The sequence below is a fragment of the Chionomys nivalis genome, chromosome 7 (assembly GCF_950005125.1).
Source record: "Chionomys nivalis chromosome 7, mChiNiv1.1, whole genome shotgun sequence".
Classification (NCBI taxonomy): Eukaryota; Metazoa; Chordata; class Mammalia; order Rodentia; family Cricetidae; genus Chionomys; species Chionomys nivalis.
The window spans coordinates 41772353-42016145 of record NC_080092.1 but is presented as its reverse complement, the minus strand read 5'-3'; the positions used below and the strand labels follow the sequence as shown (position 1 = coordinate 42016145).

The window sequence follows — 243793 nt, the reverse complement described above, 5'->3', positions numbered from 1 at the left end:
AAGCAGAAGCAGGTGGATTTTTGTGGGTTCAAGGCCAGCCTGGTCTACATAGTGAGTTCCAGGACAGTCAGGGTTACATAAAGAGACTCTGAAAAAAAAAAAAAAACCCACCAACATGGGTAGTGGTGGCAGAGTCGGGCAGATCTCTGTGAGTTCGGGGCCAGCCTGGTCTACAAGAGCTAGTTCCAGGACAGGCTCCAAAGCTACAGAGAAGCTCTGTCTCAAAAAACCAAATGAAACCAAATAAAACAACTCCAAAACCAAGCAAGCAAAAAACCCACATTGATCAATGGAATAGAATTGAGAATCTACACAGAAGCCCATTCTCCTACGGTCACCTTATTTTTAACAAAGAGGAAAAAAATACACAGCATCTTCAATAAATGTGCTGGACAAACCTACTTATAGGGATAAAGCTAGATCTTTATCCATACACAAAACTCAACTCCCAGTGGATCAAATACCTCAACATAAGTCCTGAGACTGAAGATCTATACTAGGGAAATTCTTGAACTAACTGGCACAGGGAAGGACTTTCTGAACATAGCCTTGGTTAACACAGGCATTAGCACCAGTAACTGGTAAGTGGGTCCTCCTGAAACTGTAGCGCACTGTAAAGCAAAGGACACAGTTATTTGACTGAAGGAGCAGCTTAAAGAGTGGGGAAAAAATCTTCACCTGGTACACATTTGACAGAGTTAATATCTAGAACATACAAAGAACTCAAAAGACTAAACATCAAGAAAACTAACAAGCCTACTGAAAATTGAGGTATAAACAGAGAGTTCTCAAAAGATAAAGTAAAAAGGCTGAGAAAGGTTCTTAAATGTTCAACATTCTCAGCCATCAGAGAAATGTGAATTAAAACTACTTTGAAAGTTTATCTTTCCCAAGACAGAATGGCTAAAGTTAAAAAAAAAAAAAACAAAAAAACAAAAATAAAAACAAGCCGGGTAGTGGTGGCACAGGCCTTTAATCCCAGCTCTCTAGAGGTAGAGGCAGGTGGATCTCTGAGTTCAAGACAGGACAGCCACGGTTACCCAGGGAAACCCTGTCTCGAAAACAAACAAACAAAAAAACGAAACAAAGCAAAAACAAATGACAACAAATGCTCCTGTGGATTTGGGGAAAGAAAGACGCTCATTTGCTGCTGGGAGGAGTGCAGACTGCTATATATAGTGATTGTGGAAATTAACACGGAGGTTCCTAAAAATTCCAGATGCAGATTTACCTTCTCATCCAGCGACATCACTCCAGGGCGTACACCCCGAGGAATCTTTGCTTCCCACTGTAAAAATACTCGCTTGTTCATTTCACTGCCACTCCAACCAGAATAGCCAGGAAATGGAAACAGTTTAGGAGTCCATCAACCCACGGACGGATAATGAAAAAGTGCTACATTTACAGAATGGGATATGACTCGGCTGTTAAGAAAAATGAAATTATGAAATTCATAAGTAAATGGGTGGAGCTTGAGACAATCATTCTGGGTGAGGTAACCCAGACCCAGAAAAACAAATGTTGCCTATTTGCTCTTATGTGTGGCTGCTGGCTTTGAACCTTTGCACATGTGTGCTTCATGTGGAATACCCACAGAGATGAGGAAATTAGCAAAGGGCTGTGGGGGATGGGCACAAGGAGAGGAGATAGACTGTGGTACTATTAAAGTGAAAGGGGGGAATGAGGCAAGAGGAAGGGTTAATGGGATGGGAGGAGGAGAAAATATAGGCAGGCATAACTAACACTGAAGATCTTTAGAAGAAGTCATATGAAAACCTATTATGACAGCTTCCTAAAACATACACACACACACACACACACACACATAAACAGTTTCAATGGAGTCACCCCATAATGAACAATGTCCCCACTAGACACCACAGGCTAACGAATGAGAAGCTTAGTGCCAGGAATGGGTTCCCTTTTTTGGAGCTTTTGGTCAGCGAGTTACCATAGGCCCTCAGACATTATTACCTATTGTCAACACTCTTGGTCGCCCTCTAGAATGTGATGGTAAGGCTCTGTCGCTGAAGGAACCACATACTTCAGTCATAGAATATGGAGAAATCTAGCCGGTCCTGGCTTGGAAGCTTTATCTCTACTGGCCAGCTTTCCTAGTGCTGGGCGGTGCTTTGCAGGATACTAGAAGAGAAAAGTTGTCCTCGGTCTACTCAGCTATGAACCCTGTGAGCCTCAATAACAGCTTGCCTGGTAAGACGTGCCCACAGATACTATAGTGGCAGGAATGTCCTGGGAGGAATCAATCACTTTATTCTTGGATTTAAGGCCCACTCCACAAAAAAGAGGCCCACACCTGGCACCATTATCAGGGCTTGATGAATTACAGGCCCTAAGAGTGAACCTGCTACTATTGTTCTGCTAAGTGGACACAGTATTAAAATAATTCCTAATGACTTACCTTTATACCTATAGCTCAGAGCATCTCCCAACCCTCATCCAGGAACCTTCCTTTTGCAGGGATGGAGAGTAACACTGAGACACAGAACTTGTCAAAGGGCAAAGAACAAATAAAAGTCTTACAGAATGATCAGTCCTAAGAGAGGCATCTTTTCTATTGCTGTAATAAAAACATCATGGCAGTGCAACTTGTAGGAGAGTTTGTTTGAGCTTATGGTTCCAGAGACTTAAGAGCTCATCAGGACAGGGAAGCAGCCAGCATGGAGGCAGGAACAGGATGCTGAGAGCCACAAGCAGGAAGTAGAGTAAATAAAATGGCTCAACGCTCGCCCCTAGTAACATACTTCGACCAACAAGACCATGTCCTAAGCCTTCCCAAACAGTGCAGTCAGTGGGAAATCAAGCGTTAAAGTACATGAGCCCATGGAAGACATTCTCGTTCAAACCAACACACAGAAAGCGGTTGGTTACCCCCTCCTCCTAAAATGTAGACATCTTGGCAGAAGATGAGGCAGAAAGAGACAGAGGCTGTGGATGATGTAAGAAAACTGTTTTCTGACACGGCAGGGCAGTTGGACATATGACCTCACGGTGGCTGTGATAGCATTCATGGGATTTGCAAAAGCTCACACTGGAAACCATTGCAGTATGAGTAGGGGACACGGGCACAAAGTCTCATTCTTAGTGCAGAGCTGTTGGCAATGCAGAGAGAGAGAGAGATTAAGGATGTGACTTTTGGTAGGTAAATCATGCTCCAGTGAAGAGCCACACATCCACTTATATGGGTAGCACAAATTGAACTTAACAAATTTAAAAAACCGATAACACAAAGTTGGGTGGGTTGGGAAGAGGGTGGATGTAGGAGAAATTGGAAAAGGGAATTGAATATGATCAAATATATTGTATGAAAGCCAGGCGTGATAGAAACGCTTTTAATCCCAAGAGGCAGAGGTAGGAGGATCTCTATGTGTACAAGAGGTCTTGGTCTATGTAATGAGTTTCAGGACAGCTACGTCCAAAAAAACAAATATATACACATACATACACAGACATATAATATAATCATTTAAATGGCTTTTTGTTGTTGTTGTTTTGAGACAGGGTTTCTCTGTGTAATAGCCCTAGCTGTACTGGAACTCACTTTGTAGACCAGGATGGCCTTGAACTCACAGAGATCTGCCTGCCTCAACCTCCCGAGTACCGGGATTAAAGGCGTGCGCCACCACCGCCCAGCCCATATAAATCTTCTTTCATCCCCCTTCACAGTATACCACCCAGAGATCATCTGACTTGTGCTTGGATACCTTCCTGGATGGAGGGCTCACCATATTTGTCTTCTTTGCAAAGTTCTCCCAGCTATTTATAGAAAAAAAAATACATATAATGAAAGTCTCAATGGGGAAGACAAAAAAAAATGAGCATAATTGCTTTCTTTCCTCTGCACACACTCACATTGTGATGCCACCTGCCACGAGGTTCCCACAGAGCCAAGCTGAGGCTGCTACCAAGCTCTTTGACCTCCAGGACTTTGAAGTAAAGAAATGTCTTTAGGGGGTTGAAGACTTGGCTTGGGTTAAGTGACTACCGCTCTTCCAGAGGACCCGAGTTTGATTTCCAGAACCCGTATCAGGCAACTCGCAGAAGTCTACAACTCTAGCTTCAGGGGATTCTACACCCTCTTCTGGTCTCCACGGACATGGGCACACACACACACACACACACACACATCCGAATGTATGTGCACACAAACACACAGAGGGTGCATCTAAATAATAAAATAAGCATTTAAGAAGAACTCTCATTATAAATGACCTGGCCTCGGGTGCTTTACTACAGCCACAGGATGTGGACTAAAAGGCATTGTCTGTGCCAGGCTATTTCCTCTGGGCCAGCAGCCAGCTCCCAGATCATGACACCAAGACTTATTATTAGTTTTGAATGCTTGGCCTAGCTCAGGCTCGTTTCTGGCTGGCTCTTTTAACTTAAATTAACCTGTTTGTCTTTATCTACCTTTTGCCTTGGAGCTTTTTACTTCTCTTTCTTTCTGTATATCTTACCTTCACTGCTCCCTGTGTCTAGCTGGCTGGCATCTGCCTGGCTTCTGGCCCCGGGAATATCCCTCATTCTTTCCTGTGTCTTCTCTTCCTCTTCCTTTGCCTAGATTTCTCCTTCTCCTTATTCTCTCTGCCTGACAGCCCCACCTATCCTTCCTCCTGCCTAGCTTTTGACCATTCAGCTTTTTATGAGACCAGTCAGTTGCCTTAAGCAGGCAAGGTAAAACAGACACAGCACATCTTTACATAATTAAACACACATTCTTCCATCGTTCAACAAATGCAACATTAACAAATGCAACACACCTTTACACAGTGCGAGTCATTGTCCGCAACTGTCCTTGCCCAGTTGCCTTCTCTCCCTTTGTCGCTTTTCATTGTTGTTTTACTTGTCTCTGAGACAGAGTCTCACTATGTAGCCTTGGCTGGCCTGCAACTCACTATGGAGACCAGGCTAGCCTCAAACTCAGAGATCTGCTTGTGTCTGCCTCCCAAGTACTGGGATTAAGGCATGTGCCACCATGACAGCTCTTTTGGTTTTTGGTTTTGTTTGTTTTTGAGACAGAGTTTCTCTGTGTAGTCCTGGTTGTCCTGGAACTGACACTGTAGACCAGGTTGGCCTCAAACTCAAAGATCCAGTGGCCCCTGCCTCCCAAGTGCTGAGATTAAAAGCATGTGTCACCACTGCCTAGCTCTTTTTGTTATTTTTACTAAGCTTTTAACTCACCAGTAAACTTGCAATCCTAAATCTGTTTAGCAGCTTCATCCTAGATAACCTAAATCAGCACAACCAGCATCCAGTGTACCCAAGTAAACGCCACTCACAACTGAGCCTTGTCATTATACAGAAATGAAATAGCCTTTCCTGTATCCCTCTGTGTTCTTGCGGAGCTAGAAATGGGTTCCATTTGTTTTGTTTGTATGTGCGTATTCCAAACCCAAGCCTTCTGCCAGTTTTCTAAATTTCTTTTCATTTCTTGCATGTGCACCCTGTGTTCTGTCAGGTTTATGTGATGAAGACTGAATCCTCAGCCAGGTCTGTTAGCTGATGCTTTAGTCCTGGGTGGTCGCAGAAGGCTGCAAGGGGACACACATTCGACCTGACATCTGAGCACTGGGAAGATTCCAGACACGGCAAACTTTGGGGAAGAGCATATTATTTGGAGGAAATAGTAAAATGAGGGTGTCCCTGCCCTTCAGGTCCTATTCCCAACCATCAGCACTCAAACTAGGCTAGGAAGCTGGGTGTGGGAGTGCACAGCTGTAAGCCCAGACGCAGGAGACTGAGCAGGCAGGAGAGTCACCAGCTGAAGCCTAGCAAATTCCTTTCCAACAGCAGCAACAACAGATTAAACTAGGCCAAGGAAGATCCAACTATCAGGACCTTGTGGAGAATGGTTAAGTTCCCGTCCCCAGAGCTATGACTGGGTAGAGACTGGTGGCACCTGTTTTTATCCTCTGAGGGGCACGCACAAGCCAGACGACCTCTGGGCAATGTGTATGAAGGGGTCTAGAAACTATTCAAAAGTATGGGTTCATTGCTAGACTCTCCCAGATGGGACCAGCACTCTGATTTCCAGCTGCAATAATATATTACACCTTCTTTTCTATCTTTTGCATTTGTCCTTGGATCTCTTGGTGGTGGTGGTGGCAGCGGCTTGGGGGGTGGGGGTGTGGTGCCTGCGGCTTGGGGGGTGGGGGTGTGGTGCCTAGGGACCGTTTCCTAGCAGCACGTGGTAATTCCTGTAGTGACCCCATCGTCCACCAGATGGCGGTGTGTGCTTGGTGTTGGGTAGACAAATCAGCATCTTTTAAAAACCAGGTACCATGGCTCATGCCTGTAATCTCAGCACTTCGGAGGCTGGGGCAGGAGGATTGCTTTGAGTTTAGGGCTAGCTCCAGTTACATAGCAAGACACTGTCTTAAAAGAAAAAATAGCCATGAGGTGATGGTGTATGCCTTAAATTCCAGTACTGGAGAGGCAGAGGCAGGCAGATTTCTGAGTTCAAGGCCAGCCTGGTCTACAGAGTGAGTTCCAGGACAGTCAGGGCTACACAGTGAAACCCTGTCTTGAAACAAACAAACAAACAAACAAACAAACAAACAGTCTGGTAAATTAGGGAGATCATAAAATTCATGGCCCTAGCATGCTCTCTCTCTCCTTCCCTCCTGCCCCCTCCTTTCCTCCTCCCCCCTCGGACCACCAGCTGTGTGCTCAGATGCACTTGACTTCACATGAAGGGTCAGGACAGACTGATCTCTGTTGTGTGACATTGGCAACCACTTCCCTGAGTTTCAGTTCCCTCCCTCAGAAACTAGGAGCTGGTGCCATATTGAGATTTTGCCAAGCAGATTGCAACCAGTCTGTGCATGGCACAGGTAATCACTGAAGTGTGGTAGCTCTTGTTAATCTGGCCATGGGAGCCAGGCTTTCCACACCCATACAGCTCCCACAAACCTCTGGGGTCCCTTCTCCTAGCTGATGCAATGGTTGGGTAGACAGGACATTGAGGGCATTTTTAGCTGCCGGTGGTTGCCTTTGAAGGTACAAAGGCTCTCACAAACTAACAGTATGCCTGAGAAAGCAAGCAAACAAAACAACAGTAATAAAAAATGGCTTCCATACTGGTTCCAGCTCTGTGAGATATTAGTCGTTTGAAGAACTAGTTCCCTTTTTCTTTTCCAGGGTTTGCTTTGTTGATGGTGAGAGCTGGGGGACGGGGCTGTTTGGTATTCCAGCCCCTGTGGAACAAGGCCCAGGCTGGTCTTGAACTCCTGGGTTAAAACAATTCCTGATCCCTTGTCTTTCTGAGTAGCTGGAGTTATATAGGTGCTACCAGGCCTGTCTAGGCCCCAATTCCGCCCCCTTTTGTTTTGGATGGGATCTCCTGTACCCCAGGCTGGCCTTGAACTCACGATGAAGTAGAGAATGGCTTTGAACTGCACATCTCTTGTCTCTGCTTCTTAAGTGCTAGGAATACAGATGTGTGCCACCGTCCCTAGCTGATGGGGTGCTAGGGCTCCAACACAGATGTTTACCTGCAAAGAAACTAAAACCCAGCTCAGCCTCGCTTGCACTTTTCTTTGTCTTTCCTTTCTTTTTCCTGCCTTAGCTTTTTCTGTGCTGGGACTATAGGTTCAGATCCGCATTTATATAAAGGTTATTGTTACTTTTCAAAAAAGAACACTTGTGGGTCCACATAGTCTTTCATTCATTTGTGCATCCGTTCCATGTGGGGCAGTGTTAATCCAAGGAAAACTGAAGCACTGGCCTCCCTTCTTCACTAGATCCTTCCCGCTGGGCGTGGTGCGGACTAAATAAGTGATCAGGTAGGGCAGTTGTTGCAGCAGGTGAGGAGCTGCACAAGGACCCCCTGCTGTGATATGTTGTTGCCTCTGGTGAGGCTGCAGCCTAGTGGTGTCGCTAGGCTTCCACTGTCCTGCCAGCCAGCTCCCAAATCACTACATGGAAACTTAGTATTAACTATGGAAGCTTAGGCCTGTTTTTAGCTAGTTCCTATAACTTAAATTAACCTATTTCTATTCACTCATGCGCTGCCCTGGGGCTTGATGACCTCATCTATGTACTGTCTGTCCATCCTGCTTTCCCGCTTCCTCCACATCTCCTTGTGTCTTTACCCTTCTTCTTCTTCCCAGCATCCTCTCTGCCTGGAAATCCCACCTAGCTATTGGCTATTCAGCTTTTTACTAAGCCAATCCAAGTGGCACCTCTTCACGGTGTACCAAAAGTTTGTTCCACTTCACAGCAGTATATTTCTTGTTCATAGTATGTAGTCCTTTCTATCCAACACACTCCCAAACAAAGGAACAAATGATTCAACAGACATTTATCTTATGTTTAGGAAGCCAGAATCAGTACCCATGGGCAGAAACCAAGCTGTCTGGGGGCTACCCCATCCTGCATTCTACAGGACATCTGTTCTGAGTCTTTTCCAGATCCCAGCAACACCATTCTGTGCCTCCTGGCCTTGCCACTCCAGTCTCAAGGCAGCTTCGTCTCTCCGTTCTGTTATAATTTTCTCTGCTCCCTCTGCCTTGTGCAGGCCAGTGTGGGTGGAGTACGCCTTACTGATGGGCTTCAGTAAGCTCTGCATCTCAGGGTCCTTTGTCATGTAATGATCAGTGGCTGCCTAAGAGAACTCAGATTCTGAAATCAGAGTGTGAATCTCTATTGAGAAATGTTTTCCCAAGTGTCTCTGAAGTGGGTGGCACAGGGACCTGGAAGGTAGAAGTCCAGAGGAGGTGATGGACAGGCAAACAGCCTCAGCCCAGAGCCAGGCATGGTGATGCTCACAGGTGACAGTTCACCGCTCACCCAATTAATGAGCGAACAGGCTGCCAACAGATACCTACGAGCAGGCTGTCTGCTGTGACCCCAAACCGACGAACATCCTCAACAGAAATGCCAGGGTTTCGTCGGGATCGACTTGCATGAGGATGACCTGGAGCCCAAAGCAGACAGCCAAGCTCTGCATCTGGCGGGCATCTCCCTGCTGGTTGCCAGACTCTTTCTGCCAGGTCAGGAGCTTGGGCATACAACTGGTGCTCTCCTTCAGTTTTCTGGTTTCTCATAAAAATCACACTGCCCTGGAAATAGGTGTGCCAGAGGCCCTTTCTCCTTTCTTGCACTGCTCTGTTGGACTCTGCCTGCTTGCTCTCATGCATCTCAAAATTGCTTTAGAAGGATTTATTAATTTTCAAATGCAAAAACAACAACAACAAAAAAAAACAAAACCAAAAAACAGATGTTGAGGAACTGGGGGGTGGCTCTGCAGTTAAGAGCACTGGCTGCTCTTCCAAAGGGCGTGGGTTCAATTCCCAGCACCCACATGGCAGCTCACAGCTGTCTGTAACTCCAAGATCTGACACCCTCACAATGACATACATGCAGGGAAAATACCAATGCAATAAAATAAATTTAAAAAATTAAAACCAAACCAAACAAAAACCACCAGACATTGAAAGGGCTGCTTAGCCAGCCTGGTCTACAAGAGCTAGTTCCAGGACAGGAACCAAAAAGCTACGGAGAAACCCTGTCTCGAAAATCCAAAAAAAAAAAAAAAAAAAAAAAAAAAGAAAGAAAGGGCTGCTTACCTGTTCCTGGTCACCAGTCAGGAAGAGGCAGGATTGGGGACTGGCCTTGGGGCAGCCTCCATCCAGAGCAGCCCGAAGTGTTCACAGGCCTGAGTAGGCCCCTGAAGCTCCCTGTCTTTGGGAGAGTGGACTCTGATGCACAGGGCTTGGAGCTCCTCTTGAACAGATCTCACCTAGGATCCCAGGACACTCAGGGATGCCATGCAGGGTGCCCGATGGGTGTGTTCTGCTTTCTCGGATGGGCCTGAGTGACACTTGCTGCTGGTTCATCTAGCTGGAAGAGGCGGCCTCTCCCCACCCTTCCTTTCCTGGCTCACCTGCCAGTTCTTTGGGGAGAGGACTGTTTAGTTACTTCCCAAACAGCTCATCTCAGGAGCCGTCCCTGAGGAGACCACGCCTGAGACCTCACTGTGTGACACCATGAACCAGGCTCTGTTCTGGACTTTTTCGGTCCTGTTCATTTACTACTCCAGCTCTCCTGGACGTAAGGATTTCTCAGACAGGGAACATGCCTTGTCTTCAAGACTCTTCTTCCAATGTGTGGTAGGAACTACAGGCCTGGATGTGCGGTCTGAGCCACCATTACTGTGCCAATAGCCCTTAGACTAAACTTTCCAGAATGTGCCCGGAAGGGATGAGCTCTGAGGCTATCTCTATCTGGGCAAGTGCTTTCTATGCAAAACTGACCATTCTTCCTCATGTGGCAAGTTGTCTAGTACTCCAAAGGGGTGGCAGCTGCTCTTCCATACTGGGCCTGGAAGCCTGGGCCCTCTCTTTCCATCACTGGCTCCTTCTGACAGGTACATGGAGGCAGGGGCAGCCCAAGCTGTTCCTAGGGAGCCTGTCTGAGCCTTGTTAGCACCTGCGGCTCTCTCAGTTGTCACAGGCCAACTGGGGATAGACCCGGAGGGTCCCTGTCCTATGCCACTCTGCCTTGGGCATCTGACTAGAGAGGGGCCGCAGAGCGGGCAGAGAAAACACTAACATTGTGAGAGTCTCACTGAGATGGGAAGGTTGCGATTTCCAGGGATGCAATGAGCTATTAATATCTTTGCATCATTAGGCATATCAGGAAAAACACCCACGTGGCACTAGGCACTATGTGTGATTAAATGGCTAGTATATCTTAGAGGAAGATAAATGTTGAAAAGCCACCTAAATAAAAAAAAAAGATATTAAGGGAAGTGTGCTGTGGGGCCCTCTTGTATGAACTAAACTAGAAAAAAGTAAAAGAAACCAAATTTTGTCGACTATGCTGGGCGGGGGGAAGAGTGCAAAGTGGTGCAGCCGTTACTTTGTGTATCCTGAGCCCCCATAGCTTAGAGCCACAGCACTGGACAAGAGTCCTGCTGTGATGTGCTCGATCACGAACAGACGTTTACCATTCTAAACAGGGTGAGGGGGAGGGAGAGAGAGAGAGAGAGAGAGAGAGAGAGAGAGAGAGAGAGAGAGAGAGAGAGAGAGAGAGAGCGCAAGAGAGCACAAGAGAGCACAAGAGAGCACAAGAGAGCGCTCTGCCCTGCTCTTCTGCTGAGTGAAGACATGGTGTCTGTCTTCCAGAGGATGCAGGGTCCAGAGGACTTGCTGCTCCAGCTGCCATCCTCTGCACACTGGTTCCTCATGGCATCTCAGCAGGATTTGTGGTCCTGCCTCCAGGTTTTCCACAACACCTGTTGTGCCCCTGCCTGGTCTTCCAGACATTTTTCCAGATCTGGTTTTCTTGTCCTCAGATCTCAGTTGGCCCATCACCTCCTCAGAGAGACCTTCCCTGTTCACCTTTCCTTAAGTTGACATCCATCATATTGTCTGCCATATTAACATATTGTCTGCCATATCTGGGAAGGATTGGGGCTTTCTAAGTGTTTTGGGTAGTTTGTTGTCTCCTGTGTGGATACTGTTTTCCTCGTCCCCCAGCATGCGGTGGAATCCATGGGCTATCTGTCAGAAGACAAGTAGAAGAGGACAGGAACATGAGGAAGAGTGGGAGAATGTACTAGAAGGCACACAGAAGTGGGGTCAGGGAGGGAATGAGTGTGTTATCAAGAAAGTTTACTAGGGAGGAATGGGTCACCGAGGTGATTTGTTTGGGTCTTGGGGAGGATGTTGGGCCAAGAGCTGGACTCCCTGAGACTTGTAAAGGAAGGGAAGGGCAGTCATTTCATCACTGGGCTTGGACCAGGCTTATCCTGGACACAGGGCCAGTGTAACAAGAGGCAGCTGGGTGCTTTCACTATGGTTTCCTGTCTGGAGTGGACTGCAGAGGGGTGTGTGTAGGGGAAAGGACGAGGCCAGCTTGACCCACTGGGGAGCGTGGCAAGTCTGGCCACTTCTGTCTTATGAAACAGCTAGTTCCCAAGATGCTTTTCTCAGCGTTTCTCAGGGAGGGAGACAGACTTACTGCTTCCACACCTGGGGTCCCCTTCCTTGTGCTAGCACCTTCAGCCTCAGCCTCAGTCTGACTACAGCCCCTGTGCTGCCATGAACTGTCTTTCTTTCCCTCTTTTCCCTTGGGCTGACCTTGTTGGAGCTGCCTTGGCATACCATTACTGATGGCCTCTTTGACTCTGCAGAGTCAATGTTTGGCCATGATATACCCTTGTAGAAGCACACAGTGTGGCTCAAAGCCAGCTTTGTGCCCCACATGCTGGTTAATGTCAAGTGAGAAAAAGACTACCTAGCACAGGATCAATGGCTGCTCATCTCGAATCATGGGGGAAATCCACTGCCCTCTTCTGGCCACTGTAGGAACTGCATATACATGGTGCACAGAAACACATGCAGGCAAAACTCAATATGAATTTTTTTTTTGATTTTTCAAGACAGGGTTTCTCTGTGTAGCCCTGGGTTATCCTGGAACTCACTCTTGTAGACAAGGCTGGCTTCAAACTCAGAGGTTAACCTGCCTCTGACTCCTGAGTGCTGGGATTAAAGGTGCGTGCCACCACCACCCAGCTAAAAATATTTTTCAAGTATAATAAACGAAAACAAGGTGAGTGGCTTTTGAGGAGGCTTTACATACATGCAGATCTCTGGTTTCCACATGCATGGGCACACATATGCATACACACCCTCTCATACGTGAACACCAAAAGATACCTTTTTTATCTATAAATTAGTTTCCTCTGAGATTTTGTCATGTTAACATGATACTGGCCAAGGCATATACCTTCAAGAATTGAAAGCAAGTGTTCGAATTTGCAAACGCTGACAGCCTCACGCTGTCTTTATTGTATTGAGGTACTGTTAACCAAAGCTCAAGACCTCACTCATGCTAGACACATGCTCTACCCCTGACCACACCCAGCCCCAGCCTCATTACCATAGTCAAATACCTGCAATAGAACCACAGTTTGAAACCTGTGGAGCGGTGCACGCCTTTAATCCCAGCACTCAGGAAGCAGAGGCAGGTGGATCTCTGTGAGTTCGAGGCCAGCCTGGTCTACGGAGTGAGTCCCAGGACAGCCAGTGCTGTTGCACAGAGAAACCCTGTCATGAAAAAAAAATATTTAAAAGAAACCTGTGGTGGAACATGCACAAAATGGAAGAATATTTATTGAGCCATAAAAGCAATAAAACACCAACCCATCACAATATAGCCGTATGGCTTGCACCTGGAATGTCTTCCAGGGACTTCTGTTTCGAGAACTTGGTCCCCAGCTTGTGACACTCTTCTGGGAGGCGTGTCTCTGGGAGTAGTTCTTGAAGGGCATAGCTACTTCCGGTGCAGCCTGCGAACAGGCAGTCATCACAATCTCCCAGCACTGCTACTGACTCCAGCATCACCACCTCCACAAGCCAAGACCTTCCTTAAATTACTTCTGCCAGCCGGGCGGTGGTGGCGCACGCCTTTAATCCCAGCACTCGGGAGGCAGAGGCAGGCGGATCTATGTGAGTTCGAGACCAGCCTGGTCTACAAGAGCTAGTTCCAGGACAGGCTCCAAAACCACAGAGAAACCCTGTCTCGAAAAAACCAAAAAAAAAAAAAAAAAAAAAATTACTTCTGCCATCTACGTTGTCACAGTAACAAGAAAAATAACCAACACCAAGAATAAACCTCAACAACATTACACTGAGAGGTCAAAGGCCTTATTATTGCATGGCTTCTCTTACATAAAGTAGTGAGACTCAGTTGGTTTGCAGAGAATGGCTGGGAGCCTGAACAAAGGAATTGCTTCATAGGCCCAGGGCTGTTTCAGAAGTAGAGACATTGGCTGCAAAACATGGTGACTATAGTAGACACCACTGAATTATACACTTAAAAGTTGTACTTATTTATGTGGGTGGGTGCTTTACATGTATGTATGTCTGTGTGCTGTGCATGCCTGGTGCCCTGGGAGGCCAGAAAAGAGTGTTGAATCCCCTGAGACTGGAGTTGCAGACAGATGTAAGATGTCATGTAGATGCTGGGAATTGAACCCAGCATCTCTGGAAGAGCAGCCAGTGGTCTTAACCATTGGGCCAACTTTTCAACCTGCAAATTCATATATTTTGTGAAAATTTTGTGATCCACCAACCTATCAAGAATTCATATGTAACACATTTGGGGAACTCCTGCAGGTCAGCAAGAAAGGAGATAGGAAGCCTGTTAGGGCAGACTGTTAGGACAATTAGCATGAGGTGGGAATGCGTTCAGAGGACCCAAGTGGGGACAAGGCTGCACTGGAGCTCACTCGTAGGCAGAAGCCTGAGATCAAAGCCACACACGGCTTTCTCCATCCTAGGAGGAGTGATAGGCAAAATGGTCACTAACTGTGACTAGCAAGGCTGTGCTTTCTTTTAGGAAGGAAGACAAGTGTCCACGAGACTCACTAACATCAGACAGGTGTTTACAGAAGGACCACGACAGCTCATTAGGAGCCTCTGGTGTGAATTCACTTACTCAATGTATTGTGTATATATTCTAATCAGGGCCTTGGGGCAGGGAATCCAATCTTCTGGGCATGGGGAGAGAGAGAGAGGGAGAGGGAGAGGGAGAGGGAGAGGGAGAGGGAGGAAGGGAGAGAGAGAGAGAGCGAGCTGCACAGGGCCCTGTGGAGAGGAACAGTCCCAGATGGTGGGGTCTGAGGAGGAAGAATCCCCAAGGTGCAACAGAGCAAGATTGGGATAAGCCTAAGTTTTCCAGAGCCCTTGTCTGCCTCTGCCTGCCTCTAACATAGTCCTGGAGCAATTGTGGGATTATCATGCATATGGAATGTATTGAAAACCCAAACTTGAACTTCAGACAGTTAGTCATCAAACCAAGGGCGCCATCAATGCCCTGGGAGCCTCTCCAGGAAGTGGGTAAGTTTCTCTCACTTATACCATAGGGGCCCTGTATTGGATTCCTGGGATCTTTTTTCCGCTTAGACTACTCCTGCTGGCCTAGGTACCACACTTGAGTGCTGATGGCTCCTCAGAGCCATGATTTTCCTGAGACGCCTCACAAGTAGTCACATTTCTGGCAATTCTGGGGAACAAGATCGTGAAATGTCTGCAAACCCCTAAATAATCCCTGCCCCTTCTTCTGAGGACAGCATCTAGGTTGGTCCCAGCTCTCACATGGCCACCAGGCTACTGCCACTGATCTGGTCTCTAGCTGGAGCTCAGGGAGAAGACAGGGGTGGCCACATCTGTGTGTAGGAGGACGACTTCAGGTTGTTTGAAATCAGGATCCCAACGATTCCCATCTTGTAGCTAGAGAGAGATCCTGAGATAGCTAGGCTGGGGGTCACACAGGGACTATCATCCCTGGTTTGATTTCCCAAACCCCCTTTCTGTCTGGGTGGAAGCCATCACAAGCACGTAGCTTTGGGGACTACCAACCGGCTCCCAAATTGTGACACAGAGACTTCTTATTAGTTATGGATGCTCAGCCTTGCCTTAGGCTTGTTTCTTGCTAGCTCTTAGAACTTAACCTGTTTCTCTTCCTCTCTGCTTTGTCTCAGGTCTTTTAACCTTTCCTTCCATATGTCCTGCTTCATTAGCTGGATGGTGATTGGCTGGCCGACCCCAAGCATCTTCCTCTTTTTCTCTCTGTCTCTTCTTCTTTCTCTCTTCCTAGATTTCTCCTCCTACTCATTCTCTATGCCCACCAGCCCCACCTATCCTTCTCCTGCCTAGCTATTGGCCATTCAGCTTCTTAGTAGACCAATCAGGTGCCTTAGGCAGGCAAGGGGAAACAAATGTAACACATCTTTATACAATTAAAAAATGCAGCACAAATGTAACAACCCTAGCATTGTTACACAAATGTAGCAACACACCTCTACACAGCTAAAGTAATATTCTGCAGCATAACAAAGGTAACACATCTTTACATAGTTAGAAAAATATTCCACAACACAAACTCCTATGAGGAGGGCTCTGTAACAAGTGTGAACCCAGGAGATGGGTGAGAGTGAAGGTGGGAGATGGGAGCCTGGAGTCAGGCTCTGTCTTTAGAATTCCGGTGTGTGTTTCTACCATCTGACCTGAAGCAAGCCCCAGAACCCAGGACGTTGGTGCCTGTGACCTTGAAGACATCTTCTTCCAAGCTCTGTTAGCCCATCCTGTGTTGACCTTGATAATGTGAAAAGCCACCGGCTTGGAATTAGCACAGGTGGTCTGGCAGCTTCTATGGCAGAACAACTGGAGGTCCCCCTGCTGTCCTCATTGAGTTTGAGGGTGCTTGGCAGTCTCACATCCTCTGTCCTTGCACCCAAGTAAGGAGACTGAGCAAATGCTAAAATTGGTGATTCTGTCCTTTGTATGGTATTGGCCATGGAGGCGTCCTTCTTTGCCAGATTCCCTGGTGCCAACCCGGAGCAAAAGCTCAGATTGGCAAAGGGTTTTTGTGGGTGACACTGAAGGGGCCCCACAGAGGCTAAAGGGAATGGCTGTCCCGTAACACAGACGGGAAGACCAAGGACCTTGTAGGTACGTGGCTGTGAAGTGTGTGGTGGGGACATTGTTTAGTTCTTGGGGAAATTCTATGTCTAAAGGCTCTATGGTTCCTCAGCAGGGGTCATAGCCCCAGCCCTGGCTAACATGACATCAAGGAGGGAACTCTGTGGAGGGGACTCTCCCAATTCCCGGGCGTGGGGGAAGACAGCCAAGGACTTGGAAGACAGAGGGTGTGACTGGGGTGAATGCCTCTTCCAGATCAGATAGTTAAGAGATCCTAACTCCTTGAGGGGAGCAAAGGGGAGTTAGTCATAGACGGAGGAACCACAGAATCTGCCCTAATTTGTCAGCACTAGAGCTACATCTCTGTTCAGGTTCCCAGGAGGCCCCCAGGCCATGATGCCCTGAGACCCTACAGGTGATCCAGGTACCCTGGTGGGCCAGAAGCCTAGACCCCACCAAGGAAGCACCTTCAGATAGGTGAACGGCCAAGGTCCTAGAAAGGGATCTTCTAATTATTCTCCATTCTTCTGTTTTCATTTTGGATGCTTTCCCTAGCAAAAAAGGAACCCAGTGAGACTTATTGGTATACTAGAGTGTTTATTGTCTTAGTGTGTGAGCGTGCCATCATGTCTGAGGATGCAGACTTGTGAGTGTGAGTGTGAGTGTGAGGGGGGTCCAGTCTGAGTGTGTCAATATGAGTGTGAGCAGTTACATGTAAATGAGTATGAGAGTATGTGAGTAAGTGTGAGTGGGGGCTGGGACTGAGTTCACGAGTGGTATGAGCAGGTACATGTGAGTGGGTGTGTCTGAGTGTATGTGAGTGGGGGTGTGTCTGAGTGTATGTGAGTGAATGTGTCTGAGTGTGAGAGGTGCACAGGAGTGTCTCCCCTCAGTTTCCTGAGGAGAATTGCAAGGATCCTCTCTTGAGCTCTCACAATACAGAATTCCTGAGAACCAGGCAACGTTTCATGTACCCAGAGGACCTTCCAGCAGCCAATAGACTGAGCTTCTGTTCCCATGGTGCAGAGGAAGGGACCCTGGTACAGAGAGCTGGAGTCACTTGCTCGTGGCCCCATAGTCAGCTCCAGTGAAGCTCCAGCCTTGTCCGAGGCCTGGAGACTCCTCGTCAAGCCACAGGGCAGGCTGTGAATGCAAGCTCCTCATAGCCATGCCCCCACACATTCTCATGCACAGGGCACCACCACGAGTTCGGCTGGAGATTCTGTCTGCCGCTCAGAAGCCACACAAGCTCGGTGGTCAGCTCGGCGAAGAGGACCTGGCTGTATACGTGACTAGGAGGCAATAGAAGGACGATGGGGGCCATGGAGGTGACCCTCCTGCCGCCTCAGAGAGTTGGCAACAGTACTGCTACCCGGGGTGGCTGTTATGAAGTGAGTCAGCTTGGCATAGCTCAGAGCCGTATTTCCTGGCCAAGATATTCTTATAAGGAAACCACAGGGCAAGAGACTCTGGCAGCTGTGTTTAAACACCAGCACCCACTGGGTCTTCAGAAGCCCTTTTCAGACATTCCAGTCCTCTCTTCTCCTTTCAAGGGAGCTCCCTTAGATACGAGCGGTAATTCTGCAGCACCGGCACCTGCTGCTGCTCAATGGCTGAATGCCGCGTACCTCCAGGGAGCATGCCTTTCATTTCCCCTGGAGAGATTTTTAAAATTACATCTTACATTTACTTGTTGCCGTGTATGAGCACATATATATGCATGCATGACATGACAGGCACGTGAAGGTCAGAGGACAGCTTGAGGGAATTGGTTCTCTCCTCTTTCTATGTAGGTCTATGCATGGGATCAAATTCCAGTAGTCAGGTTTGGTGGCAAGGGCTTTTTCCTGCTGAGCCATCTTACCAGACAACATCTGGAAATATTTCAGCAGTAATCTATATAAGACAAGAACTGTTCTTTAATGAATAAAGCCACTGTTGAAACTCCCAAGAAAGTGCTGATTTTGCAAAAGTTTTTTTTTTTTTCAGCTTTCTTTCTTGTGATCTTTCTTCTTTGGCCTGTTAATGTGATGAATGATATAAATTGATGTCTGAGTGTTGAACTAAGCTGCCTTTTATGCTGCAATAGATTCCCCTGTAGCCTTAATGTATAGTTATTTTTATTTATTATTTTGTCAAGAAATTTTATATCTGTGTTCATGAGAGAAATCAGTTTGAATTTTCTCTTCCTCTTGTAATGTCCCGGTCTGGTTTAGGAAGTGGATAGCACAGGGCCCCTGGAATGTGCTAGGATGTCCACATGTTTGTCTTGTATGAATATGGTTTCCTCAGTATTTCACAGATATCACAGTGGGCCTACTGCTCCTCTTTTGGAAAGTTATTAGCGACTGAATGAGCCTCTTTAACAGGTACCCGCTTAGTCAGATTGCCCACTTGTGTTTTTCAAAGAATAAGTCCAACCACTTTTTAGTCCTTTGGCTAAAATCAAGGACTTAATCTATTGCACCTCGAGTAGCCCATTTGTGGTCAGAGTGTGCAGTGTTCATTTCCTATCTTTTTTTTTTGTGTTTGTGGGATCTATAGTGCAGTTCGTGGATCTGTAGTGAAGTTTGTGGAATTTGTAGTGATGCTTGTGGGATCTGTAGTTCATGGAATCTGTAGTGATGCTCGTGGGATCTGTAGTTCATGGGATCTGTAGTGGTATTTGTGGGATCTGTAGTGACGTTTGTGGGATCTGTAGTGATGTTCATGGGATCTGTAGTGGTGTTCATGAGATCTATAGTGATGTTCATGGGATCTTTAGTTCATGGGATCTGTAGTGCTGTCTCCCGTTTCACATCATGAAGAACTCATTCATGTCATGAATGAATCATGTGTGTCATGCTATTGGCAGTTAGGGATGTATTAACTTTGTTGATTTTCCCCCAAAGAAATCTGCTTTGAACTTTGTTCATTTTCTGTTCTCAACCTCATTTTGTGTGTGTGTGTGTGTGTGCTTTGCTTCCCTCTTGGTTTTTGGAAGTAGAATTTGACGTGGCTGGTTGAGATCTTTCATCCTTTTCTAGATGTACATTCATTTTCCTCTATGTACTGCTTTCTCTACATCACAGAATTTTTATGTTGCAATTTCCTGTTCATCTAGTTGAATATTTTAAAATTTATCTTGGGAGTAATTGACAGCAGGTGTTGCTTAGATATCTATTGTTTAAACTCCATTGAAATAGTTTTTTAGTCATTTTTCTGCTGGTTGACTTTTAGTTTAATTCTCCTGTGACCCCAGAGCAGATGTTGTGTGTAATTTGCATTCTTTTGCACTAAGAATTTTTGCACTAAGGTATGTCTCACAGCCTAGAAGATGGTCAGCATGGGTGAATGCTCCCGTGAGATACAGAAGGAACTGTATTCTTTACATTTTGTTTGTTTTTTGTTTATTGAGACAGGGCTTCTCTGTATAGCCTGGCTGTGCTAAAACTAACTCTGTAGACCAGACTAACCTTGAACTCAGAGATCTGCTTGTCTTTGCCTCCTGAGTGCTGAGATTAAAGGCAACACTGTTTGGTCAAAAGTGAGACTCCAGTCCCCTGACACCCCTATATACAAGGACTCTGGGATGTTTGGGTTGGAAGCATCCCCCCAGCCCCTGACACCCATCCTTGGAGCGCCAATGGAGCAGGAATGGAGCAGGAAGCTCCATTTCAAGCCCGGGAGTTGCCTTGGTCTGGACTCCACCTCTGGGAAAGTCCAGCAAGCAGTGACCCTTCCCCACGGAGAGTCAAAAAAGCCTGCCAAGCGGTGGACCACTCCCACAGGCTATTTAGACTGCCGCCCAGAAAAGGAACACGTGGTCTCCAGGTTTCACGTGGTCTCCCCTGCTCTTTCCTCCTCGCCATGCTTTTCTGGGCCACCCAGGAGCGCTGCATTAAACACGGGCATATTTTATTCGGTCTAATTTGGTCTGATTAGAATTATTTGCATTGGCGGAGAAGCTTGTCTTAAGAAATATTCCTAACAGTCACCATACCCTTATATTCTTTAGTTTTTTTCTCTTTGGTTTTTTGAGATAGTGTTTCTCTGTGTAACTGCCCTGGCTGTCCTGGAACTTGCTCTGTAGGCCAGGTTGGACGTGAACTCATGGAGATCCACCTGCCTCTGCCTCTTGAGCGCTGGGATTAAAGGCGTGCACAACCACTACCCTGCCTATTCTTTAATTTTTAATTTGCTTATCTATTTCCTTACTCATTACTGTGGGGGCATGCCACAGTGCACACAAAGAGATTCAAGGACAGTTTGTAAGAGTTGGTCTCTCCTTCCACTGTGTGGGTCCCGAGGCTCCAGCTCAGGTAGTCAGACTTTCAGCAAGTGCCTTCATCTGCTGAGCCATCCTGCCAGCCCAGCAGGCTTCTGTGTTGTTGTTTGCTTTCTGAGAGGGATTGTAGCCATGTAGCCCAGGCTGCCCTCGAACTCAGAGATCCTCCTACCTCTGCCTTCCAAGTGCTGGGACTAAAGTTGTGCATCGCCACTGCTACCCAGCAGGTGAAGGTGTCTTAAAGTCTCTATATTTGATAGTGCCATCATCTATTTCTCCCGGAAATTTAGCCTTTCATTTAAAAAAATATTTATTTATTTATTTATTCATTTATTTATTTATTTATTATGTATACAATATTCTGTCTGTGTGTATACCTGAAGGCCAGAAGAGGACACCAGACCTCATTACAGATGGTTGTGAGCCACCATGTGGTTGCTGGGAATTTAACTCAGGACCCTTGGAAGAGCAGGACCTCTGAGCCATCTCTCCAGCCCCTATCCTTTCATTTTTACCAGTGCCAGGACTGAACTGAATATCCCCGCACTCGTCAGACAGGCGTGGTTTCTCCGTTTTGTAGTATGCTTCAGTGATCTGCTACTATGCATGTTAGGTTTTGCATGCATGTTAAAAAGATTGTCATGTTATAGTACTTTGCTTTTCTAATGTTGTAAAACACCACAAACAAAATCAAACTCAGGGAGGAATGAGTTTATTAGGCTTACATGCCACAATCACAATCCATTGTCAGGTGACATCTGGGCAGGACCTGAAGCAAACACCATGGAGGTGCGCTGCTTATTGGCTCGCTCCGGATGACTTGCTCGGTTTGCTTTCCTAGACCACCCAGAACCACCGCCCAGGGGCGGCACCTAGCAGAGTGGGCTGGCCCTTCCCACATCAATCATTTATCAAGAAAATGTTTTACAGACATGCCACAGGCTAATCTGAGGGAGGCATTTATTTTCTCAGTTGAGCTTCCCTGTTCCCAGGTGACTCTAGCTGGTGTCAAGGTAACAACAACAACAACAAAAAAAATGTTTAGCATGCTCCACATTTCACATTTCACAGGCTTCCAACCCTCTGAGGCCAGAGGGCCATCTTCTGGTAAGATGCATACTCTGAGCTCAGAGAGATGATGGAAGGACTCGTGCTAGTCAATAGTCCTCCTGCAGGAAGGGCACAATTTGTTGTCAGTGCTGGGCGGTTCTAACAGTTGTTCTTGTGACTCAGGAATACACTGGTTGCTGGGAGAGATCAGACTGTAGTTCTTAAACAATCAGGGTTTTTACCTTCATGTCAGAGAGTGGTGGCGGGTCCGCGGATGGTTTGAAAACTGCGCGAAACGATTAGGAGCCCAGAAACCACTATCTCCAGAGTACGATTTCCAACCTCAAAATCCCTCGCTGTCCACAGTGGCTTCAGAGGCTCCGGTTATTTCATGTGGTTCGTAAGCAAGAGGAGGGAAAGGGAAGGCACAAAAAGATCATTCACTGGACCCTATAGGATTAAAGGGACTCATTTCCCAGGCTCCCTGCAGCTTGGGCAGCCAAAGAACTGGAGTTGGAAGCCCCAGCCTGACTAATAATCCTTTTTGTGCCTCCGCAGACCCTGTGGAAATGTACACTTTCCTGGTGAGTTGTCATGAGCTGTTTGAGTTTTCTGAGAGGCTGGCTCCGGGTCCATCTTTTACTGGTTCAGACCTAAGCCTTCTTATCTCCAAGTATCTTTCAGAGCCCCAAACCAGAAAAGTAAAAGCCTTCATTGTGTCCTTGAGACCAGTGAGAAGATAACCCTTTTGTATCCAATTTAATGACGTCATCTAGCTACCGCTACTTGTTCTTTTACTTGGAAACCTGACCCAAGGGAGCACTCTGCTCTGCTGAGAACTCTTTCTGTTGAGAGCCTCAGCTGATGACCTCAAAAGGGCTTCCTTAGTCAATTTTTGATAGATATTTTGAACACTGATTTGATAATGTTTTATGCTGTCTCTCTCTCTTGTTATGTATTCATTTATGTTGGCTTACTATATTATTTTTTTTAACAAAAACATAATTCTTTGGGAATTTCACATCATGCACCCCAATCCTACTCACCTCCCAGTCCCTCCATATCCTCCCCTCACCCCTGCAGCAACCCCCCCCAAAAAAACTGAAAAAAAATCAATTAAGAACAAAACAAAAAACCCACCTCGCTCTTCCATCTTTCAAACCCCTCTTCGTTCATCCTAGTGGTACTATGTGCTGCAGTGTGTCATGCAGTAAGCCCTTTCGTCCAATCAGCCCCACCCACAAAATGTTCGTTGCACTGAGTCATTGTATTGGCTCAAGGCCTCTGGTACAACATCCATCACTTGACCCTCACTGAAACTCCTCTCAGACGTCCTGCTCTTGCAACCCGTGCCTCTGCAGAGATTACAAGCAGGGGAAAGTGGGGCCGTCCCTCCCAGCAGCACAGGGACAGAAGACAGAAGAGCGAGGTTTACACACGGGCTTCATGGAGCCCCTTAGAGGCCACAGGCATTGATATGCAATCCCTAACCCTTCACACTGCTGTATGTTCTCTGGGACCAAACTCCCTACATACACAGTAGAGTACTGGCTTGCTCTCCTGCTGGACCTGCAAGGCTTCTGTGATAGGATGGTCCAAGCGATGATCTATGCCACACTTTTGATTTGTTTTTGTTGTCGTTGATAATGATGCTGATGTTATTGCTTTGTTTTTGTTTGTTTTGCTTGGCTTTTTTGTTTTTCGAGACAGGGTTTCTTTATGTACCTTTGGAGCCTGTCCTGGCACTCGCTCTGTAGACCAAGCTGGCCTGCAATTCACAGAGATCTACCTGTGCCTCTGCCTCCTGAGTGCTGGGATTAAAGTTATGTGCCACCATTGTCCAACTTACTTTGCTTGTTTTTATTTATTTATTTATTTATTTATTTATTTATTTATTTATTTTGAGACAGGGTCTCACGGTGTGGTTCCTTTGTAAACCAGGCTGGCCTCAAACTCACAGAGATTCTCCTGTCTAGGTGTGCTAGGAACAAGGAAAGGTGTGTGCCTCCATACCTCACATACTTTTGTTTGTGAATGAGTGAGGGTTTTTTGTTTTGTTTTGTTTTTGCGTTTTGGTTTTTCAAGACAGGGTTTCTCTGTGTAACAGCCCTTGTCCTGGAACTCACTTTGTAGACCAGGCTGGCCTCAAACTTGCAGAGATCTGCCTGCCTCTGCCTCTCAAGCGCTGGGGTTAAGGGTGTGTGCCTCCTTTGCCTCGGACTCACAGAGAGCTACCTTCTTCTGCCTCCAGAGTGCAGGGATTAATGGGATTAAAAGTCTACCACACCGTGCCCAGCTACTTCATTCCTGTCCCATTCCTAACACAGCCTCAGAAAACTGAAGGAGTGAATGAGCCCACAGGTGAAGGAACACATTCCTGGTAACAGGACTGGAATCCCAGCTCTCAGAGACCCAGGCAGGAAAGGCCAGGAGTTTAAAGCCTACCCGGGTGGCTGTGCCCGCCTGTGATCCCAGCACTCGGAAGGCAGAGAAAGAAAGAAAGAAAGACAAACCAACTTTGAGAGTTCAAGGCCGGCCTGATGGGAAGATCCTGTTTCCAAACAAAACAACCCAGCGGTGGAGGGCTCCTGACAGCAGTCTGAGGAGGTGGGACCTGGAGATGTTATAGGGGTCTTGGCGGGAGGGATGGTCATCTAGTGGCCACTGAGTTCATTCTGAGGGACAAAAAAGAAGAATTGTACATCCGGGAAAGAAGACTGAAACAGCAAGAGAAAGTGGCCAGATTTGGAGAATCTGACGGCTCACCCAAGTCTCACCCCACAGAGAAAGGACTGGCAGACTGGAGAGAATGAGGCAAGCAAGAACAGCAAACAGCTTCCAGCCAGGTTGGGAGGAGCCAAGAACCAAGAGTCTGCGTGGGCTGCTCTGGGTTGGGTGTTTTAAGGGTCCCCAACCTTCCCCTTTGCTAATTCCTTCTCCTTCCACTGATTGGTCCTGCCTTTGTATCCTTTCTTGGGTGGGCTCTTTGACTTACCAGCGGGCTTTTTCTTTAGCTCATTAGCAGTGTCAGAAGATGCAAGGTAAACTCAAGGAATGAGAAGCAGGCCCTAGGTCTCTTTGAAAGGGTCTGTCCTTGCTTTCCTGACAGGCTTACAGTCCCCAAACTCTCCCACAGAAGGAGATGAGGTGGCTCAAGACTGGGGAAGAGTAGGAAGAAGCAGGATAGGAAGGCTTCTAGAAGGGGGCAGCAGTGGGTGGAGCCTGCAGGATAAATGAGAAATCCAAGTTGGAAATGGGCAGCGAGGGGTGGCTAGAGAGTACAAGACATTGTGTGCCCACCCCACACAAGGGCTGAGGTGAGTGGGTAAAGTTTAGTCATTGGGGTTGCCTGGAAGTCAGTTTGCATAGGGAAGGGATTCTCAGCTCCCTGCAGATGGGGGCAGGCAGGATTGTGGATAGAAAGTCCAGGCAGGTTTTCCTCAGTAACCGGAGATGCCTTGAGAAACTGTGAGACCTCACATCTGATTTTATATGAGCTAGTGGTATGGTTACCCCATCTCTTGGAACCTACTCCTGAAGAGGCAGGCTATTCAATTACAAATCATCAAGACATCAGACCCTTCTACAAAGACGAAAGAGTGACTGATGGCACTGGAAGACTCCATGGCATTAGCCACAGGAAGGCCACCTTGCACTGGGGAGGGCAGAGCCAAGAGCCAGGAGGTACAGGTGGGCATGACTTACCATATAGGATAGGCACCAGGTACACCCCATGACCAAATAATTAAACAACCAACCAAACAGATAAATATTAAATCAAAAGCAGGAAAATACACGTGCTGGGGAACTGGCCCCCTGGTGGCTGCTCGCGCAGCCTGCCACATCAGAACCTTTAAGTGGTCCTGTTTTCGAGATGTTAAGACAGGTGGAGATGAACCTGGAAGTGAATACAGACAACAGGGAGTTTCCTTGACTCAGAACCAAAACAAACACGTGCCCCTAAAAGTCCTGCATGTGAGCCAGGCATGGCGGCACGTCTTTAATCCTAGCACTTGGTGGCAGAGGCAAGTGGATCTCTGTGAGTTTGAGGGCAGCCTGGTCTACATAGTGAGTTCCAGGGCAACCAAAGCTACATAGTGAGATCCTATGTGGCATGCTTATGGCAACTGTTAGGTTTCTGAGGTAGTATAAAGACACGGGAGTCAGAAAAAAGGCAGGGGCCTGACCTTTGACAGAAGGGACTATGTTTATTGGTGCACACAGCAAGGGACAGATTCTCTCCTATTGAAAGTTAAAGAGTCTACCGGAGAAAAAAGATGGCTGCAGCCCATTATAGGGGCAGACTGAGGGTGCCAATGTGGATGCAGTGTGTAGCTTGGGTTTCCCTCCTGCATTTCCTCCTCCTGGAAGTTGCTCACCCCAAGGCAAGACAAGCTGTTCAACAGATCCAACGCACACTCCATCCTAGGGTGACCGAGCAAGGTCAAGCACGATTATCTGTGACCTCGTAGGAATCCTGTTTACAGTCCAGGCGCTCTGTCTATCAGCAGTGTTCTTCAGGGCAGTCCAATGCGAGAACAGCTGGTAAACACAGTGTAGTCTGTCTGACTCAGGGTGAGGGCCAGCTGGGGAAGGAAGCAGCCCCGACTCCTGCCAAGCTGAACATGGGAATCTGGTTCTGAGGGAGACACCTGGACACAAGTGCTGTATGCCCTACAAGTCCATGTCTGTGATGTGTCCAGATGGCAAGGCTAGGAGACTGGGCATCACAGAAGGTACCAAGGACGATGCATGGGCATAGACAGAGTGCTGTGGGTGGGGCCTGTTCTGGGACAGGTCACGATGGTTGCAAGACACTGAAAATTGCTCATAGACATGGGGTTTACATATGGACATGCATAACTGCACATTTAAGAGCTTTAAATTGATTTCTGTGGTGCTGGGGATGGCATCCACAGCCTCAGGCAGCTAAGCAAGTGCTCCCTCACCGAGCTGGAGCCCACGTTGCAATACATCCTTAGGGACTACTTCACATTCAGTTTCTCTGCAAACCTAAAAAGCTTTTGTGGTTCAAATATGAAGCGTCCCCCATGGGGTCATGTGTGAACGAACGCTCAGTCCTCAGCAGCTGGTGCTGTTGGAGAATTGTAGAGATTTAGGAGGTGAGGCCTCACTGTAGGAAGAGGGTCCCTGGGCCTGTCCTCAGGTCCTCTCGGCTTCGGTCTGAGCCCTCCGCTTTCTGGCTTGCTGAGATGTGAACAAACTGCCTCCCACTCCCATCACCACAGAGCTGTGTGCTGCCATACTGTCCCTGTGTGGTGGAATGTGTCTCCTCGATCTGTGAACCCAAATAAATCACCCCCTTTTATTTTTTGAGGCAGGATCTCCTTTCCCTATGTAGCCTTGACTGTTCTGGAACTACTAGCTCTGTAGATCAGACTGGCCTCAAATTCAGAGATCCGACTCCCTCTGCCTCTCAAGTGCTGGGATTAAAAATGTATGCCTCCACCGACTGACAAATCTTTCCTTAAACTGCTTTTTAGGTATTTGATTGCAGCAACAAGAAAAGTAAGGAATCCACACTTCTCATAGTTAAAAGAGTCAAATGAGACTGGGGTGTGGCGGCAACCCAAGGAATCAGTGGCCCTGAGCTTTAAGGTATATCTTACTGGCTAAGCTGTGGTGGGACACCCTTGACCTCTTTCAGTGTGCTCACTGCCCACCTGCTCTATCCCTTCCTCTCTGGAGAGAGTGCCAGCACCACCTTCAGCAGAGATGACCTTCACCTGTAGGACGTGTGTGTCTAGGTCATCAAGAGAAGAGCAATGTGTTGGATTGTTGGGCACAAGAGGGTTTGGGGGTTCAGTTCCTCTACTCTTTCAATGTTGAGTATGTAGATACATAAACTCATAGACAGGCCCTAAGTTCTCCCAGACTATATACATATGTCCCAAGAGGGTGAAACACACCACACCACACACACACACACACACACACACACACACACAGAAGAACAGATAATCAATGTCTCTGGTGCTGGGACCTGGACTCTCCTCAGAAAGCCTGTGATGTTGCCCCTGTATTTGTCTGATCATTATTAACTTTTCTAATAAACACCTTACCCCCAAAGGGTTAATTACCTAAAGGCCTTCAGTGGACTGTGAAGCTCTGGACAGGAAAGCTGACGGCTAACACTATGGAAGCTCCTGATCACCAGACCCATAAACCAAGTTCATCTGTATCTACTATTTCCAGACTGAGCAGCAGATAGACTCTTCCTTCCCTAAGTTCTCCCCTTTCCATCCTAAAAAAACCTGAAAGCTTATATGACGTGTACAAAGACTCACTTCTTTAGTCTGTGGTCCTTCTGTTCTGATTAAAGAACAATTCTGCTTCGGAAGATGCCTGTCTTTTTATTTCCAGGTCACCTCGATCAATTTCTATCCAACACCCCTAATAATCCATCGTGATGTCCCTCTTGAGGCCTCTCTATCCCTCTGGCAGTCTATCACAATGTCCCTCTTGAGGCCTCTCTATCACAGACATTTTAACCATGAGAATGGATACACAGACAAGCATGGAATGCACATACTGAAACAGACACCATTAGACACATGGAAATATGCACTGGCATGTATGTGTGTATACACACTGATGGACACACTCAGAGAGGCTCACATCACATACACACATTCACACGTGCCCATGAGCACGCACGCACGCACACACACCCAGCTGAAATACAGGACCAATACTTCTCTTCTACTTGGGAGCCAGGCCAATGGACCAACATGCATAAAAACCATCAAGAGGACATGAGGCTGGCCAGGAGGAGCTGCTGGCCTAGCATTTCCTGTAGCCCTAGTCACTGTGACTTACCTGCCCAGGAGATACTTGGCTACATGGTGTGTGAGAGCCTTCTCCAGATAGTCACAGATAGTGAGTAAGGCCTGGGCTGGTATAAAGGGACAGGGAACATCCCTGTGGTCAGGTCAAGGTACTATGGACCCATCATCTTTCAAGGGCTACATCTGCTAACATAGTCTTCATTGGTTAGATGTGCTCTTTCTCCTGAAGCCACAGTGGTTGGGACAGTGGTGATGAATAACACCAAGAGCCATCCCTTCACCCTACCCACTCCTAGGTCTACATAACCAACTGCACACAGTTTTTATATACAGTCAAAGAGGCAAGCAACACAGGCCCAGAGCCTGCAGTGAAAGTCTGTATACCCAACTTTGAAAGGGCAATGGTTGGACAAGAATGTTTGCTGGACAAGAATCCCATCTCTCATTCAGCCTTCACTTAGAAGTCCAGGTTAAGTGTCTGTAAGTGCATATAGCTACATAGGGAGAGAGTGCTCAGGAGCTGGGACTTGAGTCCTACTTCCAGTTCTTCCTGGTTTGGGGGATGTCGCTTAGACCTCTGAGCCTCATTTTCTGATTGGTAAGCTGGATTTCTGGAAGGTCTAGGGAATGTTTATCAACAGCATGGTGGGAGGCCAGTGCATGGAGCGCACAGGGTGCGGTGGTTACTAGTGACTATCTGGTGTCCATGTAAACCTGGCTCCTGCTTCAAAGGGAACAAGAGACTGTTTATTCTGGAGCCAAATATCTGTGGCTACGGCTGGGGAACATGGATTTGGTTTACCCCAAATAAGATGTTCCAGTCTGGAAACAGTTTTGTGGAGTCTTTATAGTTGTACAACAAAAGAAAGCTAAAAAAAAAAATCAGGATGCTTTTCAAATATATTGGTGGGAAGCTCAGGTAGGCCGGTCTTAGTGATGTAGGGAGGTCTTTGCTGATGGCACAAAAATACAGTCCTCACCACAAGGGTAAGAGCCAAATATGAGCGACCATGGCCTGGAACACAGCTTCAGCTCTCCCCAGATGCCATGCTCAATGAGGGAGAAGGCTCAGAACCTCAGAACTTTTTATGGTAACAGAACAGAGGCATCCACAAATCAGGACACTCTTCAAACACATCCGTGGACACGCCAGGTAGGGGTTTATGACCGCACGGGGAGAACCCTGCTATTGGCTTTCGTTGCTGTTGAGAGGGTTCTCAGTCCACTGACTGGTGGAAAACTAGGGTTTTGTGAACACATTCCCAAAAGGTTCTTACTTGCTTGTGACAGGATATTAGATCTGACACAAAGATAGGCAACAGGGCCAAAGATGGCCCCAGATAAACTGTAATTAGGCTCTGGACCTGTAACATTCCAACTCTTCTACATCACCGAAGGTCTGATTAGTCTACGGACCTTTGTAGACACAGTGTCTCCCTAGGAATGCTTGTCCACACTGCTGTGGACCTCAGATGCTATCGGATACATTCTTAGCTCAGGCTGTTAGCTCAGGCTGGTGGAAGCGAGGGTCTGTTAATAACACATCCCAAAAGGCGTCCCTTAAGGCACAAGAATGTTAGGCTAGACAAGAGCAGGTGACAAATGGCATGTTAAGGAGGCTAAAGATAGTTCCAGATAGTTTGGATTTACAACATTCCAGCTCTTCACAACCGTGGACTTGTAATCAGTCAGTCAGCCTCAGAGAACCTTTAACATAGTTGGTGGCTGTTTTTCTGGGAGCTTCGGCTCACACCAGCTGTCTTCAACTAGGGGTTCTACTGTCCTCAGAGTCAACAGCTAGAAGTGCATCTAAAGACTTCTTTCATGGGTGAGGGCCAGGGTGTTCAATATCCTCCTCTTTGCCAAGGTTGCACAAATCACAGGGAAGTTGCCTTGCCTTATACCCTGTACCCTGAACCTGAGTCCATTCTTTCTGCCTCTGTACTGGGGATTGAATTCAGGGCTGCTGGACTCCATACTCAGCCTTGAACAGACTCTATCTGGGCACTGAACTTATAGGCAAAGAGGTAGGGCCTAGGGGAACCCAGCAGGGGTGGGAACCCAGCAGTCTGGTGCTAGTTACAGATGTCTCTTTAGTCCCAGGGCACAGGACATGTCACCTCCTTTCTCCTGTTAGCACCCTGTGCCAGTGTTAACATGTGCCCACCAAGTGTGGGCCTGGGAAGGCTGGTGACGGCTGCCGCCACTCACCATGTCTAATAACCAAGAGGAACAGCACAGGTGGTATACATGCCTGTCATTCTGGCATTCAGATGGCTGATGCAGGGGGACTACCAAGAATTCAAGGCCACGTCAGGAATTCTATGCTAACCAGGGTAAGAGAGCGAGGCCCTTTCTCAAAACAAAACAAAACATAGTAAAAAATCCAGTCCAACCCAACAGAAAAGCAAAAACAAAAACTACGGCAGAGAAATGGTGCATTCCTAGCCTGTGACAGTGCACCTGCGGGGACATTCCTGTTCAAAGCAGCAAAGCATTCAGTGAGTCGTGACAAACTCAGAAACCCTTGGCTTGAGCTCTCCCAAGTTGCTAATGTCATTCTTCAACTTCTGAAATGGCATTTTTGAGGCAGGATCTCTTTTTTTTTTTTTTTTTTTTTTTTTTTTTGTACTGGAGGGACAGCCATGAGTGCTGGGAACCGAACACTTATATTTTTGGCTGTGAGCCTAGCCTTTAACAGCTGAGCCATCCCTCTAGGCCCAGGATCTCATTTTGTAGTGGAGGCTGGCCTAGAGCGTGTGACCCTCCTGCTTCAAGTCTTCCAAGTGCTGGACTAGAGACATGTGCCACCACACCTGTTTTTGATGTCTTCTTTTAAAAAAATGGTTAATTACTTAATTGTGTGTGTGCACATGTGTGTGTGCGTGTGTGCACATATGTGTGCGTGTGTTGCACACATGGGGTTAGGGGATTTGGTTCTGTCTTTCCACTTGGACCCCGGGGATTCCACTCAGGTCCTCAGACTTGGTGGCAAGAGTTTTTATCCTCTGAAACTTCTCATTTCCTCTCCTCTCTCAGTATATTTCTTCTTTTTCTCTTTCTCCTCTGCCCCAACTTGAGACAAGGTCTCACCATGTAGCCCTGCTGTCCTGAAACTCACTATGTAGACCAGGCTGGCCTCTAACAGAGATCTGCCTGCCTCTACCTCTGCCTTCTGGGTGCTGGGATTAAAGATGTGTACCACAATGCCCCGTCCCCAGTATATTTCTAATGGACAAAGACGGAACAAAGCCAGCTCTGTGTGGCCTGTGATCTTAGAACTGCGTATTATCAGAACTGTCTCAGTGTGGATGTGGGCTGGGCTGTTTGCCAGCTGACAGTGTTAAGTGTCTGTAAATTCTCATCCTGAGCATTGTGCTGTGTGTTGACAGAGTGTCTGTTCATGGTGTCCCAGTGAAATCCACCCTTACCCCTCAAACAGTTCACAAGAAAACAGAACATAAAATCAGAAGCAGATGAAACACATGCCAAGAAATGCAGACGCAAATCCACAGGAGCCCACGGAAAACTCTTGAGTGTTTATTGTGGCTTGAAATTTTTTGAGATAGAAAATCCTTAAGGCGCCGGGCGGTGGTGGCGCATGCCTTTAATCCCAGCACTCGGGAGGCAGAGGCAGGCGGATCTCTGTGAGTTCGAGGCCAGCCTGGTCTACAAAGGGAGTTCCAGGACAGGCTCCAAAGCTACAGAGAAACCCAGTTTCGAAAAACCAAAAAAAAAAAAAAAAAAAAAAAAAAGAAAAAAAGAAAAAAAAGAAAATCCTTAAGATATAAATTTTCTGAAAAATAAAAAAATGAAAAAAAGTTGCCTAAGTCTGGGGTGTAGCTCTATGATAGAGCACGTGCCTAGCAGGGCCTGGGTTTGATCCCTAGCACTGTATACCAAACAGCACCCCCAAACACACAGAAGCGGCCGCACGTGTATGAAAGGGTACCTAGGAAAGCATTGTGGTTCCCTCTTTGTAGATCCCCTGTGCATGAGAGTGAGTCATGTCACGAGACCAAAGGCCTGTGCAGTGTGGGAAGTCAGCCTCATGCTTAGTACACGGTCCATTTTGGCTGATGCTTCCCTGGGAACCAGGAAAGCAGTCCTGGTGGGGGTGGGACTGTGGACATGCAACATGCGGCTCGAATCTGCAGCCTGGTTGATTTTTCCTGCATTTGCTCTCAGCTTCCATGACAAACACTTTCAAGTCTACAAAATAGATTCATGGTTGCCAGCATCCACTGCTCATTCCCATTTGCTGACACGGACCTTTTGTCTCTTGCTCTGTGCCTTATATGCTGGCTTCTGTGTGGGGCAGTCTTCAGTTGCTGCAAGAAGCCCCCTGGGGTGGCTCTTCTGGCTGGATCTGCTCCCAGCTTTTGTCTCTCTGAAGACAAAATTCACTTTGCTTCCTTTCATTTTCATTTTTTTGGTTAGGGTTTTTTATTGCTTTGAAGAGACAATCATGACCATGCAACTCTTAAGCTCATAGAGGAACCCCCCCCCCTTTTAAAGCTTTTTTTTTTTTGAGACAGGGTTTCACTGTGCAGCTCTGGCACTTGCTTTGTAGACCAGGCTGTCCTCGAACTCACAGAGATCCGCCTGCCTCTGCTTCCCGAGTGCTGGGATTAAAGGCGCATGCCACCATCCCCAGGCAATGAAACCTACAGAGAAACCCTGTCTTGGAAAACCAAAATAAAGAAAGAAATAAAAATATAAAGTCTCGCTCTGTTGCCTGGGCTAGCATTAAACTCATGGGCTCAAGGGGTCTTCCTGTTGCCTCAGCTTTCTTAGTAGATTAGAGTAGGTAGTAGTATGTCACCAAGTCTGTTTTGAGCCTTCATTTTTGGAGAATAATTTCACTCAAGCAAAGCAGAGCCTTGTCCCCATTCATCCAGCAAGTAGGTGATGAGTTTTGAGTAGGCACCAGTATGTGTAGGCAGAAGCGTCAAGGGTAGCCGAAGCAGAGTCCTTGGTCTCTGAGAAGGGAAGAGTGTGGCTGGCAGAAGAAACTAGAGATGGTAAGGCCCCGTGACTGGCAGGAATGTGAGTCAGAGTGAGGTCAGGGTTAGTCTGGCTTGAAGAGCAAACGGAGCTTCTCAGATTGAGCTGGGATGAGACCCTGAGGTGGTGGGAGAGAGGAACCGCAGCAGAGAAAGGGGCAGAACCAAGAGGGCTTTTAAACACCAAGTGAGTGCTGGAGCCCGTGCTAGATTTCTAGGGATCAGATCTTGTCCAGGGGAGATGGGTTTCAGAGGTAGGTGAAGGGCAGTCTTGGCCTTGGCTTTGAATGGTAGCTTTAAAGCCTGTCCCTTACTCAGAGACTGTGGCGTCAGCTTCCTCAGGACAGAATACAGCCTCAGCCCCCACAGGACTGCTGGGTAGCTTCCAAGAAGCAAGAGGCTCTTGAAGTGCTGAGCCCAGGGCTTGCAGTCTGCAAGAGCTCAGCTTAGACATGGCCAGGAATTTGAGAGTCAGAGAGAGCAGGCTGCTTTCCCTAGGCTTCACAGCCAGAGAGTGGTAGGGCAGGGAGTCCGGTGGCAAGAGGAAACTTCAGTTTTCAGCTTGGATGACAGGCCTGGTCTTGTCTCTTTCCCATTCCACAAACAGGGTCAGTAGGACCCAGAAAGCTGCCCGGCCCAAGGGCTACAGCTTATAGCGGCGGCAGAACTGTTCATTCAGCATTGCTTATGGAGTGCCTGCTTTCTATCAGGCATCGGCTGAGGTACCCAGGGAAGATAGAAAACCCCTGCTCTGGTGAGGTGCACATCCAGTGGGGCTACCCAGAATAAAGAGGCAAGTGAAGTAAATTTGCTAGAGGACCGTGAAGAAATCTAGTGGGCAAAGGGGAAGGAGCGCATGGACGGGTTAGTCTGCACAGTAGGGTGGAAGGGGACACTCGAGTGGAGTCTGGAGTGGGTAAGGAAGGATCTAGGAGAAATCTGGGGAAGAGCATCCATGCTGAGGCAACAACACATACAAAGACCCTGATGGAGACACATGGCTAAGAAACACGTCTTGGTGCTCTATTGCTGTGAAAAGACAGCATGACCAAGGCAACTCTTAATAAAAGAAAGCATCTAACTGGGGGCGTGCTCACAGTGCCAGGGGTTTAGTCTGTTATTGTGGCGGGAAGCTTGACAACAGGCATGGCATGCATGGTGCTGGAGAAATAGCTGAGAGCTACATCCTGATCTGCAGGCTGAGAAAGAGAGGAACTGGGTCTGGCCTGGACTTTTGAAACCTCAAAGACAACCCCCAGTGACACACTTTCTCCAACAAGGTCAGACCTCCTAAGCCTTTTCAAATAGTACCACTCCCCGATGACTAATATGAGGGGGTGACATTCTTATTCAAACCATCACACTGTGTGTAGGAGGAACAAGGAGGCAATAGGAAGCAAGGGTTGGTGAGCTTTGGAGGCTGAGGTGCGGAGAAACACCTGGCTGATACTGTGGAGAACTGGGTTTCGATGAATTTACTCAGGCGCCCTTTTGCCAGCATGTAGGTCACTTAAAGGGCTACTGCCCAAGCCTAATGTGGAAGGGAACACGTGGGAACTCTGCAGGGCCTACACATCCAGATGACCTCTGCTCTGGAAAGATCTCCCACCACACCTAAACCTGACCACTGCAGAGCCTGCTCACCAGAGAACAAGTATGCTCAAGACAGGAAACTCATTTTATGGATAGAAAGTAGATTGTGCACTGGGAAAGAATTAGGCTGTACCAACGGCGTTCAATTAGCAATGCCCATTTGATCAGTAAAAGCCTGTTTTGATGACCCCTCTCTCTCCTGCCCCAGGAGCTGCCACATCCAGATCCAACACAGAGAGAAGGCAGCCTGGAGGTAATCCTCTGGCCCGAAGGGTCATCTGGAGCTGACTAGAAGATGCTCTGTCTTAAATGGCTTCTCAGGAGTGAAAAGCAAAGAGAACTCCAAGGATAAAAAAGAGGTCCATTGGGGCTGGAGAGATGGCTCAGAGGTTAAGAGTACTGACTGCTCTTCAGGAGGTCCTGAGTTCAATTCCCAGCAACCACATGGTGGCTCACAACCACTGTAATGAAATCTGGTGCCCTCTGCTGGCCTGCAGGCATACATGCAGATGTACTGTACACATAATAAATAAAAATAAATCTTTAAAAAAAAAAAAAAGAGGTCCATTTATTGAAACTTGAGGAATCAAGAGTGGAGTAAGCAGGTGTCAAGGAGGAACACCATGACAGAGGAGCAGGCTGCTGCTTTGAGGTGGCGAACTTCCCATTACTTGGCATGTGTAAACAGCGTGCCCTCCCACTCCTCAAGGAAGCCAGGGACGAAAATGCCCACGGTTGGAGATTGCCTGAGTGACTTCTCTTCAAGCTCAAAAGTAGAGGCTTCCAAAGACCCTGGGGAAAAACTTCTGCCTCAAAATATCGTCCTTTGGCTTGTGATTAGATCTCCAGTTACATTTCAAGTGGCAAGTTTGGCTTCCCTGACACCAGGAGAGCTACTCTGGTGGGGTGATTTGAATAGGGGGAGGGGATACATTGCATCAGTTCTGATGTGACCTTTAACCTTTACCTTTCTCTGCCTTCTGAAAAAAGCAAACACACAGAAATTCACAATCACGGTTCAATAAAACAGCCAGAGGTATCCAGTAGTTGAGAAGACTGGACCTTCAGTGGAGAGCATGTCTGGGAGATATGGGGGACGCCAGTTAGTAGACCTCTAGATAGAGGGTCTCTGCTGACTGTCAGGACTTGTGGCACTGAGCAAGGCCAGGCTTCTGATCATCGTAAGCAGCACTGCAGTGGTCATTCGGAGACTAGTTAGTGAGCCCTTTGTGTCCAGTCCAGCAGCAGCCAGTGTTGGTTCCCATTGGTCAGTTCCTTCCTTTGCGACGTCTTAACAGTATGTACTGCTTTTTCCTCTTAAGCAAGGGAAAGCTGGGCTTGACCCCAGAGCTAGAATGTGTCCTTCAAAGCCAGTGTCCCTCCTGTCTCCTCCGTCTGCTCGTCCCACCCTAGCCACTTTGTGAAGACTGGAACCATCTGTGAGGTGGTCACACAGAACTAAGCCAGGCTTTACTTGGTTCTTGGTGCAGGGGGCAGGAACAAGGTGGAGAGAAGTGGTCCACAAGGAATTAGGAAGCAGCTGAAGTGGGTGATGTCCCACCTGGCTTCGGGCTGGCTGAGTGACTGAGCAAATCTTAGAGTTTTGAATTCCATTTCTCCATAGATCTAGCTAGCTACAAAAGGGATTGTCCTGCACCCAGTCACCTGCTCCCCACATTCCATCACCATGTAGAGCTCACCTATGAAGGAATGAGTGGAGGAGGGATGTATGGTTGAATCAAAGGCTCTGGGGGCTTTGGGGATCCCAGAGGAGCAGTGTTGGTGTAGAGAAGCTGTGGTTGACCTGGCACTACCTCTAGGTTGTGGTGAGGGGCACTGACCTGGGCTAAAAGCAAGATGGTAGAGGGTGTACATAAAGTTCCTTAGGCCGGGTGATGGTGGTGCACACCTTTAATCCCAACACGCGGGAGGCAGAGGCAGGTGGATCTCAGTGAGTTTGAGGTCAGCCTGGTCTACAAAGCAAGTTCCAGGCCAGGATAGCAAGGACTGTTACACAGAGTAAACCTGTCTCAAAACAACAAACAAACAAACAAACAAACACACAAGTTACTTATATTTCCTGTCCACTGTTTGCAGTTCAGTCCTGTCTACCGAAGGACCTAACTCCTAACTTTCTATCCCTTAGGGACCACCTTTAAAGCTTGATCCTTGTGATGGAAAGGAGTTTCAGAAGCCAGTTTAAAGCAAAGTTTACTGGGAAGGTTTAGAATAGATATATAAGCAAGGGGGTTAATAAAAAGAGGTGCTCAGATGAAAGACACAGAGTGTGGGGGTGGCCTTCTCAGAGAGCCACACATAAATGTTGGTAGCCCATAGAAGCCACTCGGGTGACTCTCAAGCTACATCTTAGAGGGTGATAACTGCACCCCCTCGATAAACGAGATGATAGGGTGGTTCCAGATGTTATTGTAATCTGGAAAAAATAAACTCAGGGGTTGCACAAGGGGGGGTGTAATCAAGAAATATCTTTTACTGTAAATGGGGCTTGTGAGACTCCTAGAGAATTGCAGGGTTTTTCTATTTTTGTTTTTTTCGAGACAGGGTTTCTCAGTAGCTATGGAGCCAGTCCTAGAACTCACTCTGCAGACCAGGTTGGCTTCGAACTCAGAGACCCACCTCTGACTCTGCCTCCCGAGTGCTGGGATTAAAGGAGTCTACCACCACCGCCCGGTGAGAATTGTAGGTTTGTAATTGGAAAAGGAGAAAGGCCATATACTTTCAGGCCTTAAAGCTTGGCAAATTGCTATTTTAATAGTCCTCTTTGAAAATATCCGTCTAAGAGGAACGCTGTCTCTATGTAGGCAACCTTCACAGCAAGAGTTAATTGTGCTAGAATTCTTGATCCTCAGCTGGCAAAAGTGTTACAACCATAATCTGGAATGAGGATCCTTCTTTCCGTAAATGTCCGTGTCTTTTTTAGCCTATTTCAGAGGAAACTAGCTAGGCTGGAGGGTGGGGTGCAGCTAATGGGTCCAAAGTAGCAGCGTAGGAGCCTCAATCTGAGGGACATCGCCCGGAGTCCCTCTGTAACCAGCAGTCTCTCTCCAATAGTGCCCTGGGACTTGTAGTCCTCCGCTTCTTGCCACTTGGAAGTGCGCCCCACGAGGCAGTGTTGGGAAACTACATTTCCCAGAAGGCCAGGAGACGTTGGGGACACCAGAAAAGACTCCCGGCCGGCCGCGCTTCCTTAAATGCCAAGGGACCGGCTCCCCAGCCAAGTGGAGGGGCGAGGTCCCCACGTGTCACCTCCTGAGGAGGTTCACGGGGTGGAAGGAAATACGAGCCCGAAGCTGCACTTATGAGCAGCTCGGCGGCGGGACACGATTGCTGTGGAGGCTTCGGCAATATCGACTTCAGGAAGGTATAACTCGCACAACAGTTCCGCTCAACCGAGAGGGATGGTCGAGGCCGGAGCCGGTAGGCGACGCCTACAACGCTTGGTGGGCGGGGCTACCCCGTTCCTAAGCAACGATGGGCAGGGCCGGGAGGAGAGGGGCGGGAGCGATTGGTGGTGGTAGTAGTGGGGATTGCGGGAACGTGCACGAGTTGTGTCACCTCTGTTGTAGCATAGGGGAGCATCTGTGTCTGTGATTATATAGCTCTGGGAGATTGTGCATGGAAGGTTCTGGGAAGGTGTGAACCTGGGGATTTGCATGTGTGTTCCTGGAGTTATGTAGTCGGAGTTGCACGTCCAGCGTGTGAGTGTGTTCAGGGAGAAGGCAGCTAACTGCATTTGGGTGGCTGCTGTGTGGTAGTGTGGCAGGCGTCATTGTGCCTGGGTTCACACATCTGGCCCCTCTTTGGCCTCCTTGTCAGAGGAGTGGAGAACGCAGTGCCTAGTCGGGTCGGGATGGAAGTGGTGGACCCCTGGCCACTTGGGACTTGGTTCGACATCCCGCACACTCCTGGGCATCTCCCTAGGCTTCTGATTCTTTCCGAGTCTCCTCTTCTGCTTGTTGCCTCCTCCTCCTGCTGCCTCTGATTCACTTCATTTGTTCCCTTTTTACATGGCTTCATGTGCACGTGGTCATTTATTCGCAGGCATGGTCAATATTCGGAACGGAACTGCTGAGGTCCAGTTTCTGGGGGCAGGCAAAGGCTGGCCATCACTGAGCTTTCCTTCGTGTAAGGAGACTACAGGCATAGAAGTAGTTCTTGAAAGGAGAGGGCACTGATCTGATTTTAGAAGAGCAGGTGAAGGTTTGCCTTGTGTGCCAGGGAAGGGTAGAAACTTAAGCAGTGAGTGATAAGCCATTGGGGTAGGAGTTCCTTTTGGAGAGACAGCAGGCACACAGGAGGGAACATGCTCTTACCCACTGGTGTTAAGAGCATGAAAGATGGTTGAAGGATATGGGTGGGCACTGGATGTTGGAAAAGAGCTTGCTTTAGAATATTTGTTACTGAAGAATATCTTCCATTCAGCTAGGTGAGTGGCAAGTCCTAAGTGCATCTCCAGCCTTTGCTCTCCCCCACCTCTCCCCGATCCCCTCTTCATCCCTTCTCCCCCCCCCTTTTTTTTCCTTTGGGCATGTGAGACAAGTGTCACCCCAGCCAAGGCTCCAGTGAGTCACGCTTTCTAACGTAGTGCATCAGCCACAGCAAGAATACTGGCTGGAGTGGTGGGTAACCTTGAACTTGGGAGTGGGGAAGATGTGAGGGGACAGGCAGGGTGTAGTGGCACACTGTAGATTTCTAGCACTGCCCAAGGGTTCTTGGCTTACCCCAGGATGAAGGAAACAAGACCTGTGTAGGCCTGGAGCCAGAGACGGGAATCTGTCCTGCCGGGAATAGTACCCTGGGTGTGAAGCTTTCCTGCCCTCCCCCTAAGCCTCTCAGTTCTAGTGGGTTTTCCTATCCTGCATGCTCCCAGCCTCATACAGCTGGAGACCCAGGGGCGTTTCACGAGGTAGGTCAGGATTACCCTTGTTGACTAACGTCGTGTTTTTTTTTTTTCTATCACAGCCTGGTCAGTACTGTTAAGCTTCCTATTTCCAACGGCTTTTTTTTCTTAATAAAATAAAAATAATAATATCACTGTCTTAGTTTATTATTGCTGTGATAAGACACCATGACCTAAGTAATTTATAGGACAGTTTCTTGGGGGCTTGCAGTTCCAAAGGGCTAGAATACATGACCAGCATGGTGGGGAGTGTGGCAGCAGGCAGACGGGCATGGTGCTGGAGTGGTAGCTGAGAACTCACATCTTGATCCTTAAGTAGGAGGCAGAGGGAATTAACTGGGAATAGCATGGACTTTTGAAGCCTCAAAGCTCACCCCCAGTGACACACCTCTTCCAGTAAGTCCAGGTGTGGAAACACACCCTTCCCAAACAGTTCCACAGACTATGGAACAACTATGGGGGCTGTTCTCATTCAAACCACGACATCATACAACATTATCATTGTGCTCTTATGCAGGAAATTTCCCTCTTTCAAAATCTTGGGGTAATGAGGACTACTGAGAACTCAAGAACAGTGGCAATGGGTTTTTGATCCTACTGCACGTACTGGCTTTGTGGGAGCCTAGGCAGTTTGGATGCTCACCTTACTATACCGGGATGGAGGTGGATGGTCTTTGGACTTCCCACAGGGCAGGGAACCCTGATTGCTCTTAGGGCTGACAAGGGAGGGGGACTTGATTGGGGGAGGGAAATGGAAGGTGGTGGTGGTGGGGAGGAGGCAAAAATCTTTAATAAATAAATAAATAAATTTAAAAAAAAACTGAACAAAAAAAAGAAAAAAGAGAAAACAAAATCTTGGGGTAAAGTAGTTAGTCCCTTGCCCAAGAAAACTTCAAGGTTCTTCTTCACCTTTGGACACTTGGCTCACAACTATCTATGATGAGACCTGGTACCCTCTTCTGGCCTGTAGGTATACATGCAGAACATTGCATACATAATAAATAAATAAATCTTCAAAAAATAAAGTAGACATTTAATATCAATCCATGGCCTTCACACATACCACCCTAAACACACAAAACAAAAAGCAAAGCAAAATTTTCCCAAACTACAACTTTCCTCCGTATCGCAGTTCCCTTATCTGTATGTTACCTCATCCAGATTGAAAAAAGTATAATTCCCTAAACATATAGTAGTATGTGTTGAGGTATGATGTGGAGCATATGATTAGACACCGTGCCATTTAACATGAAAGACTTTGGCTTCCTAGGATGCTGGGGTGTGCAGTGGGTGAGGGAACCCGTCCTCTGTGGGCACTGAGGGATGTCTGTGTTTGGTTATTAACTGTATATAAGGCTATTTCACCATGTGGTGCTACAGACAGCACTCATAGCTTCCTGTTGCTGGTGGCCACTGTGCAGTACTGAACAGTCCAGCTGTTGAGGAACAGGCCCTTTGCCAGGTACATGTTAGCCCACTAGGCTGTTACTATAGTCTTGTTTTTGTGTTTAGTTTAAAAAGTATTGATTAGGGCACAACCCAAGGTCCTTCTGTTCCCCGTGTGGCAGTTGTATGAAGCAGGCTGAGAAGGGCCTGCCTACCTGTGCGAGCACTTCTGAAACTCAAAGTGCTGCCTGCTTAGGGCATCCAGGTTTGTAGATCACCTTGGGATATTCAGAGCCAAGGAACGAGGGTCCAGATGGTACTGTTGCATGCCCAGCCATCTTCCCCCTTTTTATGAGAACTTTTCTGCTCAAGGGAGAAGGTGGGTGATAATGTAAGTCTCGGGTGCTACTTCTGCTTCTGGTGAGCCATGTGTGACTTCCAGCTTGGCAAATAACATTGATGCTGAGGGCTGAAGACTTGAGCTCCAGGGGTGTCTGCCTCTTGTTATCCTTCAAGTAAATTGCTGGGTTGATTTGGTATCGTTCTTTATAAGATTGCACAGCTGTGCTGATGAGAAATGTAGCTTTTTATTTTCCTTGCAGTATCTTTACCTAGGGTTTTTATTAAGATATTGCTGGTCAGGCCTGGGGTGGTGTGCATGATTTTAATCCCAGTACTTAGGAGGTAGAGGCAGGCGGATCTCTGTGAGTTTGAGACCAGCCTGGTCTACACAATGGTTCCAGCCAGAGCTAATAGTGAGACCTTGTCTCAAACATTGTCTGTCTGTCTGTCTGTCTGTCTGTCTGTCTGTCTATCTATCTATCATATATATATATATACACACACAACATACACACATATAATTTATTGCTGGTTTCATAAACAAGTGAGAAACAACCCCTCCTCTTGCATGTTCTGGAAGTGACCCTGTAGAGTTGGTATTATTTCCTTAAGTTTTTGGTAAAATTCATCCAGTGAAATTGTCTGGACCTGGAGATTTTTCTTTTCTTCCTTCTTTTGATAGTTGAAACCGTGAGTTCACCTTCTTTCATAGGCAAAGTACTACTATTTCTTCTTGAATGAATTTTGGTACCTTGTATCTTTCAAGAAAGGTGTGGTTCATCTTCATTGTTGAATCCATGGGCATAAGATTGTTCATAATGTTTCTTTACTGTCGTTTTAGTGAGTCAGATCTGTAGGGGAATCCTTTTTGTTGCTGATGTTGGTAACTGCACCCACAGTCATCTCTATCCCTTCTGAGAAGACACGGTTTATTTTGACCCATGCTCCCAAATGATGCCAGCTCATTGTGGTGGGAAGCTGATAGGGTAGCAGCCCCTGTCCTCCGTGGCAGGACCTCCAGGCTGTTCCTTCCTCAGGTGAAGTCAGACAGGAGCTATTAACTTCCTTGTGCCTTGTCTCCTTTGCTTCTCAGTCAGTTTAATTAGAAGTTGGTCGGTTGCTTTCTTCCCCCGAGAACAGGCTATAGGTTTGGTGTTTTGTTTTCTCCCCACCCACTAGAATAGGATTGATTTTTTGCTCCTCTCATGTTTTCCTCCTGCCCATCATAGGATGGTCCCACTGTCCAGTGCTAGCTTTGAATCAGCATCTTCTGGTTCTTGCTTTAGGATATGCCTTCTAAGAGGTCCCCTCCAGAAGGTGAGAGGTGACACATTTGTTTTTCATAGTCAGGATCTAGCAGGGCAAAGAGTCCAAGAGCTTGACGCCAGAGCAGCCCTGCATACCTGAACCTTCATGCTTGTATTTCACATCTGCTCTGGGGCGGCCATTCCTGTCACTCACTTCAGTGAGGGAGTCTGGCCTCAGATTGGTCCTGGTGGCTGTTGTGAACTCTGTGGGAATCAGGAGGAAGGTGGAGCTCCTCCCTTCACCGGATCCCACCTCAGATCCAGGCAGGCCTCAGTGTAGCAAATATGGTAGAAGGGATTCCTTAAGATTAAATGTGTCACCTACTCCTCCTGGGGCATAGACCTAGATGGAAATGTCCCAATACATGGTTCTCCTCTACAAGGCACAGGGAATGTTCCTGGATCTGCTAACAATACCAAGACACTGGGACAGCTCAGAAGAGGGTATACAACCACAGAGGTCCTCTCCATGGCATAAAAGATCTTGTCCCTTTTCTGAGACAGCCCCATTCAGTCCCTTTATCCTTTGATGTGTATGGTACGTGCCACAGAGTGGCCCATTACTGTCAGGTGATCAGTGCAACGTTGACTGTCCTGTGCTCTTGCTGTTTGTTTGGATGTCACAATGTGGCTTGCTCCCTGGGTGCTGTTGACCCCCTGCAAATCATTCCCTAACAACAGGACATTGCTCTGAAGTGTGACCAGGTCAGTGCAGTGGAATTGCTGCTATGCGCCTCCATCCTACCAGCCTGTGGGCGTTCTGCAGCTGAGTTCATCACCAGGGACAGGTGACCTGAGCTGTCCTTGGAGCCCAGCTCCCATTGCCTTCTGGTTCTGGTAGGTTGAGTCTCTTTAGCCTCTAGTAGGCCTGTGCCCATGAGGGAAAGTTTCTTCTTAAGAGTCAGGCTTCCCTGTTTGGAGCAAGTTGAAACTGGGAGGGGCCCCAATCCTTTCCTAAAGTGGCCCAGATGGCGCCTCTGGCACTGGCTGGAGGCAGAGCCTAGGCAGGAGAGCCAGGGTTCCCCTGTTCATGTCTGAGGGATTTGGGGTGAATTTTGGCCGATCCAGTTTTAAGGGGGCTTTGGGAGGTGGGCCTCGTGTCTCGGGTGTGGCGAGCTGGGAGCATGTTCTCCTGCTCTGGTTTCTGTTCAGCATCAGTCATTGCTCCCTAGGCTGCAGCTGCTTCTCCAGGCAACACTAACCCTCAAGGTGACCTGGCTTCCAGGTGAACTCCCCACCTGCTGAGGCAGGCTGACCGGCACTGAGACCTGGCTGTGTGGCCACATTCTGGTTTGAATAGCTTTAACTGAATGACAGCTAGATGCCAGTCTTTGTTGGGTTCAGCCATGTTTACTAGTCTTTGAGTGACTCAGTTTCCCTCCTTTGTCTAAGCTCCCGCAAAGGAGGAAGCAGCATGTTCTTCCCTATCCACTTCACCCATCTTTCAGTGGAGTTCCAGGATCCAGAAACTGTCTTTTTTTCCTTGTCACCTGAGGCGGGTGGCTTTCCCCTGGTAGCTTTCCTGCCTAGGATCCAGAAGGATTGGACTGGTCAAGACTGGTGCTGGCCCTCACAGCCTGGGCTCTGCAGGTTTCTCTAGGCCTTCGTCGTCTCAACTTCGGTGGGTCTAAAGATATGTCTTTTTTCAGGACTTACTTGGTTCCCGGACCTTGGTGATGGGCTCTAGGAATGCTCTCAAGCCTGTCATTTTTTTGGTCGTTGACATCCTGTACTAGGACAGGCTCCCTTCATGGTGCTCAGCACCGGGAGAATGACACTGAGTTGAATTCTTAACAATTCCTAAAGGTTATGAGAACATTTTTTGCCCCAAAGCCCATGGGAAAAGCGGGGGGTTCCCACTGCAAGGGCAAAATGCTGCCTTCTTTGGGTGTCTCTCCTCCACTTTGCTTCCATAATATGATTAAGCTCACAGTCAAATATTACATTGTTATTTATTCATTTTGCATATGTGTGGGCATGCATCCACATGCCACAGCACATGTAGGGGCTTATAGGACCTGTAGGCCTAGGAGGTTCTTCTGTGGGAGCTGTACAGAGGCCAGAATAGTGGAGCAGACAAATAGGGGAGTAGAGTCTGCAAGGGAAGGTGGGGGCTGGGACTCAGGCCGGGTCCAGGGCCTCAGGCCTGCTAGCCCTCCCGCCTTTGTCCTCCATGCCCTCCTCTACCTCAAACCTGCAGACCTAGAACAAACAAGCCCCACCTGGGGACTTCAAGCTGCCTTGGGAAGTCCCTCCTCTCCCTCCAGCTTGGCATTTCACCTCTGCCAACTCTCGAAAAGCATTGATTCATCCTTCAGCCCTGAAGAAATGCATATTTATGAAGCATAGTTTATGGGTAGCTGGTGATTTCAAGTCTTGCAATCTTACAAGAAGCCATGCCTCTGTGTCCGGAGGGGCCTGTTAGTCATGTTGTCTGTCCAGCTGTCTGGTTGCTTGCAAAACTCCCTCCAGGGGCTGCTCTGGCAATTTCTTGTCTCTTTCCAAAGCCAGACTGGAGGAGACCAGAGGGTGGCTCAGCCATGGAGCCCCTTGGAGATGACCATTAGCCTTCAAATTTTATTGATGATGAAACAAGGGCTTCTGTTCACTTAGCAAATATTTACTTTCTGCCAGCCTTGGCAGTCAGAAATGGAGACACAAAGATCAATAAAAACGTGGTCCTTAGCTTGAGGAGAGTTGCAAGACAGGGATGATAATTAGATAATCTCAAAGACTGCACCCCAGAAAGACAATAGAGTGTCTTGGTAAGGAATAGGGGACTGCTCTATCTGGGGCTTGAGGGGTGTGCATGAGTTGTTCACAGTGTGTGGATGGATGATGGTATTCCTGGCATACACAGAACCTTTGTGAAAGGATGGGTCGTAGATGAGGCCAGCTGTGACGGTCCATTTTGTGGGGTGGTATAGGGCCCACCTGCTGGTGTGCCACGATGAGCGAGCCACATGTAGGTGAGGAGGTGTGAGTGAGGGTGCCAGCAGATGTGAGGTGCCATGTAGGAGGGCTCAGAAGGCCCTTTGCTATGCCCTGCGGGAGCTATGAGCACAGGGGTGGTGAGGGTAAGGGATGGATTGAGTGATTAGGTAAGGGAAGACTGAACAGATAAGACAATGAGACAGGGGTGCGGTGGGGTGTGGGGCTATGGGTGCCTAAGCAATACAAGTTTTTGACTGGGGCTTGAAATGCAGAATAGGAAGGAGGGGTTGTGAGATATAAGGACTTCCTGCTGGGTAAGGATATGTGGTCCAGCTGAGGGACTTAACGTCAGCATTCTCTGGAAGTGGTCAGGCAAAGTCAGGACCCTTGTGCCTAGGCCAGCTGCCCTTCTCTCTATTTTCTGCAGTGCCTCCCACCCCCTATGAGTGGTTTGGCCCTTGTGGTCATGGATGCTTAATACGTGTCTCTCTCAGAGGGCTCAGATTCTAGAAGCTTTAGGGCTACACGGCTCCAATCCCCTCCTTTTCCAGTAAGGCAGCATGGTCTATTTTGAGGTCTGATCCAGTGGCTTTGTCTTGCATGAGTGACGTGTGCCCCGGGAGCACCTGACCTTACTTTCCACAGCCCAAGGTTGTGCTGAGAGGCCCTGATCTCGTCTAGGGCTTCCTGGGACTTTGTCTAAGGGCTCTGCAAGGCAAACTTGCCTGCTATGTTGCCTGTGTGCTCTTGAACCATCAGCAGCCTGGGATGAGGTTGTGTCTTCAGGCTCATTCCCTGTGGGTTCCTGAGCAGGTTCTGAGTCATTCATTTATTGACACCCGAGTGTACTCACTGAGGTGTTTCACACGCACGCTCCTACACCAGTGCACTTGCGCCTGTAGCCTGTGTCTGTGGTCTCCACAGCAGGATGGTGAGTAGTGCCAGGGAGAGTTCACAGCACTTATTTAGTCTGTTTTAGTCTCACCGCTCCTCTCTCTCACTTGCTTTGTTTTTGTTTATTGAGTCGGGCTCTCACCTTGTAAACTCAGTTGACCCGGAACTCACTATTTAGGCTGGACTGGCTCATGGAGATGAGCCTGCCTCTGCCTCCTGAGTCCTGGGATTACAGCTGTGCGCCACCAAGGCCAGCTCTGGTTCTAGTTATGAGTAGCTATTGTAACCTCTTGATGTGCCTGGTTTACAAAGTAATTTCTATTGGAGATGCTTGTGTATTAGAGCAGCAGCAGTACAGTGTCTGTAGTTTGTGGTGCCAGCTGCAGGCTCGGCATCTGTAGAGGCCTTGGTGTATCCCTCGTGGATATGGGGGTCTGCACACTGGGCTTGAGCATTTAGCATCTGTTTTGCTCACCTTTGGTTCCGTATCCTGGTGAGAACTGTGGCCTGATTGGGCAGAGAGCTCTCAGTAGAAGACTTTACTGCCTAGTGACTTCCCAGTAGCCCTTGAGTCACATTGGGCAATGTGGTCTGCATGGCAGACTGAGTCTTCCCAATAGGCCGTTACTGGGTGAAGCAAGAGCCTGGGTAGAGGTTGCTGCTTTCTCTCCAGGGATGGGCAACTCTGGCGGGGGATGGCAGACTAGCGAATGTAACACATTATTTCCTCTCCTTCCCCCAGTGTGGAGGATGGAAACACTCTTTGAAAGAAGTCATTCTATCCTGACACGAAACAGCTAAGCATGCGTGAGAGCGGAGTCTGAGGAAAGCCATAGGCCTGGGGGATGAAGCCTTGCTTTTGGTTTAGTGTGACTTTTATCTCAGCTGCCTGTGGGGAGACAACACAACACGCTGGTATCATCGACATTTTGGGCCTTTGAGCTTCTTCCTAAAACAGAAATTAAGGACATTTAGAAAAAGATCCCAAGGACCCAGCAATACCACCCAGTGCCAGAGCTTCCTGACTGAAGAAAGGAGCTGGTGCCGAAAGTGGCTGGCTGCTCCTCTCCTCTCCTGTGGGCAGAGGCTCCCACTCAGAGAGTTTGTTTCCATGGGACATATGGAGACGTCCTCTGGTTGCCTCAGTGGGGAGGAGCTGCCATCCTCCAGTGGGTGGGAGCCAGCATCAGAGGCTGCCAGGCATCCTTGAATTCATAACACAGCTCAGGACTGACACCGGCCCCAGGTGTCAAGCTCTGCAGAGCTTTCATGAACAGATACAGCTGTTTACTGTTGTGGTTGGCGCTTCACACATGGCCCTTACCATATTTCTCTAGGTTGGGCACATAGGTGGTGCTATTGCAGATGGAATCCAAGGTTGTGTACATACTAGGCCAGTGCTCTGCCACTGAGTTTATACCCATACCCCTAGGCTATCTCCTGTGACCCCTGGATGTTGTCACTGTGAATTGGAGGGGGTGCTGCTGCGTATTCTCTTCATGCTGTGTGTGGAGTCACCTCCATCCCCAGCTGCAGCCATACTGCTCCTCCTGAGGCTCTGGGAGAGGTGGCCATGGCCTGTGGCCATTAACTTTTACTGCTGCCTTCTGAGGCTGAGTTCCTCTTCCCATGTGTTTTGGCCACCTGGGTTCTCCTTGGGTCTCCAGAGAACCCTCATCTGAGATTTCCATCACGTCCAGGGTTAGTGTCACTTCCTTCTGAGGAGCCTGGCTTGGGAGCCATGGCCATCTGCTATGGTGCTCACGAACACCTCCGCAGTCCTTAGTCTAGCACCTTCTGACAGTTGACACGGCTGACTGGTTTCAGCCTTTTATCTTCCCTCTTATGAGATTCAAGTGCAGTGACTCTGTCTGGACTTGGATGTCCCAAAGCTTCCTCTATTTTCCCAGAGGTCTTTGCATCCTGGGTGTTGCTAGACAGTCTCCTGCTGATGGCAATTCTGTCCTTGCAGGCAGATCTCTTCGTTATGACCTGGCTGCTGGGGTACGTGGACCCCACAGAGCCCAGCTTTGTGGCGGCTGTGCTCACCATTGTGTTCAACCCGCTCTTCTGGAATGTGGTGAGTACCATGGCACTGGCGCTGGCTACCCGGTGAGCCTGGTGTGGTGGGGTTGCTGCTTTCAGCAATCAGGTACATGGACAGAGGGGTAGACGGTGCCTCTGTTCTCTGCCTTCCCATGCCTGTCACTGTCCTCTTCCCTTCTCCCTCCCGAGGTGGCACTCAGTGAGTGTACACTGAGGGGAGTCTCTTGCCTTTGTGAAGGCCTTGGGTCAATGTCAGGGTAATCTGAGGTGTCCCATCTGCATGGTAGAGGGCTTCCACCTGCACCCGGCCTTCTCACTGGATGGCCTGGGCTGTCTAGGTTCTGGCGCCTGCACCCAGCCTTCTCACTGGATGGCCTGGGCTATCCAGGTTCTTTCCCATTCTCTTTCCTGGGTTGCTCTGTGGTAGCACTGTTTTTCTTGCAGAAAATTTTGAAAGTGGCCCCCACACTGGGAGGGTTTGCCTGATGAAAGAGAGGGACCTAAACCTGAAGACAGTGATATCCATTCATTATGGCCGAAGGAGATAATGGAGGCCCGAGTGCTCACTGAGGCAGAGCCTGGGATGCCCTGTGATTGCCCTGGAGCTAGTCTGTAGAGGGCTGTGCTTGCTGCCAGCAGCACACTGTTCCCAAACCATTGTCAGTTCAGCTGTGCTGGGGTGGAACACCGTATTCTTTTCATCTGGTTTATGGCTTGGATCTTTTTTTCCAACTGGGGTGAGGATAGCAGAGTGGTTGGGGGCAGGGATGCTTGGCTCAGAGCCACCACCTTCTGAATGTTTTGTCCCTGCACTCCTGAACACACTGCACCTGCCTTAGGAGGGGGCTGCTGGGCAGGGTCCATGTTAGCCAAGACCACGGTGTAGGTGTGACCTCCCCTTGCTCCTCAGAAACCATGGCCTTGGAGTGTACCACTAGAGTGTGCCAATGCTGGCCCTGGTTCCTGATAGCCTTCTGGCAAGACCACACACATGGTACCTTGCGCCCTAAGCTTGCCATATTCACTCCTCACTCACCCTGGTCACTCTCTATGCTGTGGAGCCAGCACACCAGGCTGCAGGACCCTGTAGGGGACAAATACTGATTTGAGCCATGAGAGAATGTTTCCGTTGTTTTAAAGGAGTCAGAGGACACCAGTACAGGGCATTAAAGGTCCTCACCCACTCTCCACTAGATGTGGTGTGCATACAGGACTCTCCTGCAGGAGGCTGCTGGGCTCCATAGCTGGATGGAGCCTGTGTTCTCGCTGCTGGTAGGCCTAGACTGATTAGTAATTGCCTGAGTGTGGACTGGGCTCCCAGCACAGGGAGAACAGTTGGCCAAATGCATAATGGGTGTTGGGGAATCCTTTTAGTGATATCCAAGTTCCCTTTGTTCATTTTCCAGGGACCCTTGAAGCAGTGTGTCTTTTACACTTAATTTTGAAGCTGAGTTTGGATCATAGGAATAGCCCAAACAGCCCAGATTTGGAGACAAGTGACTGCCCTGTATCTGTATCTGTGCATTTGTTATAAATGGTTCCTTTTTTTTTTTTGTCATAAGTTTTTTGTTTGCCTCATTTTGAAAAGCATTATTCCTTGGAAGTATGTATAGTCATTAGTGGAAGAATGAGTGAGCTCTTTAGAGTCAATTCAGAATGAGAAAAATGGCAGTGTTGCAGTTGGCTCAGCTGAATCACCTGGAGGCCGAAGGACAGGAGGCTGGAAGCCTAGCTCTGAACTTGGTGGGGACAGGAAGCTGCTGTGAGCGCGCGGATGCTGGAAGAGTAGTGCAGTATCTTACTGCATGCAGCACTGGGCATGGCTCGCTGCGCCCAGGCTATGTGCCTGGCATTTCTGCAAGGTGGCGCTGCCAGCTGCTGCCGTTCTTACTCTGGGAGATGTGTTGGAGGAAGGTTTAGTCCCTTTCTGGTGCTCTAATGTGGTGGTTCTCAGCCTGTGGGTTGTGACCCCGTTAGGGGTTGAACAGAGGTTGCATATCAGATGTCTTGCATGTCAGATATGTACATTACGATTCATAGCAGTAGCAAACTTACAGTTACAGTGTAGCAGTGACAGTAATGGTACGGCTGGAGGTTACCACGACATGAACTGTATTAAAGGGTCCCAGCATTAGGAAGGCGGAGAGTCACTGCTTTAGCAGAATAACTGGTGCTGAGAACTGTAGAGAAGGAAGAAAGATGTTGAATTCATCATCTCTGGAAGAGCCCAAGAGTGTGGTGCCAGCATCCTGGCAAGGGCACACTAGATACATCAGAGTATAACAAGGAAACAGAAAGGAAAATGGCCACGTGCACAAGAGGCCAAGTGTGTGTGAGTAGCTTCCCTTTATAAGAGTTCACCTTTAAGAGAAAGAGCGGTCCTCCGAGACCAGCACCACTCCCGTGCCAGGGGGTCTGCCATGGTCAACCACCTCACGCTTGCCCTTCTTGAGGATTCCAACACCATCATGCTGCAAACCAAGCCTTTGGCACGTCGACTTTAGTGGACACATTGGAGTCATGTTCAAACCATATCGAAGAGATTTATTCTTCCAATACTTATTGAGGGTACCAGTAAGAGTGTATGGGTCTGACCCTGGTGCAGTGGCCTCCTAGGAAGGGCAGTAAGGGAGTGAAGATATAAATTGACCCCTCAGGGACAAAGCAGGTAAGAGGGAGAGACAGAAAGGGCAGTCGGAGAAGGTCTGTCTGAAGGGCTGGCCTTTGACTGGAACGACACTTGCATAAGAGGGCTCTGGGTTTCTGGGGGAAAAGTTGCAGGACCTGAGTTGGTTTTATAGTGAGGGCAGTGGGGAGGCAGCCAGGATGCGTAGAGGCCCAGATGGTGGCTTGCAGCAGAATTGGGGCCATGGAAGTGGGAGAAGGGGCAAGAAAAAGCCTGGCAGGATTGCAGAAGCAGCAATGTGCCAGTTCTGTGGACCTTGTGTGGCCAGCTGGCTGAGCTGGGCAGCTGAGGAAGGTAAGGTGTGAAGGATCAGGGACAGTGATGTCCATGGAGCTTCAGGAGAGGCCATATTGGTCTCTTGCCTGTTGCTCTGATAAGATGACACAAGCGAAAGCGACTTTCAGAAGACAGAGTGTATTTGACTTATGGTTCCAGAGGGCTGAGCCCATCGTGATGGGCTTGGCAACAAGGGGCAAGCATAGTGGCTGGAGCAGGAAGCTGAGAGTTCGCATCATGAAACAGAGGGAACCCAATGAGAGTGCCAGGAGACTAAATTCTCAAAACCCAGCCCGAATGACACTTTCTCTAGCAAGGCTGGTTCGCCTAGGATTCCCAAGCAGCACTACCATGTGGGGACCAAGTGTTTTAGCCACCAGAGGCTGAGTGCGGGTCTATGCCTATGGTTGTAGAGTGACTGTCCTGGGCTGAGCCTGGGGACGCAGGTTGGCTCTTGGGTTTGTCATCTAACCCTGGGCTTTAGCTGGAGGAAGTCCTTTGGCAGCCTTGGGCTGGGTGGAGCCACTTCAGGTTGCAGCATTTGGACAGGTGAAGCCATCCTTCCTGGTCCACACCCATCTCAACCCTCTGTCCCCCCTCTCTGGCCCGGGCCTCTGCATGCTTTTTCCTCGCTTCATCACAGCTGATTTGTTTCCTCTCCCCTTGGGGACCTTGTTCTTGAGGCCTCTAAGAGCTCTCTTGTGTTCAGCCTGGATGAGGCCTTCTCAGCCCCTTTCTGCTTGGGTCTCTGGGGACTTTCTCACCAGAGTCTTCCTATCCTGGGGGCCAGCTTTTCTGATTCTCCTTGCTGCCTTCCTGGCGTTCTTCTGCCCCTGCACTTGTTTCTCCAACCCCTCATATTTTTGAAGCTGGCAGATATGCATGGAGGTCCTCTGTACCAGAGAGGAGGCTGTCTGGGCACAGCAAGAAGTGTCAAGGTCATGGAAACTGTGGCGGGGCAGGGAGGAAGGGGCCAGGATGCTCTCAAGGGACCATGTGTCGCCCTCACTGTGAGGTATGGCTCTCTGTGACCCAGACTCTGCTCAGAGGTCTAAAAGCCCATCTGCAGTCCATCTGGGTGCCTTCAGGACCCAAGGGGGCTGGGCCAAGGTTTTCTGAATGTATTCTTCTCTCCCTGTCTCTGTAGGGGAGGTGTCAGAGGGAGGCCTGACCACCATCTCCTGCCTGGACCCAGGGTCTGTCTTCACCGACTACAGCTGTTGGTAGGAGTCATCGGGTGACGTCAGACCTGGGTCTGTTGCAGGCATTTGCGCTGCTCTAGCGTCTAAGCTGGTGGGTGTCACAGGGTCAGGATTACTGACAGGGAGGGCAGAAGTACATTTCTCAGCCTGCTCAGCCTGGCCAGGGGCTTTTGTATCAAGCCTTTTTTTTTTTTTTTTTTTTTTTTTCCGCATCCTTGGTTACCCTGGGCCCTTACTGGATGTATAGTCCCTGCTTTTCCAGGGTTTCTAGAAGACTTTTGTCCCTGTGGCCTGTGGTGACCTTTGTCAGCTCACCTCCCTTATCCTTCCCCCTCTCGATCTGCCTTTTCTGACTCTAGATTGCAGACATTTGGGGTCAGCTACAGAGTCCACTGTAGCGTGATCAGCAGCCCTAGCTCCTGCCCAGCTGAGGTCAGGAACACAGTGGACAGTAGCCCCAGTCGTCTGAACGCCCACTCTACATCTCTTGTGTCTCTTAGTGCGACCGCTAGCACACTGCTCCTGACTGTATGCCAGAGTGCTCCAAAGTGCTCGCTTTTCCACATTGTCTGCAACCTGCCCCATGGTGTTCTGGGTAGCAGCCGCTGTGGTCTGCATCCGAGGGGTCCAGTCCCTGTCTCCTTCAGTGCTCTGGTGAGCCTTGTATAGTCAGTGTCCGAGGAGTGCTGATGTTTTCTTGAACACTTGCCTTCTGTGATGATGGCATCCAGTGAACACATTCTGTATCCATCCTATGTGCACACTCATTCCCTCTGGCAAACCTGGGAGTAAAGCACTCACTTTGACAGGTCTACGACAGGTCCCAGGGGGATGGGGTAGATGGCTCTGTGCAAGCTCCAGTAGCCACACTTTCTTGGTCAGAGCCCTGGAAAGCCAGAGCCTGGACCCCAGAAATGGCCTTAAGCTTGGGCTGTTTACTTGGGGGAAATGTCACACAAGCTTTGGTATCCTTGGCCAGATGGAATGGATTGTCAACAACAGGCAGCAGCCAGCGGAGACAGCCTGTTTGGACACTAGGGCCGACTGTGATGGATTATAGAGTCTGGTCCTGAAATAGTTCATCTCAGGGCCCTGGATCTGGAGTGAGGGGGGACGGGCTGCTGTTAAGACCCTTTTCAGGGGACTAGAGAGAGAGCTCAATGGTTAAGAGCACTGGCTGTTCTTACAGAGGATGTGGGTTCAACTCCCAGCACCCACATGGCAACTTACAACTCAGTTCCAGGGGATCTAACACCGTCACACAAACAAATGTACACATTAAAAAAATGAAATAAAAAATGAAACAAAATCTCATAACTGGATATAGTGGCACATGCCTTAATTCCCAGCACTAATCTTCAAGAAGATCAGCCTGGTCTATACAATGAGTTGTAGGACAGTCTAAGGTACATAATGAGACCCTGTCTCTAATAACAGTAATAGTAATAATAATAATATAAAGACCATGGTCAGGACAAGTGGTGTGGTGGGGCAGAGCTCTCGCAGGTCCCTTCCATGTAGTCTTGTTGCTGTAGAACCAGCCACTCCCTGAGGTCAGGGAGCAGTTGTCCTTCCCCAAAGGGGGAGGAGCATACCCTGACCCTTCTGAGGAAGTGTCGCTTAGACCAGCTACCCACAGGCCACCAGGCTTCACAACCACTGCAGAGTAAGTCCAGCTGCAGGCAGATACCATCTGAAGCTTGGGACATGGCTGTCTGTAGTCCCGGTGGCCCGAGACAATGGTCGCTGTGTCTGGGGAGCTGGTTTGAGAAAGGTCTTTCTCGTTTTCAGGACTTGGGAAGAACTCTCTGTGCTATACACAGAAGGATATTTGCATCCTGGGCCTGGGCCTGATGGCACAGGTGCCTTGGAAGAAGTTTAGGGCCACTGGACAGTAGGTGGCACTGTGGGCTAGAGGCCTGCTTCCCTGATCCCCAAGGAAGAAGAGGAGAGAATGGCAGAAGGGAAGGCGGGAGACAGGTGACAGTAAGGAAAGTGGAAGCCAAAACGGAGGAAGAAGTGACAGTGAGGGAGACAGTGACAGTGGGGGAGGAGGTGACGGTGAGGGAGGGGTGAGGGTGAGGGGGGGAGGTGACAGTCAAGGGGGAGGAGGTAAGGGGGAGGGGGAAGAGGTGATAGTCAGGCTGGAGGGAGGTGACGGTGAGGAAGTTCCTTAGAACTGGAGTGGATCACAGGGTGGTAAGGGTGTGCTTTGTTTTGGTGGTGGCCAGCAAGGGCCCTGGCCCCTCTGTCCCTCAGTGCCTTTCTTCTGTTATCACTCTTCTGCTTTCAGATCCCAGCCTGCTCTCTCCCTTTTTTCTTTTCTTTTTTTTTTTTTTTTTTTTTTTTTTTTTTGGTTTTTCTGAGACAGGGTTTCTCTGTAGCTTTGGTGCCTGTCCTGGAACTAGCTCTTGTAGACCAGGCTGGCCTCGAACTCACAGAGATCCGCCTGCCTCTGCCTCCCGAGTGCTGGGATTAAAGGCGTGCGCCACCACCGCCCGGCTTTTTCTTTTCATTTTTATAATTAATAAAAGGGTTATTTATTTAAAGGGAAAAACTTACAGATTACCGTCCTAGACAACAGCCCTCTGCATGACCAGGAAAGGAGTCTAGTAGCCAGGAGCAGAGCCGGAAGCAAGAGAGCTAGCCGCATGGCTACCACTGCTTTTTAAAGCAAAAGAGACTACGCCCAAGTGGGCTGGTATCTTAAAGGCTGTTGGCTAAAGGAGCAGAAGGAGCTCCCGCAGCACCTCCCCCTTTTGTTTAAGTAACAGAGTTCTAAACCCAATACAAAAAAATTTACACTAGGAACAGATATTAAGTATAAGATTAGAATTACAATCAGCATAAACAATATTAAGCAAGGAACGTATGATAAATGTTTTAATAAATAGTCTATCCTATGGAGTCTAAGTCTTGTATAGGAAATGGCTTGGCTAGATCATAAGAGGACGGTAACTACGACTATCTAATCTTCAACCCCATCAAAGGCCTGAGAAGGGAGATAATATTACTTGAGCAGGCAGGAAGTACAATCAAACAGCTTCCAAAGCGAGCAATATATGACAGAGACAATTAGCTACCTGAGCAATCACCCAACGTCTCATTTTGCAATGTTGAAGCAACCAACTATTATGAGTTTCACTCTCCCTCTTTTTTTTCCGTGTGAGGAGCCTCTCAGGTGCTGGAGAAGCTTACCCTATGCATCCTATGGGGGGCAGCCTAGCTTTGTAGTCTGGCACTGCCCTTGCTGACTCCATTGGTCTGGTGAGGTATATGCACTGAGGTCTCATCTAACTGTGGAAACCTGCGTTTTACCCAGGCCTGACCTATGGTGGATTGTCTTGGCATCTTACCCTGCTCTCCTGGAGTGAGCACTTGACTGGGTAGGTAAGCTTGGCTACCAGAAGAGAAGCAGGATAGCCAGTTGTACTCATCACACAGCTCCCAGAGCCTCAGGAGAGAGCTCAGCAAGCGCCAGGCACTCCTCAGTCTCCCCTGGTTCTGTCTCAGCTGTACTCATGATGCCTTCCTCCAGAACCAACATAGGCCTAGCCTCAGGCTGGGCTGAGGATAACCGCTTCCATTAGCAGTGACACGACCACACCATTTGCCCCTCAGTATTGGCTGTAGTGCGGGATGTCTCAGGGCATTTGAGTGTGTAAGCTCTTCTGAGCTGGGCAGGAGCTGTGTATAGCTGGAAGCAGCCTAGTCTCCCCACTGACCCCACCCACCCATGCAGCTGTGCTGGTGGCTCCAGCACCAGGGCTGCTTTAGAACCCAGCGCCCCAGCAACCTGGGGTGAAGTGTCCAGCACAGCGTCTCACAGAGGGTGAGCTCACAGTCTCTGCCAGGATGGCATAGAGACTAGAGACAACAGCAAAGAATAAAAGGAAGAAAGGCTGGGCAAATTTGCTGAGTGAGGGTTGTCCCGGTTTGTGCCATGGCTAGGCCCTGGCTTCACTCAGAGTACGCTAGCTGGGTGGGGCAGAGACATCTCCCTCCACAATCACTTTGATACTGGCTGTTTTGGTGTATTTGAATAGTGTGTTGTTTCAAGGCTACAGCAAAGCATGAATGATATCAATATACCTGAAAGATGGAGGAGAGGATGCTTGGCCATGTGGTTTGACATAGATGAGCTCAGGGACACAGGAAATGTGGTCTTAGTCCTTGACTGTTTATCTGTATCTCTGGCAGACCAGGCTCTTTTCCTGCAATGCCTCCTTCCCTTCTCTCTTTCCCTCTCCTCTTCCCCTCTCCCCCTCCTTCCTCCTGTTCCTTCTCTGAAGAGTGAACCCAGGGGCTTTGTGTGTGTGCATGTGGGGGCTGAAAGTTGACATTGGATGTCATCCCAGATTGCCGGTGGTCATGTCAGAGGAGCAGCAGATGACAGTTGACTTCAGGGCATCAGTCCACCAGGAGGTGAATTCCTGATGGATGAATCTCAGAAAGGAAAGGCTCTGAGACCACAGACTCCACAATGTCTTTTGGTTCTCCTGTGCCTTTACATGTTTGCCACTGCCATCTTTTTCTGATATCTGGCATGGTGTGAATGGGTGTGGGGAGATTCCCCACTGCCTGGAATGTGGTGTGCTTGTCTCATGGAAACATCCCATTCTACTGGACATTTCACCTGTTGATTACTGTGAAGATGATTTCTTCTTAAGTTGTATTGTTTAATTGATAACAATAATGTTACCTTAAATAGAGTTTTGATGATAAAATATGTACAAGGAAGTGTCACACAGATAGAACACATGGGTTTCTGTTGAGGAGCTGTCTAGATTGTGACTCAGGTTAATGCTTAAGAGAAACAGTTGAGTCCCAGTAGCCCAACTAGCTTACATTCTTTTAACCTTAATATCAGGAGATGTGTTCACAGGTTTCGGAGTGCATCATAACTGAAACAAAGCTTTGAAAATAACTTAAAGTTAGACTACAATGTTTTTGTCAAATAACTTTGAGGTGAAAACCCAAAAAGGCAATCTAAAGTTTTAGAAAGACACATATTTGAATGAGGAACTCGTTAAGGTCAGGGAACAAGAACAAAGCAGCCCAGTTATCATTAACTGATGAACCTTTCTTGCTAGGATTGGTTGATGAGCAAAGGTGATGATTAATTCCTTATACACATTTCTGCCCTCAATCTCCTGATACAAAAAAGAAGAAAAAAAAAAAAAGAGAGAGAAAACACTATTGATGATTGGGTATGCACCCTAATGGTTTAAAGTAGAGCAGAGTGATTCTTTTTCATATATAAAAGTTTAGATTTGTAATTCCTTATAAGATTCCCTTTCAAGATGAGTAATAAAGCGATTGATCCTTTCTTTGTAACTGCAAAACGCAGCCTGCCAGTAAAAGAGTATCTTGTTTGCTTACACAAGTTACTTGGGTATGAATGTATGCGGGTTCTTGGGATGATTTGTTTTTCATCTGTAATATGTAAAATGTTTAATCATGTGAGGGATATGGAAAACATGCTGGTTTTTACTTGTATTCATTGTAATCATTCGCTTGAAAAATAGAATGCAACCACATTGTAATTTTTATGCTGCCTGAAAGATTTTGCTGGGGTGATAAGCTGTAAGGGAAGGAATAAAGAGAATTAGGAGTTAGAAGGAAAACATTAAGAATGAGAGAAGGAAATCACCAGGAAAATAAAGAATAGAGAATGTGGCTGGGCGGTGCTGGCGCACATCTTTAATCCCAGCACTCGGAAGGCAGAGGCAGGGGGATCTCTGTGAGTTCAAGGCCAGCCTGATTTACAAGAGCTAGTTCCAGGACAGGCTCCAAAGCTACAGAGAAACCCTATCTCGGAAAAAAAAAATAGAGAATGCAAAGGAAGAATAAAGAAAAGGTCTGAAGGAAACCATCAAGAGAGTGTATGAGTGTCTTTCCCCTTCCTCCTCCCTCACAGATGAAATAGTCGCAGTCTGTGTGGCTCTGTGGATTCCCTTTGAGCCCTGCACTGCTGGAGACTGGTCCCCCAGACAGTGGTACTCAGTGATGGTGAGAGAAGTGGAGGGAATAGCGAGAGGGTGTTCTCTGCAGACCCATCTACTGCTTGCTTGTTTGTTTTCAATCAGGTTTCTCTGTATGTAGCCCTGGCTGTCCTGGAACTTACTCTGTAAACTGGGCTGGACTCAAACCCAGAGATCCTCCTGCCTCTGTCTTCAGAATACTGGGATTAAAGGTGTGTGCCAACACACCGTCTTATAAAGGAAGATATTTAATTGGGACTGACTTATGGTTCAGAGGTTTAGTCCATTATTCTCATGGTGGTAAACATGGCAGCACGCAGACAGACATGGTGCTGGAGAAGGAGCTGAGAGTTCTACATTTTCGTCTGCAGGAAGAAGAAGGAAGACTGAGACACACTGGCCAGACTTGAGCTTCTGAAAACTCAAAGCTCATTCCCTACTCCCCCCCATCTCCCCACCCCCATCCCCCTAACTCCTCCATCCCTCCACCCCACCCACCTGACTTACTCTGACAAAGTCACACCTATTTCAACAGGAGCACACCTCCTACTGGCCACACCTCCTAATAATGCCACACCCTATGGGCCAGGCATTCAAATACCTGAGCCTATGAGGGCCATGACTATTCAAACCATCAGAAGCCCTAATAAGGGTAGGGTCAAGGGGTCTCAGCCTGGAAGGGAGTGGGGTAAAGCACCTACATAGATGGTTATCCTAGTTAGGTTTCTAGTGCTGTGATAAACACTGACCAAAAGCCACTTGGGGAGGAAAGGGATTATTTTGCTTACAGGTGCTGCGGAAGTAGCTCCTACAGCGTACAGGTCACTGTCAGTCATTGAGGGAAGCCATAACAGGAGCTCTAGGCAGGACTGAAGCAGAGACCGTGGAGGAATGCTACTCACTGGCTTGCTCCAGGGAGGCCTGCTACCCACTGGCTTGCTCCCTAAGCTTTGTTTAGCTGCCTTTCTTATACCATCCAGGACCACCAGCCTAAGCGTAGCACCGCCCACAGTGGGCTGGGCCCTCCTACATCAATCATTAATCAAGAAAATGCCCCACAGACATTCCCACAGGCCAGTCTGATGGAGGCATTTCCTCAGTTGAGGTTCCCTCTTATTAGTGGCTTATTTGTGTTGACAAAACCTAACCAGTACAATGGGGAAGGATGGGATCAGTGGCTCCCCACCCCCGAAAACCACAATGCTGTCATGATACTTACACCATAATGACCCCCTTTGTGTCCCTGGCATATTCTCAAGGGACAAAGCTGATAGAATGAATATATATATATAGATATATATATATATGTATTTTATTTATTTATTTATTTATTTATTTATTTTTGGTTTTTTCAAGACAGGGTTTCTCTGTGGTTTTGGAGCCTGTCCTGGAACTAGCTCTTGTAGACCAGGCTGGTCTCGAACTCACAGAGATCCGCCTGCCTCTGCCTCCCGAGTGCTGGGATTAAAGGCATGCGCCACCACCGCCCGGCTATGAATATATATATATTTAAGGGGATTTATTAGACTGGCTTACAGGATGTGATCCAGGTAGTCAAACAACAGCTGTCTCACACTGGAGAGGCCAGGAGTCTGGTTGTTCAGTCCACAGCTGTCCCAGTATGGTGCTGGAGGCCTGGGGGATTCTTGGGAGCTGCTGGTCTCAAGCCTATGTTGGAGTCCCCAGTAAAGTTGGTTCCAGCATTAGTGAAGTAATGCCGTAGCAGCAGAATAGATAAACTTGCTAGTGATAGTGGGGACAAGCTTGCAATAAACCCATCCTTCTTAAAAGATCCTATTATGTGGGCTGCCTCCAGAAGGTGTAGCTCACATTTAGGGTCAGAGAAGTTCCTTGACAGGCCTGGGTCACCCACGCTAGTCTGGAACTGGACCTGCCTTCTCCTGTTCTCTCCTCCACCTGCCCTTATTTATATCCACAGCCGCAGTGCAGCGCACACTCTTGTACAATCTGAGAGGTGATGTGCCATGCTGAAGAAGGGTAGAGACATGGCCTGGGGTGACAACGTGGTCTGGCCTGGCCCAGATATGCCGAGTACTAGGCCCTGATGTCACCAATACCTGTTAGAGCCTGGGTGGGGCCACACATGCCCTGCAGCCCTGTAGGGATTTCTATGTGGTTTTATTTCTGGGCTGGTGTGTGCTTGCGTGTGTCAATGTTTTGAGTACATGTAGGTCTTCCTGTGGGCGGGACTGCACGTGGGGCAGCCTCGTAAGGTGGTCACATGGAAGTGATGATTTCTGTGTCTTCCAGCCTGCCACCTTTCCTGGCCATCCTTAGCCGCTTGGTGTAGTCCTGTCTTTCCGCTTCACCGGACCTCTGAGCACACTCAGGCCCATTGTTCCCCTCCTGCTTCTTAGTACTTGGGCCTGGGCAGGACTCCTGGCTTCTCAGAGCCTTGAGTTTTCTCCTCTGTAAGTAGGGGTAGGGGGAGCAGCCAGCATGTTGCTGCAAGACAAAGAAGGTCTTGGTGAGAAGGGTGCCCAGACCTGCATTGCAGTTGCTGTGCCGAGCTCTCTCTTCTTGCCTCTGGCCTCTTTCTCACGGTTGGCAGCTCTCTGGTTTCCCCAGGACTGGCCCGTCCTCTTGACTGTAGGATCTACATAGACTTCTGTAGAGTGCGCTCACTGGGCACCCACCCTGTGACCTACTCATGGGTCTTAGATGTTGTTTGCTGAGTAGCTGCCAGCAAGGCTGGAGCTGGAGCCTGGGAACTGTGCCTCGGTTTCCTTCCCCGTGAACCAGCATCAGCGGAAGCTCTCCCCATCCCCGTATTGTGTGACATTATTCCTGGGGAGGCATGAACAGACAGCTGCTCACACTAGAGAGGGAACTGATGACAGATCAAAGTACCGTGCCAATGTTCTACAATGTTCTACAACACTGGTACCCAACTTGGTGAACCAGTACGTTTTCTTGGGGTTGCTTACAAGAATATGGGTGAAGGAGCAGAAAGAACTCAAAGACAACTGCATCATCAAGCCCACCACAGCATGAGTGACAGCTCCTGAAAGCCGGGAACCTGGAGCACACTGCACAGCCTGCAGGCAACTCAGCAGGTGGAGAGCATCCTTCCCAGGCAGCTCAGGTGGTCTGAGTGTTTTTCAGGCAGTCTGGCTAGTCGCTGTTCCTTTTAGGTTTCAGCTTGTCCTGACTCTTCCCGGAAGCTCTGCTGGTCTGAGCCTCTTCTAAAGCCCCCAGCTTGTCTGAGGGTATCTCTTAGCAACCCTTACATATATCTACGTAGGGAGGGAGTGGCCTAGCAAGGCTGATCAGTTTGAGGGACTTCCTGAGCTTGAGGATCTTCCCTACAGGGTGGAATGGTTCACCTCCTCTCGGAACATCTTGCTGACTCACCTCCCTGGAAACATCTGTCTTAAGATATCCCACTGTTTCACCTCCCGGCACATCCTGTGTCTCAGGAGTGAAGGGGTGTCCCTCCAAGATGGAAGGTTTTAATCTTGGAGGAAACAGCTACCCAACACCCTGTCTAGCCTGTAGTGAAAGCTAATGAAATAACACCCTGAGATGAGTACTCAGGACGGTGCTGGGCAAGCTCCGGCTTGGCAGGGGCAGCTGTGAACATCATTTGTCCTCTTCCACTGGTGCCTAGTATGCTGGTTTGAAAGAAAATGGCCCCAAAAGAGCGTGGCACTATTAGGAGGTGTGGCCTTGTTGTCACCGTGGGGGCAGGCTTTGAGATCTCTTTATCAAGTTTCCCGCAGCGTGACAGTCAGTTGACTTCCTTCTGCCTTTTGGTCAAGATGTAGTCGGCTCCACGTCTGCCTGCATGCTACCGTGCTCCCCATCATGACGGTGATGGACTGGACCTCTGAAACTTTAAGCTACCACTTCAATCAAATGTTTTCTTTGTGAGAGTTGCCACGTCATGGTGTCTTTTCACAGCAATAAAACCCTAAGACACCTAGTAAAGGTGACTGGGGTACATGGGTCCTAATGATCCCATAGGATCCTCTGGGCCTTGAGAACAAATAAGAGAAATAAGGATTCAGAGGGAGGGCAGGGAAGTGGGGGAGAATGTGGACAGAAAAGCACCAAAGGGGTCTGAGCACTTCCTTGCTGCATCTGACACACGCCAGGCTGGGTTGGAAGGCAGTTATGGGCAGCGTGCAGGGAAGGGCAAGGTGGAGCTGCGTGGATGTAGTGGGTGCAGGAGCCAGGTGCTGCCTTGTACCTGTCATTGACGTGGGAACAGTGTCGACCCAGCTGGCTGGTTATATGGGGAGTCATGGGCACCGTGAGACCCCTTCACCAGTCACTGGGTCTGTGGCACTTTCCCTCACAGGTCCACTTGGTCACCAGCGCTGATATTTGTGTTGATTTCCCTCTTCCACTGTGGGTTCTGTGGCCTCTTCTTTCTGGTATTCCTCCCATCCTTCTGGGCCCTATGTAGTAGCAGGTAGGGCTGTGGGCTCTGGTAGACTGGGCAGGCATTTGGGATAGCATCTGTTGCTGATTTTCTGTATATATTTGGGGAAGTTCTCTGCCTTTTCAGAGCTTCATTTCTTCCTCAGATGACTCTACCTGGGTGTTTGTTTGGTGTTAAGAATCAGATTATTTGTGCCAAGGGTGAGACACATAGGTTACTGTTTTTGAGGGGTGGTTTATCCTGTTGTGTGAAGGATGCAAGGACCAGAGGGTAAGAAGTCACTTTTGCTCTTCGTCCATCTGGGTACCAATTCATTCTCATGCTCATCCTCCAGTCTAGCCAGCGCCTCCTATTGCTCTACTTGTCTCCCAGCAGGAAGCCGACTACAGTGTCAGTCATTTGGGCCTCTAGTTCCTGGCCCTGTCCACCAGGTACTGTTCCATCTCTGTTGATTGGCCAACGTGGCTGATCCCTTGGCTAGTTTTCGGCTCTCTCTTGCCATCTGAGGTACCATTTTCCCTGCAAACCCTCTGGAGGAGCAGGGCTGGCTCTTAGCTCACCTTGCCATTCCACAGTCCAGTAGCCAGAACTTTCTCTAAGATGTTACCTGTTGCTGCGTGCCGTCCTGCCCTGTCTCCTTTAGCTCTCTGTGAAGACTTGTGTGCGTCCATTGTTCTCCTACTGACACTCTCTAGCTGTTTCTTACTGTGCTTTACTTGTCTAGGCAGTCTTGCTCTGGCCCACAGGCTGGGAATGTGCGTGCAGTCTGAGTCTGGCTCATGGTTTTGCTCATCTACTGCCCATTTCCTGGACATTTCCCCATGGAAAACACCGTTCTGGTAGGAGTTGTGGATATCAGACATGAACAGGAAGTCAGCCTATCTGGGGAGTCTGCTGATTGGCCTCCCTGGCCACTGAGTTCAAAGCAAGATGAGCCTGTGAAGCTGCCAGCTATCTGGCCAGTCTCTTGCCTAGCTCTGTGGGCACCAGCGTTTCATCTTCCATGTCTCATTTCCGTTTCCCTCCTGTTTAATGCGTGTGCTTTTGTAGGCTCCTCGCTTTTTATAATAAACCGTGGGACCAAGAAACAAAAGTTTCAGAGCCTAGTGTAAGATAACTGGGCTTGTGCTTGACCCACTTAGGGAAGCTGGGAAAGCAGCATGGCTCTTGCTGGCTGTGTCTTAGCTAGGCAGGTAGCCTGGGCCTGCAGCAGGCTGCTTAGAGGTCAGGGAGGGGCTTCTGTGACTGCAAGGGTAGACATATGGAAGGAAAGGGGTGAGGGGAGGCAGGGGAGGGCTTGGGCATCAGAGGTAAATTATGCCGGGCTGGAGAGATGGCTCAGCCGTTAAAGGCTAGGCTCACAACCAAAAATATAAGAGGTAAATTATGCCTCCCTTGACCCCCTGGGGTCTTCAGGATCTGTGATCTTGTTCTCTCCCCATCCTGCTTTTCAGCAGAAGATGAGAGCCCGTGGTACTACCACAGTGCCACTGGACTGTCCCTGCGTATCTGGTTCCCCATTAGCACCAGAGGGCCTGCCATAGGAGTCTTTCTGGCCAGCCAAAGTGTGCCCCTCACCTTCTCAACTTCCCCTGCTTTGTGAGACTCATCTGGCGTCTGCTAGGAGAGACAGGATGCTTCAGAGCCCCTCCAAGTGTTTAGAGGTGCACAGGGAGCCAGCAGGAGGTGGGATTTGCCCTTAGCAGTGCCAGCATGGCCAGGGAGTCTGATGCCTTGGGCACCTGCTCCAAGCCTTTCTTTTGGGCAGTGGGCTGTGCTGAGTTTCAGTGGCCAGCGCTGAGTTTCAGTAGCCAGCTTGAAGTTTTAGGGAAGTGAAGCTGACCAGGGCCTGGCCATGCTCTGGGGAGCCCGTGGTCTGCTCAGGTCTGTTTGCCTCTGAACTCTTAGATCTTTTCCCTTAGCCTGGTGCCTAGAATTGATCCCTGCCATCTATGGCTCCCATTTGGGCATCATCTGCTCTCAGAGAGGGTGAGGCTTGAGGGTGGGTGCATGCACTTGTGAACACATGGAAACTTTGTGCCCTTCCTCCCTGGCCTTTCACTCTATGTTGTATGTATTTTAAAAAGTCTGGCGAAACCTCACTGGCTGTTATTGGTGAGACTCTACAGTTCAAGGGCTCTTTGGTAGAGGGCCCCCGAGACTTAGCACATGTCTGCTGGCTTTGAACGTGGCCAGAACCGGGGGAAACAAGCTGCTCCACCCCTGCCAGTGGAGTTGGAGTGTGCTTAAAATGTAGTATTGATGCCTCTGAAGCTGACAGCTTTCCCTGAAGCAGGCAGGATGTGGTTGGGAAATTCATGAACAGTGGTGTGTTGACATCTGTTGCTCCTTTGTGGACTGTCAACAACTTCTCCCTGTTTGCGGACAGATAAAGGGTCTGACTTCACAGCCTGTGGCTCCAGAGGCTGGATGCCTCCTTTCCTCTGAAACCTAGCTTCCTCATTGTGAGGTACTTTGGAGAGAAACAGTGTGGATAGAAGGGAGAACGGAGGTGGGGCTGAGGATACCTGGTCTCTGATAGCCTTGAGGTCCGCTCCACAAGGTCCTGCTCTGGTTTCTGCCTGACTCCTCCAGGCCACAGATCCAAAGCCCACACTCAAATCTGCTTTAGACACTCGCTCTGGTGCTCCTCACCTGCTGCCTAGGTGTGTGCCGGGTGGGAGGGAGGGACGAGTGCTTACGAGATGCAGTGTGTTCACCTGTCATGGCCAGGAGATGGCTTTTTCAAAATGGCAGCAGGTGGCAGGGGAATCAAGGAGAGTTATCTATGCTTGACTCTCTGGTATCATTTGAGCAATTGTGTGAGTGACCCGCTGTCTTGTAAGTAGCTCTTCAGGGAGGTGGCCATGCATGGGAATCTGGGAGGTGTCTGGGTCAATCTGGTACTGGAAGTCGGGAAGACATGAGGCTCCTCAGTGTGCTGAAAGGACATTGGTGTTCCAGAGTGAGGGACTGGCCTATAATTTCATCTGAGGTGTTTCTCTGAACCAAAGGGACCAGCAGTCTACCAGGGGACCCACGTGGTTGTTGATGATGGGTGCCCATGAGTGTTCCCCTTTCTTCTTCAGTCTCTTGAGTCCTCAGAGCCTTCCCAAGGCAGCAGGGAGCATCACAGGCAGGTGAGAAGAGCGGAGTGCTGATGTGCGCCTTCTTATATGTCCACAGCCTAACCTAGGGTAGCCACCTTAAGAGTGTGTTCTATTCCTACCTGCTGGCCTGGTGACAGGTAAGTGACAGGTAGAAGGGGCAGCCGAGCCTCCTTTCCTGGGCTGGGGATGCAAGCTTCTGAGCTGTGAGGGGTTCTGTTCTGTACCTATTTTTTGTCTTTGCTTTGGACTTTGTTCCTGGATTGAGAGGCAGTAACTTTAGCTCCGTTCTGGCCTTGGGTACTAGGTCCGCAGAGAAAACAGTACGTAAAAGCCTTCTGAACCTCCAGCTGGACAGGTGCTCTTCACACTCAAGTGTTTCCCTGCAGGGAGGGTTGTAGCAGGGGATTCTGGGAACTAAGGAAGGAGCTGGGCTGCTCCAGCTAGAGACTATCACAGTGTTGCTCCGACCAACCCAAGCCTATTACCCCCACCCGTGGCTCCTGCTGAGTGAAGAGGCCTCAGGGGGAGCAACGTGTTCTCTGCTCAGAAGACAATGTTCTCAGGTGGATTTACACCTCTTCCACCGGGAGCTTGGAAAATGAGGTGTGAGGTCCTAATTTTAGACCTTTGGTCTCCGTGCCAAAATGGCAGCAGGATATTTAGAAAGAAATAATGACGGCATGGCCTGGTCTCTTGTTAATTGTGGGTCACACACATTTCCATAAAAGAAACAGGTCCATCAGGGGGGCCTCTCAGCACCTGGGCCTCTCAGTTGCCTGGCCTGGGGTGACTCTGGGCACCTACCTAGGTTAGCCTAAGGTCCCTGCAGACAGAAAATGTGTTTTCGTTACAGAAACTTTTTTTCCTACAGTGACAGAGCATGGAGTCAAGGTATCCCGAGTGCCTACTGCAGCCCTTTGGTGTAAATTCTTAATAGGAGACGAAAAGGACAAGAAGTCTGAGCAGGCAAATGAGGTCACTTGTTAGCCAGAGCTTCCACACACAGGGCGGCTTCACATCTGAGAACACCCAGCTTTTAGTGAACCCTTAGGCTATTTTGTCCTCTCTGTCTTCTGGCTGGCAGTCTTTCTGAGTTACCCAGGTTCCCCACCCTCCTGAGTTCACCAGGTGCCCTTGGCCCCAGCTCTATGTGGTGAGCCTCTCACCGTGGTCTTCAGAAGCCTGTTTGTGCGCAGCAGTTCTGACCCTCATGTTACTGCCCAAGGGCCTGGTGTCCTGCTCCCCTCCTGCCCAGTGCTTTGTACCACATGCCCGCCTCCAGGTGACCGGTTGTTAGAAGGCAGTGAGAAGCAAAGGCAGCAGGAGCTGAGACAGGACCGTCTGTCCCCTCAGCAGTGCTCATCCTCGTAGGTACCCTTGGCAGGACTGAGAACACAGACAATGGCAGCCCTCAGAAACCACGATCAGAGCTGCTGCTGGCTCCTTGGGTGGCTGTCTGCCAGTTCCAGTCAGGAATAGTTTGTTGTGTTTAGTTTTTCTACAGTAACTGCATTCAAAACTTTAAAGTAGGTAGTACCTGTGTGTAACAAACCCTCACTAGTACCACAAGCTATAGGTGAACGTGTCTCCTCTGAATCTCCCCTGCACCCTGTTGCCATGTTTTAGGGATCCTTCTTAGGCTTCATCTGCGTGAGGTGTCTCAGGACACAAAAGAACTGCCAGTTGTCTGTCTGTCTGTCTATCTATCTATCTATCTATCTATCTATCTATCTATCTATCTATCTATCTATCTTTGAGATAGGGGTCTCTGTGTAGTTCTGGTTGTCCTGGAACTCACTCTGTAGACCAGGCTGGCCTTAAACTTAGTGATCCACCTGCCTCTGCCTCTCAGTGCTGGGATTGAAGGCATGAACCACCACACCCAGCTAAGACCATCTGCTTGATGTGGCAGAGTCTTGTGTGCCCTTCTGGGTCTTTCCCTCCACACATACTTGGGTATGCTGAAGTGCCAGCTGTGATGCCCCCGCCCCCAGGCATCCCATGACCCTCAGTGGGTTTGGAGGTTGTTCACTTGCTATCTGTACAGCCTCTTGGGCACAGCTGCCCAATCAGTATTCTGTCACAAAGGTGCCCTCTAATTCTTGCTTATTCCCTCCCTGGTGGCTCTGTGACTTGTTCCAGCGTTTCTTACTATATAAACAGTGCTGATGTGAACTGCCTCATGCCTCTCACGGGCCCCGTGGACAGGCCTGTGACTGGTCTCCAGTAGATATGGAACTGATGGATGACAGTGACATTTGCAGGGAGGGGACTGTGTTTGTGAAGGATGGAGACCCTGTGTCCTAAAGTAGGCTGCTTCAGTGTGGCGCGTGCAATCTGAGTGTCACAGGGGCCTCCAAACTCTGTTCTATCTGTACATTTGCAAAGCACTGTGGGGCTGCTTAAACCTGATTTGATAAGCGAGACAGTAGACCTATGTCAGATGGTCCCCCAGAGAGCCCGAGCTGCAGCTGTGATGAGGCACAGAGCCTGCTGTTCTGTCACATTGTGTGTCCCCAGAGCATCCTTGTCCTCTGAACCATTTCGGTGTGTGTGTGCGGTGGTAGTGGGGGTACTAATTATCACAGAACATGATATTTAGGATTTAGACTGTACCCAGTGAGGAGAGAGAGTCCCTGTGCCCAGTCGCTGCCAGCCTCTAGCTGTCAGACACTGCTTCCAGGGACAGTCACACCACTCTGTGAAGTGGTGTGGAGATTGGGTTTCTGCGAACAGGCTGGCTTTTTCTGTTCCTCATGGCTGTGGGCCAGGGTACATACTCCCCATGCTCATGCCACCCCCCAGCCAGAGGAGTGCGTAGTATCTAGGGGAAAGATCACAGGCACGGGATGGCCACATAGACACCAAGTGGTCGTGCAAGCGTGGTGTGGATGTGCCGGCGCCAGTTGGGCATGTGGACACGGTAACTCTGAGACTCCTCCAGTCTGCTGTACTTCAAAGCTAAAGAACCCTCATCTCTAGCAAAAAGGAACCCTCGCCTCTTTTGCCCAAGCCTGAACAGCATGGCACGGCTGTCATTGTGACCTCTGACCTATGTCTGTGTGAGTGGTAGTTGCAGGAAGCTGGTGGAGGTGTGAGAGTAGTCCTCACTGTCTCTGGTGTGTTTTAGAGACCCCAAAGTGTTGCAGCAGAAGAGGTTGTTTTTAACATGTGCTTATCACTGCAGAAGGTGGCTTGGACCATGGCTTGGACAGAGCCCATCGCAGGAGGAACTCATCCTACTTCTGGACATTTGCACAGGGTTTGGGCATCTTATGGTCCAAGAGCTCCCTGCCTGCTGCCAAGTCGGTGTCACCATATACCACCACTCTGCTAGTCCGTGTCACCATATACCCAGCAACACCAGTGCACCATACTCAGCCGGTGTTTAGTCTTGACTGCCAGCCTGATGGGATGTAGAAAACAAACCTCCAGACATGTCTATGAGGGTGTCCATGTGGGTGTCTGAGGGTATCCGTGACAGTGTCTACAGATCCCTGAAGTGGTTGAAGATTATGTATCTAGGCAGAATACAATCTCTATGTATCTGAAGATCCTAATTAGATCAGCCACTTGGTACTGGTTTTACAAGCATGAAGGATGCAAGATTAACGGGGGTCATTGGATGTTGAGAGCTATACACAGTTCCAGAGAGCTGCTGCGGCTACGCAATGTGTGCCAGGGTCAGAGTCCCTTCTTAGCTTTGGTCTATACTGGATGTAAAAACAGACTAAATTATCCGAATAAATACAAAAAGACTCAACAGCATCAACTAAATGATGTTTAAGTTTTAAAGTCTGAGGAGCTGTTTATGGTTGCAGACTGCCGTACAGCTTTGCGGGTCTCCGGCAGGCAAATGTCCAAAGCACACATGTTACTTCTGAAACAACCACCCACATCTACCCACTGTACATCTCAAGAGCAAAGCAACTGATCCGTCTCCCTTCCCAGGGTCCTCAGGACTCTCCTCTGGTTGTGAAAGAGTGGCTGACTCAGAAAGAAGAGCCAACTTCTAAAAGTGTTCTCAGCGTGTATCACTTATATTTTGAATTTTTCAAAGGTTGAATTGCATTTAGTTTTAGACTCGCAAGTATTTTTAAGGTTTATATAAAGGCCAAAATTTAAAGAGAATTGGGTGACATTCTTAAGTGATGATATTCATATAATTTTGGCAAATTGGAAACTTAAGATATTTGTTAATTATTTATCTTGAAATCTGAACTTAAATCTGAAAAATTTTAAACACTTTGAAATGAGAAGTCAAGGCCAAATCACAATTATATTTCTAAATCCATTTGATAGGTCAAAACTCCAAATGTTATAGAGGAAAAGGACATTTGCAATCTTGATGACCTGAGTCTGATCCCTGGAACTCACTGTGGAGGGAGAAAATGACTCTCAAAAGCTGTCTGTGCACGCACACATACACATGTACACATGCATACACACATGCACACATGCACACACACACACACGATGATGATGATGATTATACTGGCTATTTAAAGTCTTTCAAGTTAAAGTCAGGTTTTATGTTCCTTGTTACCAAAGATATTTCTTTTAATTGGTGCAGAGGGAGAAGGAGTCTGTTGCCCTCTTTTAAATGACTAACTGCTGCCAGGCAGTGGTGGTGCACACCTTTAATCCCAGCACTCGGGAGGCAGAGGTAGGCAGATCTCTGTGAGTTTGAGGCCAGCCTGGTCTACAGAGCGAGTGCCAGGACAGGCTCCAAAGCTACAGAGAAACCCTGTCTAGAAAAACCAAAAAAAATAAAATAAAATAAATAAAACAAAACAAAAACAAAAACCACTAACTGACAAATAGCTAAACTGCAGAGTTTTTAAAAAAAATCAAGGGCTGGTGAGATGGCTCAGTGGTTAAGCGCAGTGACTGTTCCTCCAGAGGACCCAGGTTCAATTCCCAGCACCCACATGGCAGCTTGCAGCTGTCTGTAACTCCAGTTCCAGAGAATCTGACATCGTTATACCAATGTGCATGAAATAAAGTTAATAAAGTTTTTAAAAAAAAAAAAATCAAAAGAAAAGACACAGGATAATGAAGATAAACAGTCTTTTCTGAAAATAGCATTTTGTCCTTTAAAAATGCTAGTCCCTTCTAGTGAGAGTCCACACACAGCCTATCCAGTATCCAGCAAGTACACAAGACGCAGCAGGAGAGAGCCCAGCTGCAAACATAGAAAACTGTCAGTGTAGACTGGAGTAAAGCCAAGTGTTGAAGCAGTCAGGTTCCAGAATACCATGGAAATAAAACCATTTGAACAAAATGGAAGTGGAAGAGCTGTTCAGGTGAGGGTGGGGAAAGGAGCGCTAACTCCTGGTATTATTACATTAGGAGGAGATGGGCTTGCCACTGGCAAAAGCTGAAAGGGAAGAGTCAGCTCCCAGATAGATTTTGGGTATTGAAACCTGTCATATGCTGTTAGTACTAGTAAATACATACAGGAAACCTTTGCCAGTCATGAGTTCAGAAGCAGGTTTGTGGGAAGGAGCAGATGGGGGTTACCCTCAGGAGAGCTTTGTTAGGAGAGAGACTTGTGAACATGGGCAGCAATGAGGGCCTTGACATAAGTAAGCGTTAGGAGCGAGGGGAAGCATCATGCCCGCAGTAGCATGAGGGGGCCTTGCAAGGAGAGAGCCTTTCCTTCAAAATCCTAGGAGGGGCTGCATTAGGAGTGATGTCATGTATAGACTACAGGGGTCCTGAGTGAGAGAACCTTCAAATCCCCAGATGTCAGGACAGGTAGAACAACATGGCCAGGCAGCCATTTTTGAGCCTTGAAAACCAGAGCACAAAGGGGCTTTCTGATCGTTACAGGTTTCCAGAGTGGGTGGGCAACCTTTACCGTGAGCCCAGCCTGCAAGACTCCTGGTGTGGAGGCAAGCACCAGGTGGGGCCGTAGTCAAAAGTTGCCTTTGTCCTAGGCAGCAGAGAGGATGCTGGGCCTGTTTTTCTTGAGTTACAGAAGTTCCTGTCCTCCTTTGTCCTAAGGGACAGACCGTGGGTGGCAGTGCCTGATTTCTGGGAGAGAGAGGCAGCTGGAGGGTCTGTTACATAATGTATTGCATCTATCCTAAGAACATTCTTCTTACAAATATGAATAATATTATACTCATTAGTCTAATAAGTGAGACTTTGGTCCTTTGAGAACAATACTGGTTTTATCTTGATTATTTTACCAAGTACATTCAGGAGACAAGCATTAATAGGCTTAGGTGCTTGAGGATGAACCCCATCTATAATAGAACAGACTAAAAATTAGCAAGTAAATAAAAATAAACACATATAAAAGGTGCTTTGCCCACCACGATTGCAAAGCCTTTCCTTTGCATATGTTCTATACAGTATGAACTCATTCTTTGCATATACCGTATACAGCATGAACTCATCCTTTGCACACAATGTATACAGTGTGAGCTCATCCTTTGAGTACACCGTATACAGTGTGAACTTACCCTTTGCATACATTGTATACAGTGAATGCATCCTTTGCATATGTTGTATACAGTGTGAACTCAATCTTCGTATACAATGTATACAGTATGAACTCATCCTTTGCATACACCATATGCAATATGAACTCATCCTTTGCATACATTGTATACAGTGTGAACTCATATCCTTTGCATACGTTGTATATTGTGTCAACTCATCCTTTGCATACACCGTATACTGTGTGAACTCATACTTTGCATATGCTGTATACAATGTGAACTCATCCTTTGCATACACTGTATGCAGCGTGAACTCATCCTTTGTGTACACCATTTGCAGTGTGAACTCATCCTTTGCATACACTGTTATACAGTGTGAACTCATCCTTTGCATACACTGTATGCAGTGTGAACTCATCCTTTGCTTACACCAGATGCAGTGTGAACTCATCCTTTACATACACTGTTATACAGTGTGAACTCATGCCTCTCATCAGTGCTCTGAGTTCCCGGGAGAGACAGACATCAATGCTATCTCCATTTCCCTTCCCGCATATGGTTCCACTCGCTGAAAGAGTCTCTCCTCCCCTTTCTGTGGTTGCCTGCAGATCCTCGCTGCCAGCATCACCTGCTTCTCTAGCTTTGAGCTCTAGATAAAAGAACATTAATTTCGCTTTTTCTCTTTCTGTTCTTGAGTGCTGACAGGGAACATTCTCGCTCTTTCTGATGAGCCTACTCCCTCCATGTGCGTCACATAGGCGTCTACCTTTGAACCTGATATTGCTCTTCCAAATTTCAACAAAACAGTCTTTGAACTTCCTTCTTGGTCCATTTCCAAATCTCCTATCAATGAGCTAAGAGTCTTCAAAAGGAAACTAATTCCTGGTAACACACTTAGATATTATCATACCCATTTTTAAATCCTGTAACATTATTTACAGCAAAATGTGTTATCTACTAGTAATTACCCCAGTAACAAAATTAACTCTTTTCAACATTGGCAAAATATATGTGTATTTCATGTGGATCAATGCCCAGAGATTCTAAATAAATTTTACATTTTAAGTTTGCTAGTAAAAAGCAGTTTAGATATTTTTCTGACCATTTAGTAAAAGCATATATTAACTATTGTTTAACTAAGTAAGGTCTTAGTTTATCACTTTTTGGTAAGACTTAAAGGTGTAGCTTTTATTTGTTATGTACAGAGCAAGCTAGCATGGATCCTCAATGTTATTGTTTATAGGGATTTTTTTCTTCTGTATTTTTTATTGTCAAAAGGAAATGAGCAATGTTTTTTGACAAACATATCCACCATTTTTATATTATAGCTTTAATGAAATCTCATATTTATCACTTGTATATTAAGAATATTCCTAAAGAGAAAACCATAGCAATAATCTAATAAAATATTTTTTCTCCCTGCCTCGTTTTCCAGAATATTTGTGAAAACACCAAGCACCAACATTCCTGTAAATGGAAGTTTCTGTTCTGCCCAGTCCCACAGCCATCCAGTGAAGAAACACATGGAGGCTTATGTTAATTATAAACTGTTTGGACAGTTAATTCAGGCTCATTATTAACTAGCTCTTACAATTTAAATTAACCTATAATTCTTGTCTATGTTTAGCCAGATGGCTTGGTAACTTTTCTCAGTGAGCCATTCTCATCTTGCTTCCTCTGCATCTGGCTGGTGACTGACTCTGCCTTTCCTTTTCCCAGAATTCTCCTAGTCTGGTTGCCCTGCCTGTATTTCCTGCCTGTATTTCCTGCCTGGCTACTGGCCAATCAGTGTTATTAGACCAATACGAGTGACAAATCTTTACAGTATACAAGAGCATTATCTCACGGCACATTTCTTTAGCAATGACACTCACAACTGGTACTCCAAATAGTTAGCATTTTACACATGAAGTAAAGTTCAGCATTCTTTTTAGTCTCAAATTCAAATTTCCAAATTTTTGCATCATTATTACCTCTTTAAAGGAAGAAGCAAACAAGCAGAAATAGAAAAGCAAAGGCTCCTCTAAACACTCATATTAGTTTATGCACATACTCATACAGGGTAGATCTGTGTATCAGGCTGGATTCTCTAGAGAACAGAACTGTTAGGATGAGTTAATTAAATAATTTTAGCTTACATTTAATGACAACAGTTAGTAGCAAAATGTGTCACATTCTAGAGGCTGAGAATCTAGTTGCTGGGTTCTTGAGGCTAGGGACCCTGGCTGTTGGAGGAGTCTCGCAGTGATGGTCTCACATTGGAGAGGCTGGCAGCCTGGGAGCTGCGTAGTTCATGAGGCCGAGCACCTCGCCACTTCCATTCTAGCACAGGAAACCTGGAAGGTTCCTGGTGAGCTGCTGCTGCTCTGTAGTCAGTGACAGAAGCCTGGAAACACTGGCTGTGATATCAGTGAAGGAATCATTGTCAGTGGCAACAGAGTAAATCACCTCGGTGGAGAGAGGGAAGTCAGGTGAGCAAAATGCAAGTCATCCTCCATCTGATGGTCCTTTTTATCCCCACTGCTAACGGAAGGTGCTGCCCACACTTGGAGTGGATCTTCCCACATGAAGCAAAGCAATCAGGACAATTCCTCAGAGGAGACCCCTTACTCAGGCATGGTGGTTTGAATGGGAATGGCCCCCATAGGCTTATATATTTGAATACTTGGTCATTAAGGAGGAACACCACTTGAGAAGGATTAGGAGGGGTGGTCTTTTGGAGTAGGTGTGACTTGTTGGAGGAAGTGTGTCACTGGGTGTGGGCTTTGGGGTTTCAGAAGCCCAAGCCAGACCCAGTGGCTCTGTCTCTCCCTGCTGCCTGTGGATCTGGATGTAGCACTCTTAGCTCCATGCATGTCTGTGTGCCCCCATGCTTCCCGCCATGCTGATAATGGACTAACCCTATGAAACTGTAAGCCAGCCCCAGATAAATGCTTTCCTTTAGAAGAGCTGCTTTGGTCATGGTGTCTCCTCACAGCAATACAACACTGACTAAGCTACCAGGTGTCTCTAATTTGTGGCAAGTTGACATTAAAAAAAAAAATCAACCATTACAATCTGGGACCTACTGCTTTAAGTAACCAGGTGGACACTCTGGGAGAATCAGGCCACGCTCCTTCAGTTTATCATTGAGGACAAGGACTTGATGGGTGCCTCTGCGACAGCGCACTCGGGAAAATGAGCCAACTCCTCCCCCTTGCAGCTGTACGATACACGACAGGATAGGCCAGGCTAAGTCATGTGGTATGGAACGTCTCCCAGCCCTGAAAACCTGCGAGGGTCTGAAGGCCCCTTTGCCCTGGGATTTGAAGGCGATCCTTCAGTCTCCCATCACGTATTTATGATAGCTGTCTCTCCTAGTGCACTTCCCTCCAGGGCCCCCATCTCTCAAGGATCTCTTCTGAAGGCTGCCTCCTGTGAGCTGAGAGGCAGAGCAGTGGCTGGCGGAGCTGAGCAGCATCCCTGATTCTGTTTTCCTCTAGCCAGCCTGCTCATCAGCTTTAGGAAATGGTTAAAGAAACCACTCACTCCCTATGATGTTCGGGGGTCAAACTTAGTGCACTCAGAATTGAAAAAGGCCTTGAAGTTTCACCCTGATAAACATCCAAACGAAGGATAAAGGTCTAAACAGGCTTCTAAAGCTTATGAAGTTCTCTCTGATTCCAAACAAAGGGACAAGGGAGTGATTCAAGAGGGCGGAGCTGGTGGTGGCTTCAGTGCCCCATAGGTATTGCCAGTATGTTCTTTGGAGGAGGAGGAAGGATGCAGACAGGGAAGGGAGGGAGGAGTGGTGTGCAGAGGCTCTTGGGGATCTCGGAGGGCTTGGGTCATGGTGCAGCAAGAAAACCAGCTTCGGAAAAGAGTGTGACTCGTGCTGGAAGTGAAGGTCAGGGTGGCAAGAAAGAATAGTAAGTAGAGGCACTGGCATGCAAATAAAAATTCATCAGATAGGGCCAGGAATGGCAGTGCAAATTCAGACTGTCGTGGAGAACGGCTCAGTTCTGAAGACGCACGGAAAAAGATGCAGTGGAAGAAAGGTGCTCTGAGAGCAGCCTCTGGAAGCTCATATTGACAGCATGAAAGACAGCCAGAGGATCACGTCCATGGTGAGGGAGACCCCAAGCCGGACTGCAGCCAGGAAGGACCATGCCTTTTCTACTTGAAGAGGAGAGCTTTACATGTGAATGGACTTGGAGCTTATTGAAGCATTGTGTGGCTTCCAGAAGCCAGCGTCCATTCTTAACAAGTGACCCACAGGTTTCACCTCTCATCCACACAGTGTTGAGGGTGGAGAAGCCATGCCAGTATACTGTGGACCATGAGAAAAAGAATGTCTAATCATTGAGTTTAAGGTAAACGTCACTGAAAATGGTTCTGTCTTCTGATAAATTCTCTTTGCTGGAAAACTCCTTTCTGAGAAGAAGGATATAGAAGAGACTGGTGAAATCCTTTAGGTAGAGCTTGCGAACTCTGAGCTAAATCAAAGCCAGTGCCATCATAATGAAGAAGACTGTAAGGATGGTGAGCATCACTCCAGTGATGACATTCTGTGTCAAACCTCTCACTGGGGCCAGTGAATAACACTCCCTGCTGGCATTTTATATGCAGTAGTGAAATGAATAGATTTGTAATCATAATATGCTTGCTATTTGGCTATTGTTTTGGTTTTAATACTCAACTATAGTAAGTGCTCTGACTTTACCATGTCTATACGCTGATTGCCGTGTGTCAGAAGACCAATACTTGTAAAATGGCTTTAAAAGCTCCCCAGTGTCTGTTAGTTACACCGTGTCCTGACTCAAGTGTGCATGAAGAGAATCTTAGGCTGATGCTCGAGATGCGTGTGTTGACTTCATTTTATGACTCTTCGTTGTTAAGCTGTGAAATGAAAAGTCTTATTTAGCTGGTAATCAGAAAAAATTTAAGTAGAAATATGTCAGTCTGGTTATATGATGAGGACTCATGGTGACGCCTCAGCTGTTGCTTGAAGGTGACGTAATACAATTTACACAGAAATGAGACCTTCCTCAAGAAGTTTGTCAGCATAGGCTGTTGCTCAAGTGCCTGCATTTCTAGACTGCATTCCCCCTGTGGTACCATCTTCTCTCTCTCTTTCTCTCTCACTCTCTCAAACACACACACACAGACACACACACACACACACTCGTTGGCCAGTTCTGCTGCATTCTTTTGCCCCTCTCTTTGAACTACAATAAGCCTTTGAATAGCAAATTCCAAAGCCAAGTAACTTAGAAATCAGAGGGAAGGGACCTGTGTGTGGAGAGGTGATTTGTGTTCTAACCTAGGAAGATGTCCCAGATACGTCTCTACTCATTTTAAACCCTTTGCGTAGTAAGTGCAATTTAATGTTGGTAGCACAGCAAATCGTAGGCAGCTTTTTTTTTTTTTAAGATTTATTTATTTATTATGTGTACAACATTCCTTCCATGTGTGCCTGAATGCCAGAAGGGGGCGCTGGGTCTCATTATAGATGGCTGTGAGCCACCATGTGGTTGCTGGGAATTGAACTCAGGACCTCTGGAAGAGCAGTCAGTGCTCTTAACCACTGAGCCATTTCTCCAGCCCCATAGGCAGCTTTAATTGTATGTATAAAGTTACATGTGTTCGTGTGCTTGGATCTGGATACCAGAATTTAAGCAGTCATTGAAATGTATGTCCAACCATCTCCTAATAAACTGATTCAAAAGCCCCCAAAACTGAGGCAGAAATTGTAGTCACAATTTCTAGTGAACTCATGTTCAAAGAAATGCAAGTGGCCAGAGGGATTTTTTTTAACTTAGTTATTTTCAGGAGTTCTGTGGCAAAGATTGGTTTTGCACCATTGATGTTGTAAGAAACAGTCTTACGTTTGTGAGGGACTAATTAGCTCTAACTCTCTTGAGGGTTCATGGTCATAGGAGCAGGAAAGACTTAATATTTTTCATTGTTACACACAAACACCCTTTTTTCTGTCTCGAATGAACTGTCTAGAGAACTCGGTGGCTCAGACATGAGGCTCACACCTCTCCTTGCCACACAGCAGATGTCTAAACAGTTGAGCAGAATTACAACTTTGCCTGGAAAAGCCTTCCTAATTGGCAAGGAATGTCTTACAAATAGCCAAATAGTTCCACACAAGAACCCCAGCAGTTCAGCTGAGCCCCAAATAGACAGGAAGGCAGAGCCTGAGTCACACTGCTGAGGAGGAATCACCACCAGCCAGACTTTCTGAAGAATTCAAAACAAATTCCAGATCCTCATTTATCTGCTCACCAGATAGAGATGTAAAAAGCAGCTGACGCCGGCTAAAGTGGGGAGATAAAAAACTGCCCCCAAGTAAAGTGATTCAGCAGCTGCTTGAAATGTTTTGTTTTCATATCTACCCAGGGTCAGCTTGTTGCAGGTGGCAGACACCCCAAAATGCATCTTATCTTCCATCAGGGTTGCCAAGATTGTTAGAGTTATTAAGGGTCAAAGGTGGGGTCCTGAGAGCCCCAATAAATTAAGTCCAACTGCCTGTCCTTAGTAAGCCAATTCAACAAATTAGTATAGTAAAAAATACAAAAAAAAAAAGGAATTATTTAATATGAGCACACTGGGAAGAGGGACAAAGAGGGCCCTTTCCTGATGAGTCCATTTTCAAGGTCCTCATGTGAGGTTAAGGTTTAAGGACCAGAGGACCACACAGCTAAGCCATCCTGGCCGTGGTGCACAATTCATGTCTCTGTTCCAGTCTCTTCTGTAAGATGGCCTGAGAATTACCAGCACGTGACATCTCTTTTCCAGAGACAAGCTCTCTCTGTAGCTGGCACAAGGCTTCAGTCTTTTCTTCTCCCAGCATGAGATTCTTGGAGGGAGATCCCAGCCCACTAAGGTCTTCTGTTAACAATCTGATAGCCAAAAGGAGGAACCCAAGTGTCTTCATGCCTGCCAGGCTACAGGCTGCAAAGCGGCCTTGCTCTAAACAGGTTACAGAGGTTTGGATAGATGTTATCCAAAGGCCCATGTGTTGAAGGCTTGGCCCCCACCCAGCCTGTGTCACTGTTGAGTGTAGTGGAACATTTGAAGATTTGGATCAGCAGGGGAAAATCAGGTCTTTAAGTGGGACTCTAGCCCCCTCCTCTCCCTGCCTTGTTTCCCAGCTTTGTTCTGCCACTCATACCTGCCACGATGTGCGGTAGACCTGAAGCCACAGGCCTGGCAGATCGTGGACAGAAACTGAGGTGAGACTGACCATGGACAGAAACTTTGGAAGCTGTGAGGTGAAACAACCCTCTGTCACTGCCATCAGTCACCTCTGGTGTTTGAGATTGTGTTGGGGAACTGCCTAGCACAGCAGGAATGCAGCCCAGGGCACACAGACCCCACATGAATACACCGGGTGACTTTGTGGACTAGGAAATGCCTTCTCTCAGGACACGTGGACCTGGGGTCCGTCTGGCCATGCTCAGGAGGAAGGTGGCCCTGGAACTAATCCTCCCCAAACTCAGTTCTGTACCACTTGGTGGAGGAAGCTCTGCAGATTGAGTGTTGGCCTGGGGCGTGGTGGTTCAAATGCCTATTTCGGCACCGATTGTATGTGTGAAGGATGGCCTGAGGTATCACAGCCTGTAGGAAAGTGGCCCTGGGTCTCCAGCAGAGGGTAACGAAGGAGAAGAGTAGCTCTGGCCTGAGCTGGCTCCGATGTGAAACATCAGTTATTGACTGCACTCAACCCTCCTCCCAGGTGGCTGCCCTGCGATCTCTTCATCCAGTCTGGCAGAGCTGGTTGCAGTAGCAGGAGGCCATAGGACTTCAGTGTGGCATGAGGCTGCTCTTTCCCACTCCGCAGCTGACTGGGTTCCGGCAAGTTCCTGAGCCCCCAGTGCCTTTGTTTCCCCTTCTATACATTTTCATGTTTGGCAGAGGAGTCTATTAGATACCTGTCTGTATCCATGAGGGACACTTACAGGCTTGTCCAAGCCGTGCCTGTCCCTGTTGTGTGCCCACATGAGCGGAAACAAGGCTGTGTTGTGAGGTGCCTCCAGATAGGAGCTCCATCTTGAAATTCTCCTCCCTCCAGTTGTCACTAGGAACTGCAAGTCACCAACTACATTCTCGGCCAACCTCAGCCATTCTGTTTTGGGTCAGAAGAGTCATGAGCTGGGTTTGCCCTTTGCTGAACAGTCTGGTCACGCAGGTGTCTCTTGCCCCCCTGCGCAGACTTAGTTCCTTGGTTCCTAAGTAGTGTTTTTCCTTCAGCAACCCCGAGAAGGTGCTATATTCAGTTCTGCCCCTTTGGGGTTTACCCACAGTAGGATATCTGGCTGTGGTGAAGGGACAGGCTCTTTTGTACTGACGTTGTGACAGTGTGACAGTGTGCTCACATGGCGTCTGTATACGGAGAGCTGGAAGAAGGAAGCGTGGCCGTGATGGGGCATCTGAGGGCAAGAACTTCCCAGCCATGGAAATGGCTGTAGGAGTGAATGGTTCATGAAGTGTGTATGTGAGGGCCTTCAAGCATGGTGGGAATGACTCAGCTCTTCCCATAAACCCCTGGGGGTGGATCAAAATGCAAGTTCTGAGGCCACGTTCCAGTGGAGCCCGGGAGTCTGCCTTCTGACAGGCTCTGTGGTGATGCTGACCTGGGAATCATGCTGGGTGCAATGGGTTTTGAGAAGGGGAGAAGGCCAGCCTAAAGGGAAGAAGCTACAAAGAGCAGAGCTGTGTCCCAAGGCTCTCTCAGTGTCAAGATGTTCCAGCCTGGGTAGTCTGTGGGAATGGTGTCCCGGGGAGCGGCCTCCAGCTTATCTTCTTCTCCCAACCGCTGCTGCAGGCACTGCAACTTCTTTGCATCTCAGGAAGACAGTGTGCATGCTCTTGACTTCTTCCACTTGCCAAAGTCCACTGAGGACCAGAGAGACTTGTGTATGTGATGAAACCCCAGGGCCCTGAGAGGTACCAGGAAGGCCAGAATTGTGGCTGCTGCCTTTTATCTTCTGTGAAAGATGTTCCTGTCCAACCACAGGAGCCCCGCTCTGTAGCTGTCCTAGTCCTTGCTGTGGCTCAGTGTTCTCAGCTGGCTCCGCTCAGGAGGCTGAGGCCTCTTCTGGCTCCTGGTGCTCAGAGCAGGCAGTGTGGGGCAGATGGGTGCAGAGAGGTGGCAGCAGGTGAGATCCGAGGTAATTCTGGGAAACTGTGGTGGGCCAAGGATGCCAGGCAAATGCCTCAGCTTACCTGAGCTGGCCCTTTTTATCCTAGGCCAGCATCACTCTGGCTGTGACATCGGAGCCCACAGCTATTGCCCCGCCTCGCCCGTTTCTAGATTAACTGCAGGAGTTCCTCTCGTTCACACTGCTTTCACCTTAATAGCAGGATTAGCTGTGCCCTTCTGCCCAAGTGTTGACTTTCAGGTTGTTTCGCTGGCCCTGAAAGGACCTTCTCAGGGGCAGCACCTAGCAGGCTGTGCTTAGGGCAAGCCCAGGACTCTATGCACAGGGTGCCTGACCACAGAACCAGACCCAGCAGCTTCGTCTTCTGGGGAAACCTTTATGTCTGTCAGAGACTCTGGGTTCTCTGGACAAAGCTGACCAAACAGCTTCAGGCACCTGAGTAACAGCCTCTTTGTGTCTAGAGCTGTGTATTCCTTCTCTTGACTCCTGCGCTTTACTCTCTGAAGGTCAGAATTTATTCCTGGAAAACAGACATCACAGTAGTTACCCCTTGAGGCCTCTTGTTGCTATTCAACATCCCTAGTTTCAGAAGACTCTTGAGACCCAGTGAATGGCCTCCATGATTTGTGGGATCAGGCAGGGGACCAGGCCCCCTGTGGAGGAAGGCCCACAGGGCCGGAGTCTTCTTATGCTGCAGCTGCTACTGTTGGTGCCATCATCTCTTGTGAGCCTTTCCTCCTGGGAGCCAGACCTGCTAATGGAGACCAGTAACCCTCAGTCACTACTGACCCTGTCCCTACAGAAGGTTCCCTGCTCCCTCAAATGACGAATGAGAAGCCTGGGTCAATGGGATGTCTTCCATATAAACAAGGGTTCTGCAACAGACACCATAAAACTAAATGTTTGGTTTCCTGGAAGTGGTCCTAGCCCCTGCTTTACCTGAGCGTCTCATATGAAAGGGTCATGGTTGATCAGATAGCTCTGATTCCAGCCACTGGTTCTGGGGGTCTGGTCAGTTGAGGCCCAGCCAGTGTTTCCTGACACCTTCGTGATTAATGGTTCATCTGGGGACTCAGCTTCTCTGGTCCTCTGACAGGTCCATTGTTGGTGTACCACCTTCCCCTCTCCTTCACACCACAAGCTCACCTGAGCCTCAAAGCAGGCACTGGAGAACTGTCTACTTAGGATATATTGGCAAGGATTGTCCCTGTGCAACCTGTAGCCTGGAAGAAGCATCCACTGCTTTCCTTTGAGCCTCTTAGGTGACGTGTATGGAATGTCCTGACTGCCAGTCTTACCATGCAGCTACCCGCTACTTTCTTGCCTGTCCTGCTGTGCAGGGATGGATGATAGTGGGTAAGTGGGGCATAGGAGCCCTGGCAGAGAAGGAGGGCACAGTCTTGCTTGAGGTTTCTTTGACTTTAAGGAAGGACCTTGCCTCCCCTGCTCAGCAATTGGACTAACAGCTCTATAGTTGCACTCAGATGAAACTCCATAGCCTCACAACTCTGCATTGCGCATGTCTGCTGCAGCTGTGCTTAGCAGCAGCCTCTGAGTCAGCCTGCGCCATGTATCTATACTGTGGAATCCCCTGCAGATACCCAGGAAGCAAGTCACTAATCCGCTCACACATCACAGGGACATCATGTGATGCAAGGAGCCACAGACCCCATGACTGCATTTCTGGGGCACACAGAACAAAAAAGGAGTAGCAGTCCCAGGCTAGGGACTGGAGCGGGGACAGACCTGGTTATTCCAGGGATTTTTCAAGGGGTGGACAAGTCCATTCCCTGTCTTGGCAGTGTGTATAAGACTGCATTTATTTGTCAGAATCCTTAGACCCTGTGTATCATAGATACATTTGCTGGGCGTGGTGGTGCATTTCCGTAGTTACAGCACTCAGAGAAGGATCAAGAGTTAGAGACCAGCCTGGGCTATGTTGCAAGGCTGTGTTAAAAAACTGAATTTTGTCTCAGTAAATCTGACCTTAAGTTTAAAAACAACACAAAACATCGTCCTCAAAAATCTGCCTACCTTTCTTCAGAAAAGAAAAAACAAAAAACAAAATAAGCCTGCAATTAAAAAACAAAGTCATCCTGTAAGCCGGTTGGCAGTAGGCACCACCGGCTTGATGGTGATGAATATGTGACTGCCCTCTGATTCCTGTGACAGGCCGCTTAGGGCCAGGGCCTGGCTGCTTATCAGGGCAACCACTCCATTGTTCACCAGATACTTGCAAGTTTCCTCCCAAGGCAGGCTGAAGTCCATGTCAATATTGACTGTAGAGGCCACCGGGTTTCACCATATTTGGTTATCAGTGGAAGAGTCATCTCTAGGATAGTTTCCAGTGGCTTTGCACGGGTGGGCTGTGTTTTATTTAGAGTAAAGAGAACAATGTAAACAAGCTCTTCTGAACTCAAGGTCACTGTGCTAGAAAAGCCACAGGTGCAGATGAAGCTCCATGCAAACCCTTCACTCTCTCCTTTCCTGTTCAGTAGTTAAGCATGAATCTTTTTTTTTTTTTTTTTTTTTTTTTTTTAAAAATATGTGCTTGAGAGCTGGAGAGAGAGAGCCCAGTTTGTAAAGTACTCGCCATGCAATCGTAAGGACCGAGTCAGATCCCTAGCAGTGAGATGGTAGGAATGGTGGAACACATTTGTAATCCTAACTCTAGAGAGGCAGAGAAAGGCTCGTTGGCCACCGGGACTCACTCTGATCACAGAGCTTATGCTAACCAGTGAGCTCTAGGCTAGTTCTCAATAGACAAAGGTGGACAGTGTCCGAGGATCTCCAAATGCATACATGTATATGTGCATATATATTCGCCTCACATACACACACAGTATGTTGACGGGTGTCAGTAGGCCTGTGGCTCCATGGTGCACAGTCCTTTGGAGGAGTCGAGAAACACTGATGGAGTGGTGTGGTCCCTCAGCTGTTCATTTTTCCAGCATCCCACATCTACCTTTGTAGGACCTGAGGGACCTCAGGGCCAATGATGCCCTCTTGCAGAAAGAAAATGGGCTGGGAGTTAGGATTAGCCAGATTATGGGTACCAGGAACCAATCTGTTCTCCTTCAGAGGGATTTTAAAAAGTTTTTAAATTAGTTTTAAATTTGTGTATATGGGGGTTCTGTCTGCTGTCATATTTATGCACCACTTGCATGCCTTGGAGGCCAGAAGAAGATGTTGGATCCCATGGAACTGAAATATGTCAGTTGTAAACTGCCGTGTAGGTCCTGGGGATTGAACCCAGGTCTTCTAGAAGAGCAGCCAGTGTTCCTAACCACTGAGTCATCTTTCTAGTGCCCTGAGGGCTTCTTGAGACAGCCAGCTGCTCCCTGACTCCTCCTGCTTGGCTCTTTCCTGGAGGTGGCAGCTTGGACAGAAAGATGAAGTCCTCCCTCAGTACAGCTCTGTGACCTTCTTCCAGGTCTGCAGACATCCCCCAAGCCACCTGAAGGTTACTTTTCTTGTACCCATGTTAACCCTGTGCGAGCTATCCGTATCTCAGATTCCCTTCCTAGAGGAGGCTTAGGAAAGGTCTGGCAGCTGCCTGCAGTCCCCACCTATAGGTCAGGTGCCTGGGCTGACAGATACCTCTGTAACTATCTGCTTGTCTGCCTTGCCAGCCCCCACAGCAGAGCTGTAGGCCCCAAGGTCTCAGGAGCCAAGACCTGCCTCTGACTTCCTTCTTTCATCTCTCCCTCATCTCATCTTTCCCCCGGCACCCCCAGCCCTGCTCTGGTTTGCTTCTTGTTGCTGTGATAAACACAACTTGGGGAAAAGAGGGCTTATTTCATCTTCCTCTCCGTCACTGAGGGAGGTCATGGCAAGAACTCAAGTAGAAACTGGAGAAATGAGGCTGACCATCTTGCTCACTGGTCTATGCTGAACTAGCTTTCTTATTCAGCCCAGATCCCCTCCGCCCCCGCCTGTGATGGTGTTGCCCACAGTGGGCTGTGCCCTTCTGCGCCAATCATTAAACAAGACAACTCTTTGAAGACATGGATTCAGGGCAATCTGATTAGGATGATTACTCAACTGAGATCCCCCCTTTTCATGTGACTCTGGGTTTTGTCAACCTTACAAAAACACTAACCCATATATCCCCTGCCCCAAAGACAAACACCAAAGCCGGCGACAGCAAGAGCCATGACTGATGGACAGCTGAGCGGTTTACGCGGTGTTCCTGCCCGAGGCTGGTGTTGGGACCAGGGCTAGCTGTGGAGAGGCAGATGGATCCATGGGTTGGCAACTTCAGGATGCAAACTCTTCAGCTTTGCAGGGTTCCCAGGAAGACAGTCTGCATGGTTGGAGTAATGCGAGGGGCCGCAGGATCTCAAAGCTCATAGGCACTGGCTGGTGGGAGAGAACACAGGTTCATGAATTCTTTCTTCTAGTATGTTCTCTACAAGGGGGCCAGTGGTGCCCGTGGAGCTCCTGGTGGGGTGTGATAGTATCCTCAGGCTCCGCCGCTCCAGAAGGAAGATCCAGCAGCACCTAGATGACTTTTGAAACTTAGGGGTGGTCCTTTGCAAGGCCTGAGTTTGTTGGGTAACCAAGGACAGAGCCTGAGGTCAGTCAGGGGAAAAGGTGCTCATTGCCTATGCTCACCCCCCAGCTCCGGCTCGCTGGCTTCAAGAAGACTTCTAGGACCCTGGGTGATGCCTGAGTACAGCCTGTGCTGAAGGCTGGAGGACAGCGCTCCTGGGGCCTGAGTCTGTGTGGACACAGCAGGAGCCAGGCAGGTCAGGCCATCCTCAGGAGGGTTTTAACTGGGACCAGACCCTGGGCTGATGCACTTGAACAAGTCCCTTTGTGAAACACGCTGCTATCCCTTGTGGGGATGGACTCAGCAGAATATTCATGTGTGCTTTATGCTAAGTATAGTGACAATGTGGGCCTCATGGCCACTGTTACCACCTCACCAGGTCTCCTGCCACAGATAAAGATGGTGCTGGGGGCTGTGGTCACACGGAACAGAGTGCAGAAGTGGGGAGATCATCACCATTTCTCTCTGTGTATGTAGTTGCGTGTGTGTGTGTGTGTGTGTGTGTGTGCGCGCGCGCGCATGCGTACAGAGTCTGTGTCACTCTCCACCCTAGTTTTGAGAGCAGGTTTTGCACTGAACCTGGAGCTCACTGATTTGACAATACTAGCCGACCAGCAAATTCGGGGATCTTCATGTCTCCCCCTTTCACATCTGGGATTACAGGTGCACACAGCACACTCAGCTGTTTTTCTTTTTCATGTGGATGCTGGGGATCCAAACTCAGGCCCTCCTGTTTGCATGGCAAGCACTTTAGAAACTGAGTTATGTCTTTTGCTAGGGCTGTGAGCACACCCAGCCCCTCAAGTCTCCATGAGTATTTTTGTGAGATCCTGCCACTCCTTTCAGCTGCCCTTCATCTGCTTTCTGTCACTAGACAGCACTCTACACTTTCAGAAAGGTTTCTTTATAGGTGGAATTACCCAGGATGTTTTCAGCCCAGTTTCTTTTACTCTGTGGTGGTGTGTGATGGTCATTTTTGTATGTTTCACTAGTTCCTACTGCACAGTACTGTCGTGTAATTGCACACTTCATGCTGTCCCTGGTTCCTACTGCACAGTACTGTCGTGTGTGCACACACACTTCATGCTGTCCCTGGTTCTAAATTCCTGAGCCTCGAGGAGGAATTTGATGAAGACGTCCCATTTAGGACTGAGTTCTCTAGAGTCTACCACACTCTCTACATTGCCCAGGTGTGGCTCTCTGTGTTAATCCCCATCTACAGGAAGAAGGAGCTTCTTTGATGTGGGTTGAGCAAGGTGCTGATCTATGGGCATGGCAGTATGCCATCAAGAGTTGTTTTATTGCTGTGTTCCTTTAGTAGAATAATGGTATTAGGTTTCCCCTAGGCCTGTGGCCTTAGCAGTCTCAGGTTCTTGGCTACTTCAGCAATGTTAGGCATGGATTCCAACTTGTGGACTGGGCCTTAAATCCAATCAGAAAGTGGTTGGTTACTCCCACAGCATTGTGCCACTGTTGTGCTGGTGTATCTTGCAGGCAGGCCACTTTATAGATCTCAAGGTTTGTAGCTGGGAGACATTGATGATTATCTTTTCTTCTGGTAGCATGCAAGGTACCTTCCAGTACCGTGAATCGCTAGTCAGTAGGGGTGAGGTTTCTAGTTGGGCACCAGATCATCTTCTCTGCATTTGATGGCATATATAAGTGTTGTCTTCATAGGTGCTTACCATCAGCTTGTGGAAAATAACCAATAGCCTTGGCAATAGTCTGTGATGTTTGGAGGTTTCCTTGGGCCCCTTCGGCCATCAACTCAACAAGATGATGTAACCCGTTGCTGGCACTGAAGGTTTTACTTGATGGCGTAAGATGTCTTGTTGGATCAGCATCACCCCTGTTATTTGGTGATGCCATTTGGATTCTTCCCACATGTAGACATTTTAGAATGCTTTTTACAGTAGGTTTCCATATGGTTTCGTGTTAGCTATCCCTGATTATTGTCTCTCTTCCACCCCTCCCTATTTAAACCTCCTAGCCTAGTCCCTCCTTTGTCTAAGAACACGTTCTATCTCCCCTCCTTGGGAGATTCTCTCCTCTCTCCTTGTCCCTTACTAGGTACCTAACCTCTGTGGTTATTTAGATTGTAGCACACACATTGAAGGCTGAAAAGCTAACCTCCACATAGAAGAGAAATTAGACATTTGTCTTTTGGGATCTGGGCTACCTCAGTATGATTTTTTTTTCTAGCTCTGTCCATTTACCTGAAAATTTTATGATTTCATATTTTTAACAGTGATACTCCAATGTGTAAATGTATCATATTTTGTTTAGCCATTCACTCATTGATGGACCTGTAGGCCGTTTCCAATTTTTGGCTATTATGAATAGAGCAGCAATGAACATGGCTGAACTTGTGTCTCTGTAGTAGGGTGTTGAGTCCTTTGGCTATGTGCCCAAGAGTGGTACAGCTGGATCTTGTGGTGGATTTATTCCCAACTCCCTGAGGAACTGCAACACTGATTTCCATAGTGGCTGTACAAGTTTGTACTCCCATCAGCAATGGATGAGTGTTCCCCTTTCTCCACATCCTTGCCAGCATGAGCTGTCATCTGTTTTATTGATCTTGGCCATTCTGACTGGTATTAGATGAAATCTCAAAGTAGTTTTAATTTGCAATTTCCTGATGACTGGGGGTGTTGAACATTTTTAAAAAGAGTTTCTCAGCCCTTTGTGTTTCATCTTTTGAGAACTCTCTGCTTAGTTCTGCGTCATATTTTTAGAGTGGGTTTTTTGTTTTCTTAGTGTTCTGCTTCTTTAACTCTTTATACATTTTAGATATGAACCCTCCCTTTATTGGATATGTAATTGGTAAAGATCTTTCCCCATTCTATAGGCTGTGCTTTGCCCCAGTGATGGTGTCCTTTACCACACAGAAGCCTTTCAGTTTCATGAGGTCCCATTTGTTAATTGATGCTCTTAGTGCCTGTGCTGTCGGTGCCCTTTCAGAGAGGCTTTCTCTGGGCTGTGAGTTCGAACCACATTCTCCTCTGTCAGATTCAGGGCATCTGGCCTGAAGCTGAGGTCCTTGATCCCTTTGGAGTTAAGTTTGGTGAAGGATGACAAGTAAGGGCCTATTTGCATTCTTCTGCATGCAGCCAGGAGTTTCTTTATTGTTTTTCTTTAGTTGCTAGCACTTTTAGAATCATCTGGAGAAACGATCCCTTAACTCAAAATCATGATGCTTTATATCACTGTTGTCCCGTTAAGAATGTTCTGGTTTATGTCTCATCCTCAGATATGTCATTATTTTGAGTTAAATGTGTAGAAGGTGCAAGGCAGGGTTCCGCTTTGTTCTTTGTGTGTGGCTTGTTGGCGGTGGTGTGTGCTGTCAGCAGCCTGAGGAGCCCCTCCCCTTAAGGACCTCCACTCAGGTAAAGCTGAGTTCTTGATCACCACAGAAAGGAATTTCAGGATGAGCAAAGTTAGTTAGCTTATTGAGTAGAGATAAGAGAAAACACATTTTTCATGGTTAAGGGCAGGTATGTGTAGAGAGAAGTGGGAGAGAGGGAGGGGGGAGTTATTTATTTGGTAAAAAGACATTCTATATTCAGGACAGGGTGTCGGTTCTCAGAACCGGGTAGCACTTGGTGTCTTCACAATGACTATGTAGAGGCTGGAACGGTAACTTAGTGGGTAAGAGCACTGGCTGCACTTCTGGAGGACCTGGTTTGAGTCCTAGCACCCACGTGGGAGGTCACAGCAGCCTATAACTGTAGCCCCAGGTGATCCAGTGCCTCTTCTGGCCTCCCAGGCATACACATGGTGCATGGAGACAAAAATACACACAAAAATAAAAATATAAAAAGTCTTTTAAAATATAGAAAAATCTTTTAGAAAGTGAGCTAGCAATTTTTTCTTAAAATAATTGTATATAAGATTCTATGTTGCCGGGCGGTGGTGGCGCACGCCTTTAATCCCAGCACTCGGGAGGCAGAGGCAGGCGGATCTCTGTGAGTTCGAGACCAGCCTGGTCTACAAGAGCTAGTTCCAGGACAGGCACCAAAGCTACAGAGAAACCCTGTCTCGAAAAAAACCAAAAAAAAAAAAAAAAAAAGATTCTATGCCTTTTAAAGTCACATTGCTTAAAGGATGTGATTTACAACAAGGTTGAAAGAGTAAACAAAATTTAGGTCAAAATGCATGAGCAGGTTTTCCTATTTTTTTATTTTATGTTATAGAATCTCCTCCTGTAAATACAGCTGTGCGGTGGCTTTGGTGGCACACTGTTTATTTTCAGGACGGGAGAGACGTGCTGGCGTAGACGCAGCGCCGTGGCACTCGGCCCGGATGAGCACAGTTGCTATTTCTAGCAGCCTGGTTGAGGTGTCTTGGAAAACACTGTCTCTGTTGGCTTCATTAACTATGTTGAGCATTCTTGACTCTCAGCCGGTAGGAAGCTCAAATAAATCCCAGGCTGAAGGGCTTCATTGTCTTCCCATGGCCCCTTAGCTCTCCCCGACTTCCTTCCTGCCTCATCCCTCCATCGCCTCAGCACTTTGTTGAAAGGATTACTCTCTCCCTGTTTGTCTGGTTTGGTGCCTGGTGGGGAAGCAGTTGATGAGTATATGAGAGTTTTTCTGGATTCTGTATGTTCGTTTTTATGCTAGCACCATGACATCCGTGTTGATGGCTGTCACTGGTAACAAGTTTGAAATCAGGACGTGTATGAAGTCCTCTTTCTCAAGATTGTGTTGGCTATTTGGATGCCCTACCATACGAATGGTTTATCCTATTAATTTCTACAAAGAAACCAGCTGAGATTCTTCTGTACACCCTTTTAAAAGAACACTATATGCCAGAGTGTTCCGACAATGATTGTGTAGGCATCTCCCTTCCCACTTGCCGGCAGAGTCATTCTCAAGGGTGGGGCTGCCCATCCCTTCCTGATGTACTCGGGAGTGAGCTCTGTCTTCATGGGATGCTACAGACAGTTCTGTCGCCAAAATTAGAATCCAGATAATCTGCCGGACTTCTTTAGGGTTTTCCCTCCTCCTGCGCTCCCTCCCTCTCCCTCTCCCTCTCCCTCTCCCTCTCCCTCTCCCTCTCCCTCTTCTTCTCCCTCTCCCTCCCCCCCCCACATCTGTGTGTGGGGGCAGTGTCTCCCCGCATTACAGGACCATAGCAGGTCTGCCTCCCTTGCCTTTTGCTGCAGCTCCTTAGGTAGAAAGTGAACTCAAGCAGTGGGCTGACTGGAAATGGCAGCCAGTACTAGATTAGCTAGGGCTTTGTGCCCTGGTTGCCAAGTGTGACTGAGACCCTGTCCAGGCAGCCCATTGCACAGGTGAATCTGCACGGGGAGGAGCCTGGCTCCCCAGTCAGGTTGGTGGAAACAGAGGACAATTTCATCAGAGGTTCCAGTTGGGCTCCATGACAGTAGCTTGTAGAGGATTCAGAGTTCCAAGGTGGAAAATATCCCCTGGCAAGACAAAGATGGGCCTCAGAAAGGAACTAGTCTGCCAGTACCTGAATGACAGGCGGTACTGAGTGTTGGAAATTGCGACTGAGAGCAGGACCACATCAGGCCGAAAGCAGCAAGGGGGCGTGTCGGATAGGGAGGCCTGGGTGAGACCTTGCTCTCTGGCTCATGAGAGTGATGAAGGGCTGTGGTGGATGCTGCTGAGCTCCCACGCCACACCACCCAGGCAGAGTGAGGAGTGATGGTCCAGACCCTGCCAGGGTATGTGCTGTTGTACAGCAGCTGGCTGAATGCACAGGTGTGTTCCAGCATCTGTCCTGGGCTAGGAAACATGGACATACGGGGTGAGCTTTCTCATGCTTCTGTTCCAGTCTCTCTAGGACTATTGGGACAAGGGACACTCGGTGGCCTTGGCAGCCTCAGCTGTGCCTACAACTCCTCTGGGCCAGAGGTTGTCCCAAATCCAATCCCTGCTCTAGAACCCTGAGCATCTGGTGAAAGAATGGGTAGTGGGAGTCTGGGTTTCTCTAGAGCCTGCCTTGTGGTGAGGGAGGCAGGAGCCACAGGTCCTCTGGAATGTCTCCTCTTACCTATTGTCATCTTCATGTCATCTTGCTCCATGTGGGGGAAAACTGCGCCCTTATCTCAGAGATTAAAATGAAACAAACGACACCTCGCCCAGCGAGCGTCATGCTCCCAACACAGCTCCAAGAATTTCAGGTGCAGTGATTCCCTGTTCCTCACAGTGGCTCTGAGGCAGATTGCTAGTAGTTTATTCTTACAGAAAGGGAAGCTACAGCAGAGAGGCAATGAATCACCTGTCAAGGCAGTGTGAGAGGAGCTGGTTCTGGAGCCCAGAAGCTAGTGCTCCACAGACCCACGTTCTGCTGTGCACCGTCTAGATGCCTAGCAGCTAGTTCTTCCGTGAACACAGACAGCCCGTCTCTTTTCCAATGGGGCACTTAGAATATTCACCTTGGGCCCGAGAGGTTACGACAAGACCACTTGCTGTTCTTCCGGAGGACCCAGTGCCGTTACCAGCACCCACATCCGGTGGCTTCAGCAACCTGGTACTCTATAGTTCCAGGGGCGCCAACTCTCTCTTCTGGCCATTCACACACGTCACACCCATCCACCCACATCCACAAAGGAAAATTAAAAGTGAACCTTAAATTAAGAAAATTTACCCTCACTAGCCACTCCTTCCACAATTTCTTGGAGCTATGAACAGTAAGCAAGAGGAGGTTTCCAGAAAATCATCTCGTCCCCAGAAGCAGCACTGCTGGCTTTGTAGCTCTCGCTGGAAGAGCCAGCCCGCTCTCATTAGTCAATTCCACTGTGCCCAGTGGCTCCCTGCGGGAGAAGCCCGTGCTGGTGTTTTCAGTAATGAGACACATTTGGCTTTAATCACACTCATGGCATAAAAATAAGAGCGCCATCGCTGCTTTCGTTTCCTTTTCAAAGCACCTTACTGTCTGCCAGTTACTGACCTATAACAGACACCAGGTAAATGGTGGCTGTGTGGGCGGAATGATACACGAATATAAATGGTGGATATATAGGTAGGTGGAGAGATGGATGCTTAGGGGTGCAAATGCATGGGTGGATGGATGGATGCGTGGGTGGTATGGATGGACCGCAGGTGGATGGGCAGGGTCTGTGTCAGTAGATGAATAGAGCGGATGAGTGGCGTCGTGGGAGGATATTTCCTGTAGCCTTCTTGAGCTGGAGACTGACTCTGCTCTGGGTTATGAGCACTGCAAGTCCACTCACAGGATATCCTGCAGGCCCTAGCCTTCTTTGGTCCTACCCGCAACAGAGCTGCCAGCATCCCTGAGAGAGGGCACTGGAAGACACGATTCTCTGTGACGGCAGAATGAATAGAAGCATCTATTTCCCAAGCACTTGCCTGGTTCTGAGCTTAGCATGTTTATAGGTCTGGAATCCCTCAGGAACTATGGTCATGCAGTTATTTAGCAGAGGAAATGGCCCAAGGGCACCTCGTTTGTAAGGACTGACTTTACACACCAGGCTCACACCTTAATCCCACACGGAAGCAGAGGCAGGCGGACCTCTGAGTTTGAGGCCAGCTCGGTCTACAGAGTGAGTAGGACAGCCAAAGCTACGTAGTGAGACCATATATATATATATATATATATATATATATATATATATATATATATAGAGAGAGAGAGAGAGAGAGAGAGAGACTCCATGATCCATGACCCGAGCATGCTGGAAATCTACAGCAGAAGCAGCATTTCCTTGCTTGCACTGGTGCCTCCTGGGGCCGTTTCCTACATCCAACATCCTAGCGTCTGTGTGGCAGGGACAGGTCCCCATGGGTGTCTGAAAGTTCCTGGCTTTGACATCATACATTCACACTGCATAGGATCATCACGAAGACAGTTTTCTTTCCTGTGGGCAGTGACCAGGGCTGCATACTGCACGGGGTCTGGCAACAGACCAGGTTCACATATGAGGCCTGCTGGAGGCTGTGTGGGCTTCTGGCGTGCATGAACAACAGCGAAGGCTGATGGGGCTTCATAAGGGCTGGCCACAGTGGTCCCATCATAGAGATTTTTCATCACGGAGTATTAATAGAAAATTCAGAATGCTTGATTGTTGGATAAAATATGCTTTATCTTTTTTTCTTCTTGGCAATGCCAAGAAATAGGACCCAGCACCTTGTACATGGTATGCAAGCACTCTACCACTGAACCACACCCCAGCTCCTGTCTTAAATGTATGTTTTTGGTGCTTTGAATTGGACCAAAACTCATCATGAGCTGCTAGTTAAGACCCCTGTCTGAGGCCAGTGGTTGTAGTGCCTGGTGACACCAAGAGCAGAGTCCTGGAAACTCCAGTGAGGTCATCCCTTCTGGCTAAAATGGCAGGTGTGTGCTACCGCTATGGCCAGCCTGGCATCATTACCATGGCCAGAACACCTTCCCAACCTGAGCGGGACCAGGAAGAAAGAGGACAGTGTCCTTGCTCATGTAGCTATAGACCCAGGGAAGACAGAGCATTCATACCCCCTGGGAGAGATAGTTGTGCCAGAGTGTTCCTGTCCATCACCTGGTCTGACTCTCCCACCGTACAGGGAGGTAGCTGAGTCAGCATGGTAGCAGACTGATGACAGCCACATCCCTGGGTGAGTGATCTCACGAGTGCTAATGGGCTGCTTCTGAAGGACCCACAGGATTTCCTGTGTCAGCGGCTGTCACTGCAGCCCTGGCTCCTTGCCTCTTGGATGAAGTGTGTAGTTCAGCATCCAGCACAAGGACTGCAGAACGGAGTCACCCTGGATCCGGGAGTCTGACTTGATTGGCTCAAATGAACAGATTTTTGGTCCAAGTGATGAGGTTATTAGTGATACCTTTTTTCCATTTTCTGTGAGGCCCGTGGTGCCATTTTGTTCAAATAGTACATCCTCACTTGCTCTCTCACAGGCTAAGCGACAGATGGGGTTGGCAGTGTGAGGGAGGCCCCAGTGTGACGGTGCTCAAGGGTCCCTCCTCCTGTTTCCAGAACACCGAAAGCTGGAAACAGCTGAGCTTGGGTGTCAGGGACCCAGGGCTTGTCTGGGCTTTCCTGGGCTCAGTTTGCTTGACTACAGCGTGGCCTCCCTCCTGCTGCCTGGGAGTATTCTTGTAGTGTGAGCTTCAGTAGGCCTGCCATGAACCCTTGGTTGTTTAGGGGTGCATGCTGAAGGGCTTCATTAAGCCAGGAGGAAAGACCTGCCTTCAGGGGACGAGGAGGGGCCTGCAGGGTCCATGTCATTGGCTGTCAGTCTCGATCTCTCATCTGACCCTACAGACAAGGTCCAAAGGGTGTGGCTTCTAACAGCTTCCTGGGGTTGTCCGCTCAGTGAAGCATCCACACCCCAAGTGCACAGCTTCTCCAGCCTTGACATCTTGACCACGGTGTCATCGTCAGAACCCTTCCATTCCCCTTGGCTTCTTCCTAGGCCATTCCCAATGCCTTGTTCACTGGTTCCATTCAACCGATATTGGGATTCCTCCTCTTCTTCCTTCTTTCCCTTCCTCCCTCAGGAAAGTCCCCCAAACTGTGACTCTCATTCCAGGATCTTTGCGTGATGCAGGTTATTGGAGGGTCCCTTAGGGACAGAGATATGTTGTTATGTGACCCCATATGTCCTGATACTTTTATATATGAGGATATTATCAACTGGGAGAAGAAATATCAGTGACCCAGAGATGTGTGCTGACTTGTCTTATGTCAACTTGACACAAGCTAGAGTTATGTTAGAGGAGGGAGCCTCAATTGGGAAAATGCTTCCATACGATCTGGCTGTAGGAGATTTTCTTATTAGTGATTCATGGGGGAGGACCCAGTCCATCGTGGGTAGGATCATCCTGGACTGATAGCCCTCGGTTCTATAAGAAAGCAAGCTTCATAAGCCTTGATGAGCAAGCCAGTAAGCAGCTCTCCTCCATGGCCTCTGCATCAGATCCTCCTCCAGGTTCCTGCCCTGCTTGAGTTCCTGCCCTCGCTACTTTGGATGATGGAAGAACTGTTACGTGGAGTACGTGGAGTGAAATAAACCCTTTCCTTCCCCACTGACTTTTGATCCTGGTGTATCATCACAGCAATAGTAATGTTAATTAAGACAACAGCAGACATGCTGATTAGGCTTTTGGATAGAGAGACTTCTAGGCTGGGGTCTAAGGGGAAGACTCCAGTTGTGGGTAGGAATTTCCCATGCATTAGAAGAGCAATGACTCCGCAGCACTGATGCTTTACTAGTGGTGTCACTAACAATATCAGCGCTAACGAGGGTTACCAACCCTCTGCCCCATCCAGAAGTTCCCTTAGCCGACCTCAGAAAGCTAAAAGAATTCCCATTTGATCCTTGCGATTCCTTAGAAGAAGGATAACACATGGTAACACATGACCATTAAAAAAAAAAAAAAAGACGTGAGTGCTCACTGCCAGCATTATTCAAAACAGCCAAAATGACAATTCCCTGATGCCCACCACCCTGTGACTGGGAAGGTAACGTGTCAAGGACTGGCGTCCATGTACCTGCTGTGGGTCTGTGTGAAGTGTTGGAATGGCAAGTCTCTGGAGATGGAGAGCAGACTGGTGGGCCTTGGGGGTGGGGAAGGAAGGTGGGGTGGGTAGAGGCTTTTCTGCAGGGTGATGGAAAGGCCTGGAAGAAGGCATAGTTGCTGTGGCACAACTGAAAAACCCTTTTGAATTTCGTTCCAAACAGGAACACATGAAGTGGTCCCAAAGTGTATGCTGAAGTGGCTTTAGGCCATAGGCATTTGGGTCATGGAGCCCCGAGGCCCTCCTTCCTTCTTCTACCTAAGAGAGAGAACCCAGCATCCATCCCATGGGGCTGAAGTGAGGGGTACCTTCCACAAAGGTCTTAGGGCTGTTTTCCTTCCAAGAGAACTGGCAACTGCACTGAGAACTGGTGAAGGAGAAGGCCTGGGAGAGAGCCCCTCCCCCTCCTTCCCTTATGTGGACTCTGAAGATAGCGTCTCCAGGGATGCCGGAGATGGAGATTCAGTGGCCCTAAGCCAATTAATTCATCAGTACCTGGAGCTGGTGAGCCCTTCCCCACTAATCAGCTTCCCCAAATGGCAGGCCAGTTTGGGAAATCAGCTGGGCATCAGACGGCGACTGTAGGGCAGGATGGTGACAGATGCAGTGACTGGCCCTTGTGTGCTGTGCCCCAGAGTGGCGGGACTGAAAGAGTGCAGTTGCTATGAGACATGGTTCAGGCTCTCCTCAGCAAATTAAAGTTACTGGCAGTGTCAGCAGTGTGGGGGCTTTGGAACCCCCAATGGATATACGCTTCTTATGGCGGCAGTCTGGTCTGGGCAAGCCGTAGTAAATTGAAACTATCACAAATCATAAATAAAAAATTTCTCTGGGGGATTGTGAGTTGACTCAGCAAGTTAAGGGGCTTGCTGCCAAGTCTGGTGACCTGAATTCGATCCCTAGAGCCCACATGGTAGAAGGAATGAACAGTTGTCCTCTGACTTCCACACGAATTCCGTGGTTCTTGTGCATGCATGCATGCATGCCTGCCTGTGTGCTTGCCTGCCTGTGTGCATGCATGTGTGTGTGTGTATGTGTGTACAGGTTTCCATACCTATACACGAACATAGTAGTAAATGTAAAAACAAAAACAGACGAAAACCCCCAGTGGATGCATTTAGCATATCTAACCAAATAAGTATCTGAGCTCAGCCACTCTTGCTATAACAGGCCGAGCTTGACAGAAGCACAACCTATTTTATGATAAATTGTTGACTAACTCATGTCGTTTATTGACTAAGTGTAGCCCCCCGCCAAATTCTGCCTGTGTAACCCACTGTAGAGGAGCAGTCAATTCCCCGATGACCTTTGGAGCTATACCTCAGACACTGGTCAGCACTGTGAGCGGATTAGATCACATGCCATTACTCTGGGAAGAACTAAATTCACATTTAGAGTGTGGGCTCTACCGAAAACATTTTGTACCATTCTAAAACTGAACAAGTTCCAAGTTGAGTTGAGGGCCATTCATACACACATACATGGACACGGAGATGGATGCTCGGACACACACATGCATGTGCACAGACACATGGACATGCACATGTGCACACACACACATGTGCACACACATATTCACATTCAGAACACGGGAGGGTGGATAGCTCACTCTCATCATTAGGCATCCAGAGTGTATGTTTGCTCTTTGGCATCCTTTCCCCCCCTCCCTTCTCTGCATTAGCAGAGAGTTCATCTGAGCACCTGGGTCAGGCACAATGCCCCAGGAGCCCAGTGGGCAACCCTAGCAACGTGCACATGAATGTGTGCAGGGAACTCAGGTAGGCTCTGCAGAGAGTTTCTTCTTCTGGCTACTGAATACAGAGTTGAAATGTGACTAGCTGGAAATGAAAGGGTTCTAAGACTGAAAATCATACATGTGCAGTCTGTACCTTGGGGAGAGGCCAGGCTGAGCGCAGAGTGAGGGTGAAGGACCGCCTCTCCTTTGTCTTGCTCCTTGAAACAATTGTGTGAGAGTTCCTGGTTGTGACAGGAAGAGGCGTGGGGCCCCCATTTCTGGGCTAGATCTTGTCTCTTTCTGAATGATAGGCACCTCTAGAGCTGCACGAGATGGGGCACACGGCTTCCAGGACGGCCTGAGAATGAAGTCCCCACATTTAGGCATGACTGTCAGCCTGGTAGCCACCCCAGCCTGCCTACACAAGGGTTGGTGGAGATCCCGTGAACAGCCCTGAGGTGTAACTGACTCCCAGCTGACCAGAGTTGCTGTGCCCCTATAGTTTGCCTTCCTTGGAACTGGGCCTGGGCACCCAGACCTGCTTCTTCCACCCTCCCTGAACCCCAGCAAACACCTCACCTCTCGCTCTTATTCTCGGCCCTTCATGCAGGTAGCAAGGTGGGAGCAGAGAACTCGCAAGTTGAGCAGGGCCTTCGGGTCCCCCTACCTAGCCTGCTATTTCCTGGGCAGCAGCATCCTGCTTCTGAACGTCCTCCGCTCCCACTGGTAAGCCCTGGGCCACCGTGAAAGTCATGGTCAGGAGAGGGAGGGCCACCAGGTCCACCAGTGTCTGGGAGTTCTATGTCAGAGTGTCCAGGGAACACTGCTCCCAGAGGCCTCGGGCCACTGTCAGCCACCTGGACCTCTGCGGACAGAGGAAGCCTGGTGATTTTGAATATGACATTTCATTGTCCAGTGAAAGGAACAGCTTGAGCAGAGGGGACAACACCTGGGGAGAGTCCCCTTGCTTATAATGCCAGAGCTCTCTCTACCATACGCCAAGATGGGAGACAGACCCTGTGGCCAGGAGGCCCTAGGGGCAAGGACCATCAGAAGCCATTGGCCTATCTGTTGACTTGGGACATGTTGCCTTCCTGGCATCAAGGAAAATGGCCGGAGCAGTTGATGATGTGGGTGGTGAGGCTAGGGAGCATAAGCTCCGCATAGACCTCCCTTCCTGGCGTGGGCCTAGCTGAACTAACACTGCACCATAGGGTCTCAGGCTGTGCAGGAAGGCAGCAGAATCTATCGTTCAGATGTGGCTCAAGACTAGCATGGCTACTTCTGAGCCTTGGGTCTGCTTCTCAGGTCCCGTGGATTTCATCACAGGCCTTGTGCATACAGAGGCTAGAGGAAGCCTGCATGCTGCTTTAGGGAATAAAGACGGTAGTGGGCAGAACAGTAACTCATTCCTGGCTTCATGTTGCAGTTTAGAAGTTGAGCGTGTGGAGGCTGAAGAAGTACCCTGGTCACTGAGGCCGATCCCTTAGATAGGACGTGCACACCTGGCCTGGCCGCTCCACTTAGCCTGGCTTGGCTCTATAGGTGCATGATGCACCTATGAGGTGGCCATCTAGTCACCCAGTATCTGGTGTGTGGGAAGCCAGGCAGGGGTGATTGATGGACCCAGGTCCCTCATACCCACATTCTGTAAACTGACCCAAGCTTCCCCATGGCAGGACACCGTAAAATCAGACCCTTGTTTTTTTCCCCTCCTATCGGTCAGGAGTGGGGGGGTGGGGCAAGGGTCCCACTCAACTTGTCTCTCTGCCAGAGCCCAGTCTATGCCTCCTAGACATCTCCAGGTTGGACAAGTACCACGAATGTCACCATCCTTAGAGGGAGCAGGTCCTTTGACACCTATCCTGGGTTGGCACATGAAGACTCTTGTAGGGTGGCCTTTTCCATCCCCACAAGAAGGTAAAAATGTGGCTCAAGGCTGTACCTCTGATTCCCCATGCCATGTGACCGGTCCTCCATTCTGCTCACCATTCTCCAACCTGATGAAGTCGGTCTGCTCTGGGAATGCTGTCGATATGAGCCTGACCAATCAGCTATTCCCTTCCTAGGCTTCTTTAGAAATGGATGCCACTAGGTACCTGGCAGGAAGGCATCTTTAAGCTCCTCAGACAACCTAGAGAGCCCATGTCCATCCCAACCCTTAAGGGATCCTATCAAGTCAGAGGTCGTTCCCCTGCCCAGTGTTTTCATCCTGGCCACCTCAAAGGACCATTTGAGTTCTTACTCCATCTTTTACAGTTCCAGCCATCCCTGCCCTTCCCCAGTCCAGGAGACATGATGGGTCCTGTCTCCTCATCAGCTGTGAGAAGTCCTTCCTGGGTACACCTCTCACTTGGTCCTGTGGGGTCTTGGCCCTCCTTCCATCCTTTTGTGGGTTTTGTTCTTAAATATCTTTGTTAGGATGGGGTCTCCTGACAGACCTGGATCAGCCCAGTTTGTGATACAGCTGTGACAAGCCTAATTGATATCTGGATTGTGCTCTTAAAATCTCCCAGCTGTAGGCAGGTTGCCTAATTGCTCTGGGCTCTGCTTGGCTTTCCAAACCTTACTCTGATTTGTTTTGCTTGTTGTTTGGGAACAGGGTCTCACTCTGTACCCCAGGTTATCTAGAGCTTACTTTATAGACCAGGCTGTCCCTGAGTTTGTAGCAATCCTATCTCCTGTGTTCTGGGATTACAGGCGTGAGCAACATGGCTAGCTTCCTTGCCTCTCTCTGAGGACTCTTGGGGGGTCAGGGCTTTAGATGGGTTCAGCTTTCCTTCCCATGATATAGGACCCCTAGGGAAGAGGTGATTGGGGTCAGAGATGCAGAGCTGGAGACCAGCAGCAATCCTTCCCAGCAGGCCCCCACTCACCTTGGGCTCAGCAGGGCCCTTTCTGCTGCTTCCTGTGCAGCTGGAGAGCCCGAGGGACACCCCAGCACCAGCTGGGAAGCTACAGAGCCCGAGGGACACCCCGGCACCAACCTGTGCAGCTGCAAAACCCGAGGGACACCCTGGCACCAGCTGGGAAGCTGCAGAGCCTGAGGAACACCCCGGCACCAGCTGGGAAGCTGCAGAGCCTGAGGAACACCCCGGCACCAGCTGGGAAGCTGCAGAGCAGTGGTCCCAGAGAAGTAGGATGCTGCTCAGAAATGCTGAGCGGGCAGACCCCGAGGCTTCTGGGATCTTGTTCCTATGGGTGGGTCACAGGAGCAGCCTTGGAATGTGCCTGACCTTACTGTCCCTGCCAAACAGCAGTCAAGGCTTTAATGTGCTCCCCTGGATAAGGACAATCCAGGGGAGCACTGCACTCCTAATTTCCAAGGGTTTAGTTCAGTGACGTTAAACAGTTTGTTATGTTTATAACTGTCACCGTTACCTATCTCCAGAACCTTTTTATTTTACAAAGCTGACACCCTATACCGTTTAAGCCCTAGCCCCCTCCCACATGCTGGCCCTTGTCCCCGTCTCTGCTTCTGTCTCTCATGCCATTCTCTGGAAGCGTGGTGTAGGAGGATTCGGGGTGCGTAACCAGTTCAGTGCACTCAGCATAATGACCTCATGTTGGAGCACACGTCAGAACTTTCTCTTCAAGACTTAGTGACATTCTGCTGTGTGGGTTAAGCGGTTCTGCGCACCCATGCACTGGTGACACTTTTAGCAGCTCCCTTGAGAAGTGCAGCTGTGGGCATGGTGTGCAAGTATTCGGGTTTCTTGGTTCCTTCAAGTGTGTTCCAAGGGGTGAAATTTTGCACCGCAGGGTCACTCTGATACTGCTTTAAGGACCTGCTGAACTGTTTTCACCAGTGGCTGCTCTATTCTGCATCCCACCAGCAGCTCATGAGCGATCCAGTTTTTCTGCACTCCTCCCAGCAATGAACTCCTTGTCTTATTGACAGTAGCCATCATAATAGAAGGTAACTTCTTGCTTTGGCTGTGATAGGAAGGTGTTCCAACCATCCCTGGCTCAGTAACCTCTGGATTCTATTGTGAATCAAAGCCAGCTAGATTAGGTCCTCAGTCAGCCTCAGATCGGTCCCTTAATGCTGGTGACCTTAAACAGGTTACCTCTGTGAACTTTGGTAGCCACTTCTTGAAGGGTGTTGGTGGGAAAGCAAAAGCCAGGGTGGGCACATAGGAACGCATGCCTGCACGTGAGGGCACTTTACTGGGGCACCAGGGCCAGGACAGTGGTGCCAGGGGCACCATGAGAAGAGTCAGCGGATGGTACAGTAGGCTGAGCACAGTGGTACATGCCTGTGGTCCCAGTTACCTGAGAGGCTGAGACAGGAATAATGATTGAACCTAGGAATTTAAAGCCAGCTTAGGCCACATAGAAAAAAAAATTCCCTGCTAGTGCAATGACCCCAGCAAGAGTGGTGCCTGGACTAGACACCTTCCCAAGCACTCGACTCCAACAGAGAGCCTTAGTCCTCTGGCGTACCCTTCTAATCTAGTCCCCAATATCTCACTGTAGCCCGTATGTATGTGTGTGTTCTGTGTATAAGTTAAAGTACACATGAACTACTATCTGGTACACAATTTGGTGACACTTGCTGGTTCCTCTTTCTGGTTCTCAAACTTTCCCATCCCAAATGATAGCCCTGAGCCCAGAGGTGGCTACCACCTCCTGCCAGTCTCTACCATGCTGGTCTGCCGTGGTCTCCAGGGGTCAGCCTAGTGCTTGCTGAGATGGAACTCAGGCTTCATACTGCCAGGCAAGTGCTGCTCTGTCAATCTGCATGCCCACTCTTGTTCTGAATGCTTCCTCTGATTTCATCCTCATCGTCTGGGATACAATGCCCTGTTGTAGGAGGCCACTGGTTCGTTTTGGCTGCTCAGACCCGAAATAACCACAGACACTGTATTAATTAAAATCACTGCTTGGCCCATTAGCTCTAGCTTCTTATTGACTAACTCTTACATATTGATTTAACCCGTCTCCATTAATTAATCTGTGTATCGCCATGTGGCTGTGGCTTTTGGGTAAAGTTCTGGCATCTGTGTCTCTGACTCCGCCTCCTTTCTCCCAGAATTCAGTTTAGTTTTCCCCACCTGGCTCTGTTATTTTGCCCTATCAACAGGCCAAGGCAGTTTTTTTTTATTCACCAGTGGTATTCACAGCATACAGAGGGGACTCTCACATCAATGACCCCAGATGGTGTGTGCCTTACTGTGTCAACATGGTGGGAGAACACGTGTGCACTTGAGACAAGTCGGCCTGCTTCTTGTGATGCCAGGACTCCACAGTGGTTGGCGAGTCCCTAGGACTCATGATGGCCTGCACTAGCTGGTGGTCTGGGAAGAGACCAGGGCTGATAAGCTAACTTGTTATTTAGAGGAAAAGGCGAAGTCTAGACTCAGGGAGTGATTAGCAAAGAACTGTTTGCTCTGGCTGGGCCCTGGCTGGGTTCTGGCTGTGTCTTGAGTAAGGAGGGAGCCTTCTGGATTGGGAGACATCCATTGAAACCCCTCCCTTAGCAGCCTGAGCTGCAGTCTTCTCATGGGTCACAGGCTAAAGAAAGGCCCCTGGGTAGTATGAATGACCAAGCAGGCTGGGCACCAGGGAACCACTGGAACCTCTTCTCCCCAGCTGTCTCTTAGTAGATGTCCCTGTGCGTGGCTGGAGAAGCAAAGATGGAATCTGAGTTGAGTTTTCTGGAAGGTCGGGGGGTGAGGGAGGCCAACCAGAATGGTACCCAGGTAGAGCTGAATCTGTCCTCTCAGTTGAGACCCCAACACAGCCTGGAGTAACACTGCTGTGTGTCTCCTTTCACATGGTGAGGCTGAGGATCTGCTTGTTCACAGGCCAGCTCGTGGCCTGCCTCTAGCCCATACTGCTGCCCCCTCCTCCCATGTATAGGAGACCCTCTGGATGCTGCTGGGCTCAGGAAACCCTGGGAAGATGCTTAGGTTAGTGTGGCGTGGTATCCATGAACTTGGGGGGGTTTAGGGAATAATGTGATAAGCTGTTGATTTGCTGTATTAGGAAATAAGCCCACCAGATGCCTCGTTCTCTGGTCTTGCTTGGCCTGGCTGGACTGTGAAGAGCAGGTGAAGAGAAGTCTGAGATGGAAAGCTCAGGCCACCCTGTGCATGGCTGCCTGCAAATGCAGCCCACTGGTGAGGCTGCGGAAGCCTAGGGACAGGAGGGAGTCTCTCTGGAGCTGTGCGCACCTCAGGCCTGCTGGGAGGAGCAGAGTGCAGGCAGCCTCCATCTCATTGCTGAGGGAAAGTTCAATTCAATTTAAAAATTAGAACTCAAGGGGCTGGAGAGATGGTTCAGTGGTTAAGAGTACTTTTTGTTCTTCTAGAGGACCTGGGTTCAATTCCTAGTACCTACCATGGTGATTCACGACCATCTGTAACTCTAGTTCCAGGGAATGTGACTTCTGGCTTCCACAAGCACCATGCATACGAGTGGTGCACAGACATATGTATGCAGGCAAAACATATACAATAAAATAAAAATTTCCATAAAAAATAGAACCCAGAGGCAGAAATGAATCTCTCTCACTGTCATCCAGTGCAAAATTGCTCTGAAGGAAAATGGCTCCTGTTAGCCTCTGCTGTGGAGGTGGCTGCAGGGCATTTGCTTCCAGTTAACTCTCCCTGTGGAACAGATGGTGCTTTCATGACACATGAAAGTGAATAGCTAGAATGAACCCCCCCGCCACACACACACACACACTCTCTCTCCACCACCTCTATACACATCTCAAAAGACTGGAGCAAGTGAGCCATGGTGCACTTTGCCTCTCTGCCCTACTCCTCTCCTAACCACTGGGGGAAAGTCCACTGGTGGCGCAAACAGAGTCACAGTGGACCATCCTTGGGCACAGGGGCACTGAGTCTTTGCGGTGTTTGCTATGGGCTCTGGACCTTGTCTGCAGTCTCCTCCCTTCCCAGCTGGGTCAGAAATCGCTGGTGGGGAGCAGATGTCTGCAGGTAGATCGCAAGACTCAGCCTGAAGGTCTGGTCCATGTCTTTCCCACTGCACGTGTGTGCGAGGGAGCGCAGGAAGGGCTTGAGACTGGGAATCTAATTTTCCATGGCCTCAGCAGCAGGATCTGTAGGGTGGAGGAGCCACTGTGCTGTCCAGAGAGTGGGCTGTAAGTGCAGCAACCTCTCACAACCCTAGGTGAGTGATGCCACCTAGCTCCATGGCAGCTACAATTTCAAACCCATCTCAGAAGTTCACCCTGGAGTTGCAGGAGAACCCTGAACCAGGGCAGCTGAAGATGGCTGAGTTTGCCCTGACATTGTGCATTGTTGGTCACAGGTCACCTGTGGGTTTGCCCTGACACCATATACTGCTGGTGGCAGGTCACCTTCCAGCCTCTGCAATGGTGTTTGCTTCAGGCCCTTGTCCTCCCTCCTTTCTCATCTCCTGACCTGTGCTGAGAGCCAAAGTGACTGTGTCCAAGACCTGAACATCAGATCGGTGGGGAGAATTCGAATGAGCCTAGGTTTGGTGTGACCCAGGAATAACATCACAGCAAACACCTTCTCCAGGGAGTGAAGGATGTGTTCTGCTAAAAGAGCCTGGGTAATGGATGAGTCTCTAGTGACTGGGTTAATGAATGGAAGGAAAAAGGACGGATTGTTGATGGGAATGTGTATGGATTGAGGAAGGGATGAATGGATGGGGGGGGGGAGTGGGTAGCGAGTGAGTGGGTAGATACATGGATGGACAGACAGATGGGTGGGTGGACAGATGGGTAGGTGGTTCAGAGGGTTGGAGGAACCTGTAGACAGAAGTATATGCAGTTGTGTGTGAACAGTAAATCTCCATGTCTCCTCTTAAGCCTTGTGACTGAGGACAGAATGGCAATGTGTTTGTACACGAGTGCTTGCCTTACACATTCTTCTTTTGTACCGCGTTCATATTCAGCACTTCCTCTCTCCAGTGCCCACACTCCCTCCTGGTGAGGCCCGGACCCATTACCGACCTGCTTCCCTAAACCCTCTACCCTCTTCTGTGCCGGTTACCACAGAGAACCCGAGTCTCCAAGCCCACCGACGCTGTCATTGTTCACATGAGTCCCTCTGCTCAGACTCGCCTTTGAAGAGGGCCTGCAGTCACTTGGCACAAAGCCTAGTTGAGGGAGGACATAAGGGCCTTTGATGGGACTGGAAACTTAGGCCAGTTGCCCAGGTCTGGCTTGACCTAGGCAGGGGCTATGGCAAGCAAATCAGCATGGGCACAGCCTTCCTCAGACCTAGATTTGTAAGGAGAATGGTAGCCATCACCACACGTAACCCATGCCAAGCTCAGGCTCCAGGCGCTGGGCTTGCTGTGCACCCTGTACTGCAGATGTACCCATTTCTCCTATCAACTTAATCCCCATGCTCAGTACCAGCTGGCAGGGCCTTAGTGTGCACACTGGTGGCTCTTGGACTGAACCCTGCTAACGTGCATGAAGTCATAAATGATATTTTACATTTATGTCATAATTTGTGACTTCTCATTGAAAATATAAGAAGCTCTGACAGGCCTGGGTCTTTGGTCTTGCGTGGTTCTCATGACACGGAAGACTACACAGTTCATGCCGGAGCCTGAGTCCTACCTGTAATGCCTCGGTGGTTAGTGAGCGTGTGACCCCAGGGCTGACAACTCTGAGAAAGGCAGGAGACTTGCCTTATATGCTATGACATGTGTGCCCTTGTCCTGTTCCACAGCTTCACACAGGCCATGGTGAGCCAGCCCAAGATGGAAGGCCTGGATAATCACACCACCTACTTCCTCGGCCTTGTGCTCCTGGGTGGGGGCGTCGTATTTGTGCTGTCCAGCTTCTTTGCACTGGGGTTCACTGGGACCTTTCTAGGTAAGACCCTGAGGTATGGGGTGACCTTGGGCAGGTACACTGGGGCGCAGGGAGGAGCAGAGTCCTGTGATTGTCATCTTCTGTCTGATGTGCCTTGAGAAGCCCTGGGGACCCAGCCTGTCATGGTTAGGACAGATTCAGTTTTTTGTTTTTTTTGTTTTTTTTTTTTTTTTTTTTTGGTTTTTCGAGACAGGGTTTCTCTGTGGTTTTGGAGCCTGTCCTGGAACTAGCTCTTGTAGACCAGGCTGGTCTCGAACTCACAGAGATCCGCCTGCCTCTGCCTCCCAAGTGCTGGGATTAAAGACGTGCGCCACCACCGCCCGGCTTAAACAGATTCAGTTTTACCAGCTCATTGGACTCTAGAACACCAAGCTGCTTCCTGGGAGATAAGAAAGACCCTAGTCCTGGGTGATGGGTCCCAGGGTGCTCTCTCTCCTGGGTTCAGCTCCCCTTGAAGAAGGCTCTCAGTCTTGTTTGCATGGAAGAGTAAGGTAGTAGGTTGCCTGGGTGTACAGGGTGCGCAGAGTGCATCTGGGACTGGGTGAGGGCAGACGGGGTAAGACCCTCTACTGCATGACCACTCTTGGGTTTGCTTAGCACATTTGGCTACCAGGTGGCAGGATCTTGGGTATGGTAGGTACAGGCAAAGCTTGTACAGGCCCAGGATGGGTGAAGGGCAGAGGGACGTGGTCTCTCCTCCATCCTTCACTCCCTGGGGCTCTGGTACTTTGGTCCTGGGAACCCAAAGTGGTCAGGTCTGGCCAGAAACTTCAACTCATGACAACAGTGACTTCCATTATCTTGAAAGCAAGAGAGGGCAAGCTCAAGAAAGACTTCCACAGAAGAGACTGTGATAAAGGGGCTTTGAGAATGTTGATGGAGGGAAGGTAGTGGCCCCATCTACAAAGTGCCCATTCCAGCTACCAAGATGTCTCTGGGGCTAGCACAGCGACAGGAGAGCTGGCTCTGCACAGAGGCCACCAAATTGTCACCTAGCCTTCCAGGACAGACATATTGGCCTGGCCTCTGCCCAGGCCAGGCTGCCCCGCAGCAGACCTGGAACTTTGAATTGTGTGTTTAGGAGTGACTGTGCATGAGGGACCAAGAAGCATATGAGCTAGGACTCCTAGTGCTGCCCCTGGTGGCTCAGCGTTTGCTGCTCAGGCAGGAGATGCCAGGAGCCATCCTGAGAGAGTGAGGCCAGCCCTGGAAGAGGGGAAGCAGAGTGCAAGTTGGAGATGAGCAGGTCAGCGTGGGGACTGCAGGAGAGCTGTGGCAGTTGGGACAGGGTTAGGGAGCTGGTAGAGACCCTGACTCCTGACCTCCCAAGGAGGTAGGAGCCTTGGAAAGGATCTCAGCAACAAAGAGCTGGGGGTGGGGAATGGTGGGGCCAAGACCAGAGGATGGAGCCTCATAGAAACTGATCCTCCTCAGAGAGATAGGGGCAGGGAGCAGCAGGAGGGTCCCCCTAGGACTTGTGCATACAAAAGGGGCTGTGACCACCTGAGGAAGAGATGAGGTACTATCAAATCCTGGAAGATAGTAAGCAGGGCTGAGGGATGGGGTGGGGAGGGTTGCAGGCAGTAGGGATTGAGAGTCAGGGAAGGAGCTTGTGGAGCTACCCAGATGTTGGAAGACAGATGGGCAACCACCACGGATGGTCAGGGCCACGGATGGTCACGGTGAGTCAGAGGGGTGCAGGCAACTCTGACATGGCTTTTGGAAGAAATGGCCTAGAAAGCAGAGGGTCCTGCCAGCTTTGGAAGTAGAGAAGAATGGTCCCTCTCCTGTGACTCAGCCTGGAGCGGGTTTCTGTGCCACCTACCGTCAGGCCCCACTGCCCCGCTTCCTACTTCCTCCCAGTGGTCCCCGGGCAGCCTCCTGGACTCTTGTACCTTTTGTCCCTGACAATGACAGCACCATTTCTACCAGGCCCCTCCTGCGGGTGCTCCCCTTGTTAGGATGGCTGCCCTACTTTCTGCCTGGGATGGAGCTGCATTGTCTTTCTGGTCTAATGGGGGACAAAGGAGAGGCTACTGGGAAAGGATGCCCTGGCACAGTGGAGACACCATGTAGAGACCTGAGCCAGAAGCCTTGCTCTGTGAGAGTGGCCTGGTTAGGTGGATGAGTGACTGGCTATCTGGTGATCTCCCCCAGGCTGACCCCCAGAGTGACAGGAGGTACGGGGTGGACAGGCTGGAACCACAGCTAACCTGTCCCAGTTTGTTGCTGCGAAAAATACCATGAACAAAAGCAGCCTGGGAAGGAGGGCTGTAGCTGGCTTACACGTTACAGTCCATTGCTGACTGAAACCAAGGCTGGAATTGGAGGCAGGAACTGAAGTAGACTATGGAGGAGTGTGGCTTGCTGGCTGGCTTTCCATGGCTTGCTCAGCTACCTTTTATACGACCCAGGACCACCTCCTCAGGGATGGCACCACCCACACTGAGCTGGGCCTTGGCCCTCCCACGTAATGAAGAAAAAGCCCCAATAGCCATGCCCACAAGCCAATCTCATGGAGCCAATTTCTTAGTAAAGATTCTCTCCTCCCAGGTGACTCTAGTTTGTGTCAAGCTAACAAAGCTAATCAGCACCCTACCATCTGGTACCCCAAGAGGAAGACTGAGACTTAGGAGGTGCAAGGGGGAGGCAGCCAGGGTGGGAAGAGGAAGAGCCAGGCAGATGAGGGAGGGCCGATACTCTGAAGGTACCGCTGGGAAGGGGCTCTGAAGGAGGGAGGGAGGCCCCAGGAGGGAGCTCTCCACAGACAGGATAAGGCTTCTCAAGAGAAGGACAGGCAAACACAGAGGCACCTGGCTGGAAGAAGGGGGAGACCAGTGGCTGGGGCTCAGAAGAGGACCAAGCTGGGAAGCTCAGTGCCCAGCTCACTCATGAGCTGGCGGGAAGGCTTTGATCCTGTAGCTGTGGGCTCTGACCCCACCACTAACTGGGGCCTCCTGGGGCACAGGGCTCCCACCTTACGTGCAGCTCTTCCAAGGCTCACTGGGAACTTCCTCCAGTAATAGTGTAGCCAAGGACGCAGATGGCTAAGTGACCCTCACCTCCTATCCTGTCTCATCCACAGGTGACTACTTTGGGATCCTCAAGGAGGCCAGAGTGACCACATTTCCCTTCAACGTGTTAGACAACCCCATGTACTGGGGGAGTACAGCCAACTACCTAGGCTGGGCACTTATGTGAGTACTTGGTGCCCTGAGGACCCCAGGTGTCCAGACCCAAACTGAACCCTACCCTCTCGCCCTGCTAACCTCCTGATCTCCCAGAACACATAGTTCCTCTCCCACGCTGCATGATGTTGTCCCTTCTGACAGGAACCAGCCTGCCTCCATCCCTAGTCCATTCTTCCAAACCCAACTGATGGTGTCGCCTCCTCCAGAAAGTCCTTTCTGCCTTCAAGTGCCCCGTGCTGGAGTCAGTGACCAGTGGCCTGTCTCCTCTCTTTTGGCAGAGCCGTGCACATGTCCCTCTGTGTCACCAGAGTGCCCAAGAGTGAAGGTCACTCCAAGCTTGGAGTGGCCAGGCCAGGGTTCTGAGGCCTGTGGCAGCTGCCTCCAGAGGGCCTTGATGCACACTGCTAAGATGAGGCCCAGCACACTGGGGACGGAGCCTTCACTTGAGGGCTGACTAGAGATACACCTTTACCTGGCCGCAGATGCTGACCCAGTAGGCCTCCCACAGCCTGTCTCCTACTTCTCAAGTCTCTTTCCCACATATGACTCCCTAGGAGACAGGGCAAGAGACACAGGCCCTGGGCCCCTCTTTCTCCAGTCCTACAACAAGGAGTGGAGGACTCTGGGCTCTGGGTGATCATCCGCCAGCTGGACTGCCTTGTCTACCCTGAGTTGTTAGGAAATCAAGCTGGGCCAAGGTGACAGTGAGTGGCCAGGTTTTCCTGGCGATGGGGGTGTCAGGGAAGCAGCTGACAGGACTGTTCTTCGTGTCCTTATCTCCACCTCTTAGCAGGGCTTCAAATGTGTTTACCATGGGCCTGGTGTTGCTAGCCAACTGTCCCCCCCAGAGCCCTTGAGGGCACTGTCACCCACCCCAGTGCCTTGGGTGAACGCAGGGGAAGTTCTTTCAGAGTCTCCCACAAGCCTTTGGTTGGGGTCACTGCAGTGACTGTTGTAGACAGTTAAAGATTTGCTTCATTTAGGAATCATGACAGCAGGTCAAGGCCAATGAGGCCACAGTGGGGAAACTGAGGCCGAAGACTGAGTTCACCTCAGGCCATATAGTAAAACTGGGGCAGAGATGGCCTTGGTGCTCAAGTTCCTGGCTCCAAAGTCTAGCCCTTCAGGTCTGCTTGCTTTTCGTGTGTCAGTAGTGAGCTGTCATGCTCACTGCCAGCTTGGTGTTGAGGGCTCTCAACACACCAAGACCAAGGTTTCAATCATCAGCCATCTTCCAAGGTCTTCCCTGACCCACAGAACCTCATGTAGCCAGAACCACAGCTGAACCCTGGCTAGGGACAAAGTGCCTATTTAGCCAGGACAGAGAGGAAACATGGCCATTGTCCCCCTCAGGCCATGACACAGACATCAAGTTCCAAGTTGGAAAGGACAGCAAGGACAAAGTCCTAGTTGAGAGCCCAGCTAAGTTCCCTATAGAGGGAGGCGCACGCTGAGAGCTGAGAGTTGAGGGCGAAGTTGAGCTCAGGGCCTGGGGCAGTGGCAGAGGTGGTAGTCGGAGTGAGAGAGCACATGAGCTCCACAGATGTTCTGCTCTGTGCAGTGAGGGCTCCTGTGTCCCTGCCCCTCCCAGACAGACTGGCCAGTGTGAGGTCCAAGTGGGCATTAGGGAGTGAGCAAGGCAGAGGGCCCTGTCGGGCACACACACTCTTGTGCCCTCTGCCCTTGGGGTATGTGTGATGGGGTAACCCGAGGCTTGTTCCCATCCTTTCTGGTTCATTCCCTTCCTGCTGAAGTGAATGCAGCAGCCCAGGCCCCGCAGGAGCCAGTGGAGCCAGAGGTAACCATAGAAATAGCCTGGGGGGCAGCTTGACAGCAGCTATTTCTGGAAACCCGAGGCAGGCAAGCTCGGCTCCTCCCTGCTGTCACTAACAAGCTGTCTGCATTCATCGGCACAGTGAGGTCAGACACTGGTCACCTGCAGAGAACCACGACAGACACTCTGTGTATATTCTGCTGAGGACTTCTGTCCTCTGGGCTGTACTGCTAGGGTGCTGGAAGAACAGCTCAGGGCCCGGGGCACAGCAGAGGTGGTAGCTGTATCCCAAGGGCGGGTAGGCCTGAGTTCTGTGCTGTGCAATGGAGGGGTCCTGTGTCCCTACCCTTCCCAGACAGAAACATAGACTGACCAGTGTGAGGTCCAAGTGGGCATTAGGGAGTGAGCACAGCAGAGAGTTACTGAGACTGCTGGCTCTGAGGGGAAGATCTTGCTGTGGGAAGACTATCCTTACCATAGCCAGGGCCACCCCAGACGGTGGCTGTCGGCTGCGCCTCTGTACGGGCAGAGCTCAGATGGCAGAACTTGCCCATGAGGCCATGTGCTCACGGCAGCCCTGGGATGGCTTTTTACAAGAGACTTATTTTCTAAGAACACTGTCCGGTGGCCAGTGGGAATGTTCCCTGTCCCCGAGTCTTGGTCTCAGCAGGCACTGCCTGACAAGGTGTCCTTCCTCACCTCTAGAAAAATCACACTTAGGAAGAGACACCTCCAGGCTTAGTTCACCCGAGGGATCCCAGCATCAGCCGAGGACCCACCCACTATGTTGGCGGGAGTGTCTAAGTTCTTCCAACTGATGGTGTGTCTGTCTGCAGGCACGCCAGTCCCACAGGCCTGCTGCTGACGGTGCTGGTGGCCCTTGTCTACGTGGTGGCTCTCCTGTATGAGGAGTGAGTAAAGCCCTGGTGGAGTGGGAGATGGATGTGGTGGCCAGGTTAGACCAAGCCTCTCATTTAGAATGGCTTCATCTGGCCGGGCAAGTTTTACCAGGCTGCTGCCCGCCTGGCTGAAGAGACTGGGGGTGGAGAGGGCAATGCCTGGTACCTGAGACCTAGGCAGGCAGGCAGGAGACATTGGTCCCTCCAGGCTCCTCTTGCTCTTTGAAGCCTCTGGGAGACACTGGGAATGTGGATCCTCTCGTCACTGGTGGAGCAGGTTCTGCTGCTGGGGTGCAGTAGAGTCCTGGAATGGCCCCCTGGAGCCTTTTCCTGTCCACAGGCCCTTCACTGCTGAGATCTACCGACAGAAAGCCGCCAGGCTGCACAAAAGGAGCTGACGGGGCCATGGGGATCTGTGGAAAGCCGGACTGGCCTCCCGGCTGCCCCAGGCATCAACTGTTTGGTGGGGAGAACAGCGCTGGCCACCACACCTGTGCCTTGGAAACCAGTCATGGAGACCCCGGGCGTTGTGCCCTGTGACCACTGAGTCTCCCATCCTCATCATGCCCCGACACACTAATAAAGGCTTTGTGACCTCAGTACCTCTCTGGGCCCCTTTCCATCTGGACCCACGAGGGAGAGCAGGGCACTGGATTCTAGACTGTAGGAGGGCCAAGCAAGGCAAGCACTATGTCCCTGGAGGGCTTCTGGGCCAGACTGGTTTGGTCCTTTCTCTCCTGGGCAGCCTCCTGATGCTAAGATTCACAGTGAACTGTCTCTCCAAAAGACCTCAGCAATAGAACTGACTGCAGCCACAGCCTCTCCTGGGCACCCGACACCCTGGATCACCTACTGTCCACGCCCCAGCCCTTGCAGGACATGCCCTCACTCTGGGAGACCCCGTTCAACCATCCACCAGCCTGAGGGTGGAGGTCTGTCAGGTTAACTTAACTGACACTGTCATTCCGCTTTGATTGCCTCCCAAAGAGAGGATGTAGTGGAAACCCCTGTGTCCATCTGAGCTGGGTCAAATTCAGCGGGAGAGGTGGTGTAGGCAGGGCACAAATGACCAAGAAAGTGTGATGAGAAGTTGACGCTGGGGCACCAGAGGACACCAAAGGACCGCCTTCCTCTGCTCCGCCTGGCACTGTGTGGCCCTTAGAGCTGGACCCGCCTTGACCCCCAGGACTCCAGGTTCCTAATAGATAGATGGCTTGGGAGTACCTAAACTTGCTAGACTTTGGGGTGATTATCCCAACTCACCAGAGGGCCTCACCCCTTTAGTCTCAGCTGCATTCCTTTGTCGGGGCTCCTCACTGGCCCAGAAAACCTAACAAAATTTGAGGGTCCAAAGGATCAACTTGTACCCATTCCAGCCCAGGGCTGTGCAGCCTCAGGGACTCATGGGACAATATCTAATTGCGGCCTTCCCTGACACCCTGTTATTGTCAGCCGGGTCTCCTGCACAGGGCTTGCACAGGCTTTTACAAGTACCCTGGGCCTGCCATCTCTGCACACGGGTCTCCTGGCTCACATGACACCTTTTATTAGTGTGGCCTCAGTCTTGTTGCCCTGGGCCCTTGACAGGGTCTAAGGCCGTCACCCTGAGCCCTGCCCCTCCCTCACACACCTCTGGGGGATGGCAGGTGCCAAGACCTCTGAAGCAAGCAATCTTTACCTGTGTCCTCACTACAGATAGCCCCATGCTAGTTCCGTCCCACAGCCCTGGCAGATGTCCTGGTAAGGCCAGGCCAGAGAAACATTGGGCCCGATGGTACCAGATGGAGCAGAGATGGCTCTCTTTGCCAATGCTGTCCCCTTATCCAGTCCTCTGTACTAAGGGGGGCTCAGCTCTGATCCCTGGTGTCCCCGCACGGATCTACTGGCTTGGTTGCCAGGCTGTGGGTATGGGCAGAGGGAAGAGGCAGCCCCAGCTCCCTGACAGCTGGGTGGCGGCAACAGCCAAGGCAGACAGGGAGGTGACATGGCTTCAGAGGAGAGGGGGCTGCAGAGGGCTTGAGCGAGAGGAATGGGATGTACATTTTTTTTTCTCTGAGGACAGAGGGCCATATGTGTCCTCATCATGCACTCAATAGGACTGGACATGTGTCTGAACTCCAGAGTGTCAGTCACAGTCCGGCAGGAGACAGAGGGGATGGAGCACACTGGAGGCTCAGCAGGCTGAAGTGGTCTGGTTGCCAGAGAGCTGGGGCTGCCTCCTGATTAGTTGGCCCTACTGCTTTGAGTCCAGATCAAGACAGTTTATTGTGGTGGGACCACATAATAGGGCAAGCTGCTCACCTGATGGCCAAGAAGGAAATAGTAAACGAGAAGGCTGGGGCCCCACAATCACATTCAAAGGCAGACTCACAGTAACCTGAAGGCTACTCACCATGTCGCACCTCTTAAAGGCTCTGCCACTTCTGAAGAGCACACTCTGGGGACCCAGACTTCCAACCTCCAGACTGGCAAGTGATGGAATTTGGTGAGGTCCTTGCCAGTGGAGACTGCAAAATCCCAGAGCGGCCCCAGGGCATTGCATGATGAGACCACATCCTGATGCACCTCCCTGCTTCTCTTCCAGTGAAGCCCCAGACCCATTGGACCTTATGCCCTCTCTTAACCATGACCTCTCCCAGAGGGAGGTCCTCCAACGCCTTCCAGTCGGCTGCAGTTTTAGTGTGCGCTTTGGTGGGGGCACTCAAGTCATAGCAGATCCCTTGTTACTGCTGAGCACTCCACTGTGTGTAGACAGTGTCTTATTTATCCATCCAGTGGGTGGACACTGGGTGGTTCGCGCTTCAGGACTATTGTGGTTACCACACCGCTGTGAACGCCTGTGTACATCTTTACACACGGAGATGGATGGTTTCATTGCTTTTAGGTCTGTGCTTAGGAATGGAGTTGCTAGGCCACCGGTAACACATGCTCGATAGTGTGAGTCACCTCTCAACAGTTTAAAGTGTTGTTATCATTTGATTCTCTTTTTCAATGGCCATCTTTTCTGAGATGGGTCTCTCTGTGTAGACTTTCTCGCGGTAGTGGGGGTTGAATCCAGGGCCTTGTATCCCTCCCCGCCCCTCCACTGAGGTGTGTTCCCAGCTCTTCGCTGTGTGCTCAGATGGTTCTGTGTGGTCAGGCTCGGATGGGACGGCATTGGAGTTGAGAGCAGCAAGCAAAAGGAAACAGACTGAAGACCAGTTCTTTGTGCTGATGTGTTGAGGCCCAGAGGCGAGAGCTCTAGAGGGCTCTTGGAAGGTGCTGGGTTATGAAACTCATGTCTCATTGAGTCCAGCCTAAAGGACCTGACCTTGAAGACAGAGTCTCCTCTGTGGGGTGGAAGTTGAAATGTCCCTCTCCTACCTGACCCTCCGCCTCACACGTCATTCTGTTTTGGACTCCGAAGGATCCTGAAGGCTGATGCGTTAGGGTTTAGGAAGGCTGGGGGAAGCAGGGGCTGGCTGGCTTTGCAGAGCGAGCTAGCAGGACTGTGGTCATGTGGATGAAGGGATGGGGTTCTGGGGGAGGGATATTTTGTGCCCCACTACTCTTTCATGGCCGGGATCTTCCTGCTTTGGTAGCAGAGACATGGGTGACCGGTACTAGTGGCAAATGAGAGAGTGACAGACAGCACCAGGGCCAACTGTGTATCGGTTCCTGGCTCCTGCTCTGCCCCCTCCCAGGGTGAGGAAGGTACCTATGTAGGGTGGGGGAGAAGACAGGCCCAGTCCTGTCTCCGTCCCAGCGTTCCCCAGTGACCACAGGAACCACTCAGGCATGCCTTCCCTGCTGCCAGGGCCTCCTCGAGGTTCTTGTGTTGTTTCTGGAATCCCAAGTCTGTCTCAGTACTTGCCTCTGCTCGCATTCCATTACAGCTAGGGAGTTTACTTTCCCCACCATCTCTGATGGCTGGACCAGGGCTGGACAGCTCTGGGCTTCGTTACCCAGGGCCCCCGGGTCACAGAGGAGGAGCAGGGGACTAGGGTTATAAGAAGTGGGGCAGAGATGAGCCGCAGGGGCCTCTTGTTGTCAGTGGGTAACACAGTGACACCAGGTGCCTTTCTCTGTGACCCAACTTCAAAGAATCTTCTGAACCCTGCTTGCCTCTGGATGGAGCTGTGTGGCTGGCATCTCCAGGTTGTAGCCACTTGCCATCTTGTGGAGTGCCTGGGTGTCTAGTTCAGTCCTGAGCAGGAAGCTAGGCTCTCTACGAACCTAAGTGCTAAGAGCACGGCCGTGGCAGCGAGAGCTTCCGGGAACGGAATGCCCCTGCTGGCTTGTGGGGCAGTGTCCTGGGGCCAGCGGCGGGAATTGGCATTGTGTGGGACTGCTCTGCCTGTCTTGCGCATCCCAGTGATCATGTGACTAGATGCTAGTCTGCATCACAGAGCATCTTGGGTAAATGAGCCTCAGAGGTGTCAGGAAACCACCGCACCTACCACTGCCACCTTGCATCTACGAAGGGACTGAGGTGTGATGTTAGGCCCAGTCTTGACATCGACTGTGGAGGGAGAGGAGGCCATGAGTCTAAGCTGAGCCTTGGCCCTCAGGATGGCTGTTGGTGGAGCTGGACCACATCTATGACCCTGCCACCCTCCTAGTCTTTTTTTTTTTAAATAATTTATTTATTTATTTATTTATTATATAGTGTTCTGGCATGTATGCCAGAAGAGGGCACCAATTCTCATTATAGATGGTTGTGAGCCACCACGTGGTTTCTGGGAATTGAACTCAGGACCTCTGGAAAAGCAGCCAGTGCTCTTAACTGCTGAGCCATCTCTCCAGCACCATCTATTCTTATCCCTTGGATCTTCCTGGGACTGGAGACCCAGGGGAATGGTGACATTGACTCTGGCCATGCTGAGTCAGAGCCCCAGCCTCCCACACAATGTCTTCTAGAGGCAAATGAAAAGGGCCTCAGTCTGGGGCCAACAGCCTTGGCTTGTACCCTTGAGCGTCCCGGTCCTGCAGTGAACACCCTGTGCTAGTTGCTGTACATAGCGGTCCTGTATTTGGGCTCAGGTTCTTCTCACAGATGCGGCCAGACACCCCAGATGGAGAAGGGAGGGAGGTGAGCAGCAGCAGGGGCAAGAACCAAGAGGTGAAGGGCTCACCCCACCCGGCCTGCCCTAGATCTAACTGATGAGGCTCCTGGTTACTCAATTGCTATGGAGCAGCCTGGAGGGAAGGGGAGTGGATATTGAATCCTGCTAGACTGAAATGGCCAAACAATTGCAGCAGCCTGGGTAGTGGACACTGTTGGGGGGGGGGGTGGCAAAGGGGATGGGAGGGTGATGCACAAGCAGAAGTGAAAATGGGACAATTGAGAGCCACGTGGCCCAGGGGCTCAAACCCCAGGCCTACTTGCTAGGTAAGCAGCTTGCTTCCGTGTGCGTTAGTTTCTTCATCTGTGAAGCACAGAGTGCTGCTTCTCCCTTCCAGGGAGTGCATTATCACAGGCCCAGGACCACCAAATCAGCACTCCTGGGCCATGTGGCCCCTGGGCAGGATGGAATGAAACCTGGGGGGTGGGGGGGGGGCACTATGCAAATATCTCAGTAGGTGGAGTGACAGCCCTGCCTGTGGGGCACAGAGACTATCTGGTAGGGTGAGTGGCATCTGTCAGCTCGTGGGTCTCTGGACTTTTCCTATTCAGGCAAGGTCAGAGCAGAGTGAAAACCCAGCTTGACTTGGTCACCACAAGCAGCAGCACACACATCCTATTTCTCCCCAAGCATTTACTCGGGCCTGGTTACTGATCAACCTGCTGCTGGCTTCCTCCTTGGGCAGCCTCCCTGGCACTGTACACTTCTATTGTTCTGACTAGGCCCTGGTCTTGGAAAGTGTTTGCACTTGTAATTTGACAATCAAGGAACCAGTGTCATCTTCCAGAAAGGGAAACTGAGCTACGGAGAAGGCTGTGCTCTCAGGCCTCCTCCGAGACTTTAGGCCTCATTCAGCTCCCTCAATGCAAAATGAGATGACTGGCCCACAGGAGGGAAAAAACCGGAAAGCCATGGGAGACTGTAGGTGGGGGATGTTGACCTAAGACTGATATTTTTTTAAAAAGACGTGTCTCTAAGTATGTCGTCAGAGACAGAGAGGATGGTAGCTCTCCCTTGCTGAGGTCCCCACAGACCAGATTATCTGTAACTGGGAAAATATAGCACAGGAGTGGGGGTCGGTTTCAGTTGGCTCCCCGCCTTAAATCTCCTGGTCTGGCTACAACCTTGAGCCTCCCAGCACGCCCGCGGGGCTCCCTGCTTCCCTCTGGTGGCTGTAGCCTAAAGCGCGGACCTTAGCGCAGGAAACCCCCAAACCCCGAAACCCCACGGACCTTCCGGTCCTGGCAGCACGGGTCCTGGGACCCGAGGGGCTGGCGCTGGGGTAAATTCCCAGCACACCTGTTGTTATCACCGGGTCATATTTTCTGGGAAACTGAGACCCAAGGAAAGTGAGCACCCGCGTACTGGTGTTGAGAGAATTGGGATCCCAGAGGTCAGAGAGTCACCGGCATAGCCAGGACCCCGGCGACCTCTGAGGTCCCTGAGGCCAGCCTGGATCCTCGCGTGGCGGTAGTTTGGACTTAGTTTTCCTTCCAGCGCACGTAGGGCTGGAGCGGAGCCGCAGGCTCCAAGGCGGAGGTCGCTGAGTCTAGGAGGAGCAGGGCGCTCCTGGGGGCGGGACGTGACGCACCTTGGCTGGGAGGCGCCAGCCCGGGCGCTCCGGCTCTCTGCATATAAGGGCGGTGTAGGGCGCAGAAAGCCAGAGCCTGCTGTCCCCAAGAGTCAAGCCAAGCTCGAGCGGTCTCAAAGACAAGCTCTTCTGCCACTCCCGAACCTCTGCCTTCTCTCTGCCCTGTATCTGCTCCCGGAGCCCCTCTGCCCAATGAAACTGGCCGCGATGATCAAGAAGATGTGTCCGAGCGACTCTGAGCTGAGTATCCCTGCCAAGAACTGCTACCGGATGGTCATCCTTGGCTCATCCAAAGTGGGCAAGACCGCCATCGTGTCGCGTTTCCTTACGGGCCGCTTCGAGGACACCTACACCCCTACCATAGAGGACTTCCACCGAAAGTTTTACTCGATCCGCGGCGAAGTTTACCAGTTGGATATACTGGACACGTCCGGCAATCATCCGTTCCCCGCCATGCGGCGCCTGTCCATCCTAACAGGTGAGTGGGGGGCCCGACTGGGATCCCGGGGCCCGAGTTTTGGGGAGGGGGTCTGGTGTATCGCGCATAGGGCCGCCGACGTGCGCTGTTCCACTCCTGACAGCCGCCCTCACCTTTCCCTCTCATTCCCCTATAGGAGACGTTTTCATTCTGGTATTCAGCTTGGACAACCGTGACTCATTCGAGGAGGTGCAAAGGCTCAAACAGCAGATTCTGGACACCAAGTCTTGTCTCAAGAACAAAACCAAAGAGAACGTGGACGTGCCCCTGGTCATTTGCGGTAACAAAGGGGACCGGGACTTCTACCGCGAAGTGGAGCAGCGGGAGATTGAGCAGCTGGTGGGCGACGACCCTCAGCGCTGTGCCTACTTTGAGATCTCGGCTAAGAAGAACAGCAGCCTGGACCAGATGTTCCGTGCACTCTTTGCCATGGCCAAGCTGCCGAGCGAGATGAGCCCCGACTTGCACCGCAAGGTGTCTGTGCAGTACTGCGACGTACTGCACAAAAAGGCTCTAAGGAACAAGAAGCTTCTGCGTGCGGGCAGCGGCGGCGGCGGCGACCACGGCGAAGCCTTTGGAATCTTGGCGCCCTTTGCCCGCAGACCTAGCGTGCACAGCGACCTCATGTACATTCGTGAAAAGACCAGTGTCAGCAGCCAGGCCAAGGACAAGGAGCGCTGTGTCATCAGTTAGAAGCCCCCAGCGTCGGTCACAAAACCTGAGGACCTTTTTTGTTCAAAAGTCAAATTGGACTCCTGGGCTAGCCCCGCGTGCTCGGTTGCCATGAGGGCGCCAACTGGCCTCCTCCCTCGCTTGAAGCGACCCAGCCCTGCGCACCGGGAGACGCTGCCAGACCATTAAGGGACAGTCATCTGTTGTGAAAGGAAAGAGAACTGGCTAAGACTGGACTCTCTCGCCACTGATACCCAGCTGGTGCCTGCCCTCACTTCTGAGATGCCAGGACCCAGTAGAGGGGTACTTGGCATTTTTCTCTGAGACTTGAGAATGAGAGTAACATGAAGTTCATCAGCCTGTGAGACTTCTTGTAACTGTCCTGCCTGCTGGAGGGCCAGGACCAACAAAGCATTATCTTGTCTGTGATTGGTGTTGCCATGACAGCAACCTCTGCAAACTGGAAACTTTAGCGTGAGGTTGGGCGGGGGGGGGGGGGTTTTCAATCATAGGCAAGAGACTTGTTTACATGTGTGTGTGTGCGCGTGTAATTGCTCAAAGATAAGCCACAAAACTTGCACTTTAATTTAGTTCTGGTGTCAGTATGACATGAACAAAAATCTCTACATTTCTATTGTGTGAGGTCTTTATTATTTTTTTAATTTAAAATAAAATAATTTTAAAAATGGAAAATGGGGCTTTCTTTGCTCTTTTAGGGAGCTGGGTTTCTGCCTCAGTGGCAGTGGTCAAGCAGAACTGAGAATGGACCTTGCCTTCTGAAAATGGCCTCCCAGCTTCAAAGTGGGACATGCTCTAGATCTTTCTGGCATTCTCTGTCCACCCTTTGCCTATTCCAGAGGGCCTCACTTCTGGAGATATATTCACACTCCCCTTCCACACAGTCTGTTACTCAACCATGGCAGGCTAGGGAAAGCTGTCACTCTCGAAACTCTGACCCTCTGACCCTGATTCCCCAGGTAAGGGGTCCTGCCTGAGAGGGTACTGGAAGACACAAGTGCTAGTTGCTTAGCCCCTGCCCAGGGTTGCCGCAGGACCTAGTAAAAGCACTTAACCAGGTGAGGCCCATCTCCTCTGCACTTAGATGTCTCCCTCTGTGGCTAAGGGCTCATGGCTTCTGACCCAGATCTCCTTGCCATTCCTAAGGTCAACTTGAGGCAAGTGTCACCTTCCAAGCCTCCAATTTTGCAGCTGAGGGACAGAAACATGCTGTGTGGGTTCAGCATGGTATCTCAGAATCAGCTCAACTGCTGCACCCCATGAGCCAAGTATTTGGTACTTCTCAAGATGGTCTTGATGCTTAAGACTGTCCTAGGGGGTGGGACTTCACCCGTGTTTTGGGAAGGGTCACTTCCAAGGAACTGCACTTCTCAAATCACAGAAAAGCATTCACTTTTCAACAATGGATAGCTGGCTGGGCTGCCCAGGGCCCCTGAAGGAGACATGCAGGCTTTTATGTAGTCTAATGGATGCACATGCTGGGTAGAGGAAGGAGCACAGAGAACATTTGCCTCTACGCTGCTACCGCTCCACACCCCACTTGAGTTCTTCATTATAAAACCTGCAATCCCAGGGTCTGACTCCTAACATGGCTGGAAAATGGATTATAATAAAGAAAAAGACAGCAGGCAAACCATGTGTACTGAGAGCACAGCATACTTTATTCCCAAGTCTGCAGATGAGTCTCCACCTCCTCCAGCCCTCCGAGGAGCCTTTCTCTCTGCTTAGCAGGAGGGTCTGAAGCTCCTGCGTGTCGTGTGTTCTGTGTTTCACAGAAGTGGGGCAGAGCCTTAAAACTGGCTCACCCACTGCTCAAATTTCCAGAAAATCGGAAAATAACTGATTCAGTTAAGTAACAGTTCCCAGGTAGTCATGGCTTAATTGGCTCTCCTCTCCACCTCAGAGCCCACTTTTCTGCCCAAACCACTGCAACTCAACACCCTCTTTCACACATCCCAAGTCCCAACTGTGAGACATTTCAGATAGGCAGTACCACAAGAACCCCTACTGAAACCATCCCCAGCCAGCACTCCTGCCAACAAGGCCAGCTGGCAGGCACCTGCTAAGTCCTAAAGTGGTCAGCCCAGGCTGTGCCCATTTCAAGATCCAAACAATACTCTGTACTTCTCACCTTACTCCTGAGAAAGGGCCACCCTCCCTTAGTGTGACAGCCCCTGGGAGGAAGAAAACACAGTGTCTCTCTGGGACTAGCTGGGCACTCTACAACTAGAGCACAGGTATGGAGCCAGGCTTAGCTCTCCTTGCCCTTTGGACAGGACTCAGACCACACACACCCCTGGCTGAGGAACTGCCCCATTACCCTTCCAGCCACTCCGCTCCACATCAGAAGTGTGCAGGGACCATGTGCAGAGGAGCAAATGAGGCTGACTCCTTGGCTGGAGGGGAGATGACGTGGTAAGCAGGGGCTGATGAATCAGGGCAGAGCCAGCGTGGGAAGAACAAAGGGCCCCAGGCAAGCGGTGCTTTGGCTATTCTGAGCACTGCCTGGAGTGATGGAGATAAAGGGAGCAAGAGCCTATGAGGCTGGATGCAGGAGGCTGGAAACTGGAGTTGCCAGCCGGTGGCTGGCAGGCAAAGCGCTGGGCTAACGCCCCAGAGATAGTTTCATTCAGTAGCTCAAACAGTTTTGGGGGAGAAGCCACCCACCCTCTGGCCTTTCATAACAATGTTCGCACGCTCCCAGCCTTCTTTAATTATATTAAATCCATGCCATCTCAGTGTAGGCCTAATTTACCCCACGAATTCTATGTAAATGCTTCATGAAACTGCTGTTAATGGGAACAGTATGTACCTGATATACGCTGATGGTATCGGGAGTGGGAGGACCTGAGGGAAAGAAGGGAACAGCTACTTCCTCTCCTGTGCCCTCTAGATCTGCTGATGAGGCCCAGGCGTAGCTAGTCAAAGCTGAGTACAGCCAATGAGGCCCTACACCAGGCACATGTGGCCTCATAGTTTAGAGTTAGGCTCCCAAGGAGCTGGACACCACAGGTGTGAGGTTTTCAATCCCTTGGCAGCTGTCCTGGGAGCTGGCCCTACTCCTTGGGGATCTCAAACATGCAGAGGCTCTTATATTTCTGCAGAAGCTCATTCTTCGTCCTGACTTGCTCCCGGAGGCTGTGTAGCTGTTGCTGTTGCTGCTCAGGGCTCATGTGGATGCCGGGCATGGTGCCTATGAGCTTCCGCATCTCCTGGAACTTTGTTTTGAGCGCATTCAGGTCCTGGTGGAGATCTGGGCTGTCCTTGTCCATGCTAGGGGCAGCAGGGGAAGTAGAAGGCAGTCAGTTATTAGCAGGTGCAGCTCATCTCCACCACGGCTTCTAGTTCTACACCCTCTGACACCTTTCGGAATGTTCTGTTTGACATGTCTAACCCGTGACTAGGTTGCCCACCCCAGAAGACAGGGATTGGTCGTTTTGGTTTTTTCTTTAGCTTTAAGTTAGATCATTAAAACATTCCCTTGACCAGCACACTTGACAAATCAGATACTTAAAGCTCTCGGCCCCACTGAGGGCAGGAACTGAGCTGGCTTCATCACAGGTGTCTTGCTGGTCCTGACCCCATACGTAGGACACCACACTCAAGAAACAACTGTGGATAAAGAATGCTTGCACAAGTATGACAACTTGAGTTTGGAGCCACATCACCCAGCAGGGGCACACGTGTCTATAACCCCAGCTCAGGTGGGGTAGGGTATAGAAACAGGCAGATCCCAGAAGCCAACAAGTTAAAATAGCAAGCCTCAGGTTCTGTACAAGGGCATACCGTGAAAGGTGACACGGGGCACCCAAAGTACCCTCCTCTGGCTCTCTACCACACACATGCACACACAATACACCAAATTAAGTTTTCAAAACACCACCTGTCAAAAGAGTGAATGACTGGAAAGCAAGGCCACAGCCATGCTAAATGAATACACCATTACCATCCACCAGCTGACTGCTACCCAAAACAAAGAATCAAAACAAACTTGCTGACATACTCCACTCCACCTGACCTGAGTCGTTTCTAGGAGAGACTTTGTGAATTAGCAAGACCTTCATTTCACTGAGGTATGATGCTGGCTTGGGCTTTTGTTAATGTTAAGATGAATTCCCACAAAGCTAGTCATGAATTTAACTCAGCTACAGATCACTGGAAGTTCTCAGCAGACAGGCTCTCTTCTACCATGGTTCTGCAAATGCCTTCTTCTGGGTCAAGTCCATTTTGAAGTCAGATCGTTCAGATCCGTTCACAGCTGTGATCCACTGCAAAGATCCCTATTCCTGCCATCAAACCAAAGGCAAAAAAGAACAAAAACCCTAAGAACAACCGGGCAGTGCTTGCGCACACCTTTGATCCCAGCACTCAGGAGGCAGAGGCAGGAAAATATGAGTTCGAGGTCAGTCTGGTCTACAAAGCAAGTTCCAGGACAGCCAGAGCTGTTACATAGAGAAACCCTGTCTTGACCGCACCCAGCCCCCAAACCCAAAAACCCTAAGAACAAAAGAATCACCCATGGAAGCCAGGAAAGATGAGCTTCGGAACAAGTCCCAGCTCAGAGCACAGACACTGGGGACTGCCACTGATCAAGTGTTGGAATTTAAAATACTCTTAAGAAAACTGGTTCACATCACATAGAAGGATACAGTAAAAGCAAACAACAACAAACCCCACAAAAACCAAAATGCGGAAGGAGGTTTATAGTAATATAGTTCCTGAAGCAAGCCTAACCAGCTCCAAAGCTCTGATTCGGACAGGGAAGCACGGGCCATGTGTAAGACACTCGCTTTTGAAACCCTCCAGATATCCATTCTTTACCAGGTGAACTTTGGGGGAAGGGCGTAGATTTCAGGTAAGAAACAGAAAGGTAGGGAAAGTCACGGGGGGGGGGGAGAGGAGGGGGGGCTGTAGGCCCCTGCAGTAGGCTGTTCACCTGCCCTAGTTGGTAGTGGTAGATACAACAGAAGTCCTGGGGTGAGGAAAACACTATTCAGAAACCTGTTCAAACTACGAGGGGGTTTGGTATGCCAGGATGACAGTGAGGGGACAGAAGTCGAGAGCTCTAAACGGGCCTACCTTTGTGATCAACATTAGTCACCATCCAACTTTAGAAGGAAAAGGAGAGAGAGTAGGTCAGGAACGATGGAAATCATGCAAACAAAGACAGTTAGAGCACCATGGTTCCATCTACTGTGCGTCCTTAAAGAGTGGCATGAATACTACAACCACGGGGGCCCGGAGGGCAGAGCATCTTCCTAGCAGCCAGCACAGGCTTTTAGGCACGAGTCCCAGGCTCATGAACAAAAGTCTTGGAACAATGGGTCCATCTAAGAATATGCCCTGATTTCTCCCAATTTCTTTTTTGCACAGAAGCAAATTGGCAACAAGTGAGCAGTGTGTCCTCCAGCAATGCAGAAACAAGGGGAGGCCATGGGTCAGCAGGCCAGCCCTGCTCTCACACTGACAGTCACTCTCCTCACCTCTGGGTACCCTGACCTGGCTGCCTGCATCTTCCTACAACAGACTTCTGTGCTCCTCAGGAGCATGCCCCACCTGTCCCTGCTGGCCAGCCCTGGGACTAGTGCCCCTCAGTCCTCTCTGTCGCCGCTGGACTGACTCCTGTGGCTTTCACGTCCCCAGATCAAATGTTTATCTTGAATATTAGTAGATGCTAAAGGGAAGAAATTAAAATAGCTATCAAGGCTTTAGAAAAGGGAAGTCCTTTTAGTCCCAAGTCCCAGAACCACCTGTGTTAGCATATGATATAAACTGCTGTGGATCATCTCAACATGTGCAGTAACACGCAACCATGTGTGTACTTTTGTTATCCTGGCAGAGCGTATCAAATGTGGTTCTCATTCTTCCCTTTTCACTTAATCCACATTGGATGGAGGTCTTTCTACATTAATATGCATTTGATTACATTGTGAAATTATTTACAGACCATCATCTGGAATGCTTGTAACTCATCAAAATGGCAATGGACATGGTATATTTGCATCTTTACATAACTCTGCAAGTATTCCGGAAAGATAATGTCCTATGGGGGGAATTCTGGGTCAAAGGCTTTATATAACTTTTGACATATATTGCCAGAATATTCTCTCAGCATAGCAACACACACCTATAATCCCAGTTTCTTAGGAGACTGAGGTAGGAAGACCAAGTTTGAGGCCAGTCCAGGAAGACCCCATTCCAAACATAAACATATCTCCTCAAAACTCATGACTGTCTCTCCTCCCCTGACTGTAGGCAATCTTATCTGGCTATTAGTGGCTACTTCCTGCCTAGCTGTAATCTGGTGTTCTCTGTGGTTCTGCCAGCACTCACCAGGTCTTTGGTACAGCGGCACTGGACTTCCCACACCAGCTTTCATTAGCCACAGGATTGCAGGGGTTTTCCTTCTCTCCAGTGATCAGTTAAGAGAAATTTGAAAAAACTGTCCTACAGCATGTCTTTGGGCTTGTTCCCTCACCCCCAGCAACTCCCAGAGTCCTCTTTCCCAAGTCTAGCTCCTCCTCCAGCATCCAGATTTTCTCTGCAAACATCCACAATGGGACTGCCATCTGCCTGCCTGTCAACATTCATAATGGGACAGCAGCCCCCACCCACTAAGGCTGCCCTCTCCAATTCTCCCAGCCATGTGTCCAGCCACTCCCCCTCCCCCACACTACTTCAGACAACCACTGACACTGCTTCTTACACATCCAAGTCCTCTCCTGCTCCTAATCCCTCTGTCCCACCCACTTTTAGAAATCCAAATCCACGTAGGTCACTATGGTGAGCTGTGGTGGCTCTACCCCAACATACCCATAGGGCGAACTGTGGAGACCACTGGGAGAGCACTCTTAACTTATTCTTCCCTGGACTCCTTCCCCAACAGCGCAGGGAGGCCGCCCCCACGGAGGCCATCAGGGCCGGGTCAGTTTTACTGTGAGTCTGAGAACTGGCACAGATGCAGCTCTTCCCAGTAGTCTCCAGACAGGCTCTAAGGACACCCTTTCTGCTCCAGGACCCAGCGGAAAGAGTGGGCACTGGGTGGAAACAGGGCAGCAGAACTGTGAATCCCAGGCATGGCCTGTGGGAGCACTTCCTGCACAGTCCAGCAGGCCTCAGCTGGCAAGGAGCCTGTGTGTGGGAAGAGGCAGGTCAGTGACACCCTGTTCCCAGAACAGAGGTCTCGCTGACCTGCCTGGAGCAGGCAGGAGGGAGGCTTGCACTTATCACTTGAACTCCCAGTGCCGGCTTAACAAGGATGGTCTCCTGGACCCACTAGCAACCTAAGACATTTGACAGAAGTATGACATTTAGCAAAGCCACAGTGCGTAAGTATCCAAATGGAGACTACTAACGGGGTGGGCCAAGAGCGGCACACAGGCAGGGACACTGCACTTCAGAACTGGCAGGCTGGGACGCTTAGTTTCGAAGGTCACGCTTTACTCCTCCTTTCTTGTCTATGTCCTTTGTAGCTACACCATAGACAAGGAAAGGCCTCAAAGACTGGGGTTTATAGGAGCTCTTACAAGCATTTCCTCTCCTCATTCTTTCAAACTTCAAAAAATAGGCCTGGTGTAGTGGCGCATCCCTTTATCTCAGCACTTGAGAGGCAGAGGCAGGCATTTCTTTATGAGTTCAAGGCCAGCATAATCTACATAGTAGTTCCAGGACAGCCAGGGTTACACAGAGAGACTCTTTCTCCAAATAATAAATAGACAGCCTGTAAATTCTAGTACTGCCATTCAACCCAGGGCTTCATGACTGACAGGCAAGCACTAAGCCACTAAGTTACATCCTCAGTCTCCTTTTTTCTATTGCCTACAAAGGCCTTGAACTCACAATCCTCTTACCCAGGCGTCCCCAGTAGTTGGAATTACAAGGCTGCACCAGCAGGCCCCGCAAACATGCAGTTCACATAACTGTTCATTCAACTCTGGGAACGATGATGGGAGGAAAGCCAGTGTTTGGACTCCAAGTCTAAGCAGGGCTGTTTCAGCCAAAGTCTCCAGGTACCGGGTGGAGTCACAGGGTGCAGTGGAAAGTTCTGGCACAAAACTCTGAGCGTAGAAGGTGGCCACTAGGTGAGTCCATAAAGATATACAGGTTCCATGAGTGCTCTGCCCAGTCAAAGACACATGTAACTACCGGGCTCTGCAGCGGCAGCTTGTCCAGTCACATGATATGGTTTGCTATGACCCCTGAATAAAAGGCTAAAAGTCTGCGCTCAATTTAGGAAAAGGAAACCCGAGAGAAGCTTTGAGGCATGCTCTCACCATGTAGCCCAGGCTAGCCTCAAATGAGATCCCCCATCTCAGCCTCCTGAGTGTCAGCACAGAGGTACTGTAGTGTACAATATTCCAGAAAATTTTGGGCAGAGAAAAATGAACTTACAGAATGAATTGAAGAGAATTTAAAGACAAAGAGACTAGTTAAGAAGTGGTGGTGCAAGCCTTTAATCCTAGCACTCAGCACTCGGGAGGCAGAGGCAGGTGGGGGAATCTCTGTGAGTTTGAGGCCAACCTGGTCTATAGAAGAAGTTCCAGGCCAACCAAGGCTACACAGAGAAACACTGTCTTGAAAAACAAAAACAAAACAAAAACAAAGAAAGAACTGACTGATCCGAAACTGAGGTTACAGACCTGGATGAGTGGCACCAACCGGCTTGAAAGTACAGTGCAGGTCTAAACGGCACAGCCCACTGAGCACACGCACATGGCTATGGGAAATCTGGGCAGCAATGTAGAATGCCACAGGAAGTCAGCCAAGCAAGAACAAGAAGGAAAACTAGTTTAAGGAAAATAAATAAACCATAAAGAGCTCAGGACTACGATACCTTAGCATCAGAGAATAGGATGTCTGGACGTTCAGAAAACACTTGGAGACTGAGTATCTGACTTTTGAAGGCAGCAATTCAAACATGAGTTAATATTTAATAACCAGCAGTAGGGAAGGTGGCAGAAGAAAATCTGTCCAACCATTTACTCTCCACAAAAAGTATCGTGGAAACATCTAAAAATTAAAAGTAAAAAATCAGAACCACAATAGTTCTACGAGAAGGAGATCACTAAGACCTTTGTTTTGAGCTAGGTGTGCCATACACACCTTTAATTCCAGCGTTCTGGAAGTAGAGGCTGCATATCAAGTTCCAGGACAGGTGACCAACACTACTTACAGAAACCCTGTCTCAAAAACCAAAAATAAGTCAAAGTCTTTGTTTTATTGTTGTTTTAGAACACTGGGGATAGAACCCAGGGCCTTGTACACGCTAGGCAAGTGCTCTAACACTGAGCCACACCAGGTCCCAAAGCCTTTCTAAGCAAGATTCTGTTATGGTTTGGTACAAAATGTCTCCCACAGGCCACTATTTTAAACACTTGGTGACACTGTTAATGGGAAGTTCTAGAAACTCTGGGGGTGGGAACAAAGCTGAAAGAATTAGGACACTGGGAGCATGTCCTTGGGGAGCATTTTGTCCCTACCCCTTCCTTGCCTTCTTTCTACTTCCTGGCCATCATGATGGATGATACCACTGTGTTTAGCCAAACTCTCTGTCATGATGGACACTCTCAGTGAGCTAAAATAGTCATCTTCCTATAGGTTTTTCTACCATGTGTTGTTGTCACATGGCAAGAAAAGGAACAAATACAGACTCACATTCAGAAGCTGTGAAGGAAAAGCTGAGCAAATCTGATTACATCAAATCACGATTTTAAGTAGGGAAAAAAATCACCACGACCATCACCAAAGATGAAAAAAAGTCAACAGCCTGGTAATTTACATCTGAAAGGCAGAGACAAGAAGCTCGGCTCAACAGAAGCACAGGAAACTAGAGGGACGGGCACGTAAAACAAGAATAGCAACAAAAAATTAAATTTGCAAGCCAGATTTGACAGTACACGCCTTTGAATCCAGCACTCAGGAGGCAGAGGCAGGTGGATCTCTCAGTTGGAAGCTAGCCTGGTCTACATAGCAAGTTCCAGGCCAGACAGAGCTACAAAGTGAGACTCTGTCTCAAAACAAATTAAAACTGCATACATATGAAAAGATGGCATACTAAAACGTACCAACTGATTACATTTCTGACCTATCTATCAGACTAGCCAGTTAAAAGTTTAATGGCAGCAGCAGAGGTACGGAGGAAAGAAATATACCGGTAACAAAGCATCAATCGACACATTTCCCCAACCTTGCTAATCGTGACCAGAATGTTATATTCACGTACCACATCAGCAGCAATTTCTCAAGACTCTAGAGAACTCACTGAGAAAGGGCAGACCCAGGTACTCATTCCGGCTCCAACTACAGGAGCAGCGCGCATGTGCACAAGAGTCGAGTCCATGACTGATGACTCACTGCCACACGGAATATGTACAGATCTGGGAGAGGGAGGCAATCGAGAGTGGAGAGAGATTACTTCCTACTTTCCATCTGTGGGATCCATCTTTAATTTGTCTTAGTGCTTCTCAGGTGGCAGATTTACAGCCCACTTCAGGCTAACAGAGTTTGCAAGTTAACTGACATAGTCTGATCTGAAGTTTGGAGGAGTCAGCTAAAAAGATGAAATGAGCAACAGCTGTCAAAATAGAAACTGCATGTCCCCTGCCTCAGGGGTTCCATGGCAGAGGATTTACCTCACTATAACCTCGAGCAAAGGACTTCATCCCAGCATGGTGCCTGCTGCAAAAGTGAAAAACCAAAATGCCTACACGTGAAGACCAGCTGCATGTCAGATGGGATTCTCTGTAGCTCCCTCAATGAGACAGACTTTTACATGTGCACAGGATGGAATCTACAGCAGCCTAAGAAAATGGCACACGATAGCCTGGTACCCATTTCTATGACTTTCTGAAAAGAAACACATGCATATAAACCCAAAGAAGAAACTTAAGGGCCGGGCGGTGGTGGCGCACGCCTTTAATCCCAGCACTTGGGAGGCAGAGGCAGGTGGATCTCTGTGAGTTCGAGACCAGCCTGGTCTACAGAGCTAGTTCCAGGACAGGCTCCAAAACCACAGAGAAACCCTGTCTCGAAAAACCAAAAAAAAAAAAAAAAAAAAAAAAGAAACTTAAGGTATTCCCAGCAGCCACACTTGTACTTGGCAACTGTTCCTTTTGATAATTAAACCTCCCTTATGATGCAATTGATGCTGAGCTTTTTAGACATGTAGACTAGGTTGGTTTCAGTTTCAGAGATCAGCCTTAGTCTCCTGAGTGTTGGGATTAAAGGTATGCACCACCACGTCCAATTCAGATCTACTGATACATAGAGACAGGAAAATTACAGCCTGGGAAGACTGTTCACACAGATGGTAAGGCAAGCCTCAGCACACAAACTTGAACTCAGACCCTCTGACTTCACAGCATGTTCTTGGTACATCTCACTTCCTGCCACCAAGGCTAGCCCAACCCAAGTGCTCTGCTGGCTTGGGAATATCTGTTCTGCAGCATGGGTGGATGTGCACCTGTGATTTAATTAATCCATGTATATCTGGGTTACTCTGGGTAACCCCAATATTCCAGCATTGCCCTGAGATGGTCAGGGTTTTTGTTGCTTTTGTTTGCCTTCCTCTTTTTCCGTCTCACCTATGTATCTGCCAAAAGCTAACACAGAGGACAGTCTGCCTTACCCTACATACAGGATGTTCATGTTGTCTGACGCCAAGAGAACAGTCCAATGTGAGACCCGAAGCTTTGCGGTCACTTGAAAAGCTGCAGATGAGCACTGAGCCTGCTGTGCTGTGTCAACTTGACAGAGTTGGCAGACAGGAGGAAGCCTCAACTGAGAAAACACTTTCATAAGATCAGGCTGAAGGCAAGACTATGGAGCATTTTCTTAATTTGCTATTGATATGGGAGCGCCCAGCCCATGGGTGAGCCACCCCGAGGACGATGGTCTTGGATTCTACATAAGAAAATACACTGAAGCCGGGCGATGGTGGCGCACGCCTTTAATCCCAGCACTCGGGAGGCAGAGGCAGGCGGATCTCTGTGAGTTCGAGACCAGCCTGGTCTACAGAGCTAGTTCCAGGACAGGCTCCAAAGCCACAGAGAAACCCTGTCTCGAAAAACCAAAAAAAAAAAAAAGAAAAGAAAATACACTGAAGCCAGGCGTGGGGGCTCATACCATTAATCCCAGTCCTCAGGAGGTGAAGGCAGACGGATCTCCGAGTTTGAGGTCAGACTGGTCCATAAATAGTTCCAGAATAGCCAGGGCTATGTAGAGAAACCGTCTCCAAAAACCAGAAGAAAAAAGAAAAGACAGAAAAAGAAAGCAGGTTGAACAAGCAGGTGAAGCAGGTCAGTAAGCAGCCCTTCCATGGCCTCGGCAACAGCTCCTGCCTCCAGGTTCCTGCCCTGGCTTTCCCCGGTGATATGGATGTAAAAGCCAAACAAACCATTTCCTTCACAATCTGCTTTTGGTCATGGGGTTTCATCACACAACAGTAACCCTAGCTAAGGCGAGCACCAAGCCACCATACTGCAAGGGATCTAGGCTGCCTCAACTCCAGTGAAGTTGGCTATTAAGATTTCTAGGCCAAATGGCAATTCCTTATCAGCAAAACATCAAAGGCACATTCGTAAAGATGACTGGAATTGTAATCTTGTCTTAATTTACTTTTAGTATTTAATGGTTTAGTAGAGGTTACACCTAGTGTCCTGTGGCTATCCAGTCATCCCTGAATAATCTGGTCAATTCCAGATCATACATACAGTAATAGTCTAATGGTTACAATGTAACCAAAACCTTCCTTTGCCTAGTGGCACAGGAGCAGGGGTAACGCCGCAGCAGAATGCATCACTCATACTAGTGTGAAGGAAAAAAAAACTACAGTAATTATTGCCAGGTATAAAAGTATAGCATATACAATTACAGGTAGTGTCTAATCTTTGACGATAATAATAATGTCACTAGTTTCTGCATTACTGTAATGAACTTTTTACCGTGATTTTAAAGCACATCCCCTCCTATGAAAAGATTCACGGTTGCTAGGTGTAATGGTGCACACCTGTAGCCCCAGCACTCAGGAAGCTGAGATACGAGGATCAAAAGGTCAAAGGTAGTCTGGGCTTTGTAGCAAAACCCTATCTCAACAAAATTCCCCCTTTTAACAGAATGCCCTAAGACACTAGCAGCAGCTTTTATATACCCTATGTTACTAAGACTCTTTTTTTTATTTATTATGTATGTGTGTGTGTGGGGGGGGTTATTCAGGTCTGTGAATGCCTGTGAGTGTGCAGGCGGGCATGCTGAAGCAGGGTGTCTTTTTCTGTGGCTCTTCACTTTACTGCTTTGAGACAGGGTCTCATGGTTAATGGGAAGTTCATAGTATCAGCTAGGCTGGCTGGCCACAGCTCTCAAGATGTGTTTGTCTCTGCCCGGAAATGCTGGGGCCACAGGGCATGAGCATCCATGACTGCTTTCTATGCGGATGCTGGGGATTCAAGCTCAGGTCCTCTTGCCTGCACAGCAAGCGTTCTCACCTGCCAAGCCGTCCAACTCTCTTACTGTTACCAAGAATCCTGACAGTAGCAAGAAGCCCCAGGGAGTGACTGTCCACTGCCACCCGAGTTTATCAAAGCACACTTGAGAGGAGAATGTTTGGACAACAGTGTCCCTCTTGGAAGTGACACAACTGTATACGGAGAGTAACAAAAAATACGTAAGCCATCTTGCAGACTGAAGACTTGTGGCCAAAAAGACGGCACCCACATCCTTTAATATCCTGTTAAGGTTAATACTGAGACATAATCATTTGGATCAACTTCCATTTCTTTGTTGCAAATGTTTTCTAGCATTACCCTCTCCAGTTTACTTTTTTTTTTTTTTTAGTTTTTCAAGACAGGGTTTCTCTGTGTAACAGCTCTAGCTGTCCTGGAACTCACTCTGTAGAGCAGGCTGGCCTGGAACTCACAGAGATCCGCCTGCCTCTGCCCCCTGAGTGCTGGGATTAAAGGCGTGCGCCACCAACGCCTGGCTCCCTATCCAGTTTTAAAAACGCTTGTTTTACTCTGCTTCTATTGGGTAAACCCTGTGACAGTAAATCACTGGTTCCTTTCCGGTGTACATCTGTAGTCCTTAATAGTGTCACACAGGTAAAGATGTTGCCTAGCACTGAAACGGGAACTGTGTACAAGGCGAGAATCTCGCATCTGAACATCTAAAATTCCCAATATTAGAAAACTTTTAAGGGCCCACATAATGGTACAAGTGGGAAATTTCACACTGGGACTCATATAAACAACCAAAACGCAGGTATATTAAAACTACAGTGTAAAACTGCCTTCAGATGGCAGGGCATGGGGGCACACGCCTTTAATCCCGATACTCGAGTGAGGCAGAGGCTGGCGGGTCTCTATGAATTCCAGGACAGCTAGGGCTACACAGAGAAACCAGGTCTCGAAAAACAAAAACAAATTCCCTTCAGACTATGTGTGTAAGGACTTGAGACCTAACCCCAAGACGCCGAGGGATCTGGGATGTAAACAAGAGTGCACCGCAGAACCTATGAATTTGCTCAGTCTGTGGGCTTCACCCGGGCGCACAGTGTAACTCTCCAGGCTCTGGAGTTTGCTGAACTCACAAGGCGACTGTGTGGCCCCTCTGGGAAAACGGGGCGTGGCCCAGAGCGCCCAGGCTTCGGCTGCTCGGACCGAACCAGCAACACCGGAGGCCGGGAAAGTTGGTGTCCTGACCTCTCCTAGGCCCTTACCATTTGATGACATTGTGAACCAACGGTAAAAAGGAGTAATTCTCCTCCTTCACGCCTGCGGGGGATTGAGACTGCGGAGCCGGCGGTGGCGGGAGCGCGGCGACCGGTAGAGGCTGAGGCGGCGGCGGCGGCTTGGACTCCGGTAGCAGCTCGGGAGGTGGCTGCAAGGTATCTTCGGCCTGTCTCCCACCCGCCACCCCAGAGGAAGCCATGGTACCAAGCGTGCGGTCGCTGCCGAGAGTCGCGGAATGCTTGCGTCACAGCTGTGCGCCCGGGAGACCGGGCGGGAAAAGGCTTTGAGCCTGCGCCCTGGGCGCAGGCGAAATTGTGTTGCTAGGCGACAGGTGTCAGGACAACTAAATTAAGTAGTCAGGAGTAGGGGACCTAGTTCAGTCATCTTTTCCCAGTTCACATGACAGGGAAGGGTCAGAACACCAACAAGGACCGCTCCCCCATCCCGGGACTGGAAAGAAGAACGGATGACGCCGGCGAGCCCCCCCACCCCCCACCACACCCCCCCACCCCCGTGAAACTGGGACGGAGGCAGTGAGCATCTAGATGACAAGGACCTACGCTTCTTTGTGTTATGCCGGTCTCCAGGAGGGCCCCTGACTGGTGACAACAAAACACACCATACAAACACATTGTCTCTCCAGGTCCCACAAGGCTACCAAAGGAGAAATTAATCGTTCTTCAAGTATTTAGTCTACATCTAGCAGGTGCCTGACTACATATGTATTTAAGACTCTAAGATCTTGGGCCAAAGTGGAGCGGGGGTGTGCTTCTGATAGGTATTATTCTTCTCAAGGCGAATATAACACGGAAGCCGTGTTATGTATTTCTGGGCAAGGATGACAGAGATCCTGCTCTTGACTAACAAAAGACAGAAATTAGTAAGGCTATTAACTAGGAGAGGCTGGCTGTCCTCCATCAGCCCCCATATGTCAATAAAGAGAGGCAAAGAGCCCACATCCTGGAAGCAAAAAGGAACAGGAAGGGGCTGGAGAAATGGCTCAGTGGTTAAGAAGAGTGCTCACTGCTCTTCTAGAGAACCCAGGTTTGATTCCCAGGACTCACAAGGCAGCTCAAACCTATCTGTAACTTCAGTTCCAGGGAATCTGACACCCTCACAGGGACATACGTACAGGCAAACACCAATGAACACAAAATAAAAATCATGAAAAAAAGGGGGGGAACAGGAATGTGGAAGTCACAGTGGCCAATCCCAAGTAGAGCAGGGACATCTGATTTCAGCCGCCTTGGGCAGGGCTTATGCACCCAATCTTCCAGAAATGGAATGCTGGAGGTGTTTTGAGGTTTTTAAGTTATGGGTCTCAGAACTGTTTTCTTCTGAGCTGCGAAGAGTGTCCCAAACAGAGGAAGTGGAGGAAGTGTGGGGGCAAGAATAATTAGTGTTGCGTAAAGAAACTCAGAAACAAAGTGAAATTTGACAAGGTGATTTCCTTTTGAAAAAATGACCACACCGGAACCCAAACCAAAGCAGCAAAAGTACTCAAGAAAATGCCCACTGCCTTTTAGCCCTGACTTAGGTGGAGACTGCATTCCACCCCATTGGTGGGGCACGGTAGCGCCTGCACTACAGGATGGTACGCGAGCCAGAAACTAAGCTGGAGACTTAACACACACGCACACAGACAGAGAAACGGGTCATCCCTGATACAAAAATGCCAACTTTGTTGTGCGCCAGGGAAGCTTATATAGGGATCCTTAACTGATAGCCACGCCCCAGCTCTCGGGATCTTTCAGCTGTAGGGCTCACCAGAACCCACTCCCCTGTCCTCAGGATCTCGTGCTCAGAGCAGCTGCAGGCACAAGAAAACAAGTTGTTTACAAGAAACTCAGGGTCTGGTGGTCTGCTGTCCCCAACAGGACACAACGTCACAATATGATATGATGGGCTAGTTACCCAAAAGGAGGGGGCATCCAGGAAATATAAGCCCTTGTGGGACTAAGTGTCTTTGATAGAAAAATGTTTCTCACTGCATGAAGCTGTAAGGCTTCCTTCTAACCCAGGACCTCTCCACCCAAGGGGAGGTTCCTAAGTCTTGGAAGAGAATGGAGGTCTGTTGAAATTGGAACAAATGTGCCAGAAGAGAGGAGACACCTCTGGAGACCTCTGGAGGAAAGTACGGTAAGATAGCAGTTATCACTACCACTCTGCAATGAAAATGACAATAAATAATTAAAACCCTCCTCTAATCCCCTGAGAAACTCTGGGATGGACACTTTTATTCTATAGAGAAGGAAACTGACATTAACAAGGGTTCTAATAGCAGCCCCAGAATCACAAGGTCACAGAGCTTCCTTGACACCAAGTCTATGGTCTAAAATCTACAGGTAGGTGATCTCAGGTTCTCCCTAATCTGTAACTTTATAATTCCAAGTGTTAACGTTTTTATGCAGAATTCAAAAAGCAATCTAGTAGCCACCAATAATATCCTCATGATATGTCATCCCCCCACAATGTGTTTTATAACTTAATTACAAGCTCCAAATTTATCATTGGCAGAATGAGGGCATCTCTTTAAAAAAAAAAAACTCAAGTTATAAATAGATATGGCTAAAAAACAAATTGGGAATGTAGGAAGCATGAATAAGTATGGCGCATTGACAGTTTGCCCTAAAAATAGTTAATATAATTAGTGGCAAAGAATAGAGCTGACTTCACAACATTGGAAACAGATGTCAGAAAAATGCTCCCTATTCTGGCTTCATTAAAGCTGAAATTGCTGAAATAAGTGTGTGTCTGTACATCCATGCCGATGAAAGTTAGAAAAGAGGGGTACCACTGAGATACGGAGAGATTGTGTGAGAGGCCTCACCCAGTTAAGCTGCGGCTGGACCTTCTTGGGCAGGCTTACATGACTTCTCAGGGTACCTTGTTCGGGGTACCATCAGGTTTGTGGCTAAAAGGCCAGGCTTGAGCAGCCTGCCTTCCTGGTATAACTTTGGACAGTTGCTTAGCTTCACTTAGCTCCATAGCATCATAGGAAATCTGAGTGGATTTTTTATGTATTGCAATAGCAGGACTGTGTCTCCAAAGTTCATGTGTGAGAAACATCCCGATGATCAAGGGTAGCACCTTTATGAGTCATTAGTTGAGTCACATGGATGAGTTCATGTTACTTTAGAAATGAATTCTCTCGAAGAGAATAGGTTTGCCCTAAAAACACATTCTGCCCTCTCTTGCTCTCTAGTTACACAACGCCTATTGTCATATTATGACAGAGCCGTAAGCCCCATATACAGACATGGCTCCTTAACCTTAGCCTTCTCAGCCTCTGCAGCTGTGCACAAAAATCTCTTCATTATTAATCATCCAGTCTGTGCTTTGCTAGAATACAAAGTGCTCCAATACTTGGGATAATTATCTGTTTGAAGTAATATAAAATGTATTCCCACTTGCATGTGGGGCATTCTTCCTTTTCCTGTTAACAAAACCTAGATTGGCAACAGAGTAAAATATCATCAGGGGCTCAGGGGTTACAAGCACTGGCTGCTCCTCCAGAGGACCTTGGTTTGATTCCCAGCATCCACTTGGGCAGTTCACAGCTGTGTGTCACTCCAGTTCTGGGAGATATGATGCGCTCTTCCAGCATCCACAGTCACGAGGCATGCAAATGATGCACAAACACACAGTAGGTAAGACACCCATACAATGAAAGATAGAATAGATTGTAAATAAAATGAAAATACACCTAAAGTTAATGCTCCTAAAACACCATCTTAATTTATTTAACTAGGATTTCATTTTTTAAATATTTATTTTTATTTCATTTATGTTGGTGCTTTTTCTACATGCATGTCTGTGTGATTCTAGATCCTCTGGAACTGGAGTTACAGACAGTTGTGAGCAGCCATGTGGGTGCTGGGAATTGAACCCAGGTCCTCTGGAAGAATAGCCAGTGCTCTTAACCACTGAGCCATCTCTCCAGCCCCATTAGCACTCTCCTGTAGAAATGCCGCATGCACCACAGATGGAAGGTGCAGGGTCTTTCAGTTCGGCAGTCTAGAAACAAAAAACAAGTGAAGTCAATAGCGTATTTTGTTTATCATAGTATAAAAACTATTATCATTTCATCAAAAAACACTAAAAATCATTACTAAGGTGCTTATCCTTTTTATCACACTGTCTTTGAAATCTGCTGTGTGTTTTCTTCCCATGTCCCATCTCCCTTGAACCAGCCACATTTCAAAAGATCTGTAACCAAACATGGCAAGTGGTGCCCCCACTGGGTGGTGTACACATACCAAAGACATGGCCATAGGCAGAGTTCGCCATCACAGTAGTAGAATTGGTGGAAGAACCAAGTGGCACAAAAGTGTTCCCTAAGCAGTGTGTTACAACCAAGTCTTTACTGTCCCCCAAAACACATCTGGGCAAAGCACATCTGACTTCAAAGAGAAAAGATTGGTTTTGCCACACGTTTGGAGGTTTAGAGCAGCCATTCTCAAACTATAGCTCATGACCCCCAAGGACCATTGGAAAACACAGATATTTACATTATGATTCATAACAGTAGGAAAATTACAGTTATGAAGTAGCAATAATAATTTTATGGCTGGCAGTTGGTGGCACACGCCTTTAATCCCAGCACTCGGGAGACAGAGGCAGTTGATTCTCTATGAGTCGAGGCCAGCCTGTTCTACAAAGTGAATTCCAGAACAGCTAGGGCTACAGAGAAATTCTGTCTCAAAAAAAAATGAAATAATAATAATAATAACTATTTTTTGTTTTTTTTTTCAAGGTAGGGTTTCTCTGTGTAACAGCCCTAGCTGTCCTGGAACTAGCTCTTGTAGACCAGACTAACCTCGAACTCACAGAGATCCGCCTGCCTCTGCCTTCCAAGTGCTGGGATTAAAGGCGTGCGCCACCACTGTCCAGCAACTATTATATTTTCCGGTAGGGGTCACCTGGCATGGGGAACTGTGTTAAAGGGTCCCAGGATCAAGAGGCTGAGAGCGGCTGTTAGAGGATGACCAATTGGCCCTCTTGCCTTAGGAGCAGCTGTGAGACAAGGAGCGCTACAGGGTGTGCAAAACGGTCACCTGATGGCCAAACTGCAAAGGTGAGAAAAGAGGAAGATGGGACCAAGGGCTCACAATCACCCCTTTAAGGGAACTACTCCAGCATCTGTCTATATAGCACCAGGGGCTGGGAGCTAAGCTTTTAACACACGGGCCTCGAGGGCACATTTATCCAACCCATAGCATTATGTAAATGTTTATGATATGAAAAATCACACCACATATTATCCCTAGACACAGGCATATGTATATGTGTGTGTGTGTGCACATTGAGAAAAGGAACTGAAGGAGCCACCCCCACCCACTAAAGGAACAGAGAATTGGAATTCGGTACATATGGCAGGCACAGCAATATTTATTGTAGTAGTTTGTTTCTTTCATAAGTTGCAAGGGGAGGGGCTGGAGGACCCAACTTCAATTCCCAGCACCCATAAGCATCTAAGGCTCTCTTCTGACCTCCTTGAGCACCTACATGCATGGGTATACGCAGAAACAGGTACACTCACATCCACAAAAATAAATTATATGGGGACTTAGCCTACAGCCTGTGACAAGTTAGCCTGCCTTCCTGCACCTCCGTTTCTCCTCTGCAGATGGACACAAGAGCACTGCTGCTTTAGAGCTGCTATACCAATCACTGGAGCAAGTGTGTGCAGCTACGTGATTAGTGCTAGGTGCACAGCAAAGTTCTTTTCAGCTTCAAACAGCCTCATTGAGAGGAAAGGAAACCAAACCCAGACTCGAATGTTCAAAGAGCTGCATCCAAATACCTAAGAGTTTGCTTGTGTTATCCCAAAACACTCTTGTCTCCCTCAGATGCCCTCAGCAAGTGATGGGGGCTTCTTTAACTGAGCGTGTTCCTACCCGTGATTCCTTTTTTCCTATTTTTTTTTATCCTGATATGTTGGGCAGGTGAGGAAAGCTTTGCTTTTTGTGAAGCATTTTTAAGCAATCATAGCTCAAGTGAGAGGAAGTTCTATGTGTGTTGAGTTGACCTGTAATCCGTGAGCTGTTGCTGACCCTTGGATGAATTGTTTGCCCCAGCCCAGCCAGCCTCCCCGTTAGTTTTCTTCCTTTCTGTTCCTCTCAGTCACTTCCCCTTACCAAAGAGACTCCACCATCCTGACGTCCCCAGAAGTCCTCGTGTGTGCATCATTCAGCACAGAAAATCAGACTCTATTTCTATTAGACTCAGAAAATGTTCTTTTAGTCCCTTGCTCTCCTTTTTGCTATTTTTCATCCAGTTTCCCTGCATTTCACCAAACAGCTTTTAGTAGAACTCAAGCAAGACCATTCCTTCCAGGAACCAGCTTCGTCTAAAGTGGTTTGTTATTGTTCTGAAGTCATACTCCTGAGGTTTTTTTTACCAACTCATTTTCATTCAAATCATTGGTTAGCCAAGACTTTTTCCCCTGGATGCTAACTGCTCCAAAGCTTCAGCCTCCACTCCTTCTGTTAACTCTTAAAGGAACAACCACCCTTCTCTAGTTGTCTTTTCTCACTTGTCACCCCACCCCCACCCCCGCCCTGTTGGAATCCTGTAACTTTCCCCTGGAACCTCAGCTCCAGTTTTGAAATGACAGAGCACATGCTCACATGGAGGAGATTTAAACCCCCAGCTGCTCAAAACGTGAATTCTAACCTAAAATTAAAACTGATGGTGCAAGAGAAACAGTGAAGGGTGCGGGCACAGGGAGCACCCTGCAGGTGCCAAGGTGGTTGGCCCTGTGGCTAGGTGGTCAGACTCCCGGGATAGAAGGGAAGACCATGGGTGTTCAGTGTGTATCTCTAAAGCGACAGAACTGAAAGGAAGGCTGAGATGCGCCTGCCTCAGGCTCTCACCTCCTTCTGAAGCTTCCTTGAACACACAGCCTTCCAGCTTGGCAAGCCCCACCCCACCCCTGTACCCCTGCTCCCAGCCACTGTGCACCTGCCTGCCTGAAAGGACAGGATGCTCACAGCCCTCTCGCCACACTGTCACTGTTTCGTTCTTTGTGTACGAATGCCACACAGAGCATGGAGAGAGTGGTGGCCTCCTTTTGCCTGCCTTCCTCCCTTCCTCTTTCCTTACTTCCCTCTCCTTCCTTCCTTCCTTCTCCTTCATGGTCTTGATGTAGAAGAAACTCAAAGTAATATAATTATGTCATAAAAGATATACTAATAGATTTGCTTAGAAGATATTAAACCACACAAAGTAGAATTCAGCTAAGGGAACATTGTCTCCAAAATACCCCAAAGGTAAAGTAGTGTGTTCATCAGACCTGTTAGAAATAAACAAAATTAGGATGCTAAGCTGTAAATGTTTGTTCACTGGGATTGACCAACTATTAGGCTCGTCCCATATCAAAGAACCTGCCTCAAAAGGACAGCCTACGTGGGCAATGCGGGGTCACAACCACCATTGAGTCCTGGTCTGTTGTGGACTATTACTTTAACTAGGCAAAGGTGTGTTACATTTGTTTATGCTGTGGACTATTACTGTAACTGTGTAAAGGTGTGTTACATTTGTTTATGCTGTGGACTATTACTGTAACTGTGTAAAGGTGTGTTACATTTGTTTATGCTGTGGACTATTACTGTAACTGTGTAAAGGTGTGTTACATTTGTTTATCTGTGGAATATTTCTTTTTTTTTTTTTTTTTTTTGGTTTTTCGAGACCGGGTTTCTCTGTGGTTTTGGAGCCTGTCCTGGAACTAGCTCTTGTAGACCAGGCTGGTCTCGAACTCACAGAGATCCGCCTGCCTCTGCCTCCCAAGTGCTGGGATTAAAGGCGTGCGCCACCACCGCCCGGCACTGTGGAATATTTCTTTAACTGTAAAGGTGTGTTACATTTGTTTATGTTGTGGACTATTACTGTAAATGTGTAAATGTGTGTTACATTTGTTTATCTGTGGAATATTTCTTTAACTGTGTAAAGGTGTGTTACATTTGTTTATGCTGTGGACTATTACTGTAACTGTGTAATGGTGTGTTACTTTTGTTTATGCTGTGGAATATTACTGTAACTGTGTAAAGGTGTGTTACATTTGTTTATGCTGTGGACTATTTAACTGTGTAAAGGTATGTTACATTTGTTTATGCTGTGGACTATTACTGTAACTGTAAAGGTGTGTTACATTTGTTTATGCTGTGGACTATTACTGTAACTGTGTAAAGGTATGTTACATTTGTTTATGCTGTGGACTATTAGTGTAACTGTGTAAAGGTGTGTTACATTTGTTTCTCTGTGGAATATTTCTTTAACTGTGTAAAGGTGTGTTACATTTGTTTATCTGTGGACTATTTCTTTAACTGTGTAAAGGTGTGTTACATTTGTTTATGCTGTGGACTATTACTGTAACTGTGTAAAGGTGTGTTACATTTGTTTATGCTGTGGACTATTACTGTAACTGTGTAAAGGTGTGTTACATTTGTTTATGCTGTGGACTATTACTGTAACTGTAAAGGTGTGTTACATTTGTTTATGCGCATTAATTGTGTAAAGATGTGTTGCTATTGCACCTTGCCTGTCTAAGGCACCTGATTGGTCTAATGAAAAGCTAAATGGCCAGTAGCCAGGCAGAAGAGGGATAGGTGGGGGCTGGTGGGCAGAGAGAATAAGTAGGAGGAGAAATAAGTAGTAGGTTAGAGAGAGAAGAAGAAAATGGAGAAAGACAGGGACACACCCAGGGTCAGAAGTCAGACAGCTGCTAACATGAGAAGTAAAAGACAGACATACAGAAGAAAGACAAAATGTAGCAAAAAAAAAATACTAGGCAAAATGTAGATGAAGAAAAACAGGTTAAGTTATGAGCTAGTGAACAAGCATACGATAAAGCCGAGCATTCATAACTAATAAGAAGTTTCCGTGTCATGATTTGCGAGCTGGTTGGTAGCTCAAAAGAAAAAGTGTGAAACATTTGGTGTTGTGCATGGGGCCTGAATTTCTGCATAGTGCCCGAGATACTAGGGCCCTAGACCTTTTCCTTTATTATCTCTAAATGCGTGGAGGTGTTTCTCACTGGAAATGTATATTTTATCTCAGTCTTCCCCTCCTTTCCTTTTGCTCTCTCAGTCCCTCTTTCTCCCTCCTCACTTTCCCTCTTTCCTTTCTCCATTCAGGGTACAGGCTGGCTACAGAGCCCACAGTAGCTTGAACTTTCATCCTCCTGCCTCAAGCCTCCCCAAGAGCTAGAGTCCTAGGCATGTGTCACCTGGCCTGCTAAGAACTTTATGTGGGCTTACTTCCTCCTCACACACTCTGAACTGTCTGGACTTCTGGTGGGGGCTGGGGTGGGCTAGAGACCCTAGGGGATGACCCCTTTACCACTCACCTTTCACCTCTTTCTGCCCCAGGAGCCATGACTCCTTTGCCCTTCAGCACAGTTTGCTGCTTTCCGCTGATTGCCTCTTCTTCTCTTAGATGAATTGCTTGCTCTAAGGTGTGGGGACAGTGAATGACACACTCAGGGAAGCAGAAGGGACAGGCACGAGGCTTGAGAGCAGCTGGAGCTGGCACTGGCCATTGGGTAGAGCTAGGCACCCCTATCGCACCTCACTGTGCTCCACAGAGCACTGGATGAGGGCACTACCGTCCCTGGGCCTGTCCTTCTCCAGGGTCACTCTCTTGAGGCACACTGGGGACACAAACACCCTTTTGCTATTTCTGTGAAAATGCCACTGAGGTAAACCAATGGCCGAGAAAGCCCTAGCTAGAGTCTGGCTACCTTCTACCTAAAGGTTGAATCCTAGGCCAAATAGTGTACCTGGGAGAAGCAAGGATGTACCCTCTGCTGACCCCTTGGCACTCAGTTTCCAGCCAGGCCAGTCCTTGCTTGTAGAGGGAGCAGAGGGAGGGAGTGACAAAAGGAGGTGTCTCTGAGGAGACTGTGGGGAAACCCATCTCACCCTGCAGATGAAGAAGCCAAAGCCCCAAAGACTAAGTGAGTCACTCGAGGTCATGCAGTCCACAGAGAAAGGGCGGGCATGGAAAGAGGATACCTGCATAATCCTGTCCTTGGATGAAGCCTTGCACAGATGGTGTCCAGGAAACTAGTGCTGTTTCCAAACTGGGCACTTCCTCCCAGCCTCTTTTTTGTTTTCAGAATATTTTTATTTTCCTAGAATTACATACAATGTATTTTGATTATATTCACCTGCCTCCCCCAACTCCTCTCAGACCCCACCCCCACCACCTCCCTACCAACCATGTTCTCTCTCTCTCTCTCTCTCTCTCTCTCTCTCTCTCTCTCTCTACCCATTGAGTCTAGTTTGGGGTGCCCAAATACTGTTGCGCATGGAGCCTGGTGGAACTTCTAGGAGTTGCCCCTTCAAAGAAAACTGACTCCTTTTCCCAGGGCTGGGATTTGTTGCCCCCCATGTGTCTCCCTGGCCTCTCAACTCATCTTAATTTTGCAGGAAATGTGTGTTGTTGGTTTTCCTTCTTTGAAAAAAAAATGGACCAGTAGAAGTAGTGAGAAGAGTTTCCGCCAGCCTGCAGCCAGCTCGCACTGGCGTGTGGATGTCTTGAGCTTCTAGGTGGCCTTGGTGACAGTTGGCAAGGGGGACTCTTATGTAATCACCTGGCCAGGGATGGCTGCAACAGAAGAGCAAAGGCTAAGAAAGTGTGCAAAGAGCCATCCTCAATGCAGGGAGTGGAGTCGCTTCCTGCCTGGGAAATTCACCACTGCCGAGCATAGGGCCATGGTGGCAGTCCGTCTTCTGGGAGCACTCTAAAAGCTAGCCCTGGTTATGTGCTCCTGCAGGACAGCTTCCTCCAGATCAGCTCTGGACCGCACATTGGGGTTGAGTGTGTGGTTACGGTCTGATGCATCTCCCACCGCACAGTGGAACACTGATCCTAACTTCAAGGCCTGAGGGGAGGGAATTGGTCAAGATGGTACAGCCCTCAATCTGGGATTAGCATGACTGATCATGGGTGTTGTTTGGCCTCATGAGGCTTGAGGCCCACTGTAACTTCCTAAGCCTAACTTGAGTTTGGTGAGGCCTGGGGTAACTTCCTGGGCCCAGCTCAAGTTTGGAGACCTTTCTCTGGCTACTCAGCCTAGGCCCTCCTCTGCCTGCCACCACTAATGTGGCAGAGTAGTGACCCTCACCATTCCATTCAACCCCAGGGAGAGTCCTGCAGGTCCAGCTCTGCCCCCACTCTTTCTGCCAGAGAACCCAGCCGGGGTCAGGGTGTTAGCTATCAACTTGACTGGAATCACCCAGGAGATGGCCCTCTGAGCAAATCTGCAGGGGATTATATTGATTGTGTTCACTGAGGTGGCAAGACCTTCCCACTGTGGGCAGCCATTCTCTGGATGGGATCCTGGATGTATATGTGGAGAAAGAGAACTGAATAACAGCATGCATCACGTTTCTTTCTTTTCTTTGATTTTTTGAGACAGGATTTCTCTGTGTAACAGCCCTAACTGTCCTGGAACTAGCTCTTATAGACCAGGCTGGCCTCGAACTCAGAGATCCGCCTGCCTCTGCCTCCCAAGTTGTACAGTTCACCTGTACTACGTGTACTATGGTACTACACCCACAGTGCACTACAGGACGGTTTGCAGTCTCGGGTAAGGGCCTAAAGATTTAAAGAGAGAGAGAGAGAGAGAGAGAGAGAGAGAGAGAGAGAGAGAGAGAGAGAGAAACAGGGGTCATCCTTGAAACAAGAAAGCCCCCTTTATTGTGTTTAGGGGCAGCTTATATAGTGCTCTGGCCACACCCCAGTTCACAGGATCTTTCAGCTGCAGACCCATGAGAAACCACTCCCCTGCCATCAGGGTCTCATGTTCAGAGCAGCTGCAAACATAGGAAAACAAGTTGTTTTGCTCAGAACAGCCACAAGCATAACAAGTTTTTTTACAGGAAATTCAGGGTCTGGTAGTCTGGAGTCCCCAACAGTGACAACAACAGCCACTACAGGCCATGGTGATCCTAAAGTCTCTCTCGGCCAGGGTGACTCCACCAGGCAGGGCACTGACTGACTGGGCCAGGGTGACATGCCTTCTGCCACCCCTGGGAGAAAGCTTGCCACTCTCTCCACAAACTCCTGGGCATGGCTCCTGGCACTGCCACTACCTTCTGGGTTTTTCCATGAGCACTCACAGCAGTCGGCTGCCTCCCTCACAAAGCTCTGCTCCAGCCGCCTTCTGGCCTGAGTTGTGCTTGCTCCGGGTTTGTATGGGGAGTGGAGCAGGACTCCGAACCAAGACGCTGCTGCCGCCTTCCTCTGCTGCCTCAGTCGTTGCCCACAGTGCTCCTCCTCTCCCGCAACTTCCAGTAGGGAATCTGGGCATAGTTCTCCCTCTAGACTACTTCCTGCTGTTTAATGGGTGAAGTATGTTTGTGGGCCCTTCATGGTGACCTTCAGGGGTCTGTTCTCATCTCCAGTCAAAAAAGAAAACACAACAACATACATCTGTGCACATTCCATCTTTTTGAGGCCTCCAATTGGCCCTCCTGCCTCCTCTTTATTACTTTCCTGCTGGCCAGCCTTCCAGAGGGCATCCCTCAGAGAACCTCTAGTTCCCGATCTCAGCGGTGCCTCCTGCTGTGGCGCCTGCACCACTGGAACCGCTATCAGGCAAGAGCCTTGGGACTGAAATGCATATGCCCATCTTCCACCCACCCTCACTATTCCCGAGGGCGATCTCTCAGTGTCTCCCTAGTTCCCGATCTCGCTGGGGCCTCCACTTGTACCTTCTGCCTGTACTGCATGTACTACGGTACTACACCTGTGTGCGGTGCCTGCCCTAGAGGTGGTTCATGAGCCTCGGGCAAGGGCCTGGAGAGCTAAACACACAAAGACACACAGACAGAGACACGGGTCATCCTTGAAACAAGAACACCCCCTTTATTGTGTTCAGGAGCAGCTTATACAGGGCTCTGACCACACCCCAGCTCTCAGGATCTTTCAGCTGCAGACCCATGAGAAACCACCCCTACCATCAGGGTCTCATGCTCAGAGCAGCTGCATCCTGCTCAGAGCAGAGGAAAACAAATTGTTTACAAGAAATTCAGGGTCTGGTGGTCTGCAGTCCCCAACACTGAGTGCTGGAATAAGACGAATGAACCACCACCCACTGTGCATTCACATTTCTATTTCCTGATTGTGAATGTGATGTGAGTGGCTACATCAACCTCCTGCCACCTCCAGAGCCTTTCTCATCATGAAGGACGGAACCCTTGAACTGTAACCTGGAATCAGTAATCTGAAACTGTAACCTGGAATAAACCCCTTTTCCTTCCCTTTAAGTTGCTTTGGTCAGAATATCCTATCATAGCAACAGGTATTGAGGGAGTGTCCACACACAGCAGGTGGGCTAGACTGTCAGCCTTCAGAGCTGTGAGCAACAAAAGTTACTGTTCATGGGCACACACAGCCCATGCCCCTTCTGTCACAGCAGGGCATACAGACTAAGGGTAATTCAGATACAAGTTGGGGAAGGAAAGAGGAGTCAGGAAGTCACTGGGGAAGCCAGGGAAGGTCAGCTTCCGGAGAGCACTGGGTTGGGCCAGGCTCGCTAAGCACGAATCAGGAGGAGCAGTTACAAGGCACACATCTGCCAGACATGGCTGGTGACTGTGCTAACCATCTGTGCTCAGCGTAACAAGTAGCTGAGGGCCAGCTCCAGTGTAAGAAAGACTTGTCTTCGCTACGGCTTTCAGGTCACAGGCCCTGATGACTTAGGCCTGTGGCAGCTTAGGCTGTCACAGGAGCCACATGGACTGGAAGAATCTGTTCACTTCATGGCAGCTGGAAAGCAGAGAGGAAGAAATGGAGTCCCAGTGTCACCTCAAAAGAGCGCACCGATGACTTAAGCTTTTCTTACAAGGTGACCCCCCTAGCACACCACAGCTGAGGACCAAGCCTTTATCATGTGAGCCTTCTTCCTCCCTTCTCCTCCTCCTCCCTTACTTTCTCCTCTCTCTTCCCCCAGCCTTCTCTTCTCCTCATCCCCCTCTCCCCTCTTCTTCTTTTCCTTTCTTCCCCTTCCTCTTTTCTTTTCTTCCCCAACCTCCTGTTCCTCGTTGTGTGACAAGACTTTTCTTGAGGAGAAACACATCTGCTTAGCCCAGACCGGGAGCCACACAAACCAAAGTACAGATGCCACCAAAGTCCAGCTTGGTGAACCAATGGGTTCTATTGGGGCCACTGGATTGCAGGAGCAGAGCCTGGAGTTCACTGCACAGCCTGCAGGTAGCTCAACAGTTAGAGAGTGTCCTTTCTAAGTGACTCAGTTGGACTGGGCTGGTCTCAAGTCTTCTTTGCCGCTGAGGCTTGTCTGAGAGTGACTTTGTAGTCTCTATTGTCTACTCTTAGAAGGGAGGGGCCTGTCGAATCTGGTCACTTTTGGGTACTTTCTGAAGCTATTTTGAGTTTCCTTCTGTCTAAAGGAGCTTCCCTGGGAGATAGAATGTTTCAATATCAGGAGAAATGGCTACACAACTCGACTTCTCCTCTCCCCTCCATATTCTCCCTTCTCCTCTGTCCCCTCCCCTTCTCTCCTCTCCCCTTCTCTCCCATCACCTCCTCTTCACGCTTTCACAACTCTTTTCCTACACTTACATATGTCAGCATTTGACATCACATATGACCAGACTCATCACTTCACAAGGGTGATCCGGCCCTTGCCTCGGGGATGAGAGGTCAAGACATCAGCCCCTGCTCTGTGCTAAGCCATGTTCTCCTGTGCTGGGGTATGGGTGAGGGCATACGAGAAGTTGGATCTGTCAACAAAACATCCCATGAATGGCAAGCCTGGTTGGTGGCAGCCAAGACGCCATCTTTCAGGAGCAGCTGTTTGCTCTCCCTCATCCTGTCCACGGTCAGGTGCTCCCTAGTCTGGTCTAATGGCGAGGACCTTGCCCAGGAGCCCAGCCAGCTGGGCCTCCTGCATGAACACCAGCAGGAACAAGCTCCCAGGACAGGGAAGCTGATTTCTTCAGTGACACAGGAACAGCGGGAGAGAAGCATCTGCAGCAAGCAAGGCCGTCCCAGATGGTAGGGGCAGCCAAGCCACTTTAGGGCTGACTCGGCTTAGCTGAAGGATCTCAGAGCAACATGGATGACAAAACCCTCCAACATCTAACGCCGTGATCTAAACCCCAGGCTCGCCCCAGCCAATGCCAAGGAGACTGTGCAAGCCCGGTGCACTTGACAATGACTGCAGAATCCAGAGGCTCACAGAGCCTGAGCCAAGGCATGACCTTAAATCTTCCTCCTGACAACCTTTGCAGACACACGGGCTCCCCAAAGCGTCCTCAGCATTGCAGGATAGTGGCACTGCCATCATCCTCACACCTGTCACTCAAGAGCACTTTCCAAAAACCCTCCCAAACACTGCTGCTCCTGAGACAGGGTTGCTGGTGCGGATGTGTTGAGGGGAGCAGATGGCAGAGAGAGATTTAAACACTCCGTAGCACAATGGGGTGTTTCTGGCTTTTCTTTTTATCAAAGATCATCCATGCCTGACATACTTTATTCACCTCCGTTCGGGTTCCAGACAAAGAAACCCAGTGACAGAATGGGAACAATCTGTGGCCATCACACTCACCCTGGCTCTCATGACTAGACTAGAGGTGGCCAGAGGACCTATCCTTAGTGACAGAAATCAGGTGAATGGCACCTACACGATAATTTCCATTTTTCAAGGGGAAAAAAATGTAGAAAGCCATGACAGGGGCTGCTACATCCTCCCTTTTCTTTCCCCATGGAATGTGTAAGCGGCGACCAGAGGACGTGCAGTCATATTGAGACCATGAAGTTACAACAGGTCTGCCACCATGCTAGGTGGGATTTCCATTTTGCAAGCCTTTTCGCAATCCCATTTCGGTCTCCTAAACAAAAATGAAAAATTATCTATTATTGGTGATCTCATTGGCCAAAGGAAAAAAGAATTCAGCTTTGAAAATTAACCCATACACATACACAAGTTTCATTCAGCGCTCTGTGTGAGTCACTACTGGCAAGACTCTCAAGCCCAGATCTAAGAGCGTGTTCTGTGTGCTGACTGGTGGAAGGGCATGCCAGAGAAAAGGCTGATTGGTGGAAAGGCATGCCAGAGAAAGAGCTGATTGGTGGAAGGGCATGCCAGAGAAAGGGTTGATTGGTGAAAGGGTATGCCAGAGAAAGGGGCTGATTGGTGGAAGGAAGGGCAGGTCAGAGAAAGGGGCTGATTGGCGTAAGGTCAGGCCAGAGAAAGGACCTTGACAGCCTTGCCTGTCTGTTTAGGTGGGGCAGGTGACAGACCAGTCTTGCTGTCATCCTAGCCTGATTTTGTCACTGGCTGAACAAGCCGCAAGCCACACAGGCCAGCCTTCACCACTGGGTGGGAAGGCTGGGCTCTTGTCTCTCCCTGGTCACACTTGAAGTTTTTTTGCTTTCCTGGAAATGGGCACCTTGGTGAATCCCTGGGGTGTGGGCAGAAAATGTGGGCCTCTACTGCAGGATGCAGGGGGCGGGGGGGCGGCGGGCTGAGGACCCAAGAAGGGCTGTGAAGGTCACCTCACATCCTCACACACTGTTTCAGAGAGACAGCTGAGCACTGCTCCCAACAGCTCAAATGGCCAAACATGAGGAAGGGAAGGTCAGAACTGATGCTCAAGGGCAGAGGTTGTGTTATTTTCCTGGAATTAAGATCAAGATTTTTAAAAGAAAAAAGTTTTTAAATTAAATAGCAACAACAACAACAACAAAAAGAAATAAATCAAGGACCAAGTGGTGGTGGCACACATCTTTAATTCCAGCACTCAGGAGGCAGAGGTCAAGGCAGGTGGATCTCTGTGAGTTCAAGGCCAGGCTGGTCTACAGAGTGAGTTCCAGGATAGCCAAGGCTACACTGAGAAACCCTGTCCCAGAAAAACAAACAACAAATAATAAAGCAAGCTTTAAAAGTCCTAAACAGCTTCAGGATTATCAAAACTCTAAATTTTAAAATGAGAAAATAAAGTTCAGACCAGTAGAAGGGGGGCAGAGAGACAAATAAACACATAGAGCCAGGGGTGGGGGAGGCAGAGAGAGACAGACACATAGAGAGGCAGGCAGGTAGTCAGGAAGATAGACACATGGGTGGGGGACTAACCCTGATCAAAAGTAAGATATGTGTGTGTGTGTGCGTGCGTGTGTGTGTATGTATGTGTGTGTATGTGTGCGTGTATGTGTGAGAGTGTGTGTATGTGTGTGTAGGTGTGTGTGTATGTGTGTATGTATGTGTGTGTGAGAGAGTGTGTGTATGTGTGTGTGTGTGCGTGTGTATAAAACAAGTTTACTATCCCCAAGCCACATCCCCAGCTCTTAACTCCGCTTTTGACAGATTGTCCCTAACTATCCCTGATGCTGTGATGTACCAATTGCCTTTGAACCCTGGTTCCCATGGAGATCACACACTGGGACAAAGGTGCATGCTGTTTGGCTCAATAAATGCTATCAAAAACTTGTCTTAGGGCTGGAGTGATGATGGCTTGGTGGTTAAGAGCACTGTCTGCTCTTTCAGAGGACTTGGGTTCAATTCCCAGCACGCACATGTAGGCTTACAACTAACTATTTGTAACTCCAGTTCCAGGGGATCTGATGCCCATTCCTGGGCGCCAGGCACGCACATGGTGCACAGATATACAAGCAGGAACACACACAAAACAAACAAAAACCTTCCCTTCTGTTCTTGAACTCCATGAAAACATCCCAAGTTGCCACGGAAACTGGCTCTGTGGACACAGGCCTGCCATCTAGTGCTAAGTGAGCCATGCCTGGGTGAGTATGGACGGTGATACCCTGCTATAATGCTGAGTCAGGTTGCCAGTAGCAGGATTAATGCTATCACACAATCATGCCATCCTGTGAGTCTTTATCTGTGTGTCACTGTGCGTATATGACACATGCCTGCCAGTGTCCATGGAGGCCCGAACCAGGATCCCCTGGAGCTGGAGTTACAGTTTGTGTGAGTCACCAGATATGGGTCCTGGGAGCTGAACTCAGATGTTCAGGACGCTCTTAGTCACTGAGTCATCCCTCCAGCAGCTGACACCATCCTCTGGAACACACAGTATCAGGATGATGATGTGAGATCTCCTCCACAGGGGACGGGAAAAGTTCTTTGTCATGGCTCCCTTTCTGGTGGTGCCCGAGTCATGGTTGCCTGAAAGACTATGTGTAACTGTGCCACAACCGTGAGGAACAGTGACAGACTTTTCCATCTCTGTGGTCAACCTCAGAGGGTCAACTTCAGAGGAGGGGGGTTTGTTTTGGCTCCTGGTTTCAGAGGCTTTAGTCCATGGTCATTTGGCGTTGGTTTTCTGAGCCTATGTTAAGACACAGGATCATGGCAGGAACCTGAGTGAAGAATATTGTCAGCTGGATGGTCAAGGCAGGAAGATTGGAAGTTCAAGGTGTGAATAGCAAGTTCAAGGCCGGACTAGATGCATTAAGGGGACCTTGTCTGAAGGTTAAAAACAAACAAACAAACAAACAAACAAACAGGAAAATACACAGCTCAGTGGTTGGGTACTTTTCTGGCATGGGTAAGGCTTGGGTTCAATTCCCAGTACTGCTAGGGAGTGGGGGGAGAGAGAGGTAGGGAAAGATAGAGAGAAAGGCAGGGAGACAGAAAGAGGGAAGGGGGAGGGAAGGAGATGGGGAAGGGATAGAGAGTGAGGGAGAGGGGAGGGAGAGAAAACGGAGGAAGTCCTACTGTCCACTAGTGAATGTCCACTGACTCTTGGAAACTCAAAAGATACGTGTATGAGGGCATTAGCTGTGCCAAGGAAGGAAGTCCTGTCGCATGCTTGAGGTGGTCCTCACTCGAATGGTCCCCACACGAGGCATCTGAAGAGCTCAAGTTCACAGGGTCAGAAAGAAGAGCACTGGTTACCAGGGCCCGAGGGGAGATGGAGAATGTTTAATGAGTCCAGAGTTCAGATCTGCAAGATGCAGTCCTGAGATCTGTTCCACAATGATGTGAGCCAGCTCTCCACTATTGCCCTATACCTAAAAATAGCCCAGAAGGCACGGTTTACATCTAAACAGTTCCACAAAGGCTTGATCCTCAGCTGGCCCTCCTGGGGGGTGGAAACTTTAGCAGGTGGTGTCTCTGTAGATTATGGGACTCTGGTCTCATCCTCTGTTTGGCTCTGTAGCCATGAGCCCAGTGGCTTTGTCCTGGTGCTCCCACGAGGATGTGCCACCTTGCCTCAGGCTCAACAGCAGTGGGCTGCCAGGTCATAGACTGAAACTCCAGAGCCGTAAGCCCACGGTGGCTCAGGTATTTGTATCATGACAGCACTGAGTGACCCAGACTAGCTAAATGAAAATAAAGCAAGACAAAGTGGGACCCTCCCTCTGAGAACCTGGGAGCTGTAAGTGCAGGGCCACCCAGCAGAGAACGTCACACTCATCCCATGGCTCCCGAGTGGCCATGCACCTGGAGTCCAAGAAACCAGATGCTGGAGGGGGGAGACTTCCCAGCTGGATCAGGTTATAATGGGGCAGACAAGCCAACCCTTTCTGCCTGTCTCAGCGCCGGCACCCTGAAGCCACAGCACAGGAAATGGACCTCCACAGTCATCCTCAGAGTGCTGTGTTGCCGGCAACAGCAGGTAGAACAGGTGTTGAAGTCATTTCTGCACAAGGCTATTCTTTGCCGAGTCTGCCTGAGACATTCTGGAACAGGCCGACAGAAAGGACTGCTTTCCACACAGTCGCCCGGCAGGTGCAAGTCGTGGGTTGTGTCTGCAGCTCTGCTCCCCACAGTGCAAACAGCCACAACTCTCAAAATTCTCTTTTCTGGCCTGTCTTAGGGTTTCTGTTGCTGTGAAGAGACACCATGACCATCGCAACTCTTATAAAGGAAAAACATTTAGTTGAGGTGGCTTACATTTTCAGAGGTTCAGTCTGTTATCATCATGGTGAGATTTGGTGGCATGCAGGCAAACATGGTGCTGGAGAAGGAGCTGAGCATCCTACATCTTGACCCACAGGCAACAGGAAGTGAACTATCTCACTGGGAGTAGCTTGAGCATAGGAGATCTCAAAGCCCACCACCACAGTAACACATTTCCTCCAACAAGGCCACACCTCCTAACAGCAGCTCTCCCTATGAGCTTATGGGCACCAATTATATTCAAACTACCACATGGCTCATGCCAGTTTTTGCCCAGGTGTACAGGGTTGCCTGGAGAGAATAGCCATCACTAGCTTATCTCTTCCCTTGCTGTGGCCCCATTGAATTAGGTAGGGGGATAGCTTTTCATTTAAATACATTTTCCTGGGGTTTTCTCAATGGAGGAACGGGTACGGGGGCAGGAAGAGAAGCCAAGCAGCTATGGAGAGTAACTTCAGAAGACTCCCATCTTGTCTGTGTCTGTCATGGAGTTTCATAAGCATCCTTTTTCCTCTTCAAAGAGGTGGGCCTCCTGGAACTTCTGTGGTCACTCTGCACTGAACTGGAACATTCTCCCACAATTCCCACAACAATGCTACAGGGTCGGGGTAGTATGTGTGCATGTGTGTGCACACATGTGTGCCTGTATGCTTGCCCATCTGCATGTGTGTGCACACATGTGTGCCTGTATGCTTGCCCATCTGCATGTGTATACACATGTGTGTATGTTTGCCCGTCTGCATGTGTGTGCACACATGTACACATGTGTGTATGCTTGCTCGTCTGCATGTGTGTACACATATGTACACATGTGTGTATGCTTGCCCATCTGCGTGTGTGTACACATATGTGCACATGTAAGTATGCTTGCCCATCTGCATGTGTGTACACATATGTACACATGTGAGTATGCTTGCCCGTCTGCATGTGTGTGCACACATGTGTGCCTGTATGCTTGCCCGTCTGCATGTGTGTACACATATATACACATGTGAGTGATGATCTTGGCTCTCCAGTGGAAGCCTGAGTTTGGAGGGTCAGATATCAGTGACCCAGTTCTGTCACATGACAGTTTAGTGGGCACTGGCTTCTACCCAACACATGCTAGCGATTTGCCATGATGTCAATGTTCAGCTCTCAGTTTCTATGTCTGGCCACAGCTATGATTCTAGATTTTTCTGGCAGAGGAGAGAGCACAGCCAGATGGAGTCCTGTCTGTGGATGCTGCAGGGAAGAAGGGCCTTGCAGCCACTGCAGGCTCGTGAGTCTGCTTCTCCTCCCCTGAAGGACGAGGAGCATTCTGGCTGGGAGGGCAAGTGGGCCCATGGTCTGAAGATGAAGACTTTCAGCATGTCAGTGAGTCCCTTAGATCTTAGATGGTGTACTGTCTTAAGCCAGCAACATTGTCACTTCATCAGGGACAACACAGTCACTGTGTAACACGTCCTTTGTCCTCTCTCCTCACACACTGTCCTCCCCTGAAAGCACGGGACATTTGTGCTGAATGGGCTAGGCCCGAGCAATGGTGCTGAGATGTCTGATTGCCTTTGACACCCTTCCATTCCCATCTGGCTACCCAGAGACACTGACACAGTACCTCTCGCAGAGAAGTGGCCTGTCAAAGCAAAACCAAAAAACCCGACAGCTGCTGTTGTCCCTGTGCAAGAACTCCAGTTCAGGAGCTACACCAGCCTCCTTTCTGTAATGCAGCTATAAAAACTAGGCTTCAACCCAAATACACTTTAATAACCTGCACATTGGACACAGCTGGGTGAGGGCTGGGTTCTTATTCAAACAAGATTCCCTGGAAGAAGGACACTCAGAGCCTATTAGCCAGCCCGGCATGTGTGGGACCAGTTTCCAGAGGGCTGCGGTGAGGAGAGAGGAAAATGTCAACAAAAGATGGCCAAGGGGGGGAGAACCAGAAGGAAAGCATCCTGAGAGGCTCCCCTGCTGTGTTCCTCCTGTCGTTGATGCTGCGGCCTTGCTGGAAGACCCCAGTGGAGGACACTGTGTGCACGGGATCCTCTCCCAGGCCTGTGCAGCACAGAGTCACCTCCCCTTCAGTCAGAGCTACACAAGGCCAGGTCCCCAAGCAGAAAGTAGAGACTTAGAAAGTCCAGGGAAGGACCCAAGGGCCAGAATCTCCAGGGAAGGATTTAGAAAACCAAACAGACGGGTGCTGTGGGTCAAGCCTGTAATCGCAGTGCTTGGGAGAAATGCAGGTTTGAGGCCAGCCTGGGCTATTTAATGAGAACACCCAGGCAGAGCTGCACTCCATGCTGTGGGCATGGACGATTCGTGTCTTTTATAAGAAGGGATCATATCTTCATTGACGTGGTAGTTTTGTTCTTCAGGCACTAATACCTGTAAGCCCCCAGACCCCAAGAGGCAGTTAACCCTGGAAATACTCCTCTAACTCAGAAACTCTTGCAACACAGGCTTGGAGAGATGGCTCAGTGGTTAAGACCTGCTGCTGCTCTTGCAGAGGACCCAGGCTCAGCTCCCAGCAGCTGCATGGCTGCTCACAGCCATCTGTAACTCCAGTTCCAGGGGAATTTGATGCCCTCTTTTGGACTCGAGAGAGACGCTGTATACATGTAACACACTTACATACACACAGACAAAACACGACATAAAAAATCTTTTTTAAGAGAAAGAAAAAGGGGCTGGAGAGATGGCTCAGAGGTTAAGAGCATTGCATGCTCTTCAAAGGACCCGAGTTCAATTCCCAGCAACCACATGGTGGCTCACAACCATCTGTAATGAGGTCTGGTGTCCTCTTCTACCCTGCAGGCATATATGCAAACAGAATATTGTATCCATAATAAATAAATAAATATTTTTAAAAAAAAAAGAGAAAGAAAAAGAAATGTTCATCACACCTGTTTGAGAAACTAAAGTAAACCAGTTGTTTAAAGAGAGGTGGCGCACAGCTGCTACAAGAGATTAGAGAACCTGAGCTCTAGGCAGTGCTCCACTTGAGGACCTTAGGGACACAGGGACAGCCCCATGTACATGACCCAGGTACTTAGGGATCAGGGGCTCTAGGAAGTGCTCCACACATTGGCTCCTTGTCCTTAGGGACCAGGTGCTCCAGGCACTGGTCCAAACAACCGTGTCAGGCACTTAAAGACCAGAGAGCACAGGCAAGATGACTCACGCCTTTAATCCCAGCACTTGGGAGGCAGAGACAAGTGGATCTCTATGAGTTCAAAGCCAGCCTGATCTACATAGATAGCTCCAAACCAGCTAGGGCAACACAGTGAGACCCTGTTTTAAACAACAACAAAGGCCCAGAGACTCCAGTCATGTCCCCCTACCTGATCTGGGCCCTTAGGGATCAGGAACCGCAAACGTTGCTCTGTACACCTGCTCTAGATTCTTCTGGGTCTTGGCACTCTGACTACTGCTCTTGGTGCTTGGCCAACATCAAATGCTTTATCCAGTCCCTTTCCTAATCGCTCTGTAGCTTCTTTGAATCCAGTTATCTGCAAGCATACTCAGCAGCCACACTTCCCCCTCCCTGAGTGCTCAGCTCTAAACAACGCAGGATCAATTCTCCCAGTGCCGGCACAACATGAACGTGATGGGCAGTACACAGGATCAGATCTGATCGGAACCAGACCTCTAAGGAACACCAGGATGGAATGGTCACTCCTCCTGAAGGACACGGCTGTCAGGTCCACAGACAAATGGCTAGCTGCCTGTTAGCATACCAAAGTGCATGCTGGTCTCCAGACTCTCTCAGTACCTGGGGCTCCCCTCAGCTCTTCTCATCACCACCACCCCAAACTTCTCCAGCTCGTGGGCCTCTGTTCCCCAACTTCTCGCTCCTATATAATCCTGCCTTTTCAGCCATGCGCTCTCTTTGCTCTCTTGGTTCCCTTGCTCTTCTTGGCTGACCCTTTTGCCTCTCTCTCAGCCTCTCTCTCTCTCTCTCTCTCTCTCTCTCTCTCTCTCTCTCTCTCTCTCTCTCTCTCTCTCTCTGCCCTGTTCAGTCTTCTGCTTATGTTTAGTCTAGTGCTTTCTCTCCCTACTCTGGATGGAATCTTCCAGATGCCCCTGGCTATACTCTCCCTCATATCTACAATAGAAATCTTCTCCTCAACCATACCTTGGATCGGTCATGTCCTCACTTTATACAGTGATACTCCATCTTCATCTTCCGTCTGAACGTTGAGAAGCCCCTGATTGGCAAGGGGCAAGCAGAGCAGGTGTGGATGACAGCTCCAGGGAGCGGGGATCTATGACTCCCTTGGGAGAGTGGCATATGGAACACATCACTCTAAGGTTGTAATTTGTGTATGTGCTTGCATTTGTACATGCTTGTGTGTACTGATGCATGTGTGTATGTACCATGTTTGTGGAGGTGGGGGCCACCCTCTTGTGTTCCTCAGAAGCTTTCCACCCTGTTTTTATGAGACTAGGTCTCCCACTGATACCTAGAGATTGTTGAGCTCAGCAGGCTGGCCACCCAGCCCCAGGAAATCCCGTCTTCACCTCCCTAGTGCTAGGATTCCAAGCAGATGGGTGCCAGCACACCCAGGGTTTGTTTTTATGGAGGTTCTGAGCATCACAGTCAGGTCCTTGTGCCTGCAGGGAGTTAGTACTAACTATGCCTCACCTCCACTTTAAAGGTTTCTTTTTAAGGATTATTTTGCACCCCTCTGAGGCATTCCCCAAACCTTACCTTATTCCCCATATATTTCTTCTTTTTATGGATTTGTTTTTCATTATTTTAAATTATGTGCATGTGTGGGCTATGTGCACAGGAGCGCAGGTGCCCATAGAGGCCAGAGGCATTGCCTCCCCTGGAGCTGGGGTTACAGGGAGTTGTGAGACGCTCAACACAGGTGCTAGGAACTGAACCCAGGATCCCTGGAAAATCAGTAAGTGCCCTCAGCCACTGAGCCATGTCTCCAGCCCCACTCTTCCCTTTTTTGCTTCTAGGGTGCTGGGGTGTGTGGATGTGAGACTAATGACATACAGGAATTGATCTGGTCTATTCTATCAGTGAATAAAATGAGCTCTCACCGCCTCTGTATTTTAAAAAGCCAGAAGCAGTTCTTTCTAAAAGTTTGCATTGCCCTGCTTTAAAATTAGGGTTTCTCTGTAATTAGGGCAATTGTTCTGGAACAATGCCTGTTCCTACCTGCTTCTCAGCTTCACAGACAGATGGTTTGCTTTTGAATAAAACTCATTTACCTTTGTCCAAATGTCAAGATGTATGTTAAATTGTATTTTGGAGACTAAGCCTGTGTGTGCCACTTGGAAGAGCACTAAGCAGCCAATTCAAACAGCTCATCCAGCCTGACCCAGTTTGGCCAAACCAGGCCAGATGAGAAGACAAACGGGAGCAAGGATAGAACTGGGAGCAGGGCCCTCTGCTTCTGGAACCCTGGGAACCAGAACCAACAATGACAAGCAGGAAGGTTAGAATGTTCACCAGGATGGCCTGGCTTGCCCAGCAGCCCACTCAGGGCTTTGTTAGAGGCGCCCGGGTTGGGTTCCGAGCAGGAATCACCACTGCAATTTTCTAAACCCAAATGCCAGTTACTCCAAAAATGTACAGGCAGCCCCACTCCTACAGGCAAAAGTGGCTCTGAGACCTGGCGCTAACCTGCAGAGCTGAGCATCAGGAGGAGGGAAATCTGGAGCAGCCACCATTCTGCGCAGAGATGAAACCTGACTGCTCACAGCCATGAAAGCAGAAACTCAAACACTGACACCTAGCTGGCTTTTGCTGGGCTCTGACAGGGAGCCTTCTAAGAACATGTGGTCTTTGTGGGACTTCTAAATGGAGGAGAAAAAGACGTGAATAAACGTGTCATTTCAGATGGTGACTTCGTGGCTAGAAGTTTGAGCCCCAGGTACAGCCCTGTCACCAACCTTCTTCCGTGTGGTGGAGATCCACGTTTTACACGTGTCCTCAGAACACAGTCTACCGCCCCAGTCACCTTCCACCAGGTGAAGCAATGAGCTAGGGTGGACATACACTCAAGATGTACAGCATTTCAGGAAGGGTCGTTAGAGCAGCAGGGTGTCTTCTTCCTCTCTTCCTTTTCACTGTTTAGGACGTAGAGATGGCTGGCGCTCCAGCAGCTACCTTGGGCCATGGAGGAAACATAAGCTACTTTATTAGTTCATGATTCTTTGGGGATCAAGCTCTGCTATTCACAGCTGCACCTAATCTCATCCTTCACGTTTTCAGATTTTTTTATTATTGTTTTTCTTTTAATTCCAGAGTCAGAATATTTGCTCCTTGGTTCTTAAAGCTTGCTTTCTGATTGTAGGTGACTTTACCAACTTGATTACTAAGGCCTTGTGAATAAATGGGTGCCCTGTGCAAATCAATATTAATTTAAAAATTCCCTTTCTGTTCAAATCAGTATTGATTTTAAAAACTGACTCTGTTCATCCACGCAGTGTGCTCAGGGGATTCAGCGTTATAGGGGCAGAGACATCCCTAAGCTACTAGGACTCGAAGAGACAGAGCATGGCTTGAGAACTGATATTTCTTCAGTTTTTGAAGCAATATTTTCTTCATTAATTAAAATACAATTGCATCATTTCTCTCCATTTCCTTTCCTTCCTCCAATTCTCCCCATATCCTCCACTTCCATCCTTCACAAATTCCCTGGTCTCCTTTTCTTTAATTCTATTGCTACATACACATGCAGAAATATAAATACAACTTGCGAGTCCGGTCAGTGCTGTTTGCATGTACAGGATTTCAGGGCTGAGCACCTGGTATTAGGTAAGCAGTTAGGGGGCTCATCCCTGGGGAAGGCTACCTCTTCCATTCTCAGCATTCTTGGTTGGCCTGTAGTTCTTTGTCTATGGTGGTGCCCTGTGAGATTTCCCCCTTCCGTGTGAGTATGTCTGCTGAGGTTGTGCTTGCTCGGGTCTTGTTTAGGTAACCATCTGGTTGAGCTGTTGTAGGTGACATTTCCCAGTCTCCTGCCTCTTACCCTCTTTCTGCCCCCTCTTCCGCAATGTTCCCTGAGCGGCGGTTGTATGAGTTGTGTTGTAGATGTATCTACCGGGCCTGGGTAGTCCACGGTCCATTGTCTGCCTTTTAACCAGTTGTGATTTTTCTGCAATGATCGCGATCTGCTGCAAAGAGAAGCTTTTATGGGAAGGGTCGGTAGCCACAGTTACCGATGAGCATACAGATAACTCTTTAGAATGCAGTTGGGAATTATGCTCATTTGGTAAAGTGGTTATAATAGGTTCTCCTCAAAGATCCATGACGTCACTCTCCTGGGGTAGCTGGCTAGGTTTGCAGCACCCTGTATGATTTCCCTCCTGTAGAGCAAGTCTTAAATCCAACTAGACAACTGTTGGTTACTTCTAAGATGTGAGTGCCACACTCTGCCCTATTACCTTGCCATATTGGTCGCTGCTATGGTTGGTAGGCATCATAGATGGATAGGACTATTGGTTGCTTTCTTCCCTTGGCAGCGCCCATAGCACCTTCCGAGACTATGAAAGTTAGTCTTCAGGGAGGAGGCTTTCGGGTAAGGACCAGCTCAACTCCGCCAAGTCCTTTATCCTAAGTACATGGTGTCTTCAGCAATAGGAATTTACCTTCAGCCTCAGAGATACATCCAAGCGCAAGCTTGTACTGTTTAGGGAGTCTCTTAGACTCTTCCAACCAACAATTTGAAAGGGGCTTCTCATGCTTGGTATTGGGGTATTAGTTATGGCTCTTTGGAGGAGCATTGTCAATCTAAGCGACTTAACTTCATCTAAATTACATGCACACACACACACACACACTTTGTATATTACATATTTATTATATATCCCAAATTGACTTCCCCCATCCCAAATTAAAGTCCCCCCAGATTTTTCCATTTCTCCATTTCTAATCTTAACTAAGTTCTTCCTGTTCCTACCTATAATCTTGGCCCACAGGCCCAAACATTCTGAGTATGATTCCCCGGCCCTGGGGCTGATCGATTATAATTTCTATGTCTTGGTTTGCATGCCTGAGCACATGCATCATAATTCCCTGGAACTTATTAACCTGTGTAGTGCTGAGCTCTACCTGTCCCACTGCTGATTTAGCCTGAGTCTGAACATTTGCATTTGAAGAAGTTCTTAGCTGCTGCTGAAGCTGCTGCCGCTACCAGTTGAAGACCACATAGGGGAATGGCACCCTCAGGACATAGTGGGCTGCACTGTGTACACACTTGATTGCTCCCGTTAGCCTCCATGTCCTGCCAAACATGGAGCCAGACATTCCTCACCCCCAACTCCCCACACACCTCTGTGCTCACACTAGGCATGTCTCAGGGATTCTGGACCTCATTTTCTGCACTTGGAATCTGACTCAAGGCTGTCTGCAGAGAGCTTCAGTGGAGACCTGTAGCCACTGCCCAAGAGAAGGTTCATTGGGTTCCAAGTCCAGTTCTCTGCCTAAGAGAACACAATCCTGTTTTCATTGCTGAGGCTGCTCTGTAGAGTTTCCTTCTGGGTCCTCCCTTCTGCCACCACATGCCACCTGCCAGTTGTAGTGCTCAGTAGGTAGGGACAGTTCCCAAGTCTGGAGGAAGCAGGATTATCAGTGGAAGGCAAGCTGCAGGTGGGTGGCACCTCTGTTCCCATTCTTGGCACTCATGGGCAAGAACAGGACCGATAGAAAGTACATGCAACTATAACACGTGATTTTCAGGGCTCAGAGATGGCTCAGTAGGTAAAACCAATCATAAGGACTTGAGTTCAAATCCCCAGAACCCATGTAAAAGCCAGAAAGCATATAATTAGTTCCTGTCTTTAATTCAAGTCTATTAGTTTGTATCTTTTTAGTGATTAGTTGAGGTCATTTGCATTTCAGGTCATCGTGGACAGCGGTTTGCTCTTTTCTATAAATCTGTTGAGTGACATTCTGTTTTCCTGGGCTACGAGTATTTCCTGCTCCCATAACAGATTTGAGGTTTTGCTGAGCTACCATGTCAGGCCCAGTTTTTTCTTTCCCAAGTTTGGTTTGTTTATCTGTGGTCAGGCTATCTTCCACCTTCCTCCCTGGGAAGTGTTCTACTGAGAGCTCTCTGTAGTGCTGGCTTGTTGTCAGGAACTGCCTTCATTTGTGTTTGTCTTAAATGCCTTTATTTCTCCATCAATTTTGAAAGATTATTTTGCAGGATATAGCATTCCTGGCTCACAGTCGTTTACTTTCAGTGTGTGTGTGTGTGTGTGTATATGTGTGTGTGTACACGTGCGTATATGTGTGTGTGTACACGTGCGTATATGTGTGTGTGTATTGTTATAATAACTTTGTCATTCATCCATGAAATTTGTTCTTCCACACGATCATCTTTGTTAACAACGATGTCTGCTCTAGTTTTAATTTTATTGGCCACCTCCTTCAAGTATTTCTGTTTGGTTGCTTTTCAATGTTTTAATTTTCTTCCTAAATTTTCCTGTATATTTTGAAATTTTGCCCACAGTTTATTAACTATTTTGGTTACTTTGGAGATTGTCTTGTCAAGGTCTTACATAGATTTCCTTAATTTGGGCACCTTTTTGATTCTTCCATATGATCATTAATCCCTTTTTGCTGAAATAATTTTATACAATGTGTTCTGACCAGGCCAATCCCTCCTGCAGCTCCTCCCAGATTCTCCCACCCCTTCACCCACCCAACTCCAAATCCCTTCCTTCTCCCTCTCATTAGAAAATGAGCAAAGGAACCTTTAAGAATCCAAACAAAGTGAAAAAAAAATCACAAGAATCTCTGTCTCTTTCACACATCTTTCGGCTTCTCTGTCTCTTTACCCCCACCTCCCAACCAATTGTTAAAGACTAACTCCACCTAAAACTGAGTTTCAAAGTAAGTTCCTGTGTAGAACAAAGAGAACGCTAGGAGCCAGCAGGACTTTATTCTTAGCCTAAGGATTATTAAACCACAGGATGCCTGGACCACGACCCAGGTCCACCCTGTGAGCAGTTGGGTCATGATTGCAATCAAAGAGGAGACTTAGCTCAAAGACACCTGGCTCATTTCCCAAACAGTGTTCCCTTTTCCCCTTATTGTGTAGTTGTTATCCTAAAATATTAACCAGATACTCCTTCTGCATCTGGAATCTCCCTTAACCACTGCTTTCTCAGAAAAACAAAACAAACAAAAAAAAACCCTATTAATGTCTCCAGTAGCAAAAATCCCCAGAGTTGAGACAACTGTGATTTGTCTTCCCCTTCTGCAGTAGCTCTCAGATTGGCAAAGCGACTGTTGTCCCAACATTGCTGTAAACAAACTTGGTTTTTATCTTTTAAGTGTAAGTTTTGTCTGGTCCTTCTTGGTGGTCTCAAACTCCACAACACATACAGTTACACACACAATTACAAACCTAACATAGGAACAAAAGACCAATAAGATAAAAAATGCCCAAACAAAGCAATAAGATACAAAATGCCTACAAAAATACCATCGAGTTCATTGTGTGTTGTCCATGGGACCTGTCCTTAAGTGTAGTTAATGTACTCAGTGAAACGCCATTGGAGAAAGCTAATTTTTCCTCTGTAAGCCAGTGTGAATAGATGATAGTTTGTTGACTAGGGGTGGAAACCCACGTCCACTTCCCCGGCTCAGCAGTGGACTCCATCTGCCTAGAACCTGTCCAGGCTCTGTTTGTGCTGCCACCTCTCTATGAGTGCATCTGTGCATCAGTCTTGTGTCCAGAAGATAGTTTCCTTGGAATCATCCACCACCTCTGGCTTTTACAGTCTTTCTGCCTTCTTATGTCTAGCTCCCTGAGCCCTTAGGGGAGGGTTTGATGAAGATGTCCCATTTAGGACTGAGTGTTCCAAAATCTCACTCTGCACATTGTCCAGTTGTGGGTGTCTGTGTGGGTTCCTATCAACTTCAAGAAGGAGGTTTTCTGATGCAGGTTGAGTGAGGCGCTGGCCTACAGATATAGCAATATGTCACCAGGAGTCATTTTATTGCTGTTCCTTCAGCAGAACAATAGTATTTTGTTTTCCCCTAGGCCCAGTCTCAGGTTCTTGGCCACCTGAGCATTGTCCTGCATGGGTTCCATCTCTTGGAGTGAGCCTTAAATCCAATCAGAGAGTGGTCGATTACTCCCACAATCTTTGTGCTATGTGCTACTACTATTAAACCAACATATCTTGCAAGCAAGTCACCACCGTAAGTAGCAACGGTATGTGATGGAAGAAGGTCATTGGTTAAAAAATAGAGAAACTGCTTGGCCCTCATAGGTTAGAACATAGGTGGGTGGAGTAAACAGAACAGAATGCTGGGAGGAAGAGGAAGTGAGCTCAGACCCGATAGCTCTCCTCTCTGGGGCAGACGCCATGTGCTCCAGAGCAGACGTGATGAAGCTCTGACCCAGGATGGACGTTGGCTAGAATCTTCCTGGTAAGCGCACCTCAAGGTGCTACACACGTGAATAGAAATGGGCCCAGGCAGTGTTTAAAAGAATACAGTTTGTGTGTTGTTATTTTGGGGCATAAGCTAGCCAGGCAACCAGGAGCTGGGGCGGCAGGAACACAGCCCGCAGCTCCCACTACAGGTATGCAGATCATTGTAGGGTTTGTCATTGATGGTCACCTTTCTCCTCTGGTAGGTTTACAGAGTACCTTCCAGTACCATGAACACGTGTCAGTAGGGGTGAAGCCCCTAGTTAGACACCAGCTTGACTACTCCTTGTTCAATGAGATATATAAGTGTGGCTTCAGCACCTTCCCATCAGTGTGTGGAGAGTAAACCTCAGTAATGGTCCAAGATGTTTGAGGGTTCTCATAGGGCCCTTTGACCAACCACTCAATTAGATGTAATGTTTGTTGGGGAAGGCTGCTTGTTCATTTCCTGGCTGCTCAGATTCCTGAAATAATTACAGAAACTACATTATTTAAATCGCATTTCTATTATTTTATATTTTACCAAGATACTGGTGGCCTACCGGCAAGGTTCCAACCATCAGCTCACGTCTTTCTCCTCTGGCAGCTTCCTGGCGTCTCCTTGACTCCACCTATTCTCTCTATATATATATCTCTTCCAGCCTGGCTGTATTCTGTTAAGCCATAGGCTGAAAGTAGCTTCTTTATTCATTAACCAATAAAAGCAACACATATACAGAAGGACTTCCCACACCATTCCCTTTTCTGTTTAAATAAAAAGGAAGGTTTTAATTTTAACATAGTAAAATTACATATAACAAAACAGGTATTAAGTAAGAATTATAGTTACAATATTTATATCTACTTTATATTTTATTATAACTAAGGAAAACTTTATAATTATCTATTCTTCAACTCCATCAAAGACTCCAGAAGGATATAATATCACCTAAGTAAACAGGAAGTTCATTGTAGGCAACTTCCAAAACTCTAGAATTGACAGAGACATCTCGCTGCCTGTACAGTCGCCCAAAGTTCTTCTGTACCATTGGGGCATCCATCCAATCTTCAGCCCACAGGCCCATGTATCTGGCAGACTTTTTTGTAAAGCAGGAAATTTCAAAGACAGTTCTGCCTATATTGGCAGTTTGTCAATCACTTTCTTCTGTGTCCTGCAAAATGTCTGGCAGACTCTTTCATGAAACAGGAACCCCGAAGGACAGTCTCACCTATAGGCAAGTTCAGCAGTCATTTCTCTATGGGTCCTGCATGTCCAGTTCATACAGCATAACATCAAGCAGTCCAAGCAAGAGCAGTTTCTTGCCCAAATGGCTAATAAACTCCATAAGGAGCCTCTTTGATGCCCATCTTCCTCTTGAAGTAATTGGTGCTGCCAGGAGAGATGAAAAGTCCTAAGTTATTAAAACATTTTAAATGCCATATTCTAAAGGTCTCTGAAAGATTTAAAGAATATCTGTCTAACTGAAATATATCTCTATATATCTAGAAAACCTAACTAACATGACTACAAGCAAGACTATTATAGATGACTCTCTACTAACCTATATTTCTTAATTATACATTGCATTTTTAAATGAGCTCCACACACAATGCCTTAATCAAGAGCAGAAATGCACATATAACAACATTGATCTTAAATTTTTATCAATAGACGAAGATCCATACCAAAGCAAAATATTCATCTCTATATCACATCCCCCTTTTAAATGTAAATAAACATTTCTAAACAATATTTGTGAATTTGGGTACAGTTCTCTCCAAACTACTTCCTACTTTTTGTTGGATGAAGTAATTTTTGGGGGTATACACAGCAACCTTTCCAGGGGCTCTTGGTCCATTAAACCACATTAGACTGGAAGGATTCCATAGGTTCTCATCCTCTGTGGAAACAAAAGTAGAACCTCTTTTCCAAAGCAACATATCCTTAGGCCCATATTTTGAAATCAAGATACCTTTAAAGTATATATGTTGGTGTAGCTTAGCAGTCCCAGAATCAAATATCTCTCTGCAGTCAAAAAATTCAAAGAAAACACAATAATATACTTAATCCAGACTCTCTGTGTATATTCCATCTTTATGTGGCTTATTTTTCTTTATTTCTATTACTTTTTCTACAAGTTTACTCTGTCTCTTTAAAGACTTTGTTTTATTTTTTTTTAAAAAATCTACCCCTTTTTATAACTCTCTATACTTTTTTTCTTCTCTCTCCCAAGCCTATTTACATTTATCCAACACTGTGACCATTTAGAGGCCTTTTTAAAAATTTGAATCTATCTTTATTGTGTATCTGTAATCTTTTTCTGACCAGAACTGCTTCTTAAAATGCTAAGCAGGCATGTCTAGGGCCAACACTGCCCTGCCTGTTTGCTCTGCCCAGTCCAACATGGCAGAGGTCCGATCACTGCCTCTAAACTGCCCGGTGGGAGCCATGCTCACTACCTCAATTCAGGTAACCAGTTTGACCAATGCTGCCACCAAGTAATTTGCAACACACTGCCCACAAACCCAATTCAAGTGCTTGGCCTCCTGAAAGAGCCAGAATTTGTGATGGCAGCATGGACCAAGAAGCCACCATTTTGAAACCACATGGTTTTGTTGTTGCTGCTGCTTGTTTTGTTTTTTGCTACCGCTGAATCAGAAAGATATCTCTTAAGGGAGCTGCAGCATGTTGCCAGCAAACAGAGCAAGAAGCTGTGTTAAAATCTTTTGTGTGCGTGTGTGTTTGTGTGTCTAGAATTCCTTCTCAAACTCTCTCAGGTGTTAAATGGATTTAGTTGGCCATATTGGTTGCCAATCTGTTGGAGAAGGCTGCTTGTTTGTTCCTGGCTGCCCAGACTCCCAAAATAATCACACAGAAACTATATTACTTAAATCACTGTTTGGCCAATCACTTAAGTGTATTACTAGCTAGTTCTTATGTCTTTGGTTAACCCATTTCTACTATTTTATATTTTGGCACAAGGCTCGTAGCTTACCATCAAGGTTCCAGCTATCAGTTCATGTCTTTCTCCTCTGGAAACTCCCTGGCATCTCTTTGACTCTGCCTACTCTCTATATATTTATCTCTTCCAGCCGGGCTATATTCTGTTAAGCCATTGGCCAAAAGTGGCTTCTTTATTCATTAACCAATAAAAGCAACACATATACAGAAGGACTTCCCACACCAATGTAACCCATTTCTGGGAGTGAAGGTTTCACGTAGAAGCAAAAGATGTCTTCTAGTTGGGGTATTAGCTCTCCCATTATTTGGTAACTCCATTTAAATTTCTTTCTTTCATATCTATATGTGGAAGAAATACTTAAAATATATGGAAACTTCTACAGTATTGGGTTTCTGTATGGTTTCTCAAATGGCCCTTAGTGCTAATTGTCTCTCTCCATATTTCCTCCTGTAATCCTCTCTTTCATCTCCTTCTTTGTTAAACCTTTCACTCTAATCTCCCTCCCCATCTCTCTGTAACTATACATTCTGTTTCCCCTTCCTTGGGAGAGCCTCTCTTTCCTCTAGTCCCTTACTCGTTACCCCTTCTGTGGCCATACAGATTGTAGCATTCATGTCTATCAAAGGCTTAAAAGCTAGCATCCATATATAAGAGAAAACACAGTATTTGTCTTTTGAGGTCTGGATTAACTCACTCAGGATTACTTTTCTAGATCCATCTACTTACCTGGAAATTTCATTGTTTAACTACTGAAAATATTACATTATGTAAATGTATTTCATTTTCACTATCCATTTATAAGTTGATAGTCATCTAGGTTGTTTCTAATTTCTAGCTATGATGAACAGAGCAGCAATGAACATAGTTTAACTAGTGTCTCTGTAGTAGGATCCAGAGTCCTTTGGGTAGATGACCAAGAAAGGTACATCTGGCTCTTGAGCTGTGTCTGTCCCCAGCTTCCTGAGAAATTGCCACATGGGTGTTGAACATTTCTCTGCTTCTCAGCCATTTGTGACTTTGCCTTTTGAGAAATAACTGTTTAGTTCTGGACCCATTTTTAAGTGGGTTATCTAATTTTGATCTTCAGTTTTTTAAAATTCTCTCTGTATTTTAGATACTAACCCTCTATCAGATGTGCAGTTGGTAATGATTTTTTTCCCGTTCTATGCCCTGCCATTTTCCCCAAATGTTGGTATCCTTCGCTGTGCAGAAGCTTTTCTGTTTCACCAGGTTTCATTTATTAACCGTTGGTCTTAGTGCCTGTGTATTGGTGTCCTGCTCAGATGGTTTTTCCTGTGCCTTTAGTTCAAGCCTATGCCCCACTTTCTCTTTTATCTGATTCATTGTATCTGGTATGTTTAGGTTCTTGATCTGCATGGAGTTGAGTTTTGTGAAGGGTGATAAATATGGATTTGTTTTCATTCTTCTACCTGCTGTCACCCAGTTTGATGAGCATCATTTATTGAAGATATTATCTTTGTTCCAGTCTGCATATATTTGGGTTATCTGTCAAAGACTAGATGTCTATAGGTGTGTGGACTTATGCCTGAGTCTCCGATTCTATTCTGTTGATCAATGTGCCAGTACTGTGCTGGGTTTTTTTTTTTAATAACAATATATCTGTAGTATTATTTAAGATTGGGGATGGCAATCTCTCCAGCAGTTATTTTATTGTTCGGGATTGTTTTAGCTTTTAATATTCTTTGTTTATTGTGTACATTTAGTGTTTCAATTATTGTGTGTCATGAGGAATTTCATTTCTTGTCCAGCCTGGTTCTATTTGCTTCTTGTACCTTAGTAGGCATCTCCTTCTTTAGGTTAGGAAATTTTTCTTCTCTAATTTTGTTGAAAGTTTTTTCTGTGCCTTTGATCCAAGTTTCTTTTCTTTCATCTATCCTATTATTTATGGATTTGGTCTTTTCTTAGTGTCCTAGATTTCCTGGATTTCTGTGTCTGGATTTTTTTTAGATTTAACATTTTCTTTGACTGTGGCACCCATTTATTCTATTTTGTCTGCAGTGCCTGAGATCATCTCTTCCGTGTCCTGCACTCTCTTGCTGCACCTCACTTCTGACTCCCAAATTTTTCATTTCCAATTTTGTTTCGATTTTGGGTGTTCCTTAGTGATTCTATTTCTTTGTTAAATTCTACTTTAATGCTTTGAGTTGCTTTCAGTAGTTAATTGAACTGTTTGTTTTCACAGTCTTTATTAAGTGATTTAGTCATACCCCGTTAAGGTTCTTGAACATATTCATATTTGCGACTTTGAAGCCTTGTGTTGCGCTTCAGCTCTATTGCCTACTAGGAGGGTTTCTAGATCTGGTGGAGGTATATTGCCTTAGCTGTTAATGTTTGTTTTCCTATTCTGGTGTTTAGGCACTTGGAGTTTTGATGTTTGAGGTGATTCTAGGCGTTAGTAACTATTTTTGTCTTTGCTGGGCTTGGGTGAGTATTCTGTTCCTTGATATCTGTTGCCTTCTCTGGATCTTAGTGACTGAGTTCCCTGGTAGAGAGTGCTTCTGAAGGTCTGTGGGTGGCGGAGAGAAATAGAGATGGGCTAGGAGTAAAGGCTGAGAGGGGTTGAGGGAAAGAGCAAGGGGATCCTGTCCACACCAGGGGATGAGGTCCCCAGAGAGTTCGAGGGGCACCATCAAGCAGGCTGCTACAGGCTGAGTGTAAGACAGGAGAGGTCATAATGGAGGAGTGAGCATCGTTTGCCTGAGTTACAGCCTATTGTCCACCCCTGGCAGAAAGGGTTTCTAGATTGAGCAGCTGACACGAAGGAATGAGGATGAACTAAAAGGAAAGGCTGAGGGGTCTACGGGAAAGAGCTGAGCTGGGAAAGTACCAAGAGATGCCGTTCCCAGGGAATGAGCATCAAGTCTTTTGAATAAGACTCTGACTTCAAGGAATCTAAAATGGCTGAAAGACACCTGACAAAATGCTCAACATCCTTAGCCATCAGAGAAATGCAAATCAAAACAACTCTGAGATTCCATCTTACACCTGTAAGAACAGCCAAGATCAAAAACACTGATGACAGGGCCGGGCGGTGGTGGCGCACGCCTTTAATCCCAGCACTTGGGAGGCAGAGGCAGGCGGATCTCTGTGAGTTCGAGACCAGCCTGGTCTACAAGAGCTAGTTCCAGGACAGGCTCCAAAACCACAAAGAAACCCTGTCTCGGAAGAAAAAAAAAAACAAAAAAAACACTGATGACAACTTATGCTGGAGAGATTATGGGGTAAAGGAACACACCTCCGTTGCTGGTGGGAGTGCAAGTTGGTACAGCCCCTTTGGATGTCAGTATGGCGATTTCTCAGAAAATTAGGAAACAACCTTCCTCAAGACCCAGCAATACCAATTTGGGGTATATATCCAAAGGCTGCTCAACCATATCACAAGGACATGTGCTCAACTATGTTCATAGCAGCTTTATTTGTCATAGCCAGAACCTGGAAATAATCTAAATGCCCCTCGACCAAAGAATAAGATAAGGAAAATGTGGTACATTTGCACAATGGAGTACTACACAGCAGAAAAAATGACATCTTGAATTTTACAGGAAAATGGATGGAGCTAGAAAACATCATTTTGAGTGAGGTAACCCAGACACAGAAAGACAATTATCACATGTACTCACTCATAAGCAGTTTTTAAACATAAAGCAAAAAAAAAAAAAACAGCCTACAAATCACAATCCCAGAGAACCTAGACAACAATGAGAACCCTAAGAGAGACTTACATGGGTCTAATCTACATGGGAAGTAGAAAAAGACAAGATCTCCTGAGTAAATTGGGAGCATGGGGACATTGGGGGAGGTCTGAAGGAGGGAGGGGAGAGGCAGGGAGTGGAGCAGAGAAAAATGTAGAGCTCAATAAATAAAAAAAAGACTCTAACTTCTTTCTCAGACAATTGGCCATCTGTGTAACTTTGGGTTCCCTGTGGTGACTGGTCATGGGTGGCTATGTCTTATTCCTTGCCTTGCTTTGTTGTATTTTAGTATCTGATGGAGTAGCTTTGTTTTGACTTCCTCTTCTATTTGGATATTCTGGTTCTGTGTCTGTTAGAGTAACATTTGCATGAAGTTCAGCTACAAGGACTAGGGAAACTTGGTGTTGACCATGGAACAAATTTGTGACCTAATCCTGTCTTGGCTACATGCCGACAAGGCCAAGGGTAGGGCTGCATGTTAAACACCAAGATGAGCAGATGGTGCCTACACCTTGGTCACCTCTGGATTCTGTGAACCTGAAGAAGGCAGGATACCTAACTTCAGACCCAGTGAAGCCAATATACTATGAAGGGGCTGTGGTTAGAGCCAAAGGCCCAAAGTAGCCTCTAAAACCACAGAAATATAGACTCCGAGATCTGCAGGGTCACTTAGCATCTCAGACACAAGAACTCCACCCCATATTGACCTCAGAGACCACCAGAACCAAACTTGATCCCTCGGGGACCCTGGGCAGTAGAACCAAAGCTCGGCCCTGCACTGACCTCTGAGGTCACTGGTCTGGAGGCCTGGTTGCGAAGAGCTCTCTGGTTCTGTGGAACCTGGAGGCCTGGTCACCAGATGTTCTCTGAAGCCATAGAAGCCCTGAAAAATCTTAAATAGATCATTACAGAAATAAATAATCTATAAGGGTCAGACTGGATCTATTCCGAGAAGCATGACTGTCCCTGTACCTCTCCTTACTGTCCGGGAGGTGAGTCATTTCTCCATCCCTGCTCACTCTTAGTCATTCAGTGGCTGCCTTCATGACCAAACAAGCTGTTAGCACAGCGGCCTGTCCTTTATTTAATAATGTTCCCTCCATTCAAGGAGCAATGCTGCTATGCTACACTATAGTGTTGTAATTGAGCTCTTTTATGATTATTTATTAAAGTTAATCTCCTACTGTGTCTAATTTATTTTATTACATATATTTGTGTGTGAGAGAGAGAGAGCGCACGCGTGTCCGAGTTCACGTCTGCACCATCTCGTTCATGTGGAGGCTTAAAAAAGAATTTGCAAGAGTCGGTTCTCTCGTTCTACCATGTGGGTCCAGGGGATTGAACTCAGGGCATGTGCTGTGGCACACACATGCTCACATAGAAACACCCCATGCAAGATAAATACAATGTAATAAAAATAGTTTTAAATTAACCTACTGTGTGGTTGTCTAAACTCAGGGAAACCAACTGCTGTGAAGTCATTGCCAAACAACTTTTTGTGGCCTGTTCTTAAGAGATCCTAAGCAGTTGAAATATAATTTAGCTTTGCTTTATTGTAATTGCTTTAAACGATTTCCAAACAAGGTTGGTTTAAAAATAAATAACCAGATTACTTCTGGGAACCTGAAAGAACCATTCAGCAGCCCTTGGCAGTCTGGTGATCAGTAGCCATGCTAGACCAGGTGCCCTAGATCGCAACTGTCATTGGGTTTATGGAGCATTCTGGGAGACGAGCTGAGGTCTGTGAATGGGGCCGGCAGCTCACTTCTTTCCCAAGTTCCTCCCTTGGCATTCCGAAAGGTTGCCTCTTTAGCACCACTGAGAACATTGTAACCAGTTCTAGGAGCTGGAAGTTCAAGATCAAGACATCTGCAGGGTCACTCTTCTGGAAGATCTCTGGGAGGGGCCTTCCTACCTCCTTGTCCCTGAGGACTCTTTCCTATCAGTTTCTGCCTCTGGCCTCCCGACACCCTCCCTCAGTGTCTGTCTTTGTCTCTTACAAGGACACTTGTCTTTTGGTTTAGGACCCACAAGGAGAGTCACAATACCAAGTTCCTTAACTGATCTGCAATGACCCCATTTCAAATACCACATTCCGAGACACGAACTTCTTTTTCGCTGTGGCGGTGTGTGGTCGCAATGCAGCTCTCCACACCCTTTGCCCAAAGTGTCTGTTTATGTTGTTGTTTGTCTGTGTCTGTTTTCCAATGCTGGGCTTGGAATATCAACATTCATGCTTTCAGATCTACCACCAACTCAACTCAGCCACACTATTTCTGCTTTTAACTTAGCCTGGTCAAATTTGCCAATCCAGCAGCACATCTTGACCCAGCTCTGAGTTTCCGATTTGGTAAAATGTCTCCTGTGGATGATCCCTCACAGAACTGGCCTGTCAGTCAGGATTGATATCCTTGGGCTCTGGGGCTCGGATCCTCCAAAGTTGAGGTGTACTATTCTCAGAGATTCTGAAGATTGCAGATTCTAGTTGAACAACGTAGGTGGCTCTTGGAATTCTGCATGTCCACTCAGTTCCAGGTAAAGGCCAAGCTGCACACAGCAGCAAATAAGGCAAATGACGCAAATGACAGGCACCCAGGAGCCAGGACCCAGCCCCAGAAGCCCCTCCAACCCGGTAAATGGAAGACGGTGACCCTTCTCTGGACTGGTGAATGGTGCGGGCATCCCCACTACAGACTGGTGAATGGTGTGGGCATCCCCACTACAGACTGGTGAATCGGTGGGCATCCCCACTACAGACTGGTGAATGGGTGGACATCCCCACTACAGACTGGTGATTGGTGTGGGCATCCCCACTACAGACTGGTGAATGGGTGGGCATCCCCACTACAGACTGGTGAATGGTGTGGGCATCCCCACTACAGACTGGTGAATGGTGCGGGCATCCCCACTACAGACTGGCAAATGGAAGTGAGCAGCCCACTGGTTGTACTCAGAAGCAAGACTACAAGACCAGGACAGAGCACCACCTGCTCCCACGTGGGTCCTTCTGCATCCTGGAGGCCAAGGAGTAGGGCTCAGAGGAGAGCCAAGGACTTCCTAGGAAACCCACATTTTCTGAGGCCTGTCTTCTGACATCCCTATCCCAGCCTCCCCTCTCTTGACCTCTTAGGCATTCAGACCCACCCTGGGCATGCCAGCTGCCTCTAACTGTCCTCCCTATTTGGTGGAGACAGGTCAAATGTCCACACCCTCCACCCACGAAAGCCAACACAAGACTGTGAGGCAATGGGGAATGGGGAGGACCCTGTTGGTTACTGTTGGTTGGGCTATTTCTTCAGTAGTGACAGGCAGCAGGTGGGGAGAATGTAGCTGCTCATTCCAGCAGACAACAAAAGAGAGAAAGACAGGGGCCCTGTGAGGAAACAAGGCTCCTTTGTCACTGCAGCAGCTCTGTACGGGGACAAGAAAGGTGTGCCAGAACAAGATGTGGCAGGGTACAACTATTACCCTTGGTCAGACTCCCTTCTAGAACAGTGATGAGACAGGCCAGTGAAGGCTCACGCCTCTAAGGGGAACTGACACCCAGACTGTTCCTTGCACTTAGGTTTTGAGATTGCTCACGCATCATGACAGGGACTCAGTTATTGTCTGAAAGAGTGAAGTCTGACCCCAGCAGCCTCATGGCTGTGACTTGAGATTGAAGCTCCTTGGAACTATGGCATGGACATCATGTCCAAACAGCCACAGGTTCCCAAGGACCCTGAAAAGGAAGTCGGTCACTATGTAGCACACGCTCACCCATGGCTGCAAGCCCAAGGTCTCCAGACTGTCCTCTGGTGAGTGGCCATCTGGACATGCCTGGCTCGGTGGTTACCGTACCCACATTGACCTTTCCAAGAATGCTTCCAGACCAGGCACCCGTAGACGCTAACGTCACCGTTCTTGCTACTCCCCTTCACACAACCTAGAAGGAAATGGCTATTTTGGGCAAGAGAGAAAGGGTGGAAGGAATTTCCCATAAGACTGTCACACTTGATCGGTGCTGTTTCAGACAGTGAACAGACTGCCCTATCTACCTACCCCATCTGTCGATGGCTTCCAGGCAAAATGGAGAGCAGAATGGAAGCCGGATACCCGGTGGGCGGCCATCAGCATTCTGTTATACTGTGGCAGTGGCCATGTGGGCGGGATCTATGGTGGTAGAGACTAGTTCTACCCCAGAAATTGTGTTTCTGTAGTAATGAGCACCCTGTCAGAGAGGTATACAAGTAGAGGTTGGCTGTTTACTGCTAGGACAGGGGTTGCGGGGAGCCAGACTGTGCAAGGACCACCAGATTTGCCTGGCGGCCACGATGGACTGTTTTCCCATTAACCTTCAACAGCGCTGCTTCTTTTGGACGTATTCTTTCCCCAGCATCACATGGTGCTACCCACCTTGCCTGAGAAGGTCAAGGTCAACTTTGGCAGGAGCTGAAGAAACCAGAACGGAAATAGTGGAGATGTGGTGTGTGTGTGTGGGGGGGGGTTGACTGCTTACACCTGGCTGTAACTGAACCTCACCCATCTTGCTGTCTCCAGTCCTAAGACATTTATGAGGCTAATCATGATGGGATTTAGCATCGCCATAAAAATGAATTGATCAGAGTATTTGAAGTGGGAGGAGTCTGCCTTAAATATGGGTGTTCCCATTCTGTGGATTGGGGTCCAGACTGAATGAAAAGGAGAAAGAGCGGAGCACCGATGTTCATCTCTCCCTGATGGCTGCATGTGGACACAGTGTGACCAGCTGCCTCATGAGACCACTTGCATCATCATCATGTGACCATATCACAATGTGACCAGCGGCCTCCGACATCGTGGTGGATGACACACCTTAGAACCGAGAGCCAAAATAATCACTTCCTTCCCTGAAGCTACATTCATCGTGTAGTTTGTCACAGTAACAAAACAAGTCATTGATAACTAAGGATAACCTTTTGGGGTTTAGGCCTTTACTTTTTTTTGCTTAAGGGTGGAATTCTATCATCTAAAAATTGTCTTCTCTAATAACCCTATCCTTAGAAAAGAATAATAATAAACAAATTTCATCTTTTTCATTCACTGAGTTTTAATTTTTAGTTGTATTATTGTCTTGTATGCTTGTGTGCATGTATGTGTGAGAACACATGTGCCATGTTGCTCTAGTAGAGGTCACAGGAGGATGATTTATGGGAATCAGTTTCCTCCTTCTACCATGTGAGTCCCAGGATTAAATTCAAGTCATCAGGCTTGGTGGCAGATGAACCACCCCGCTAGTCTTTTACCTCTCTCTCCCTCTCTCTCTCTCTCTCTCTATATATATATATATATATATATTCTTTTTTTTTTTTTTTTGGTTTTTTCGAGACAGGGTTTCTCTGTGGTTTTGGAGCCTGTCCTGGAACTAGCTCTTGTAGACCAGGCTGGTTTCGAACTCACAGAGATCCACCTGCCTCTGCCTCCCAAGTGCTGGATCAAAGATGTGTGCCCATCACTGCCTGGCTGTCCTTTATCTATCTCTTTAAGATTACATTTTTTGATATTTTTGAGATAGCATCCCATCTAGGTTAGTAATGACATCCTGGCTCAAGCTATCCTCCCTTTCTTGGCCCCACAAATACCGGCACTGCCTCTGAGTGCTGTCACTTCCTCAAATATTTTATTTCTTTTGGTGCAACTTCAGGGAGACCATGATCTGCCTGTAGCCTATAGTGTAGCCTTCCCAAACAGCCCTCCTCCTCCACTCAGGAAAGCAACCAACAGAACCGAGAAGATCAAATAGATTAACACACCAATCAGCGCTACAATTCAATCACTCGCTCCAGCAGAAAGCCGACCTCACCCAGAATGGTTCCCATTGTCCAGCTGTCCTCAGCAGTGTTTCCACATCCGGCTTCTGCACAGATGTTCAGAAATGGCTCCTTAAATGAATTAAAATGTCCAAAGCTTTTCTTTTAACAGTATTGAAGGTTGAATCTTTGCTCTTCTCCAACAAATGGGCCCCGAAGCCTTTGTCTGTGGATCTATCTCATTACCTCACCTCTGAGGGCAGTCTATTATCTCAGGGATTGTCTCAAGGTCATGGGCTGCAACGGGACATTGATCTTAACAGAACTGTGCTTTACTGTGCTCTCTTCACCCACAGTGACATTGCCAGCACTTTGAGGGACCTCAGTTCTTTACAATGAAGAAATGAAGACAGATGGCACACTGTCACCACCACCGACTGCACTTGCTCTCTCGGCCATGTTCATCCTGAGCTATTGGCCATTGCTACCCATGACTGCCCACCCAATCCTTGCATCTGGAGGAGGGGCTGGGCCGGGGGTGGTCTGGAGCTCCGTATGACACGGCGTTTCACAGGCTACCTACACACGTCGAATTGTGCTTTCTGTGTCAGCAGAGCAGCTCTGGCTGGTCAGAAGTCCCCAAAGCTCACTGGGACCTGGGCCAAATTGCCCGTGTGGGATTTTAGGGTTGAGTGGAAGCCAGAGCAAACAGACCTCCTGCTGGGTGAGAACCAGGCTCCCTCAAGCCCAGCCTCTTTCTCAGTCCCTCCCCTCAGCCCCTATTTGCTTTGTCTTTGCAGGCAGAAGCCACCTGGAAGCAGTGGCTGGCCAGGGGTGAGGGTGTGAGGGTGGGGATAGGGGTTGGGGGAGATATACAGGACAGGATGGCACCAGGAGAACAGATGTTTCTGGTCCTTCCAGAAGTAGAGTGGACTCAGGGACTAGCTCATCTGATTACTTCTGCAAGAGACAGCAAAGATGTCCTTCACCTGGCATTGCTGGCTGGAAAGGTTAGCCTTCAAGAGACAGCAGGCTGAGGTTGGTGCCCAGGGCCCCTGAGAAGCAGCTGGGAGCACTGCTGGGGGCGGGGAGGCTGGGAAATAAGGACAAGAAAAACAGAAAATAGCTAGGCCGGCTGAACAACGTCCTTGAGTTCAGCGCATCTCCCCTACAAACCCGTCCTTGTTTAGTAAGCCTTCCCAGCAACCTTGAAGGAAAGACAGACGGCCATGCAATCTAGTCTCTGCCAAAGCCTGCATGAGATCTGGCTGCATCCCCTCAAATGGCTCCTGTGTCCTCCACATCCAGGACACCTTCAGAATCCCACCCTACGGTTTTAAAACAACCCATGAAATCATAAGTTACCGTGTATGGAAGACCAAGAAGCCAACATTATATCAGAAGCCTGTTTCTCTCAGCCTACTCCGTTCTGTGGGCTGGGGACTAGGACTGAATGAAAGGGAGAAAGCCAGCTAAGCATTCCTCATTCTGTGTGCTGTTGTGGACACGGGGTGGTCTTAACCTCTGATGCCATGCTTCCCCTTCGTGGTAGACTACGTCCTCTTGAACTGAGAGCCAAACCCTGCCCAAAGTTAGTTTTTGCCAAGTATTTAGTCACAGTAATGAGAAAAATAACAAATACAAATGGCTAGAGCCATAGCAACCTTCTTGCGACTAAGAGGCAACCATTCTAAAGGCCAGTGAGCAAGATGAGAATGTTGTGAAACAAAGAAGGGAAACTTGGCCTGGTCTTCAGTGACTCTGTGGTGGTTTACACACGGTATTCCCCTTGGTCTTAGACATTTGTCTATCGGGAGAACTGAGTCAATATCTGTATCCACCAACCTGCTAGCTTCTCGGTGTATGGTGAGAATGGCCTCTGGACATTAGAAGGACTCTAGATTGTTCTATCACCTATAGCTAAGAGTGTCCCTGGCCAGTGGATGGATGGTGGGGTATATGAGCAAAACGAATTATTTTCAGTTAAATAAGCTGGAGGAAGAAGAATGGGACATAGGTCTTATATGTCTTAACAATTTGGAGGAAAGATATTCTGAGAGGAAAAACTCTCATACAGTGGTAATGATAATAGTATCTGGGCTGGGGCAGAGCTCAGTCAGCAATAGAGTGCTTGATCCTCAGTCTGCAAAATAATGCTAAGGAGAGAGAGAGAGAGAGAGAGAGAGAGAGAGAGAGAGAGAGAGAGAGAGAGAGAGGAGCAGGTGCACAGGTACGTAGAGGCCAGAGAACGACCTCAGGTGCCGTTCCTTTTTGAACATACTGGACCTGCCTTAGGAGGGGGCTGCTGGGCAGGGTCCATGTTAGCCAAGACCACTGTGTAGGTGTGACCTCCCCTTGCTCCTGAGAAACCGTGGCCTTGGAGTGTACCGCTAGAGTGTTCCAGTGTTGGCCCTGGTTCCCGATAGCCTTCTGGCAAGACTACACACATGGTGCCGTGTGCCCTAAGCTTGCCATATTCACTCCTCACTCACCCTGGGCACTCTCTATGCTGTGGAGCCAGCACACCAGGCTGCAGGACCCTGTAGGGGACAAATACTGATTTGAGCCATGTGAGAATGTTTCCGTTGTTTTAAAGGAGTCAGAGGACACCAGTACAGGCCCTGTACCATCCGCCTGTACTATGTGTACTACGGTACTATGCCTGTAGTGCTGTGCCTGCCCTACGAGATGGTTCTTGAGTCTCGGGCAAGGGCCTAGAGATTTAAACACACAACGGCACACAGGTTATCCTTGAAACAAGAATGCCTCCTTTATTGTGTTCCAGGGCAGCTTATATAGGGATCCTTAACTGATAGCCATGCCCCAGCCAAACCCACCAGAAACCACTCCCCTGAAGTAGGAACTCCTGAGGGTCTCATGCTCAGAGCAGCTGCAAACACAGGAAAACAAGTTGTTTTGCTCAGGGCAGCTGCAAGCATAACAAATTGTTTACAGAAAATTCAGGGTCTGGGGGGGTCCACAGCCCCCAAAGCTCCCCTCTTTTATATAATTAGACCAAGGTTCTGGACTGGCATGGGCATAGCACAAATATACTAACACTAGGTTGGAAAATGCCCTAGTGAACATGCTCATTCTATGTTCAACATGAATGATATTAAATGTTGGTACCGGCTACAAGATAATCATAGCAGCCATCTGGCTTATGACAATTCCAGCTGCCATGAAGGAGGCTGCAGCCGTGACAATAGTGGCCACCCATGATGATCCCGAAGTCTTGGCTGGGACAGCTCGGCAGTTGTCCTCAAACTCCAGATCCTCCTGCCTCTGCCTCCTTTGCAAAGGCTACCTGCATGCACCACCACAACCAGCCAGGGCAGCAGGCAGGCTCTGCAGTTGTAGGAAAGCCCACCGCTTATGCTACCTTGGGCACACAGAGCTAGGAACCACTGCTGTCTTCTCCTCGCCCTGCACCTTCTCCGTATGCCATGTGCAAAAGGGCAGCCCAGCAAGGTCTGAGCAGCTCCGGCTTGCCTTGGCTCCAACACTTGTTGCTGTGGTTGCCAATGCTCCTGGCACCACCACGGCATCCCCCTTAGCCCCACAACCTCTAGTAAACAATTTTGGGAATTTGGGTGTTGTTTTCTATACTACTTTCTGCTGTTTGTTAGGTGACATAATTTGGGAGGGTATTCACAGCAACCTTTCAGGGTGTCTTGGTTCATCAAACCACACCAGTCTGGAATTATTCCACAGGTTCTCATTTCTGTGGAAACAAAAACAGAACCTCTTTTCCAAAGCAACAAATCCTTAGACCCATATTTTAAAGTCAAGATACCTTGCTTAGCAGTTTCCAGAATCAAATGTCTCTCTCAAGTCAAAAAACCAAAAGAAAACACAATATACATCATCCAATATCTCTGTGCACATTCCATCTTTATGTGGCTTATTTCTTTACTCCTTTTCATCTGTCTACACTGTCTCTTTAAAGACTTACTCTTTTTTTCCATTCTTCCTTTTAATCTGATTGTCTATACTCTGTCTCTTTAAAAACTCACTCTTGTTTTCTGCATATATCCCATCCTTTTGTGGCTTACTATTTCTCTATTCCTTTTAATCTGACTGTCTACATACTGTCTCTTTTAAGCTTACTCTTTTTCTTCTATTCTTTTTGAGGCCTTCAATTAACCCTCCCACCTCCTCTTTATTACTTTCCTCTTTATTACTTCCCTGCTGGCCAGCTTTCCAGAGGGCATCCCTCAGAGAGCCTCTAGTTCCTGATCTCAGTGATGTCTCCTGCTGTGGCGCCTGCACCACCTGGAAGCACTACCAGCAAGAGTCTTGGGATGAACAAACACACAAAGGCAGATACCCATCTTCATTCCACCCTCACCATTCCAGAGGGTGCTCTCTCAGCATTCCCTGGCTTCTGATCTCTCTGGTGCCTCCACTTGTAGCGTCCATGCTACTATGTGTATTATGTGCTATGCCTATAGTGCTGCACCTGCCCTACGAGATGGTTTGCAAGTCTCAGGCAAGGGCCTGGAGATTTAAACACACAACAACACAGAGAGACACAGGTCATCCTTGAATTAAGAATGTCCCCTTTATTGTGTTCCAGGGCAGCTTATATAGGGATCCTTAACTGATAGCCACACCCCAGCAAAACCCACCAGAAACCACTCCCCTGCCAATCAGGAACTCCTGAGGGTCTCATGCTCAGAGCAACTGCAAACACAGGAAAACAAGTTGTTTTGCTCAGAGCAGCTGCAAGCCTTGGAAAACAAGTTGTTTACAGGAAATTCAGGCTCTGGGGGTCCACAGCCCCAACAACTATTCACCTTGTCTTCATCTACCACAGACTTTGGTACCTGCAGGGGCTCTGTGTACACGGTGCTTATACAATCCTCAAAAGCTAAAAGAGCGACAGAATGCACATTGAACAGAGTGAGAGAGCAATTGTATTCCTCATGGAAAACCACATTCCAACTCCACCTGCACTCAAGAGACTTTAACGTCCTCCTCACCAGGCCTGGTGGCACAGGTCTGTCACCCCAGGAACTTGGAAGGCTGAAGTCAAAGGATCAAAAGTTGAGGTCCAACCTGGGACATTCAGTGAGACCATGTTTCCAAATCAAAAGAGGTCTGGGGATGCAGCTCAGTGGTAGACTTGCCTACAAGCACCGAGGCCTGAGTTCAGTCTGCAGTACCACAAACAAAACAAGCCTCTTTTTCTTTCCCTGATACAGTGATTCTTGAAGGTGGCACAGGGACATTAGGGTGCGGGGGTGGGGGAAGTAGGGCTATTCCTGCCTGCCTGCCGCCAAGAAGAAGCTTGCTAAGTGCACAGAAACATGTCTGCACATAGACTGCACAGCTCCTGGAGAAGGAAGATGTTCAATGTGACCTAATTCTGAAGCTCTGAAGAGCTCACAGGGTAAACGAGAAAGCCAGGCACAGTCTTCAAGACTGGGAATAAGCTCTCACTGAGGCAGAGGCATCTAGAAGTCGGATAGTTTGTAAGGAGAAAGTGCCCATTCGGGCTCATGAGTTCAAAGGTTTCAAGGCTCGGTCACTTGACTCTTGCGTGGATTGTAAATTCTCCTAAAGGACCATGTATCGGTGTGTTTTAGTCCCCGGTATGTCTCTATTGGGATATATGCTAGACCCACTAAGATGCGGGACTTAAGGAAAGGAGGTCATGTGTCCTAATGAGGGATGTTTCTTTGAAAGGAATGTTGGGTTGCCCTCTCTTTTCTTCACATGTTCCTGCCTCAGTGGTTAAGAGCACTGCCTGCTCTTCCAAAGGTCCTGAGTTCAATTCCCAGCAACCACATGATGGCTCACAACCACCTGAAATGAGATCTGGTGCCCTCTTCTGGCCTGCAGGCATGCAGACCACTGTATACTTAATAAATTAATTAAATAAATACCTTTAAAAAAAAACAACTCTGACCCAAGAAGAATCTATTCTCTCTTCCTGAGTATTTTAATCCTAGCGCTAACACTAATTGTAGCTCTGACACTAACTTTCTATTGAGTTCTAATCTAACCCTATCCATAACTCTAACCCTAACCTCTAATCCTGATATTAACAATAACCTAACAACTGCAAACCTAGCCTCAACATTGTAAACCTGTCTCTAACACAGAGGAAAGGAGCAAACAGGAAATGTAAGACACCGTGAGGAAAAACAAACTGGTGAGCCCACAAGTATTACACAGTAAACGGACAGCTGACAGATCCGTTGGCCTATCCACAAGAAGTGTATATGTACGCTCTACCTGGAGAACCCATCTTTGTAGAGCTGCAGGCACATCTGTCCTTTGGATAAGCCACTGTCAATTCTGTAAAAATCCTGTGAAATCATGACATTTCTCCCTGTTATAGTATCCCAGCAGTGTATAAGCCTGACTTTTCCTGTAGGGCCACTAGATGCCTCCCCCAACACCATGAAGCCATGGTGTGAAAAGGATTCAGTCAAATCCTTATTCTCATAGCCAAAATCTACATAAAAATAGTCCCCAAAAACTTTCTTTATTGACAGTAGTCACTGATAAGAAAGGACCTCATACAGAAGGTAGTAATTCTGCTCTCACAGCAGACTCAGGTGTAATGTCCTGGTCTTCTGCTTGGACTTAACAGGCTACTAATATTTTGTATTACCCTTTACCTTAATTTCAAATAACATAGGATCATAACCCAGGAAATTAACTGATTATACAGGAAAAAGGACTGAGTCCCTAAAACTAGTTTCAGAGAGAAAAAGTCTCACCTGGGCACCCTGCTGGGTCCCCAGAAGAGATTTCTTTTAACTCAACCATCTAAATGCTAATGCAAACCAAGCTACCAAGACTATGTTCCCAGCTGCAGGGAACTTCACAGTCACCCCTCTGAGACATAAGGCGCCTCCTTGCCAGATCCACCGCTTTCTTGCAACTCAGTGAAAATGCATGCTTGATACTATTGTTATGGGATTGCTAACTTGTCTATCTGCTTATATAAACTGAAAGCTTTGTGGAGATCCTCCCTTACTCTTACCCTTAGCCTTATCCCTTACTCTTACCCTTAGCCTTATCCCTTACCCTCATTCCTCATGCTTTACCCTTAAGCCTTATGCCCTTGTGCTCATCTTCACCTAAGGAATAAAGAAACACGCAGGAAAAACATGCCTAAGTCAGTCAGTTTGTTTTATCCTTCAGATCCCATGTCCCAGCCAGTTCTCACTTGCCATAGAAATCCAATTCTGAACCCCAAGAGAGTACTGAGGCTGGTCCTCAGTAGCTCCCGATACCAAACCTTTAAATTATAGACAAAAATGAGAGAAGAATTGTCAGTGGCATAGCCCAGATCTTCAACAAGAGTAGAGAAGAAAACTTTCCCCAAACTAAGAAAAGACACATCAATACAGATAGAGACAAGGAACACACAGAACACCAAATGGACAAGGTCAGAAAAGAAAACCCCTGTAAAGTTTTTACAGCCCAACAAACCTCTCTGCCGACGCGATAATCCACATCAGACCAAATCAAATCAAATTAGAAAAAGCCCAGGTTTAATGAATGCCAGCACTCCCGGGAGAAAGACCGGGAAGAGGGAAAGGAGAACCAGGAAGACTATGTATTCATTCTCTGGGGCAGTTTAAGTAGCCTGTGGGAGTGGTCTTGACTCTCTCTGGGGAAGGGTCACTGTTTGGCAGGTTTTCTCGGAGGTAGGGTCTGGACTGAGGCAACTCCCAGGGGAGGGGGCTGGGGTGGAAAGTTCCACCCAAACATTTCAGAATGGATGCCAGGGGCTGGGGTGAAGCCTCGAACCAAACATCCCAGACTCCTTGGATATAGGGGTGCCAGGGGGCTGGGGTGACACTTCCAACCAAACACATCAGACTCCTTGGATATAGGGGCATCGGCTCAAGTCTGGCTACTTTCCTGCGGGTATGGGACGATGTGGCATATCATAGTTACATATAACACTAATTTTAAAAAACATGTACTGAAAGATACAAGAGAAAGAACATAAGTCACATATAACAGAAAACTCATCAGAACAACAGCTGATTTGTCAATAGAAACTTTGAAAAACAGATAAGCCTGGAACAATTCATTCCACACCTAAGACTAATGGCCAGCCTTGACTAATATACCCACCCGGAAGAACTATCCACCAGTTGAAGAAGAAAAACTTTCCACCATAGAAACAGCCTCAAAAATTTATATCCAACAAACCAAACCTAAAGAAAATCCAGGAAGCAATATGTTCTGACTGAAGAGAAGAGTGCCCATAACAGAGAGGCTGTGGAAAGAAGTAGAAAAACCCATAATCTTTAAAATGCAAATGCCACTGGGAGAACACCCCCCAAAAGTCAACACTATCATGACCACAATCAACACATTTCAATAATAACTTTAAATATCAGTGGCTTCAATTCTCCAGTCAAAAGACACAGACTAGCTGAATGGACCAAGAAGCATAGTCCAGCTATCTGCTGCCTGAAAGGAGGGAGCACTGCTCTAAAACAGACCCTGCCTTAGAACAAAGGAATAGACAGAAGAGCCCAATCTCATGGAACCAGGAAGCCCACAGCATCACCCTAATATCTGAGAACACAGACTTCAAACTGAAACTAATCAGAAGAGACAGAGGGACACTTCATTCTAACCAAGGGAGCAGCTAACCAAGACAACATTACTCTCTGTCTACCTCTGTTGACCTACGCAGACCTGTGTCTGCGAGACCTGGGATCTGAGGACCTGAGAGGGTGGGGCAGACTACAGTCTGATGCCATGGACAACCTTACTTCAGGTTCAGCGCGCTTTCATACAGGAATGGAACAAAGAAAGCAATGATCCAAGGAAGGCTGTTTGTGCTCAGAAAAACATGATCAGAAAACCATGTAAATAAATGTCAGGAAACACATACTAAATATTAACAGAGCAGCCTTTCCCAGAACTTTCTCAGGACAGGCCAATTCTAACACAGTTGCCCAGCGCAGACTATAGATCATATCTGAGAAAGCACGAAAGCGAGACAGAAGGCCATATCCAGATTCAGGGTACACTGAGGACAGCACCCAGCCTGCCCTTCCACCAGATTGGATTCTATAGCTATGACCTGGCACCCAACAGGAATAAACATGTCTTATAATTTGAATGCAAATATAACATTTTGGTGGCTCTCAGGACAGATCTCAGATGTGTGAATGACAAGTCCTGGGAAGAAGCCCTTGAGAGGCTGATGACTGATACAAACACTTCGGTGACTGTGGAAAGGTTGGGATGATGCTGATTGGATAGCCTAATTACAATCTCTCTAGGCTATTGATAGACCCAACAAGCCATTCTTTGCCCACCTCTGCATTAGACTGAACATTCAACTGAGAACCTTTGGAATGTTTTACCTTAACAATCCCTCTTCTCCATTATTGGAAGGGCTAAGACTGGGATCCAGTACAATCAGCGGGTATAGAAGTACCCCCCCCCCCCGTCTTGCTAAAACTCAACTGTGCTGGCAAATTTTATGCAAGTTGACATAAGCTAGTGGAGGAAACCCCAATTGAGAAAACTCCTCCAGAAGATTGGGCTGTGAGCAAGTCTATGGAGCATTTTCTTATTGATGATTGTTGGGTCCTCTGTGGGAGGATGGTCCTGAGTTCTGTAAGAAAGCAGGCTGAGCAAGTCATGGGGAGAAAGCCCCTCCATGGCCTCTGCATCAGCTCCTGCATCCAGGTTCCTGCCCTGTTTGAGTTCCTATCCTGGCTTCCTTCTGTGATGGACTACAATGTGGAAATGTCAGCCAAATTAGCCATTTCCTCCCCAAGTTAGCAATCACAGCAGTAGAAACCCGAAGACAAGTTGGTTCCAGGAGTGGGGTCTTGCTGTGACAGACCAGACTATGTTGTTTTGGGGAGGATTGTAGAAAAACTTTGAAACTTTAGGCCAGAAAAGCCATTGAGTGTTGAGAGCTCAGCGGGCTATTCTGTAGGAGCTTGGAAGACAGGAAAGTTAAGAGCGGGCAGGAAATGGAGGCCTGGCTTATGAAGTCTCAGAGGGCATTGAAGACTTTACTGGGCCTTTTGAAGAATTATCTCTGATTAATAGGAGACCAGAACCACTGAAGTAAATAACATTTGCTTTGCTGGAACAATGGGTGCTGGTCAGCTGGGGCTGAACAATCAGCTGTGAGTAAGAAGAAACCGGCATCACTGAGGTAAAGTCTTCTGGGAAGTGTTTCTTGAGGCTGTGTTCCAGAGATGGCCAAGGTTGTACCTCCTTTTGGCAGCTGAACTTGGTAGTATAAGATTCACCTGGGTGGCACTGGTTTTGAAGGCATGAATAGGTCATGGAGAGCTGCTGAGACTTGGCACTGTGAGAGACCAAGCGAGGCCATTGGTGAAGATGCAGCCTCAGTGTCAGTTGAAGGACCAGCATTGATGGGGTCATGGAAAGAAGCTGAGGCTTGGAACCATGAAGAAAGCCTGTTGGTAAAAGTGCAGTCCAGTTGCAGTGAGGATGCCAATGTTTTGGAGATGCCAGTACCATGGGGTGACCACCAAGAACAGTAGCAGCAGTGGAGCGGAGTCAGATGGAGCCCAGAAGACCATGAGTGAATCTCAGATATTGAACATTGAATTATTTACACCAGTGGAGTTTGGTTTTGCTTTTTTTAGATTGTGACTGTGCCCTGGTTCTTCCCTCTTGAAGTAAGAAAGTATTTAACTTATTTTTTATTTTATAGGAAACCACAGTTGAGAGATTTTAAATTTTAAGAGACTTTGGATTGTTAAAGAGGCTAAACTTTTAAAGTATTTGAATTGACAAAGACTGGTGGGCTTTTAAGTTTGTAATATGTTTTATATTTGTGGTATTTATTAATCTGAGATCTTGGGAATGAATCAAAAAGAAAAGAAAAGTTATATCTTATAAAGTGTTGTGTGAGCCAGGAGGTGGTGCATGTCTTTAATCCCAGCATTTGGGAAGCAGAGGCAGGTGGATCTCTGTGAGTTTGAGGCCAGCCTGGTCTGCAGAGAGAGTTCCAGGACAGCCAAACCTACATAGATAAACCCTGTCTTGAAAAAGCAAAACAATAATAACAACAACAAAAGGTGTTGTGTGTTGTGTTGACAAAGGGTCAGGACACCGACTTGATCATGTTCCTACTAGACATTATTTTAAATGCCTTGATTTATAACGTCCTTTGTTCTAATAACTATAAAAACTCCAAGTGGCCGCTTCCTCGTTGGAACACAGTATTTGGGGCCATGGTCATGGGTATTACAATTTTTCTCAGAATAAACTATGCCTTTTTAATTTCTTCCTTTGAGGCAAAACGGGCTTCTCTTGACAACAGAAGCATGTTAAAAACCCTCCTCCGTTCTCTGTTTTGATGGGTGAAATCATAGGGTGGCTCTAGAGATGCTTTGGAAACCAGAAGCATCTAGGGACACATAAGGGAGTTAGCATGCGCCTTCTCCCTGAGATTTCCACATAGATGCCCCATTCCAGCTGGTGAGCTAGATGGGCCTTCAGCAGTTGTTAACTGTGTTCAAATTCTTGCTGATCCCCAGGGAAGGGACTCCTTCCCTTCCCATGTCCCTGAGATTATCCATGTCTTTCTATCCTGTCTCAAGGGAATTGTTGTCCCTAAGAAATGAAGGTCCTGGAGAGGACATCATCGATGCCCTCCAGACCCCTGGCATCACTTCTAACCTGTCCTTCTGTGGCACCTGGCTTCTGCACTCTTGAGGGGATACACCTTGCTTCCATCCCCTCCCCCATCCCAGGCAAGCCCAGGAATCCGGGTTCTTGCATCCCCTATCCAGGCGGCCAGAGCCAGTGATGAAGGTGGGCACTTTTGTTTTCCCTGATGGTGTCATATTAATTGTACTTTCCTCTTGCACAAGACCCTCTCAGTTCCCAGAAGACCAGACCAGCCACTTCCCTGAGGGCCCACAGAGCCCTGGGAGAGGAGGGTGGTGTATTCTTTCTCCACAGAGGACAGAGAAGTGTGTCTCCTCATCCCTTAGACATTTCCACCAGGCCCTGTAAGGGAGCTATTTCAGGAACAGCTTCTTTACCAGAGCTCAGGGAGGAGCAGACAGCTCTGTGTTTGCTTTTTCTCTTCTCCAAGATGTGTTTGGTAACAGCATATGAGCTGTGTAATCCTCCCTCCAGCCTGCCCTCAGCACAGCATGTCCCCAAGGACACCAAAGGTCACCAAACATATGCAAGGCTGGGTTTAGCTCTGATCTGAGTCTGGACACAAAACCTTCTGTGACACCGTCAGAATTACGTCACTGGTACAGGTCGAGTGCTGGCCAGGCAGCACAGGCTGCCAAGCCACCAGAAAAACCAGCTCTACCGAGCCTCGCTGCATCCCTGGGGGCCACAGAAGCCTAAGACCCTTGTGGGCCAGGGCCCTACCCCCCTTGCCTATGTCTTTAGCCAGTCTCCATGCTGGGGCTCCAGATGCCAAAACTGGAAGAGATGGGGCCCCCATGGATGGATGCAAATATCTCTCTCATTCCTACAATCTTCTCAACAAGAATGCATCCAGAGAGGCGGCTGGCCACTTGGATTTTGGGTCTCAGAGTTAGGCATGTCACAGGTCTGTAATCCCAGAATTCAGGAGGCTGAGGCAGGAAGCCCGCAAGTTCAAGTACAAAATACAATCTGAGGTACTTACTTTGTCAGAGAGAGGGAAAGAGAGAGAGAGGAGAGAGAGAGAGAGAGAGAGAGAGAGAGAGAGAGAGAGAGAGAGAGAGAGAGAGAGAGGAGAGAAAAAAGAGAAAGAGGCTGAGAGAGGTGAGTGTTAACAACTCTCCATGATGTTTATGGAAACTTCTAACCAACCCCAGATACCCAAAACAAATGCTTCCAACCTTTCAGACCCTGAGCAAGTATCGCAGCTCCTCAGCCCTTCAGAATCTTCATCTAGAACCTGGGCACTGGGAACTTAACCCCCATACACAAGCAGGCAGGTATCCTGTGGGTCCTTGGCAGGACTATAGCCTCTGTCCTTCTCTAAGTTAGACACTAGTTTCCTCCTTGAAGACTGTGTCTGGCAGGGACAACCCAGTGGCATCAGCAGTGTGGTCCAGAAGTGGCTGCTTCTCAGGCACCGGTTCTGCCTAGCGACCATTTTGGCAGCTGGCAGTGGCCTTTAGGGACAGCCAGGAACATATAGGAGGTACTTGAGGAGGTTCTGTAAGGGATGAAACTGCAGCCCTCTGCCCCTTGGGATGGTAACAGCTGGGGTTTTTTCCTGCAGGCTTGAGGGCCTCTGGGCAGGCCAGAGCCCTTCAGGAGTGGGCACACACGTTTCATGAGTGGCAGCCTGCCCCCTCCCTCCCTGGCTCTGGGTCCTTGAAGTCCCCTGTCATGTAGCCAGATGGCTTCACCCAGAGCCAACTTGCCAGCCTCCTTGTCCTCCTCTGCCCCAGTCTTTCTCTCAAGCCGCATCCCGAGGATGCAGTGTTAATTGAAGTTCTGGATGCTAAATTGTCCTTGGGGCTGAGCAGAGCTGAGCGTGGAAGGCAAATTGAGGCAACTATAGATTGGGTCCTCAGCTGCCCTGCTTGGCGGGGAACGGAGACCAGAGCAACCCAGTGCAACCAGAGAGTGATGCCAGCACAAACATCCTCAAACCTCAGCCACCCACCTGGCTTTGGCTATTTCCCTACCAACGCCCTTGAGGGCGAGCATGAACACAAGGAAGTTGATTTTTTTTTTCCCTATCCTATTTTTAAAACCCGTCTGGGCTGGCAGGAGTTGCCATTCGGTGCTCCGACTTTATTTTCCAGCTGCTACGTACACACAGCCCACAGAGAAGGGCCCAGTGAGACCTCTGCCTGCCCGTGGCCCAGCCTGGTGCTTTCTAGATGTTTGCGTCCTCCCCGCTCTGGGGAAATGACTAGCTCCATTCCCCTGGTACAGAAATTGAGGTTGACAAGAACTCCTACCACTACCACCATTATCTATTTCCAGAACATTCCCACTACCCCCAAAGAAAGCTTATTTGGCTTAGATAGCTGATCCCCGCCGGTCTGAATTAAGCTATTGTGGTCACTGATTCTGCCCAGTTCTTGCAAGCTGCCCCCCCCAGCCTCCTTTTAGGCAGCATCCTCAGTGGGGGCTTTCCCCTGCATCCTTTCTTAAGGTCTGTCTGGTCCTGCATCCCACAGAGGATGGTGGGACGACCTCTCTCTCTGGTTCTGATGAGCACCGCTGTTGTAGCTATTGTGAGGAGCTTCTGTCTGGACTCCTGGTCTATTTTCTGTCAGGCCTCTATAAAACTGTTTGACATCTCGAAATTGATGCTTACTACGGGACCCATTCTCTTTCTAGTTGGAGGTGGAGTCTCAGGCTCTGGCGAGGAGCTTTTCTGGTCAGTAGTGGTACCATGAGGGTCAGTGCGTGGACAAGTTCTAGGTAGGAAGCCTGGGTCACAGTGGTGCCCACATTATGTATTAGACTATATGCTTATGTCCTGCTGGTCCCCTAACCAGGAACGGGGCACCCTGGTATGTCTTCTGGGTTTCAGGTTCCTATCTGTTAAAAGACAATCATGGTAAGCAGGATTTAGATGGGCTCTTGGGAGCTGGTCTGGCTCTAAAGTGAGTGTGCCAGCAGACAGAGAGGGTTTGACACCTCTGGGAGTGGGGGTCCTGGCCTCCTGGCATCTCGCACTCTCAGTGCCTGTGAGCTGAGGCCCACTGGGTCCTCCAGGCCTTGTTACTGGGTTTATGCTCTGCTTCTCACTGAACAGCGCCCTCTGGAAAGCTCCGGGAATGCAATGGAAATGCATTTGTTTACCAACACACATAGTTCCCAGGTCTGAGCTCTCCGGGCAGCTTTTACCGCAAGAAATCGTGACTTCCTTCTGCCTTGCACGGATCTCATGGTCCATTGTGACACCTCGACTTTCTGTTCTATTTGTATACCTGGATTTATACCTTCTTGTGTGCTTTTTGGAAAATACCCCTACTGGACCACAGGCACTGGCTGCTGCTTGCTGCATCAGAGAAGGCTATGTATGGGCCTGACAGCTTCCCCAGGACCTCACAGATGGGTACGCGGCATTCCATGGAGGAGCCTGGCAGAGAGCCTTCCAACACTAGAGTCTGGGCAGGGATGACAATACCCATCTACGTGGTATCAGATGAGCAGAGCTCCTCTCTGCCCAAGGGCCACCTCACCCTCTCAGGACAGTGTGCAGGGCAGTGTGAGGACTTTGGCTCACGTCCAGCATGATCCCGGGACAGGTGTGAGGTTCACCTTTTGGCTGTATCTCAATGCCCCTCTCTCAAATGAGAGCACAATTAGCTGAGCCTGGCCCCCAGAAGGGTTCCAGGCGGAGACCTATCAAGTGTACAGCAGTTCAGAGAAGCAGAACATTAGATGCCAGCCTGCATCTCCAGAACTAATGGCGGTCATTATCACCCTGAGGGGAGAGTAATTGCTATGACCTACTTGGGGAAACGGCTGTAACTGACGGCCTCGAAGAATTGCAAAAGCCAAGATAAGTCGCAGGCAGCTGAGGACTGAGCCATGACTCCGGGTGCTGTGTGTGCTTGAGACCCTTGTCCTCTGACCTGTGTTTTGGTCAAAGACCGTGAGAGTGTTTCCGGTGGGGAGACAGGGGTCTCAGCCAGCTGTTTGCTCTGCACTTGGTAAAGGCGTCAGTGTGAAATCTTCTCGGCGTGGCTAAAAGAAGCGGAGGACACTTAGGGCAGTGGGGTTCTGAGCATCAAAGCCAGAACAGGACAGAGTACTCCCAAAGGGAGTCTCCTTAACCAGAGCCTAAAGCAGGTTTTCCCATAATGCCCTCCCCCATGCCTTTTTTTTTTTTTAATGGGAATTAACCCAGGGTTTTGCACAATCTAAGGAAGGGCTTTGCCCTCATCTCCCAGTTCTCATTGGGAACCTTATTTTTGTACAAAGATAACCAATACAGCAGAGGCCGCTGGCCCCTCAGCCTCACCCTTGTGCCTCAGTATCCCCACGGTGATGTTGGCTCCTCTCCAGTATGTTGGGCTCCACACGCGTGCTGGGTGTCCACAGGCACCGTAGAGCTTCCCACTGGAGACCTGCTTCCTTAGATTTCATCCTGGATTTTCGGGATCTCCCCATGTGGAAGAGAATCTAGACGGTGCTTGCTTGCTTATGGTCACCGCTGTATGGGAGGCAGTGGGATATCTGCACTATCGTGTATCTGTCTTGATGAGAGGCATCAGCTTCCCCTAAGTTGTCACCTTGTCGTAGTTTGGATTTTGAATGTCCTCCCAAGGTTTGGTGCTACTGTGTGGTGGTGGAATCTTTAGGAGCTGAGGCCCAGTTAGAGAAAGTTAGGTTACCGTGGGCAAGTCCTTGAAGCAATTCTGAGACCCCTTTCTCTTCCTTTCCTTTTCCTTTCTGGATGTTGGGAAGTGAGTGGCTCCCTCCTCCACATCCCCTACCATGTGCCATCTCACTGCGGGCCCACAGACCGCAGATTCTGCCGCTTGTGCCCAAGTCAATCTTTCCTCCATTTAAGTGGTTTGTTTCAGTGAGAGACACTGAGCAGTATGCCTGTCAGAGCTGGTGGGTCTGGGGCCCCCAAAGAAGCACTGGGGCAGGGCACAGCAGTTGGCTCTGGGTGCTCTGGGCAGCTGAAGTAAGGACTTAGCCAAAGAGAAATTCCTTGCCATTGTCTCAAAGAAAGTGACCCTGTGTTTTTCCCTTGAGGCAGGATCTGGAGGAAGTTTGACTGGGGTTCTCGTTCGGCATCTCTGAGGCGGCAGCAGCTGGTCCACTGGGGGGCACGGACACGTGAAGACCCACCGGTAGCTAGGGAAGTTGTTTCCCACTCGTGTGTGGTCACGATCAAGAGGCCTCACACTTCCCCAAGACTGAGCATCCTTATGGTATGGCAGCTGGCTCTTCGGAGTGCAGGGCATACCCACTAGAGTGGGACTCCACAGTGTTTTGATGCCTCGGGAATCTCAGCCTTCACCTCCACCTTCTTCCTCAGGTGAGCAGACTGGCTGATCCAGTGTAGACAGTGATGACCAGAGGTGAGACCTGTGGAGGGTCATACCGGAAGCTGGCCACTGCTCTGATACCTGCAGCTCGCGAACCTCCAAGGTCTTGTAAAGAATCACACAGAATGCAAAGACAGAGGCCAAGGGCCTAGCTACACCCATTCCTGTGGGTTCCTCTAAGGTCCAGGTAGGGCCTTCTCAACATAGAGGGATGTGTGGGCACCATTGACACTATAGAGTGGGCTAAGGGTATTCAGAGGTCTTTTCCTCACAGCAAGGCTGTGCCAAACATTGCCTTCCAGGCCTATGTCCACAAGCCAACTTTATTCTAGGCTACTCATGTATGCAATCTCTAGAATGTTCCTTGTGAGTCTTTGTCCTGGTAACTACCCTCGTTCACTCTCTTCCATGTAGACCCTCACTTAGTCAATGATAGAATGCCCCAGAGATGACAGATTCCCTTCCCAGACACAGCTGTGGACGGCTGTAGGTCCCGGGCCCTGTACTGTCACTGCTTGGCTAAGAGGACTGGCTCTAGAGAGGCTATTTGGCCAAGGAAGTAACTGAGGCACCTGGTTACCAACCTGCAAGGGCCTACGTCATGCAGGAACTTGAGAGCAAGCCTCTCACTGGGCCCTCAAAAGTACTAGGAACCCCTCCCTATAGGACACTGGCCTTGGGGTCTGTCAGGAGCCTTGGGGTCTAACAGTGGAAGCTTCTTAATCCTTGGGTACTATTGTTTGGTCAAGCTGCTACGTTGCTTGATCTAGTTGGTGGCATTTGTTTAACTCAATATCCTAGTAAGGGCAAAAGTGGGTAAGAGAGATCTGGGGGCTGTGGCTCAGTGATAGAGAACTTGCCTAGTACCTGTGAGGGGGAAGCAAGGTCGGTGGGGGCGAGACGGTCATTGCAAATGAGCCATGTTAGCTGCTCTCCCGACTTTGTGCCTGGTCAATATTTCCATGATGAGAGTAAAGCTACAGATCTCAGATGCTGACGTCCACTTCCCAGTTCAGTAGGCTTGGCTTCTGGTCATGTAACTTCCGTTTACATAAAAACTCAGTCAACCACTTCAGGCAAATATCTTTTCCCACAGCTCTTTCCCACAGCAGCCCCTTAGCCTGACCTCGTTGGCTTCTCAGTGTCAGCTCTGCTTCCAGCCAGGATTCCCAGATGTTCTGCCCGTGTCTGACATGCTTATATGTTTGCTGCTTGTCTCCTTCCACTAAGATGTCAGCTCCACAGGGTCTGGATTCCACGTTTGTCCTCTGCCATCCCCTCCCTGTAAAGGATGAACAGACTTGGATTTACCTGCACTTATTAGAGGCAGGTGTCATGATAGCCACAGGACATGGGATGACCTCGTTCAAGGGGTTTGTTACCAGTGAGATAGCTTATCAAGTAAAGGTACTTGCTGCCAAGCCTGAAGATCTGAGTTCAATCCCCAGAACATACACAGTGTAAGCAAAGAGTTAACTCTCTAATTGTCTCTGACCTCCACACTTGCTCAGTAGTGTGTGTGTGTGTGTGTGACATGCAAATAAACAAATGTGTGTTTTTTGTTTGTTTTTCCAAGACAGGGTTTCTCTGTGTAGCCCTACCTGTCCTGGAACTCACTCTATAGACAAGACTGGCCTTGAACTCACAGAGATCCACCGCCCGTTTCCCAAGTGCTGGGATTAAAGGTGTTTGCCACCACTGTACAGCAACACTTTTTTTAAAGACAGAGATGGACAGGATGTAGAGAGTGAGTACCCCATATTCCCTTTTGGAGTTCAGTCTGTTGTGTGTGAATGAGTTGCTTGCTGGGTTTTGTGCATGCACACGCACATGCGCGCGCGCACGCGCGCGCGCACACACACACACACACACACACACACTCCGTCATTTCCTCATTATTAGAAAACTGGCGGGTGTGGCCAGGTCCTGAGCACTGGGAATTCACACACTGCATGGAAAGCCCTACTGCCACCCAGGGGCAACTGGGCCCACCGCCTGGAACCTGCCCTCTGACTTGGCCCTGAAGCTCTTTGACTTTAGGAAACTTGAATTTGACTCACCCAGTTGTACTTCCTTCCAGAAGTGAAATTCAGGGCTCCGTGTACCTACATTGTCCAACCCAGCCCTTCCTGACACATGAAAATACAAAGCAGAGGCTCAAGTTGTTGAGGTGGCTTCCTCAATGTCACACAGCAGACCAGGGTACCGACTGGCTTCCTGGCCACCATGCACTGCTTGGCTTCTCGGGGAGTGTTTGGTGCCATGTAGACCCTGACATAGCTCTGATTATGTAGAAGAGTCAACTCTACTGTCCCTCATCTCTCTCCCTACCTTGCCACACCTACCTGCAATATCTCAATTTCACCTGGCCTCAGCACCAGCCCCGAAAAAAAAGCCAGAAGGGTTTCTCTTCTGGAATATTACAAACCCACTGTCCCCGGCAGCTTGGAGAGTCCCTAACTGATGCTGCTGGGTCCCCAGTGTTAGCCTCCTCCCTGGGACACCAGGAGCATAATAATAGCCTTGGCTGAATAAATGGAATATGGTTCTAAGCCACCCTGGGTGGAGTAACGGAGAGGGCAAGATGAAACTGGTGGGCTGAGAGCCGGGTGCCAGGTCACAGGCAGGGTGTTAGTGGGTAGAGAAGCGGGATGAGGGCAAAGCCCCAGCCCGGGAGAGTAGAGGTGAGGAAAAGTGGTCCTGTGGGGAGTAGTTGCTTGGGCAGATGGCTCTGCAGTCCTCCTCTGTGGACATTATTCACTTTCCTTTGTTGTGAGCCAGTATATGGGGGAAAGGTCTTCTGGACAGATGACATAATGTTCCATTGCTCATCACAGTTCAATATTCATTCCTCGTGTCCATCTGCAAAGCCCTGCACTTCTGTGTGTGGGCAGGCTATAGTCTAAAGTTACCACTGTTTATCTATAGGGGCACAGAATCCCTGATGTGGCTGGCAGAATCGGCTTCAGGGCAGCACCCATGCCGCTGTGACACAGTGTTCTTTTTCTTTTATTATTGATATGTATTGAGCTCTACATTTTTCTCTTCTCCCCTCCCTGTCTCTCTCCTCCCCTTCAACCCTCTCCCAAGGTCCCCATGCTCACAATTTACTCAGGAGATCTTGTCTTTTTCTACTTCCCATGTAGATTAGATCCATGTAAGTCTCTCTTAGGGTCCTCATTGTTGTCTAGGTTCTCTGGGATTGTGGTTTGTAGGCTGGTTTTCTTTGCTTTATATTTAAAAACCACCTATGAGTGAGTACATGTGATAATTGTTTTTCTGAGTCTGGGTTACTTCACTCAAAATAATGTTTTCTAGCTCCATTCATTTGCCTGCAAAATTCAAGCTGTCGTTATTTTTTCTGCTGTGTAGTACTCCATTGTGTAAATGTACCACATTTTCCTTATCCATTCTTCAGTTGAGGGGCATTTATGTTGATTCCAGGTTCTGGCTATGACAAACAATGCAGCTATGAACATAGTTGAGCACATGTCCTTTTGGCACGATTGAGCATCCTTTGGATATATACCCAAAAGTGGTATTGCTGGGTCTTGAGAAAGGTTGTTTCCTAATTTTCTGAGAAATCGCCACACTGACATTCAAAGGGGCTGTACCAGCTTGCACTCCCACCAGCAATGCAGGAGTGTTCCCTTTTCCCTACAACCTCTCCAGCATAAGTTGTCATCAGTGTTTTTGATCTTGGCCATTCTTACAGGGACACACCATTCTTCTAGGACACGGTAAGGGTTCAGCGAAATACTTCAGGCAGGATCTTCCCTAGGTGCCTGGATGGAGCCATTTCCTGAAGGTACGGGGAGGAGAGGAGTAGTAAAACCTAGCTCCAAGGCTAGGATGCCACTCAGCAGTGGCCCTGGGCTCTATCCCTCACCAGAACCAGTATGGCCTGTGCTCCTTGCTAGGGGACTGCTGGTCCAGGCCCTGTGGTAGGCAGAGTCCACTGAAAGTACACTCACTTCCCCCACTAAGAGTCACTCTGGATTCTTCTGGCTGAGTCCTCTCTGGATGTTCAACTCTCTCCTCCATGTTTCTGTGGCCCTAGCTCCTGGCTCAGCTGCCAGCTTTCTCACAGATATCCAGGTTTTGACATCCAGGCTACAGTTGAGACTCCACGAACATCCTCCTCCTGTCTGGGACAAAACCATACACCTTCTGGGGTTCTGTAATGTGTAGCTTGAAAAAGGTCCCCAGTTCTTGGAATCAAAGATCCTCAGGGACAATGGAAGGGTGGATTTGGGCAGGAAGGTTTTGTTTGTTTTTGTTTTGTTGTTGTTTGTTTTGTTTTTTCAGATTTTGGTTTGTTTTTCAAGACAGGGTTTTGCTGTAGCTTTGGAGCCTGTCCTGGAACTAGCTTTTGTAGACCAGGCTGGCCTCGAACTCAAAGGGATCTGTCTGCCCCTGCCTCCCGAGTGCTGGGATTAAAGGCATGTGCCACCATCACCTGGTTTTAGGCAGGAGTTTTGTTGTAGACAGGTGGGCAAAGTTGACCAAAAAAGAGCCAAAATTGGAACAATGAGTCTCTAGTTCCCAAAGCAAACAGCCCTTTGGTGGCACAGCCATTACTGCCAGTGAAGTAGGAGAAGTGAGGAAGAGCAGAACTGATATCTACTCTCAACTGAGGCATGCTGAGGAAGTGGCTGGTCCTCAGCAGTCTGGACACCCCCCTCCCCAATCCCCAGCCAAGGCTTTTTCCCATTTGTCTGGGCCTCTACTATCTTAAAGGAACTAGAATATGGCTACACTTAGGCCTCTCCCTGTTAGTGTTTTACTTTGGAGCTCTGCAGGCACTATTCGACGCATAGTCCGGGCGATACCAGGCGAGGCTACTGCACACAACTCACAAGTCACATGACTCCCACTGGTCTGTGGAAGGTCACCCTGGGCTGGTGCACCAGACAATGGCATCAGGGTCCCTGTGAAGGGTCATCAACCTCAGATCTAGCATCTCACAATATCTGTGCTGGGCAAATAAGGGTTGGGGAGTAATAGACGGAGAGAAAGGAGGGAATGAAAAGGGGATCACTTCCAGTTGACTGAGGGTGCTTCTGCTCAACTTACAGAAAAATCACGAGACACCAAGTGATGCCAGCTGCTCTAAGCCAGGAGAGTCGTGTAAACAGCTCTCCAGGCAGCTGGAGCAGCATCCACGGCAACTGAATTTACAGCTCCCGGCACCTCGTCCCTCTGCTCTCCACTGCCCACCTCTCACTGCTCTCCGTGCAGCCAGCAGATCGGGTGCGAGTGCTCAGCCTGTTCCAATAACACAGCCTTCTTTCCTGGGCCTTCTGTTACACACAGAGGAGCGATTCTCAATCTGTGGGTCACGACCCCATTCGGGGTCTCATATCAGATATTTGCATTGTGATTCCTAACAGTAGCAAAATTACAGTTATGAAATAGCAACACAGAACTGTGTTAAAGGGTTGCAGCATTAGGAAGCTTGGGAACCACCTGCGTAGAGGAAAACAGGGACTGGACCGCCTTCAGTCAGACAGAAGAGCTGAACTGTCCATGCTCAGCATCCTGTCTGTTGACCACAGGCTTTCTGCAGTCCTGTACATCTGTGCACACATCCTGGGCTCACCTGCCCTGGCTGTCATGGGTGGGGTGGGGTGGGGCTGTCTGAAAGGCTGGAGAGGGGTGGAGCCATGTGGGGGCATTAAAAGCTCCGTTTAAAAATATTTATTGATTATTAGCTGGGTGTGGCGGGGTACCCAGCACTCGGGAGACAACACTAGCAAAAGTGTGTAAGAACATGTTTCTCTTCCTGTGGCTATGATACAGGAGTCTGACAAAAGCAGCTGAAGGGAAAATTCTGGCTCACAGTTCACAGGCACACTCCATAGGCAGAGAAGTGGAGGCAACGGGACGTGAAGCGGCTTGAACAGTTGTCACACTGCATCCACAGCCAGGCAGTAGAGAACCACGAGGGCCGATTCTTATACCAAATTCTCCTCATTCCGTCCAGGGCTGTAATCCATATAGAACAGAGATGCCCACAGCCAAGGTGTGTCTCTCCACTTCAGTTAACCTAACCAGGCATTCCCAGAGGCTAGTCTGAGATGGCTTGATGTACATGTCCATGCTACTACGTGTACTACGGTCCTGTAGTGCCTGTACTAGGTGTACTATGGTACTAGGCCTGTAGGTACCACCTGCACTAGGGGATGCTGGTGAGCTGGGAAAGGGCCTGGAGATTGACACATATACATACAGAGACAGAGACATCCTTGAATTCCCCAAAAAGCCCCCTTTATTGTGATCCGGGCAGCTTATATAGTGCTCTGGCCATGCCCCAGCTCTCGGGATCTTTCAGCTGCAGGCCCACCAGAAACCACTCCCCTGCCATCAGGGTCTCGTGCTCAGAGCAGCTGCAAGCATAGGAAAACAAGGTACTTGCTCCAGCACAGGAAATTCAGGGTCTGGGGTCCACAGTCCCCACCAGCTTGAGATCCTGTCCTGCTGACAATCAGCATTAACCATCACAGGGGTTCGTTTAATTTTTATCCCTTCTTCACCCTAATTGGCGGGAGGGGACAGAGCTGCTGGCTGCAGCTACACCACCACCACTCTCTCTCCCCCAGGAAGCTCCAAAGATTCCTGGTTTCTTTATGGGCAGAGTAGTGCTGTGTTGTGATTTTTTTTTTCCTGGCCATAGCGTGATGAGCCTATTTCCTTCTTGGGGTAAAGATAACTCCAGTCTGGTATCCATGGCAACTAAATGGGCAAAAGTGATACTTTGATGGTTGGGTTCATGCTGCTAGTTGGGCTTATTGTCACAGTAATGAAGCTGTCATTCTCCTATGCAGGGGGATGGAAGAAGGGACAAAGGACGTTCACCTGGGATCCCAGGCACTATTCTTTCATGTGTCTACCCCGGCTACAGATGACCTTAGGAGAGTGTACGGGAGGTGAAAGGTTAACTGAAGGCAGGGCTCCATGATGATGTTTCCATGAGGTCATCATTCATCACGGGCAGAACTTGGAGTGGTACAGATGTTCTGGGGTCACCTGTGAGTCGGTCCTCACCTGTGCCCTGTATTAAAGCCAATAACTCGGTGGTTCGCCCAGCTGGCTGATGGAGAAAAAGGACTTCTCTAAGTTTTTATCTGACTTCCACAAGTGTTCTGTAGCATGAACACACACATGCACATGTGCGCGCACAAACACGCAACCCCATAACACACACACCAACGCGCACACATAAATAGTGATTTAAAAAAAATTTAAAACTCCAAAGCAGATACACTCACTTAGGCAAGAGTGGACAGAGGGAGAGGGAGATGGATAGGAAGAGGAGAGAGAGCAGGCAAGTGAGCCTCAAGTTCTGGGGTCCCCAGATTTTACTGTCCCCCCTTCTACCTTATGTCATCTCTTCTCTAGTTCTCAGGTTTAGAATATTTTCCCTATGTTTTCTCAGAATTGATTTAAACTAGAAATTATTGATTTCCTCTTGAGTTTTGTTCAAGACTTATGCTTGGTCACATGATTGACGATCCCACTGTCTATGGGTAAAGACACCCTGATCTTTGGGAAGGTCTTGTCATGACAGCCAGCGTAAACTGTTGGTCTCACTGCATTCACAATTAGACAGGAGGGAGACATGAACCTTGCTCCTGCCCAGCTTACTTTTCTGCACTTATACAGTTTAGGATACCAACGAAAGGATGGTACCACACTCAGTGGGTGTGTCTTCTCACCTTAATTAACATAATGGAGATAATCTCCCTCCTGGTTCTCGATTCTGTCAAGTTAACAACATTGACCATTACAGACTTAGACACTACACATCACAAGACCTTGCTTGATAGGGTATGCATCCATGCAACTCCAGCACTCAGAAGGCAGAGGAGAGAGGGCTGTGAGTTCCAGGCTGGCCTAGACTACATACATAATCAGACCCCGTCTGAAAAGAAACCAAAGATTCTGAAGCGTTATGGAGAGAATTTGTTCATGGACACAAATGCACAGATGCTCTTTGGCTCTGGGGAAATGGAATCGTGTTCCAATAAAACCATCACAAGATGACCGCATCAAAAATGGAAATGTTTCTCATCTAAGTGGAAATGTTTCTCATCTATGTCTTACTGGATATAATAAAACACCATGACCAAAGCAACTTATAAAAAAGAAGTATTTAACTTGGCTTATGACTTCTTAGGGTTAGAGTCCATGATGGCATAGAGGAACAGGAGAGAGCTCACAAGTGGTTTGGAGCACAGAGGTTTTTTAGTCCACAGATTTCCAGAGAACCAAGAATGTTAAGCACCCAGGATTGTTCTTTCAAAGAGAAGGACATATAACCAGTTTTCCAAAAAGGCTGGGAACTGGAGGTAATTAATATCCCGGTGATCTGCTTTATCTGTTGGGTCAGGCCATATCAAGCTCTATTACCAGGACCAGAGATATCGAAGAGTCTACATAACCCCTACATTATCCATATAGCCAGAGGCTCCTCCAAGCTCCCACAACCAGGACCAGAGGTGGCTACAGCCCAGATGACCTCTAAGCTATCTATATGACCAAGACCAGGCCAGATCCTTCCTTAGGCCCTTAACCTAGCACAGGCAGCCTATCTCCAGGACCCATCTTCTTGGAAGAAATGCCAGGTACCCTGAATGAAGTTTAGACATAATTATGCTTTCTTGCGCAGCAGGTATTGTGTTACACCAGGAAACTCTTTTTCCAAATTACACTGTTTTAAGTATGCTGACAATGGCCCTCCTGGCATCAGACTCCCGGAAGTCTTGATCCAGGTTGTCAAAGTCAATCTGAACTGAGTTTTCATCCTTACCTCTTCCCAGTTTGCTTCTCTGGATAACACCTGCAGAGACCCCCCTCAAAGTAGAAGGTAGAGAGAGTGAACGGTAAGAATTTTTTGAAACCCCAAACCTTGCCACCCTCCACATCCTCCAACAAGCCCACACCTCCTAATCCTTCCCAAACAGTTCCACTGACTATGGATCAAGTATTTAAACTTACGAGCCTGTGGGGGACCAAGCTTGTTTAAACCAGAACCATCCACTCCCTGACCTCAATAGCTTGTGGCCATATCACAATGAGAATTATATTTAGTCCAGCTTCAAAAGTCTCCACAGTCTTTTACTGTCTCTACTCTGTTTGAAAGTCCAGAGTCTCTTTTGCGGCTCAAGGCAATCTCTTGATTGTAATCCCCCATCAAATCAAAAGGTAAATCACATACGATGGCACAGAAAATACATTACCATTTCAAAAGGAGAAAACCTGAGCAAAGTGAGTGACTCCTAGCAAGACTGACACCCAGCAGAGCAAACCCCAAATCTCATCGCTCCATGTCTGATTTCAGAGTGCTTAGGTGGCTCCACCCTTCCAGCTTTGCCAGCTTTGGTCCACTTATCTCTGGGCTGGCTCCACTTTGTATGCATCTCTCCCTGGCAGCCATCCCTCAGCTCTGGAACCTCCAATAGCCTAGAGTCTCCAGTGCAATCCAAGCTTCGCCTTCACAGTCTCACATGGTGGCCTCTCAGGGCTTCTGTGAAGGGACTCCCCTACCACGTGACTGGCTTCAGTGACTCTCCTGAACTTCAGAAGAAGATCCCATAACCCCTTTACTCACTTATCATTCATAAAGCCAGAACCATGTGGGCAACACTGCCTGGTTTGGCTGCTGGCTTGGGATGGAGCCCATGCCCCCTCCCGCCTGCACATCCCCCCCACAACCCCTTCTCCTGCACCCCCCCCCTTGCAGCAGCTTTCCTTTGCTGTTTCTTTTTAGGAACAGAAAACTCCCTCAGGACTTTCCTTTGTACAATTTGGAAGCTTAGCTGGGTGGGGTCATGCTAAGGGTACCACTTCCCTGATTCCATTTTGCATCAGACCTCCCTTTAATCTTTTCACCTCTGTCAGAAACAAACCTTGGCTCCAATATTAAATTTCCTGGCAGCATTTTTCTCCTCAAACTGTACATTTTTTATTTCCTGTGGCCCTACTTGTTCTTTTTCCTTGTAGACTTGCATAATAGTTATCACTAATAACCACATGACAGAATTTATATTAAGCTGTCTTGAAATCTCCCCCACCAAGAAAATTAGTCTAAAGCTTTCAATTTAGCCTCAGGAAAGTTGCTAGGACAAGGCAGGAAGCCACACTGGCCAAACTCTCACAAGTGCAGTTGCTAGTATTGTTCCCCTCTGAAACCTCAGACTGGGCCTCCATAGTCAGCATGGCTCCTAGCACTGCTGTCAGCCAAGTTCTTACCACAATACTCCACTTACCCCACTCAACAGCTCTCCTAGTCCAGAGTCCCAAAGTCTTCCACTTTCCTCTAATAAACAGCATTGCCAGAACTGTCACAGCAACAGTCGACTCCCTGGTACCAACTTCTGTCTTTTCTATTGCTCTGATAAAACACCATGGCCAAGGCAGTTTAGGTTCTGAGGGTCAGAGTACATGGTGGCAGAGAAAAGAGTTTGCAACCTGATCTATAAATAGGAGGGAGGGAGGGAAGAAGGAAGAGAGAGAGAGAGAGAGAGAGAGAGAGAGAGAGAGAGAGAGGGAGAGAAAGAGAGAGAGAATATACTGGGAATCTTTTGAAGCCTCAAAGCCCACCCCTAGGACACACCTCCTCCTAATCCTTCCCCAAAAGTTCCACCAACTGTGAAACATATGAGCCTATGAGGACTATTTTTTAAAGATTTAGTGTGTGTGTGTGTGTTCTATCTGCATGTATGCCTTTATGACAAAAGAGGGCATCAGATCCCACTATAGATGGTTATGAGCCACCATATCATTGCTGGAAATTGAACTCAGGACCTCTGGAAGAACATCCAATGCTCTTAACCACTAAGCCATCTCTCTAGCCCTGGGGGCCATTCTTAGTTAAATGCCACAATCTACCTACCTGCCTGTTCAGCCACACACTGTGGTTAGTTGATCACCCTGGTGGTCATTTGAGTCTTGGCAGGTGTGGGACCACCCTCTGTCAGCGTCTCAAGAGAGGGTGAGACTGCAGAGCACCAGCCTGGAAAACACTGAGCTGAAACTTTGAAGTCACCAGGTTCTGTGAAGTGGAACTAACACACCACACCTTACAGCAAGCCAAGGATCAGCTGTGGAAGATGAGCCATGAAGAGAGCGACCAGGTCAACTCCCCTCTCCGAGATATGAGCATAAGGCTTTGAACAACATCACAGTACATCTGAGCTGCAGGTTCCCATCTCCAAGACACACACAGACACACCGACACCTGCCAACCCACAACAAAGGTTTGGCAGGACTCTCCTCTGGGGAAGATTTATGGGGGAGATGAATGAGAACGGCCTCCATAGGCTCATATATTTGAAAGCATAGTCATCAAGGAGTGTCACCACTTGAGAAGGGCTAGGAGGTGTGGCCTTACTGGAGGAAGTGTGTCACTAGGGGTGGGCTTTGGGGCTTCAAATGCTCAAGCCAGACCTAGTGTGAGCTAGAACTCTCAGTTACTTCTCCAGCACCATGTCTGCTTGTGTGCCACGATGCTCCCTGCCATGACGATAATGGACTAAACCTCTGAACTGTAGGTCAGCCCCAGTTAAATGTTTTCCTTTACAAGAGTTGCTGTGGTGGCTGGGCATAGTGGCTCACACCTTTAATCCCAGGATTTGGGAAACAGAGGCATGTGATTCTCTGTGAATTTGAGGCCAGCCTGGTCTACCAAAGTCAGTTCCAGGACAGCCGGTCTGTTACACAGAGAAGCCCTGTCTTGAAAGAAAGAAACAAAGTTGCCATGGTCATCCCGTAATTGTGTCTCTTCACGGCAATAGAACACTGGCTGAGACATGCCGCTTAACCAGAGACGGAGAGGGGTGGACGCTAGAACACAGAAGGATCTGCTATGGTCTACAGGGAAAACATCCTCCAATCCCCAAGGCCAGCAAAGCAGAAACAATGTTTCTGAAGTCCTCCCTTGGTTGCAGAAGAGCATGCTGTGTGGCCCAGCTCATGTGGGTCAGTAGCAAAGCCTGAGTCTAATCCGTGCCCCAGCTCCCGAGGGAGGTCAGGGAACAGAGCAAGGACGTCATTCTGCCTTCCTAACAAGCAGCTGGCATAGTGCCTTTAAACTTTGAAATTTTTGTTTCTTTTTCACCATTTTCGTCAGTCATCCTTGGGGCTTTATAAATAGAACCACTCAAATGTAGGCAGTAGAAGCTCAGGCGGCCAGTCTGAATATTCAGCATAGGGTTGCAGAGCCTGAGGAAGGGCAAAGCAGGTGGATTAACGGCCAGACAGAGCCACCAGCTACTTCCTGGGGCCCCAGGGAGAGGAAACCGTGCAAGGAGGACAACAGGTGCTGACATTCAGGGTTGCAGGCTCCGAGGGAAGGGCTCCAGGAAGGGCTGCGCCTGCCTCAAAGCAACTGTCTTTTCATTGCCCACGAGAGCCCCGAAGTTCTCTGTCCACCAACCTCACTCCTTTGACGGCACCCCTTCCCCATCGGTAACCTTTCTCCAGTATCCATGCCTAAGCTGGGGTGCAGCGCCTGACTTCATGTGGCTCTCGGGCTCCCTTCATGTGAGACCAGCTGCCAATGGCTACAACCATGTAAACACTGTACTGAGCTACCACAGGATATCTCTATGTGGCTGCAGGAGGCTGGGAGCCATGCCTTCAGGGTGTTTATAGTTGCTTGGGAAGGGGGGGTCACTGTCACAAGAGACTCAAGGTACCATCACCCTGCTCCTCTATCCCCTCCCATTGGCCCCACTCATCTGAACACGGTTGCGTGGGCCTTGTCTTAGTTCCTCCATGGTCTTCAGCTTCCTGCCCTGGGCGCTTTCCTTATGGCCCTTCCTGTTACCTCCCGTGCATGCAAATTTTCCTTTCTCCTTTATGTCCTATTTAAATATCCATCTGTCTCTCTTCCATCTCTGCTCCTTTGGGATTTGGGGGGTTAGGGACATGGCCTTTTCCCCTAAATGGAGGAGGAGAATTGTGAGGGCCCAGAGCCGGAAGTAGAGAGGTCCATGTTTAGGCAGAGGATGCCATGTGTGAAAGACCTGGTGCCCAGACACTGGCCAGCTCAGCTTCTGGGGAAGGGAAGAGCCGCGCAGAGACTTTGTGGTGGCGTACAGGCTCCAAGGAGGTGGCGAGTCGATGATAAGGCTGGAGTTGGGCTAGGCAAGAAGCAGAGACAGGGACTTGGCAGTCGTGAAAGGCTCTGAACACACAAGCGGCATCTGCCTCAGCAGAGACCCTGGGGACAGGCTGGACGGTTGCCTAGCACAGAACTGACCTAAGCTCCGGCAGGCAGTGACAGCAAATGGGCTGGAAGCCAGAGCTGGTGGAACCTGACATCAGACAGTGTCAGGAAACAGGCTGAGTGAGTGATGGGAACCGAGGTCACAGGCTTCCTCAGAGAAGCCCTCTTCCACTCCACTGAAACGCTGGCTCCCTAGTAGCACTGAGCATGAGCAAAGTCCATAACCCAATCAATGGATGTCAACACACACCCCTCCCCCAGGATCAGGAACTGTGGTGCTGGTCCCCATCCTGTCCCAGAGCCCAACTCAGCCATGGCCAGTGTAGTGCGGGGCTAGAACCACACTCAGGGATACTGGGGCCAGGCCTGTCTGGGGTGACCAGCAAACATCTGTGAAACAAACAACTGAACAAATGGACAGATTTGGGTGCCAAACTGTAACTAAAGGGAAAGGAGCCCAAGGTCTCACAAAACCCACAGGATGGTGGTTATATGGTGAGGTCTCCTCCAGCAGGGACCTGATCTTCAGCCTCAGGAGTCTATATATTGTTTCCCAAGGGACCATGGGGAAGGAACTCTGGGCCAGAACTGAAGCCAGGAACCACAGGACATACCATGGTGGACCATTCAGGCCCACTGGATGCATCTGGTCCTCTTATATGTCCTCCCTGACATTTGGGGTTCAAGACACAGTATGGCCACTCAGAGTCTGTGCCAAGTAGTGTAGACTGAAGTTTCTGTCCTGTCCCATCCCACAGCTGTTCAGTCCCAAAGAAACACACAGACATTTTTATTAATTATAAACTGTCCTATTAGGGACTGGAGAGATGGCTCAGTGGTTGAGAGCATTGCCTGTTCTTCCAAAGGTCCTGAGTTCAAATCCCAGCAACCACATGATGGCTCACAACCATCTGTGATGAGGTCTGGTGACCTCTTCTGGCCTGCAGACAGAATATTATATACATAATAAATAAATAAATAAATAAATAAATAAATAAATATTTGAAAAAAAGCTGTCCTATTAGCTCAGACTTATTATTAACTAGCTCTTACAACTTAAATTAACCCATAATTCTTATCTATGATTAGCCACGTGACTTCTCAGTGGGGCACTTTCATCTTGCTTCCTCTGTGTCTGGCTGGTGACTGTGTCTCTGCCTTCCTCTTCCCAGAATCCTCCTCATCTGGTGGCTCTGCCTATACTTCCTGCCTGGCTACTGGACAATCAGCATTTTATTAAACCAATATGAATGCAAATCTTTACAGTGTACAAGAGCATTATCCCATAGCAAAGTAGTAAGGTGGGGGTCTCTAGGACTGGACATGTGGGACCAGGACAACCCACATATACCTTTCCTTATCCATGATGGCTGAACTTATGAAGCTGGGATTGGAGGCAGTCTTGCATCTTTTTTCCCCTCCTTGCTAGAATGCATCATTTGGTAACTGTCAAAATGTAACTTTATCAGGGGCTGAAGAGATGCTTCCAGTAGTTGAGAATACTCACTGGCTGCTCTTCCAGGGGACCCAAACTCAATTCTTAGCAACCATAAGGCAGTTTACAACCGTATGCAACTCCAGTCCCAGGGAATCCAATGCCTTCTTCTGGTCTCTGGGGGTAACCATGCACACATGTGGGGCACAGATATACATGCATGTAAAATACACATATAAAATTTAAAAAATGAAAACAAGGAACTGATAAAGTTCTGACATGCATTTTCATTGCCTCATGTTTTTTTTATTATTTATTTATTTATTATGTATACAGTATACAATATTCTGTCTGTGTGTATGTCTGCAGACCAGAAGAGGGCACCAGACCCCATTGCAGATGGTTGTAAGCCACCATGTGGTTGCCGGGAATTGAACTCAGGACCTTTGGAAGAGCAGCCAATGCTCTTAACCACTGAGCCATCTCTCCAGCCCTTGCCTCATGTTTTTTAAAGATTTATTTTTATTGTGCAGTGTGTGGTGTGTGTGTGTGTGTGTGTAGTGTGTTCATATAAGTACAGGTGCCCACAGAGGCCAGAGGACTGAGATATCCCTGGAGCTCCATCTGACATGGGTGCTGAGAATCGAACCCAGGTCTTTTGGAAGAGCAGTACATGCTTTTAAAAGCAGAACATTTCCCTGGCCAGGAGTGGTGCATGCTCTTAATCCCAGCACTTGGGAGACAAAGGCAGCAGAGCTCAGCAAGTTCAAGGCCAGCCTGGTCTACAGAGTGAATTCCAGGACAGCCAAGCTCACACAGAGAAACCCAGTTTCGAAAAACAAGCACAAAAGCTGAGCCATCTTGCCAGCGCTCTCACGAGATTTTTTTTCTCCTTTTATATTTGGCTCCATTTAGAAGTTGAGTTTGAAGTTATTTTCCTTCAGATTTTGAAAATAATAACTTGAGCTTTTTCAGTCTGAAAATATTTAGGATTATTTTGTCCCCAGATTTTACATGTTCAACATATCTGTGCAGTACAAGAGTCTCTGTTCATGCATCAGTCCTGGCTCAGGGCACTGGGCACCGTCAGTGTCTACTCTGTGTTCTTGGGCATGTCCTTTGGAGCAAGAAAGACATTGGTCCGTCCTCAGCATCTCCTTCTCTTTCCACCCCTGCTTTGTGCTGCGTTTTAGGAGTCTTCAGCTCTGGCCTCTGACTCATTCCATCTGGTCGGAATTGTTGGTGCTGCGGCTCAGCCCATTTGCTGAGGTCTTTGAGAGGTTGGATTTTAAGTGTCCCAGTCTCCACGTGAGCTATTGAGGACACTGTCTTGTGCATCTCTCAAAGCGCATTTATTACACCTGTTCTGAATTCTTACTCCTAGTCCTTGGTGATTGGTTGGAACCTCCAGCTCAGCTCCATTCCTGTCTCTCTCCAAACCCCGCCCACTCGGAGAGTCTACAAACAAAGAATAGGCGTCAAAGTGCCCAGATCCACATTCTTGGTGACTATTGCAACTTCCTCCCCTGTTGCCGCCAGTAGCCTAAATCCCTGCCGAAGTGCTCGTCTTATGACCATCTGTGAGCACAAACCCAGCTTGTGGTAGACATGTCATCACCCCTCACCTACAACCTATAAAGTCCTCTTGCTTTAATTCAAGGGTGCAGCTTCTCCAGCCTCAGTCTCTGGGACTGGAGAACTCACCAGGAGTTACTTTGCTCAAATAAACCTGCTGTTCTACTTTTTCATCTTGATCTGGCTTACTGTGTCCGTGGAGAAACTTATCATTGGAGAGCAGAAAATCTATTACTTGGGTCTGCTTTTCTTGCTTTGGAGCCAGCTGACTCTCATCCATGGTGGTTGTCAGCCAAGACCAACCAATGCGTTTTTAAAAACCTCCCCGATTTTTATCAAATAGTGATAATTAATTTTCTCTAAACACCATAATTAGTATTCCAAACTAAAGTAACTTGCTTCCCTGATTTCTGCTCCCACCCCTGCTGAGGGAATAATGGTCTGAAGAGATGCAAATCTGCTGGCAGAGGTGGTGCTTGCCTTTAGTCCCAGCACTCTGGAACTCAGGTGGATCTAGGGTAAGTTCAGGCAGGCCAACCTGGTCTAGACAGTACAGCCAGGGTTACACAGAGAAACCCTGTAACCAAAAAAAAAAAGAGAGAGAGAGAGAGAAAGAGAGAGATGCAAATCTATTTTACATAGTATTTTATTAATTCTTTCTTGCAACGTATGTTGATCATATTCACCTTCCCCCTGAGATGTTTATTAGGAATTTTTCCTAACGCGAGCTCTCTGTTGACGCAAAAATCCCAATCAAGCCAAATCACAACAAGCCAAATTAAAACATATCCAGGTTTAATGGGATTCCTGCACTCTGGTGGCCACAGTTGAGAGATTTCAAACTTTTTTTTTTTTTTTTTTTTTTTTGGTTTCTCGAGACAGGGTTTCGCTGCAGTTTTAGAACCTGTCCTGGAACTAGCTCTTGTAGACCAGGCTGGCCTCGAACTCCAGAGTGCTGGGATTAAAGGCGTGTGCCACCACCGCCCGGCTTGAGATTTTGAACTTTATATTTTAGATATTTTAGATTTTGAAAGAGACTAGATATTTTAAAGGGACTGAATTTTTAATGTGTTTGATTTTTAAAGACTGTGGGACTTTTAAAATATTTATGTTTTTAATGTGAGATTTTGGAGATGAATAAGAAAAGCTGTGGCTTAATAGTTATGTCTTTGTGTGTCAAGGTGACAGGCTATTTTTATGTCATCTTGACACCAGCTAGAGTCACTGAAGAAGAAAGAGCCTCAATTGAGAAAATGCCTCCCTAAGATTGGGCTGTAGCACGCCTGTAGGGCATTTTTTAAATTAGTGATTAATGGGGGAGGTTCCGGCTCATTATTGGTGGTGTCACCCTGGGCTGGTGGCCCTGGATTTTATAAGAAAGGAGGGAAGAAAGGAAGAAACAAAGAAAAGAAAAGAAAAAAGAAAGAAAGAAAGAAAAGAAAGCAAAAAAAAAAAAAGAGAGAGAGAAAGCAAGCAGGCTGAGCAAGCCATGAGGAAGAAGCCAGTAAGCAGCACCCCTCCATGGCCATGGCCTCTGCATCAGCGTCTGCCTCCAGGTTCCTATCTTGTTTGAGTTCCTGCCCTGGCTCACATCAATAGGAGACCACAATGTGGAAGTATGAACCAAATAAGCCCTTTTCTCCCCAAGTTGCTTTGGTCATGGTGTTTCATCGCAGCAATAGTAACCCTAAGACAAGTGGCAAGTCTTTGTAACCACTGAGTCATCTCTTCAGGCCTGTGTTTGTTTGTTTGTTTGTTTGTTGTTCATTAAGTAAAGTTTTTAAAGATTTATTTATTTATTATGTATACCTGAATACCAGAAGAAGGCACAGATCAAATTATAGATGGTTATGAGCCACCACGTGGTTGCTGAGAATTGAAATCAGGACCTCTGGAAGAGCAGCCAGTGCTCTTAGCTTCCGAGCCATCTCTCCAGCCCCCTTGCTTTGGTTATATTGAGACAGGGTTTCTCTTATAACAGCCCTGGCTGTTCTGGAGCTCCCTCTGTAGACGAGGCTAGCCTCAAACTCAGAGATCCACCTGTAGACGGATTTTTCTTTGGGCCACCAGTTGACAAAAAAACAACATGGAGACTTACTAATTATGAAAGCTCAGCTTATAGTTCAGGCTTGTTTCTAACCAGCTCTTATAACTTAACCCATTTCTATTAATTCACTTTTTGCCTCAGGCTTTATTACCTCATCTCCGTACAGCTCATCCTGCTTGTTCTGCATCTCCTGGTGCCTCCTTTCTTTCTCCCAGAGCTCTCTGTCCCCAGAAGTCCCACCTAATTTCTTCCTGCCTAGCTAAAGATCATTCAGCTCTTTATGAAACCAACCACAGTGACGTATCTTCACACAGTGTAAAGGAATCTTCCCCAATAACCCCTTGCTTATGCCCGCCAGTGCTGGATTAAAGGCATGCACCCCCACCGGCCAGCTCTGTGTTCTGCCTTTTTATCCCTATTTGTCTGTGTTCTGGGCTTCCTCATGCCTACAACCTTGGGATGCTGAGCGTCACTCTGCCAAACCTGGGCTCCATTGTCTCTGCATCAGTTTCCAGGAAATGACACCCAGGCTATCTTATCCTTGCCTCACAGTCACTTGGGAAATCTAATGACATCACAGCACACAGCAGACGCTCAGGAAGCACTGGGGCCTCCATCCTCTGCCCGACTCTCCCCCTTGCATTGGATAGCACCGTCTCCCTGGGGTCAGCAGAAGGATGGGACTCTGGAGGAAGACCACTGGCAGGGCCTGGTGGTGGGGGTGGGACAGGCCTGGGACCAGGGGAAGGAAAGCAGAGGCTGCAGGCTAGAGGGGAAACCTGTGCAGAAAGGAACCCTGCACTTTGTCAGAGGTCAGAGACTCAAACGCCACAGGAGTGAGGCGTGTGTAACACACATATGAGGGGGTGACTCCCAGAGCAGGGCAAACGGTTCACCTCCAGGTGTTCCAGAAAACCTTCACAGTGAGCTGGGAGGACATGCACGAGGAACCTGTGAAATGACGCCTTTGCTAGTGACGCATGCCGAGGACCACCTTGGGTTTGTATGGCGTGTCTCATTGTACCATCCCAGCAGACACCCATGGGTCCTTCTGTCTGCAGGCTGACAGCCTTAGTGCCTGGCTGTTCTCAGTGGGGTAAGAGCAGCTGTGAGGCATCAGCCCACTGCTCAGACAACAGTGACTGAGGTCCTCAGACCCTGCTCAGAAGGTACATACGTCAGAAACAGTGGTTGGGAACAACAGGATGAGACTTCCAAGAGTGGCAGGCCTGGTCCAGAGACACTACAGGCTCCAAGGTCCCAGAGTCAGGCCTCTGGTGCCATCAAGTGGCCATCTCCATGAACTGTAGTTCCTCAATCGGGTTTATTCCACTGGGTGGCTCTCAATCTTCCCAGTGCCAAGACCCTTGAATACAGTTCGTTCCTCATGCTGTGGTGACCCACAAAATTAAATTATTTAATTGTAACTTCATGGCTATAATTTTGCTACTGTTACGAATCGTAATGGATATACATAATGTAAATACGATTCATAGCTGATATGTAGTTTGGGGGTTGCGACTCACAGGTGAAAAACCACTGTAGTCTGACCAGTAGCAGGACCAGCTGAAGATTCTTAAGTTTTGATGGAAGTTCACAATTCCCCTGAGGAGCCATTCTTGAAGCTGTGGGAGCCTGGTTGTTGCTGACCTGTGGATTCCAGTCTGTACATTCAAGCCAATCGAATCAAGCCAATCTAATCAAGGATTTTTCAACCAAACAGCAGATACATTCACTGGACAGACAATTTACACATGGTTTCCATGCAAACAGCATCTCTGTCTGCCACTGACACCTCAAGTATCATGAGGTCTGCTGGGTCACACAGTCCAAGTGGTGTGGTAGTCTGCATAGCGACCTGTACTTGTTGAAGAGTCTTCTCCTGGTCAAAGCTCCACTCAGAGCTAGCAGCTTCCTGTGTACAGGCCTGAGTAACAGGCCCAAGTGAAGAATGTCCTATCTCCAGAATCCCAGGTAGGCCCACTCAGGCCTGTGCTACTTTCTTGGTGATGGGCCAACTGCAAAAACTTCCCCTTCCTCTTGAGAGGTACATCTCTGTATACCTCACACCACAGGACTCCTAAGAATTTTACTGAGGTAGAAAGGCCTTGAATTTTGGTTGGATTTATTTCCCATCCTGTGAGGCAAGTATGGGTTACAAGTGGTTGCTGCCTCCTGTTCTCTTGGGACAGCCAGCACCCACTCTCCCTTCCCTGACCTTCCCCCACCAACTTTGTGACTTTTTTAAAAAAAAATTTCAAGACAGGGTTTCTCTGTGTAGCCTTGGCTGTCATCGAACTCACTCTGTAGACCAGGCTGGCCTTGAACTCGGATCCACCTGTCTCTACCTCCCGAGTGCTCAGATTAAAGCTGTTTCCTGAACCACCAAGCCATAAAGTAGGATGCGCACTGCAGTCACTCTGTTATCAAGTGGAAGTGGTGTATGCACGATCGGGCCTGGGCAGGTCTTGAGGGTACAAGCAAGTTACGTGACTAAGTTGCCCAGACGCCTATAGTTTCTATTCCCATGACAATGCTGCTCCCAAGCATGTACCTACGGCCTCATGAGGTGTGCCCTATGAGAAGACTAGAGCCTGGTTTACTGACGTTCTGCATGTTATGCAGGTACCACAACAGCGGAGACCAACACTGAGCCCCGACATGGTACCATTCCCGGTGGAGACCAACCAGTGACCTGGCGGCAGGTTGGCTACACTGGACCCCTTCCTTTGTGAACAGTCAAGGCTTTAGCCTTACAAGAGTAGATACTTATTTTGCGTATGGATTTGCCTTTCTTGTACATAATGCTTCTGCCCAAACTACCGTCTGTGGACAGACAGAATGCCTTATTCACTGTCATGGTAGTCCACACACTATTGTTTCTGACCAAGGAACTCACATCACAGCCAAAGGACAACAGCCAGTGGGCCCATGACACAGGATCCACTGGTCTTACTATATTCCTCACCATCCCGACGCCATTGGCCTGATAGAACGATGGAATAACCTTTTGAAGACACAGTTACAGAGCCAATTAGGTGGCCTGGGTAGAGTTCTCTAGAGGACACTATACACTTTGAATCGGTGTCCAATAGATGGTACGATTTCTCCCATAGCCAGGACCCAGGGGTCCGGGAATCAAGGGGTGGGAAAGGGAATGGTATCACTCATTATCACTCTTCCTGCGACTGTAAGTTCTGCTAGCCTTAAAGGTTTGACTCCACAAAGGGAGCTCTCCTACGAGGAGACACAATAAACAGGCCCTTGAACTGGAAGCTCAGACTTCCTCTGGGCCACTTTGGGCTTCTGATGCCCTTAAGCCAACAAGCTAAGAAAGGAGTAAGAGTTTTAGGAAGAGTGATTGATTCAGATTACCATGGGGAAATTGGATTACTTCTCCACAATAGAGGTAAAAAGATTGTGTCTGGAGTGCAGGAGATCCTTTAGGGCAGTGGTTCTCAACTTCCCAATGCTGCAACACTTTGATACAGTTCCTCATGTCGTGGAGACTCCCAACCATAAAATTATTTTCATTGCTGCTTTATAACCGTAATTTTGCTACTGTTATGAATCATAAAGTAAATATCTGTGTTTTCCAATGGCCTTAGGCAACCACCATGAAAGGGTCATTTGACGCCCAAAGGAGCCGCACCCCACGGGTTGAGAACAGCTGCTCTAGGGCATCTCTTGGTGCCGCTGTGTTGTGTGGCTGAAGTCAGTGGGAAAATACAAAAACCCAAACGCACCAGGATGGCAAAGGGTCCAGACCCTTCAGGAATGAGGGTATGGGTCACTCTTCCAGAAAGAGGGGCTTGCTGAGGGTGGAGGAAATACAGCCAGGAGAAGACAGTTATAAACACCAGCTAAAACCACGTGGTAGCTGCAGGAGTGAGGACTCGAGTGCGCCTCTATCTCGTTTGTGCATATACGTGTGTATGCGGTGTGTGTGTGCGTACTTTCCTCAATTTCTTTATCATATAACATTACCTGAGATTTATCATACTTAAGCTATGAGACACTATAAGAATATTCTTCAAGGGACATTGTCACCTAAACATATACTGCATTTGCGGTTGTACGTGGGGTAGTTACATCACGTCAGGTGTAACACAACCTCATTATCATTTTCATTGGGAAATTAAGCAAGCTGTAAGGAGCCATGATGGTGTGTCAGGTTTACAGTGGGTGGAATTGTGATGTCCAGTCTGGGTTGTCAACATACTACATCTGGAATCAACTAAATCCTAGCTGGGCACACCTCTGAGAGATCCTTCTTGACTGGATCATTTGGAGACCCACCCTAAATCTGGGTCACGCCCTCTGATGACTGCCTATACACAAGGACACTGGAAGGGAAACTCGTTGTGTGCTTACCCTCACTCACTGGCAAGCACATATGTTCTGCTGCCTGACCATCCTACACTGGTATTAGAAGCTACTTCTTTGGGATTCCAACCACATGCTAAAGGCTACCTGAGACATTCAGCCTCGTGGACTGAACTATTGTAATAGGGCTCCAGACATTAGTAGACCCCCAGACGTTAGCACAACTAAGTACTATTCAGGCTGTAAAAGTCAGCATGTAGGCCAAAACTAAAATATAGCTCTAGTCCATCAAAGTCCATATAGTTCTGAGGAAGTCGTTAAGTGTACTAACTTTGCTTTCTGGCTTCTGTAGTTCCACCCCTGGCTAGCTATTCTTGTTAGCTTAAGTATGTCAGCCCAGAACACGACTTTGTTCTTCAAAGCTCACCCTGAGAAAGGCTGAGGCTACACTAGAACCCTCAACACCCTGTGTAGTTTCCAGTCGGCTAACGAAGACTTTCCATTGACTTAAAGCCAAGTCTAAGAAGTCTTCTCTGGTGGTTACCACCAACACTATCAGATTCTTGGACAAGATGGACCACGGTCTGTGGGCTACTCTGATAAATCCCCTTGCAATGTATTTTCATTCCCTCCATTCTGTTTCTCTAGAAAACCCTGACTAATACGATCTCATTCCCTTCCTAGGACACCCATATGGCTGAGCATCCAGGAGAGACAACCTTTGTGTGAGGAATCTGGGAATCTGCAGTGTCTGGTCAGCAGAGGCTGAAGAATCAGCTCTAATTAACAAGAGACCCAGAACCACTAAAGAGAACCCTTCCTTTTGCCAGGACAATCAGTGCTGGCCAGCTGGAGATAAGAAATTAGTGGTGATTGAGAAGAGACCAGTGTCGCCTGGGTGAAGTCTTCTGGGAAGTATTTCCTCAGAGTTAGCACACAGAAGCTCTCCCTGTACCAGAGGTGGCCAGGGTTAGGCCCTGTGCTGGCAGCCAGACTGGGTCCTGTGTAAGAGTCTCCCAAATGCTACTGGTTCTGAAGAAATGAAGGGGTCATGGAGAGCAGCTGAAGCTTGGCACTGTGACGACCAGGAGAGGCCACTGGGGTACCAGTGGAAGCCTCAGGATTGAAGGGGTCATGGAGAAAGGTGAGGCTTGGCACCATGAAGAGAGCCCAGGAGAGGCTATTGGTGAAAGTGCAGTCCAGTTGCTGCAGAAGACCCAAGTGTTTTGGAGATGTGAGTACCACGGGGTGATCACCAGCAGCAGCAGCAGTGGAGTGGAGCCAGCAGGAGCCTAGAAGACAAGCTGTGTGTGCGGCAGAGGGCAGAGCTGGAGAAGTGACCCAAGCTTTAGAGGATCCCAGAAGATCCTGAGTGGATCCCAGACATTAGATACCAGGTTTTTAAAGCTGGAGGTTTGTTTTGCTTTGTTTAGATTATGACTATGCCCTGGCTCTTACGTCTTGATGTAAAAAAAAATAACTTATTTTTTATTTTATAGGAGTTCACGGTTGAGACTTTGAATATTGTAAATATTCAAAACTGTGAGGTAGTGGGGCTTTTAAGTTTGAAATATTTTATATTGTGAGGTCCATATTAATGTGTGATCTTGGGGATGAAGAAGGAAGGAAAGGTGTGGCTTTGTGATTTGTGTGTCAAGTTGACAAGGTGTCAGTTGTGGTAGCTAGTTTTATGTCAACCTGACACAAGATAGAGCTATATGAAAGGAGGGAAGCTCAAATGAGGAAAAAGCCTCCATAAGATCTGGCTGTAGGGCATTTTCTTAGTAATTGATGGGGGAGGGCCTGGCCCATTGTGGTTGGTGCTGTCCCAGGGTAGATGGTCCTGGGTTCTATGAGGAAGCAGGCTGAGCAAGACAGTAAACAGCACCCCTCCATGGCCTCTGCATCAGCTCCTACCTCCAGGTTCCTTCCCTGTTAGAGTTCCTGTCCTGATTTCCCTCAGTGATGGACTGACCACAACTGGAAGAATAAGTCAAATAAATACTTTCCTTTCCAACTTTCTTTCTGGTCATGGTGTTTCATCATAGCACGAGTACCCTTAACTAAGACAGCAGGGTTGTCTGTCATTGGTGGGGCAGATTCTGGATAGCAACGAGCGGCCCTGGTTTCTGTTCCCTGAACTAGAATCACAGTATTTTCAAGGCAGGGCTGAGTGACCCTTATTTGTTGCTGTGATCTCTGACTTGGAAAAAGCTCAGGTATTTAGGAGGTACATGACAGACCATCCCCAACCTGTCACTGAAGGTCACAGGCAAAGAGAATTCCCTCACTGCGACAGCTGGGGGCTGTAAGGCTCCAGACCGCCCAGGTCACTCTAAGGGGAGACTTGGCATTTGGCAGCATAAGGATCACGGGAAAACAGGCCGTATGGCTGACAGGAAAGAGAGAGCCAGGCCCAAGCCAGCAAGAGTCACAGGAATGAGTTCATCCACCTCATTTATCACACTGTTTCCTGGTCCTGCATAGATGGCGCGTGGGAGTGAGATCTTACCTCAGATAACACAGGGTCTCTGGAGCAGGCACAGAGCCCACACTCCAGGGACTGGCTTTCTTCCAGGCCCCCAGGTCAAGGCATCACCAGATGCTGCCCTGCTTGAACCAGAGTTCCAGGATCAAGAGACACAACTGCCACGTTTCCGGCACGGCACTGGCAGGGCCCCCAACCAGCACAAGGGATAACAGTGGGGTGGTACTATGGAAAGCCACATAAGGCCAAGTCAAGAGGGGCTCAAGCAGGGGATTCCTGGGGCAACCTTCTCCAGACTGGGTGGTGGATGTCCTGGACCTCCCTACCTAGCCTGGGTGACAGAGCTTAGCTCTTAAGACAAAAAACGGGAAATGGAATTCCTGGCCAGCTCTGAGAGCAGGGTTCTCACCCACATTTTTTTGTCTACCTAGCCCGGTTCCTAGGCAGTCAGAAGATCACCTGCCACAGGTGCTGAAGGCGTAGTATGAAGGCCAGGAAACAAACTGGGGTCCTGGTTTTTAATGTTTTTACACAGGGCTTTGCTATGCAACCCTAACTGGTCTTGAACCCACAGCAACACTCCTGTGCCAACCTAAGTGCTGAGAAAACAGGTGCGTGTCATCATGCCTATCTCAAGTACAGGTTCTGAGGATGCAGCTGGTCTCCAATGGCACCGTTTCTAAAATTCTCAAGGGAGGGGCAGTTGGTTCAAGCGTCACCTCCCAAGGACCCAGCCCAAAAGGAACACGTGCTGAGGCTGTGACAACAGCTTCTAGGCCTATGGAAACTTGGCCTTGAGGAAAGCGTAGAGAAGGCCCTGTGCCTGACTCAGGGTTAGGAGAACATGTGTGAGGTACTGGGCTTGAGGGAAGCAGGGCCTCCCTCAGAAGAATGGGACCAAAAGGAACCATCAGGCTGCCAGCTGTGCTGCCATTGAGGCCATTTCGCTCCTGCGCCCACGTGGTACCACGTGAGGACCAGAAAGGAGAGCTATGCCCACCTCTGTTTGTCCATGGGGGACTCCCAGATGCTTACATCACAGGCCGGAGGACACGAGATCATCCTGGGGCAGGTGCTAGAGAAGGCCGTAGCTACATGTGAATAGCATTTGTTTCTCACATGGTCAACAAATGATCAAGCCTGCTGGCTCCTCGCTGGGCCGTGAATAGGATCTAGGGACACCAGAGAAAGAGACCACAGCACTAGCCATAGGCAGGGTCACTGTTGGCCTCCAAGAGAGCCTGGTGGCCACTGAACACCAGGAGGAGAGAACAGACTAAGTGGGTAAGTTGGACAGGGCGCCATGTTAGAGGTGGAAGGGCACATGCCTGCCAAGGGACCCTCTGTCATCTGCCCCTGGCACTCTTTACCTTACAAAGGCCACAGATCCTAAACCAGGGCCCCTCCGTTCCTTAGAGAACACCCTATTGTAAGCAGTGGGAGGCAGTGGCATGGCCCCTGCCTGAGGCTAGGTCAAGTTTCCCGAGAGCAAATGCCTTTCTCCCAGCCCTGCCCCAAGATCAGGTAAAGGACTGGGCCAGGAGAGGAAGGGGAGTGTGTCGAGAGGTTGTCTTGATCAAGGATCCATTGGGTCCTCCAGGAAATGCCAGGGAGCTGCAGCACAGCCCTCAGCAGGTTGCTTGCTGTCCAGTCATGAGCTGCGAGCCCCACACTGGACCACGAGAGAGCCGCAGCACAGCCCTCAGCGGGGCCGCTTGCTGTCCAAGATGGCCTTCCAGTCATCTGCCCACGAGTGCAGCCTCCGGCGAGGGGGCTTCAGCTGCAGGTGATGATTGTGGCAGGAGGTAAAGAGGATGTGCTCCCAGCTGGGGTGTGGCTCGGCCCCTGTTGGGGGAAACAGGGCCTCAGTGCAAAGCCTGGGATCAGTCATGAGCCCTATCAGTAAGTGCCGTGCCTCTCCTGACTCAGTTTCTCTGTCTGCAAAGGGATGCTCTTAGCCTGCCCTACAGAAGGCATGAGGGTAAAACAAGGCACTGTGCACAATGTGCTCCGTGCAACACGCAGGAAGCGGGCCACATGGAGATGGCTGACAGGGCTGCCATCACTGCTCGGCCTGGCCAACCATCTAAAGTGGGAAGCCCAGGACTGTGTGCCCCGCAGTTACTAGTACCAATCTCCTTCCATGCTGTGCCGCAACCTCTTTGAAGTGACGGCCTACTAGTTCCCGTGGCTGAAGCCCATGGGTCATGTTGCCCTAAGCCTCTGGAAGACTTTGCGGGGAAAGAAACTGTTTTCCTACCAATGTGTCCAGAACAAGCTGTTACCTGCAACTCCAAAGAACTACTAGGAGGAAGCAGCTTGCCCACAGTGCGGCAAAACCAGGCAGAAGACATCCAGGAGGCACGAAACAGCGTGGGCTGACTAATGGAACTCCCAAATCCCACCACACCCGAAGCCCTCCCTCCACCCTACTGCGTCAGTTAAGTGAGCCAAGCTAGTGGCTTGCTTGTTTTCTGGGAAGGGGTCGTTAGCTGAAGCCGAAAAAAGAACAAATGCACTGCCCAAGCCACTGGCAGCCATGGAGCATACTGTGATTTCCTGTTATGTAACAGACTTGCCTGTGCTACCTGAGGGGAAGAGGGGGCAGGGAGTTACTAAACACAAAGGTTTGAAACCAAAGCTGGGTTCTTCACTCAGGAGAGTCAACAGAGCAAACTAAGTCCAGGTAAAGGCACAGACATTCTGGCTTCCAGTAGCCCCCTGTCCCTAGGGTGCAGCCAGGCCTTTCCAACAGGAAGAAGCCCCTGACTGGGTGCTGATAAACGCCTGGTAAAGGGGTATGTGAGATGAGGAGACCCCAGGAGGAGGTATGTGGGAGAAGGGAGAAGACACTAGGGCTACCCAGCCTCCCCCTGCCAGAGACTACTTGCCTGTGATGTCCGGCCGGTCATCTATGAGAAGGTCGGCAGAGACCACGGTCTTGTCTCTGGTCAACACAATCTGTTCCAGAAAGTCAGGGCCGAAGTGCTTCTCCACCCAGGCATACTGGAGGTAGCAGAGGAGATGACATCAGACAGAGCTCAGCCTAGAACCTCAAAACTCTGAAGGGAAGGAAGCTAATACAGAGGGCCAGCTTGGGCAGCTCTACGCCCAGGAATTTGTCACTTGGGAGCTGTGTACCTGCACACTCTTCGGGAGACTACAGAAGGGTCACAACTCAGACCCAGACCTGACAGCCCCAGAGCGGCACAGAGTGCTCTCAGCACTCTATCAGAGGTTAGTCACGCTGGCTGCCACTGTGTCCTGGGGCTTAGTGACTTCCTGAGGCGGCCAACTCACAAGAGAAATAGCCAGTGGATCTGCCCAATGTCTCTGCTGGGAATAAAGTCAGAGACAGGTGGATTCAAACCACGTATGATTTGATATTGGGGAGGGGGGGTGGAGTTTGACTGTCATATCAGTGCAGAGGGGTGCTGCAGACGGCTGATGTCCCAGGCACACAAAGAGTGCAAGTGTCTGCAGGACTGACAGACAGGAACAATATCAGACCACGGGAACGGCTAGCACTGACAGAACACCGTGCAATCTGGCAGGCCACACTGCCTTCACCACGGTGCCGCTCTGGACTGCCTCTCTTTCCTAAGACACTCTGGGAACTGGGAAAACAGCCTTCCCTCCTGCACCACACTACTGAGGCTAGCAGCAGACGAGGCCTGAGTAGCCATGTCAGGAGAACCAGGAGAGGGATGAGTGGCCCTGGGCCTGAGGTTCACAGTTGTGCCACTCTGCCCAGGGTGTAGCTGCATCTAACCACCTGGCCACCCTTCTAAATCCTCCCTGTTCTGCTCATAGAACAAGACCAAGACAGGTACGGACTTTAGTCAGGTCAGCTTCCAGCAGAAGGAAAGAGGAGCCTTTGCCTGATTCATCTGGCCTCATGTGAGAACCAACAGAAGTCAGAAGTTAGAAAATGGCTGTAAGCATGCTACTGGCTCACATGGGATGACCTCCCAAGGGCTGTGTAGCCACTGCAGCAAAACCTCAGGCAGGTCCATTTAGTCCCGGCTGTGGTCCATGTGACTTGGGCAGACATATGAGCAGACTACATATGGCCCCAAGTGACCTCTAGCCCAGGAAGGACTTGGAGAACAGAGCAGAGCCTAAAGAGAGGGCTGCATGGGCCTGCCCTGTTCCATGCACGCCCTCAGGTCTCACAATGTAACCTTCATTTTCAGGCAGTTCTCTCTCTTCAGGTCTTTAACCACACACACGCATGCACGATGCACCAATAGACAAGACACTCACACACACTTTTCAGGCGCGCTTCTCCCCTGACACAGCAAGTTCCTACAACTGTCCCCTCTGCTTCACCTCCACACTCCTCATCCCTCCAGGCGAGGGGCACAACTGTGGTCACATTATCTGTATCCCTGCAATCTGCCTCAGTAGCCTCTGGCACCCTTTAGGACAAGGACGGTAGTCCAAATGTCCAATGAAGGAGAAACAGTCCTTTCTGGACAGACTGCCTGAGGTTACTCCAACTGGAAAGGCTTCATGGCCAAGCCTTCAGTGAGGCCCTGGAGGCCCTACCGGCCATCTTCCCGCACAGACACCCACTGCAGGGAAACAGGATCCCATTAGGATCATAAAGGAGCTTAGCCGCATGAAGACGCTGCCCCAGGCAGATGGGGAGTGGGTGGGCTGAGACCCTGGGATGCCTCCCTGAGTGGGGTCAGGTCACGGAGAAGACACAGGGACTCGTGTTGACATGGGGGTGACACAGAGGCAAGACTGGAAGACAAACAAGGGCTGCTCATGTGAGTGTACTTCATGCCCATTTCTTTCTTACCCTCATGGCAACCTGGGTGCAGACGTCCTTCCCACTCCTGCAGCTCTTGGCCCTGACTGTACGAGGCACATTGAAGAACTAGGGAGACCCCTGGGCTTCTTCCACAACTAAGACAGCTTAGGCTTAGTGGTACCAGGGTTCTGAGGCAGGACAGGGTCTGGGCCCTGAGCACCATGTTTCATGAACCAATCACAGAGCTGAGAAGTTTTATTTCCTTTGTTAAGGCCAGCACCCCTGTGGGTGATAATCATGGGCTTGGGTGCAGCATCAGCATCAAACCACAAGAACCCGGTCCCGTGACCCGGTCTCTGGGGCTCTTGTCTACAAGCCACAGAGGAGCAGCTGCACAAAGGAGCAGCTGCTGTGGTTCGTGGACTCTGTACAGATGAGGAAACTGAAGTTCAACAAGGACCAGCAATGGTTCCCACCACTGAACTCTCCTGCCTGTAGCTGGAGGAGAGCTCGGGGCCCAGGACAATCAGAGCCGGGCCCCTGCCTGAGCACCCAGACTGTGGCCGGGACAGTCAGAGCTACCCCTTCTAAACGGGCATGCCACTGCTCTGCTTCTGAGCCTTGCTCATCCCTGGACAGCTGCCTGGTCCATGTGTGGTAACGAGAGCATTGAGATGGCTGTTCTTCTGGATTCTGATGACCTCTAACTAAAACCCAGCAGCTGGGTACACCTGTGAGGAAATTTTTATTAATTAAATCATTTGAAGTGGAAAAAGCCACCTTTAATCCAGATCTCTTGAGGTGGGAAGATCCACCTTTAATCTAGGCTACTCCTTTGGCTGGGAGCCTGTATAAAGGGCATGGAAGAAGGAAGCTTGCTCTTGATCTTGCCGGCAAGTCCATTCCTTCCCTGACATTAGAGCCTATTTCTTCAGAATTCCAGATACAATGAAGACCAGCTGAGACACCAGCCTTGTGAACTGAACAACTACTGGACTCTTGGGTTCTCCATCAGCAGACAGCCACTGTCAGACTAGCTGGACCACAGCCTGTGAGTCACTCTAATAAATCCTATAAGTGGATATTCATCCTATCAGTTCTGTTCCTCTGGAGACCCCTGACTAATACAAGCACCTTCTATTGCATGGATGGGAAGACTGTGTGTGGATGCAGAGGCAGGTGGACCTCTATGAGTTCAAGGCCAGTCTGGTCTACAGATCTGTCTACCTCTACCTTCTGAGTGATAGGATTAAAAGCATGTGCCCACCATACCTGGCTATAACTATAGTTTAATTTTATAGTTTAAAAATTATTTAAAGAATAATGTTGGGAAATTTGCTGCTTTGAAATTATTATGAAATGCTAGTATTCAAGACAGTACAAGAGAGATATGGATTAGTGAACCCATTCAGAATGTCAGAATGAGACCAAGGAATAAAAAAGCCCAGACTGCCTTCCCAGGACAGAAATAACTAGAACCATACACCTGCAAGACATAGCAGAGCCTTTACCTTCGCTAATTCCCCTCCATGTAAAAAATTAATCAAAAGTGGATCATAACCTACATAGTAAAGTGAAAAGTATAAAATTTCTTTCTTCAGAAATAGCTGCCAGGGAGTAATGGCACACACCTTTAATCCCAGCACTTGAAAGGCAGAGGTAGGTGGATCTGTGTGAATTTGAGGCCAGCCTGGTGTACAGAGTGAGTTCCAGGAGAGGCTCCAAAGCTACACAGAGAAACCCTGTCTCAAAAAAAAAAAAAAAAAAAAAAAAAAAAAACGAAAGAATAAAACAAACAAACAAAGAGTTAAATCTGGACAGCTGCCTGTGAAGAAAAAAAATAGATCCATATCTCTAGCACCCTGCACAAAATTCCAATCCAACTGCTTCAAGGACATCAGCATAAGGCCAGATACCCTGGATCTTATAGAAGAGAAAGTAGGGAATAGGCTGGAACTCCTTGGCACAGGAAAAGACTTTCTGAACAGAACACCATTAGCACAGGCACTAAGATCAACAATTAATAAATGGGACCTCATGAACTGAGAAGCTTCTATACGGCAAAGGACACCATCATTCAGACAAAGTGGCAGGTTACAGAATGGGAAAAAGTCTTTACCAACTATACATACACTAGAGGGCTAATGTCTACAATATATAAAGTATTCAAAAAGCTGGTCATCAAGAAAATAAATAACTCAGTTAAAAGATAAAAAGCTTCTGGAAGCAAAGGACACTGTCAATCAAGTAAAGAGACAGCTTACAGAATGGAAAAAGGTCTTCACCAGCTGTACATACATCAGAGGGTTAGTATTAGGAAATCCTGACGATAAGGCCCTATTGCTGAAGACATCACACACGTATATCATCAAACAGAGAAATGAAGCTGGTGCTCAACTAGAAGCTTCACTGCTACTGACGAGTGTGTTTATAGTGCTAGAAGGTAATATACTTAATCCCTAAGGAGAAGCGTAATCATCAATCTCACCCAGCTACAGCTAAAAGCTATACCCACTGGGGCCATAGTGGCACAAATGTTATCGAAGAAACCAACCAGCTTTTGATGGGCTATAAGGTCTACTCCATGAGACAGGACCCATACCTGAGATGGTTAGTGAGGCTAAGAACTTGAGACTGATAGGTCATGGGCCCTAAGGAATCTACTGCAATTATTCTGCTAAATGAACACAGCAATGAAACAACTCCTAATCACACATAGCTAAACCCCGTAGACTGGTGCACTTCTCAACCCATGTCGAGAAGCTTCTTCTTAGAGTAGATGGTAATTAACATAGAGACCTAAAACCAGAGACAGAGACCTTTGAGCACTCATGGGATGTCTCTTCCTTTCAAGACTCAAGGATCTACACTGAAGAAAAAGATGAAAGATTTTAAGACCCAGAGGTGGTGGACAACTTCAAAAAAACGGTGTCTCCAAGACACGACAGGGCCAATGCACAGATGAACTCACAGAGACTGTGACAGCATCCTTGTACTAGCTAGTTTTATACTAATTTGACAAAAGCTATGGTCATCTGAGAGGAAGAAACCTCAGTTGAGAAAATGCCTCCACAGGATCAGGCTGTAGGCAAGCCTTTAGAGCATTTTCTTAACTAGTGATTGATAGGGGAGGGCCAAGGCCACTGTAGTTGGTATGACCTCTGGTACCTGAGTTCTGTAAGAAAGCAGGCTGAGCAAGCCAGTAAGCAGCATTCCTTCATGGCCTCTGCATCAGCTCCTACCTCCAGGTTCCTGCCAGGTTTGAGCTCCTACCTTGGCTTCCCTCCTGGGATCATGACTCAGGATATGTAAAGTCTATAAACTCTTTCCTCTCCAAGCTGCTTTTGGTCATAGCAGTAGAAACCTTAACTCAGATCACTCAAAAGACCTATACAAGCTCCCAGCATGGAGAAGGGGAAGTGGGCACTGAGTCCCACCCCTAACCAAGAAGTTATTTGCAATTGAGAGCTACTAGGAGGGGAGAAATCTCTTTCATTTAATCAAAGTATTAACCACATCCCAGGCAGGCTGCGTGCTCAGGAATAGTTGGCCAATATAAAACAGAATCCATGTTTTGTTTTGTTCTATCTTATTTTGTTTCTTTTCTTCTTGTGCTTTGTTTGCTTTGGTTTTGCATTTTTTAAGAGAGAAAAAGAATATGAAATGGGATGGGTAGGGAGAGGGGATCCGGGAGCTTGTGGGGGATGGGAAAGAATGTGACCAAAGATATGTGACCATATGGTATATTAAAACTTTTTAATTAAAAAAAATGACTCTGCTAAGCCAGGGGTAGTTCACACCTGTAATCTTGGAAGGCTGCAGTATGAGAATTGCAGGATCAGGCCAGCAGCACTATTCCGGGGAATCCTGCCTCTAAGGACAATTAAAGAGGAGCTTATGAATTTGAGAGGGAGGGAGAGCAGGGGAAGTGCTGGAGGGGAGGACGGGTAGAAATTATATAAATACTCTTGTTGGGTTTCAAAAAATACTTTGAAAATGGTTTTGATAGTTCTCTGTTGGACAGCGGATCTATTCAAGTGGTCCTCAGGTGCCTAGCTCTGTACTGAGGAAGAAGATAGCTAGAACCTTCGCAGATCTCAGTCTGGTAGGAGACAAAAATAATTCCGGAACAAGAAGAGCCATTCTGAGTGGTGTACAGAAAACCAGGGCCAAGACAGCTATGCCGCTGCTATGACATAGAGAATGAATGAACGTCAGAGATGGCGGTCAGCAAATGTGGTGAGCATCTGACCAGAGGTGTGCAGTGGAGAGGGACAAGGCAAATGCAGTGAGCATCTGACCAGAGGCGTGCAGAGGAGAGGGACGTTGCTAACTGCATTGGTTACTTTGCTTGTCAGTGCAGTGAAGAACCTGGAAGAACAAACTTAGGAAGAAAGGATCGGTTCTGGCTCATAGTTTGAGGACACAAAATCTATTATGGCAGGGAAGGCATGGGAAAGCTTGCTCACATCTGGGAAACAGAGATACAAGAATTTCAGGTTGGAAGCGGGCTTTCCATCCCATAAACCTGCCCCCAGGAACCCACATTCACCAGCCAGACCCCGTCTCTTAAAGGCTCCACAACTTCTCACAACGGCACCACAAACCAGGGGCTAAGCGGTCACAAGAGTCTATGGAGGGTGTTTCACATTTGAACCATACTACAAGTCAAGGACAGCATAAAATGCTGAGGAGTGGGAGCTCCTAGGATGGAAAGAGACAGGCAGGCTGTGGGGCCAGGCTTTTTACAGGGAAGGAATTTTAGCATGGGGCTGAACATGATCCACCTTATGAAGTCACATTAGTTCTACAAAGAAATTCAAAGTGGCAGCAATGAGAGAAGCAGAAAGATACCAGACATGTTTCAGAAAGAGAATCCACAGGAAACAGGATCCATTTTACACGGAGGGCCAGGGGAAGGCCAGGGGAAGGGCACACTGCTAGTAGAGCCGGTACACAGCACGAGGCACGGCACAAGCAGTGGAAACCAGGAACCGCGGCTACACTGGACTTTTATAGACTTTCTCAACATCGCTCCCTACACAAAACCATAGAGCAACTGCAGCAAAAGTGCGATAACTGCATGCGGTGCTGTAGTCACCTGGGGACGGGGAGATGTGTAAATAAACTGTAAAGGAACTCAAGTGTCTGTAGATTCTGACAGCCAACCAGGGTACCTGTACTGGCCAGTCATCTAACCACTCTGCTTCTCTCATTAGACAAAGGAGCTTACAGAAAAAAAATCACATTTCCTTGCTTAGATGTTCTTTCTTTCTGTTTTATTTTTTTTTGGGGGGGGGGGTAGGCATGACGATTTCACTGTAGCCCAAACTGGCCTCAAATTTACTATGTAGCACAGGCAGGCCCAGATTAGCAATCCCTCTGTCTCAGCCTACTGAGTGTTGGGGTTACAGCTTAGCCCACCACGCCAGCTCTTGGTCAGACTTTTCACATAAGCCTGAGGATGGTGCTAAATGGCGGAGCGCTTGCTTGGCAGGCAGGATGCTCTGAGTTCCAGTCCCAGAACCACAGGAGTGAGTGTGGGAATGAGTGAGAGGACTCTGTTCACGCAGGGATGTCCTTGAGCTTCTGACCCCTCCCTGAACATGGTTCTCTCCTTCATCCCTGCTTTACCAGACTTTCCCGGACCAGGCATATCTGATAAGTGTGACAGGTACCCTTCCCACCTAGCTTGTCACATGTCCATCCAGCAGATGAGACAGAGCCTCAGGCTGGTGCAGAGAGGCGGGGAGCACCATGACGGGGCCCTGTACCACACAGCAGCCCTCGCCTGGGATGGACTCCTTACCTTCTCATAGGGACAGTACTTGATCATCTTGATGGGGCTTGTGCAGATGAAGACATCAGTGCTGCCGGGAGAGAAAGGACAGTGAGCCGTGCAGTTATCTCCACATCACCACGCACTGCCCACCTCTGCTAGCGGAGCCCTGCCAGGGTCTAAGCCTGTACCTGTCACGGGAAAACCCACTGTTCTGATCTTCCCCACGAGAGGCTACAGCTTCTAATTTCTGCCTGAATCAAAGGTCCTGGGAAGCCACAGATGATACACCTGGTCACAGGCAACAAACTCTGAGGTGGGCAATTTTAGAGGACTAGACCCAGAAGGTTAGCTGGGTTAATGCATACTCTAGTTGAGTAAGAAAACGGGGAGAGAAAGAAGCATTGGTAACAGGCACAGCACTGAAAGGATGCAAGAGGGCTGAGGGCTCAATGGTAGAAAAGGTGTGTCGCAAGGCCTTGGGTTTCTTCTTCAGCACCAGAAAGGGAGGAGAGAGAAAATAAAGGGAAAAATACTGCAGACCCTATAGACAGGTGAAAGAGAACCGCGCCCCAGTTGGTTGAAACTACCCTCCACCACCTGCTACCCTCCACCACCTGCTACCCTCCACCACCTGCTACCCTCTATCACCTGCTACCCTCCACCACCTGCTACCCTCTATCACCTGCTACCCTCCACCACCTGCTACCCTCCACCACCTGCTACCCTCCATCACCTGCTACCCTCCACCATCTGCTACCCTCCACCACCTGCTACCCTCCACCACCTGCTACCCTCCACCACCTGCTACCCTCCACCACCTGCTACCCTCCACCACCTGCTACCCTCCACCACCTGCTACCCTCCACCACCTGCTACCCTCCACCACCTGCTACCCTCCACCACCTGCTACCCTCCACCACCTGCTACCCTCCACCACCTGCTACCCTCCACCACCTGCTACCCTCCACCACCTGCTACCCTCCACCACCTGCTACCCTCCACCACCTGCTACCCTCCACCACCTGCTACCCTCCATCACCTGCTACCCTCCACCACCTGCTACCCTCCATCACCTGCTACCCTCCACCACCTGCTACCCTCCACCACCTGCTACCCTCCACCACCTGCTACCCTCCACCACCTGCTACCCTCCACCACCTGCTACCCTCCACCACCTGCTACCCTCCACCACCTGCTACCCTCCACCACCTGCTACCCTCCACCACCTGCTACCCTCCATCACCTGCTACCCTCCATCACCTGCTACCTTCCATCACCTGCTACCCTCCACCACCTGCTACCCTCCACCACCTGCTACCCTCCACCACCTGCTACCCTCCACCACCTGCTACCTTCCATCACCTGCTACCCTCCATCACCTGCTACCCTCCATCACCTGCTACCCTCCACCACCTGCTACCCTCCATCACCTGCTACCTTCCATCACCTGCTACCCTCCATCACCTGGCAGTCATATCTATGACAGCCATAGCCAGGTGATGGAGGAGGAAGGGAGCCAGGCTTCACCAAGACAAGCGCTCCTGCTCTGCGGCCTCATGAGGGGTGGGAGGGGAGCATGGGCTTTGCATAATAAATGCACCATCACAGCTCTGGGTTGCTGATCCTGGCCAAAAAGGGCTTCCCAGGTGCTTGTTCCTCCTCATGCCCACAGGCTGGACCTCCAACCAGCAACATCATCCTGTCCCAAAGAGTCACAGCATTGTGTTCTGCTCTGGCACCTGTATGGGCTGGCCCATCGAGTCAGGAAGAGTATTATTTCTCCAACTCTCTTTGGCAAATTAGTCCCTGGGGAGTTCTGTGGAAGCCTGTCTGGTGGCCTCTGGGGGTTTTGCTTGTTCCTGCTCAGTGTTCAGGAAAACATCAGGTGCAGAGATGACACTGTTGGCAGGGTGACAGCATCTGCCCAGCCTCTCTGAAAGCTGCCTCGCCAAAGGTCCAGCTGTAGACAGGCTTTTCCTCACACCCCAAACCTCAGAGGGAAGGAAGACAAGCTGCCATCCTCTTCTTCACTGCTCCTTCCAGCGCCTGACTGCTGAGGTCCGAACCACACAGCCATCTCCCCGCCCCGCCCTGCTGCCACCACATGCTGCCTACTCCAGAGCTTAGAATGACTTGTTCAACTCTCAGTCCCAAGTTTTGCCTACACTCAACTCTTCAACCGCAATACAGACAGCCTAGTCAATTCTAACTCCTCCATCCAAACTAACCCTTTATGTGGGAAGGAGGCACAGGCAGACTCTTTTTATTGTCCTGACTCGCTTTGAATTCCTGTGCTCATATAATCCCTCTGACTTCTGAGTAGATGGGTCTACACAAGGCACCATCTGACTCAAATTGGTTGGTTTTAAGCAGTTTTACTGAGATACAGCTGACATGCAAGCATGCATGTGATACACATACATACAGGTAAACATATATAAAATATAAAAAGTTTTGAAAACTGCACTTATTAAAAGGGAAATTTTTGGTAAGTTGTAGGATATGAATGCCACAAAAAGGGGATCACTATGGTCAAGGCCGGAACACACCCTCTCCACCAAGCTGTTTTCTCTCACTACAAATTGCTTTCGTATGTTCTAGAACTTCATCTGGAGTTTGCTTTCCTGTCTGGCTTCTTGCACTCGGTCAAATGAACACATTAACAGTTTGTATCTTTTTAAAAGTCAAACTAATTTTAACATTTTTTTGTTTTATTTTAGGGTTTGTTGTTTTATATTGTTTGTGAGATAGGGTCTCACCATGTAGTCCTGGCTGACCAGGAGCTTGTTACATAAACCAGACTGGCCTTGAACTCAACAGAAATCCACCAATTTCTGCCTCTTGAGGCTAAGATTATGGTGTGTATCACTACTCCTAGCCTGATTTTAAGTTGTACTGAGATATAATCTATATAATATAATATTTGTCCATTTAAAGTATATAATTAAATACATTTTAATGTATTTGAAGGGTTTTACTAACACAGCTGCAACTTAACTTTTAGAATATTTCTAGTACCTACAGAAGAAACCCCATTAAGCAATCAGTACCCATTCCCACCTCCTCTGACCCCAGGTGGTAACAGATCTTCATTTTGTCAGATTTGAATCTACACATTTACTGTGTGTGGGGTGGAGGTCACATGTGGAGGTCAGAGGATAATTTACCACAATAGGTTTTCTCCTTCTATTGTGTGGATTCTGGGGTTAAACTCAAACGTGGCAGCAAACCATCCCCACCAACATCGTACTAGAATTTGGGAGTGGAGAGTAATAGAGGCATTTGTATACAGCACAATGAAGACCGTATCACATTTATGTCATTCAGTTTGTTACATTTAAAGAAATATCATGGGCAAATCTCAAAGTAAACCCTTATATTTGGGGTCAATTTACTTTAAACTGGGTGCCAAGATGATTCAATGGGAAAAATAACATTCTTCTCAACAAAAGGAGGTGGGCTTACTAGATACTCACACACAAAAGTAGTTCTTCCGGACTCACAGTGCATAGAGAAGAGCTGGGCATGGTGGTGTGTGCCTTTGATCCCAGCCTTCAGGAGGCAGAGGCAGGTGGATCTCCATTAGTTCAAGGTCAGTCTGGTCTACACAGCAAGCTCCTTGTCAGTCAGAGCTACTTAGTGAAAACCTATCTGGGTGTGTGGGGGGGGAAGGACCAGAGAAACTGGGTCATAACCAGAGCATCCACTTAGTCTGGTGGTTCGAATTACAATTACTATGGCCCCACAGGCCATTTGAATGTCTGGTTCCCAGCTGGTGGACTGTTTGTTAAAGATCAGGAGGTGGGGCCTTGTTGGAGGAGGCGTGGCCTTTCTGGAGGAGGTGTGGTCTTGCTGGAGGAGGTGTGTCACTGGGAGTGCCTCTGAGGTTTCAAAAGCTCACACCAGGGCAAATTTCAATCTCTCTGCCTCCATCCTGAAGATAACATATAAGCTCTCAACTACTGCTCCAGTGTCCTGCTTGCCTGCCTGCCGCCATGCTCCCCACCACAATAATCATGGACTAACCCTCTGGAACTTTAAGCAATATCCCAATTAAATGCTTTCTTTTATAAGTTACCATGGTTATGGTGTCTCTTCATAGCAGCAGAAAAGTAACTATGATACCTAACATTCACAAAACCCTTGGTTCAATCCTCAGCACCACAAAGATAGACAGACAGACAGATAGATAGCCTCAGCACCACAAAGACAGACAGACAGACAGATTAGATAGATAGGCAGGATCATATCTGAAAGTAAGACCCAAAGTTAAGGGGCTGGAGAGATGGCTTGGCAGTTAAAAACACTGGCTGCTCTTCCAGAGGATCCGGGTTTATTCCCAGCACTGGCTCAGAACCATCTGTGACTCCAGTTCCAAGGAATCTGACACCTTCATCTGCTGTCTACAGACACCAAACATGCATGTGGGGCACAGACACGCATGCAAATGAAACACCCATACACCTAAAATAAAATGATTTGGTTAAGAGCTAAAGCTAAAATCTTAAAACACAGGAAAAAGAAAAGCCGCAATGAGAAACCATAGTCACAGCCACCACCAGGACAGCTAAAAAAATAAGAGACAGTAACGAGTGTTGATAAACACATCAAGAAACTGCAGTCTTGCTGAAATTAGTGGCAAATAGCCTGATGGGTCTTTAAAACATTAAATACAATTATCCTATGACCTAGAAGTTTTACTCTGATTATGCTCCAAAGAAGTAACAGCAAGTGTTCAAACAAATGCTAACACTAATGTCCACAGCAGCACTATTCCCAGAGTCAGAAGGTGAAAACAGTCCAAACGTCCACCAGCTAAGGAACGGACACACAAAATGCAGTCTGTCTATACAACAGGAACTATTCGGTTGTCAAAAGCGTAAGTACTCGATTGGGGGTGTAGCTCAATGGTTACAGCACTCGCCTGTCATACAAAATACCCTGAATTCCCCCCCCAACCCCCGTCACACACTCACAAGATTAAAACGGCGAGCCTTGGCAGCTACTACAAAACTGATAAACCTTAAAATCATTAAGAAGCCAGACCACACACTAGATGGCAGCACTTATATGAACTGTCTGTAACAGGCAAAGGCCGGGAGGCAGAAAGTGGATTAGTGGCTTTTAGGAACCAGAGAAGAGCAGGAATGAGCAGTGTGCTAATGTGTTTGACATTTTCTTTTAGGGGGTCAAGAAAAATCTGAAATTGACAGTAGCAATGGCTCCACGACTTTGTAAGTGTTCTAAAAGCCACTGAACTGTACGTTTGAAATGGGGAAGCTACACGGTGTGGAGTTCGTCAATAAGGCTGTAAAAGATCTCAGGGACGCACACTGTCCACAGCTCCAATAGGCTCCAGAGAACGGTAGGGGGTGGGTGCTGAGTGAGGGCTTCACCACACACAAGCTCTCAGTTCACCAGAACAAGATGACACCCTGTCCTTTCTGAACCCTCTTTTTCCAGGTGAGGCCTGCTGCTCCCCGTTTTTTCAGCATATGGCAATTGAATAGGCTCTTCCACCCTGTGTGGCTACTTCACAACAGCAAGATGGACTTCCCTGATGGGCAAAGCCCATACTGGTGCCCACAGCATGTGCCTGCAAGGTCTTTTACCAGGGTCAGCAATGACAATGCAATGGGCCTCTGTAGGGCTGAGGAGAGAAGGGCAAAACAGCAAGCTAAAGATAGAGTCCCAAGGCAGGAAGACATACGTACTTCTGCAGGTTGGCCATCTGCTTCACAGCTTCCACGGCTCCTGGCAGAGGCTCGAGTTCAAAGAAGAAGTCCTTTGACTCCCAGATGCTGACGGCTTTCTCCTAAGAAGTCAAAAATGCAAGTCACCTCCAGGTCCCTACTGTCCCACCACCCTCCTCTTGGAAACACACACAGCTGGGCAGGGCTGCTACTAGGTGGAAAGGGGGTTCAAGACTCCCTACACTCACCCCAGACCCATGTCCTGGGGGAATCACAAGGAGTTGGCATGTGCTTGGAACCCCCCTCTCAGAAAGGATGTGACTTCTCTTAGGACACAGCAGAGACAAACTAAGGTGTCAGTTCGGGGAGAGCCACCTGGTGTTCTCAGGTTGAGGACAGTCTTCACAAAGTACACATGCGCTAGGCTTGCCTAGCACAGCCAGCACACAGCACACAGCGCACAGCACACAGTGCACAGCGCACAGCCAGCACACAGTGCACAGCACACAGCGCACAGCGCAAGCCAGCACACAGCGCACAGCACACAGTGCACAGCCAGCACACAGTGCACAACGCACAGCGCACAGCCAGCACACAGTGCACAGCACACAGCGCACAGCGCAAGCCAGCACACAGTGCACAGCGCACAGCACACAGACAGCACACAGCGCACAGCACACAGTGCACAGCACGCAGCACACAGCGCACAGTACAAACCAGCGCACAGCACACAGCCCACAGCACACAGCCAGCACACAGCGCACAGCACAAGCCAGCACACAGCCAGCACACAGTGCACAGCGCACAGCACACAGCGCACAGCTCACAGCCAGCACACAGCTCACAGCCAGCACACAGCACACAGCACACAGCCAGCACACAGCCAGCACACAGCTCACAGCCAGCACACAGCACACAGCCAGCACACAGCCAGCGCACAGCACACAGCCAGCACACAGCCAGAGCACAGCACACAGCCAGCACACAGCCAGTGCACAGCGGGGGCCAAGGGAATGCATGCATGGCCACAATAAAAGAACCACTAGGGTTGGAAGTTAAAGGAACTCAGAGATACTGAAGTGCACTATGGTCCTCAAGGATAGAAATACAGTAAGCTGAGAAACGGACAGCTAGGAGGGTCCCAGGTGCTTCACCACACCAATCAGAACAGCTGTGCTCTCACCTGGCTTATGTGCTAGGAACCAAGACATTATTTTATTTTATTGAGACAGGATCTCTCTGTGTAGCTCTGACTGTCCTGGAATTTTCTATGGAGATTAAACTGGCCTTGAACTCAGATATCCACCTGCCTCTGCCCCCCAAAAAGGGATTTTGTTGCTTATAAATTTGAAAGCCAAAATCCAAACCCTGTGCCAGGCCTAATGGCCCATGCTAGTCCCATTACTTGAGGTCAGGCTGGGCAACAAAATAAAACCCTGTCCCAGAAAGAAATATAAATCCTCTTTTTAGCTATAGTAAAACTGATGCCATATAGCAAAACAGGCTGAGTAAGGATCCCCTTTCTACCATGTATGAGTAGGTCAGAGCTCATGTTCCCAGAGTGCTGGCCAGATCTCCCCTAGGGCCAGGCAAGGGGGAAGTAAGACATCTCAGCCTCTGAGAGCAGAGCATCTCAGTGCTGTCCATGTGTGCGGCACAGGAACACCAATGCCTGGTTAAAGAGCACCCATTCCCTTGTCAACAACACGGGCTGAGCAAGCACACTGTTACTGAGACACATTCTCAAGTCCCACCCTTACAGCCTACAAGGACCAAAGATTGCTGGTTCACAATTTAAGAAAAGCATGATTTCCTTCAAGGCCACTTTAGGGTAATGCCATCAGGACTTGAACTCACATGCGGAGTCAGTATGACCCTTGCTGTGGGCCAACTCTGGGCTGGTCACCACTCTCAAAGAGCTTCTCACCAAGAACACAAAGACAAGACCCATCCCTTCCTCCCAAAGTCCTGGTGAGACAGGACAGACACGGGGTTCCAATGCCAAGTCCGTAGTTGGCCTCCCAGCTCCCTGGGAAGCACTGGTAGAGGCAGCGCCCCCTCTGGGCTCAGTTCTCTGTCCTAACAGCTGAGGAATCTAAGACAGCTAAAATGAGCTTTTCTTTCCACCTCAGCCTGCTTTCCTTCCAAGAGTACTGTGGAAACCGAAAGGAATAAAGACAAAGGTACTCCTTGACCCTTTGGAGCCACGGAGTCTACATCCATGGATTCAAACAACCACGGACAGAAAATACTAGGGGGAGTTACTATGTACTGAATGCTCAGAGGGCTTTTACTATGGCGTTACTCCCCGTATTGCATTCAGTATTTAAAACCATCTCCATGGCATTTACACTGCACTCGTATTATGTCTCCTATAGCGGGCTGAGCTATATAGGACTACACAGGTCATACACAATGCATGCTATTTTACACAAAGGGCCTGAGCATCTATAGATTTTGGTACCATGGAGGTCCTGGAATGGGTTTTCCCAATACCAAGGGGTAAGAACACAAAGTAAAAATGAGTGCAGCCATTATACCTAGGCTTGGAAAAGGAATGAGGTGGAAATTAATGGTTCCTCCCATCCCCTCCTTCTTCCCTGTGCTCTCTCACCTTGCACTTAGAAGATGGGAATTGGTCCCTTTGGGCCTGGAGTAGCTACACAAAGAGCTACTGAGCCACTGCACATTTCCTTGTTTTACGGTGCTGCTGCTGAAAGCCAGGGCCTCACGCAGCCTATGTAAATGCGATCACTAAGCTAAAACCGCTAAGTCTTTGTTGCAGACTTCTTTTCCTCTTCTTCTTGATGGTGCTGGTTTGGAGCAAGACTGCTCGCAGAGTCTGGGTAGATTTCATTTTATCCCATCAATGTATTCCCGGGGCTAGAGAGACGGCTCAGTAGTTCAGAGCACCTGGTGCTCTTGCACAGGACCTACGTTCAATCCCAGCATCTCCATGGTGGCTCACAAACATCTGAAAGGATGTTCCAAGGCTCTGGATACCTTCTTCTGACCTTCGTACACCAGAACTGCACATAGCACACATGTATACATGCAGATGAAACACTCACACACATCAAACTAAACAAATAAATCAATAAATTTAATACAATCCTATAAGGAAATTGTGTTCCCCCCGCCCCAAATTTGAGCACTGGTCAGTCATCTACAAGTGAACCCCATGCAAGGCAGTAACTGATTGCTGAGGCTACAGAGGTGACCCAGGTGATTGTTTCCTTTGCCTTAAAGCTTTTCATAGTTCTCAGCACTGGGAGATGTCAGCTACCTGGGCGCTCTGTGGAAGTCACCTGCAGAAATACCATCTGAGAATGAACAAAATGATATCCCATGTCCCCTTCCAGTACCTCAATAAACCAAGTTATTGTAGAGGTGCTTGATTTATTATGTAGCGGTCTGGGATTTGGGGGGAGAGTTGCAGGGCTGGGAAGGAACCCTAGCATTTTACACTTGCTAGGCAATCCTCTATCACTGGGCTGTGCACCTTGATGAAATTAAAAGAGAAAGCACAACAGGGAACAGGACAGACATTAGAGTGGGGAAAAAGAAACACGTGCAGCAGGCAGGCAGGTTGCTGGGTTGGAATCCAACTTGCACGCCTTGCTATCCTGTGACGTGGGAGCAGGTTTTCCTTGTGTACAAAGTGAAGACAGTAGCATCTTCCTACAGTCAAGACAAAGTAGTGGACCATGCAGGGGTTGGAGAAAGTCCAGAGTGAATGCGTGTTGCTGACAGAGGCAGAGTCATGAAGGAAAGGCAAAGCCTCCCGGCTGGGATGAAGCCTGAAGCATGATAAAGCCCTCCTCTGGTCTGACTGTAGATTTTGACAGTGTGTACAGAAAATGTCCGCCCCAGCTTTCTCCCCTGGATGTTTGCCACAAGCAGATGACTCCTACCTAGATGAGCTAAACCTGTCTCCCAGACCCAGCTGTCCACCACAAGCCATGCCTCCGTGTTCACCTGTATGCACCTGCCTTTCTGTCCAACTCCGTACAATAAATGCCCTGAGCTTCCAGGGATGCTGAGGCTTCTCCAGCAAAGTGCAATTAGGCTGAACCCAGCTTTCTGTCTGTGTGTCTTTTCCTTCATTACCTTACTGACATCACAGTCCCTGGAGAACGTGAAAAACTAGGTGTTACTAACCTGGTATATATCACCTTCTCACCATCCACTCCTCTAGCCGTGGCCTCTGGGCAGCCAACTGAAAGATGGCTCTCATTCTCTAAGGTAAATGCTGGGCGAATTCCCTTGTTCCTTTCATAGAGTAGTTTAAGTCTCCAAATTACATTCTCTCTACCAAAAAGCCTGGATAGCTATCTAGCCATGGGGAGGGGGTTGCCCAAGGGCCTTATACAGGTCAAGAGGGAAGTTGACTCTGACTCCTCATGTGACACCCAGAAAGTCATACTCTCTAGCAACGGTATCACTGAAATATATGCTTCCATGGTTTGGAGCACAGGAGGAGGGTGAAGACACTGTCAAATTCGTGGAGAGAAAGAAATAGCCATGTCTGCGTAGGGGTACGGAGGCATAATGCTTAGTCTATTTTTTTTCCATGTAACAAAATTATCTGAGGCCAAATACACCAAGAATTTAAAACCCAAGCCCAGCCTGGTGTTACAGGCTTGTGATCTCAGCTTCTTGGGAGGCTGAAGCAGGAGGATCAAAATTTCAAGGCCTGCCTAGGCTACCGAGTGAGTTAGTCCAAGGGCAGCCAGTAAAGTTAGTGAGCGCCAATGACAAAGAAAGTAAAGTAAGAGGCTTGGAAATGTAGGTCACAGAGAGTTTGTCTAACCTTGAGGAGGCTCTGGGTTCAATCTCCAGTTCTAAAGGGAAGTGGGTAGAGAGGGGCTGTAGCAGAGGTGGGGGTTTGGAGAGGGAGGGAGGGAAAGAAGGAGAGAGAATCCAGGCAGATTTTTTAGGGCTAGAGAGTAAGGAGATTGCTGGAAGCCAAGGTGACAGCCTGCAACTGTTGAACTATGGGTCCCCTAGCGCTGTGGCCCCGTCCTCCCTGAAGCCCTGTAGTACAGAACGACCCGCCAGAGGTCATGGGGAAGTCGGGCTGGCTTGGGACTGGACAGCTGCGGCCTCGGTTTCCCCTCCCGCGGGGCACGGCTGAGGGGCCTGCGGGTGCTCACGCTCAGCCCAGGCTGCAGACGTCCATACTGCTCCGACACCCAGAAGCCGCGCCGGTCCTCCAGCGCCACGAAGGGCAGGTCCGGGAAGCGCGCGCGGAACTTCCGGAGGAAGCCGCCCTCGAAGTCCGCCAGCACGCCGTCCATGTCCACCAGCACCCGCAGGGCGCGGCTGCCCGCCGGGCTCCGCTCATTCCGGACCGGAGCACCGCGGGGACGCGCGCAGCAACCGCGCAGCCGGAGCATCGCCCAGC

General features: G+C 48.6%; 4 protein-coding genes and 2 long non-coding RNA genes across 9 annotated transcripts in view; 2 read left to right on the top strand and 4 right to left on the bottom strand.

Moving 5' to 3' along the window:
• Nucleotides 1-21845: 21845 nt before the first annotated feature.
• Nucleotides 21846-22949, bottom strand: LOC130878550 (uncharacterized). The gene is made up of 3 exons (XR_009057448.1): nt 22909-22949; nt 22011-22218; nt 21846-21887 (listed from the first exon to the last, which is right to left on the bottom strand). It is a non-coding gene; the product is annotated as an uncharacterized LOC130878550 (long non-coding RNA).
• Nucleotides 22950-38373: 15424 nt separating this feature from the next.
• Nucleotides 38374-114300, top strand: Pemt (phosphatidylethanolamine N-methyltransferase). Of its 2 annotated transcripts, XM_057775534.1 has the most exons (7): nt 38374-38558; nt 48933-49040; nt 99684-99799; nt 107758-107903; nt 110989-111100; nt 113705-113779; nt 114108-114300. In XM_057775534.1, the coding sequence occupies exons 1-7, from the start codon at nt 38496-38498 to the stop codon at nt 114163-114165; spliced, it is 678 nt and encodes a 225-aa protein (XP_057631517.1). In that variant the 5' UTR covers nt 38374-38495; the 3' UTR covers nt 114166-114300. The 2 variants fall into 2 exon arrangements, with proteins under 2 accessions (XP_057631517.1, XP_057631518.1); XM_057775535.1 differs by lacking the exon at nt 48933-49040.
• A 6064-nt stretch (nt 114301-120364) lies between these two features.
• Rasd1 (ras related dexamethasone induced 1) lies at nt 120365-122102 on the top strand. The gene is made up of 2 exons (XM_057775290.1): nt 120365-120941; nt 121078-122102. Exons 1-2 carry the CDS (start codon nt 120656-120658, stop codon nt 121632-121634), a joined length of 843 nt encoding a protein of 280 aa, XP_057631273.1. The 5' UTR covers nt 120365-120655; the 3' UTR covers nt 121635-122102.
• A 1183-nt stretch (nt 122103-123285) lies between these two features.
• Nucleotides 123286-136574, bottom strand: Med9 (mediator complex subunit 9). The gene is made up of 2 exons (XM_057775025.1): nt 136342-136574; nt 123286-124904 (listed from the first exon to the last, which is right to left on the bottom strand). The coding sequence occupies exons 1-2, from the start codon at nt 136551-136553 to the stop codon at nt 124688-124690; spliced, it is 429 nt and encodes a 142-aa protein (XP_057631008.1). The 5' UTR covers nt 136554-136574; the 3' UTR covers nt 123286-124687.
• A 3757-nt stretch (nt 136575-140331) lies between these two features.
• Nucleotides 140332-146455, bottom strand: LOC130876885 (uncharacterized). Its single transcript, XR_009057371.1, has 3 exons — nt 146371-146455; nt 145704-145806; nt 140332-140371 (listed from the first exon to the last, which is right to left on the bottom strand). It is a non-coding gene; the product is annotated as an uncharacterized LOC130876885 (long non-coding RNA).
• Nucleotides 146456-220981: 74526 nt separating this feature from the next.
• Nucleotides 220982-243793, bottom strand: part of Nt5m (5',3'-nucleotidase, mitochondrial) — a 22908-nt gene continuing 96 nt past the window's right edge. Inside the window, exons 1-5 of one of the 3 annotated variants that reach the window (XM_057776430.1) lie at nt 243543-243793; nt 238408-238508; nt 232721-232781; nt 225041-225155; nt 220982-223994 (exon numbers count right to left, since the gene is read on the bottom strand). The exon at nt 243543-243793 is cut by the window's right edge and continues 96 nt beyond it. In XM_057776430.1, the coding sequence (XP_057632413.1) occupies nt 223852-223994; nt 225041-225155; nt 232721-232781; nt 238408-238508; nt 243543-243785 (663 nt within the window). In that variant the 5' untranslated portion in view covers nt 243786-243793 and the 3' untranslated portion in view covers nt 220982-223851. The other 2 variants (XM_057776431.1, XM_057776432.1) reach the window with 2 other exon arrangements.

Bases quoted from the DNA above. Each gene is read 5' to 3' on its own strand.
- Pemt (XM_057775534.1), top strand. From the start codon at position 38,496: ATGAGCAGCTCGGCGGCGGGACACGATTGCTGTGGAGGCTTCGGCAAT. The intron at 49,041-99,683 runs GTGAGTACCATG...CCCTTCATGCAG, and splicing joins ACCCGCTCTTCTGGAATGTG to GTAGCAAGGTGGGAGCAGAG. The intron at 111,101-113,704 runs GTGAGTACTTGG...GTCTGTCTGCAG, and splicing joins TACCTAGGCTGGGCACTTAT to GCACGCCAGTCCCACAGGCC.
- Rasd1 (XM_057775290.1), top strand. From the start codon at position 120,656: ATGAAACTGGCCGCGATGATCAAGAAGATGTGTCCGAGCGACTCTGAG. The intron at 120,942-121,077 runs GTGAGTGGGGGG...ATTCCCCTATAG, and splicing joins GCGCCTGTCCATCCTAACAG to GAGACGTTTTCATTCTGGTA.
- Med9 (XM_057775025.1), bottom strand. From the start codon at position 136,553: ATGGCTTCCTCTGGGGTGGCGGGTGGGAGACAGGCCGAAGATACCTTG. The intron at 124,905-136,341 runs GTAAGGGCCTAG...TGCTGCCCCTAG, and splicing joins GTTCACAATGTCATCAAATG to CATGGACAAGGACAGCCCAG.